Source organism: Ursus americanus, chromosome 9, assembly GCF_024610735.1.
Source record: "Ursus americanus isolate L20-20 chromosome 9, mUrsAme1.1.p, whole genome shotgun sequence".
In the NCBI taxonomy this organism is placed as follows: Eukaryota; Metazoa; Chordata; class Mammalia; order Carnivora; family Ursidae; genus Ursus; species Ursus americanus.
In genome coordinates, this window is record NC_142135.1 from 9,709,985 (window position 1) to 9,998,342 (window position 288,358).

A 288,358-nucleotide genomic window follows, 5' to 3' on the forward strand; every position below is an offset into this window, starting at 1 on the left:
CAAAAGCTTCAACGCACAAGGGCAACGAATTATTTGCAGAAGCCTGCTGGTGCATTCTGTAAAGGCTCGGCTCCCCCAGATTAATCGTCGATGAGCCCGTGTGCTCCCGCAGGTGGGTGGCGGGTGAAGCACGCGGAGCACTCACAGCTGGGCGAACCTGTCAGCTGGGAACGATCCCGCCACCGCGGGGACCGACGCCCACACCTCGGCACCGGCTGTCCTGACTGTCGCAAGTGTCGGATAGGCAGAGCAGCTGTGGTGGTGCAGCTGCGGGGACGAGAGGGACACAATCCCGTAAAAACACGCGTGGCACCTCATAGCGCTCAGCAGATGTTCGCTCTCCTTAAGATCTGGAAAGGAGGCCTGAAATTCTGGAGGCTCTGGGATCGCGAGCCCCACCACGCACCACACCCGCTCGCCGTGTTTGCACAGTCCCAGTGGGGTCATCCCACGAAATGCACGCGGGAGCCAAGCCTCAGCGGCGACAGGCCAGCGTCCCACTGCTAGTAAGCGGCCAGGGCTGGCACCTGATCCTCGCATGCCTGACAATAAAGCCCCACCTCACCCCATCCCACAGCTGGGACAGGAAACCCCTAAAGGAAAGAGGCATCGAATTCCCAGGCCCGAGGCCAGGAACATATAAGGAGAACACCGCAGAGATCTTCTTGCTGGAGAATGAACTAGACCAGACAAAGCCAGCCCTTCTCCTTGTGGGAGAGCCCGTGTGATTTTCATCGGTCTTTCATCCCGCAAAGTTCCCCTGATGACCCTGAGACACAATCCCTGGGCCTCCAGGCCTTTGAGGTGAGGTGGGGGGCGGGGAACAGGGGAGCCATTGTTCTCTGATTAGAGCCTGGGTCTCCTCTGAGGCGCAAGATGGGCCTCTTAATATGGAGCCCCACCTGCTCCAAGTCACGGCGTTATGATGTCCTCCTCCCCTCAGAGGCCTCCCACCTGCCAACCTGCACAAAAGGCCATCCTCTCCATGCAAGGAGGGAGAGGGGATCACGTGACTAAGGGTCGTCCCTTGGGGTATAAAGGGCTCAGCCACTATCTTGTTCAAAGCCGAGCATCGTTCATCTACCTGCTTCCAGGTGGGACCTTCACGGTAGGCACCCCCTTTCTTCTGACGGGTAGGGAGCCAAAGAGGGCAGGAGGGAGGGAAGGAGGGAGGGAGAGAGACAGGGAGGGAAGGATGGAGGGATGGAGGAAGGAAACTACGAATGGCAGAAGAGAGGGAGGGAGGGGGTGCTCTCAGGGGGTGCCTGAGAGCTGGATGTTAGCTAGTCCAGGATGGAACGAGACACCAAAGGCACTCTGCCCTTACACATATGAGGAGATGCGATGCCAGAGAGACAGCACCGGCTCATGTGCCGGGGAAAAACCCACCACATCACATCAGTGGTCCTGCAGACCTGCGTGAGCCGATGTCTCTCCCCAGGGCACCTAGTGTGAAAATACAGTAATCATCAGTTATGGGCCGGCCTTCCTGAGCGCTTAGTACACACCGGGCTTGGTGCCCCCTTTAATCCTCATGACACCGTGATGAAGAGCCACCCTCCGGGCATTTACTGCCCAGGAAAATGCGTTCCAGGCAGCTTTGGTACCTGGCTCAGGGCACTCAGTACATAAAAGGCCGAGCCCTCACCCCAGGCCGGTCCGCTAGAAAGCCCTTGCTCTTAGACACTTCCCACATTGCCTCGGACTCGCTCATCAGGAGACAGCTTGATCAGCCAGGACCCCAAATAGTGCCTGCAGACCGAGGCAAGGTGTGGGGAGTCCTCGTTTCCTCAAGGACAATCAGGTGTCACTGTCAGCCCTGGAGGCCTCCTTGGGTAAATTAGGAAGAGATGGTCCTTCCTTCAGGTGGACACAGCCCCACACCCAAGGGCATCTGGCTTGGCCAACAGACGGCTGCTGGATTTCAGCAGTGGCCCGGGGCCCTCCCAGCTGGAGACTGTAGTGTGGGTGCTCCGATTCGGGTCTCCCTTGCGGGTGCGCGGGACTGAGCCAGTGCTGCCACTTCTGGCTGGCACCTGGATCACCCTCTCTTGGCTCTCAGCTGGGGACCATCAACTGCGGCATCATACCACATCCTGGCCCGTGGCTGGCCACTCTGAGGGGCCTCCCAAGCAAACGTTCCCGAAAATCATGAGAGCTATGCAGTGACTCATTGCTAGGCTGCTTGGTGGGGGGGGTCAATGATCAGCGTGGCGGTTTCCGGTGGGTACCATATGTGGCCCAAAGACTTACATCGGTCCGGCCTGCACTGTGTCCAGGGCTGCCGTGGCCTTACTGGACCTCTCTGAGCCTCAGTTCCCCATGCGGAAGGTGAGACGTGTGCCAGCAAGGGTCCTGACGAGCCCATCTAAGGCCCATGCTTAGTGGTGCACCTAGCATAAAGAATGACGCCATAAATTCAAGGCAGTGTTTAAAGGAGTAAGGTCCTGGAGTGTGTGACTTACCTGGCTTTTAAGGTGGTAAAATACACACTATAAAATGTACCATTTGAACTATTTTTAAGTATGCAGTTCCGAGCGTTAAGTATATGCAAACCACCACCATCCATCTCTAGAACCTTCTCATCTTCCCACTGAAGCTCTGTCCCCATTCAACAATGACCCCCATCCTCCCCCCACTCTTGTAACCGACTTTAAAAAAAATACATCAGAGCTGAGTCACAAGTTTGTCTGTCACTTTGGCGCATTTGCCTTCTAATAAATACATGCTTGAAAATCCAAGCAACATCTTTGCCATTCCGACAAGCGTCACCCTCAGCCTGTCTTCTTGGTGCGTCAGGACAACTGGGGGACTGTCTCCCTGGTATGATTGTCGCAGGAGCAAGAGAACAGCATCTGCTGCACGAAACTGACCACCCCGTTCATTTCACCAGACACGGGCTTCCTCTCAAACGGGGAATGGGGGCCTTTATTGTAACGGCTCCCCTCTTCCCTTTGCCCATGGACCACTGTCCCGTGTTTTCTGGAGCCTTCACTGTGTGCCAGATGCAGTGGCTGTAATTACGACTATTTCTGAGCCACTTCTCTCCATCAGGCACTGTGGTCAGTGCCCTGGGGGGAGGAGCTCATTCAGTCCTTACAACGGCCTCGGAAGCAGTGCTGTTATCATGAGCTCTGGACATTTGGGAAGTGGGACATTTGCACGGTTAATTGCCAGTCTCTAAGGCTCCATGAACTCATCTGTAAGATGAGTTTGAACAAGAAGTTTCCAGGGCCTTCTTGGAGCCCCGGTATTCTAGCATTCTCTCACGGCGTGCTGGCGACAATAGCAAACCGGACTTAGTGAGTGCCAGGAAGTGACATGGGTGCGACCCGCTGGAATGCCTTCAGCCGCTCGCCCATGGGGTTTCCAGGGCAGCCGCTCTCCATCTGGAGACGTCCCACAGCTCACCCTACATTTTCAGTCTGGTTTCGTGGCCTTGAGCAAGAGTCATTCGGATCCAAACCTCTGCAGAGCAGAGAGCCTGTCTAACCTTTAACGTTAGCCTGCTCTAGGAATTTATGTGGCTACCAGAGGGTAAAGCAGAGGATCCTGCCCATCAGATAATAGCCAGAGTACGAGAAGATGATTGAGCCGAGAGAGAATCTCCGAGAACTCATGTTCTGCCCTCTGCACTCATTCAACGAACGTTTATTTTACAGCCTCCAGAGGTCGTGCTAGGCCCTGAGGAAGGTTCACAGAGTAGTGATCCTACAACCTACAAATGTCTTCTCCTCGGGTCACCTTCCCCAATATCAATCCCTGCTCAAAAGTTAGAGCGGCCCCCCTGATGCTGGGGACAATGGCAGGGCCACCAGAACATGGGGCAGCCTTTGCCTCTGGGAGAACAAACAGCAGAAAGTGCTCCTCCCTCCAGGTTGAAGCAGCCCTGCAGAGGGCAAGCTTGGGAGTTGAGCACTCGTTGCATTTCAGCCCGTATGGGCCCCTCGGTGCACAGCTTTGCACAGTGCACAACATGTACAACCCTATGCAGCCGTGTGAGTCAACTGGGGTAGCATGACCACACTGTATTATCATTCACACTTGGTTCCAAAAACCTGCTTTACAGCAGAATACGCACAAGTCAACCATCCATCGGACATTCTTTATGGAGTTATATTCCCAGGGAGCTCAAATTATTCTAAAATCCCTCTGGTCTTGAATGTTTTTCCTTCCCTATTAAATACATGGTTGACCTGCTTGAGTGCATTAAGTGCCTACCCAAGTTAAGTATTTGCTGAGCTGTTCAGATCGCAGGGCAGGGAGCGCTGAAAGGTGGTAGGTGCTTGGACCCTGCTCGCTTGCCCCGCCCCCCAGTCCCGGAAGCATTCTCTCTGAACGCTGGGACTGCAACCAAGTATTCAGACTGCTCTGAAGCCACAGGAACGGAAGGAAGGTGGCGCCCCTGCAGGAAAGCGTGGTTTGCTAGCAGGCAGCGCCACCGTGTGGTCGCCAAATTTATTCCTAGGTCAAGTGATGGTAGGATGGTTCCAAGTCAGACTGCTAAAGGTGTATTCAGAAGGCGGCTATAGCCCAAAGCATGGGTTTTTTTTACAGTTCAATCTACAAAAGTCAGACTACAGCACTCGTTCAACTGCCTCCCTTCCCCATTAGTCTGTGAACAACTCACAGATAAGGAGTGTTTTTCCCTCACTTTGCACTCCCGGATCCTTGCAATGTGCCTGACACACAATAAAGGACCGAGGGAAAATGAATAACAAAGTGAGACCAGATCTGTGTCCTCAAGGGGCCCCTGGTTAAGTTTCCCTTTTCCAGATGGGTGGACTGAATCTCGGAGAGAGAACACGATCTCCTAACAGTCATTAGTTAGTGCTGGTGAGAGGCAAAGCTGGGACAGAAAGCCTTTCAGCCCTTCTTGTTCCCGCACTGCCCCGTGGGACACAGAGCTCCTGGTGGTTCTCATTTCCCAGATCTCTGAAAGGATCCTCATCGTATTCCGCCGACTCCTCTCCCAGAACGCTGTTCAAGCTGATGCCTCAGCCCCCATCCTCTGCCTTCCCGCTATGATCGTGCTTCTCCTTTTGAGTGTGCTGACGGCCCCGCATGGCGGTGAGTAATGGTATTTAACACCGAATTTCTGGCTTGGTCTATAATGAACATGAACACTGGGGAGGTTTGTCAAGTGTCAGCTGATTTGCTTATCACTACTTTTATCCCCTTGCCTACTGGTAATGATAAGCTACAGGTTTAGTTCAGCTGATATTTTGAGCACCCTATCCAGGGCGTGAAGTGTAGGATGGGCGACAAGGTGGAGAGCCGGGGAGAGCTACAGGCAGTAAAGGCACCCCTGGGAGGCCAGTTGGCAGCCATCCCTCCCCTCTTCCCTTTGCCCATAGACTACTGCCCTGTGTTTCGCTGGTTTCCTCGGAGTGAGCGTGTCAGCCTTCTTGACATGCAGCGGCTCCCTTTCCCCTGTGTCGGTGTGTCTGGCGGAGAGGCAAACACCTGCACCCCACATTGTAGGGTCCCTGCCCAACAAAGCCTGAAGGCACCCCGAGAAAGCTCTTGGCAGCCAGGGTAGTCGTTTTGAGTGTGCATGGAGTCGTGGCTCCGAATCTGAGACTTCAGTCTCCTTCCTCTTTTCTTTCTTGTTTGCACATTGGTGCAACTCTCAAACACCCCAACTCACTTCTTTCCTTCCTCCAGCTGATATCACTCATTTATCCAAACATTTTCTCCTTCTCTGCTCCTGTTTGGGTCAACTCAGGATCAACACGCTGAGCCTCCCTCTCTACGGTTCCCTTCTAAGTACAATAGTGAGCGTGAGTCCCAGTGAATCCAATATCGTTGACAATTCATCATGACCATGAGCCGAGTTAGTGCATCTGCGAGGTTTACCTGTTCCCCAGAAGCTCGTGAGCAGAAATGACAGCACTTCACAGAAGACGCCAAGTCCTTCTTTCAGGTCCTGGTGCTCCCAAACACCATCCCAGATCTTCCCTGCAGGACAGGGGGACACCCACTTCCAGAAAGTGCTTGCTTTCTGTGGATTATCGAGGTCCTTCATGGATGATGTTTTTCATTATCAAAACCATTTTGTCATAATGTGGATTCCCAGGGAGAACGCCAATGGCGCTGGTGAGCGGTCGTTCCACCTTTACCAAGACCTCGACTGTCTCGATCAGATTCCAACTGTGGTCTTGACTTGCCTCGTTTTTGATGATAAGACTGTGAAATAGTCTACAGCTTTTCAATTTCTTTCCTATTCTTAAATGAGATCTCGGGTGCCTGCGTGACTTAGTTGGTAAAGCGTCTGCCTTCGTCTCAGGTCATGATCCTGGGGTCCGGGGATCGAGCCCTGCGTCCATCGCCCTGGTCTCAGGGAGCCTGTTTCTCCCTCTCCTCCCCACTCGTGCCCTTGCTTTCTCTCTAATAAACAAACAAACAAATAAATAAAATCTTTTTTAAAAAAGTGAGATCTCACCCACCAAAGCCCATTCTTCTAATTTTTCGAAACTACTCTCTTCTCTAACTGACCCTTTCCTTTTCCAACACAATAAATTTCCCTCTGATCAAAATTACCCCTTCAACACGCCCCAGACACCATTTACACATCTCTTTAAATGTTTTATTTCTCTATAAATTTGAGACAATGGTCTCCTGTTACTATAAACTGTCACAAGCATTTGTGTGTCTGTCCTAGGAGGTTTTACTCTTAGACACCAACAGTGAGAGTCCAAAAATTACAGCCGTGGAAAGTTTAGGTGCAAACATACGCGTGTCTATGAGGATTTAATTGTACCCTACCTGCAGCCCCAACTTTGCAGGGCTGAGTGTGTGATCCCTACAGAGATAACACTGCCCACCCAACAAATGTACCACATCTTGGTCCAGGCACTCCGGGGGGCAAGGGCTGTTTCTGAGGCCACGAGATAGCAACCAGGAAGGGGGAGAGATCAGAAGCCATGCCAGCGACGGCGGGGCATCCTTGATCACTGTTGGGTCTGAGGCACACAGGGCAAGGCCACCAGGGAGCAGTTCATCAGAAGAGTCCCTTGTACCCCAGGAAGTGGTCCACTGCGGATTACCCGCTGAGTCACTGGCTGGGAGCCAATGCAAACCCTGCCTGGGGCTTCAGAGCACCCCACTTGCAGAGCTGGAGTTCTGCCAGACACCTCGCAGCTGTGCCCCCCAGGGCTATCTGACTCAGACTTCAAGGCAAGTTTTTGGGCATGTTGACAAAGTAGGGGGTCTCTGTGCTCTACCAGGCCTCTCTCAGGGGGGAGGGGGGTTTCTTTGTCTCTGTGGCAGGAGTGGGAGCGGCCTCTCTGTTTGCTTCCTCAGCACACACCCAGGGTAGGGGCTGCCCTCCCTCCTCTCTTCACTGAGAGCTGGCTCATGGCTTCAAAGGGCAGGTGTTGGCCAGTGGGATGTTGGTCAGGTCTGTGCTGGAGAGGGAGATCCCCTCTGACCTTCCACTTACACCGCATGCTCCCTTCTGCGGAAAGGAGAGCTCTGCACGGGCCCACATCACACAGCGAAACTGGTTCTCACTCCCCACTGTTCTCTCATGTCCGTCTCCCAGAACCTCTGGGAACAGGGCCTGGCAAAGGTGGGTTTTGCGCACCCCTGCTTGAGCTTCTGGGTAGAACACTTCATACTATGAAATACCACTCATAACCACCAACAGACCTCATCTTCCCACTCTCTCGAGATGATATCTCCTAATTCCGCTTAAATGTTACAAGGCTGGGACTCTATGATTCTTGCGAGCCATCACTTGTTGGCTGATTGGCCATTTGATGGTGTAGCTCGACCCCCAGGTGCTCGTTCGGTCGTTGAGGAGCTATCTACTAAAGGTGTGCGTTAATGTGTCCGGGTGCTGACCTTCAATACATTCCTCATTTAGTGGGGGAAACGGTCACACCAACCGATCATTGCAACATGGGGTCATAAGTGCAGTGAGAGAAGGATGTCCCCGCATTACGGGAGCCAGGGAAGGTGTCCCTACCCCAGCCCACACTGGGGTTCCGGTAGGGCTTCTCGAACTTTGCATGGAATCCAAAAACATCAGTCAGTAATGCAAAAGGGAGCAGGTCCCCCAGGCTCAGGGCACAGCACAAGCCAAGCCAGGATGGCAAGAAGTAGTTTGGTGTCTGGAAAATGATAAGCATGAGGTTCAAAGAGGGAGATGGTTTGGCAGAGCTAGACTGGGGCAGGTGGAGGGAAGCCTCAGGGGCCGGGGCAGAAGAAGATAGAGCTTCCTCCATCAGTCTCGGCTTCACTCTCGATAAAATGGCAACAGCAGAATGTGCCCCACAGTACTGGGCACAGCACTGGGTTTGAGGGGATGCCTGCAGAACCCAGCCTGGTACAGGACGAATGCTAGCTCCCTTCCCCTAGAGCAGCACTCTGGCGGAGCCAGAACTCTCCCATCCCCGCAGACCACCCCCGCAAATGCCACCCTCTGGATTTTGTGAGCCGCCAACTCAGTCCTCTGGGATCAGCAATTTCCAATCCAGGGAGCTTCTTTAGTTGCTAATGAAATGTGTGGGTGTCGACACCCTGAGAGTATGCAGTGGTGGGGGTAGGGGGCACGCATCCTTGTTAACTGAGTCCCAGTGAGCAGACCACCTCCACCTGCCAGGACGCCCAGGAGATACCAGGGAAGTAATTATCGAGGACCAGGCGGTATTTCAAGGTTGCTGCCTAAGGGGGCAGCGGATGTTCTTAGCTGTTGGCTGGTATGCTAATTAAATCGTTTCCCGAGGCAATTACTCCAAATACGGAATGTGCTAGAGCAATTATGCGGGCTCTGTGATAGGGCTCACCTGGAGCTGAAGGCTGTCCTGGGTCTCCCCACCTTCTGAACACCTGCAGGGCACTTCCCCGCGCAGCCCATGGCTCTCGGGCTGGGAGGGAATGCGCCTCAGTGGGAACATCCCTCCGTGTTTACTAGTGAGAAATCCGGAGGACCAGAGAGGCCGCTCCTGCCCACAGGCACACAGCACATCCGGCTGGGAGGGAGGCCGGCTCTGGACCCGCCTCTTCATGTCGAAGGGCTGGGGTACGGTGCACAGGAGGGCGGCTGCCTCCCCCTCCAACCCTTCCCTGGAGGGCCCGACCGCAGAGGGCCTGGGGGCTGCCCGGACCCAGGGAGAGCCCACAGTGTGTGTAGATTGGGAGGCTGCTCTCCCGCAGAGGAACACCTGCTAAAGACGTCTGTGTCCCCGAGATAAGTCCGTGGTGATGAGGAGGAAGAAGAGGAGGTGAGGTCCAGGGACTGCAAACCACTTGTCCGTGTGGAGGGGAAAGGGGGCCGTGAGGGAAGAAGTTGGTAATAATAGTCATAATAATGATGAATGGCTGGGGTAACATTGGAGTGTCCGCGACACACCTGTCAGCGCTACTTAATCCACTCTTGACCTGCTTCTTTGATCCATGATGTCAGATCTTTTTTTTTTTTTCCGTAAGATTTTATTTATTTGAGAGAGTGCATGAGAGAGAGAGAGAGAGAGAGAGTGCATGATGAGCAGGGGGAGGGGCGGAGGGAGAGGGAGAAGCAGACTCCCCTGGAAAGGACCTCTACAAGGGGCTTGATCCCAGGACCCCGGGATTATGACCTGAGCAGAAGGCAGATGCTTAACCCACTGAGCCACCCAGGCGCCCCCCATGATGTCAGATCTTGCAGGCTCAAGTTCATCTAATATCACACCATCGCTCCAGCCCCTCCCGATTCCCTGCAGACCCCCTGCTTCATAAGGAGCATTGGAGGCCCCTGGAGACACAGCCCCGCCTAGTGACCAAGCATGGGAAAAGGCCAAGTCGCACTGGCTCCCCCCCTCCCCCCCCCCCCCCCCCCCCCCCGCTGAATATCTCAGGCAATTCAAAACTTGCATCCTCTCACCACATCTCCATCATGGATAAATGCAGGGTAGGGGGCTGCGTCTCAGCGTATGTGGACCCCTAACAGCCGTTGATCATCTTGCATGCCCATAGTGTGGGAAAGACCCGTCCCTGATGACAAGCTCCCTGGGGGCTGGGGGCCTTACCTTATTTCCACCAATCTTTCATCTCAAGGCACTCCCAACAAACATGCAATCTAAATCAGAATGGTATGTTTCGTAAGCAACAACAGCTTCAAGATGAGTCCCCAAACCTCCCTATCCTCCACCAGAAGGCTACTCTTAAGGCCAACCCATTTGAAACACTGGGGTCACCTTATTTTCATCAGAGACCCAGCACCCAGCAGGTCCTAGAAAAATATACATAGAATTGAATTTACCTGCATCGCCTGGCCTGGCTGCCCCTCCCAGCAAGTGTCAGTGCTCCTGCTAACCCTTCTGTCCCCCTCGATTATAGGGGGCCACCCTCTGGACACCCCACACCTTCTGCAGGAGCTGCCTCCAGGACTCTCAAAAAATATCAGTAAGGATTCTTTGAACTCTTCTTAGGTGACTTCGGTAGAAAGTTATCTAGGATATTGGCAGGGAGAATGACCCCTTCTAAATATACCACTCACTGCTGGGGTTCTGGTAGGCAAAGTGAGTCAGATAAGGTGCAAAAGCCTCCCACCGTCTCCCCTGTGTCTGACCCATCACTGCTCTCTCCTCGGAGACGAAGTATTACAGCTTCCGTCAAAGCACGAAGGTCAGCTGAAAGGTGAACAGGGGACAGAAGTGAATGGGCTCATCGTGAAGGTTTTAGGGTCACTATTTTAGCTTCAGATTGAGCTCCGAACCTCCTAGAAGGCCAAAGAGAGAAAGACAATGTACTCCAGCGCTCTGCTTAGAAAAGAGGACCCACAATTGTTCCTTTGGCAAGGGGAAGTTTTCCTGGTGATAGATAGTCAAGATTTCTCAGCTGGGTTCCTAGCTGGGTACTGCTCAAGACCACGATGCGTAATGAACCAGCTGGTAGCATTAGCCCCAGCTAATTGAGGCTACGAATTTCGGGTTCATTTCCCACTTCGCAGAGAGGCAAGCTGAGTCAACCAAGTTCTTTGCCCATGCGCCCATGCAAGCAAAGTGATCAGTTCCACCCAGACCCAAATGACCATCCGACCTCTCTCAAAATGCCTTAACCCCCATGGGAAGTGCAACTCCCAGGCCAAAGAGAACTTCTAATAGATGTTAGGACTCATGGGCCACACTTGGCATTTGGAAGGATCGAGGCCAGGAAGCCCTGTGTGCCATCAGGCCACACCAGTCATTCCTTTTCAACGAGAGTAGGCCTGGGGGTGATCCACACATCTCCCTGGAGCCCCCAGTAGCAGCTCAGGTACAAGGGAATGGGGCTCACAGGACCTGCCCTGGCCTAGAAGCTTCTGTCTCTATTAGAACTAGTATCTCCAGTAACAGTTTCAGAGGTATAATTTCTGGGATGCCCAGAGAAGATATGCTTCAGTCGCAAGCGTTATCACACTGAGGGAGCCCCAGACAATGACTTCCCACCAGGCGTTTATAGTTCACCCATGGTCCCTGACAAGTCCAGATACACCTTATCATCCGGGGTCTTTTGTACCACCAAGCAATGTTGCCTGGTAACACAGTTCCCATCTCATCTTCTCAGGTCTCCATGGTAACCCTTGTTACTAGAAAGTGAGTCCAAGGTCAAATCTATCCTAGAGAAAGAGAAAGGGTTTTGCTTACCCTTCACAGGGGTGGGGCAGGGCGAGGAGGCAGGGCAGGGGAAGGGGAGAACCCACAGCTCTCTGATTTGTTTTCTCTACCTCCCACTTAGATATCACTTCCTTCCCTGGGGTGTTTAAAAATCTGGAAAGTGTGGCCGACATTTTTGGTAAGTTAAATACCAAAGTGCTTTTATCCACCAGGTGTCAGAGCATGGGGTGAGTGTGGGAAATCTAAGCAAATTACCAGGGCCTCCGGCTCCCCTGCTCCCGCCGCCCCAGCCCGCTCTGAGCGGTGTGATCCGGGTCTGAGGAGAGTAGCGGTGTCTTTTACTGCAGGGTGAGTCACCGAGCTGCCGGGCGCCTTCACAGTCCTTATTTCCTTAGTCCTAACCACAACCTGGCGGGAAGAGAAAGGTACCCCTGTTGCACAGGGGAGGGACTGTGTGTGATGTGCCCAGGTCACAAAGGGGCAGCTCCCCTCTGCGTCCAGAGCTTAGTTCCCTCCACCAAAGTTGTTGGATTTTCTTTCCGGAACTACTAACTATACATGATAAAATATACATACATAAAGCCTAAGAATTCCAGTGAGTGTCAAGGATTCCATTTCTCAATTACGTATCTATCATGTGACCAGCGATTGCCAGGCACCAGGATGGTTCCCATCATTGCTTTCTAAAACCCAAAATAAGGCTATCACAGGATGGACATGAGCAAGGAGCGCCGAACTGCTATTGGGTGAGACCATGCTGGCCAGAGGGCGACACTGAAAATACGTAGGTGACTAAGTGTGGGTGCCCTGTAAGCTTTTGAGTGAAAATGCATATCTATATAACACACACACACACACACACACACACACACACACACACACCCCTTACAGTGGCTTTTTCCTTCAGTACAGAATTATTTCTTCATTTTTTTGATTAGGCTATGTGGAAACAAAACACAGGAAAGGAAGTTTGAATGGGGTAGGAAAAACTAGAACAGTCTGTGTGAAACTGGTCCTCGCAGATCACTCTGGACCTCCCCCAAGTTCCCCTACGTGTGACCCCATGCGTTAGAATCCGGCCCCGTTAGTGGTTGTCTTCCGGTCAGAAAGTCCGAGAAGTGGGAGGGTGAGCATGCAGCTTAAAGTAAAACAACAACAGCAACAACAAACTGGAAATCGTTCTCTTGCCAATGGTGTTTGCAAGAGCATTCTTGTTTAGGGCGAATCCTAAATCCCCTCCCCTGAGCCCCTTTCAGCTTTGTTGCTAAGGGAGGAGGATTACATGACTGTTTGCTAGGGGGACAACCAACAGGGACCCTGGCTTCTAAACCCACCTCCCTTCAATTGTCCAGAACAGTCGTGAGTACACAGTAGGGTCTTACTAGGTTGCGAGGTGTGGGAAGTCCCGAGGAAGTCCTTCCTCCACCCTGGTCTCCGGTCCCCACACTGCTGTGCCCTCCCCACTGCTCTCTCCCCGCAGACTGTCTGGGCTCCCGCTTCACCTGGCTGCAGGCTGTCTTCACCAACTTCCCGGCGCTGCTCCAGTTCGTAAGTGGTATGAAGTGTGTGGCAGGCCTCTGCCCCCGGGACTTCGAGGACTATGGCTGTGCCTGCAGGTTTGAGATGGAGGGGCCGCCCCTGGACGAGTCTGACAGGTGAGCCCCACACGCAGGTAAGCGTCGGAGGCCAGGCTGGTACCTGGCCTTTCGGTATGTGTCTTGGTTCTCCTCATCTGCGGGGTGACGGGTTGCCTCAGCTTGAAATTGCAATGTGTTCTGTGACCTTCTCGCATCCTCGGGAGTTGTCAAGATCCTGGGTGTGTCTGATATGCAAAATTTCTGTGCAGTGTTTCTCCAAGTTTGGTCCAGCAGTATCTGAACCACCTGGATGCTTGCTAAAATGCAGATTCCAGGGACCCATCCCAGACGTACATACTCAAACTACCTTTAGCTAGACGCTGGAAGTCTAGCCCCCCCGTGACTCTCACACATAAGAGAATTATTCTTTATTCAGACAGTCCGGGCCACCAGGGGTAAAGCAACTACGAAGGTTTCTGTTTAATTTCCCACAAACATGCTTAAATAACATTTGAACACTGTGCTTAATATAAGCAGAATACTTCGAAGAGGCAAACAGCTAGCGGGGAATACAGAGAAGGTGTGAGGTTTCCAGAAGGATGGGTGCCCTCCCTGAACACAGGGAGGGGAAATGAACACAAAATACCCACTTTTACCTGTCGTATTGGCAATAAAACTTAAAATCCGAGAAGCATCGCATGTTAGCAAGGATCTGGCAAAGAGACACTGGCAGTGGGAGGGTCAGTTTGGAAAACTGGGTAGAATCTGTGTGTTACGGTGTGTTACCTATGACCCTGTAATTCCAGCTCTCTGCTCCTTGAAGAAGGGATGGCCCCTGGGCGAGTTATGTCCTTTCTTTGTGTTCTAGTTTCTTCCTCTGTAAAACGGAGGAAGTAATAATACCTTCTTCAAAGAATTATTATTTAGGGTGAAATAACCAAGCACACAGTACTGTGACTGGGACTCTGCCTGGCTTATTGAGTTTACTTACTGGGAGTATTAGTGATCGGTAGCAATGGTAACAGGAATAGCAGGGCTACATAGTACGTAGTGGTGACAGCGGTAGTAACAGTCATAGCAGTAGTAGTAGTAACAATACCAGCAGTAGCAGTTGTCATAGTAGGTATAGTAGTATTAATACCAACAGCAGTGGTAATGGTAGTAATAGCAACATCAGCAGCAGCATTAGCAACAATGGTAGCAAGATTAGTAATGACGTGGAAGTAACAGTAGCAATAGCAGCAGTAACAGCTGTCATAGTAGCTGTAGCAGTATTAATACTAATGGTAGTGGTAATGGTAGCAACAGCAGCAGCAGGGCTGGTAGCAGCAGCAGCAGTACCAGAGCTATGATAGTGATAGGAGTGGCAGTCGTAACAGTAATTGCAGCCATAGTGACAGCAGCAGCAGCCGTAGTAGGAAAGCAGGAAGTTGAGCCCGCATGTTGCTGTACTCCAGGATCCATGGCCCTACCTCGCTGGCATGATACCTGTGCCCTAGGCAGCGTCATGGAGCGCGTGCTCTCATAGAGCTGGGAAGGACAGCCCATTGTCCTTTGCAATAGATAGGACAGCCCATTGTCTGCTCTGGCATTTCTCCATTAGGACCCCCTCTTTGAACGCCTTGCCCCCAAAGCACCAGGGCAACCTCCATGCTCCCCCACACCTGTGCTTCTCTGTCCTGCACCTGCCACATGAGACAGTGCCTGCACGGAGTCTGTCTCTCACTCACCCTAAAGGGCGTCTGCGCCATGTTATGTCTTTGCACCCCCGGCATGGACCACAGCATGGGGCACATAGTAGGAGCTCAGCAAATTAACTTATTGACTCGGCAGTCAACCTCCAATTGCTTTTCAAGTTAATTAGTTAATTAATTAAACAAAAAATGACATATCCCTGATCGATCAGGAATAATGGCTTTGGAATCAAGCAATGGGTCTCTCCCATTTCCACATCTCCAAGAGAGGGTGTAAGTTGCCTCTGGATCAAAAGGGCGATTTTCCATCTTTGGGACCATGAGCAAACTGCCTCCCAGAGCCAGCCCACTGACATTCAGAGAGAGAGAATGTGATCCTGAGTGCGCAGAGTGCCAGGACGGTTTCCGGGAATTTGTTTCCTTCCAGGGTCTCCTTTACCACTTCCTCTAATTATTAGAATCCTTGTCAACCTGGCAGTCAAAGAAATGAAGCAGTAATTCACACTGTCTGAGTGATGAAAGCACGGATGGCCCCAAACTGGCAGCGCGATGCGCCACACCCAAGTTTGATGATTGTGCACAGTCCAGCTGATGGGGTTGCCAATTTCCAAACACCTGGAGGACTGGCCATTTCCACCTTGAACCTGATTCAAAGAATAATTGCTATCATTTATTGAGTGCCTACCTCAGGGCAGGATCTATATAGATGTTTTCTTGAATCCCCCAAAATTCTTGGTTAGGTAGTTTGAGAAATTTAGTAACTTGCCCAACAAGGCCATCATCTGCCTGTATAATTTTTCTTCTTTACACTGGTCTCCACTGACCTCCTGTGTGCACTGCAAGAGCCCTCTGACTCCCATTTTAGTGTCAGCCTGGCTCTGTGATCGACTTTGACCTTGGCAAGTTACGGAGCCCTATGCATCTCAGTCCCCGTGGGTGGAAATGCTCATAATGATAATAGCACTGTCTGTGTAGGTAAAGTAACTCCAATAGTGTGTGTGCACCTGGGCGTGCATGTGTGTGTGCGTGAGAGCACTGTTTGAAACAGGTCCATTCAGACACAGAACAATCGTCGGCTCCCCTCTCTTAACCCTCCCCCATGCTCTCACCTTGACCTCCCCTACCTGCTCCAGCTGCTGCTTCCAGCACCGCAGGTGCTACGAGGAGGCCTCTGAGATGGACTGTCTCCAAGACCCTGCCAAGCTCAGCACGGATGTCAACTGTGTCAGCAAGAGGATCACGTGTGGTGAGCATCTCCGGGTGTCCCTGGGGCTGGGCTGAGAGATGACAGCTTGGGAATCCCAGGCCTCCCAGGGCCTCCCCCATCATCACCGCGACTGAGGACATCATCACCCATACTCCGAGCCCCACGAGGGCTCGATCTGTGGCATCTGTCCTTGCAGGGAGCAGATGCACAATAAATGCTTTTTGAAATGAAAGAATAGTTGACGGGCAGGTTATTTGATTTACAGTTTTATACTGTAGCGATCCTGGGAGCTTGGGGAGACAGCCGGTTTTCTACCGATACATTGTGTGATAGATATGGGGTATATGGGAGCAGTTACTAAACAAGTGGGAACCTCTGCATGGGGAGGAGAAAATCTGCTTCAGAGATTGGTCATAAAAATTACATTAAACAATGCTTCCTATAAAACAGTGTTACGCTTGTTAAATGAAAACAACGCTGAATATAAAACAGGTAACACAGGGACCGGCCCGTGTGAAGGAGTCAGTGTTGGAAGAGAGCCAGGGACGGATGAGTTAGGTTCGCGGATGCTGCTGTTTGCAAGAATCCGACATGCGTCGATGCAAATCTCAGCTCTCCGCCTTACCCACCCTGTGATTCCAGGGATTTTATTTCGTGTCTCTGGGCAATCCTGGCGGAAGAATTAGAATAGGCAAAGGCACGGAGGGAACAGGTGCGTGGCACCTTGGGGGTGCGCTTTTAGAGCTGTCCTTATGAGCACCTCTTATGGGCCATAGGCTTTATACCCAGCAGATGCGATCAACCCAACCATCTTATGAGATGGGGTCATTATTCCCAGTTTTCAGATAAGGACAGGAAAGCTCAGAGAAATTAAATAACTTGCCCAAAGTCACATAAGCTGCTAAGTGGTAGAGTCAGGATTTGAGCCCAGGTTCAACTGACCCCAAAGTCCAGGTAGCGAGGACTGACTGCAGGATGGCACATCGGGAACGAGGTGAGGAGAAGCATGGGCACGAATCACTATGCGATGAACAGGGAAAACACCATTCATTCATTCATTCATTCATTCATTCATTCATTCAGCAGGTGCACACTGAGCACCTGCACCAAGTGCAAGACAATCGTCTAGCGATTGGGGCAATACTGACCTTCTGTAATCCCCTCCTGGCGGCCAGACACTGAAAATACCGAAGGGCTAGAGTCCGTTAGACAGTGACAAGAGCTGTGGAGGGAAACAAAGCCGGGGGAAAGGCATAGGGAGGGCTGGGCAGGGAAGCCTCCCTGAGCAGATGCCCGCAGAGCAGAGATGAGGCGTGAGGGGGAAGCAAGCCTGTGGCTGTCCGCGAGGTGGCTGCACCCCCAGGCTCAAGGTGCCCGGCATGCTTGGGACACAAGCCAGTCAGTCAGAAAGGGGGTGATGAGGGAGGAAAGAGACAAGCTCAGAGAAGAAACAGGAGCCGCAGCTTTTCTGTTGATTGGGAAGTCGTTGGAAGGTTTTGATCCCCCCCCCCCAAAGGACATGGTTTGCCCTGAGTTTTTTTTTTTTTAAAGATTTTATTTATTTTATTTGACAGAGATAGAGACAGCCAGCAAGAGAGGGAACACAAGCAGGGGGAGTGGGAGAGGAAGAAGCAGGCTCATAGTGGAGGAGCCTGATGTGAGGTTCGATCCCGTAACGCCGGGATCACGCCCTGAGCCAAAGGCAGACGCTTAACCGCTGTGCCACCCAGGCGCCCCCTGCCCTGAGTTTTGAATGCCTTGTTCTGGCTCCTTGATGAGAGTGGACAGGGCGGCAGTGGGGGAGGCCACAGACCTAACCCAGGCAGGAGCTGATGGGGGCTCAGCCCAGGGTAGTGGCGTGGAGGTGGGGATATGTGGTCACACTCTAAACAGGTCGAAAGAAAGTAGAGCCAATAGGATGGCCTGATGGGCCGGTTGTGAGTGTGAGAAAGGGAGTGGCCACCACTCCCAGGGTGGGCCTATGCAGCTGAAGCTCACGGAGCTAAGGTGGGTAAGAGGAGGACGCCTGCCGGAGGACTGGGGCCTCGGCGGGCAGATCGGGGTTGGTCTGGGAGCTTGCATTACCTCTCGGGATTCCAAAGGAGATTTTCCCATCTGCTCTGCCCTTGCCCTGTGCAGAGTCCAGGGACGCTTGTGAGCACCTGCTGTGTACCTGCAACAAGGCTGCCATTGAATGCTTGGCTCAGTCCAGGATCAACTCTTCCCTGAACCACCTGGACGTTTCCTTCTGTCTGACTCAGCCTGCAGGTGGGAAGAACCGGGCGCCACATCAGCGGTGGGGCTGACGATCTGGGGCAGGAGGGGCTATGGGAGCAGCTGTTGTGTATCTTCAGATGCCAGACCGGCCCCCGCGGACGCTCCCCAGAGCCGCTGCTCTAAACAGGCTTCCCAATGTGTTTCTTTGCAGAGACAACCAGCACGGAAGAGCTGACGACGCTTCTGCCCAGAGGTTAGGCCTCCTAGGGAAGCTGCTTTTACTTGGACCACGGGGGCCAGAGTGCAGAGGGAGCCAAGGCATACCTCCCCTCCACAGGGCCGCTGGAGTGACCCACGGCACTAGAGCTGTCTCCGCCTTTCCCTGGCCAGGGGTCACATGTCCCCTTTCGAGACAGGGTGGGCTCTTAGTATCTGTCTACTGAGATAAGCAGGTGATCATTCCTACTTAAGACATGCATCTTATGGAAAATGCGAGAGTTAAGCTTCTACCTGTCATTCCTTGTTCACCAAAGTTTGCGTGATCTCTCAGTCCCAAAGGAAAGTTCCAGGTACATGCTGGCAGAGCACCCCTCCTTCCTTCCTTGGGCTGGGGTCTCCTTCCCAGCGCTGCAGCATGTGTTAAAGGAGCTGACACCAGTGTGTCCCCATGCGCACGTGTGCAAGGGTGTGCTGGGGCAGATATGTGCACATGTGTGAGTAGGAGTGAGTGTGCGAGTCCTACCTCTACTATCTTCGGAGTCTGGCGCTCTATTTTCTGTGCCATCTGCCTCCCTTTGGAACAGAAGTCTTCCCAAGTAGGGACGACCTATCCCACAGCCACAAACGCTCGGGGTCTGCAGGCCTTTCGTCACCACAGCCTGGGTCTGCTAGTGTCACCTCTCCGGCCAGAACCCAGCACTGTCTGGAGTCGCTCCTGAGCTGGGGCCCTGCTGGGCACCCCACGCCCCAGGAGATGTGCAGAGGCAGCGGAAGCCTAGGACAGAACCAACAGCCCTTGTCTGGCAACACCTCTCAGGGCCCCCTTCCTCCCTTGGTCCAGCAGTCCCAACCTGTCCTCTGAGACTCGTGGCACTTGGTTTAGACACTAAGTTCCACCAGTCACTGATGTGGAAGCTTTCTTTTTCAGTGGTTCCTGTGGAGCCCACAGACGCCAACGCAATGGCCCTTTCAGGAGAAGGTGAGCACGAGGGGGCTGCTGTGTAACCCAAATACTCACGTTTGGAATATACCCCCTGCCTACTGACTGGAATTAGCTCCCTTAAGATGCCCCCTGCTTGGGTTTGCATTGAAACTGCCCCCAGATCATTCCAGAGCCACTCCCAGTTCTCCTGCCCCCCAAATCTCTGCTCTCTATGCTCTGCTTTCTCCCACACCCCTATTCCCACCTCAGTAGAATTATAAGATGCAGGACAGCCACCCTCAACCATCTGAAGTTGAATTTCAGATGAACAACAAATATTTTTTTTAGTATAAGTATATCCCAGAATTCGCATGGGATATACTTATACTAAAAATTGATGGGTTGTTCATGTGAAATCTAAAATTTCACTGGGCATTCTGTATTTTTATTTGCCAAGCTTGGCAACCCTATGCCTCGGGGGGCTCGCTCCACACGACCACCTCCACACAATTTCCCTCCTCTGCTGCTGCTATGAGAACAGAAGCAGAGGCTCATGGTGCAGCTCCTCCCTGGCTGTCCTCCGTGTCCAAGGGCATCGCATCCCCGACAGCTCCCGGATCGGACTCCAGGTCTAGAAAAAAGAAGACATGGCACTTACTCGAGGCCAAAACTTCACCATGCGCCCTGCCCGCACAGCAACCACTCCCAGTAGGGATTGATGGCGGCTAGTGGCCATTTCCATCCTAAACTGAGGACAGATTTGTCCCCCAACACACACGCACTCACATGCATGACCTAGCAGTGCCCACAAATGTGCTCCAGAAAAGGAGGCAGTCTGAGTGCAGGCACAGACATCCGTTACGGAGGGAAAAGGTATAGGGCTCACGATTGTTCTCACCGCTGTGGAAGGAAACACTTACGTTTGGGACTCAGGCAGCTTTGGGATGGAATCCTGGCTTTCCCATTTTTCAGCTGTAGAACTCTGGAAGCATGGTTTGACCTCTCGAAGCTTCAATTTCTTCCTTTCGGATAGCAGGGATTGGCTTTTTTTTTTTTTTTTTTCCGTAATGGGCCAGAGGGTAAATGTTTTGGACTTTGTGGGCCATACAGTCTTGGTCACAATGACCCAAGTCTGCCATCGTAGCGGGACAACAGCCACAGACAATCCGAAACTGGGTGGGTGCGCCTGTATTCATCTGAAGCTTCATTTACAAAAACAGCCCGAGGGCTGGGCCGTGGTTACCAAGCCCTGGGAAGGGATGCTTACCCCTGTGCCTCAGGGCAGGGCAGCAGGGGATTAAACACAACAGAGCAGAGCGTGGGAAGACTTTGCACCAGCATCTTCTTCAGAAGTTCTGGCGTGGCAGTAAAACACAGCAATGCACTCTCAAGTCACATGCAGGACACTGGACAACTTGCTTAAAATATGCGATCTCATTTCTTGCTCACACAACCCTGTGAAATCGTTGCCATAACCTCCACGCTGACATGGTAAATGGAGTTAGAGAACGAGATTGTCCAAGACGGGGAGCTGGGTGGCAGGGCTGGGGTTCGAGGCGCGTCTGTCTTTACTGCTAGACTGAACTGTCTCTTAAGCTGTGCTCCCTGGTGGACCAGCTCCAGCAAGGGGGGGGACCTTTCTCCCGGAGAGAGGTCTCTTCACCCAAACACGGGCCTGATGCTAAATTGGCCCCTTGTCCACTGAATCGAGACCAGTGTGTCAATGTTCCTGATCAGACTGCCAGGATCCAAAGCTGTCTTATTTGCAAGGGACCCCTGCCTGGCTCACATGCTGGTCTGGGTGAACAACTGAAGTGGACTGGTCTCTTTCCACAGTGGCTACTGGGACCAACACTGGCCCCCTGACCAGTCCCTCCAAGAGAAGTAAGCAGGGCGGACTCCACAAGAGCACAACACGGAATCCAGTGTAGACATGCCTTCTCAATGCACCAGTTCAGTTCTGATGACCACGCTTCGATGGGGCTCAGAAGAGACACCAGTAGACCCATTTTTTTAGATGATGGAGGACACTGAGGCTCTGGGAGGTTAAAAGTTACAGGTGGCCCAGCATGAGACCTGCTGGACGGTCTCGAGCCCGACCTTGGGCTGCAAGACTGGTTTTGTCTCTCTGATATGGTAATGACTCACGGGGAACAGCCTCGCACCGGAAAACACCTAGGCCAGAATGTCATCAAAAGAAGTGATCTAACCGTTTACTTTGCTTGGTGATAAATAACCATGGGTTCTTTATTGATAAGCATAAATCACTCATAATAACCATTTACCAATTGCTAAGAATGAAGAGATAAACAAATGGATTCTTTGGTTAACAGGCAGGGACACCAGGGAGGACCTCGGTGGGCTGGCATATTCCTAAGCCCTTCCATACATCCTCTGAGCCTTCCCCCCTGGTCCTAGGGGGCCCATGTGATGATAGAGGAGGCCCTCCAAGAGGCAGTCATTTGCCTGGGGTCGTAGGACATACGATTCCGTTAGTTCTGAACCTGTGCATTTTCCTTTGAAGAGAACCATCTGCCCGGCTTAGCACCTCTGAGGTCCTGTCTCTTCGCTGGAGCACTTCTGTGTGTCCACATCTTAAGCCAACTTGTAAGCCCAGTCTCCGCATGGCACCATCATAACCTTCATCTTTGACACGTTGAATTTAAGGCAGCTCCTTCCTTCCTCAAGCGTGTTGGAATTACCATCGGTAGCTCTCTGTGGTACAGTCAGAAGAGAAACAGCAGCCCAGCTCAGTGATTAGGACGGTCAACTTTGTTTTTTTTTTTAATAATAATTTTTTTATTATGTTATGTTGGCCACCATACAGTACATCCTTAGTTTTTGATGTAATGTTGCATGATTGTTTGCCTATAACACCCAGTGCACCATGCAATACGTGCCCTCCTTACTACCCATCACCAGCCTATCCCATTCCCCCACCCCCCTCCCCTCTGAAACCCTCAGTTTGTTTCCCAGAGTCCATAGTCTCTCGTGGTTCATTCCCCCTTCTGTTTACCCGCCTTCATTCTTCCCTTCCTTCTCCTACTGATCTCCCTGCTATTCTTTATGTTCCGTAAATGAGTGAAACCACATGATAATTATCTTTCTCTGCTTTTCACTTAGCATAATCTCCTCCAGTCCCGTCCATGTTGCTGCAAATGTTGGGTGATCGTTCTGATGGCTGAGTCATATTCCATTGTATATATGGACCACATCTTCTTTATCCAGTCGCCTGTTGAAGGGCATCTCGGCTCTTTGGCCCTGGGTTTGCATTCTGCCACTTCCTAGCTCCATGACCTAGCCCAAGTGACCTGTGTTTTCCGTGTATCTTCTTCCTCATCTCTGAATGAGGGGAGCCTGGTGCTCCCTCGTGGGGTTGTTGTTAAGTTGGTACAAGCCGAACACTCAATGCCGTATCTGGCACATAGTATGTCTTCGTCCATTCCAGCTGCTACAACAAAATAGCCTGTGAACAACAAAATTTATCTCTTGTGGTTTCTAGAGGCTGGAAGTCCAAGCCCAAGACACCAGCATGGTCCCATGGGGTGAGGCTCACTTCCTGGTTCATAGACAGCCACCTTCTTGCCATGTCCCCACATGGTGGGAGGATCCAGGGAGCTCTGTGGGGGCTCTTTCATAAGGGCACGAATCCCATTCATGAAGTCTCCACCCTCATGACCCAATCAGCCCCCAAAAGCCCCAAGACTATCCCACTGGGGATTAGGTTTCAACACATGAATTTTGGGGAAACACAGACATTCAGTCTACAGCATAGGAGGAGCCTAATAATGGTTAAACAACAACGGACTCATTTTACCGAGAACCGGGCTCAGTGGTCTTTTGGGAGCCACAGAGCAAGGAACTAGAATCCACAATCCTGCTGCCTTGTTTCTCTTTGTTCAAAAATATGTGATTTAAAAAAATTTTTTTTTGGTTGGAACTCCAGAGAAGTCTGCTTTCCTAAAGTATTTCAAACATGCACCTGCTTCTAGCCGGGCAGGCTGCAGCCACCTTGGTCAGCACGTCCGTGTCTGGGGAAGGGCGGTCCTCTTGGCTTAGCAGTGGCCCTGCCTTTACCAGCTCCCCTGGGAGGTAACGAGGGACAGACCAATGTTGCCCCCTGTACCCATGGGATGTGAACCTCTCCAGGATACCAAGGTGGGACAGGCTGGGGTCAACACTCACCCTGTCTCTCTTCTTTTGTGGGCAGAAGTGGGCCAAGACCAGAAAGGCACGGAAGCTGCTAGGACCTCATCGCCCCCAGGTAAGCACACTCGCTTCTCCCGCCCGTGGTTGTCCCTATACATTTATGGGCTCAAGTGTGTTCTAAACCATGGACGACTCATTGAGACCAATTTACTTACATATCACCCCCACCCCCAACGTAGACAACTGAAGTTAAAAGGTAGATCCATTAGTAGGAAGAAATGGAAGCCTACCTGATGAAGAGACACATTTAGAAAAATACAGAAAACTGTTCTGTTTTCTATTCAAATCACCTGTACTTCCTTCTATGTTAGAAAGATAGCCACTTTTACTCTCTGAAGGTACTCCCTTCTCATGTCTCCCACCGGCCCGAGCATATCCATGAATGTAACTAAAATGACTTGGTACCACGGCTCTGCAATCTGAGCCGTATGACTTTTAATTTTTTTATAATTATATTTTTTTTATTATATTATGTTAGTCACCATACAGTACATCCCCGGTTTTCGATGTAAGGCTCGATGATTCATTAGTTGTGTATAACACCCAGTGCACCATGCAATACGTGCCCTCCTTACTACCCATCACCGGCCTATCCCATTCCCCCACCCCCCTCCCCTGTGAAGCCCTCTTGTTTCCCAGAGTCCACAGTCTCTCATGTAATCAGAAGGGGGAATGAAGCATGTATGACTTTTAAAAATGAGATGATATGCCCCCGACATTAAATATCTTTCTATAGCATGATTTGTAGTGGCCGCTGTACCATAGTTTCTGGTGGGGAATACCGTAATGCATTTAGCCAATTATTTCTAACACTTGTTCTTATAAATAATATACACTTTATACCCATCCACTTCTGATTAATTTGTCACAGTAAATGCTAGAAGCTGACTTACTGCACAGGAGGTGTGATCACTGTACGTACCCACACAATATGTGTGTAACCATATGTTGTCAAATTGCCCCAGAGAAAAATCGACAACTTACTCTCATACCCGTATCCCATGGCCGATACTGGGTACTATTATTTAAAAGCAAACAAACAAAAACCTGTACCATTTTAATAGAAAAAAAAAAAACCACAGTAGCTCATTTCTCTCCCTTCTCCTCTCTGACGAAAATTGGAAGGGGTGCTTTCTGTACCTGAGCCAGGCTGGCCTCTCATTCTAGGAGCTTTGGACCAGGCCTGGACAGAATTCCCATATTTTAATCAAATTTATGGTGTCAGAGCTAAGGGCATTGAGACTTGAGCCAACGGTGGCCTCAGGTGCACGGTGACCTTCTCAGCCTGGGGGTAGAAAAGCCACAGGAATTTGTTCCCCAAATGGGGCGACCATTTTGGCAGAATGATGAATGCCACACGCCCTCATCTAAGGGGATGAGGTAGGGGTCTCATGTTTGATTAGTACCAAGAACCCAGAGAGCTCTTCCTCAGAGGGTGAGGGCTTCTAGAAGGACACTCAGACTCCGCAGGGAGCACACACGGGCATCTGGGGGGCTCTCTTCGCTTGTCGAGTTTTCCGCCAGGAGAGTCTTCAGCCCCAGATCAGATGTGTCTTCACGCTCACCGAGCGATTCTAACGGCTGCTCTTGACTCTTTCCTCCTTGCTAGGCATTTAGCTAGAAGGATTTATTCAAACACCAAAACAGGTATTATTAATATAGTTTTACAAATGGGGAAATTAAGTTTGAGAGGCTAGTGATTTGCCCGAGGTCACAAAGCTAGTGTGTGGCTGGGCTAATATGCGAACTCAGATTTCCTTGCCTCTAAAACTGGGTTCTTACCGCTCCGCTCCACTGACTGGGTGAGTTTTCTCAAAAAGAAACAGGGCTGGACATTTGTTAAAGGTGGAAAGACAGATTTCACTCAGGCTTCCGTAGCGGGGAGGAGAAGACTGCAAGGTAACTATGCTCAACTCCGGTCTGTGGGGAGGTGACTGGGCCTTTTAGAGGGAGACTAGGAAGGTGGAGTCAGGGAAGGGGGAAATTCCCAAAAGGGGGTAAGGGGCTGTTTTCTGAAAACTGAGGCAAGGCAGGTGTTGGGTCAGTGTGGGTCTCAAGCTGTAAGTTCTTTGGGCTGTCTGGAGCTTTCTTGGGCAGGAAGTCAAGAGGAAGCAGGAAGCTGGGTCATCCTGGGGAAACCAGGCTGGGGTTGGTCTAAATTTCCTAGTGTGGGGGCAGGGCATTGATGAAATAGTTTGTGCCGTGAGTTTGCAGTTCTCATAGGCCAGGTTTGAGGCCTGCTTGAGAGGAGGGCCCAGAGGAGCCCGGCTAAAGCCTGGTCAAGGAAAGAGGCTGTCAGCTGCCAGCAGTCTGGAGCATGGTGGAAAGAAACCAGTTCATGGGTTTCTGTTGGGATTGGAGAGGGGGTGGGCATGTTAGACTCAGAGGACTGAGGGTACAACAGGGTCATTAAAGCCCTGCTCCCACCCCCCAGGGAACAGAGCATTGAGCAAGGACACAAAAGCCCAGAAGTATGAAGCAAACCAAAATGGCAGGTTTGGAGAGAGACTGCCAGTCAGGGCATCCCCGAGATGCCCAGGCCTCACCCAGAGCTCTGGGTCTGTAGATGGTGGAGCAGAGAATACAAAGCTCCCTTTGGCTGGACCAGACTGGGGTAGAGGTGTTGCTGCCTCTGGCCAAGAGAACAGATGGGGCTGACGCAGAGCAAAGGGGGACCTGGATGGCGCCAGGGAGCCTGTGTGCGGGAGGCAGGGCCGGATCACCAGCAGCCTTACTGGCTTCAGCAAGGACCTGGCACTTAATTCAGACTATGGTGAGAAGGTCTTCCAGGGTTCTGAGGAGTTTGAGGTGGGTTGTGCTTGCCTACATTACTGAGCACTGGGAGCTGGCTTCATTTCTCCATCGTTCTTGTCTCTTCACTGTGAATACCGTGCTTGGCCTCCGCCTGGCAGGTGCATGATAGTAAACATGACATAGGCTGGGACACTTCTGGTCGAGAGATGTCATGCAGCTGGTCTAGCACGGGCTCCTGTCTGATGTAAGGTTATCACAGAGTATTTGTTTTGGTTTGTTGTGGGTTTTTTTTGTTGTTGTTATATTTATGTTCCATTTATTTACTTAATATAAATGTTTTATTTACTTATTTTTGTTTCAAATTTTTATTTAAAGTCTAGTCAGTTAGCACATATTGTAATATTGGTTTCAGGAGTAGAATTCAGTGACTTGTCACATATAACACCTAGTGCTCATCACAAGTGCCCATCCCCCATCCAACCCATCCCCCTCCCTCCATCAACCCTCAGTTTGTTCTCTACAGTTATGAATCTCCTATGGTTTGCTTCCCTCTCTTTTCTTTTTCTTTCTTTTCCGTTCTCTTATGTTCATCTGTCTTGTTTCTTAAATTCCACATATGAGTGAAATCATATGGTATTTGTCCTTTCCAGACTGACTTATTTCACTTAGCATAATACCCTCTAGTTCCATCTGTGTCATTGCAGATGGCAAGATTTCAATCTTTTTCATGGCTGAGTAATATTCCATTGTGTATATGCCCCACATCTTCTTTATCCAGTCATCAGTCGATGGACATTTGGGCTCTTTCCATAATATTTCTATTGTTGATCATGCTTCTGTGAACATCGGGGTGCATGTGTCCCTTTGAATCTGTATTTTTGTATTTTTTGGGTAAATACCTAGTAGAGCAATTGCTGGGTCATGGGTTAGTTCAATTTTTAACGTCTTGAGGAACCTCCATGCTGTTTTCCAGAGTGGCTGTACCAGCTTGCATTCCCACAAACAGCATAAGAAGTTCCCCTTTCTCCACATCCTCTCCAACATCTGTTGTTTCCTGTGTTGTTGATCGTAGCCATTCTGACAGGTGTGCCGTGGTATCTCATTGTGGTTTTGATTTGTATTTCCATGAGTGATGTTGAGCATCTTCTCATGTGTCTGTTGGCCATCTGGACGTCTTCCTTGGGAAAATGCCTATTCATGTCTTCTGCCCATTTCTTAACTGGATGATTTATTTTTTGGTTGTTGAGTTTGGTAAGTTCTTCATAGATTTTGGATACCAGCCCTTTATCTGATATGTCTTTTGAGGATGCTCTCCTAATACCTTGTTCTGAAAGATCTGCATTTGGGCTTGATCGTGTGTCCATGTGCAAATCTCTCCCTGAACTCCTTGTTGAATATGAGCCATAATGTGCGTTTCCAGGATCTGCAGAGATTGTAGTCTCGACAAAAGGAGTAACCATGGTCCCCGCCGGCTTGAAGTCTTTGGGCTTAGCTGTGTCATCCATCAAAGGTGGCCTAGAGGAGACAACTGGGACAGGTGAGTGGGAGCAGGTAGAGACGTGTCTGTCCTGTCTTGGCCTTGAGATCCTCTGGATGGGTCGGTAACAAAGGCCTTCAGGCCATGGTGTCACACTGTGACTTCTTCGTGTCAGTGCGACTAGAAGGCACCACCCCTTGCCAGGTGAGCTCATGGGACACAGAGGGGACCCAACTTGCCTGTGGCTACTTGGCTGCGGAGCCAGGGAAAGGGGCCCACTGGCCTAGGGATCCCACCCTCTTATTGCCCCCCAAGGAAAGAGCTTGGCACCGTCCACACCAGGTTGTTGGAAAGAAGGAAACACCTGGGCTCTCACTGCCTCCCCCTTCTCTCTCCTCCTCCCAGGGGCCCCACCAGAGGCCCTGCACCTGCAAGGAGCTACAGCTTTGTAGCAATGCCACCTTCCAAGGAGGAAGGCTTTGTCAGTACCAGGCCAGCCCTCCACAGCGTGCACTGCAGAGCGATGGAGAAAGCTGCATTTGAGAGGGAGGCTGGGTCCCTCTCCCAGTAAGCCTGGGATCGGGGGGTCTGCACAGGGGACCGTAGCCTAGCTCAGCCAAAGCTGCAGGCAGAGGAGGAGGGGATGAAGGGGGAGAGGAGGGTGCAGGAGGGCAGAGGCAGAGACAGAAAATCAAGGGCTCTGAAGGAGCCCCAGCAGAGTGTGTTAACCTCATGGAGTCAGGATGCCAAGGAGGACAGCCAGGATGTCCCCAGGTCACTGGGCGCTGCCGGGGCCTCAGTGGGACAGGGTCACTCTACTTGGCAATGACACGTGGTCGAAGAGCACCCCCAGTCCTGACCAGCCGCCCCACCCCTCGGGGGGGGGTTAAGCAGGAGTCTGGGCGGAGCCACAGAAGCCTGACGATGAAGACTTGCTCTCTGAAAGCCAACTCATGCCAGACAGGAGGCCAGACAGGGGGACTAGCCCATAGCAGTTTTCCCAGAAGAATGGCGATGCGAGGCGAGGACACAGCGTTTTCTCGGATGATCGGTATCCATCCGGATCATTGCCTCCTCGTGTGAACTCTGTCCCGACGTCCCCTGCTCTCCTGACAGCCCTGTTTCTCATCAGCCTGTGACAGGTTCACCTTCCTGCACCTGGGAAGCAGGGACGACACACAGGTGATGCCTCAGCTCGGAGAGATGCTCTTTTGTCTGACATCCCGATGCCCGGAAGAATTTGAGTCTTACGGCTGTTACTGTGGGCAAGAAGGACGAGGCGATCCGAGGGATGCCCTGGACAGGTAGGGATGGGTGAGGGTGGAAGACCGCTGTGCTGACGCTGCCCCCCGCCCCCCGTTAGAGGTGATAACCCCGCTCTCCGCTGGGCACGGCTTCAGGCTTCACAGAGGGCATGGCCTCACTCGGGGCGGCTGCTCACTGGCACGGGCAGCCGAGGCTCAGGCTTGTCCGCGGTCACTCAGTGGCAGAGGGGCAGAGCCAGACAGATTCTGACCTGTCCATATGGGGGTCCAGAGCTCCTTTAGCTCTAACCGCAAGGACCACGCAGTGGCTCACCCAGCGGCCCCAAGACAGTCCACCTGCAAAGACCCTTCAGAAGACCCCAAATCTGCCTGTTTTGCAACAATCAACATGACAACTTGCCCTGCAGCTGGCCGCATGCAATTTAGCTTCTCAATAACTTTGTTTTAGAGATTTATTCATTTATTTGAGAGAGAGGTGGGGGGCAGCGCACTGGTGGAGGGCCAGAGAGAGAAGGAGAGAGAGTCCTAAGGTGACTCCGTGCTCAGCGTGGAGCCCGACGTAGGGCTCGATCCCACAACCCTGAGGTCATGACCTGAGCCCAAACCAAGAGTCGGATGCTTAACTGACTGAGCCACCCAGGTGCCCCATCTTCTCAATAACTTTTAAGTATAACTGCTCAATTTTATAACTGCCGCTCTTAGAAAAATTTTCAATGACCTCGTGCATTGGTGAATCCATTCCTTTATTATGTACACATTCAGCCCACCTGTCTTGAGCTTTTGCTCTGTGCCAGGCGCTGTGGTAGGCGGTGGGGACACACAAATGGTTAAACCTGAATGACGCAGACGGAGACAAACAACGGGCGCCCCAGAGGAGCCGCCTGGTACGGAAGATGGGCAATTCAACGAAAAGACCACCAACACCATAAATGTGGTCGTCAAAACAGAGGGAACAGTGGAAGAGCCAACCTAGACATGAGCTGCAGGAATATTCCAAGGGTAGAGTTGACAAGGCGTAAAGCCTGACCGCATATGGGGACTGTCACGGCCTCTGGCCAGCGGGCTCTGTGCTCAAAAGGCATAGGACCCTTGGGCTGGTGGGGTTGCTGAAGGAAAATGAACAGCTCAAGTAGATACTGGAGACAGGGAAAAGTCAAGGCCCAGGGTTATTAATACACAGGCTGCTTTGACGGCAGGCACATGGGGCATGTCACCTGCAGGTCAGATGCTGTCTGGCCGGCTGTGTCACTCCCCAGGCCACCTGCCTCCTTGGCCTTTCTCCCCTTGCCGCTCACGGCCATCCGGAACATACCATCCAAGCTCCGCAGGGCATCCAGTGGGGAGGGAGCTAGGGGCTCTGCTACACAGCCCATCTTCAAAACTTACCTCCCACGGGGTGACACTGAAGACGTGTCTGTTCTTGCAGAGTGTATACCACACTGCGGAATCATAAGCGTGTCTACATTAGGAAATTCGACAGCGTGGGCTCCACTCTCTGAGACAGAGAACCGTGTAGATATTGCTCCTGAGGCCACAGCACTCAGTGCGACAAAGCAAGGGGTAAAAGTCTAGGCAGACGTCACCGTGTCCTGTTCAACCCCATGGAAAGGCAGGGCGGTTGCTCCTGACCGCTGGCCATATTTCACAAAAACGTGAGATTTGACCAGCAGGCAATTAAGTTACCATATGGCTTCCCTGACTTCCACGGGGAAGAAATTAAAACAAAGCCATCGCCTTGACCAAGGAAGAGTTACTCAAATGGATCTCCTTTCCTGCAAGGGTGTCTTTTCAAAACCATGTATACTTTACATTCGGGGCGATCCGCGTGACTTCTAAGGGTATTTTGATCTCGGGTGATTTCTGATTCACTCGCTGACTTTAGATTTGAACTATGATCTTAGCTACCCACCACCACCCGCCCCAGGCAGGTGCACGCACCAGTGTGGCTCCACTGAGCGGGGCTGCCATTCGTAACCGACATGGACCTCCAGCCGCCGGCCGCTGTGGCGGGCACGGTGGGGGTGCTCCCCCGACTGCTGGCCACGGGGGAAGGGATACTTGGCTGAGCACAAGCTCTACTCAAAGGCAGCTGTGCTGGAGCCCTGCTGTGGCTGCGGCCTCTGACGCCACGTGAGAGCTCTTTGAGGATGGGGCGAGTGGCAGCTTCTCTGGGCTGGAGCCGTCACAAGATTCCTCTGGATGTCCATGTGGCTGGGGGACACTGGAGACCATGAGGCTTTATCAGGCCCGATTAGGGGGCAGGGGTGTCTAGACACCGATTCATTCCCATATGGTTACTGAGGCTTTGCTCCATGCAGGACGCTTTTCTTGATGCTGTTCTTTATTTATGCTCAAGATCATTGCTCTCTTTCAAGGCTGGGGTCCAAAGGGGTGCCCTATGGATGTGGGATTAACTGTTCTATTAGGTAAAAGGTTGGAGGAAGCGGGGTCACTGCTAGTCCCTATGGCATCTTTGTGTAAACTAAAAACGGCACCCCTTCCTCAAGACTATTTCCATCTGTTGGCAAATTGCTGTCATAAATATGCAAATCATTCATCTTTGCAGTCAACAAAGTGCTAATAAGAATACAAAAAAAGTTTTTTTTTTTTGTATTCTTACAGTGTGACTGACACGGTTTTAGATGTGGCATCCTTGTGCAGTGCACAACCTAAACAACCATACATGGAGACCCTATGTGTGTTCGAAAGGAGGCTTTGGCTTCTCTCACTGCTACAGGGATTATGGGAGAAGCTAGCCTTGAAGGAGTTCCTGGCACAGCTGGGTTTTCCTTGGTCTTAGGTGCTGTTTATCCCACCACTGCTGCCTGGAGCACGTGAGGCGGCTGGGCTGCCTGCTCGAGAGGCTTCCTCGCTCACCGGTGGAGTGCGTGGATGGTACGGCCAAGTGTAAGTGCTGTGGGCTATTCAGGGAGCTATGCCTTCACTCAGGTCAGCATCACATACGGCTCAGGCCTCCCGATGCTTTCCCAAACACGTTTTCGTCTATAATGTGATTTCATACTCTTCTTAACCGTGAGGCACACTTACTACCCGATCCTGCTGAGGGCACAGAAGTTCAAGAGGCTAAGTCAGCTGCCAAAAGTCAGAGCTGGGTAGGAGTAGACCTGGAACAACAGAAACCACGCTTACGGGGTGCCTGCCATGTGCCGGCCGAAGCTCTCTAGACGGATTAACAGCGTTAACCCCCAACAATCCTGTGCGAAGCACCAGGTTCTCCCTTTACGGAGGAGGTGGCCGAGGCCAAGGTCACACCGTAGAAAGAAGCTGGTGGTGGGAGTGGGAGTGGAGCCTGGAAAACCACGTTGCCTCAGACCCAGAACCCAGTCCTCGAGCTGGGGGCTCTCGTGGCATTTTGTTCTCCTCCTGAGAAGCAGAAGCCTTTCCCGAGTGAGACCTCCCAAGGAGCCCCACGGAACGGGAGCGCTCTGGCTGAAGGCAGTGGACTTGCAGCCCCCGTCCTCCCTCTCCTGGAGCCTCTGGGGCCTGCTTTCCGCGTCCACCTTTGCAGTTTAAAGGCCCTGCTCCCTGGAGCATGTCATGAGAGCCCCATGAGGGCTTGTTCCCATCCTTGTGTTTCCTCCAGGGAGGCCCCTGTCCTTCCTCTGCCCTCCGTCAGCAGTGGCAGGGACCTCCCTGCCTCCTTGCGTGTAGGACCACGCGCACCTGTCGCATCCCGGGAACCCCATGCTCACGTGCCACTCGCAGCTCCTGCACTCAGTTATCTATCCCATACACCTTTCCTGGGGACGAGGAAGGCACTGGACAGGCACGATCCCTGCCTCAAGTCCCCCGGAAGGTGCTCACTGGAGTGCAGGGGCTCCGGGAGCCGCGGAGGGAGTCTGAGCCCACACAGCAGGGCCCAGGGGCGGGAGAACTGAGCAGAGTCAGAAGAGAGGGTGTGGAGGGATCTTGTAAGAGGTTGTCAGGCTCCCAGTCAGCCACACTCGGTATGGATGTTCCAGGAGAAGGGGAAAGAGCAAAGTCGTGGCACTTGGGCAATTCCTGGCAGTGCAGGAACAGAAAGTGGGGGTGGGAACGGCTGCGGTGCCAGGGAAGGTGGGGAGCTAGACAGTTTGTCCCGTCGGGGCACAAGGAGCTGGGGTGGGTTTAGAACCATGAGTGACAGGGTAGGTTATTGTCATCGTTCGATGTCATTGTGCCGCGGGGTCCCACCTGCTCAGCTGAAGAAGGCTCCTTCCCTATCCCTGCAGCCTCACGGAAGCCAGGAGCACGGCACTGGGGGTCTGAACGCCTGTGGGGCTCCAGGGACCCAGGTCAGCCCTCTGTGAGCTCGGAGCAGTGTCCTGCACCAGACGCAGGGCTGGGTCATGAGAATTGAGGGCAGAGCCTGCTCCGCGCCGTCCAGACACGAGGCCCAGAATCGCTCGGGGGAGCAGGTCCCTGTGTGTGTCCACTCTGGCCCCTCCTCCTTCTGCTTCCTCGTGTTGGGGCTGGTGTGGAGGCCAGTCTAGGAAATTTAGAGGGTCTGCGTGTGGAGAAAAAGTCTGGCTGATGAACACTTCATGGTAGGTTCAGATGGAAAAAAGTGAGAACAAATACATCTTTAGCTCCACTGAAAACTACAGGTGAGAATAATACTTGCAGGAGGCGTATCTAAGTACCTTCAAACACATGACTTCATCTGAGTCTGATGATATCCATCCCCACCCCCACTGCATGCAACTCAAACATTCAAGAAATCGGGCAGGGTTGCCAGATCTAGCAAATAAAAATGCATTAACTTGAATTTCAGATAAACAACAAGTAACTGTGTAGTCTAAGTATGTCCCAAATGGACATCCTTATATGAACATATTTATCTGAAATTCACATTTAACCAGGCATCCTATAATTTACCCGGCAAGGTTAAAATAGACTGGATGAGAACCACTTCCATCTGACAAACGGGGAAGGTCTGGCCCAGAGAAGTAAGCTGTTTAACAGCTCTGCCCAACAAATATTTTCCAAGTGCCAACTCAGGAAATAGGGGTCAAGGATTAACACGTGGGCTCTGCCGGCAAGGTTCTCCGTCCAGCAAGAGGGAAAGATAGACAGACACAGATTCATGCACAATGTCATTAACACGCCACCTGCTGGGATAGGAGCCATGGGTGGGATCTGATGGGAGCCCACGGGGAGAGGTTCCCTTTACCCTGGGGGCTCAGAGAAGCTTTTCTGGAGGAGGGGGCATGCCAAGGGCAGTCTGGACGAACAGGCATGAGTTCACCAGGAGGAGAAGGGAGAATATTCCCAGCAGGGAGATCACGGATGCTGGACGTCACAAGGTTATAGGATGGTGGGTGGGGGGACAGGGCTGAAGGGGCAGCCAGGCTGGTCACGTGCCATCCTACGTCACATGTCCGCTACTCTGTTCTTGCCCTCTAAGGTGTGGGGCAGAGCCTGTGTGCGAAGCTGCTTTGCGCCTGTGACCAGACGGCGGCTGAGTGCATGGCCTCTGCCTTCTTTAACCAAAGCCTCAAGTCATCGGGCACACAAGAGTGCCAGGGCCACCAGCTGTCCTGCGAGGACAGCATGCCTGGGGGGCCTGCGGCTTCCTCCCTTAGCTCCAGCTCTGAGGAGAACAGCGAGGAGGCCATGCCCCGCACAGAGGGCCCGAGGAGAACCAGAAGATTTCTGGGGAAGTCACTTGGTCCTGTGGGGACCAGGCGACAACATGGCCCCAGAGAGACCCCTGGAGAAAGCAACAAGCATCCCCCGCACTAGGTTCTTCCCATTGCTGTCCTCTCTGCGCCTCCGTCTCTGTCCTCCCCTGTGCTCAGCAGGGGCTCAAAGGCACAAGAGCGGGCGAGCCCCGTGCATTGGGATGCATGTCAGCTCGCGTGGGAATGTCTCTGTACTTCTTCAGTGCGCCCTGGGAGAGCAATAAATACTCCAGCCGGTGTTCGTTTTGGTTCTGTTTTGAAGAAATGCTGTAGATACAAGTGCGAGGGGATGTCAGACATAAGGTGACAGAGCCAGGGAGCCAAAACTTCTCTCCACTCCCTCATCACTGAAAGCTATTTTTCTTCTATTAGAATAATAAAAAAGAAGAGTATATTTAATCAATCTTATGAGCTCACCTGTGGGACACCAGTAACCCGAGGATATGTGCCAAGGACTGAAACGACAGCTCTTCTGCCCCTCAAAACACCCCAGCCATTCGAGTTATTCTGAATGGCCACGTGCCACGGCTGCCACCACCACGAAGAATTTCGGCTCACTCTTACCTTAGGTCCTCATCTTTTTTTTTTTTTTTTTAATATGGTTTATTCCAGGGGCTAGAAGTTTTGGGGTGTAAATGCCCGTGCTGACAGAGGCAGGTTCATATCATGGTAATTGTAAAAACCTGAAATTATATCCATCCTTCCATCCAGCCACTCACTGACCCATTAGAGATGCCCCTGGGTACCAGGCAGAAGGTAGTGTGTTACCAGAATCCTCCTCCATATTCGATGGGAACACAAACTCCTTGGTTCACATCACATCCCTGGTTCTCCATCCCCGTAAGTCACGTGTCTGCTAGTAAGAAGGTGAGCGTCCCTGCCTGCTCCTCAGACACACGGGAAAACAGAGCTGCTAGGGTTCAGCGTCCCTGACCTTCTCATGGCAGGGAAATAATCCCAAGTTGGCAACAAGGTTAAGAAATTAAAGGTCATGGTGCCAAGCCCATAGCAGACATCCTTCCCTGCCCTCCAAGGGATTCGTGTGATGAGCACTTTTTTTTTTTTTTAAGATTTCTCATTTATTTATTTGAGAAAGAGAGAGAGTGAGACCGAGCAGGGGGAGGGAGTGGGAGAAGCAGGCTCCCTGCGGAGCAGGGAACCCGACACGGGGCTCGATCCCAGGACCCCAGGAACATGACCTGAGCCAAAGGCAGACGCTTCCCTGGCTGAGCCACCCAGGCACCCCGTGATGAGCACCTTTTGATGAGTCCAGCACATGGGTACCTTCTTTACCAGGTGACCTTAACTAACCGCCGAAATTGGGGTTCGCCCAGAGGTCTCGCTGGCACGCGAGGTAAAGCGTGCGTGGAGACCAAAGAACTAGGACAGGAGAGGTAGCCAGTGACGGGGGCCTTACCAAGCCGGTCACAACGAGAACCCACTACACACCGAGAGGAGAGCGCGCGGGGGACATCAGCTTCCGTCACATCAGCCTCTACGCCCGGGGAGGGGACATGGCCTTCTGGCCTGCGGCACGCGGGAGCCAAGCCCGCTCCCTGGCGGAGGAAGCCTTCAGGCAACGAAACGCAGGTGCTGGCGGCCCAGTCAGCCAGCGGGCATCGGGTGGCAGAGGGGCACTGGCTGCGACGGAGGCATGGCTGGCCAGCTCCTTCCTTCAGCCCCAAGCTGGGTCCCAACGGTCCACTCCCACGGGCGGTCCCAGTGCCAGGCTGGCCACCTGCGTGGTGACCGGGCCTTCTCCACACCATCACCTGGGGCAGCTGACCCACTTCGCTCTGGTTCCCACCCAGAAAACCCCTTCTTAAAGTGGATTTTTCTGCTCTCTGGTGCTTTATCTCCCCTCGTCAGACCGCCCACACCCCCTTGCACTCAGCCCGCAACTCTGTAGGACCGTGAAGGGTCTGAGATCTCACCTTTCTCTCAACTTGTAAATTTGTCTGCACTTACGGATGTTGGCAGAGCACACGAGACACCCCGGGTCAGAGACCAAGGGCTTTATTGTCTACGGCAATGGCAGTAGCCAGAGTATCAGCATTTGTGCTGGTCCCTCAAGCCCCGAGGCACGGCAGAGGCCGAGGGACACCTCCACAGAAGGCGGCCTTCCCTACACAGGAGAACCGTGTTCAGGGACCCGAAATTACACACTGACTGTTAGCCCAGAACACATTTTTTTTTTCAAAGCAGGCTCCACACTGGGTGTGGAGCCCAACGCAGGGCTTGCACTCATGACCCTGAGATCAAGAGTTGGACGCTTAAATGACTGAGCCACCCAGGCCCCCGGCCGGAAACACATCATCTTTATACAGGATGATAAAGACCTTATCTTTATAGAAGGTCTGCCCTTGGCTCCAAGCAGAGTCTGCTGGCCAGAAGACAGTGAGGAGATAGCCCAGAATGAAGGCTGTGGGCGCCTGCATGCTCACATGACATGCACAGACACGGGGAGAACTGTCGGGCAACAATGGTCTCAGCTGATATTCCACTGAGAAAATGGAAGGTTTCCAATGGCAATGCCCTCCTCTTCCTGCTGCCAAAGCTACAAAGTGACCTGCAGTCTCTCTATTCCCTCTTGTTACAATGAACTAAGTGTTCCTTGTTCAGATCCAAGGTCAATCCCTCCACCCAGGCTCTGTGTATAATGCGCTACTGCCTTCTCAGTGCTTGACTCCTGTCAATATTTCCTTTTCTTTTTGAGAGAGAGAGAGAGAGTGTGCACTTGTGTCGCGGGGGTGGGGGGGTGCAGAGGGAGAGAGAGAATCTTAAGCAGGCTCCACGCCCAGTGCAGAGCCTAATGTGGGGCTTGATCTCATGACCCTGAGTCATGACCTGAGCTGCAATCAAGAGTCAGACGCTTAACTAACGGAGCCACCCAGGCGCCCCAATATTTCCTTTTTTAACCAATTTATTCCTCTTCTGTATCAATCTAACCAGCATGCAAACATGCCCTAAAATCTCCCATCTTTAAAAACCCCTCGACTCATGAAGCAGCATGGGGGAAGCGTGAAATTGTCCACCTGATGCCCCCAGCTTTAGTCGGGTGCTTAAACGCCAAACTAGACGGTGCTCTGCTGGGCACTGTTTACCTGACTCGACATCATCCAACGCCTGCCTCTTACTCCACACGCTGCTGTGCCAACCAGCTGCACACGGGCTTCGACCTGCCTCATTCACAGAGGTGGGATCTGACAATGTCTGCCTTCCGAACTTCCGTTCTTCTTGCGTTCTCACAGGACTTCCCTGACAAGAAAGCATGGGGCACACACAATCCAGAAATGGCGGCGGAGGGGGGGGGGGTGCTGCCAACAGGCCACGAACCTCCTTGTGAGAACATCCAGCAGTCACCTACAGTGATGGGCAATTCCTCCATAAATCCTCTTAATGAGCCTTTTCTCCTTGCATTCCACAGTTCCAGGCCCCGGCCAGGTTTGCCGGGATCGCAGCCCAGAACAATCCCCGTGTGTAAGCCTTTGCCTTAGCCCAAGTTCTCCTAAAGCAGAGCCTGCGGCTCACAGCGCAAGGAAAAGGCAAAGTTTATCGCAGGAGGAGGAGGGGGCGCTGGATGCTCTATCTGGGCTCTGCTTTTTCATTCACATGAACTTGGTGCTTGAAATCAGTACTTACCAGAACAGCTGGCAGGATCCGACCAGTTACGGCTGGAAAGCGACGCAGCACGTGATACAGACCGGTCCCTCTACACCGCAGCTCCCCGGAGGTGGATAAGCAAACCAGGGTGGCCGAGGGAACTAGAGCCGCTATTTATTTTTTCTTAGAGGCTTTGTATAAGTTACAGAACAAGGAGAGCGCGCTGAGATGCAAACATAAACACTGACGCAGAGCCGGCAACTGCGCCTCGCCAGCGCCCAGGAAGAGCTCCGCCTTCGCTGCCCCTCGTCATGACCGGCGGCTGCGGTTCTGACTCCGCCGCGGCGGTGAGGGTGCATCCGCCTGGCAACCTGGTTTTTACTAAAGCTCTTCATTTTTAACTAAAGCAAAATATTAAACAAACTTAATTTAGTAAATGTAGTAGCTATTATCAATACCTACGTATCCAGAAGTAATTCGATTCGGTTTTATTGCTTACATATGAGTTGTAAAGTGAATTTTTACATTTCAAAAAAACTCAGTTACATTTATTACATATATTGGCATGACTAAGACAAACGGGTTCCCTTTTCAGATGGGAGGAAGAGACATGTTAATTGCTGGTACAGGGTGGTATTATTCTGAAAGAGAACACGTTCAGGAGCTGAATTAAGCGGTGTTTGTGTTGTGTGCGCGTCTGTATATTCAGGTGAACGCCAATGGCAAACTCCACAGAAGCAGAGTCAACACAAATATAAGAAATGTTTACGTGCTCACTATTCGGAGTGCATAGTGCAAAAACGAAGCAGGTGCATACAGCAAAAAGAGAATGATTAACAGTTTATTAAGAGTTTTAAATATCTACAAAAATATAGCCATACGGGGAACTTCAATAAATCCTAAACTTTCAGTCTCCAAACTGGCTATAATACAGGACACACGCCCATTACCCGGCAGGGTGTCTTGAGATCTCTTGGAAAGGGACAAACCAAAGAAAAGACCCACTTCTTCGGAATCACTATTAAAAGACCAGTTCAGTCATCTAGAATATATATAAGTCTACTGTGATTTAAAAACAACAAGAAAAAAAACCCCACAAACCCCACAGCAACAGTTTACAAACAGACTGAGAAAGGTGTGATAAACATTAATTCAAATGGTTTTCCTTTACGTGCAATACATGCATTTTTTTAAACCACAGAGACACATGAAATTTTGTAAAGTCTGTTTTGCATGAGTGCAAACGAATATAGATCTCCTTTACTTATACTATTAAATTATATATATTTTTCATACAAAAGCACACAGTGTTAATCTGTAAAATGACATCCAAGTGGATGATGATTGTTTTTGCATGTCCCCCTGCTTAGATTTTTTTAAATGCACAAAAATTAATACACTTCTTAAAAAATACAGAAGAAAAAAAGGGAAATAAAAAACAGAAAACCTGGCCTGTTATGTGACGACACATTTTACCCAATCAAGAGGCAAAGCTACAGTGACAGCTGCAAGGCCATTCAACGCCTGCACTATTATTCTGAAAACAGTGTCCTTTTTACCTACATTTAACACACCGCCCAGGAGGGCTGGGTATCATTTTACGGGTTTAAATGACTAGGATCTTTTCAAAGATGTTTCAAGACGCTGTGCTTCAGTTTATTAAAACAATCTGGGGTCTGTTTATTCTTTTGTCACTTCCTGACTTTTTTCTGTTTCTTGCCCAGGTGCCCAAAAATCATAAACACAAACTTACAACCTGCCATTGTCACTGTAAGTTTTCAAACAAAAACAAAAGATAAAAACTGAATTAGTTTTTGAGCTACAATTTCTGATATGTATATTGTTCTTTGTGAAAAGAAACAATCTGAAAAGGCAATACAATTATAAAGAGGTTATTCTATCAAAATGTCCGAGAATTTCATAAGACTTGCAAAGAAAGTCCTTCATTTTTGCTGTGTGATGGAATTCACTAAAAAGCACACAATTTTAAGAAAACACTACAGGCCTATGAGCACATGTGCAGAGCACACATGTAACCGTGGGAGCTTAAATCAACAGCAGCTCACACTGACGATCCTTGGCACGCGTGACTGCTAAAGCCACACGCACTCTTCAGATGTGATACAAATCGTAAACAGATGCGCACAACTTAACGGTTCAAATCTTACAAATGAAAAGTCCCTTTGGAGAATTTTCTGACCACGATGATTTTAAACAATGCACAATATAAAAATGTAAATAATGTGCTTTTGATAGAACTCAAAATGTACACACTCTTCACAGGTGAACTAGTAGCTGTTTCAAAGGTCTTTTTTTCCTACACTAAATATAGATCTGATTTAATTAATGGAGCCACAGCAAAATACTACTATAATTTCAAAGTATAGTCTGTAAACTAATACATCTTATGATGTAAAAAAATATTGCACAGTTTGGTACGCCAAGAGTAAGCTCTAAGCTTCTCTCAAGTAGAATGGTCAAACTCTCGGCAGGAAACACAGTATTACAAGAACTAGACACTTTTAAGTATGGCGATTTTAGGGTTGGTCATATTCTAGGAATATTACTCAACGGATGTCTTATTACCATAAACAAGTTGAAGAATGCCTATCACATGTTATTATAGATCACAACATCTAAAACATGGGGACAAGCCACAGAACAGTTTTGCAGCCCCAAGATTAGCAATATATTTGTATGTATTTGCTTTTGCAGATAACCAAACACAAAAGCAATTCTACTTCTAAGCAGTTGTGTAGATGTGTAAGAATACAGTAGACACTTCGTACATCTTCAACCCTCTGAGGCATATTTTTTAAAATTACACGTTTGTGAAAAGTTTAAAATACACTGTTTAACTATGGAATAATGGGAGATCAACACAGGCCCAACTTCGAAAGCCAACAGGAACTGCAAAAGAAATGATCACGGCAGAAATCCATCTTTAAAGTACTCTACATCACGGCCGGCTCCACCATTTCCAATGTGGTGTGCGCCAAGCATTTGGTTGAAGAGAAGTCTCACTGTTATTCTCAAGAATGATGTTAATACGCATTAAGCAAACCCTGAAAACTCAGTGTGGCCTTAATTTTTCGGCTTTAGGTCTTATGGTCTTCATATTTTTCGGCTTTAGGTCCATTTAGGTCTTCATGAGCCACTCAGTACACACACAGATCTGGAAACTTCATCTCATAGACTGGGACAGACTGGTACTGGGCATGCCCAGAAGTAATGGTCAGTGTTCCTGATGGACTGGGAGGAGGGCTGGAAGAGAAGAACAAGCCACAGTCAACACTGGAAGGCTGTTACTTTCACAGAGCACTCTCCTAACTCCCTGCGAACAGCAGAGTGCTGGCTAGCTACGAGGCTATGTGGGGGGAAAGATGACCGTGCTATCAAGCTGATCCTAAGTCTGAACTTAAGAACACGTGTGTGTGATTTTTCAGAACAGGATTACACTCTACCCATTCTTGCTCTGCTTCACTAGCAGAAAAGTCTTTCGTATGTTCACATACTTGTCCTTTTTGCTGACAGCAGGGCAGTCCATCACGTGGACACACTGGGACTGATCTAATCCAGTGGATAAATGCAGGTTCATTTCCATTTTCCAGTATTATAAATAATGTTCAGAGCTCTACTCTTATACACACATCATTTTATCCTGATTGTCTCTAAGTTTACAGTCGTACAATTTCCTAATCAAAGCACACTCACAATTTTGACTCTGATACACACTGCCAGAATACCAGCAATTTATACTTTTAACATTGGACTATACTTGTGCTCTTGTTCTTTTTTTTTTTAATCTTTGCCAATCTGGTAAGCAAAAGGGGATTCATTCCTATTTTTATTTTTAGTTTTTGGGTCACTACTAGTGCTACATATCACAAAGAGATCTACAAAAGATGTAGTACCCCTTGCCTATATTTGTACTCAGATGTTTTTCTCTTATCAATATGGGAAACTAATTTTTTTTTTGTATGATACTAATGCTTTTCCACAATTGTACTATTTGAGTCTCAATCCTGTGTTTTGGGTTTTGTTTTGCCAAATGTTTAAAAATCTTACCAAAAAAATCACTTATGATTTCTTGTGACTAAAACTACAGATTCATCTGCAGAGAACTGGTGTCTTTAAGATACTAACTTTCTTTTCAAAGCATGGTATGAGTTTTCATTTATGAAGTATTCCTATGCATATTTCAGAGATTTACAGTTATATAAGTCTACATAGTTCTTGGAGTTTGTTAGTGTTTTATAGTTATGAATATATGGGAATACATTTTTATTACCATTCATATAGTGATGAATTTAATTAATGTAGCACAAATATTAACTTCATATAACTATCTAACTGTAAGCTGTTCTTAAGCTATTCAGTTGTTTCTATTTTCCTGATATATTATTCTATTTCTGGCAACTAATAATTATTTTGCAATCACCATTCCTGTATTTGTAATATCCCCCCCTTTTTAACTGAGGGATAATTTTCAGAGTGAAATGCACAGATTTTAAGTACACTGTTTGACAAGAATCGATAAACATATACACCTGTGTGATCACACCCCAATAAAAATAATGTTCGTCATTCAAAAAAAGTTCCTTTATGTCCCTAGTCAATTTCTCCCTATTCCCAGATCCCCACATCCGACTATGTTCTGATCTCTATTGCTGACGATTAGTGTTGCTTGTTCCTAAATCTCATACAAACGGCCTATATATACAGCCTGTAAGAGTGGTCCATACCAGCTACACTCTTTTATGTCTGGCTTCTTTTGCTCAAGATGTTTTATTTTAGCCAAAAAAGATGTATTCCTTTTTACTGAACAGTATCTCACTACAGTAAGAATATCACTATTTGTCTGTAGTCTATCCACTCTCCTGCTGACGGACATTTGGTAAGCATAAAAAAGCTGCTACGACATTCATGTGCGCATCTTTCTGTGAATATAAGTTTTCATTTCCCTGGGTAAATAAATACTGAGAAATGGCATTACAGGATCAAGAGCATAGTTAAACTTTGTAAGAAACTGCTACAGTTTTACAAAGTGTACATTTTATATTCTCGTGAGCACTGTAGAGCATTCTTCTAGAACGTCCGATATACGGTTAGGCTCACCCTATGAAATTCTTTCACACATTTTGTCACTCTGTTTTTCCTTTATGAGCTGGTTCTTTTGTAGTTTCCTCTTTTCTCCTAAAACACGTGTATATTTCCCTTTAAATTCTTTAATGTACGTGTGTGTGTATTTTTAGGTCCTTGTCTACTAATTCCAATAACTGGATAATCTGTGGGGCTGCTTATTCTTATTGCATTTTCCTGCTTCTTTGCATTTATCATTTTCTTTATTGCACTAAGGTCAAAGGGAATGAAAGCACAATGGAGACTGAAGTGTAAGACTGTTCTGTTTCTGTTCTTGAGAAAACAAACCCTTTCCTCTGTCTGGTGGTTAGAGCGTAGGCAAATGAGCAAGAGGAAATACATCAAACAAGAACAAAAACCTCTGTATCATATAAGCTATTCAGAACTACTGCTTTGTAACTAGGTGACCTTGGATAAGTTACCTAACCTCTAAGTGCCTGTTTCTATACCTGCCAAGTAAAATTAATCATTATCCTTTGTAAAGGTCTGTTAAAAATATTAAATGAAATAATGTACTTAGTATAGTGCCTAGAAAAGCATCAGTGTTCAATAAATAATAGCTATTAGTAGTAAGTGCTCAATAAATGTTATTCGAAGGATTTACAGTACCAATAAAAGAAAATTAGTCATAATCCTTATTCTAAATATTCAATCCACATAGCTGTGACAGTCTGATTAAGTGTAACATGGTGGGTCCTAGCAACATTCCTTTTAAGAACGGAGTTATGGATTTGAATTGTGATTTTTCCACTCAGTAGCCAGATGACCTTCAATAAGTTATTTCTCTAAAGCCTCAAGTCTTTTTACCTAGAAAGCACACACACACACACACACAAATAGCACCTACCTACCTTTTTAGGGCTGCGGTGAGAATTAGCAAAAACAACAGAAAACATGTAGCATAAGACCCATTACAAAACAGGCCATTACTACTATAATTAACAGGCGCCAAATAAGTAAATAAATGCCCACAGCCATCAATTTTCTCTGAATCGAAGGTACATCACGTATTGCATATTATAGTCTGATTCTCTTCTGAAATTTTTTAAATGAGTAATTCTTAGCTAACTGGGGGTGGCAGGCATGGTGGGGAAATGCCTAGAATAAGAGGTGTACTGATGGAAACATGCCTTGCATAGGACGGCCGAAAAAAGGCTGAACTAAGAAAGCAAGCGGACGACAGCATGTACCTGTCTCTCCTATTTATAGAATCCTATGCTTGAAGCAAAACAGACTTAGCTAGCTCATCAAGTTGAAAATATAAGAGATACCACTGATGTATAAAAAACTCCAAAAGCACAGCTTCGAACTATGGCTCCTCCACTGTGCCCCTCAGACAAAGGCCAGTGTCCACACTGAGGTCAGCAGAAGGACGTGCGTAAGCGCTTTCCCCAGAGGGAACCTGCCGTTGTCGCTCCCTCTGTCTGTGGTTCCCTACTTCGGCACCAACAGACACAAGTATGTAACCACAAGACCAATTACGTTAGATGCCGTATGTTTGGGACATAAAGTTACAACAGGACTGAAATGGATATGACTGAGGAAAAGTTTAATGACTGAAGTGAGCCATCTGCTTAGGGAGAATTGGGCTTGCCCTGGAAAAAAACTGAGGTTGAACCATATGAAACAGCAGTGTTTTGCAGGTCAAAATGGTTAAATATGAGAAATTACCTGGTTAAATGTCTCATTAGAATGTGAGTCTTCCAAATTACCCAGATTTCCTTATGGGACTACATGGAAGGAAGGAACAATCTAAAAAGGAAAGCTAGGACAACTGGAAGACACGAGAAGCAATGCTATGAAGGTCTGTCCAAACAGAACGACCACCAAGACAGAGGCACCCCTGTGATCTTGTGTTTGCCCTAACTGAAAAGCACTATTATTACTTAAACACATTCCGCCAGAAATCTATATAGGGGTTTAACAATTTCTCTTTTGTTATTTTATCGCTGTTGGAGTAATAAAATCCTTACCGTATGGTGAGTTCCAATATTTGAGCAAGTCTATCATGAAGCAAATTTGCCTACAAGGAATTAAAAAATTGTTTAAGAATGGATTTTTTTTTTTTACTTCCCAAATACTTACCTATACTAATGCAAATGAAATTTAAAGGACAAAGCGTAAGGGCAACCATGAAGCTGATGGTACGGAGCGCTTTCATGTTTTGGCTCCCCCTGTCCCATCCACTGGAATTTAATGTAAAGTTTCTCTTTCATTCACTTCCTAGTCTCACTGGGAGAAACCACGAGACACATAAAACAAAATACCCACAGCGAAGTCCCGGAAGACCACTGCGCAAAAAGTACCACAGCAGCAACAATCCTCAACATTCAGTCTGGGAGCTGCCGTCCCCTTTGGCCTGTATTACACACACAGATCACCGAGGCCGCCCAGCCAGGCCACCAAGGGTTTTCAGTCCCCACCTGATACATTACCTTGTGTTCTGCGGATCTGCATAAAGTGTGGAACCTACCGACTAACGACCAAAAAAATGTCCACAAAATCAAACTCTTCCCACATCCCCTTTACCAACCGTTCACTTACTTTGGATTCACATTGTGCTGCTATTTCTTCAAAAGGTGCTTTCTGGAATTTCTCTATCACAAGACGCCTCTTTTCCTTTTCCTGTTCTTCCATTCCACTGGTATCTATATAAATGTTTAGAAAGACCCATTAAAGGGATTACAGATTTTCACAGAACCTTCTCAATGACCATAAAAGCAAACAGTCTATAAGTCAAAAATAAAGGTAATTTATAGAACTAGTTTTAAAAGGAAAAAAGCAAAAGACTGAACATCCTTGAAATGTCTGTAAGACTAGAGAGTAGATATGCAAAACAGTTTTTTAATCTAAGGGTTAAAGCTATCTAGTACAGTACAAGATCCTTTCTCAAAGACTACCTTTGACTCTCTTCCCAAAAAAGTAGCATGACAACTATCCTGCAAGCCAAACAACTTCAAGGCCCCACCTGAAAGATGATTCTTTTATGAACATTCATGCCCTGGTACATGAGATACTAAATTAAAAGGCTGCTGAACTTGATACTGAATGGCACAGCGGAAATACAGAGCCATTTAGAACCTACTGTTTTAGCCTTTTGCATTTATTTCCAGTTTGAAAAGACATCTTTTATCTTAAAATGATGTGTGGCCTGACCAAAGTCTGTGAGATAGTAAAATAAATAAATGCCTGTCTTGATACTACGGATATAAGTGAGTACATCTGCTTAAGAATATGGAAATAGGCCTAATTTATGGCTTATTTGTTAATGGTCTACTGCAACCCCCCAGCAATTCTTCAGGTTGTTTTGTTTGTTTGTTTGTTTTTTCCTGGTTGAGAATTTCATAGGATGAAATGCACGGTGTTCAATGTTCTTTAACCCAGACTGCTTTTCAGGTAGACAAACTGTAGGTTATAATTAGCTAGTTTTAAAAAGTGGAAACAGAAATAGCAGGTAGAAAGGAAACAGGCTATTATTAAGGATTTTTTCCTTTGAAACTGTGGCACGTTAACAAAATTGAAGAATTTATACCCTTCTGAATGACTAAGAGAGAATTATGATCACCTCTCTGTTGTTCACCAGACCAGGGTAAGCAGCTCAAAAGGCCAGAGGCCAGGCAGGACACATACATGTTTACATGTGATCAGGTAAAAGCAGTGGGAAGTAAGAGGACGCGGGCAAGATAAGGCAGATATACCCTGATCTTATCCAAATTTCTGAAGATACTTCCAACTAAAATTTGGCCTTCAGGCAGCAAGTCTGTTTGCCATGCTTTTTGGTATCAAGAGTCCTTTACATCCTTGAAAGGTATGAGAAAACCAAATTGTTATATCCATTGATATTTTCCATATTACAATAAAAACTGAGAAACTTTAAAAACGTTGAACTCCTTTAAAAATAATTCATTTTAAAATTATGAAGCCATTATATGTTAACATAAATAACATTTGTTTAATGAAAAAATGACCATACTTTCCGAAGTGAAAAAACTCAGTGAGGAGAACAACACTGTTTATGTTTCTACAAATCTCTTCCATGTCTTGGCTTAAGAGAAGGCAGCTGGATTCCATCGGCAAGTGCATCCAACCCACTGCAGTACGTTATTCTGGTTGAAGTCTAGAAAGAGAATCTAGCTTCCGAGAGATATGCACTGGGGGAAAGAGTATTTTAATAGCCTTTCCCAGAACCGTGGGTATTTTTTCTTGGACGTTACAACACAGTCTGAAAAGTAGTAGTGTTCTTGAAAGTTAGTTGCAATACAAAATTTGAAATCTCACTACCTTTTTGTAACTGGTTATGGTAAAATCTATTGGTCTATTTAACACTTTGAATAATCCTTATCTACGCATGTTTGTGTAACATCATGCAATGGTCATGGGGAATACTGATCCAGTGATTTATGCAGGGCCTCTACATGTAGACATGTGTCATGACACACAATTTTTTAAATCCTATTTGGTAGTTACTACCACTGATCTCATTAGAAGCATCTAAATATTTGCGTGCTGTCAAACTCATAGTGGCAGACAAAAGTCAAAATTTTAATTTTGTTCAAAGTGCAAATTTTATCATCAGAAGCAAATACAGCAAGGATGGTTTTGTTTTTTCTCTTGAAGTCACAGCTTCATTTCATTTATTTTCCAGAAAATGCCTACCAAATACCATTTTCTGTCAGTCTTTTTTTTTCTTTCTTTTTGAAGTAAAAGTGATGGTCCTTATAAAAATCGACTAGTTCAGGGGCGCCTGGGTGGCTCAGTTGGTTAAGTGTCTGACTCTTGTTTTTTGGCTCAGGTCATGATCTCAGGGTCCTGGGATTGAGCCCCGTGTTGGGCTCCGTCCTCAGTGGGGAGTCTGCTTGAGATTCTGCCTCTCTCTCCCTCCCTCTGCTCCACCTCCTGACTTGTGCACACTCTCTTCCTAAAATAAATAAATCTTAAAAAAAAAAAAAAATTGACTAGTTCAGCTTGCAAGTCAAGGCAATCAAAGAAGTGCTTTACGTGTACTTCCCAAAGACATGTACCCTGGGTTGAGATTTAATAAAATAATTTATATTAAGAGCATTCCTAAATAAAATCTCATTTTAAAATAACTGTGTGTGTGTGGTGCTGAGGAACTGATCGCTGCTAGACTAGCGTGATGCTGCCGCCTCCTTCATTCATGTTGACCGAGGCAGTATAAAGGCTAACAGTGTCTTTACACTCTCATGCAATGCTATGATGAAAGTACTTTCTGCTTGAAGGATCCCTTGCAAGAACCACCACAGGCTATCGAGCGGCCCACGGACACACTGAGAACCCCTGCCCTAGACCGTAAATTTGTCAACATGTCCTATCTTGTTGTTATTGTTATTTTGAAGTAGGTTCCATGCCCAACATGGGGCTGGAATTCACAACCTGAGCCTGAGTCACATGCTCTACCGACTGAGCCAGCCATATACCCCATGACATGTCCTATTAATCTTTAAATGTCTCAAAATATCTTGCATATAATGGATATTCAGAATTGCTTACTGAATTCAATTAATTTTATTTTGGTAAATTTGACATTGAGCACATAATTAAAAAATCCTCTAATGGAGTAAGCCGAAAAAGGTCAGATTTTATTTTATGCATGATGGGTGCTAGAGCATTCCACTTTCCTTGATACTAATTTTCTTATTCTAACAGCTCTGAAAAAATGAGAGCCAATTTCCACCCTTTATTGCTTTACGAGTTAGAAATGAATTGAGAACAAGGTATCATTAGCCTAGCAGTAATTTATATCAATACTTAATTGAAAGAACCATTTTAAAATTTTAAAAAAGAGGCAAATCATAAAATTTATTTCTGTAAGGGCCAAAGGAGAAAAAAGTCAGAGTACTACTTCATGCAATGTGAAAAGATTACAGTCAGTCAAATGTGGGTATGAAATCTGGCACCGCCATCTACTAGCTATGTGATCTCAGAAGAGTTTGTTAATTTCTCTGCCCCGATGTTCTAACCGATAAAACAGCAAGAGTTAACATGGTCCTCTATCATGCCTACTTGCTAACAACCTCAGCCAGCTCCTTTCTCCTAGCCCATTAGAAACACGCTTCTTATTACAGTACTCTGTGCCTGTTAAAAGTTACTCTATTTAATTCACTCAGAATTATTCAGAATTTTCATCCCCCCATCTCCTACAAAAGGAAATATGCTATTTCTCCTAAATTCGAGCAGCCTGCATGTTGGCCACCAAAGAAGCGTGGCATTAAAATACACTGACGTGCTTTCATAATTCTAGGAAAGTCACCAGACAGAGAAGAATTACCTATAGTAAGACAGGAAAAGTATAAAAGTCTAAAAACCGCAGCTGAATAAATCAATTACAGATCTACGCAGCAACGTCAAGCCGCTTCTGCTTATTCCGGCACCTCATCAAGTCCTAAGATACAGATAAGCTAGCAAATCATGAGAAGAGTTGACAAAAATCTCACCAATTGCTTTCTTCAATGCTTCAAAGGTGATTTCTTCAGTGTTACTAACCTAGAGAAAAGGGATTTGAAGTAAAATAAAGAGTTAAGAAAGGTCAATATAAATAACACCTTCACCTCGTTACAATCATCTAAGAACTTTCACAATTGTTTTTCTTCTTTGTGCTGGCTGGGCTTGTGACTATCCTCTGCAGCATCAAGTACCCTCCGCTTCCTCCTGGGTTGGGCCCGGGGCCTACGCAGGGGTTCCCGCCGGCTGGCAGAACCGGCAGCCTGTGCGCAGCCCAACCACCACTGAACTACAGAACTGGATGTCCAGTCGTGGGCTGGGCAGCCAGGGCCCGCTGACTGAACTAGGCTTCCCTAAGTGAACAGCGCACTGAGATAGTCAAGGCAGAGAAAATACGTAAACCCAGTTCAGCTATGTAATACATGACAACTAAGTCTTCTACACCCTCTATAATTCTGGTGCCACATACAGTTTACAAATCAAAAATAAACTGAAAACTTCCAATGGTTTAAAGGCAAGAATCAGCACATCTTTGGGAAGTGTTCAATGAGTACAGCTAATCAACATCTTAAAATAATCATATTCTGGGTCTTCTAAGGTCAACCACCTGGACTTATTTTCCAGAAATACCCTTTAATAAGAAGCTTCCCCCCTTTCTTGCTTTGAAATATATGAAAAGCATGAAATCAATTGCTTCATGACAAAATATCAGAAATACATTTTATGGCACCAGCACATTTTCAGGGGGAATAACATACCCAGTTACTATAGTATCTCTGAATAGAAGGTAAGAAATGATACCTGAGTACTTGCCTGGGCCTCTGGTCATCCCTAATTTTAGCTCATGAGCTTCTTTTGCTAAGTCTAAGGCGGCAAGACTAACGAAAGCAAGACTTCATGCTCTGCACCTTAGCTTCTCTGTAATACAAAGGCTTTAGCTGGAAATCAAGCAGCAAGAGTTCCACTAGCTCGGTTTTTCTACTGAGGGTTCATTTTTCTAGTTGAAGTCAGATTAAACTTGGGAATCTTCAGTTGCTTTGCTCTAGATATTTGGAGCAGATATACAGGATTAGGCTGGCTCATTAGTTATTTGTACCTACCAGCAGTCTAGTACCTCAATGAAAAAAACCCACGGTCGTTCTTACAACTGGTTAGGAGTTTTAGACTTTTGAGAAACTACTACAATACAGGGAAAAGAACACAGAACTATGAGGCCAGCCTTCTCGTTACACATAACTGTTAATTATTACCTGTAGGATCCCAGGTAAGTGAAAAGTTAAAGTACTTTATTCTAAGAACTCTTCTTTTCTATCGGTTCTTGTTTTCCCTAATTCGTATGATCACGATGCAGTCACTCTGTCCCTCTCCCTTCTAGTTTTTAACCTCCTTTCTCGGACTCCCTTTCAGTCATTTCTTGGCCCTGCCCATCCTGCTCTGGAACAGATTACTGCTCTCCCACCCCCTTCCTCACCTCCTGCCTGGCTACTGGGGGTCCTCCTTACCCAAACTGTAGCCTATTAAAAGGATCTACTCGCTGGCCTCTCTCCCGCCAGTCTCTTCTTTCCAGTTTAGCCTAGCCACGCTTCTGAGATTTCTTTCACAAAAGCATAGCCCCGATAATGACACTGCCCGAATGTGAGTGTTTCCCTACTTCATACCAAATTATGCACAAAGCCCTCAGGCAGGTGACAAAACCTTCTATAATTTGGCTTCAATCTTGTTTCCCACTTTTTCCTTTTGTGAATCCTATTTAAAAAGGAAAAAAGACCAACTGCTTTATATTAGTGTTCGATGATTCATATTTTTCATACAGTGTAGACACTGCTAAATACAAGCCACCTACTTCATTCGGTGCCCAACCAAACTACAGTCTGTTTGCTTCTCCAGAACACCAGTTGTGTGCTCTGGAGAAATGGTGCAAAGGCACCGGCCTCGAGGAGTTTCAACACTCCTACTCTTGATAACTTTGTCTTATTCATGCTCTACAGCTCTAATCTAGACTGTACAACACCCCTGAGCCCACGTAAAATCTGTTTGTCTTTTTCCAATCAGACTAGTTGTTATGTTACTTCCACTGATATCTTACTAATTTAATAACACCTAGAAGGGCAGCTCCTGACTAATATTACACTAGACTTGTTTTGTTAGCACACATGCAAGTTTCTTTACTCATATTTGGGAAAAGGCAGGAGTGTGTAAAACAACGATCTCTTATTTGTCCTGGAATAAATAACAATTATTTTTAGCCAACCAGTGACTTAATTTTGTACAAGGAAAAATTCAATATGCACTCAAAATGTAATAGGTACAGCCTCCAATCCAGTCCCCCAAATAATTGAGCATTGACTATTACCTTTTAGAAAGAAGAACTGAGTGGTGATTTCAATAGACTACAGTAACAATTTGAGTCATATGTAGGGAGAACAGAAATTTGATATGATCTCATCTAAACATTCTGACTTTAAAAAAAAATGATAAACTCTACAAGCAGATACTGGATAGATCTGAGGACTAACTGGGATTATGTATATAAAATTTCAAATAATTTTGATCAGATACAAGAGTACTGTTTTTTTAAATGGGCAATTCTCTTATTTGATTCATTGTTAGCAAATATACTTATTCATAGCTTGATATTTTGTTACACCATTAACTGATGAACACTTAACTGATGTGTATTTCTCCTCTCCACGCTATGAAATTAATTAGTTCTAGTCTAGAAGGTAATGTTATTTTGTCTTCTGGTTTTTGAACAGTCATTCCTAATATACAAAATCAGATTCCATAATGGTAAATGAGTCTGAAACGCCAACGTGCTCAAGTAACCCTTATAATAAGCTGTACTTAACTTTTCAAATGCTCGATGCGCAGCATATCTGACTGAGGACTTACAGCAAAGAGAAAACAGGGTCTCGAGCAAGTTAACAAATGTATTAATGGACTTTTAATTGCAAAATGTATGTTTAAGAATTTCCTTCCTATAGTAAGTCTTTATGTAATACAAATGTTTTCTTCAGTTCATTTTTATCAAAATAGACTGATTTCTTTGCAACAGCTGGAAGTGCACTATATATATATATTTTAAATAAAAATGGTTAACAAAAGGAGAATGGAAAACCACTCAATAAAACTTATTGCACTCTTGATAAAGTGTATAAACCAAGGCTTTAGATTAATTTTCCCCCCAAAGGTAACAGCAGCAAATTCATCATCATTAAAATACAGAGCCAGCACAATACCCTCCTGACTAGTAAAAATTTAGTATATAAATTAAAATGGCTTTCAAGAGGTGAATTTAGGGAAGATGATTTTTCTTGAGCTTTAAAGTGGCAAGAAACTACACCCACCGTTATTTCAAAATGAACACTAACTGCCTCCTAACTGCTCTTGACACTCTGCTGATAATTTCACAATGAAACTGACTGGTTCTCGTTACTGGGGAGTGGAACAGCATTAAAGATGTAAGCTAGTTGGCTGGAACCTGGCCACCACAAAGTTGTAATTCCTGCAGACTGACAGGGATTGGGGAGGCAGGGGGCTGTGACAGCATGAATTCAGACAAATTCCTTCCCCTTTTCTTAGATGGATAATCTCTTAATTATTTATACTGGGCCATGAGGAATAAGGAAAAACCTAGGAAGGCAAAAAACAGACAAACCCCAAGGAGGAGGCTCACTCAACGTCCTGGTTATTTCAGCATTTTTACTTGACTATCAAAGAATTCTCTGGTGATTTGTGCAGAGTTAAGTCCTAGACAATACTGGCTGTTTTCTTCTTCCTAAAACTCAGGATACACTTTTGTGCTCTACTGAAACAGGAGGAGTCACAGTCCTTAAAGAGGACGCAGGGCACTGATGCGGGGTAGCCTACATTAAATCTATTATAGTCACTATCAAACGATAAACAATGTTCCCTCTGGGCGAGGCTTTGAGACCTGCCACGTAGTATTTGCCTTCACATGAGACTGTACAGTTCCCTTTATTCTCATTTGTTTCATAAATCTTTAAAAATAAAACAGGATTTGGAGAGCCTCCCAATTTAATAACGGGCCTTATATAACATTTCTTACGGATAAAAAAAACTGAGTTCCGTTTCACAGTTCCGTTTATTACGCTAAATCACAATGTAAAACCTAATGACCTCATAATACATATTGTTAAAATTGTTTATCTTTACTGAGAGCTTAGTAAAATAAATAAAAAATCAGTTCAAGGCTAAATCAGACTAAAAGCATTAATAGTCTATTAATAGCATTGTTGATTGATTTGGGGGATAATTTAGAGTTGTATTTGCTCCTGTTTGAAAGTATGGAGGGGCAAAAAGCTCTTTTAAATTGATGTCTATCTCAAGAAAGTACTCTGCCATACACTTTCAGCAACTTACCACATCATCAGAAGGAATGCTGTTGGGTAAAATATCCACCTGAATGGATACGGTGTCCACAATACTCTTTCTTCTCGAAAGTCGATCTTCATCTAAAATCAAAATGGTTTTTCCCCATTACTTGCCAGTTAGAAATGGTATGTCATTTAAAAATTTTACCTATTTCAGGGGGCGCCTGGGTGGCACAGCGGTTAAGCGTCTGCCTTCGGCTCAGGGCGTGATCCCAGCGTTATGGGATCGAGCCCCACATCAGGCTCCTCTGCTATGAGCCTCCTTCTTCCTCTCCCACTCCCCCTGCTTGTGTTCCCTCTCTCGCTGGCTGTCTCTGTCAAATAAATAAATAAAATCTTTAAAAAAAAAATTTTACCTATTTCAGATTTCAAAAAATCTTAGAAAATAAAGTTTGTCTTTTTTGCTCTTTCTTAATATAAAAAGCACTGTGTTCTCAGACTTTTAAATTCCATCAAGCAGATTAAAAAAATAAAACTGATGGGGGTGAACTAAGGGTAATTGTTTTATTTTCCAAAAAGGGGCATTCAGAGCAGCAATGTTACCATTACCCTAATAGCTTAACAAAAAATAAAACAAAAAGTCAACACTAAAAGGAGGAATTACATAATCTAAACTGAATATATCCATTTTTCCTGGACACTCACAATATTGCCCTTACATCTCTCATCTCCCCCCGAACAGTGAAAGCTGTGCCCCCATGTCTGCAAGTGTTCACCAGGCACCACATTTGTGGACTGAAAGGATCCGCTGATTCAGTCAATAGCTCCTTCTCCACCCTTTCCAGCCATTCAACTCCACTGGCTCCTCACCTTTGGCTTAAGTCAACCACCTGTCTGGAAAAACTTGCTCTTCACTTCAATGCTCCAGCTAATCTACTTTGTCCCCACTTTGCGAACATGCCTGGGCTGAACCGACTGCTCTAATCTGTCACCACCTATTCTTCTTAACTCCTGCAGTTTTATAATTCTGCCCTCAACCGCTCTTCTCAAAAGAGGGTGTGTCTTTCCACCAAGTTCAACAGCTATTCTTAGGCCCACTTTATGCTTAACCATTTCGTGGAAATTTGAATTTTTTAATTATAATCTCTTCCCACACATTTTTTTCTACTTCGATTTTCTCCTTCAGCATTCAACAAATCTATGAAGGGATCAGACACCATGTTAGGTGTTAGGGAGAGACTGCTTGAATATAGTCCATACCAGCTTAGAGTCTAACAGATAAGACCTAAAATAAACAGTTACACAAATACTGAAGCACAACGGAGAAGCACAGGGTGCTAGGAGAAGAACACCTAATAGTTACGGTTTGATCCAAACAAAGGTAGGCACTTTATGTATTCCGATACACAGAATTAGAGGTTTATTCAACCACAGTTGAACTGGACAAGTACATTTTCTCTTTTGAGCTGCAGTTCAATATTTCCAATCTCCTATTAGTCAATTCTATTTGACATGTTCTAAACCCAATTTTAACATCTCTAATAAACCATCTTTGTGTCACAGTGCCCTATTTATTTTCAAGAGGGCCTTCATTAAAATACTGCATCTTTTTTGCCTGAATTCTTAAGAGAGCTTCCTACCTGATCTAATTGCTCTCTCCCTTTTATATTGCTAATAGTGTTACTTCGAAAGTAACTCATTTTTAGTCTTAATTATAATTTTAAAACAAATACAGCCCACACACTGATGCAGAGCTTCCCAAGCTTTTACAGTTGGGTTTAGAACATGTCAGAGAAAAATGGAAGAGGCTGCTCACACTGTAGGTCTGACAGCCCCAGCCCCTATGCAGCTACTAGAACGGCTAAGGAGATCAATATCCAGACACACCTGGAATGTTCCCAACAGCAGCTGGGAAGCTCGGGTCTAGAATCTATGTCTGAGAGCACAGTCACTTCATAATCTGGCAACACGTCATCTTTCTAATCCTATTTTATATATACTGAGATTTTCTTCTACGGAAAGAGTCAAGAATGAAGAACTATAAGAAGGCCAGCACAGATGAAGAAACTGGTTTTTTCTTTCTTTTTTTTTTTTAAAGATTTTATTTATTGGACAGAGAGAGACACACAGCGAGAGAAGCAACACAAGCAGGGGGAGTGGGAGAGGAAGAAGCAGGCTTCCCGCTGAGCAGGGAGCCCGATGCAGGGCTCGATCCCAGGACCCTGGGATCATGACCTGAGCCGAAGGCAGATGCTTAACAACTGAGCCATCCAGGCGCCCCAAGAAACTAGTTTGTTACTGACCACTCTTCTACTCCATGGTGGTAATTAATGCTGGTGATCAAATATGGTCGTTCACCCTCTTTCTAGGCAGAGAGTAGGACTGCAATTCTAGCTTCTTTGTGGTTTAGAGGGACTATGTAACTAGTTCTGGCCAATAAAGTACAAATGGTATTCCAGAGAGCAGCCGCTCCATCAGCCTGGATTCCAGGTATGGATGCTATGAAGTTATGCAAAGTTAATTAGAGCAACAAATCTTTACTGCTTTAAACCACTAAGAACCTATGATTGTTTGTTATCACAACTTAACTTAGCCAGGGTTAAACCTTGGCACTACTAATATTTGGGACCAGATAATTCTTGTGGTGGTGGTGGTGGGGGGCGGTTTCTGTGTATTACGGAATGTTTAGCTTCTACCCACTAGAAGCCAGTAGGGCTATCCCACCTTCCCTTGCCCCACAGTGGTGATAACTAAAAATGTCTCCAGGATTGACAAATGTTTCCTGGCAAGGGCAAAATCACCCTCAGATGAGAATCACTGACCCAGTCCACCCTGACCAATAACAGCCCTTTCTACAATATTCCCTATATGCCACCATCATAAGTTTCTTAAAACACTAACCATATCACTCTACCAAACCACCTACTTCTTGATGAATTAAACAGCCATTCTGGGGTTTCTGTTCAGATCTTACCAAGAGTAACTTCAACTGCTCCCTAATGTATCTAATGTTCAAGTATAGTGTGCTATTCTCCCATCTCTGAGCATGCTTTGGCCTCCTGCCTTCCATGCTTTTCTAGAAACAGAAACCCCTCTGGAAACACTTTATTACTTGCCCTCTTTTATATCCTCCCACTATACAAATTCTCATATCTTTTAAAGCCTAAATGAATATATCACTTTCTTAAAATTTTAAATATTACTCCAATTATTTCTACTTACCCCTCTTTCTTCCAGATACAAAAGCTTACTATCACTTATGACTGATCTTCCCCTATCACCCTTCCATCAATATCACCCTTCAAACATTTCCTGGGCCTTGTACTAAGACATGTAAATTAATGCCTTATCTCGGCAATCACAGCAGGAGTTCAGGGACAGACTCTCTGCTTCGCAGGGACCCTGCAGGATTCACTGAGGTTCTGCTGTCAGAAGGCTGGAGGTACGGATGCGCACATACTCAACTGTGACACATCAACACAGACTGCTCTGCTATGGTTTTCAGACGGAAAATACTTCACCTCCTGCTTGTGGCTGTGACCTAGACCTGTACTCTTTGTTTTTCCTTCATGAGCATATGTTCTGATATAAATTACCAAACAGAATGACATCAGTGGAACCGCTACAAAGTAGTACGTGGTCATCACTGCTGACTTGCTTTTACCGTCTAAGTTGGTCAACTGCCAAGGCCTCATCAGAACTCAGGAATAACAGCCTGCTTCTCACAAAAAAATCCTATAAAAGAACTTCTAGGCTAACATACAAAGGCTGATGGGTAGCACAGAAGAGTCAGCTTTAGGTCGAAGATAAAAATAAAAGGGGACGAGAGGCATGAGGGCAGGGAAGGAATCACCGGGTGGCAAAAATCAGTAAGAACATAGTCCAGAGGGAATAGGTTTAAGAAGATTAAAAATTTTTAAAGGGAAGAAAATAAAATGTAATGGGAAACTCGAATATTCTCAGAATTTCATTCTTTTGACCTATATAATCACCTGCTTACAGGTGACTGCAGAACAGCCCAGGTACAACTGTAATCAGATATCATGGACATCTACACGAAAGTAAGGTTTCTAAAACAGCTTATGAAGATAATGCCCCTCGTCCCTGTGGGCCATCTGTGTCTATTCCTGACCTGCTTTTCCAAGCCTGTTGAAATGCAGCCTCACTGCAGCCTCCATGGACTGCAACGCTCTGCTGTCTAGAGAACTGCCCTGTCACCATCTCAGTGTCTGATACACACACACTCGGGGGAGACTGCTGCTTCCCGTCCTCGACATGGGCTGGGGTAACCCAGACACTGCTTGCTGTGCCCTCGCCACCTTCCTGTCCCTCCTCCTGCTCCGCTTTCTGTATCTGCTATTCACAACGGTGACCATCGTCTCTTCTTCTTGTTTCTAAGTAGAACTTGGAGTTTAGAAGCAATTCTTAGAACTATGCTCATTACAACCTCTGGACTCCCACACAAACCCATCCCTGACTCTTAGCCGCCTACAGCGCATCCTACTTGGCTGCTCACTGTCAAAGATACTCAGCAAGAGGCTGATCCCCTCAACTACACACTTTTTCCTGTTCATTTCTGTGAATAAAAACTCCATCCTTCTATCATCCAAGATTCAAAACAACGTATAGACAGTTACATCTGAAATGCGTTATCTTTTCCTTTCCTCACTTAAACCCAGTTATATCACCCAGCTCCCCCCCGCCCCCAAGGAAAAGGAATTGAAGCAGCAAATACACTCTGCTCTTACCCTCAGCAGTTAGCCATCCACCCAAGCGTCCAAGGCAGAAACCAAGACAAATCTTTGGCTTTCTCCTTGTCCCCTCATACCAACCAACTGCTTTCAATTCTTTCTTGTAGGTGTTTCTGGAATACTTCTCTGTATTCTCACGTAGTGCAGGCCACGGTCATCACTCCTAATCACTGAAGAGCATTCTAAATGGGTGCTCCATCCCCACTCTGCTGGACAACCATCAGAGTAATACTTGTACAATGTCTACCCTGTTTAAAATCACTCCTTAATTCCCCACTGCTTACAGAACAGTGCAAACTATTCAACCTGCTTTTATAATAACCTACTCCTCGGATTCAGTGTAAATACACAAACTTCATACTAATTCCTTGAAGAATGATGTTCTTGCCTACATCATTCTGTCACACACGCCGTCACGCTTCTGAAGGAAACACTTGCCTAACATCTGCTTCAGGCTCAGCCTAGGAGTTGTTCCCTTTGGAAGACACCCCTGGCCCACCAAACCTAGACCAAATCCTCTCCTAGCTGCTGCCTGAGACACCCAAACTTCTCTAGAGGATCACAGCCCTGAAGGTCTGCTGTAACTGTCCAGTTATTTGTCCTGTTCGAGACAAATTGTATAATGAATTATCCTCTTTCTTATGCATCTCGAATAAAACTGGTAAAACGCCATCAGGGGGGAACTGAGAAAACAGTCACTAAAATAATCTGTGCTTCGTGGTCCAGATGAGGAACCCAGTTGATGAAACTGTCAGTTCTGTGAAAGTAGGGACTCTGACCTGTTTTGTTCATTCTTACTTCTCTTTGCATAGAAGCTGGAACTGTAAATACTCATAAACACCTAATTATACAAGTTTACTACAGCCACTGACACCTCTGATTGATCTAGCTGAGGGGTATTACTGTACCCCCTCACGGAGGAGTATTAAGCACATGCCTAGACTTACACTATTCACTCAAGTTCTAGGTTGATTTGGGATAAAAGAAAAATGCTATAACCACCTTACACATAGGGACCACTTACTATATGTCAGTCACCAACAGTTTTTGAACTGTTGGTGGAACTTTAGGCAGACCATTCTTCTTTCTTTAGAATCAATTACCATTATATTTCAATCATGTGCCTGCCTTCTCCACCAAATTTTAATCCCTAACATCTTTCTACCTTCAGAAACCACAACAATGTTCGATACAGAGTAGGCACTCAGTCATGGTTTATGGAACACATGAAAAAAACCAATCTGGATCAGTAGGGATGACTGAACAATCTTTATGTATATGGAAAATAGTAGTGCTACCTAATCAAATTATTTAGTTTCTACCTCATTATTCTCCTTTGTAAACAAGAGAATGCTACCTACTTCACCAAACCTTTAAGGATTAAATGAGAAAATGAACACAAGTGCGTCTCTCAGTGACTGGCACCGAGTTAATGCAGACTAAATGACTGCTAATATTTTCAGGATGAAGGTATAGGCATGATACACAGCAAACTAAGTATGTTTTGCTTTTTCTCTTGATATATTCTTCTTAAATCCCTTATTTTTAAAAATGAGTGTCTGATGGTTACCCAGCAAAAATATTTTAATAACCAATTGATTATACCATAAAGTTATCACTGCATCTTCAGACTCTTTCTGTATGAAGACAGGACGTACGTGCCACAGAGTGGTTCTAAACTATCAAAGTTTTTATAAATCAGAAAAACCTTATTCACACTGAGGGATTTCTATGCAGTTACATAATTAAATACATAACGAAATATTCAGAATTCTCTCAGTCAATGATAGAGAGGCAATAAGAATGAGAATATATCTATTGCGGGAGAAGAGCCAAACCACCTGTTAAAACAACGGAAAGTACCATAATTTTCATTAAAGATTGTTACTTGTTAAGAGTCCCATCTGTTAAAGGAACAGGGTAAAAGGAAACAGCAAGGGTGAAAATATACTACGGCTACTGGGAAGGTAAAGGGAAATAACCACGGAACTTATAACTACATAAAATTCACAGGCCACTGGCTCCATTTCTAAAAGGCAAATTTTATTAAGCTATTTTCCTAGAGGACAGGTGAGGGAAGGGCAGGCCAAACGGACACGTGGATTTACCTTTGTGCTTGTGCCTGGGTTTATGAGGTTTTTTGCCTGAAGGAAAGAGAGCTAAATCCAAATTATAAGAATGAAATATTTTTAAGGTCTTTTAAAAAAATTTTTTTAAATTACAAAACTGTACTACTGTTATATCCCCAAGGAATTCATGAGGTATAGAACTTTTCATAGTATAGAATGTAAAAGAAAATGCAAAAGCATTCATTGACGACTCAGAGGGTTGTGAACTAACATTAGAATAAATGTGCGTGTTCGGGATCCACATTATAAAAAAGACAGTTATTTATAAAGATTATGCTATTTGTAGTGATTAACCCAGAAAACCACCTAATTCAAACCGTTCTCATATAGAACAGAGGTGTCCCCAAAGCAAGAACTAGTTCTTTTACCAAATTTAATACTTATACGACCATCAAATGACAATGAAGGCATAGGACAGAGAGACTCTGACATCAGCTGTTAAACACTGAATGCAAGACACTATGTAGTTCTGCCTTAAAAACAACAGAATTATTTGAGGCAATGAAAAGAATGGAAGGAAATACATGGTGCACAGAGGAAAACACATTCTTAACTTAAAGGGTCTGCGGGCCTTTTACAGAGCAGATAGCACTCTTTCCAATGAAAGCAGTTACCTGATTCATTCAGCTCAACAGTCACGAATCACTTATTAAACAATTTACATATATTTCCGTAAGTCAAAGACAAAATGGGTTAATGAGAGATTTCCATGGGCTTCTCTGTTTAAAGTACTATAATATGTTAAGTATAATACTAACAATCACTTAAGGACTCCATTTGTTCATGATAAAATCATTACTAAAGGTTTTCAAAAGGAAACTTTTAAAGTGGAAGTAAAACCTTCTAAGCATTTGTAAAACTGTGATAAAATATGTATACAAACTCATTGCTAATTGGGTTAATGGAAAAATTACGGAAACGTAATCACCAGGGTTAGAGTCCAACTACCCTCCTCTTACCTGTTACTTGTGGTACATACGGTACCGACAACCTCTCAACACTGTAGCCACTTCCACCTAGTGACTCTGCAATCTTGTTGGTCAAAAAGTATAAATTTTTGTCATGCTTCTCTAAAGACTTTGGAAGCCTGTCGGGTTGATCAAAACAAAAGTCATTCAGCATTATTTAAATTACTAAGCAAAAATAAGTTAATATGCAAGCATGCTAGATCAAAGCCTAAATATAAATATAAACACAACTTAAACTGTAATTAGTGATAAAAAAATCAGTGTATTTTTGGTGACCAATCTGACTATAAAAACACATGGTATGTAGTCCCATATGTTAAGCATTCTGCTGTGATTCCTTCTCCAATAACGTTCCAATGGGGAAGTCAGCCTTTCATTATTCTGTGGGTATTCACGCATTAAATGATGAAGGACTAAAGATGGACTGAATTCAGCTTTAACCTGCATGCTAATTAAAACTGAGAGAAGAAAATCAAACTGCAGCTCAGTGATTGCTAATGAAACACTTACCAGCCCATGAAGTGATAAGAAACACCTGACCAATCACATAAAGGTCCACTTTCTTCTCCAACTGTCTGATATCTTATGGTGATGCTTTCAATATCACACTGCTTTTACAGCCCCAAAGTCTGAATAAAGTATAGTTCACATATATGTTGTTTCAAGAGCAAGGGACAGTGTAGGGTGTAACACCGATTTTCCTTAATAGTCTCTGTCCCATCGTTTTGTGAATGCTGTTATATATTACTGAAATTCTTGACCAGAATACTGTATTCTCTTAAAGAAATGCTTATTTATATTTGAGAACATGCTATATTTAAGAGATATATCTCTATATTAAAAAGAGGTAAGGTAATTTTTTTTCATCAAAGGTCGACTCTGCATGAGTCTACACTTATAATGTACAAGAACTTTTATAGTAAGGAAGTCAGATGTATTAAATGACAGAAATACAAAATATACGAAAATATTCTAACAACACTTTACTCCTTTATAATCATCACTGACTGGTTTCTCAAGCCAGTGCCTCTTCCTTAAAATGTAAAGAATTAACATACATGCACTTATCTCTGAAAATATGCTCTGGTAGAAAATACGGGGCTTCCATAGTTCGAATTTCAATAACCTGAAAAATACCCAAAAACAAAACAAAAAAATCAAAAACCTCACTCCTCAGGACCTGGCTCTGAAAATCTGGAAAACTAAAAACACAGAAATTAAACATTTATAAAAATACCAGCACTTTATTTTGGAATTTAAGCTATGTTTAGAGCCCACATGCAGAGATCATTTTATTTTCACATTTATTATTTTAAAAATTCAGAAGGTAACAAAACCATGACAATAAAATAATGCATGCAGTACCAAAAACAATGATGTATTATATTTGATTGAACCTACTATAAAAGGATAAGAACATGTATTTTCTCGAGTGCCACTGCGTTGGAAACCCCCTGACAAAGCCCAAGGCTGTGAGCACCCTCACTCTCCCGAGCCTCCTTCTGTAGCGTGTGTGTGAGGTCTCAATGCACTTCTGAGGCCGGGCTCCTCTGTGCCACTGTGAGCAACTCCGAGGGGAACCTCTGCTTTTGAAGTATTTTATCTCTAAGGGCAGGCATCAGATAGTCAACCATTTGTCTAATGAATGAATGAGTTTTATTTCTTAGAATGCACTAAAAGCCTGCATTTTAGCATGGACTGAGAGATGCACTTCCAATATCAGAAAAATGAGGCTCTCCTTGACCAGTATCTTTAAAGAATAAAAATTACAGTGGACTTTCTCTGCCAGGTAAGTTAGAGGCTCTGAAATGCATATTAAATTATGCAAGTAGCTATTTAATGAGTTATTGCTGACAAAAGCTGAATATAATTGAATAACACAAGACAAATCTCTAACGAATGTTTTCCTCAATAATTCAACCTTGGAGACATGGCTCAAATAGACTGGTTCAAAACAATAACTAAAATAGGGGCGCCTGAGTGACTTAGTTGTTAAGAGTCTGCCTTCGGCTCAGGGCCTGATCCCAGGGTCCTGGGATCGAGCCCCACATCAGGCTCCCTGCTCTGCTGGGAGCCTGCTTCTTCCTCTCCCACTCCCCCTGCTTTGTGTTCCCGCTCTCGCTGGCTCTCTCTCTCTGTCAAATAAATAAATAAATAAAATCTTAAAAAAAAACCCAATAACTAAAATAGTATAAAACAGTATAACTAAAAATAATTTAGATACTGAGATTCATAATGGCTTAAAAAGAAAACAATTATGTAAGAATTCACATGACATTCTAGAAGAAAACCATGCATTCTACTTGACCACTATACAAAAAAATTCTAATAAAGCAACAGGCATCAAAGAAAATATGAACACTAGTTGTAGTTTTACTTTAGTTTCAATTAAGTCACTACTGAAAAAGTGATGCATACTTTTACAGCATAATCTTTAGAATTTGATACACAATCATCAAAATTAAAAATAATCAGAACTGGGGGAAAATCAGCCATTTTTATACAAAAATTAAGTTGAAGGACTTTTCCAAACATCTTACCTTGCTAACATGTTGACAAAATGCAGGGACAGCTATCATCTGACTTACAAAGTTGAGGTACGCCGCCACCAGTGCCATGATCCCACAGCGATGGAACATGGGCAAATTATCCTCATTGATAATTGCACTGTCCTTTAATAAAAAAACAAACATGGCTGACAGATCAACGTCTTATGCTCCATTAGTGCTTTCTCTATGATTACACAGAAAAACTGCAGGTCGTTTGTGGACTGCTGATAAAGATGTTACCTTCTAAGAAGTTGTTTTTTTAAAGAATTCTGAAAGGAGAATAAATGTCCATTTACAGGAGAGTTCAATCTCTCAAATAGTTCTTTCTTAGGAAAGTCTTTCAGGGGGCGGGGGGATAGACAAATACACACACACGTGTGTGTGTGTGTGTGTGTATACATGCACATGTACACATTTATGTCTTGCACTAAAATACCTATCTGATACATATTCCCATCACACACTGTCCTTTGCACACTCCAATGAGACAGCTACATATGTAATGACTATGCAACGACCCTTTTCCCCACTAGACAGAGTATGGGTGGAAGGGCCACACTGCCCCCTCTTCACAGTACTCCCAAGGCTCTGAGCAAATCTGGCACACAGCTAATGCTCACTCAATATTTGTTAAAAGAATGAATATGATCATAACCTGGAGTACCTTCTGTTTAAAACTAGACACCTCCCTTTTAAAATTCATGTTCTTGGATACTTGGATAAAGGCAAAACCACTTTAAAGATGGTGCCTAGTTCATAAAAAACAATGTTTTCTTCACTGAAAGATTATGAAAGCATACCTGTAAAGCAATGGCTAAACGAATGAGATCAATAACCACTTCTTCATTGGCCAATTCAATAGTTATAAGAGCAAGAGAAGTATAAAGTAGCTCATAGTTCTTCTGAACATTGTCTTCCTCTTTACAGCCCAAATATATGTGCCGATACAGTTGTTGCCCATTCTGAAAAGGAAAGTGACGGAGGAAAAAGATGATTTTGCTTAAGAGTAGTAGAGGCAGATTTCATATACATATGCATATAACCTCCTACAAAGTAGCTTTTATTACATAACATGGAAGAGAAACTTAAGCTAATAATCAGATGGTCAAATTGTATTACAACTATCAACATCAACAGATATGCTAATATACAACTACCAGCTAAGACAGAGTTGAAGCAGTAACCAGAAATAAAAATAGCAGCTAAGAAAGAGTTCCAGTGTAAACAATGAAATGCTTTTAGTGATAATTTGAAAAGACAAAAGCAAATCATAGACTGGGGAAAAGGCTGAAACGGCTGGCAGAGTTATGGGAGATGCTTCTGCAATACAGCCTTGGCAAGGATAAAAAAACAGACATTTGGCTAAGGGGAAGAGGACTCAGGCTTTCTTGCCTTTGGAGGCGATCTCCTGTGAGGTGGGTTAGGAGCTGTCCGAGGAAGAGCATCTGCAGGTTCCACTATGACACTCTGACATGGAATGAGCAAAGGCAAGCCTAAAGCCTTATACAAGGGAGAGGTTACAGAAACACTCCAGGGACTGCAAAAGGTTTTCCCCTAAACCAAACTAATCTAAATATATTAATACAGAATGGAAAAGCCTTTCCTATCTAAAGCATTCCTGGGTACAGGCCCAACTTTGCTAAGTGAGAGCTAACAGAAATAAGAGCGTGTTCCCCATTGAAAGTCTAAGTGACTTTACAAGGTAAATTATGTGGTTAATTACTATGTGGTACTTTATGTGGTTAATTACTAGCAGTAATTAACTCAAGCTGTTGCACTGGTTCTCAACACTAATTGTAAGCTACGATCATTGAGAAACTGGAATGACCACCATGCTTCTACCCTCTCCACTGCCCACCCCCAATATGATTTAGCTGGTTAGTGGTGAAACCCAAGTATTTTTGTAGCATGAAGCCCCAGGTGATTCTAATAGTAGCCGGGTTAAGACTAGGGGCCTATTCACTCATACGTGGAGGGACTTTAGCTTAACACTCTGGGCCTGTTTCTCAGCAGGTTAACCTGACTGTTCACTTTAGGGGAAAGGACTGAACAAGATGAACACAGTCTTCTGAATCCAGAGTTTGCTTCTCTCAAATTGTTCCATACCTGGGTGTGGAACAACGGTCTATGTACTGGGCCCTCTCCAACCCCTTTCTTGAATCCTATGGTTCCTAAACATCATTAACATTAAAGCTTGTACACACGGGAGTTTAGACATCAGGTTCCTTAAGTAATTCAAGTTGATTTTGTACCTACTACATACATACCCATCAGATTAGATAACATTAAAATCTAACATTATGCGCTATAATAATATGGTGTAAGTTGGTGTGATGATTTCACAAAGTGGTTTGGAATTGTCTAATAAATCTGAAGAACCCATTACTTGGCAATGTCTCTCCTACAGTCCTTAAAGAAATGGGAGTTACATGCAGTACACCACATGTACAAGAACGTTCACAGCAACCCTGTCTGCAACAACCCCAAACCAGAAACAATTCAAATGTCCCCAGCAGGAGAACAGATAGCTTGTGGTATATTCCTGTTACACAATACTACGCAGCTACACATACGAATGAATTCTACCAAAATAGAGCTAAATGAAAGAAAACATAAAGGAACATGTAACATAGGGTTCCGTTCACACAAATATAAAAACTGACAAAACTACACTGTATTGTTCAAGAATCGAAAGATGTACATTTAGGTGGCAAACTGTAAAGAAAATGAAGGAGCCCGTTTTCATAAAAGCACAGGGATTGCTATCTGCTGTGGATGACATGGAGCCATGGACAGGCCGGGCATGTGGGGGGCCTACATTGTTGCTCACTTCAGAGTAATAATGCCCATGCATTTTGTATTTCGTAATAATTGGTACTTTTTTTGCTAAGTGATACCCTGAATTGCTGAAGCCATTAACAAGAGCTCTTTCATCTGGTGATATTTTGTCAGGATTCTAGCTTTAGGAGAGGAGCCCTGCCAGGTGAGCCACGAGATACTGAGTGGCGGTGGCTTTTCCTTGTACCTGCAAGGACAGCTTCATTAGGAAGGAGGAGGTGAAGCAGCACCTCCCAGGGTAACCTGTGCGGGCTTCCTGCCCCAGGACAGGTTTTCAAACACAGACCTGATGTTTAAGACATCCCTAAAACATTCGGATGGAGCAGTTTTGGGATGGGTAGTAATATCCAAAGGGCAGGCCATCATCCCCTGGCTACAGAACCTCAACTTTTTTTCCTTTAGGTCTTTGTCGAAATTTCCACAAGGTGCCAGTTAAAGTTGCCAAAGGAAACCAAAGAGCGTTTTGACTGAGAGGATAAATTGGAAGGTAAATGAAAAAAGGGTGTCCAGTTGTAAAAATAAAATTTGATTTAAAAAAAAAAGTGAACAGATTGCACCAAAAGAAAAATACACTAAAAAGAAGTTTATACTAACGGTAACAAATGCTTAGCCAGTTATTTTAAATTATAAAATCGAAGGATAAGCAATTCAGAGAACAACTTTAAAAAATTCAAAATTGGACATGGAATAATAGTCCAATCTTTTGGTTCAACTGGACCCTTTCAAAATTAGTTGGCTAGCAAAATTAATGGGAAAAAGGATTATTTCTACCACTGTCATACCAGATAAAATAAAATGAATCCAGTCCCCAAATTCAGGATTGCTTAATGTCATTATATAAAGTCAAAGCTTAAAAGCTAGTTATCAGTGAGTTTTCAAAATTCATTCTATTAATCATGATTAAAAGTTCTTCAGTTATGAGAAACAACTTCTTTCATTAACTGGATAATATAAGGAAATACTGAAAAAAGTAAAAGTTGAAAAGAGCTAATGCCTTTGTCCTATTTATTAACCACTTTTTTCATACACAACAGAGCCAAACTTAAAGAATTATTTTATTCACGTTAATTTAGTAACTGTTATTTTATAAATCATTTTTCAAATGAAGATTTTAAACTGTGGGGACATTAACTTGAAACACAGCAATCAAAAGTAACAGAGACAGCAAAATAAAAGATGGTGACAGGGACAAAGCATGGATGGTCTAGTGATGAGCCACAGAAGAACACGGATTATAGATATCTGCACCTGTCTTCCTATGGGGCTCTCTGTCTGTTGTTCCCTGCACCTCTAAAGACCAAGGCTCACTTATCCAGCAAGACTGGGATTATCTTGAGGCCACTTGGCATGTGTGTCGTGGATACTGCTGTATCTCTCAATGTTGAGCTCAGAATCTGACAAATACTAAGTGCTCAAGCTTTGGATGAAGAATACACAGAAAGATTATTCAATATGCTAAATAACTTTAGGAGTCACAATTTTCTAAATTCAGCCATTTGCCAACAGACGTACAAAATTCAACCAATCATAATGAACATCTGGTTACATATTACATTTAAGGGCAGAGATCCTGCCTACCTCATCTTTATATCCCAAATAATGCACAGAACAATGAATACCAAATACACAGCAAAAACATAAAACACTCATATTTATTTATTCAATGGTGATAAGTATTTTCAAAAACTTGAAGCCACTAAAAGTGGAATTAGTGTGTGTGCCTGGGGTGGAGAGGAGTGCAGGACAGAAATTACAGGGAGACGTTTTACTCAAAGGAAGAATTTAGAACTACTGCAGCATCCACCAAAGCTTAAACACAGGCTGGAAGAGACACCATCAAGAATGTTGCGGTAATGTGGGAAGGCTAAAGATGGCTGTTTGAGATTTCCAACTCCACAGAATTCAATGGCTTCCTTTTAAAGTCATAGATCAATATAAAACTACCTAACAATTCAAACAGCTATAACTTACATCATGCATTATTTTTAAGAAAATAATCTTACCTTTTTCATGAAACTTGTATCTTGTCTACAAATTTTTTCTCTTTTTATCTTTAGGTCAGCTACATCTGGTATTATTCTAGAGACAACATGTAATTTTTAATGAATAGCACATTGAGTTATAATATCATGTCTTCTAAGGCAAATCACAGTTAGGAGTTTGAACTATTTAACACATTTCAATGAGCATTTGAAATAAGCCTATATGTAATGATACTACTGAACTACCAAGCTCAATTAAGGGGAACTCTTACATTCATCTTGACTCCTGTCATTCCTTAGTTTAAAGCAAAACCAAAATAAAATTCATGTAACTAGTAAATACTAGTAGATGAGATCTCTGAAAGTACATTAAATGACCTTCAAACACTTGCTATCTTAAAATATAGTAAATTGTCTAATACCAATTAAATAAAACTTTGAATTAAAACTTAAAAATCTTAGATTAAAAAAATCACAATACTTGAATACATTAATGTGAGAATTTAAAAACATTATCACTAAGCCTATTTCAAAATGGCTCATACCTGATCCCTCGGAGTTTTGCCCTATTGTCATGGCGATCCATGAGATTATGCATTACTTCCAAGACTAACTGTCTCAGTTCATAGTCTTCCATGAGGGATGGTGATAACAAAGGATCCAGAAAAGATCCAGGCAATGCAGTAACAATTGTCTTTGCTTTGTATCCAGAGGTTACCTGGTTATAGGGAGGAAAAACAAAGAAACAAAAAACCTTTGTCATGAGTCCTTCTTTGGTAAAATTCTCAAACTGTTTTATAAAAACCATAAATTTAGGGAAACAGCAAGTATGAAGGTAAGCCTGAATGAAAAACAAAAAGGAAATTTATAAGCTAATGAGGATTTTGGGGCACCTGGGTGACGCAGTCAGTTAAGTGTCCGACTCTTGGTTTCCGCTCAGGTTGTGATCTCAGGGTCATGAGATCGAGCCCCACGTCAAGCTTGTGTTCACTGTGTAATCTGCTTAAAATTCTCCCTCCCTGTCCTTTTCCTTCTGCCCCTCCCCACCATGCTCTCCCTCTAAGATAAATAAATAAATAAATCCTAAAAAAAAAAAAAGTAATCAGGATTTTAATGAATTTGCAAAAACATCATAATAAAGAGAGTAAAATTAATAAAAGCACATATTTACTATGTGCCAGGCACAAGTCTCAGTACTGTATGAATATTAACTTCCTCTTCACCACATCCCTATGAGGCAGTCATCAGTGTATATCCCCATTTTGTAACAGAAAAGAGGCTCAGAGAGGTCAAGAATCTGTGGAATAGGTAGTAAGTACAAGGTTATTAGGTAGCAAATAGTACAGTACAGGTAAGACCTGAAAATTTTAAATTTAAATTGTCAAATTATTCTTTTAAAGTAAGCAGTTTAGGGTAACAGGAATATATTTTTATTTTGTAAAGCTGTACTTTATTCATTACTTGATTTGACATTTCTGAATGTATCTCTGTCTTCTAAATTTAAAGCTTTTCAAGAGCATATGCTTAAATGCTACTAAGCATTTTAACCATCCCACATAGACATTCATTCAGGTGACTCTGGTACAATTAGGATTAGAGACAAGATGATTTACTCGGGGTATTTGTTTCATTAAAAGGCTTAGAAACAGAAGAAGTTTCAGGTGGGGAGTCTCTGTAGTCAGGATTACAAGCGAATATGGGTATTTATATTTGGTCACTTATTATAGGAAGGCGGTGATTTTATAAGCAAGAAAGGAAACTGGTTAGGACAATTGCTACCCACCTAGAAGAGTTAAAAAATATATCCAAGTTTCACACCACATACAAAAATAAACTTCAAATATCTAGCTATGGAAAGCCAAATTTTAAAAATTTTTGTAAAAAAATTTAGATAAAATGTGCTTATATCATAAGAGTAGGCAAAAGTTCTTAAACAAGATACAAATAAAAAATCATAAAATACATATGAAAGGTTTGATAAATCTGGCCATATTAGATTTAAAACTTCTGTATAGCAAATACCATAACCAGAATTAAAAATGAAACACAAAAGATATTTCTGTACTAAACCCTAGGTATGAAATATTTATTTAAAAAAGAAAAAAACGGGGCACCTAAGTGGCTCAGTTGGCTAAGCATCTGCCTTTAGCTCAGGTCTCAGGATCCTGGGATTGGGCCCCGCATTGGGCTCCCACTCAGCAGGGAGCCTGCTTCTCCCTCTGCCCTCCATCCACCCCCTACCCGTACTCTGCTCGCTCTCTCTCATGCTCTCTCCCTCTCTCAAATAAATAGAATTTTTTTTTTCCAATGGATCATGTACAATAAAGATTTCCTAAAACAAATTTTAAAGATCTTTAAAGGCTGTGGAAGGACACACATTCCAAATAATCAGCTCCTACTTTGTTCCTGGCGTTATACTAGATATAGTTAAATCAAAGATGAAAATAATTACTATAAAATAACCAGAGGACTTCACATTTTAGGTATGCTTTTCCTTTTTATCTATTTATAGCTGAATTATTTTTCCAAACGAGAAGTCCTTATTTGGTCAGTGTATGAAGGAAACAGCATGATTTGTACAAAGAACATGGTTTCACATCCAACTTCTAGTCTTCAGCTTATTGACCTTGGTGAACCTCTTCCACTCCTCCCACTCCAAGTCTCTTGAGCCCGGGCATCTTCGTGTAGAAAACACAATACTTTCTATCCTCTGTATATTTCATCATTATGAAGATCAAATAAGATGACGGAAGTGAGGAATAAACAGTAAAAGAATAAAATAAAATATTTAAGTACATAAACCATAAAAAAACCTAATCATAAATAGTATCTTACAATATAAGAAAAAATGGATAACATGAAGCTATTCTTTCAACCTCTTCAGTAATGTAAGTGCATTCTTCACTTATCTTAAATGCCTTACCATAAGTAAAGATCTCAGCAACATTATCTGAATCCGCCTGGTTCCCAAATCCCTAAGACATACAAAATACTGGTATTATCTTATTAATAGTAATTGACATTGACATTATTTCATTTGCTTATATTATTACTTGATTTTAAAACTCTATTCATTTTGATTTAAATAGACTATTTATTAGCTAAAGTCATGACTCACTTTATACTTGTCAGTTTCATATGAATTAAAGAGTTATATGTAAGAAACAAACAAAAATTTAAAAAATTAAAAAGCTATTGGCTCTCAAAGAAAACAGACCTACAAATGTAATGATGTGAGAATTCAATAATTCAATCATATGAACACACAGTGAAAAACAACCCCAATTTAAAGACACTGTAAGAATATATTTACCATAAATAAAATTGACAAATACAGTTACCTATTTAACATTTATCAATAAGCAGATACGAACGGACAATTAAAAGAAAAGCTAACAAATGGAAAATGGTTATTTAATTGGTGGTCAAAGAAATATAAATCAAATAAGACTATCATTTCTTTATGAAATTAAAAACACAAAAAAAATTTCCTAACTAAAGCTTTATTTAGCATGTTGTAAAATCAAATCAAACTATAAAATGAGGGAGCCAAAACATATGATCTTTAAAATCACTTTCAGTTCTAGAATTCTAGGAATAAGTCAACATTCTGGCAAAGCTTTACCCTACATTATGTATGTATATAGACAATGTCCAGGCCAAATAAACCTTCAACCTAGTCAATGTAAGACATAGAAAATTTGAGAATTTACAATATACTGAAAACTGATCCTAAAATCAGGCAATGTTGATAAAATTGCTTAGCAATGTAGTGCCAGAAAAACAATGATTTCCACAGGATTTTTATTACTAATGATTAAAAAAAACATATTATAACATTAAATTAAATTTAACCCAAGATTAATTTAAAATTTATACTTTGAGAACACAGGAAAACTACAGATGCATACCCTAGTTGACTGATATCCAAAGTATGGGTGGATGTTCCAAAAACGGGTACTTTCCCCATAATGAACATCATGATTTCTGACCTCTGATAATCTGGTAGGTTACTTCCAAAAAATCCTATGAAAATATTAAGATAAAGTTAAGATAAATTTTACAAATGGAAAAAGTTATTTTTCCATAATACTCAATCATAATATATTTTTAACCAAAGCTTTCAATATGTGGTAAAATGATGTCTTTAAATTATATATGTAACTCTGAAGTCCTCTTCTATCCTCCTTTCTTGCCGCTTACTGTGCTGGCCGCCCTCCCCTGTGCCCCTCGGAGCCATGCCTCACGGAATTGAAGAAATCAAGGACTTCCTGCTCACGGCCAGGCAAAAGGATGCCATACCCAGCAAGATCAAAAAAAGGAAGGATAACGTGAAGTTTCAAGTTCAATGTAGCGGATACCTTTATACCTCAGTCATCACAGACAAAGAGAAACTAAAGCAGTCCCTGCCCCCAGATTTGGCAGTGAAGGAGCTGAAATGAACCTGGCACACTGATTTGAATTGTATTAAAATTTTAAAAGTTCAAAAAACAAAACTCTAAAGATATTCTAATTTCTTCTGTTCGAAATCCTTTACTCATGTAAAAGATGTACATAACAGACTAATCCTTAGATAAAATAATAAATGTCTAAAAACCTTTTGCATATGGTTTATAATGGCAAACCATCATCAATTTGAGCTGGACTTTTAGAAAAAGGGAAAAAAAAACCTCTCTGGCTGTATTTCTGATGAAACTCTTATTCACATATTGTGAGCCTAAATTCTTGTTCTGGTAAAGAAGTCAGTAATTAGGTCACATTTTGGTGAAGAGAGAGGTCAATAATCAGGTCACTACTTTGGCTTCAATTGCTGAAATACTGTAGAATGTTATTATAATGAACCAGGTTTACAGTCTAACTCAGTGGGTTAATTGAATATATATTATTCAACTAATGCAAAAAACCCCACAAAACCTTATTTACTTGTCATTTTTCTCATGTACTCTTACATCTCATGGATATTTTAAATTTATCTGCTGTAGCCTTTGATGGGTTTACTTCCTAGTCTAGAAGACTTAAAACATTTAATTATCACTTACTCAAACTTAAAACTTTGTTGTTTCTTTGAAAGATCAGAACAGGTATTGAATCATGCTGGTTTTGTTCATTTCTCAAAATGCAGTATAATCATTACAAAAACCTTCTCATTTTTAATATTTAAGAATAAATTAGTTTTTCAATTTAACTCTTAAACTTCTATGATTGGAATTAATCTATGCAAACTCAAATTGTTCTATTTATCATCTGATTGGATCTGGGGATAAAAGTCATTTCCCATTATCACACACTTCAGCAATCAAACAAAAATCTCATGAGGTTAACATTACACAATCCAAGTAAAGTATACTATTCTAACTAACACTTCAGAAGCACTATCTATGGGGTTAAGAAACTATTTTGTATTCGGATCCTCAAAATAACCATGAGTCTCGGTACCATTTCTTATTAACGTCAGCTGCCTCTTGTGGAAATGTGGATTAGAGAGGTTAATAGCGCAAACCAAAAAACTACACAGCTAACAGGTCTGAGGTGAGGGCCATTCATTGCCAAAGCCTATGTTATTATTACCCTCTCCTCCCTCCTTGTAAGGTACTTTCAACTTTGCAAGAACCCAATTAGACATGTTGCTAATCACCATGCAAAACTAGACACTGATTTTCTGTTCCAAGCAAGCCAGTCATTACCATGAGGGCATAAGTTTCTAACATAATCAACTGGGAGGAGAGTCCTGAAAGGAATTAATTTTCTATACCCACTGTTTGTACTTGAACTGCTGAGCGGAAGTGCTGAGGAGCCCCCCTCATGCTTGACTGGAAAGAACGAAAGAACACTTCAGGGAGCTAGATTCTGGACTACCGTAAAAAACGAATTTGGCCAACAACCTTGTACTGTCAAGTGCCAAAGGCACAGCAGCCCTGCTTCCTAGTCCAATAGTAATATCCACATGACCTAGTAACTACCAGAGTACTGAGAATTTCTAAAAGAAAATACTGAGGGAATCAGAAGTGTGATTAAATAAAAATCTTACTCACTGCGCCACACTGCATTTCTTTTCTCTCATGTTTTAATTTTCACATGTTATTTTGAACGTGTATGTCAGAGAAATATTGCTTGAGTCTATTATATCTATATTTTATAATAAAATACTGGAAAAAATAAATATTCTGGAAAGAGTAACACTGAATTAATTAGAAGTCACAAAAGCAATCCAAATTAATTCTGTGAAAGCAAGAATAGCTGATATCTTACCTTAAAATATCACAGAAAATCCATAAATAATCCAAATAAATTTAAGAGTCCCCATAAAAGTTGGGTTTACCATACACGGATCTAATTGTTTTAAGGAATATCTATCTAAAATGTCTCTGCTATAGAGGTTCCATGGTAATACTGGACTTCATTTTGTTGTGTCTTTTCACTCACTCCAAAAACTTAAGCACCTACTATGTGTTACTGTACTAAATAAGACGCACCTGGGGCTTTGCCCTCAGGAGGATTATTTCTGTGCGTGTAAGACTGTAGCGAGCTGAAACAGCGGTATGGCACCAAGGAGACCAACCGTACGTGTCCACAAGGGGAGAGCCATACGCATCACAAAACCCTAGTATGGGGCCTGCTGAGTATACACATTCAATATGTTAAGTGTGGAATGCTGATGCATCATGCACAGATGTACACCCATAAAACTTTAGAAAGAAGATACAAAAGAGAAACTTTGTATGACATATTCCAAAGGACTATTATAAATAAGTAGCCTACACATAGGAAAATTACCCAGATAAAAGACATAAACTGGGTTCCAAAAAAAATTTATGTATGACTCTATTTTTAGCAGAAACTATTAGCAACCACTAGAAATTAGGTACTAAGACCCAGGGATACAACTCAATTTTGAAATTACTGTAGCAATCATGCAGTTACATTAAAACATGATCTGGATATTCTAAAGATATCAGGAGGGGAAGGTTAAAGTAGAATAGGAGTTTGTTTAATTTGTATTTAATTTGTATCTTACCTTATTTAATACAGTCAGATCACTTTATTTCCCCCAAAAATTGTCATGGCTTTTTTTTTTTTTTTAAAGGAAGTTATCATTTTATTGAACTTTTACCATGTTTTTAAGGAAAAAAACATGAAATTAAAGCCCAAGGTAGTGGCCCCCACAACTTGGTTTCTAATACCATTCCCCAGTAAAAGAAACCACAGCACTTTGAGAAATGACGGATTCCATGGCTGGGACAGGAAATATAAAATGAGCCTGAAAAGGCTTAAACCAGTAAGGCTGTGATCAAAAGAAATGGGGGGATGTTACAAAGACATGGAAGATGGGAGTTCCCACTGGCCAAATCTGGGACGATTTCAGCACCAAAATATAATAATAAATACAGAATGAATTATGAAACATGAAAATATAAACCCATAAGCTCATACCAATAATAAAGATATAAATACCTGCATTCCTACATACATACATAGGGAAGAAAAAGGGACTCCTGCTCACCGCAGAACACAGAGTGCCACCTGACAGCTGTGGAGGGAGTGCCCAGTTCGAAAACCATCCATTTGCAACATTATGGTAAAGACAGGTTCATGTGAGAATTATGAATGGTTACTAAATTCAGGGGGAGATTTGGGTGAAGAGCAGAATATCCACATGGTCTAAAAGCATATCCTCAGAGACTGCTTACTGTTTGCAAGGATAAAAACTGAAACCGTACAACAGAGAAACAGGACACTTTGAGTGATCAAAACTCACATCACCAATGAGAAGCAAAAGTACACTGCATCCCTCTCTGTAGGCAATACTCCGAGCGGAACCTTATTACTTATGTAGTATCCAGCCAGGAATGAGCAACCAGACAAACCCAAATGAGAACATTTCTTTTTTTAAAAGGGGGTGGTATGCTCTTAAAAACTCCCATATCAAAACTGAAATGTTCCAGACTAAAGGAACGAAAGAAATATTACAACTAAATGCAATTTATGATCCTAGACTGAATCCTGGATGTAAGGAAAAACATGGTCTAAAGGACATTAGGTCAAATGACAAAACTGAAACGTGGAAGTCTGTTTAACGTATATGCCAATGTTAAATTCACTGATGTTGACAACTGCATTCCGGTTATGTAAGAATCTTATTCTTTGGAAATATTCTCTGTGGTAAAAGAGCATGATGCATATGCACTTAATCTCTAGTGGTTTGGGAAAAAATGAGGATATATGTACGTACCTACCTCTCTCTACACGTATATATTTATATATGCACATATATGTACACATACACATACATATATGCACACATGGAGAAATGGAGAGGAGGAGGGAGAGGAAGAGACAACATAAATGATAAAATAAATGGCATAAAATATTAATAGATGAATGTGGGTGAAGGGTATAGTGTTCTTTGCCCTATTCTTATGTTTGCTTCAGAATATCAAGTTTTTTAAAAGACTAAGCAATCATTCGCCTTTGACTAATGTAAGAGACAAATAACTTTCAGCAAGAGCTTTTTTAATCACTGTTTTACGTAATAGTTTGGAAAAGGGAACTATACTCACCTATTGTTTGGATGATAGCATTCTGCACAATCTTCTCATCATTGTCTTTGGAACTTGAGTTTAAGTTAGCACTGCCTACAGATCCCCCCTGTAAATCATTTGCTTCAAATTCAACACTGAGACGCAGATGCTTCAGGAGGGTGTTAAAGACTTCCAGCACTGTGGGTCCTGTAAACAAACACTAATGGGAGCTTTTCCAGTATTATATACTCAAAACCAATTCTCACATTTCTCAGAGATTTTTGGATATTTCCAAAATAATAAAAAAGTAAATGAGAAATACCTAAATAAAAAGTCTCCTAGTTGTTCCAGCATTTACTGGGCATCTCTGAGCAACTGACCATTTGAACCTCTGTACAAACCACACAAAATGCGTATATGCATATAAAAAAATCACGCCATCTATATAATCTTGTCTACTCAAAATAATGTGTATTAGGACAATATTTAACTTGATTGTTGGGTCAGAACCCACAGAATTAGGATACCATAGCTCACTGTAGTGTTGGAAATTTATTTTGCATCTTATGAAGATGAAGAAGGGATAATGTGCCTCCGTTATAAGAAAGAAACTAGCCGATTTATCAGATTCGGGTAAATGAGATTTGCTCTCTGCTTTTAGTTCTAGAAATACTCTGCACATGTTTGTCACTGAATCTATCTATCTATCTATCTATCTATCTATCTATCTATCTATCTATCTATCTATCACACTATAGTTTAATCAGTGTTTTTTATTTCTGCCTCCAACTCTTAACTGCAATCTTCAGCGATAGGCAGCCATGATCAAAAACTTCTTCAAATGTATGGAGCTTAGTACATAGTATCTCATACATAACAGACATTAGTGTGACAATTCAATGTAGTGTCTGTTCTGTTTAATATTTCAAATTAAGTAACTTTTTAGTTAAACAACTGCTTCCATTTCTTTGAGATAAATTACAAGTAATAAAAAGTCCATATCCAAAATGCCCACTCCTATTTGACACTCAATGAGCACTAGCGTATTTCAGTAGCTAATGTATTTCCACTTTGATTTTGAAGAAACCATAACCAGATACTTCTCCTAAATTTAGTAATTCTATCATGGCCTCTTCCATTCTTCTAATGACATGCAGGTGAAAAATTGACCTCTGATCTGTCCCTTCTCTTTGTTAGCCCTACAGTCAGTTATCCAACCCTGTTTACATTCCCACTCCTGTGCTGCCATCCAAGGTCAAGTGCTTTCCCTTGTGCCTACATGGCAACCACCTGTTATTTCTAAAGTATCTTACATTTTGCAGCCACATGAATTACTTATCCTACAGCACATCTTTGACAAAGAGTACATTAAATCTCTAAAGAGTATCAATCAACTGTAGAATTACATCCATGATTTGGCTGCAACTTGAAAGCAATTTCTCTGACTTCTACTTAATATTTTGCTCTTACCAAACCATTTTCCATCCCTAGTTTTATAAGAAATGTGAGCAAACCTGCCCTGAATTACAGCATTAGATAAAGTCGTCTCACTTCAAGTAAACCATAAGTTTCTTTTATCTATATTCTCCCAAATGTCTAGCACATAATTGGTATTCAAAAATCTTTTTCATATATTTTTAAAATTTAAATTCAATTAATTAACATATAACGTATTATTAGTTTCAGAGGTAGAGTTCAGTGATTCATCAGTTGTATATAACACCCACTGTTCATTACATCACGTGCCCTCCTTCATGCCCATCACTCAGTGACCCCATTCCCCCCACTCCCTGCCCCTCCAGCAACCTTCGGTTTATTTCTTATGATTGAGAGTCTCTTATGGTTTGCTTCCCTCTCAGATTTCGTCTTGTTTTATTTTTCCCTCCCTTCCCCTATGCTCCTGTTTTGTTTCTTAAATTCCACAAGCGAAATCATATAATTGTCTTTTTCTGATTGAGAAATACTCTCTAGTTCATTCACGTCCTTACAAATGGCAAGATTTCATTTTTTGATGGCTGAGTAATATTCCATTGTATATATACATACCACCTCTTCTATGTCCATTCATCTGTCGATGGACATCTGGGCTCTTTCCATAGTTTGGCTATTGTGGACACTGTGCTATAAACATTGGGGAGCAGGTGCCCCTTCAGATCACTACATTTGAGTCTTTGGGGTATATACCTAGTAGTACAATTATTGGGTCATAGGGTAGTTATATTTTTAACTTTTTGAGGAACCTCCATACTGTTTTCCAGAATGGCTGTACCAGCTTGCATTCCCACCAGCAGTGTAAGAGGATTCCCCTTTCTCTACATCCTTGCCAACATTCTCGTTGTTTCCTGAGTTGTTAATTTTAGCCATTCTGACTGGCTAGAGGTGGTATCTCATTGTGGTTTTAATCTGAATTTCCCTGATTCCAAGTGATATTGAGCATTATTTCATGTGTCTGTTGGCCATTTGTATGTATGTCTTCTTTGGAGAAATGGCTGTTCATGTCTTCTGCCCATTTCTTGACTAGATCATTTGTTCCTTGGGTGCTGAGTTTGGTTAAGTTCTTTATAGATTCTGGATAATAGGCCTTGATCTGGTAAGACTTTTGCTATTATCTTCTACCATTCTGAGGTTTTCTTTAGGGTTGTTGACCATTTCCTTTGCTGTGCAAAAGCTTTTTACCTTGATGGAGTCCCCACGGTTCATTTTTGCCTTTGTTTCCCTTGCCTTTGGAGATGTATCTAGCAAGAAGTTGCTGCAGCTGAGGTCCGAGAGGTTGCTGCCTGTGGTTCTCCTCTAGGATTTTGATGGATTCCTGTCTCACATTTAGGTCTTTCTCCATTTTGAGTCTATTTTTGTGTATGGTCCAGTTTCATTCTTCTACATGTGGCTGTCCAATTCTCCCAACACCATTTGTTAAAGAGACCATCTTTTTTCCACTGGATATTTTTTCCTGCTTTATCGAAGATTAGCTGACCACAAAGGTGAGGGTCCATTTCTGAGTTCTCTATTTGGTTCCATTGATCTATGTGTCTGTTTCCATGACAGTACCATACTGTCTTGATGATTACAGCTTTGTCACGGAGCTTGAAGTCTGGCATTGTGATGCTACCAGCTCTGGTTTTCTTTTTCAACATTCCTCTGGCTATTTGGAGTCTTTCCTGGTTCCATAAAAATTTTAGGATTACTTGTTCCACCTATGTGAAAAAAGTCGATGATATTTTGATAGGGATTGCACTGAATGTATAGATTCCTCTAGGAAGCATAGACATTTTAACAATATTTGTTCTTCCAATCCATGAGCATGGAACGTTTTTCCATTTGTGTCTTCCTCAATTTCTTTCATGAGTGTTCTATAGTTTTCTGAGTATAGATCCTTTGCCTGTTTGCTTAAGTTTAATCCTAGGTTATCTTATGGTTTTTGGTGCAATTATAAATGGGATTGATTCCTTAATTTCTCTTTCTTCTGTCTCATTGTTAGTGTATAGAAATGCAACAGATTTCTGTGCATTGATGTTATATCCTGTCACTTCGCTACATTCCTGTACGAGTTCTAGCAATTTTCAGGTGGAGTCTTTTCGGTTTTCTGAGTCTCGTGTCATCTGCGAAGAATGAGTTTGACCTCTTTGCTGACTTAAATACCTTTTCTTTTTGTTGTCTGATTGCTGAAGCTAGGACTTCTAGTACTATGCTGAACAACAGCGGTGAGAGTGGACATCCCTGTCATGTTCCTGATCATGGGGGAAAAGCTCCCAGTTTTTCCCTGTTGAGAATGTTATTTGCATGGGCTTTTCATGTACAGTTTTTATGATATTGAGATATGTCCTACCATCCCTCTGTGGAGAGTTTTAATCAGGAAATGATGCTGTACTTTGTCAAATGCTTTTTCTATATCTACTGAGAGTATCATATGGTTCTGGTCCTTCCCTTTATTAATGTGATGTATCACATTGATTGATTTGTGGATGCTGAACCACCCTTGCAGCCCAGGAATAAATCCCACTTGGTCATGGTGAATAATCCTTTTTGTGTACTGCTGGATCCTATCGGCTAGTATCTTGCTGAGAATTTTGGCATCCATGTTCATCAGGCATATTGGTTTGTAATTCTTTTTGGTGGGGTCTTTGTCTGGTTTTGGGATCAAGGTAATGCTAGCCTCATAGAAAGAATTTGGAAGTTTCCCTTCCATTTCTATTTTTTGAAACAGCTTCAGAATATAGTTATTAATTCTTCTTTGAATGTTTGGTAGAATTCCCTGGGAAGCCATCCGGCCCTAGACTCTTGTTGGGAGAATTTTGATTACTGCTTCTATCCTTGTCAGTTATGGGTCTGTTTAAATCTTCTATTTCTTCCTGTTTCAGTTTTGGTAGTTTATACATTTCTAGGAAAGCACCCATTTCTTCCAGATTGCCTAATTTGTTGGCATATAGGTGGCTCATAATACGTTCTTATAATTGTTTGTATTTCTTCGGTGTTGGTTGTGATCTCTACTTTTTCATTCATAATTTTATTTATTTGGGGCCTTTCTAAACTTTTCTTTTTGATAAGTCTGGCTAGGGGTTTATTGATCTTATTAAGTCTTTCAAAGAACCAGCTCCTAGTTTCATTGATCTGTTCTACTGTTCTTTTGGTTTCTATTTCTTTGATTTCTGCTCTAATCTTTATTATTTCTCTTCTCCTGTTGGGTTTAAGCTTTATTTGCTGTTCTTTCTCCAGCTCCTTTAGGTTTAAGGTTAGGTTGTGTATTTGAGACCTTTCTTGTTTCTTGAGAAAGGCTTGTATTGCTATACACTTCCCTCTTATGACTGCCTTTGCTGCATCCCAAAGGTTTTGAACAGTTGTGCTTTCATTTACATTTATTTCCTTAATTTTTAAAATTCTTCTTTAATTTCCTGGTTGACCCATTCACTCCTTAGTAGGATGCTTTTTAACCTTCAAGCATTTGAGTTCCTTCCAAATTTCCTCTTGTGATTGGGTTCAAGCTTCAAAGCACTATGGTCCGAAAATATACAGGGAATGACCCCAATGTTTTGGTACTGTCTGAGACCTGATTTGTGACTCAGCATGTGATCTCGTTGGAGAATGTTCTACGTGCACTGGAGAAGAATGTATATTCTGTTGTTTTAGGATGGAATGCTCTGAATGTATCTGTGAAGTCCATCTGGTCCAGTGTGTCATTCAAAGCCCTTGTTTCCTTGTTGATCTTGTGCTTAATGACTGTCCACTGCAGTAAGTGGGGTGTTAAAGTCCCCTACTATTACTGTATTATTATTGATGTGTTTCTTTAATTTTGTAATTAATTGGTTTATATAATTGGCTGCTCCCATGTTAGGGGCATAAATACTTACAACTGTTAGATCTTCTTGCTGGATAGGCCCTTTAATTATGATATAGTATGCTTCCTCATCTCTTATTAGTCTTTGGTTTAAAATCTAATTTGTCTGATATAAGGATTGCTATCCCAGCTTTCTTTTGACGTCCATTAGCATGATAAGTGGTTTTCCACCCCTTCACTTTCAGTCTGGAGGTGTCTTTGGGTCTAAAATGAGTCTCTTGTAGACAGCATATGGATGGGTCTTCTTTCTTTATCCAATCTGATACCCTGTGTCTTTTGATTGGGGCATTTAGCCCATTTATATTCAGAGTAACTACGGAAAGCTATGAATTTAGTGCCATTGTATTACCTGTAAAATCACTATTTCTGTATATTGTCTCTGTTCCTTTCTGGTCTATGTTACATTTGGGCTCTCTCTTCACTTAAAGGATCCCTTTAGTATTTCTTGCAGGTCTGGTTTAGTGATCACAAAAATTATTTGTTTCTGTTTGTTCTGGAACCTCCTTATCTCCCCTTCTACTCTGAATGACAACCTTGTGGGATAGAGTATTCTTGGCTGAGTATTTTTCTCATTTAACACCCTGAATGTATCTTGCCAGACCTTTCTGGCCTGTCAGGTCTCTATGGATAGGTTTGCTGCCAGCCTTATGTTTCCACCCTTGTAGGTTGAGGACCTCTTGTCCTGAACTGCTTTCAGGATTTTCTCTTTGTCTCTGAAATTTGCAAGCTTCACTATTATATGTCCAGGTGTTGACCTATTTTTGATTTTGAGGGGGGTGCTCTGTGACTCCTGGACTTGAATGCCTGTTTCCTTCCCCAGATTAGGGAATTTCTCAGCTATAACGTGCTCTAATATATCTCCTTCCCCCCTTTTCTCTCTTTCCCCTTCTTCTGGGTTCCCAATTATTCTAACACTGTTTCATTTTATGGTACCACTTATCTCTCAAATTCTCCCCTAGTGATCCAGTAGTTGTTTATCTCTTTTTCTCAGCTTCTTTATTCTCCATCATTTTGTCTTCTATATCACTAATTCTCCATTCTGCCTTATTTATCCTCTAGCAGTTAGAGTGTCCATTTTTTATTGCATCTCATTAATAGCCTTTTGATTTCAGCCTGTTTAGATTTTAGTTCTTTTATTTCTCCAGGAAAGGATTCTCCTATGTCTTCTATACTTTTTCCAAGCCCAGACAGTATCTTTACAATCGTTATTCTTAACTCTAGTTCCAATATCTTACTTATATCCATAATGTTTAGGTCCCTGGCAGTCAGTACTGCTTCTTGTTCTCTTTTTTGCGGTGAGTTCTTCTGTCCTGTCATTCTTGCAAAAAGTAGTCACTTTTCTATTTGTAGAGTTGCAGCAATTCTTTTTTTTTTTTTTTTAAAGATTTATTTATTTCTTTATTGACAGAGAGAGAGACAGCCAGTGAGAGAGGGAACACAAGCAGGGGGAGTAGGAGAAGAAGAAGCAGGCTCCTAGTGGAGGAGCCTGATGTGGGGCTCGATCCCGAAACTCCAGGATCATGCCCTGAGCTGAAGGCAGACGCTTAACAACTGCGCTACCCAGGCGCCCCAGCAATTCTTTTTCTTAGATCTCCGGTTGAGTTTGCAGGTGTTCAGAATGATTTGATAGCTATCTAGCTGAATTCCAGGGACCAGACGAAACTAGGGTCCCCTACTCCTCTGCCATCTTCCTCCTCCATCCAAAAATCTTCATTTGAAAAAAGGAGGAAGGGGAATTCTGATATAGTGGAAAATGCTTAAGTGTATACTAATGAAGCCTGAGAAATTCCAAGAGAAACTGTAGCACATTTAAAAACATTAAAGTATTTTTAAAGAATTTTCCATACACTGCTGTATCTACTGAGAAAAATTCTAGAACAGATTAATGCATTAATTTTTTTGAGTTTTGTTTTGTTTTTTGCTTACACTCACCTATGGAACCTTTAGCAGCAATGGCAACAGCCTCCAACAGAACCTGGATGATACCTGCTCGAACCCGTGGAGAATCTTTTTTACGAGCATCAAGGTGTCCAAGGATTTCCTGAATTACATGGTGAGAATACTGAGCCTAAAAGAAGCAAAACAGTACACAAAGATGTACGAACAGTTGTATGCATATGGGCTGGATTCTTAAGAATGGAAAACCATGTGTCACTTAAACATCCAACTATAGGAGACTGATACTCCTGTTACAGAACAATATGCAGCCCTTAAAAACCATGCTTTTAAAGACTAAATAGGGATACTTGAAAATATTTATAATATCCTGGGATGAAAAAAGCAAGTTGCAAAAACTATGATTAGTAAAATTTAATCTGTTTTTTAAAACAATATATAGGACTAGAATTATATACACCTAAATATTGACAGTGGCCAGGATTCATGAGAAGTTTTTATTCCCTTCACACTTCTCTATAATTTCAAAGAACATTTATATATTCTTATAATTTGATAACAGGACAAATGTTCAAAAATAAACAGATTATGATATTTACAGCACTCATGGATGAAAAGTGCACAGAGTGATAGGAACAAAACTGCAATGATGTTAATTATACTTTATACAGAGTTTCTGACACAGGTACGCTAAGCTATCACGTACCTATGGTAAAACTCACCCTCACACTGAATTTTAAAGCAATAGTAATGGATGTGTAGCTTTAAGAAGCAACATAATAGAGTGGTTAAATACATCTGTAAGCCCTGGAGTCAGATTTGCCCAAATTCAAATTCGGGCTCCATCATTTAATAGCTTAACAGTGCACAGCTTAAGAGAGGACTACTTAACCTTTCTGTACCTCAGTTTTCCTCATCTACAATATTTAGAAAATATAAACAGTTATTTTGTAGGATTGTTATGGCACTTGAATGAGTTCGTCTGTGTGAAGAACCTAAACTTGTGTCTAGCACAGGAAATGTGCTCAATCTAGCCATTATTACTCACTCTTTAATTGGTGATTCCTGGGATAATATATTACTACAGAATTGAACATAACAAAAATGACAACAAAAAACATTTGATTCGGAAGCAGATGCCAGGCACTGTTCTACGCTCTGTATATGTATTATCACATTTTATCCACACCAACAGTTCCAGGAAGTAGCCTAACTCAATCACACTGTGAGCTTCGCAGTGCAAATGAGGCAGGTTTTTAAAGAACTTGCCCAAAGTCACGCACAGACTCTAAGGGAGGACCTAGCTGTGAATCCTAGCCCAACCTCAGAGCACAGCTCTTAAATACAACACCTTATTACACTCAACAAATCATTTTAGCGCAAAAGATAAGCTTTAAATATTTTCTCTTTACCACAAATGCCCTTATTATATTTGAAACTATCTGAAACTATGTCTATGTAATCCCTTAGTGATATAAATACTGGTCAGGCTAGCTAATGTTTTGCGGAGAGAGGAAAATATGTTACTTTGGAATAAGTCCCATAAACAATTTTATGGTAAACAGCAATTAAAACAAATTTATCAGAAGTTTTACTTGTATCAGGATAGTCTTATTAAACAGAAATTCCCATTCTACTGGGTACTACCATTTAACTTCTGATCAATGGACTTCATAAAACATATGAAATGCTGTGGACCAGCAGATTCTTCATATTTAATCAAGTATTTATTGATTCCTTAAGTTTCTTTGACTTTATTTACTTTATTAACTTACTTTGTGCAAAAAACAATTTCATTTAGTACCAAAATCTGAATGAGGAAGGCAAATGAAGAAATACAAGGCTACAAAAGACCAGGAGAACAGCCTTAATTATGCCCACAGACTGCCAGATCAACTTCTTACCTACTTAATTAAAATTAAATGAAAAGATCTTAAAAGTTCTCCTAAGAAGGAAAAAAAAAACCTGTAACTATGTGAGGCGATGGATCTTGAGTAAAGTACTACAGAAATCATTTTACAATATATCCAATCGTTACATCGTACACCTTAAACCTACAGTGTCATATGTCAATTACAACTCAATAAAAGTAGAAAAATAATTTTTTTATATAATCCTACCACATCCAAACCGGCTTTATAATTACTACTACTTACTGAAAACCCACATTATGGTACGCTAACTTTAACTTACTGGTTTATTTCCCCCAAAACTTGTGGAACAGAATGGACAGAATTTGAATCCTGACTTCACTTTCTACCTTTTTGCCCTTCAGTGAGGTACCTGACCCCCCCCAAAGATCAGTTTTCTGATCTGCAAAAGAAGAATAACAATATCTACTCTATAAAATGAGGAGAATTAAAAGCAAGCAAGCAAATAGATTATGTGCACAGTACATAGTACGGCTGGCACGTGAAAAGCTGGTAGTCCTATTTTAAAATATAAATGAACCATTCAATGCACACATTAAAGTTTTGTTTTCAGAAATGAGAAAACCAGAACTCAGAGGGACTGAATAATTTTTCCAAGTTCACACAACCAGTAAACAGCACATCTAGGATGTGAATCTAGTATGACCTATGTAAAAGCCATGTTGCTTTCTTACTCTACCTTATCTCCTTTGAATTAACGATGACTTTTTGGGGAATAAAAGAATGTAGACTGTGTAAAAAAAAAAAAAAAAAAAAAAGACAGACTTAAAAATCCCACTTGAATTAAGAGCTACCTGGGTCTGTTCAGGTTCCGAGGAGAACCAAGGTGCAGGAGATAAGACTGTCTCATCACAAGGTTTTATGATAGGCTAGGGGAGTCAATGCATGTATGATTACATAATAAAAACTCAGTAAATGCTAGTTATTATCAGCTATATTCTGATTTCAATTCCAATACCAGTTCATCAGTGAAATTTAAATACACAATAAAAATATTCAAATAAATGAACAATAAGCAGCAGCATCATGAAATCTTTTACTTCTTTTTATTAACTATCTTTTCATCTTGGCAAATAAGAAAATAAGTGGTAAATAAAAATGAGACAAAAAACAAAATTAAGAACATGTTGTGTATCTTCAGTGCTCTATATCTCTGATGACATGTTTATCAATACAGAACCAAAATTACTTATATAAATAGGATAAATACTTAACCAATCCTTACCTGAATGGAATACATTATAATTTTAAAGCAGTGAACTGCAAATTCATTGGGATCCCATAGTTTGTGATGGTCTAAATGCCTGTAATTAACAAAAAAATTACTTTAAGAATTCCTTTTTTTATTCCACTTTCTTCCTTTAGAACCCTTAACAATATGTAAAATTGTATCCTAGAATGTAGCACAGAGAAACAAAGGAATGAACAATGTGTAGACAGCTTAAGAGCCACGAAGTAAAAAGGGAGAAGACCTAAAACACCTTTAGCCAGGATTTCAGAAGAACAAAGATCGAATGTGACTGACTGGAGGAGCCAATGACTGAAGATTTTTCTAGTTCAAAACAACCAACCCAAGACCAAAACCCTAATCCTCAGGTTTAGGAATCCCATCAAGATAAAGAGAAGGTTAACAGGAGTCCGAGAGGAACAAGAGCTCACCTCTAAAGGAAACAGAACTAGATTCACAGGTAAGTCACCAAGAGCAACACCAGAAGACAGAAAAGAACAGAGTTAACACCCTCAGAGTACTGATCTATTAATTCAGTTTAGTATTATGTACCAAGCAAAACTTTCAATGTGGATAAAATAAAGACATGAGATAAAGCAATTTCTGGAGCACTTCAGAAAGAAGGGAAAAAAAAATGATTCCAGAATAAAGAACAGAAAGGCAAAAAGGAAAGCTGAGTAACAGAACTGAATAATGTAAGAGTTAAAATACATACAAACACTGACTGAATAACATAATAATACCTAATTTGTGAAACTGAAAAACATACTAGCTGAAAGTAGACATTAAGACAAAAGAATTTAACCTTGTATTCCTAAAGAAGAAAAAGAAAATATTAAACTTTACACCAAAAAAATGTTAAACTTTAAATTTTACATAAAAATGAATGTTACATTTCCTGAGAACCACTCAAAGCAGAAAAATTATGCAAAAAAAAGCTTGTGATTTTAAAAACTGACAGCAAACCAGAAAAGAGAATTTTCTTAAATCAAGTTTTCTATTTAAAAAATAAACCTCATGGGGCGCCTGGGTGGCACAGCGGTTAAGCGTCTGCCTTCGGCTCAGGGCGTGATCCCGGTGTTATGGGATCGAGCCCCACATCAGGCTCTTCCGCTATGAGCCTGCTTCTTCCTCTCCCACTCCCCCTGCTTGTGTTCCCTCTCTCGCTGGCTGTCTCTATCTCTGTCGAATAAATAAAATCTTAAAAAAAAAATAAATAAATAAATAAAATAAACCTCAGCAAACATCATGCTCAGTGGTAAAATGGTATGGGAATCTTGAAAATTGGGGTCAAACCCCTGCACTTGAATGCCACTTAGTAACTGTCACTTCGGACAAATGATTTCACCTCCTGAATTTCAGTGTTCCTATCTATAAACTGGGGATAATGACACATTCCTTACAGGGCTACTGGAATGATTAAACAAGAACTCACGTGAAAACACCTAGCACAGTATATGGCACAGAACAGGTAATGAATGTCAGTATTTGTGGCCCTTTTCTAGATAATACGAATCATTTAAAATTATCATTTAAAACCAATGACTTAGCTCTGACAGAATTAATTTAAATTGTTTTGGTATAATAATTTCATCTTCTCACATTTATTCTGTCCTTATTTTAGTTTAGCTTTCAGGAAAGAATTGGTAAATTTGATTGAAAAATTCTTTTGGTTATAGCCTTTCAAGCCAGTCTACATCCTGCCAGGTGTTTATATGTATTTAAATTTGTAACCAAATGCACAGTGTTGCTTTAGGCTGTCTAGGACAAGAAGTAACACATCACTGCTGCCACTGGGGGGGAAAAAGCAAAGCAATGTTATAGGTCCAGTGTACTTACTGTTACCTTTGTAAGAAGAGCTCCAACCCAGTAGCATGAGTAGCAGTCAGACTGCAATGGAACCAGGCAACAGCTAGATATTATTTTTTCTAGATTTAGTAGTAAGGGGAAAGGGAGAGGAAAAGAATTTCCAAATATAGGACCACTGATTCTCAAATCATGTCTCTCAGACGACATGCATCAAAATCACCTTGGGATTTGGTTAAAAACAACAACAAGCAGATTTCAGGGCTCTCTACTGTGCCCCAGTTCAAGAACCATGGAGCCAAAGATCTTACACATCCCGAGATTTGTAAGTACCATTAACTTCTGAAAACCACTACCCTGGACTTATATATACAATTCGCTACTCCTACTATCTTTGCAAAACAGGTGGGGAGTTTCACTTTGAGAGGTCACTGATGCACAACAAGGAAGAAAAAGCAGAGCTACAAACTCAACTGGGTGAGATCTCTGAAAGTAGAAAAAAAATTAATCACTTCTAAAACAAGAACTGGCACAACACACGTTCAGTTCGAACAAAAATCATTCTAATTCTATGGTATGGATGCTAGTGGGAGAACTATAAGCACAGTCAGACTAACGGGTCCGATGAAGTATAAAATCTTCACCCCTTAAGCATCCGCCTTCAGTTCAGGTCATGATCCCAGGGTCCTGGGATCAAGTCCCACATTGGGCTCCTTGCTCAGCAGAAAGCCTGCTTCTCCCTCTGCCTGCCACTCCCCCTGCTTATGCTCTCTCTCTCTCTCTCTCTGACAAATAAATAAAATCTTAAAAAATTTTTTTCACGTTGCTATTCCTTTCAATAGAAAAACAATTTCACTCAGACTTTGAGAAAAAAGAAAATGCCTTATTTTTATATATGTAAAAATCATGGAGACACTATATAATGACATGCAAAATTTTCAATAATTTATAAAATAAGACATGTGATTTCAAAGAAACTTCCAGTTTCTTACTTTAAGCTACTTCTAGACAACCAAAGGTCAAACATTCCAGTTCTCTGTTGACTATGCTGGAAAATTTTAAGAAACATGATGAGCTTTTATCTTTTATCACAGCTGTTGACATTCTACATCCAAATGTCTAATTTTGTCTCCAACTGTCAAATTTCAACAGGATTTTATAAATGTTGACGAATAAATTAGGTATAAAACTTTTCTTATGAAATCTTTACAGGTCCAGAATCAATCAGCGCAAAGAACTTCAAAGTTTAGAGCTATGGGCCATAGTCTTTCATTTGTAAAACAGGAGTGACAATACCTTCCCCCTACAGGTAACTGTACTGTTCAGATTAAATGAGATAAAGCTAGCAAAATCACCAAGCACAGTGTCTGACCATGTACAAAGTCAACTTTAATCTCAATCTTTATCTCTGTTTCCCTGCTACACTAGCACCCCAAATTTTTGCCCAAGTATTCAATGAACACTGATATTATGTCTGCTCTAAAAAGTGAGACTTAATTTTCTAGGTTTAAGACATTCAAAAAGGAATTGTGATAATTGAGTTAACATACCTTACTAAGCTACATCTGTATGGTACTTTAACCCTAATCTATTAAATTTCTCAAAAATTAAAATCTTGAGCTGAACATATTATGGTTAAAAAAATCAGAACCATAATTTGTAAAACATGGAACAGGCGATCCTAATCCTAATAATCTAAAAAGAAATACCTTCAACTATTTAAGAGTTAAAAATCTCTGCATATAAAAATTGCTATAGGGGCACCTGGCTGGCATGGTCGGTTAAGCATCCAACTCTTGATCTCAACTCAGGTCTTAACCTCAGGGTTGTGAGTTCAGGCCTCACGTAGGCTCCATACCCAGCATGGAGGAAAAAAAAAAAGAGAGAGAAGAAAAGAAAGTAGAAAGAAAAGGCAAAACTATTTTACATAGGAAATATATTATTAATATCATATTTGCCTTCATGCTAGTAATTTTTTCTTTCAGTGCTAAATTAACTTTTTATGGTATATAAAATAGTAGGCAGTAAGAATAGTATTTTCAGTGACATATTCAGTAATTTTTTAAGGTAAAAGTAAAAATGAAAACACTGTAGCATACTTTGCAAAATGAGTACCTCACTGAAGTCTTTCGGTGGTTAAGAAGGATTCATCTCCTAACAAAAGCATTTTATTTCTGGTTAATGAATGACTACAAAAAGTAGCTCTTAAGTAGGAAAAATTGCCCTGGAAATTACTTGCTTTAGTTCGACACTAACGTAGGTTTTTTTATTTCAATCATTATTTGATCTAGTAAAGAAAATAAATGATTTAATAGAAATTCTGAGTATCACAATTTTAATAAACAGGGAATACAACAGGATATATTTTTCAGTATTTAAGAATAGCACACAAAGGAATAATAATGTTTTTCCTAAAAAAAAAAAAAAAAAAAGAACAACGAAAACCGCAGGTTTAAACTAAAGCAAAACTTCCTAAAATAAGTTGTTCAGCACTAAAAGAAGCTGTAAAATTCCCTGATCTTAAAATGTACCACTATTCTACAAAGTTCAAAATCCACTCTGCTGAAGAGGCAGAAAACTGAACTTTATTTACCTCCTCAAGCATGGTACCGATTACTTCTGGTTCCTGCACCTTCTTGTCAAGAATTTTATCATAGTAACCTCCTAACATAGTGGTCCTGGCTCAATCCCATCCTCAGAGCTCATCTGATTAACTTTCTGGCAAAGGGCAGTTCTGACAATTTCACACCTTTGAGATAAGATCACCAATTCCTTACAGACATAAATATAAAACTGGAAGATCTCTATGGTGTGGCTTGAACTACCTTTCTCTTATCTTACACCAACGCTTTAACTCTTGACACTCCAGCCAACGGTGTCAACTAATCTCTGCTTCTCAAAGTCCACACTTCTCTGCCTCTGCTCATGCACCTCAACCAGTTAAAATCTACTTACCCACTAAGTATCAAAAAAGATCACCCCAATATCCCAAATTTGACTTGAATGCTTTGTTCTGAACTGCTATAGAACTCTTGGCCTTTTTTCATAACCTATATACTGTATTATAATTATCATGAATGTCAATTATCCATCGAAAGTTTGACAAGGACTAGGAGAGTTTTATTCATATATATATTCTCCAAAATACCTGGTATCATACTTAGAGAGGGCATTTAATATTTAATTAGCTCACTAAATATAACTAAATATTTAATTAACAACTTAATTAACTAACACATGATCAAGATTTAAGTCCATTAAGTTCTACACAGTAAAAAACATAGTCCACTTCAGGCTACCCAACTCAAGTAGAGTTAATTTAGTAGCTTCTTTCTTTTAGGATCGCTCTCTAGATTTTTAAGGCCTTACAGATTACCTCCCAGTTAATCAGAGTATTAAGATAAAAACTGGAATTCTGAGATATTAAATCAACAGGTTTGGACACTGAACAATAAATCTGCCTTTAGTTATATGTGACATAATTTTATTTCCTTACTAGCATTTCTGTAAGCCCACAGAGTCATTAAACAGATTTCTTTTTTTTTTTTTTTGCCGGGGGGGGGACGTGGGGGGAAATCACGGATCCCTATGTAAACCTAATGATTCTCTGATTTTTAATATAATTTTGTGGCTTATAGACTCTTATTAACTAAAGCTCAACTTTGAACCCAAATGTTGCCTTAAATAAAGAATTCTGGGATGTTAGACTACTTTATATGTGCTATAAAGACATTATTACAGTAGCGAAGGGAAAAGGATGAGCAAATGATTAACAAAAACTAGCAAAAAGGGCCAGAAATTACACAGAATATTATACAGTAGATCTATTACCTGATAATCGATTGAGTTAGAACACAAAAGTTTGACAACAAGGCTTAAGAGATAATATCTCCGTGGAGAAACTCAAAGTTCACAAACGTATTTGCCCTGGGAGGAGACCAGATGTACCAACGAGACAGTCAATACCCCTGCTCTGACCAGTCACAGATGTAAGGTGGGATTCAGACAAGTGAACACGCACCGAGGCAGTCCGGCCACAGGAGAGAGCAAGCCAAGAAACAGAAGCCAGGGACTAGGAGGAAATGACCACAGAACTTACTAAAATGAGATATATCACACTCAGACACTGTTTAGTATTTTGCTGTGCATAAGCATTTCAAAGTCTGGGAGGAGAAATTCGCGGTACATGATGGGTATCAAGCACATGACTGTACTTCATTTTTCAGGGGAAAGAGCTGGTGCAGTGGCTGAACAGTGCTCAAACACAGGATGTCAGACTCACTCCTATACTCTTCCCACAGTGCTACACTCTCCACTAATAACACACTCATGCCAGCAAAAAGCGTCCTCTGTAAGTAAATGAACACAGAATCAATACAGCACAGTCACAAATAACCAGGAAAATACCAACTCCTTACGCAAAAACTGGTCTAACAGCATTATTCATGTTCCCAAAAGTCGCTCGACCCAGCAGTTCTCTGAAGCAGTTCTCGGCCAGCACAGCGGGATTCTCTTCTTTGTCGGAGGCAGAAGGGGAAGGAGGAGGACCTGCGCGACTGGGAGCAAAAAGGGAAATGAAGAAAGCCACACACAAGAACTCCAACACCAGTTCTAACAGCTAACAGAACAGACGTGACTCCACAGAAATGTTAAAATGTTTTCCTTTACTCCCAAAATATCTAAGAATAAGAAACGAATAGAGTTTAACCTTTCGTTTAAAAAACTGAATAGCAATTATTATCATTATTATTTTGGTTAGTTCTAACCGCCTAAGAAAAAGCATCCTGGATCTCTAAAGAATAACAGATGTTTAGCTGTAATTTGTTTCTCACACTTGCAACTTTTAGTATTAATTCAAACAGCAATTTGGATGCTCAGTAACAAGCAGCAAGAGTAAATTTATTCTCAAAGAAATAAAACCTTAAATGTATGAGTAAGGATCCGCTGTCTACTAAGCCTAAAGATGAATAATTTTTTCAGAAAGGGCACATATTTAAACTCACTCAAGTTTATGAGACCACCATTTATACAATACTAAGGATAAAACTTGCTTAAGCTGGCAAGCAAGCACACGTACACATATACAAAAGTAACACACCCTCAACCCTAGTATCTTTATTCCCTACCTGTCAACCTCTTCTGTCTTTTGCATGTTGAACAACAGGGACGGAACAATTTTATCCATATGCTGGGGTTCCCAAATGGTAGCCCGAAGTTCATCATTAACTGTTTTGCGAACCACTCCTTGAATACCCCTGATTCCAGCAATTCGGATTCTATAAAAAAGAAAAAACGGAGCCATGAAAAAGGTTATTTAATCAAGTCTGCCTGTTTAGCTAAGAGAATGGATGCCAAGTAAATATTGTTATCTCAAGTCAAGAAAATGAAAATAACACAACAACAAGTCTATGAAATTAAAATCTCAAAAATCTAAGATAGAGGTATGGCAGTTCCAAAAGAGATTTACTTTATGTTTTTGGGTTTTTTTTAGTTTTTTAATGTAATCGCTACCCCCCCAGAATGCAGGGCTCAACCTCACGACCCCAAGATCAAGAGTCACACGCTCCACCGACTGAGCCAGCCAGGTGCCCCAAGACTTACTCTGGATACCATCTTCCTAAAATCAGCATTTAAAGTTTAAAGAGACTGTAAAGTATAATAATATCAAGTCTATGTATTATTTTTCAATAAAAAAGAATTTAATCAAAAGCATTAGGTTTTCCTAACGGGATGATAATTCAAACTAATATGAACTAGATTCTCTCCATTTCTTGCCTAGAAGTCTCAGAAGCTGAGTGAAAACAGGATTTCACTCTTCTTGAACAGCCCTCAGTGCTTCCTCAGACTTTTTCGCTGTTTCTCCACAAGGGGCTCTCACTTCCCACAGTCCACATAGATGGAAGACTAAACTGGTTCCCATGAAGGTACTGTGACAAATGAGAACTATCAAAATGGGAGTACAGATAACCTCAGCCATTTTTAAACATACACACCCATGTATACTAACATATGTATACACCAGGTATATGCGTGACTGAAAACCTATCCACGTGGGGAGAGAACCTCTCTTGCCCTATTGTCCCATCACAACCCACAACTTCCTCAAGCTCTTCGCTCTTCCTCACTCTTCTCAAAAAAAAAAAAAAAAAGGCTATAGGTTCAAGAATGAGAAGAAAAATGACTAGAAGATAGCACATAAAAGCCGGGGAGGAAGAATCTCACAAGCAGAGCTAAACTGGTCACCCATTTGCCCCCAAAAAACTTCTTTCTGGCCCAATTTGATTGTTATTTACTTCCTTTTTTGCTACTACCGGAAATATTCACCAACAGAGGTTTATTTAGCTTACCCCGCACAGTCCTCTGAAAGTTACAAGTGTTGAAGAATGAAAGATACGGGGAAGGGGATGACTGTGCTTTACAAACCCATGAGGACATAACACAGGCGTTCAGGAATGGCAGACGGAGAAAAGGATAACAGGATACTGAACAGATAAAGTGAACAGGAAACATAAAGACAGATTTTGCCTATTTCACAGCTGTGTATACATGTCGCTTTCTAAAACGAAGTCTTAAGAGACTCTTGTACAGCTACCACGAGTGGGCAAGACTAACACTACTATCATGGTGTCTGCTTTGTATGCCTGCTGTCACTCCTTGGGTGGTAAGAGGACCAAGCACAAGGTGGCACAGAGCACATGAACGAGATGCCACAAGGAGGGGGGCTGATGCCTCATGACACAGCAGCCTAGATGGAGGGCAGCAGACAGAGAAGCCCTTGTTCAAAAGAGGGGGAACTATCTTACAGCTACTACAGATAAACAGCGGGCATCCAATTCAGATCTAGATCTGGCCTAATATATTCTAGCCATTACCTTAAAGGAATTTTAGTTTCTTCATCAGTAAAATAGAACTTGTCTTGCCTAAAGCATAGGAATGTTGTACGGATCTAAATGAGTTAATGAGCTAATTCAAGCACAGTGTTTAGCCAATAAGATGTTAAATAAATTGGCACACAATTATTAAGTGTTAGCTGCTCCTGCTATTGTTAATCATTATGATGATGATGATGATTGCTATCATAACTGAAGGTTGCTCAGGAAATTAGAGCTTAAGATTATGATGTATGACTTTACAGGTGGGAACCATTACTGCAGGGCAAATATGTTAAGAAAATCTTAAGTTTTTAGCCCCATTTCCTAGCCCCCTGAATTCTATTTGATATAGTTTTGCTAAAGATAAAGGGAATAAGTAACTAAGTTAGAATCTAAAAAGGAGTATTAATATGCCTGAAAAACCAAAAGGACTTTTACTAAAAACAAAGCAGGAAAAAGAAAAAAAAAAAAATCAAACCCCGTATCTTAAAAGCATTTTAGCTTACTCACTGGTTTCGCGGTGATTCAAACAAAAAGTAATTTTGGAATTTCAAATATACAATTCTGAAAGACCCAGAATTAGGAAAAAGTACCATAAGGCTTTCATTTGTATTTAGAAAATTTCAAGTTTCTTTTTATGAATATTAGTGAAAAATGTTAGATGAAAATATGTTCAGAAGACAAGCTCTTTCACACTGGGGGCAGTACATACCTAAAATAAGACACCTTATAGTAATAAATTTTGAACTTTTTTTTTTAAGGTTTTTTATTTATTTGAGAAGGAGGGGGAGGAGAGAGAGACTGCCCAAGCAGACTCCCCACTGAGCATAGAGCCCAATGCAGGGCTCAATCCCAGGACCCTGAGATGATGACCTGAGCCAAAATCCAGAGTTGGCCACTTAGCCGCCTGAGCCACCCAGGCGCCCCTAAATTTTGAGCTTCTTAATGTATCCTTTCCTGAATACTATGTAAATCACAAACACTTCTCTCCTACACTGGTTTATATGTGAAACTAACTTCAACCAAAATTTGAGAAATGTCTGTGTATAGCTTACTAATCCCTATAATACTAAACAAAAGAAATACTACATTCTGCGTATTTACCGTATTTTAAAGGAAAACAAAATTGTCAAAATCTTAAAAAAAAAAAAACAAAACTATCCCTTTCTTTAGGAATTCTTTATACCTTTTTGCCCCATTAATAAGTTAAGGTCAGCTGCGAGAACAGGGACAATTTTTTTTTTTTTTAAAGATTCACTTGAAATAGAGAGAGCACACACGACTGCATGCATGCACACGTGCAAGCCGGAAAAAGGGTGGAGGGAGAGGGAGAACCTCAAGCAGACTCCACGCCGAGTGCAGAGCCCTATGGAGCCGATCCCAGGACCCTGAGATCCCAACCCGAGCCAAAATCAAGAGTCGGACACTCAACCAAGGGAGCCACCCGGGCACCCCAGAAGAGGGACAAATTTTATAAAACATTTTTTAAATGTCCTTTAGGAAGGGAAAAAAAGATTTTAATGGTGACTGGAAAAAAGAGGAAATTAGCAAGACAGTTATAGTTACCTGTACCTTTCTAAGGCTCTATACTCATAATAAAGGAAACAGCATAACTCTAAACAGCCAATACTACACTGAGGAAAAATTATACCTATGGCGTGTCAGACAGTGTGTTTGTATCTGAAAACAACTAGTAAATCACTTCGCAGCTTTCTTTCACCATGTTAAAATAACTTTTTACATTTGTTTTGCTTTGTATTAAACCAACACTGTAGCGTGTACACTAAAAGCTAGTTCTATTTCTGCACATTCCCTTATTTTAAAAGAAAACTAAAAATTACAAACATGCTAAATCTTGACTTTAAAAGGCCTCCAATAACTCTGAATTCAGGTTAGTTTCTTTCTTTTTAGGTGTAGTATCATAAAGCTCAGACTACTTTTTATTTACCAGATTCATTTTGATTTCAATTCTTTTTTTTATAATAATTTTTTATTATGTTATGTTAGTCATCATACAGTATATCCTTAGTTTTTGATGTAGTGTTCCATGACTCATTATTTGCATATAACACCCAGTGCACCATGTAATATGTGTGCCCTCCTTAATACCCATCACCGGCCTATTCAATTCTTAACTTTAAAGCTTCTCATTTCCCCATAAATATCAACCTACAGACTGTGTTTGCAGATTGAGTATTTGATTCCAGATTACTAGGGAGTATCCAGAAGAAATGTTTAAAAACACCCAAATCAGTTATGATAAACTCAGACTGACAATGATTCAGTAATACTCTTTCATTCATTCAATTTATGTATATATTCATTTAAAAAGTACTTACTGAGAGCCTATTATATGCTCAGCACTATTCAAAGTACTAGTGATACACCAGTCCTCAAAACAAGGACTTTGTCCTCCTGGAGTTCATATTCCACAGAGGAACAAGAAACAGAGATGAGAAGAAGATAAAAGAGTAACTGGGGATGGGATGGGAGGCTGGTATTTAATAAATAAAAGGTGACCAGTGGAGGACTCCCCTGAGAAGGTGACACGGGAGCAGAAAGCTGAACAAAGTGAGGCAAACAGCCCTGTGTGTATCTAGAGAATCATTCTAGGCAGAGACCACTTAGTCCACAGGCCTTGAGAAACTGTGCCTGGTGTGCTCAGAACAGCAAAGAGACCATGTGGCCGGATAGAGCAAAAGGAACAAGAAATGAGAGGCCAACAGAATCTGACACGGGGGCAGGGGGAGCAGAAAGGGGAATTCCAGGTTACAATAAAGACCAGAATTTTAGTCTATACGTTGAGAAACCAGTCTCAGTTTGGCTATTTCAGCCAGCCCTTCTAACAGCAATAGAAAGCCATATTTCAGGAAAAAATGTGTATTTTCCCATTTCCTTTGGTAATCATTATGTAACATACCATATTATGTATTATGGTAATCAAAACACGGAACTCATCAATAAACCACTCTATGACTGCAAATCAGAGTAGGGGAGCCTGAGTGACTCACTCGGTTAAGCATCTGACTTTTTTTTTTTAATATTTTATTTATTTATTTAACAAAGAGAGAGACAGCCAGCAAGAGAGGGAACACAGGCAGGGGGAGTGGGAGAGGAAGAAGCAGGCTCCCAGCAGAGGAGCCTGATGTGGGGCTCGATCCCAGGACTCTAGGATCACTCCCTGAGCCGAAGGCAGAAGCTTAACAACTGAGCCACCCAGGCGCCCCTAAGCATCCGACTCTTGATCTCAGCACAGGTCTTGATCTCAGGGTCGTGAGTTCAAGCCCCAAGTTGGGCTCCATGCCGGACATGGTGCCTACTTACCACATCATAGAGTAAAATAATACATACTCTGTTCGTATTTCTGGATCACTATGACAGGAATGACACATGGCACTGAAGCGAGATACAAAAAAGTCATAACGTCTGTGATAGGATGGTGTGTCTTCTTCAATATTTGCAAATTTGACAAACTAAAAAAAAAAAACCAATATAAACATGTTATCGCCTTTTGGAAAGTATAGAACACATTTACTTTCATCCATTATTTGTTACATTAACAAGAATTTTCCAAATAAGCAGCAAATGAAACCTATAAAATATAATCAATGCTACATACATACAAAAGGAATTTTTTAATTGAACTTGAGAAAATCAAGAATATACTATTATAAATATTAACTTGAACACTTTTATCCAGGTTCTTTTGAGTGAGTGAGCCCACTCTCTAGAAGGAAAGATCTTACTCTAAAGCTCTTCTCCATTTCCTAGACACTGACTGTGCTTCACTGATAACCTTAGGCCCAAACCTGCAGAAAATTTTATTCCTTAATCACAGACAGCAAATCTTCTGCGACAGCTATGACTTAACACACAAATGAGTAATATGTGACATGGAAAGGAGACATAAACTGAAGGAAATATACACCCAAAAGAGAAGAAAAATACTGAGATGGTAAAATGTATTCTACCTCCTTTCTAGATACACAAAAGAGAGAAATATCTATGCATTTGGGAAGTTCTAAATACCCCGCCTGTGTCACAGACCTGGCCCTAAGGCTCCTTATTATGTATTTTCTTCTCTCATTAGCTTTCCATTCACTCAGTGATGTGTTACTTCTGTACAGCCTAAAGCAGCATACTGTTACTTTACATGCAAATTTAAATATATATAAACCCCTACCAGGATACAGACTGGTGGCCTGAAAGGCTATAACCAAAAGAATTATTCAACCAAATTTACCAATATGTTCCTGAAAACTAAACTGAAATAAGGATAAAATAAATGTGAGAAAATGAAATTATGATACCAAAACAATTTAAATTAATTCCACCAGAGCTAAGTCCTCAGTTCTAAATGACAATTTTATATGATTCATATTATCTAGAAAAGGGCCATGAATACTACACCTGGTTGAGATTAAACTGACATTCATTACCTATTGTGTGCCATACACTGTGCTACGTGTTTCCACATGATTTAATCATTCCAATGGCCCTGGAAGAATGTATCATTATCCCCAGTTTACAGATAGGAACCCTGAAATTCAAGAGGTGAAATCATTTGTCCCAAGTGACAGTTAATAAGTGGTGGAACTGGCATTAGAGTGCAGGGATTTGACTCCAATTGTCACAATTCCCATACTACACACTGACCATGTGAAGTTTCAGAAAATATTAAACCAAGAATCTCTATTTTTCATAAAAATAAGCCTTAACTGACTGAGCCACCCAGGTGCCCTGTCAAAAACATTATAATGACGTACTACACGTTGGCTAACTGAACATAAAACAAAAACAAAAACAATGTGAAAAGTAGAACAGCCCAGGTAACAGTATATCTTTTGAAAGCATCAGTTTGTGAAAAAACAAACAACAATATTAAGACAGAGATATTGTACAATCATGAAGAACTTAATCTTCCAGAATCCCAGAGAGAAAATTAAAACTCACATTCCACTGCAAAAAATAAATAAGTAAATAAAGCTTAACTTGTATCAGGAAATGCTCAAAAATGTAAATGGAAAAAAAAACACACAAAAGTCTACCTATAATATGTTCCCCACTTTCCAATATATATTAAAAAAAGAAAAAGATTAAAAGATTACTTCTGGATATTGGAATTACAGATGTCTTGTTTACTCTTCCATGTTTTCTTGATTTTCCAAATGCATATTACTTTGAAATAAATTAGAAATTTTTTAAATGACCATTAAAATATTAAATGTTCTGGAAAATTTTTAGAAGGAGAAACTTTATTCTCTTTTCACTTATTGAAAGTCACAAGTAAGAACACAGACCAAGTGATCATCTACAGAAGGAGCTCCTATTGTCTCTGAGTATGAAGAACTTACTTTATGGCCAACAGATTTTCCCATGCTCCTTAGGATTGGTTAGTATCATAAATTTCACAAGAAGCAACAGAAAAAGCTAGAAACAGTGTTCTTTCTTTTAAGATTTTATTTTTAAATAATATCTATACCCCAAGTGGGGCTCAAACGCACAACCTCAAGTAGTTGCACACTTTGCTGACTCAACGAGCCAGGCACCCCTAGAGACGGTGCTCTAATCACCCACATCTGCGCTGTTTGTCCACATGCTCTGACTGGAGCATTTGTTTGTAGCAGGTAAAAACATTCTCAGAAGAGATCAAGTCTAGAGACGCTAATTAACCTGAAAGTTAGAGAACAGATTTACTCACAGAATTTGTTCCAAGAACTTGAAGCTTTGGTTCCCCTGATTCTAGCAGCTTTGCTACCATATGAAGAAAGCTTTCTACAAACGGCTTGATGCTTTGAGAATGGCAAGCCATAAGAAGTTGGTCCAACGCCTCCATAGCAATTAAAACATACCTAAGTGTAAGAGAAAAATAACGTCAAAGCATTTCTAGCTTTCTAAATTCTCTTAGGTGCATCTTCATTGGAATAATTAAATGTAAATGCACAGAACAGAGAAAGGCAAATTTAGTAGTTCCTAAGTGAAATCTTACTTCTCACAAACACTAATGATCTTAGATCATATAATAACCCTCATACTGAAGTATACACAAAAAGTGTACTGTACTACACCCCATTGTCTCCTCCCTTCCAAACTCTTCCAAGGCTTAACATTAGCTTTGTGTATATTTTTCTTTGGAAACATGGACATTTTCTATTTTCCAGACTTCTAGCCATCTACCTTTGTATCTGACCCAAAAGAGTTACTACAAGCAATGTGGCTGAAGTTTCCAATATAATCTATTTGTATTTGTAAATACTGAGTGTAAAAAACATCACCAGCAACAACAGACTATCATAAGGAAACATCTCATAAATTTAACCTTACAATTCATTAGATTTTAAAGCTTACACTAAAAATTAAAATTGACTTTAGATTACTTTATATAACTGTTAAGACTTGCTAAAATGTTCTAAGACGTAACAATAAGGAAGCAGAGAAAACCAGTATCACTTGAAGAATGGAGTACTCTAAGAAACGAAGATCATAAAATGAATATAGAAAAGTACTTATAATCCAAACTATCCAAGTTACTACCGTTCAAGCATAAAGAATGGAGTAAGACTGCAGATCTTTATTTACAGGTAGGTAGACAGCTAGCGCAGTTCCAAATCAGCATGCTTACGTTCTCTGGACCTTAATATCTACGCCTAATGTTCTCTTTTACTCTTCTACGGATAGGTAAATACACTAAGGGAGTCAATTTCTACTATTTCCGTTAAAGAAATATTAAAATACCAAAAATTAACAGATGCTTAAGCCAAAGGCAACTCTGTTAACTCACATGTGTCTATTCTTAAAACATGACCATCAGAAAAGTAATAAAAGCTGCAAACATCTATACGGTATACACATTTCCTTGTAAAACAGTATTAGGTTTTATCCTCCACACATCATCTTTGCATGACTAGATGACAAAACAATGTACAGAATGATTTAGCTTAGGGAGAATTTTCAGAGATACAGTATTAGCAGCAATTAGTTTCCTTACCCGGAACGATGTCTGACAACATCTCTGCTCAACCTTTCTGCTAAGTAAGAACCAATTCGATCCAGTTTCTCTGGAGCAGATACTGCATAAAACGTCAATTTCTCCATGTCTGCTTTAACAAGGCCATCCTAAAAATAAGAAGAACAGCAAGATAAATAGGCTATCTATATTTTCATAGTTATTTTTTATTTCTAAGCGTTGTTTGCTTCACATGTCCCCTTTTGGGATTCGTGATTAATCCATTATTTACGCTGAACTTTCTGGCTATAACCTCCTTACTGTAAATATGCACCATTCTGGCTACAGAATTTTCAGAAAGCTAAAGAAATGCCCCCAGTTAGGCAGAATATTTAAATATACCTTCACAAGCAATGAATTATTCTAACACCTTCCAAAATAAACAGCTCAACTAACTGCAATATGTAGGGAATGGGATGTTAATTTAGTGAAAAGGTTTCAAACAAATTTATTTCAATTTTAACATTTCACAATATGTTGTTAAGCCTATTTTACTCCTTTACATATACAACAGTGAACATGTTAAAATGATTCAAAAGTTGCTGATATCATCATAAAGCCTTCTTTTAATTAATAAATGAGAAGATATTCAGAACTGCATGAATCGCTTACCAATGTATGAAAACAACAAGAGGCCCCCAGTGTGGGATCGGCAAACTTTCATTTGTCTCTGCCCTCTAAAAGGTGACTGGCCACAGGTCTGATGGTACTCCCCACCCTCAGGCAACAAATCAATTATCAGCCTAAACGTTATGGTCATACATAGTCCAAGTAACTAAATGCTGTTGGGATTGTTAGAGGAGGTGGGAAGGGAGACAGAAAAATTATGTTAAATGGTGAATCTACAACTAAAAATTTAGAAATCTGCATTTTCAACTGGCTCCTCCAAATTCTCTGGCTACTTTGCCAATGCTCCATCGCCAACCCCTATTATTTTTACCTACTTGGTTTTCCTCAAACTTGCTACCTTGCCACCTCTCTTCCCGTTCTGACATCAGATGAGTTCTCCTCCTCCTCAGAGAAGGTGGAAGTCATCAGATTAGAATTTACTGGCAAAAACACCCCTGCTTTCTCAGTGCCCTCTGCAACAATGGTTTTCAACCAGGGTGACTTCATTCCCCCAGGGTAATGTCTGGAGACATTTAGGATTGTCACTGCTGGGAGGTGGGTGGACTGGCACCTGCAGCAGAAGCCTGGGATGCTAATAAACATCCCACAATGCACAGGATAACCCAAAAGCAAAGAATTAACTGGATCAACAGAACCTGAATGAAGAAACCCTGCCCCATGGAAAGTGAAAGTGCCTTATTTTTGGAGGACTCGTCTTGGAGAAATCAGTTTGCCTATGTTCTTGCTGTCTGCTTCACATAGCCCAGGATCTGGCTCCATCAAGTTAGGATGGCCTCTCTCTTTCCTGGTTCTTTAACCTCTCCCTCTTGGTTCCTCCACCTCATTACTTAAATATGACTGTCTTGCATCCATTTTTTTTTTTTATCCCTTACTAATTTTATTGAGGAATAATTTACACACAATAAACTATACCTAAGTATGTCATTTGAACTATGACAGTTGTGTATCTGTGAAACCACCACTAAAAAACAAGATACAAACATTTCTATCATCTGCAAAAGATTCCTTATGTCCTCTGCAATCCATCTCTTCCTCCAGGCAATCACGGCTCTGCTTTCAGCATTATCAAAAGCAGCACGCATCAAGGGAATCATATAGTCTGTGCATGACTCCTCTCACTCAACTCACCTCTGCCTGGGGATGCTTCTCTAGCTCACCTGGGTAACTCCTACTCAACCACAGGTCTCAGTGGCCTCCAAAAAGCCTTCAATGCACCCTTCCCAACATCCCTTCAAAGCTTGGGTAAGAGGCTCCTCCTAGATGCTCCTCTAGCTCACTGTACTTATCTCTATTACATTTTATCATACTGTTTTTCGCTCCCTAAGCAAATACTCATCAAGTGCTAACTATGTGCCAGGCACTGTCATAGACACTAGGGAAGAAAGGGTGAGCAAAGAATTATATTAACTCATTTAATCCTCACGAGAACCTTATGAAATATGCACTATTTATAATTTCCATTTCATGATGAGAAACTGAGGTACCTGTCCAAGATCACAAGGCTAGTAATTATTAAGACATGGTTTGGTCCCCCTCACTAGATCACTCTTTGAAGGCAGGGACTATAACATACAGACCTCTGTACTCTGGGCAGTACGCCTGATCTATTTTTGATACATGATTTTTTATTAGCTTGTTTTTTTGTGTTTTTTTTTTTTTAAGATTTTATTTATCTGTCAGAGAGAGAGAGATCGAGAGAAAGCACAAGCAGGGGGAGCGGCAGGCAGAGGGAGAAGCAGGCTCCCTGCTGAGCGAGGAGCCTGATGCGGACTCGATCCCAGGACTCTGGGAACACGACCTGAGCCAAAGGTAGACGCTTAACCGACTGAGCAACCCAGGGATCCTACTGTTGGTCAATAAATTAAACATAACAAATAAGGTCAAATGGGTTATGACTGCCACATGTATGCAAGGTTTATGTATATTTTTTTAAATCTTGTTTTACAGATCTCCATTTGAACAAATCTTATCTAAATACTTGGCAATCAATCAACCAATACCTGGCAAAAATAAAGATTCTTTCTATAACCATTCTCTCTACCTGTCATTACTAATCTAATCTACCTGTCATCACTCCCATGGTCACAACTGTTCAAAACTCCCTCACTGCCTAGGAGTTAAAGTAGATAAAGGAGAAACTTTGTCTGTCATTCACATTCCTCCATAATCTGGCCTCCACCTTATCTTCAGTAACCATATGCCCCAGACTCCTCAGGGCAATGATGTGAATATTCAGTCTATTAAATGACATGACTGGAATTTCGAATCAGAAATCATGGTCAACATGATTACCACTCATTACCCTCTCCAATGAGGCTATATAAACCTTCATTTGAAGGTTCTTAATCTCAAATGTACCTCTTGCTTTCTCTTGCACCCCTCTGCCTTTTCTCTAGAGGCCCCTCACTTGCAATAAAGAGACTAATCTTACTTTTCCAGATGGCACACATCCTTCAAAGCTCAGCAAATCTCATTTCCTCCGAAAATGCTTCCTAGAGATTGCCAACCTACAGCAAAAACTCTCTGCTTTAAAGGTAAAAACTATACCACCTGTTTTACTTAAAATTTTGCTTATGTATTAGGATTTAATATTTAGTATGCTGTTGCTTTATGTCAGTCAATGGATGGAAAGCTACTAAAGGCAGGTACCATATCTTCAGGCTTAATCTGCCACAAATTATCCAGGTACCTGGCAGCCAATAGTATGTAACAGATTAACCTCTTCTAAATGGCTGAATGTTTAAATCAAATTTGACTAAAAATGAGATATTTCATATGTCATGAAATATATAAATGTTAAGATAACCAAAAGGTTTCCATAACTGGCTATATTTTATTTTTTTGGTAAACATTTTTTTTTAATTTTTAAGTAATCTCTATACCCAACATGGGACTCAAACCTATAACCCTGAGATCAAAAGTTGTATGCTCTATGGACTGAGCCAGTCAGGTGTCCTGGCTACATTTTAAAATAAAGCAATTAAACCCATCTAACATTTTTTTGTTCATATCCATTTAACACTAGACTAAAGGAGTCTTGGAAAACTTAGGACAGTGTCAAACAGAATCATTCAAATCCAGTTGCTTTGAAAACAGTAATCTTCCATAATAAAGTAAAGGTTATAAAAAATTCACAAGCATTTAAGTAAAAAGAGAACAAACTGCCTGGAATATTATTCCTTTACTTCTCAATTCTCTTCTGAAAACTGTGTGGCCAAACTATTTACTCTTCAGATCTTGGCTTAGATTTCATTTCCTTAAGGCCTCTGTTCTCCAGGCCCACACGAGGCATCCTTCCGACCTGCTCCAGAGCGCCCTGCACTTCATCCCTCCGTCCCAGCATTCTCTCACACAATACTGTAATCGCCAATTTCCTTGTCTGTGAGCTCAGCGAGAGCAGAAAACCATGTCTGTGCTCACAGTTGTATTCTTAGCATTTCACACAAATAATCTGGCCCTAGCTCATAAATTTCTGAAAAGTATTACTTAAATATAGGAACTATCTAGACAAGAGAATACCATCTGTCCATCATCCCAGATGTATGGTTAATCTATGAAAAGGTTCTGAAAATTAGACGAGCAAGCATGGGTCATTTAAAAGTAAAAAAATAAAAGATAAGTATAAAAATACTAGTGTACACGATGAGATTTAGGGGTAAAAGTAGAGAAATGAAATTAGGGAAACCTTGGGGAGGTCAGCAGGGGAAGGATGGGTCAGCAAAGAGAAGGGTCAGTAGATGTAGATCAAATTACTTTGGGGTCTTCAGGGAATATGTTGTCCACCAGGCGTTTGTAGCGAGGACGCAGAGCAGAACAGCAGCAACACACTCCTGTCCAAAGAAGAACAAAATCACAAAGTACGAAGATTATTCATACTGCAAAACACCTAGAAATTCAGGTTTCTGGATATTAATGAGTTATCGAAAATAAAAAGAAAAACTGTAAACTGGCGCTAATAGAAAACAGAAATGCAAATTCCATTACTGACTGAGAAATGAAAAAACATCCTCTCCCCTCCCCAGAGACACCAGGTCAAAGTGAATATATTAGTGAATCATTCCAAAGTTCCAAATCAAATTGTTTAGGGGCATGTGTGTGTGTGTGTACGTGTGCACACACACATACACACATTCACACACACACAAAACCTACCAAATTCACCCTATAAAGCAAATATATTATCTGTACCCCCTTTACTTCCTTTCTAATCTTGTCTCCTATCACCTTCTGCATCCCCCAGCCCCACCCTCCCATTGCCTGGCCCAATCCACTCACAGCGCCAGGCACAATGGTCTTGAAGGACAGTCTGCTCTTCCGTGGCTGGTACAATTCTACATAACATATCATATGAGGAACGACACTAGAGGAGGAAACAACCTCAAAGGAAAGTCCAGGAATTTCAAAAATGCACAAAGGTGCTCTATTATACAGTTTTAGTTGTTGGTATCTTGGAACGAGCAAGGGATTGGGATCCAGAATATCTGGGTTCATTCCAATTCTTTCCCTTAAGTGACTACATGGCCTTGGGTAAAGCACATCAGCTATCTGGGAAGAACCATGTAAGTGAGAACGATGAGTTTTCTTGTCCCGCAAACTAATAACAGGAATGCTGGTCTGGAGCCACTATAAAATTATCCCCATGATTTATGAAACTGGAATTATGTGTGTGTCTGTGTAAGTGTGCATTTGTATGTATTTAGAAACCAAAATATGGTATGAAAGACTGCTTGAGCTAGAAACTAAAAGAACTCAGATCTAAGCAGACTTCTACTACTATCTCACAGAGTAAGATTATGCAAGAGACAACTTCACCGGATCTCACTTTGCTCATGAAGTACGCATCATTTATGCATGCAGTCATATACCAAATGTCAACTGAGTGCCCGGCACTGGCCAAAACAAGGAAGACTGAGTCCAGATTTGCACTGGAGCAGAGTCGATAAAGTGATAAAAACAAGAGAGACTTAAGAATTGTACAGCATCTTCAGTGATCACAGAGCACTGTGCATATCTAAGAACATTCCTAGAAAACTAGTGAATTATTATTACCATTACTTTACAGGAGTGGGAAGTGCAGAACTGACCAAGTAACTTACTCAACCGCAATGGCTGGGTGAGAATCCAGTGTCTAATTCTGTAACCCCAAGCTCTTCCCACGGCACCACACATACTAGTGGTCAAATCAGTCAACACCCAAGTATTTCATTTGTACCTATTATGTGCCTACAACCATACTAGATGCCACAGATACAAGAAAGTGTAAGAGACAAGATCCCTGCCCTTGAGTTTATAAACTCATAAAAAAGATAGTGAATTAATTTCAGCACTATATACTTGGCACTAAGTGCTGATAATATAAAATGCTATCTATTGTTCAGGATGTTTTCTACTTTAACAGAAGAAAAAAAACTCCAAAGAGTTCATTGGGAAATTTTTCAAATTAATGAACACCAAAACACCTGAACTCTTTTTAGAATCCAAAAGCAAACACTGGTCCTATTATCAGAGGAAAAGAAGAGGGGAGGAGAGGGAGGAAAAAGCCAAGTAGCAAAAGTCATATGTCTCTGTCTACTACAACCAATATAAAAATACTTCAGATAAATATTAATACACTGAAATAAATTAAAATCAAATATGTATTGAGTGGTTATTATGCAGAGTACCAAGCTAGGTAATGCAATGATGAAAAAAGCTTGCAACCCAATAAGATTAAAAATACTCTGCTAATACTAATGCAAGGCCAAATATAGTACACTCAAATTGCTATCACAGCAAAGAGACCAGCAAGGGACAGAAAAACAAGTCTCACTGCTTCAAGTTCCTGATCAAAATGGTAAACTACGTTATTTTCAATAAGAAAAGATTCTTAATAGCTGTTAGGTTTCACTTACATTGACACTTTCAGATATCATACATTGCTTTTAGTTTAAAGAGGTTTTAGAAAAGATGTCAACTTGGAATACACACCAGATCCAGCTCCTACTTTCAGAAAGCTTAGGTCTACTGAGAGAAACAGGAGTAAAAATGAAAATGCCAAACAGTCAGTATGGGGTTAAAGGGCAGGTCTTTGGAGTAGGGCAGGCCAGGGGTGACCCCACGGTCTCTTCCTGTCCAATGGGTAGGCAGGTTACTTTATCTTACTACACCTATGTTTCCTCATCAGTTAAATGGTATAATAATGCCTTCTTTGTACATACTGGGAAAATTAAAAATGAAATGGGTATAACATATAGCAAGCATTCAATGAAATGGTAGCTATAGTAATGCAATGAGAGAAGTACTACAAGTGGTAAGCAGAAGGTTCTTGAGGGCCCTAGGGATAATCTTCCTGACAGTATGAAAACCTTGCTGTAAAGAAATCATTTAAAAAAAATCACACCTGAAACTAACATAACATTGTATGTCAACTATACTTGAATAAAAAAAAAAAAATCTCAACAAATTCTGTATGTGGTTCACGGTAAGTTTTCAGAAACAGATCAGTACCAGTTTGGAGGAGGGGGGGCAGTGAAATGTCATTTTCTGAGCATGATGTGTGCAGCATTATACTAAGTATTTTCCGACATTCCTCACTCCAACACCAACTCTCTGAAGCGGTTACCATCATCTCCCTCTGATAAATGGGCAACAGGCTCAGGGAGGCCATCTGTCCAAGAGCACCCAGCTGGTAAGGAGCAGAGCAGAGCAGAGTCCAGCCCAGAGCGGATGACTTCAAAGGGTAACTGCCCTTTTACATGCAAGTACTAGACAATTTCTAAACTAAACATTTTAGTTCTCCACAAACCATGACCCATGATCATGACTGCAGGAGTGAGTCTGACCCACAGACCAGGAATACACTACCATACAGGGAAGTAAATGATCAAAGTGAGTTTCTCCAGAAAACCCAAAATGAAACAGAAACACCTTCCTGACTACTTATTCTGAATGAAAGGCTACCAACTAGAGAGAAGATACATGAAACCAGAATTAAATTTTTTTAATTTACTGAGATTTCATATTGATGATAAGGTTAAAATGACTGTGGCATCAGTAATCACGAAAGAAACACTATTAACTACTTTCCAGAAGAGAACACTGTACTTGTAAACCTCACAAGAACAAGTAAAATGAAATTCATTGGACCTACTCAGCCAGAGAAATGGGGTTGACTCCCTTGTCGAAGGCAGTTCATAGGGCTTGTCAAGTTCAGCTGCAGGCACTTGAATGTAGTCTTTCATGTTGTAAGAGACTATTGTCTAGTTGATCTTCCTGCTTCTAGATCCTTTTCCTACTGCTCAGGAAATGCCTAGTTCACTTCACTTGTAATTAATTAGCAGAGGGTACTAACGGACTGTAACTTATCTAACTGGTTGCTGACATCAAGTGTAAAGCTATCAAGAACTTGATAATATCCATATCAAATTCTGCTGCCAAGACCAAAGAGCTTAAACAAGATACTACAAAAGTGCATGTTGCTAGTTTAATAAAAGCAGATTTTTAGTTTAATAAGATGGGAAAATAAGCTACTTACACCTTTTTTCCTGAGAGCATTCCTTCAATTCCTCCTCATCCTTGTTTCTAAATCCCTTCCTACAAACTCATCTGAGCCCCAGACCACCCTATTTTTGATCCTTTCCCAACTTTCTCCTTCCAAAGGACTAAGCATATCACAGAATGCCTCAAGCAACTGGCAAGTCTGAGCAATCGATAGGAATTCTTCCATTACATTTAATTCTAGTACGTAAGGAGAAGGAAGTCCACTATTCTTCCGGAATGGGTAGAATTCAGAACTTTGCTTATGATATGCCAGTACTAACAGCAAATCTCAAGTGGGGTAACTCTAGAAAAATGGAACACGGGCACAGCTGGCAACAGAAAAATTGACCCCAAAAAAGTACCAAGCTACATATTATAGTAGTGTACAGGAAGGCTCATGGAGCACTCTGATTAATGGGCTTTCTGAGTACTACCTCCCTCCCTACCTCTCAGAGTTAGGGGTACTAAATCATATATATATATATATGTAGTGTCTACAATGTAGAAGTCATGTAGCATATTTTTTTAAAGCAAATTTCGCATATTCTTAAATTAACCATTTCTTCTTTAAAGACACCCCAAGACAATTTCTTCTCCTTAGCTCCCCTACCATCATTCTCATGGGGATTCACCAATGTCTCCTGGTCCTCATTTCAGGCAGGAATGAGCTGTACTAACCTGTGGCAACCTCCGTCTTCTTTGATGGTGAGGTGTTAAATTTAATTTCCAACCCATCCTGGCCCACAGAGGCATTCATAGAAGGACCTGAGCAGCTGCACAGGAAACCTCACAGCTGAACCAAAAGTAGGATGAATCAGGCACGTGAGTGCACAAAGGTGCTGGGAGAATTCTGCTCAATGGGCCAGTATTCTAAGTGGTTGGCCCACCAGTGTGCACTTCTAGTTTGTGATGACATTTGCTTTCCTACACAGCTCTGTGAGTGTGGGGGGTTTGGATAATTAATAAAGATTCCTTTTAAAATAAGCTACTTATATTTTCAATAAACTATATAATCTAATGATAAGTTCAACTTAACTAGAAATATTAAAGTCTCCATAATTAAACTATTAATGTCTCTATGATTAAACACCAACATAGCACTGGGTACTTGGGATAAAACTATCTTCTAAAACAAAAATAAGGTACTACTAACACTGTCACTGGAGTTGAAGAATGCTTAGATCCTATTATGGGAACCAGCTGTATGACTTTAAATTAGGTTTATTTTATGATCTGTAGAAGCAGAATATAGTGGTATCTGTATCTTCTACACAGCAATTATATTATCTCAATTAATTCTTACAAGTAATATATTGGGAATTCACTGGGATATTTAGGGCTTACTAAATTTCATACTTTTAAATGGGAATGGCTAAGATTATAGGATTTTGGTTCTTTATGCCTTCAATGTATATTTCTACAACTGTAACAATTTATTATACTTATTTATATACATGTCTTCCTTTACCACTAGGATAGGAGTCCCTCCAACATAAAGTCCATATATCTTATTTGTTGTTGTGCATGTCTGGCATATGGCAGACATTTATTAAACTGTTTCTTCATTAAATGAATGAAGACCCAAAGTTTACTGATAGATTAAACAAATTTAATATCTGCTCTGATATGTGCTATAAGAATAAAAATATTCATCAAGAAAGTACACTGTCCACCACAAAACACTAAATCCAAGAAAACAGGAACTCTCTGACAAAGAGATGACAACGTTGACTGAATCACTTTAAACAACTTATATTTTATTTTTAGGCCTAATGGAGGCCATCCATAATCAAGGTGAAAAGGGACAGACTGTTTTTCTATTAGAAGATTTTAAAACATTCATCACTCCAACAACTGTAGTTCTACGGTACCATGAATCCTGGAAGAATGAGCATCACATATATTTTCTCCAAGGTTAAAATTAAAAGTCAAGTTACTTATTCAGTTAGTGTTAAAACAATACAATTAAAAGGGTTCAGTAATATTACAATCCCACTCATACATATCCCTTCCAAGTACCAAAAGCTTAATCTAGAAACATGCATATACACATACACATATATGTATATTCTACATATAAGTCTATAATAGAGAGGTTACTCCTGCACTTCAACATATATACAGCCACCGTGGGAAGAACTACAGGGGATTAAAAAGGTAACTGTCTACTTAAAAAGACAAAGGTTTAAAAATTGATTTTGAAATAAGATTTGGACAGCATCTAAGGACAAGGGATATCCAGTGTATAAGGGTCACCCATAGAAGTTCAAAAGGGAAGAGAAAGCACTTCTAGCTCAAGTGAAGAAAGGTTTTACGAAGGACACAGGATTTGAGCTGAGAGCTCCCATGAAGAATGAATACACTGAACTGTAAGGATAAACTGGGGACAGGAAGGACAATTAGTCAGATGGAACAGTGCAAACATCACTGTGGAGGATGACACGTGGAAAAACCAAAATGCATTTTCTAATGGCCCACAGCTTAAAAAGGAAGGAACGTGGGAGGTGGCACAAAGGAAGCATCAAAAGGGTTTGGTGACTAATTAGATATGGGGTCAAAGAAACGGGAACAAAATAGTCTTATCTCCAGGAAAGTGTTCCTTTTAAGAGGATTTTAATCCATTAGAGGAATATTTTATTACACGACTCTTTCCACTTGTAATTCTATACCTTCTCTCCTTTCGTTCTCAATTTCACTACTTGTTCTTTATTCCCAGGCACATAAACTTTATGGAAAAAGAGGACAACAAAGGCAATAAATAGAACTAAAGCTCCAATTCTATTTTTAAAAAAGATGCTCTTTCCATTACATTGCAATATTTGGCTGTACAACAGCAATACGCAGACAAATCTCTGATACACTTTCAAAATTACACAGAGATACATACTGTCTGCAGGAAAAAAAAGCTTTTTTCTGAGTCAACAAGTGATTGGTCTATACTCCACATCTGTTTACCCCCACTATCACAATTTTTAAAGAAAAAATAAGTATTAGACATTCTCCTAGTCAATTTATAGATTTATACTTAGATTTAACTTTACAGTATACTATCATACTTCACTGAAAAAATTAAATATTCCTCAGCAGAGTTTCCCAAAACAGAAACAATAAAAAACAGAATAATCCTGGCTTTTAGAAGATAAAATCCTGCAAGGTTCCATTTGGAAACCTTCTGGAATCATCATACAGAACTAAATTACCACAAATACTAAAATCAGATAATACAATTCTCTATTCATTTCCTCTGACATTGGCCTAAACAACAAATAAGAAAGGATCAAATGGATGACAGAAACCAGAGCTGCGACCAGGTAAGAAAAGTACTCATACCTGTCTCTACCACGGTCAGGACGTAACATGTGGTTCATCCCCACTTCTAAGACCGTATGAATCCCTGGACCCTGCATGCCACAGGCCTTCCTCAAACGTGCTCAGGTGGCAATCCTGGAAAGGGAGTACAGCACTCCTGTGTCCCAATTTCCAGAGGTAAGTAATTAGATGAGGCAAACTGAAAACTGAAATGGTATGGGATTCCCTTATTTAATATATAAAACACTGACTAAATGTCTTCTATGATAATGTCAGTAGTACTGTTAAGAACTATAAAAAGAGGGGCACCTGCATGGCTCAGAGGGTTAAGTGTCCAACTCTTGATCTCAGCTCAGGTATCGACGATCTCCTAGTCGTGAGTTCAAGCCCTATGTCGGGGCTCCATGCTGGGCATAGAGACTATTTTTTAAAAAATTATAAAAAGAATCACGTTTTCTGCATGTATAATGTTTTAAAGAGAACAGAAAGTATGTGAGCAACAACCTTCCTCATCCAAACCATGGTACTATTATACAGATATTTACTTTGCACAATTAGCAGGTTTCAGGGGAGGGGAGAATTATAGAGTGGTTGAAGATATATTTAAAAATCATGATTAAGAGGGAGAAAAATAGGGGCGCCTGGGTGGCACAGCGGTTAAGCGTCTGCCTTCGGCTCAGGGCGTGATCCCAGCATTATGGGATCGAGCCCCACATCAGGCTCCTCTGCTATGAGCCTGCTTCTTCCTCTCCCACTCCCCCTGCTTGTGTTCCCTCTCGCTGGCTGTCTCTATCTCTGTCAAATAAATAAATAAAATCTTTAAAAAAAAAAAAAAAGAGGGAGAAAAATAGAGAAAGGGCAAAAGGTAAATCAGACTACACAGAATTTATAATGGAACTGATAAACTAAAACACTAAGCACTGATGTGTTTTAAGAGTCTTACTTAAACCGCAGGCTAACAAAGACCCTAGCAGCAGCAACAACAAAACCCTAATCTTAAAAGGAGACCGAATGCACAACTGGGGGAATATGTGGCCAAGTATTATGGGTTCTGACAGTTTTCATCTCTGGAGTATATTTCAACAAATCGATTGCTGGAGCTCTCCTACGAAAAAAAAAAAATCTTATTTTCCACTTCTCAGAGCAAATCTTGGTAAATATACAACAAAGATAGCCGGGAAGTACAGAAGCATCTTACTGTAAGGGTAAAAAGTATTCTTCAAAGTAAACAGAAATGGAGATCTATGTGTATCTAAAGGACTAATGGCAAGTTCCTTTAATTTGAAAGATGACAAAAGAAACTGCACTTACAACTTTCCTTTAGTTAGAATTTCTTGTAAAGAACCTTAGCATGAATGAGGATTCACGAACGCCATGGAATATTGGTTTTTATGCCTTTTTGAAAACTGCTTTTGTTCCATTAATGCCTATACATAAGCAAATGGCCCAGGAATTCTCAAATTTTTTGGAAACAGCCAAAACCTTCCATAGTTCAACAATAAGATTAAAACAAATTAAAAATTCCACATAAAAACACAAAAATTCTCATTAAAAATAAAGATGCTACTAGTGTTTCCTGTAAGAGGATGCCAGAACGTTCTGTATCAAAATACAGAAAGAGGCATGACTTTAACACCACGAAGATAAGACTGCAGAGGCACTGAAGGACCTCTACAGAGAAGTGAAGGCAAGAACTCAATTCGCAAATCAGTGATTCAGATGCTTCTAAGGTCCTGGTTGCTCAGTACTTGAGTATCTTTAGATTGACTGAAGATGCTATTAATAATTATGCGGGACCAGTGGTAAAGGTCTTGGCCGTCCCAGGCAACCCAGGACCTGTGGTTTTCCTACTTACTCTCTTAGAGTGAGTACTGGGACATGTCTAAGGGCACCAACAAAATAGTCAGATTTTCTATTAAAACTACCAAATGAGGAAAAGCAGCAACAATCTGGTCAAGGAGGATAAAGAGAAAGGTAAAAGAAAAAAAAAGAAAAAGACTAGTAAAAAAATAATAGAGTAAAAAAAAATGAGTGTATCTAGCTTTAATTTTTCTTGTATATGATAATAACGACTTTAATATATCAATTATTAGTTGCAATAATTTTTTATAGAGCTCATTAACTGATAAATACCCTGGACATTTATAATTAAATGTTTTACAAGATGCCTACTACAGTCAACGTACTAAGCTAGGCATTATTGAGACGTGTTAATTCACAAAATTAGCTGCTAACATCAAGACTTACAAATAAATGCAAGATTATAAGGAATCAAAGTTACCGAAAACAAGGATTCTTTCACTAAAAATGACAGACAGACACAAACAAAATCATAATAATAGCAAGTGATTGAATTCACCCTCAGTCTCTGGGTAGAATTATATATACCCAATTAGGCTGATTTTTCCACCAAACTCTTAACACTATCACGCCAGAAAACAATTACCACCATCCTCAATTTCCCTAACGAAGTCACTACTCACAAGTCTTCTACTGTGTCAATGTGTTTATTCTCTTCATGAGGTTACCTCATAAGAAATCCTATGTAAACAATGCTTCTATAGTACAATTAATGCTTTTCTTAGGGTGCTTTATAAGCCATCTGAAGAACAGTCTCCTGGAGTATTTTTTTTTTTAATTGAATACTCTGGCCCCACCAGGACCTTCTGAGTCAATCTCTAGAGATGGATACCAGAAATTCTATTTCTAAAAATCACCCTGGTTTCCTACTATGACCCTCATGCACACCCAAATTTGAGAACCACTGCTCTAGGGAACCACTCCCCTTGTATAATGATTTAAAGAAGCACGTGACCTTTTCTTACTGTGTACTTGGGACACTGTCCTTATCTAAGTTATGCAACGGACAAACGTTGTAATACAGGCTATACCTTAAGATCATCTAATACATGACAATAAATCAATCACATAAAGCGCTAAATACAATGACAGAAATGACAAATGCGAGGGCATTTGGAAACCATTTCACAGAAGATGCTGCTGACATGATAAAGACCTAGCGCAGCCAACACCACGCCGGTGTCTGCGGCTGAGATCTCCAGAACTTCCTCATTACTCTGAAAGGCTGCCACCACAGCTCCCTGCGGACTAGATTTTCTAAGTAACTCATATAAATGCTACAAATAAATCAGGGTGACATACTAAATGGCCTTTAAGATCCTTAGTATTGCAAGCAAAGGAAAACAAACGATCATGATCAGGCTTTGCAAATTTTTTGTAAAACTAACAAGACCTTTGAAATGTTCCCATAAAAGACTGCTCTGGTATGCTTCTCTGTATTTCATGCCACTGTGTCCTTCAAATTATCATAGTCCTCAGAATTATTTTACATGAAACAGGTAGAGAAAAAGCCATAGTTTGTAAAAATGATTCTATTCTCCTGTCCCCACCTTTTCTAGAGAAGACTTCTGTTATAAGAAAGAATGACTTTTTACTGGTAGTGAGTCCAGATGAAGGAACTGAGCATGGCCTAAATAAAACATACGACCCCAATCTCTATCCTTTGCATTTCCTTACACAATGCCCAGAACACAGTGAGTGCTCAGTATTTGTTGAATGAACGAACAAATGAACTCTTAATGGTTTCTTTCTCAGATCTGCCTTCCGCAAGTCACTCTTTCTGCTTTTATAAGTATATTTGGGTCAGAAGCTGCTCTCTACGTGGCCACAGTGGGGTTACCAAGAAGTTAGGAGTCAGGATGTCCTCCTTGAAGAAGGCTGGGTAAGTATGTCTGCTCTGCCAACCTGGGATGTCCCTTAGACACACTGTTGAAAAGTCTAGATTTGGAGGACAAGAAACCCTTGACACTGGCATTAGACTGATTTTTATATTTCTCTCAGTTGGTTCCAAATGCAGAAGGAGACAAGGGTGTATTATAACCTTCTTAAATAAATCAACAAACACCTATGCCTCAGAAAAAGATCTGATTTGGAAAAACTCATATACCTAATCATATTTATTCTTTTAGCAAGCTTTTAATAATTTGCCTGCCATGCCCTAGGCTAAATGCAGAGCATACAAATCCAGGCCGCAGTCTCTGGCCTTCAGCAGCTCATGATATGGTGGTGGAAGAGAAGTCTGGGTGGTAACAGCTATGGCGCACCAGGATGCTCTGGGAGAACAGCAGCACAACACCTAACCTTCCTGCAAGAAGTGCTGACTAAGTCTTGAAGAAAAACTAGGAAGTAGGCCAAGAGAAGAGGATTATCATTCCAGGTGGAAGAAGCCACATATGTTAAAAGTTTTGAGGTTGCAACAAGAGTGTGGTTTTAATTTGCAAACCTGCATAAAGTTCTGCAACCTCAGAGAAGGCTAGACAAACCTGCAGGAAGTAGACCTGGAAACCAACTGAATGTAGATGATGAAGAGGGAAGAGTCAAAATAACAAGGAGATGGGACAGTTTGGAGAAATGGTTGGATGGTGCTGTCACTGACCAACAAGGAACAGAGGAAGACACATTTGGGGTGGGAGGAGGGTATCAAAAAGGAGAGAAAGAATTCTATTTTGCAAATGTTCAATGAGGTAACTACATGAAAGTAGGAGATCCCATAGTAGGCAAGTGATTTAGACCAGAAATATAAATTTAAGAACCAAAAACATAGGCGATAGCAAAGCAGCTAGCTGGGAATCACCAAAGACAAATGGGAAGGAGTTAGGGGGCACCCTGGGGAAAGTAAACATATAAGGGATGACCAGCAGAGGAGGAAGTGGAAGAGAAGACAACTACAGAAACAGGAAGAAAACTATAAAAGAATAGTGTCAGAGGGGCGCCTAGGTAGCTCAGTGGTTAAAGCATCCAACTCTCGATTTCAGCTCAAGGTCATGATCTCAGGGTCCTGAGATCAAGTCCCACGCTCAGCAGGGAGTATGCTTGAGATTCTCTCTCCCTCTCCTTCTGCCCCACCCCCTGTGTACACAAGGCTGTCTTTCTAAATAAATAAATAAATAAATAAATCTTAAAAAAAAAAAGAACAGTGTTAGAAAAACAAAGGAGTTTTCCACATCTTGTACCTTCTACAAAAGTACCAATTACTTACAAATAAGGACTTCAAACAATACTCAAAAAAATGGAAATTAAGATCATTTTTAAAAACAAAAAAATCTCAGATTTCACGGTAATGTGAATTAAAATTTCACGATGGATTAAACATTTTGACCAAAAATAAATCACAGCAGTGGCAGTTTCAGAATATACAGACTGAAAATCACTGTTCAAGAGACTCTATAATTGATGTGGGGGGGGGGGGAGAGACTGAGCACATACTTTATGATTATGGTTCTTATTAAAAATGTCAGATAATACAAAAGATTAGTAATAAAGATCTAGTAATATTTCACTACTGTTTTAATCAGTTTTTAGTAAGATACAAATCTTTTACCTAAAATATAGAACCAGATTATGTTCTATAATTTTGAGTAAATAATAAAGGATAAAATAGTTGACTAGAATGAGATAATCACAAAACAAGAGTTCTACTAAAACAAAGATCAGAAAAAGAAAATTTTACATCTGTGGAATACCTACCCTTCATTTGGCACTTGAGTGTTGAATGTATAACTAAGGCAGAGATTTCTTCTAATAAGATCAAGAATTGGTCACTAGTCTTATTCTAATAAGAGATAACAGTTTAACAAAAGCTCCACATTTGGGGAGTTTTTCCAAGACAGACATTCAAAGAACATTTTAACTATCTCATGGACTAGTCAACCAACCAAATTAGGCTTATAATGTGCCTTCTACATGGAAGGTGCCAGAAATGCAAGAGGTATATATTCAGGAAGTTCTCAATCTGGAAAGATAAAATTCAAAAATTCTAGTTGTCACACTGTATTTTTCATCATGAAAGATAATTTTAAGATTGGGGTTACAGAACTACTGTCAGTTATGTTGGGGAAGTTACGATGAACAGGAAGTTCTAAAAGGCTGGAAGTTGACAAGGTTCTCACAGCTCTGCAATCTCACATCCATGTCTGTTCTATCACTTGGTTTCATGTGTCACAGTAGTTTGAGTTTCCTAAGAAGGGGGCCTATATCTACCTAACAGAGCTCCTTTTTCCCTTTTATTGAAATAATGAACAAATGAAAATTCAATTTCCAATAAGTAGAGATCAAAAAGCACAAATCAATAAACACCAACCACTAACAAAATTATAAATTAAAGATTTGTGAGGTTTTTTTTAAGATTTTCTATTTTTAAGTAATCTCTACACCCAACATGGGGCTTGAACTCACAATCCCAAGATCAAGAGTCACACACTCTACTGACCGAGCCAGCCAGGCACCCTAATCTGTGAGTTCTTAATACACCTATATTGGCTCCTAAGACTGTCTTGCATTTTATTTTATACGAGTATATGCAGGACCACCTATAACCAAGTAATGTCATATTTATTTTGGTGACCATGTTTACTTCTGTGTCTAAAGCCACAATGGCACCAAGTAATCTTCTAAAGTAAGAATATTAAACTTTTCATAGAGTATTTTTCAACCTAGGATGTAAGAACATTGTCAGGGTCAGAAATTTTGAGTTGGGGAAACATCAACCTAGAAAGATTTCTAATCATTGCCACAAACCTCTGAATTTAGCTCATTTAACAATTCTATAGGTTAGATATAGAAAAGGCAATGTTCTGCATATCACATCTTCAAAAGCGTAAGTAAACTAACACATATGAAGAAGAGGGCAGGATTCTCTCTCGCTGTTCCTTTCCCCAGCCAACCTACTCACCCCCTGCGTCAGCCTGGCATTATTCATCAAGGAAGTTGCTGATGACCACCTGATGCTGGGCACAGTCCACTCTTCTCTGCCACAACCACCACCACTATGTGTTTAAGGGACCTATTGATCCATTTTTCTTAGGGGTCTATAAACTCCTCAAGGACAGGGCTGTGGTTGACTCATTTCTGAAAGACTCAGGGCAATTTTGAAAGGGTAAGGATTCAGAAATGTCTAGAATGCAAGCCTACAGTGATATACATTTTTCCTTTCTGTGAAAGCAAAACGAAATCTTGGAAATTTGTGGAGTCCTCTTTGATATATGAGAATCAAGACAATCTTTTTTTAGATTAAATTAGTGGTAGTCAAAATACTACAACAGAGGGGCACCTGGGGTGCTCAGGGGGTAATCCCAGGGTCCTGGGATCGAGCCCTGCATCGGGATCCCTGCTCTGCTGGGAGCCTGCTTCTTCCTCTCCCACTCCCCCTGCTTGTGTTTCCTCTCTCACTGGCTGTCTCTCTCTCTGTGAAATAAATAAATAAAATCATAAAAACAAAATACTACAACAGAAAAAGAGCATTTGACCCCCACTTAAAATACATAAAAATTTAAAGTGGTTATCACACAAACTTGTAGTTGTGTTTCTTGAGCTGTACAGAAAGTAAATTTTGGCAGCAGGCAGGTATATAGCTTCAATAGAATTTTTAGTATTTGGCACCATGTGTATGCCATGATATTTCATTTTCCAGTACTGTGTCACAATAAAGCTTTAAGGCTTTGATTTCATGATCATACAAAAAAAAAAAATAAGGTACTAACACATTTTTTCTCTCTTAAATTTCATCATTGTTGAAATGTGCTACCATAACATTAAAAAAAGCAGTATCATAGTCTGTTGATCTTAACTATAAGTAGTATATATCTACAAATAAGTTAAACTTGAAATTACAGAAGAGACAAACTGGCCTTTTAAAATCAACATAATACATTCTGAAACTCTGTGACTAATACACTGCAATCTGAGATCAATAAATTAAGCCTCTGAAACAGCCATCAGAATATTTGAACTAATGCTCCATTTTGCCTTTCATGATTTTTAAAGCATGCATAATTTTTAAGCCATGATGTATATCAACATTATGCTGGTATGTTCACTGTATACATTACTGTTCTCTGTTCTGTGCCTTATTAGCAGAATCTGGAGAAAGAGAGAGGATCTGGAGATTTTGTTTATTTTAAAGTTCCTGCAGCCAAAGGGGCGCCTGGCTGGCTCAGTTGGTGCAGCATGTGACTCTTGATCTCAAGGTTTTCAGCTCAAGCCCCACACTGGGGGCAGAGATTACATTAAAAAAAAAAAAATCTTTAAAAAAATTATATATAAAGTTCCTTCTGCCACAGAAAACAAATCATTTATTCTTTAGAACTTTTCCATTCAGATTTTTGTAAAAGAATATTTGTATCCTTTTTATGTTCTTGTGTTTTCTATTTAATGAACTTTGAAATCTAGTCAAAATTTCTTCATAATCATTTCTATGTAATCCTCTGCATGCTCTTCATTACATTTTAGTGGTCAGAAATGGGGTACAATGCATTAACTGTCTGCAAGAGCTAAGGAGGTATTTTACTGTTAACTGAAGAGTGTTTTGCCCTACTTAATGGATTCTACAAAAATGAACTGCTGTGGGTCTAACTGTAGATGGACTGTGGTATGGTATATTTGAAAGCTGCTAAATGTAATTCATAACAGTTAACAAAAACCTTCCTTCCTTTAGTTAAAAAAATGCTTAGCACAGAATGTCACACAGGAAATGTTAAATATCAGGTACTACTCAAATATTGAAAGGACACCATATAAAAAACGATGGCATCATGGGATGACCACAAAGAACAGAACTTATGATAGAAGTAGGCAAAAGTATTGATAATTCCGAGAGCTTCCCACAGGATCAGCTACCAGTTGCTGTCAAGACTCAAACTAGAGATAAAACTAAGTAACCTAAGATTTCTTCACTCAAAATGCACATGACATTCTGTCTTAAATGCAAACATTAATGAATACCAATTATTTGAAAAGTACTATAAAAGGTAATGCAGAAGTACAAGAAAAGACCAATATTTGCAGTGGAAAATATTACTTAACAAGGACTCGTATGTTTGAAAGGGTAGAAGAAAGACCCACATGGACACAGTATTAATAAAATGAAAGAGAAGTGAGAAATTAAATTCCAACAAGAAAAGTCTAAGATTGATTCTTAGAGGATGAGAACAGTGAGCTCAGCCAAGCATGAATGCAAAGTAAATAGACGATTCCTTAGAGATCAGAAGGAAACATTTTTGTGAGCTGAAATGATCAGGAAAGTTTCTCATTGCAAAAGAGCTGATCTATGAGCCAGCCTTTCAACAACAGGAAGAAAATGAACAGAGGTTAACAGGGAATTCCAGAAAGGCTGGGGAAAACAAAAGCTATCTTGGAGTAGCAAAATGACTAATGCAGCTGATTCAGCTGTGGGGCCTAGGAGAAAAAACCCACCAGAATGATAACTAGCAGGAGCTGTACGAATGCACATATTAATATACGGAGTTCTCTCGCCTCAAAATTTTAGAAGATCTTGGACACACGGATGAGAAGTTTCACTTCGTACACAATATGAACAACCCAAAATGTATGAGCAGGGAAATGGCATTATGAAACTATGTAATTATGAGTTTAGTCTGTTGACTGTGTCAAAGGATTAAAAAAAATCACTTGGTGAAAAACTTTAAGATAGCCACAGTCACAGCTATGAGGGAAAATGCAAAATCAAGGACAAAGTAGGGAGATCTTTCTATTAAAATCTGGTTTAATACAACGGTACCTAAAAAAGCATTTAATGTACTAAACACAGCACAAAGAGTAAAGTTTAAAAAATATAATCAGATTTTCAGATTTATATTAAAATAACTTTAGTTTTTTTTTAATTTTTATTTTGTTATATTAGTCACCATACAGTACATCCCCAGTTGTTGATGCAATGTTCCATATTTCATTATTTGCATATAACACCCAGTGCACCATGCAATATGTGCCCTCCTTAATACCCACCCCCTCCCCTCTGAAGCCATCAGTTTGTTTCCCAGAGTCCACAGTCTCTCATGGTTCACTCCCCCTTCTGTATACCCCCCCTACATTCTTCCCTTCCTTCTCCTACCGATCTTCCTATTTCTTGTGTTCTTTTCTTTTTTTTTTTTTTTTTAAAGATTTTATTTATTTGACAGAAAGAGACACAGCGAGAGAGGGAACACAAGCAAGGGGAGTGGGAGAGGGAGAAGCAGGCTTCCCGCTGAGCAAGGGAGCCCGATGCAGGGCTTGATCCCAGGACCCTAGCTAGGATCATGACCTGAGCCAAAGGCAGATGCTTAATGACTGAGCCACCCAGGCGCCCCTAGTTTCTTAATTAGATGTAAATTAGTATCATTTCTGAGTATATAAAATTATTGACGGCAGGATCTAGAAATGATTCTTATGGTATAAAAAGCTGATTATCAAAAAAAAATTTAAAAGCTAATATCATAGTTTGGTAATAAATAACCTCTACACTGGTCCTTAGTTTTCATGAGAAACAATCTACTAAACATTCTTTCCATGGCCTGTTTTTATGGTATATGAATAAGCAACTCTTAGCAGGATACACCAATGATAGTAAAGCAAGTCAACAGGGACTTAGAACAAAAGCTAAATGTCAAAAATGTTCACACTGCTTCAGGCTTCAGATTTTTAATTACTCAAAGAAAGAACAAACCTATTAAATCTACCAATGACAATTTCAAAGTCTATCTCATTCTCCTATGCTTGCTACCATTCCCACTTCCTTGTAAGTCTAAGGACACTGATTTTTTTTTTAAAGATTTTATTAATTTATTTGAGAGAGAGCAAGCACAAACACGTGTGAGCAGGGGTGGGGGGCAGAGGGACAGGGAGAGAGAACATCCCAAGCAGACTCTGTGCAGGGCTCCATTTCTTTTCTTTCTTTCTTTCTTTTTTTTTTTTTTTTTTGATTTTATTTATTTATTTGACAGAGAGAGAGAGAGAGAGACAGCAAGAGGGAACACAGGCAGGGGGAGTGGGAGAGGAAGAAGCAAGCTCCCAGGGGAGGAGCCTGATGTGGGGCTCGATCCCAGAACGCAGGGATCATGCCCTGAGCCGAAGGCAGATGCTCAACGACTGAGCCACCCAGGAGCCCCAGGGCTCCATATCTGACCCTGAAATCATGACCAGAACAGAAATCAAGAATTAGACACCCAACTGACTGAGCCACCCAGGCACCCCAAAGGACACTGATTTCTAAGGAAAGCTGAAGATACACTGGTTTGTAGGACATGGTTCTTTCCACACTGTACACTGGCAAAGGTTAGTTAACCTTAGCTAGCTGATATAGGCTGCCATTTTTTCCTCATTTTCATTCTTTAATACTTACTTTCTAAATTAACTTGCCATGCAGGTAACAAAAAAGTTCACTGAAATTTTTGGTTCAAACCTAGACTCAAAAAACAGCCTTTATTCCTCATCAGAAGTTGTCTGACTGTGGCATTTCCAGTTTGTGAAAGTGAAAAAAAAAAAAATCTGACATTTTCCATATGCCTTTAAAAAGGCTGTGAAATTTATAAGGCAAAATGAACACAGAAAGAATATGAGTATGAAATATTTCATTATATGTCAGAAATATACTGCGAATATAATGGGAAAGATGATTAATGTATCCACAATTAGACAATTTATAAGATAGTTCAGTCAGAACATACCTACAAAAACCAAAATCACTTATTTCATAAAATATACATGATTTAATAGCCTATTTCAGCTATATATACACATACTTATTTAAAGATTTAAAAAGTGGGACACTAGGGTGGCTCAGTCAGTTAATGGTCTGTTCTGCTCAGGTCATGATCCCCAGATCAGCGGGGAGCCTGCTTTTCCCTCTGCCTGCCACTCTCCCTGCTTGTGCTTTCCCCGCCCCCCCCCCGACAAATAAATAAATAAAATCTTTAAAAATAAGTTAAGATTTAAGAAGTGGAGTCAGTTGTACTTTGCCAAAATAGGGATCTCTCCATTTATTTATGCTTCATTGCTAGGCTGGTCTTAGAGGTAAACCTGGACACAGTTTCCACCTTTTCAGCCTCACTTCCCAAATAAATCACCTCTTTCACAATAAAAACTGTCAATACTCACAGCTCTCAAATCAAGTCCCAAACTCTTTCCTTCTCATGCATTTGTTCATGCCATTCTATCCATATAGAATAGCCTACCTTAAAAAAAAAAAAAGTGGTATCGATAATATGCATTCAATAGTGAAGTAATAGGCATTCCAATTACAAAAGATTACTGGAAGTGAAATCCCCTACAGGTTTTAAACTAGTAGGTTCAACCATTTCAAACATGGTATCATGTTCAAACATGGTATCAACTCATCAGAGTTGATAAAGAAAGCATGAGACAAAAGGAACTTTAAAAAGAATTTGCAACAAACTGTTAAACAGAAAGTCAAAAATGAAGGCTAACTCTGCCTAGAAAAGAAAGGCAAGAGCTTAACAAGCAGGACAGTGGGAGAGTTCGGAGTTGTCAGGCTCCAGTACATTAACCTGTGGTAACAAAGGTGTCCGTTTCCTGGTCAGGAATACTTGAGGATTAAAGAGAGACATGAAAAGTAAAGCTAACTTTTTAAAGCAATGAACAAATACTGTGGGATGCACTGTGTTGCCCAAAAAGATATGCTGAAGTCCTAACCTGAGTACCTACAAATGTGACCTTGTTTGGAAACAGTTTTTGCACAAAGTCATACTGGATAAGGGTAGGCCCTTCATCAATAACTGGTATCCTTATGAAAGAGAGACAGATGGAGACACACAGGGAAGGCCAGGAGAAGACAGGAAGAGATGAGTGATGCTGCCACAAGCTAAGAAACTCAGGACTGCCAGCAATCACTAGAGCTAGACCAGGAAAGAAGGACTCTTCAGAGCCTCAAGGGGAGCAGGGCCCTGCCCACACCTTGATTTCAAAATTTGTAACTTCCAGCACTGTGGGAATACTCTGCTGTCCTAAACCACCCAGTTTGTGCTACCTTGTTACAGCAGCCTTGGGAAAGGAATACAAGTAAAATTTCGTACAGCGTAGACCAGTGAGTTCTATAGTAACCAGATGTGTACCATTCCTTTCAAATCAATTCAAATGCCAAAATGACTTGAAGTCAGCCTCCAGAGAATGTAATTCATTCCTTGATATTCTAGTCATTCAGATTCAAACATTCTTTCCCCATCCCAAAAGCATACAAAATGATGGAGATATGGAAAGAAAGAATTTTTACTCAATTCTACCAATTTTCTTCAGGGGCTAGGTATACTTAAGTTTAGGTAAATGAATATTTGGTCTTGGTAAAAGAAAAAGCAACCAAGCCATCAGTTTACATCAAGGTTTAATAGACAAGCATTGTTTTTAAAATGGAAACATTTTAACTAAAAAACTTTCACTTTCATGTCTTAAACACATCTATCAAGAGGTTCAACATAACTCCCCCTAAATTTCTATGTTCAATCCCAGCACCTCATAATGTGACTTTATTTAGACACCGGGTCTTGCAGAGGTAATTAAATCAGGATCAAGTCATCAGAGTGGGCCCTAATCCCGTATGGCTGGTACCTTGCAAAAGAGGTGAAATTGAGACAGACACGCACAACACAGGGAGAACTCCATGTGAACATGAAGGTGACCATCTACAAGCCAGGGAGAGAGGCCTGGAACACACCCTTCCCTCACAGCCCTCAGAAAGACCTGGCCAACACCTTGATTTCAGACTTCTGATCTCCAGATCTGTAAGCCAATAAATTTGTTGTTTAGGCCACTCAGCTTGTGCTTTGTTACAGCAGCCCTAGGCAAATTAACACAACGTCAAATATTAAATGCACGTTCCATAAGACACGAATTCTGGTTTCATGGATATAGTGCAAGATACAGTAGAAAACCATAAGACCTAACCAAATGGCTAATTTACCCCAGGAATTCCCTGCTCTTATTCCTTATCAGTCAGTCTGGTTCTTTCAGAATGCTTTCAACAAATATGTGAGTACTATACTCCAGTTTTATCTTCCTTTATGCTCACCATCTTATGATGAATCAACGTTTACAGGTCACACACAGGGAATCAGAAAGGTAAGTGTCCAAGGTCACACAACTAGAAATGCTGGATCCAGTTAGGAGCCTGTGCTCGTTAACAGTTTATGCACTGCACTATCTTCCTGAGATGGCTTAAAAACAAAATAAACAAACGAATCTGAACTGTTCTGTTTATGGAGACTAAAGCAACATAGTCAAAATATTACGCGGTTGCCAAAAGACTATAGTCCTGTTACCATGGTACAAAAATCAAGTCAGATAGCAGAGAATGGAGAAGTGACGCCCAGTGTGAGAATGTGTCATATAACAAAACATCCCATTTCTAGAAATTATCTTCTTTTCCTACTTATAAGTTACTCTGAGCTCTAAAATACCCCTAAGAATACAAGAATGTGTATGAAAAAGTGAGCTGCTTTTGTTAGGCTCTTCGAGTGCCTCCCCAAAAAGTTACTGCAAATCATCAGCATACCATACTACAAGCAAGAGCTGCATGGAACCCTAGACCATTGGGAAAAGGGGGCGAGAATGCCAAGAGGTCACAAACTCACAGCTAAATGACAACTGCTGCCTAGGATTCCTCAAAGCTCTCCTACTCACTGTGCACTGTGAGTTTCTGCTTGTAACAACACAGCACTCTAGCACAAGTGTCCCAAAACCAATAAGGAGACTAACGGAAGCAATTCTATGTAACCTTTCACCAAATTCTAGCAGCAAACCCATACTCTAAGCAATTTCTGGTTTTGAAGCTACAGCCCACTATTCCTTTGTAACATGGGAATCCTCTGCTTTATCATAGTTTGAGCAGGCAGAGAAAAAAGTCCAGTGAATTCTCCCCTCCACTAATATGACTGTATTGTGATTACGGTAATCTGATACTGGATGATCTTAAACTTTAAGTTTAAAAATCCACAGATAAAAATTTCTTCTTCACAATGAGATTAAAAAGAACTGGAATTTCAGATCTTTAATTTTAGCCAAGTCTCCTAATATTTATCGAAATGTTGAGTCTTACTGAACCAAATCTGGAAGGGAAAAAAAGTGGGGCATCTGGAAATTCATATTTATAAGTACTGCTCAGGTAATTGTTCAGGTTTTTGTTTTATGTAAAAATCAAGTCTTTCTCCACATTTAAAACAGGTAAACTTTCTGGGATGCAAACTATATCTCAATAAAGGTGTTTTTAAAAATCAATTCTTTCCTTCTTTATACCTATTGTTATCTTAATGTGTATCTGTAATACTAAGGTCATGGTTTAAAACCCTACTGCTACCCTACTGTACACAGTGAAAACCCAGATAAGGAAAAAGATAGGGATGAGGGTTCCTCAAGTTTTTTAGCTAAGCTCTTTTTCAAAAAGCACCGACAAATACCATTTCTACTTAAACAAACTAAGGCACTATAGTCTAGAAAAATATACCCTTAAATCAAAAGAGAGTAATTTGTCACTCATATGAGCAAAAGAATGAACCACAGGCAATGACTGAAATGTTTCTCAGTTAATTAGGTTGATATGAGTTATTTTTAATTAAATATCTTCTGATTATTTCACAAGTAGGATATGAGTTATATCAAGCAAAATTCAAAACAGCTTTAAAATTCCCCAAATACTTAGATTTTAACAAATGCGTATTTCCTCATTAGTCATAGAATAACAAAGTGTTAGATCTGTTGGGAATGTTTGTAACTTCCAAAATTATTTTTAGAACAAATACATTTAATATAACAACAGCGCTGAGTCTTCTTATAAATTTCACAACACCCACAGTGTCTATGCCATATGTTGAAAATTTTCATTTGAATTGAGATGATTAAATTTTCTGATTAAACAGTAAAGGAAAAGACAGGTAACACTGTAATTATGTACCTAAATGGAATGAATATTTTAAGTTATTTTTTATCCCAAGTTTAAAGATAGCAAAATAATAGGGTTTGCTGATAAGCCTTGCTAAGTACAAAGTTGAATAAAAAAATATTAAGCTACTAATTTAAACCTTCAAGGTTCAGTGTTTGATACAGTCTCCCCAAACTTCTAACTAAAGCACAGAGACTCTAACCATTTTGTATTCACGACATATACAAGATTTTGGTAACACTAAATCAAAAGCCTAAGACTTCTTTTACTTTATTTTTTTAAAGATTTTATTTATTTATTTATTTGAGAAGGGGAGGGGCAGCAGGAAAGGGAGAGAGAGAAAAATCACGAGCAGACTCCCTGCTGCGCATGGAGTCCAGTGCTGGGCTTGATCTCAGGGTCCTGAGATTATGACCTACACCAAAATCAAGTCAGATGCTTAACTGATTGAGCCACCCAGGTGTCCCTTTTTTAATTTATTACACACATACATTATGGTCATTATGGTTACACACTGATTCTTAGGTTAATCAAAACTCTAACCTTGTCTAATATTTTTTTAATGAATCATAAGCTAAAATCTGATGCTGTAAGATTTCAATGTATTACTAAATTTTCCTCAAGTTCAAAGATAAGACATTATTACTAATGCATGGAAGGAAAAACCCAGCAACTTCCTGTATTGTTACACACAAAGAACCTGTAAATCTGTATAGATTTGTACTATTCATTTTATTACTGCAACTACTGAAACTTATTTACTCTTGAGAATTCAAAAGACTCGGTGGAAAATTATCTTTTATGGAAATACTCAAATTGTTTAACAAGGTTGAAATACAATTTTAGGTTAAAAAAATTAACACTGGTGGAATCAACTGCTGCCCAAACAAAAGCTCAGCAGCCAAACCACACTTAAACTCACCCCTTCCTAATGTCCTCAGAATCACTGGACACAGAGCTTTTAAAATTGTTCAGCCCTTACGCAACTCTACATTTATTGCAGTATTATTTACAACAGCCAAATTATGGAAGCAGCCCAAGTGTCCACTGACAGATGAATAAAGAAGATGGGATATATACACACATAAACACACACACATATACAATAGAATATTATTCAGCCATTAAAAAGAATGAAATCTTGCCATTTGCAACAACATGGATGGATCTGGAGGGCATTATGTACGATAAGTGAAATAAGTCAGAGAAAGACAAATACCATATGATTTCACTCATGTGGAATTTAAGAAACAAAACAAAGGAGCAAAGGGAGAAAAAAAGAGACACAAACCAAGAAACAGACTCTTAACCAAAGAGAACAGATGGGGTTACTAGAGGTGGTGGACACGGGGATGGCTTAAATAGGTGATGGGGTTTAAGGGGTGCACTTGCCTTGATGAGCACTGGGTGATGTACTGATTTGCTGAGTCACTGTACTGTACACCTGAAACTAATATAACACTGTATGTTAACTACACCGGAATTAAACATTTTTTAAATTGTTCAGCCCTTAACTAGCATGTTGCTGTACCCTATCAGGGCCGGCAACAAAAAGAGCAGCAATATTTCTGTGCTGCTGAAAAAGAGAACAGAGGCTGCTTACTGAGTTACACTGAGTAAATACACGGGAAAGAATGGACAGAGAGGGAAAAAAAAAGGGGAGGATTAGCTGTGTAAGGGGAGAAAATTGGGCCGAGCGCTCAAAAGAGCTAACAGAGGCGCTCATGTGACAGCTCAAGTGCCTGATGCCTCTCACTTCTGTGAGATAAAGCAGTTCATCAGCAAGTTCTATCTGCCGCCAGCAAATCATTCAATTCTTTCACAAATACACATAATAATGAAACTCCACAAAACACAGCAAGATAAGTTAATAGTTCAGTTCTACATGAAATATTTTAGATCACATATGTGGAGCTGCCTTAATTTCTATTTGCAAACTGCACAAGTATGCATGTCTACCCAGGAGTTATAGAACAGCATACATCCTCTTAACTAAATATAGTACGACAATCTCTTCCCCCAGCTAAAAAGCAGTACGAGACAGTTCAGGACATAAGTACAGGACAGTACATACCATGGTTAAGACATACAACCATCTTTAGATACCTAAGCTTTAAAGTAAGATTTTTTTCTAACACTTCATAAATTATTGTCATAGCATCAGATCAAACAATGAGAGACTGTCTAGCTTTGTTCTTTCTCTTCTTGCTATACTGGAATGTTTCAAATGCTACTATAAACAAATGGACTGCCATGTGAGTCTTACACAGTTCTTGTCACGCATTTATCATGGTGGTATTTGTTTTAGTAATGCCCCACCTGCTCCCTCTTTGGTTCCTCTGCCTATTTGATCCTTAAAAGGACATGTTCCTCAAGGATCTGCCCTCAGCCTCTTTTGTCTTTACAGCCTATCCTTTAGTAACTTTGCCCAGTGTCAATTCCTACAAATGCACTCTGAATGTCCTTTCAGGTATCACACACCACATCCTAAAATGGACTCACATTCCATCTTAATTTCCCCAATTGCTCTTCCTCCAGAAAGTCCCAAGAGCAATTTGCCCAAACAACCAAGCCTGAACCTTCAGAATGAATCCCAACTCCTCCTTCTCCCTCCATGTCTCAACCAATTATTTCTGTCAACTGTACTTCCCCAGCAGTATACAGACTGGTCCACTGCAATCTACCCCACCGCCATCACCCAAGTCCAAAGCCCATCACTCAGACTACTGTACTTAAATACCTCTACCTGTTCTCCTTCCAACCTCACTGATGTTTCCATAGCAACCAGTGTTTCTCTTTTAGTAATCTGAGTCATTCTACAAATATACAAGGAATTTGTACCATAGGCCAAGCACTGTATCAAAAACTACAAATGGTGGCAAAGGAAACAAGGATAGGTATTTATAAAGCTCCCTGTCTGGTCAGTGTAATTATGTGCTCTTGACTTGTCTTCTCCACCAGACTAATAAGCTTCAAGAGAGAGGGCATGACATCCACAATAATGTTCATCCTGTCCAGCATGAGGATACTGCTGCGTCCCCAGTGTCTATAAAAACTGACACATAGTAGGGATTGAATGTGTTAAGACAAAATTACCAAACACACACACACACACACACACACACACACAGCCTTAAAGACTTCACTTTCCCCAGTACCAATCACTTACTTCAACTGGCTGCTGGTTATTTCCACCTCTTTGACTTATCCCAAACCCTTTCCTCAAATCCATGCTTCTCCTATGACTCCCCAGGCTTCTGATGCCATCTTCCACTCAAAATTACCCTGCGGTCTCTCCCCTAAACTCCACAACACCATTTCCTTCTTTGTGTTACAGCCATCTACACAAGGTTCTATAGACTTCTTAACGCCAGAGACTGCTTTATTCATCTCTATATTCCCCACCGAGCAGTGCACATGTAGACACTAAAATAACTTGCTGAATATTGAATCCCCAAGAAAAATCCAAACAGAACACCAGAAAAGCTGAGAAGTGACTCCAAGAGCACAATGACAGTGCATATGACTGCAAGGACTACAAGGAGAGATTAGACAACCCCATTCCTGAACATCATCAGAGCAGAACAGGTGAGACACCAGCAGTTCAAATGGCTTTGGTTTTTGCCTCTAGGTTCCTAAGCTCTTTTTTTTTTTTTTTTTTTAAGATTTTATTTATTTATTTGACAGAGAGAGAGACAGCCAGTGAGAGAGGGAACACAAGCAGGGGGAGTGGGAGAGGAAGAAGCAGGCTCCCAAAGGAGCAGGGAGCCCGATGCGGGGCTCGATTCCAGAACTGCGGGATCACACCCTGAGCTGAAGGCAGATGCTTAACGACTGAGCCACCCAGGCACCCCTAGGTTCCTAAGCTTTTGATTCTAAAAGACTTTATGTTTTTGTCAGAGGGCATATTCTACTGTGTGAGACAATACATTTCAAATTTTTTAAAAGCAGCCAACATTATTTCCCTACTGAAATCAAATGCAGAATCCCACAATAAAAAGAGCCACTCCAGCTGAAGCCGGATCAGGTAGAGAAGCCCACCGCTCACAGAACAGTCCGTATTGTACGTCCACAGAAGACACTTTGGAAATTTTAGCTCTAAAGGTAGCTCAAGCTTCCCCTGTGCCACCCGCCAATGTGGATCAAGAACAACATGGAATTCTCAGAAACTAACAAAGAGAATCCTGTGCCAGGGAACGGAGCTTTTGTAAAGGAAGTATAAACAGACTGACCTGGAACAGGCGTCCATCACTCTCTTCCTGCACGCGAACTGCTACACTTCATGAACCTGGTGCAGTAAGACAAGCCTGGGACAGCTTTCCAAAGGTGCTCTCATCCTTAGAAGACCAAGCAAAGAACCAGGATGAAACTGAGAGCAAAGGTACCAAGGAGTACACAAATCCCTTACGTCTGTTTCTACTTGGGGCTGCAAAGCCAAGAAGAAACTGGTCTGCTGAAGTCCACACAGTAGAGCCCAGCTAAGAGAACAGGAGAAATGCAGAGGACTTAGGCCCCAAATCCCTGCTACTGTGCATCCCCTGCAGTGCTCTTCTCTCTGCAAAAGCCCTCCTGGAACCATATTTATAGCACATGGTAATAATCTAAGAGGCAACTATCTTGTCCTTACAACATGCTGATGTTCACAAACTATTTCTACCTCTAAAGCACAATTAACATAAATTCTACTGCATCTAAGTATCCCTGAGTTTCCACTTAATACAACAAACACTTAGTAAAAATACTTGTAACTAAGTTCAAAAATCCATTTAAGTCATATGTCATAAGTGAGCCACTCATTTCAATTTCTAGGCCAATCCTTTAGCCTGACACAGTACCTTCTGCAAAGTTTATGAAGCTCCAGGAATTGACGATGGCAAATTTGACCTTATATTTCATTTTCTCTGCCCAGCAGGAGAGAGATCCATTTAAAGTTTAAGTGCAACCACAGCACAGAGAACTTTGTAGCAAAGTGCCAAGACAGCTGTTCAAAAAGCCAATTAAATACCAGGGGTGTGAAGAACACTTAGCATTACCCAGAAAACTACCGCAGCAGGAATATCATGGAGTTCAGGTACTGAAAAGAAAAAGGTACAGCTGAATAACCTACCAAGAATAAAAAACAAAATAAATAAATAAAAAGCATTCAGACAGCCAAGCCTTCTTGAAGACTGTATAGCAAAAGATTTAATGCCTAATTTTAGAATAGAGCAAACTTTTAATTCAGAAGTGCAATGAAAAAAACCTGAGTGATTCCTCCTGAATAAAAATAGAATCATGCTATCTCATAATACCTGAAGCTAAAGAGCAGTAAATATATATGCAAAAGGAAGAAAATGACAGCCTCCATGGAAAGAGGAAAATTTATAGTAGCTCCTGTTTGCTTTAGAGCATATGCGAGAGGCACAGTCATCTCAAGAACTGAATGAACCTGACAAATACAAGTGATGAGACAATTTTGACAGGTTTGACATATTAATCATAGGAAGAACCTCCAACATTCATACTTGCCTAGAATTGTGTTCATTCTACAACACACAACTGTTCCACACACACACACACAAAAAAATAATAAAACACCCGCAAACTCCCAATAAACGGAACCCACACATAATGATTCATCTCAACCTTTCAGGTTTTCATGATTGAAACCATCACTTAATAAATCAGATTATTTCTTCCTCCTTTCAGAATAAAATACCAATGTTAAAAAAAATAGCTCCATTATTTTACTTCCTATTCAAAAGCAACATTATTCACCAACCACTGCTCAAAGTAACTCACAGAATTTTACATCACCTAGCATATAATAGCAACAGTGATCACACAACAAAGGCAATGGTTTCCTAAATACAGTCAATACTATTTGATCAAATAATCAAAATTCTTTTCTGTGGGCTAAAGGAAAAGCCAGCTCAGGGCAATACTTTATTGTTTCATTTCAGTTTTTTTTTTTAATTTAAATTTTTTTAAAAAATTCTGTTAAAGCTGTAAAAAACCTGAAGCACCTTTTTTCTGATTGTAGAATATATGCTAACTATAGAAAATCTGAAAAACAAAAATAAAATAAAAATCATTCATGACCTCTGAGATCATGACCCATGAGGAGGGCAGACGCCTAACCAACTGAGCCACCCAGGTGCCCCTAAACTTCTGCCTTTAGTACCATGCCTCACCACCTTTACCTGTTGTTATTATTAAAAAGTCTTTGGTAATCTAACAATCCAAAAATGATTTCAGCTTTTAATTAGCATTTCCTTATTAATGAAATTTAGTCATTTCCCCCCAAATCTTTATCAACTGTTTGTACCAAGACTTTTATAAGCATAGGTGTATGTTTTAACCACACAGGATTGGCGTTTTGTTTCTGGTTTGTGTAAATAAATACTACAAATATTGATTTTTAAAAAATATTTGGTATTAACTTTACATTCTTTAAATCTTTAACCACAGATTTTTGTAACACTTCTATCCCACAGACTTCTAACCCCTATGAAGGCAGTATGAAGATATGTAGTTGCGAACACCCATCCAGTATTCTAGTAGCACACCATTACCCAGCTGAATGGCGTACTTAACCCACTCAGTTTAACCTTTTTCTTAATGATTGCATTAAATGTTCTTTATAGCTATAAAATTCGAGTCAATTTCATTTTTCCTTTTCTTACGTTCCCTCTCTGGTGATCTACAATTCCTAAATTAACTCTCTTCATATACACTGAATTTAGAAAAGTCTTACTAAATATTCATCTACATTATAATTAAAAGGTTTCATTAGGCTAGCAGAGAGGTAAGAAAACATAATAAAAAATAATAAAAATGTAATGTAAAAGATTAGGGGGAAATAATGTAGAAGAAAAAAGTATGCAGAATGGGGCACCTGGGTGGCTCAGTCGGTTAAGCATCCAACTCTTGATTCCAGCTCAGGTCATGATCTCAGGGTCCTGGGACTGAGCCCTGCGTGGGGCTCCCCACTCCGCAGGCAGTCTACTTGTCTCCCTCTCTCTCTGCCCCTCCCTCTGCTCACGCTCACCCTCTCTTAAATAAATAAATCTTTTTTTAAAAAAGTACTTAGAATATATATAAACATATACAAATGTAACATATATACAAGTATAGAAAATACATATAAAATATACAAACATTTTTTAAATTTAAAAACAAAAATTAGAACTAGACAGAAACTCTTCTGAATCTTTAAAAAATAAATGATATTTTTGGCAAATAATGATATTCTTCTACAACCTGAATTACAAAGCTTTTGGCCAAAGAATGGTCACTCTAGCTGATTCCATTCTTCCAGGGGATACATCTCGGTATGCTTTTGAATCTCTTGAAACTATATGCAAAACTTTGTGTTAAAATCTGCATTTTCTGGGGAAGAATAATCATGGTGTTCATCAGATTCTCAACAGGGTTCATTTTGCAAAAATACTTAAGAATCCCTAACCTAGACAAACAGCTCATCTTAGCTACCGGTCTGCCCTTTCCTCCTTCAAGTGGTGGGGGCCACAGTGGGATTTTCTGTGCCCTCCTCTCCATTTCTGAAAATGTCAGGGACCAGTTTCCTTCAATGTTATCAATAAAAACCTTTCTATTATCACTATAGGATAAAGAGGTACTCATTTCCTACACAGGGAGGGGCTCCTCCAAAGGAGTTTAAAGTGGAATATGTAACAGAACCGGTTGTTCATACAGAAAGACTGTATGATTCAGAAATACAATAAAAATACCTATGTTAGCAGCTTTTACTGTTCGTGGGTCCTGTCTCGGTGCTTTAATTAAACCACCTTTTCGCACCAAAAAAATAAAATAAAAATACCTGCGTAGTGATTTCTTCTTTAATAAAAATTGGAATCATGTTATCTAATGATACCTAAAGGAAGGCAGCAGCAGACAAATATGCAAAGGGAGAGCATGATAGAGTACATGAAACCAGATTTGTCCTCTGAGATCCATCCCATTCCTACAGAAATCCCATTAACAACTGGGTCATTCCATACCACAGCAGAGCTATGTGATGGGTAAAATGTAGCTTTCCCCTAAGAACTAGGACCTTCATTTTTGACTCAGGAAAAAAAAGGGGGGGGGCCTCTGCCCCCCAAAACAAAGGACTTTTTTTTTTTCTTTTAGAGGGCTCTCTGGGCTGAGGAGGGGACAGAGAGGCAACACTGAAAACAACTACCTAGACAGCCAGCGAAGGATGGCCGAAGTTGTTTTTGTTTCAAGCTGTTCACTCCAAATCACCCTCAATGGCAGGTGAGTTCCCCAGAACGCTGGGCTTACTCCCCCACCTACCTCTTTATCCCAGTAGTACAGCTTTGCGACGCGCTTGGAACTGTGGAAATCCTGAGATAGAAAAGCGAGGTATGGACAAAGGGGAAGCTGCCCAGGCTCCCTGAAGGAGTGTGACAGGGTCAACCCCAATTCAGGGTCAGGAAAGACCCTGCCCTGACCCAACAGGTCACTGCTGACTCTTGATCAGCCCTGCATCCTTCTTTGGGCCTTCAGGTTGAGAAAGCAATCTCTGGGGAGCAGGCTGCAGGGACCCCAGATGGGAAAGCAGGCCACCTGGCGGCAGGCACAGCCTGATCTACAACATTTCTATCTTTAAACCAGTGGTTCTCAACCCAGGGACAGTTATGACCCCCAGGGGGCATTTGGCAATGTCTGGAGAGTTTTGACAGTTAAGACTTTGGGGAACAGGGGAATTTACTATGAGTCTCTAGTGGGTAAAAGCCAGAGTTTCTGCTAACCATATCACAAAGCACACAACAGCCCTGTACCTCCCAAACAAAAAATTATCCAATCCAAGACATCAATAGAGCAAAGTTTGAGAAAACCTGATTAAGACTATGATTTGCAAGCTTCCATTGTATTCCTGACTCAGGCCTCACAAATGTTATAGGCAGGCCTGCTAAGAACCTAATCATAAATTATAGAACTCTTATTAACAGTGTTTTAATGGAAAAAAGTTTATTTCAGGTGTTGATATCTAAAGAATAACTTCTGTGACTTCAGTCAGGAGTCAATCATTCATTTATTCAACATTTACCAAGCACCTATTATGTAATTAAGCACAGCGCTAAGCAAAAGTAATGGTGTTAAAAGAAACTGATGGTATCTGGTAGATTCAATCCTGCCTGGCTCAGAGCAGTGTAGTACAAAAAAAGAACTGGGACTCTGAAGTCAGACGCATCTAGTTCTGATCCCAATCCTACCATTTACTGTCATTAGGCAAGTTACTTAACTTCTTGAACTTTAATCTCTCTATTTCTATTTCTATGTCAAACAGGGACTCCCACAAAGGAAAACATAATAAGATAATTCATGTAAAGCACAAAGTATCCTGCCTGGCACACAACAGTATTCAATCATTAATTCTCTATTACTAATAGCAAGTTTTCAGTTTTCATAACATGATCAGTACGCTGGAAATGGCTAGTATGCCTATAAAAAGGACAGTCACTGTTACTGTGATTGTGACAGCCTGAACACAATTACAGTCACGTTCACTGCATGGCATATAAATCCTTCAAATTCTGGCTCCTATCTCCTCCAGCCTTCTCTCTCACATCATCTCTAATGTCATGTGTCCCATGAGTGGGAACAGACTGAAAGATGAGATCTGGTAGTAAACCAGTGTCAAGCCAAAGGTCACTGTAAGAAAATTCTTTAGCTGTAACTCTGGCAGTACACATAGGTACTGGGTGGAAGGGCGAGGAGGGGCACAGAGAACAAATGAACACAAAAGGATCCCAAGCCAGGAATAGGTCATTTGCTTGTAATGCATTTCTAAATGGAAACACTTCAACCAGCATCCACCTTTTACTTCACAATTCATCAGTATTCTGTACCTCTTTCATAAGAATGGACTGAAAAATAAATCAACTATAATCAGCCCCATCAGTGGGAAAAAACAAACTTGGAATGACCACATTGCCATAGCCTAACAAATTTGACCAGATATCAATGCCAACATCTAAGTGAGAAAAGAAAGCCTTAACCACAAATTACTGAAAGTAGTTATTTACAACAATGGTTAAGAGTTTCAGTTCCTCTTAGCCATACACAATACCTTTACGTAGATCAAAAAAGAGCACATTTTACTGGACCTATTTTTAGGCAAACTGTCAGCTATGGAATCCCTTTCACATAAGTAGTTTACTAAAAAGGAAGTCTGTGCCTATACAACCAAATATCTACTGAGCACGTCAGTGAAATCCTCAGCCTTTTTTTCCCAGAGTCCTGTGACAAGACAGAAGCAAAGGCAAAAACGTTAAATTTTCTTGTAAGTTCACATGTCTGACTTAAGTTTTGGCTAAGCTTACTTTTGTCTTCATGTCACCTCAGAGAAAAAAGTGGGGGAAGAGGGTAAACTATGATCAACTTAGTGCTGGAAAACCAAAAATGAACCTCATCTATGCTCCTTGTGGTTAAGGAGTAAAGGGAGGAGATCGGAATTCAAGTCCTGGTTCTATCCTGTGTGTGACCCTAGCCAAGTTACTGAAACTTACGGAGTCTCAGTCTCCTGATATGAAAAAGGAAAGAAAATCATTGGATTAAGAAGCTTTAACATTTCTTCCACTCAAATTCTTATTCAGGGTTTGAAAATCTTTAACATCAAAATGTTTCTTAATGGTCCTTTGAAACTACAGGAAGAAATAAAGGCCTTTAGAGAAATGATGTATCAAATTATAGGTTTATAGGTTTGAAAAGATCATTTAGTGAAACACTCTTAAAATCTGTGCTTAGTGATTATTGCAAACTACTGGCTGAATATAGTGACATAACCACAGAACTGCTCCTCTGTCGCAGTGGCTTCCGGTCAGGCGTCCTTCCAGGTAGTTGCTTTCTGAAAAAGAGTTTATGGCTCTTCAAAATAATTCCAATGAAGCTACCATTCATGACATAATGCAACTGCTTAGCCTACAGGGGTATATCACGCTCCATCAGATTCTGCTTATTAACACCTTTGACTGAGAGTATCGTTATTCCAAATAAGCAACAAAACCGCAATAGAATAATTCTAGACCTGGAGCAAGGGTCACTTTCAGAATTATAGACTCTGAGAGACCCTAGTGATCACCTCCAACAGAAAAGCATTACATTTATTCACTGAAGCCTTAAGGATTAAATGGCTGGGCTTACAAATGAGCCTCTGAACTCATTTGACATTTAAAAAAAAAAAAAGTTTATTTGGAGAGATTTCTTCCTAAAAACATCCCCAAAGAGGAAAAAGAAATTCCTAAAGAAAATAATAATTTTGCTGTCTCTGCTTATGTTGAAATTTATTCTACATGCAGAGTTTCTGAGAAGTAATACTGTCCGCTGAACTACCACAGCAATCACAGCAATTTTTGGTGGTTCTGGCCATAAAAGGAGACAAAAGGCAACATGAACACCACTTCACAGGGGTACTACCAGCTGGTACCACACTTTCATGCAATCACAGAAACTGTACCATAATAAATATTAACAACAGTCATGATAGATAATTCAAACATTTCACTTGCCTTCCAACCAGGTCATAAAATCTGCATTCTTAATTATGCAAATACAGTATGGTTCATTTTGCATTGTAAATCATGTATTCTAAAAGAAACAAGTTTCCTAAATCCACTCCGTGAAGCTAATCTTAGAACTAAGAATCTGTTTAATTTCATAACATACTTATCTTGCCACTTTACCAAAAAATTCCATTTGAAGTCTTTTTTTTTTTTTTTTAAAGATTTTATGTATTTATTCGACAGAGATAGAGACAGCCAGCGAGAGAGGGAACACAAGCAGGGGGAGTGGGAGAGGAAGAAGCAGGCTCATAGCAGAAGAGCCTGATGTGGGACTCGATCCCAGATCGCCGGGATCACGCCCTGAGCCGAAGGCAGATGCCCAACTGCTGTGCCACCCAGGCGCCCCTCCATTTGAAGTCTTAACTTACAAGAATTGGTGTTTATTCCCTCCTTTTCCTTTCTCAGACTGTAAGACTAGCACAATGCTAATCTCAAATATTCCTGAATGACATGAATTCAGAAATAGTAATTCTGATGATATTCCTCTAGCCTAGAGGCATACAATGAAAATATAAACTGCTGGCATAGTAAATGAATACAAAATTCAAGACCATGAGTTAAGGACACACATCACTGTGTTCAGAAAACAAAATCCACCTTACACATGTAGAAGCAGTTAAAAGTAATCTTTTCATCAAGATCATTCACAGCATTACATAAACCTTTCTAATACCCAGAAATAATTCCTCTTTACCCACCCGTAGACAAAACATGCATTTGAAGCTGACCTGGAAATTCAGTGTCCCGTATGTCTACCAAAATAAGGACAGTGAAGAGTTACGAATTCAAAGAAATGTGAGCTAATTGGGAGCGTATTTACAAGTGTTTACAGATTTTACAATATGGAACACTTACTCAAAAGAGCCCTAACTGAAAACAATCTCTAATCAATCATCCTGTTTCCTCCTGCCCAAGATTAGGGAGTCTCCTTAGTTTGCACGGATAACAGATATCTATGGGCCACTGGGTTTAAAGTCACATTGCAATTCTCTGGGTCGTTCTGAAATGTGTCGTTAGTTAATACTGTCCTGCCCAGTTTGTCCAAGTGTCCCCAACATTCAGTGTTTTTCAAACTTTAGAGTCCCTCAATAACACTAATGCCACTTACTATACACGCAGATTCCAGGGCCCAAGCTGCAGAGTCTTACACAGTGTGCGGAGGGAGGAACCCTAAACAGCATTTTTAACCAGCAGCCAGGTGAATCTGAAGCAGGTGCTCCAACAGCCACGCTTTGGGGCACATACGCCTAACAAGTTCCCGAAAGAGCACCTACTTCAGCCACCCCGGCGCGTTACGGACAAGGAGAAAGTCAAGGCTGCGGGAACTTCGAGCGCCTCGAGGAGGGACTCTAGGCCAGGCCCAGATCCCTGAGAACCGTGCGTCCCACCAGGCCATGCCTGGTTCCTGAGTAAGTGAGTAGGTGACGCGACCGCAGTTATTTTCAGCATTTCCACAAAGTTCCCCCTGGCTCTGTAGAGGGCTGGGGAAAGAGCTTGGACTTTGTGAAGTCCCACAGGTCTAGGCTGCTCCAGCTCAGCCACTTACTAGCCTAGCGTCCTTAACGCTCTGGCCTCAGTTTCCCCGTCTGTGCAACGGGCTCACGCCACCCCGCGGATGGCCAAGCCGAAACGAAAGTAACTCGGCGGGTCGAGGGCACTTCCTGGCTCTCCCCCGCCTGAGCCGGCTTCCCCGCCGCCGCAGCGGGCCACCCCGGAGTGCGCGCCGAGCTGGCCGCCGCCTCCCAACGTCCCCGCCCGGCCCGACCCTCGGCCGGACACTCACGGGTAGGCATGGTGACCCCGAGCCGCGCTCGCCGCCAGACGGAGGCTCAGCGGGGCCGCGCAGGGCGCGCCGACCGCACCATGGCGAGCTGGCGCCGGGCCGCGGAGACCCGGACCAGGCGAAAGGCGAAAGGCCGAGGGAGCGGACGCAGACCCCGCGGCTCACGCAACGAAGCCAGCGACAGCAGCCACCGCCGGCCCAGCTGCGCGCTGGACGCCGCGTTGGGCGTCCACACGCCCTGACGTCAGCACGTTGCCGGCGCCCCAGCCCCGCCCCGGCCCTGCGGCCGAGCTCCGCCCAGAAGCGCTCGGGCGCGGGCGGGGACTAGGGGAGAGCCGTCTGTCGCCTAGAATAACTTGGGGCTCCACATTGCCGTCGCACCCTGGTGATTTAGGTCATATTCATTTCCACGAATCCTTACTCGCGGTGCATTAGCGCTTACACTTGCACCGCTTTATGAAGCTTGTGAGGGTATGCATGATTGCTTTGAGTGCTTGGAATACCCGTGGGCTTTTTTTGTATAAGCTGTTGAACTTGCAGTGCGTTCTACTTCTCTGAAAGCATGGTTGGAGACGCCCTGAGGTCATTCGGGGTGATGGCAGAGCGTTTTCTGAGAGGACAGAAAAGGTAATTTCGTCTTGCTCCACTGGTGACTTTCAGGGACATTTTACGCCGCAGGAGTTACTTTCCGGAGAGGGCGGTTCTCTCCTCTTGGCTGAGCCACTTTTCCTGACTCAGTGTCCTCAATAATCGTTGTATCTAATAATCACCAAACTGAGCGGACACTTGGAGCCTAGAGCGCTCAGCAGAGCACACACACTCTGCTAGGCCCCGTGGGCTGTGGACGGCATGTATGGAGAAGTAGAAGGAAGCCGCAGAGGTCTAAAACTGTGTTTCTCAGGGTTCCGGATCTTTAGGAGCCTGATTCACTTGGAACCTGTCGAAAAGCAGGTAGGTCCTGAGCTAAACCCACTGAATCACACGTGGGGTTGATTCAAATAAATACTTAAATTCGAGAAACTTTGTCCTAGAGAGCAGGGCCAGCATTCTGGTTAAGAAATGATAGGCGTGGTACTGAAAGGCCAAGAGAAAGAAGATGAAGATAAGAGCCAGGAAGGGCTTGGGGGAAGTGAGTCTAGAGGTGGACTTGGAGAAAAATAGAATTTGAATTAGCAAAGACCTGGGGAGCCCTTTAAGAGGCTGGGGGAGGGTGGAGGGCAAGGAAGAGGGAGTCACAGAAGCTGGTGAGAGGAGAGGGTGTGCAGTGGCTGTATACCAGACCCTCTCTTGCTAAGGGTGAAAGCCAAGCTACCAAGTACTTGGCCAACACTTACTTATCCTTCAATGCCCTTCTGCATATTTTTATCATCTATAACATCTTTTCTTCTCCCAGTTTTTGCCCTGAGACGTTTTACAGTATAACTTGCTTTTGCTATAGCACGTTTCCCATTGAATCTTAATCAGGCTGTCATAAGTGCTTATATTCCACCACTGGACTATGCACTTCTCAGAAAATGGCAAATACCATAGTCCACATTGATGTATCCCTTTCCGGCACACAGTAGGGGGGTAGAGCATTTTCACTTAATAACTATTTAACAAAGTACTTATTTATTCATTGAATATGGAAAAAAACCAGGTAAAATAGAACTAGTTAATGAACAACCTTGCAAACTTGGAATGTGTCCTTCGAGAAACCATTCTAGGTTCTCTATGAGGACAGTGGCATTAAATAATCAGAAGCAGGGTTCTGCAGAGTGGACAGAATGGCACAGAAAACATGACAGGGAGTCCTTAGGACCGACACTGAAGGGAGTGTTAGGTGCCTGGTCTTAGTGGTGGCTATGGACAAGGAATGAGCTGAATCTTACTGCAGCTGAAGAATCCCTGGGATTTGTTGGCTGCTGGCTTGGGAGCAAAAGAGAGGCATCTGTTAGTTATGTAACTCCAAGGCTGGAAGAAGGAAACGAATGATACTGGGAGAGCAGTAGACAAGTTGGGAGGGAATGCTGTTTTAGGGAAGGGGTGTGAAGAGAGGATGTGCGTTTCTCTTTGACACATTAAGCTTGAGGCGACATCTGAGGGAGACATCCGAGTGAATAGTTCTGAAGGCAGGTGGGCATACCAGGCTGAAGGCAGATGGAGGGATCTCGAGGTTGGAGATTTGGGAAGCTTTGGCCCACAGACAGAAGCTAAAGCCAGGAGTCAGAGAAAGCCTGCTGAGGGAGGGTGTGGAGCCAAAGAGACAGAGATAGAGGAGATCCAAAGGGCACAGTGCCCCGTAAGCTGAAAGAGGATATGATTCCAAAGGACAGACATCTCTGCTTACATTACTCAAAAAAAAGATGCAAATCCCCAAGGCCCTGAGATAGTCTGGCCCATAATGAGTTTGGTTCTTTTTTTTTTTTTTAAATCCCCTTGGTTTTTGGTTTGTGTTATTGCCAGAAATTAAATCAGCAGCCAAAGATTCTGAGGAAGGACAGCTGAAAGTCAGGAATAATAACTTCATAATTGTAGGATCACACACAAATACCTAACTGTTTCCCTGCTTTACACATGAGATCTTGGTAACACAGCTACCATACAGACCCCCTTGCCCTATCAAATCCTCTGGATCACCTTCTGCCTGTGCACCTCCTTCCCCTTTTCTCCGAGAGGACTTATTCTGCCACCACCTTCTTAAGACTTGATCTAGGACTGGTAGCCTCTCCTGGACCACTTCCTCTGTCTCGCAAACACCCTTCCAAACTCTCTGCCAGTTCTCCCGTTTTGAAGCCCCATTTGGGCTGTAGGAAATGGGCTTTATCCATCTGTCAGTCCCCACACTGCCCAGTACTTGTACTTGCACACCCTGTCTTGCTGACCCAGAGATGAGCCAGTCCCTCTTCCAGACAGAATGCCTGCCTGATACTATCAATTAAAATGATATTAGAAAGATCATCATTGCCTCCTATTGGAACATTAGCTTTTGGTCAAATTGCCCAAAAGAGCTGCTTCCAGTTGAGTCCGCTATTTGTTCCAATTTCTCTATCAGGCATGGACACAACTCACTTTTAATTAGCACACGTGTTCGTGTTCCAAGGTAATTGCCAGCACATTGACAGTTTATAGGAATTAATTGCAAGGATGTTTATTTCTCCCAAAAGTTTACTCCCAAAAGATCATCATGATGCAATTTGATGCTCTCATTGCTTAGTTTTCCTTCTTGTTCAGTATTTGTATCAACGATGTGCCCTTTTTGTGTTATTTCATTCCATTTTATATCTGCCGTTGCTTAAGAATGACTTAGGGATTTCCGGTTCTCACGAGGCATAAAAAAGCACAGACATTGGATTCAGCAAACCTGAGCTGGAATCCTGCCTTCCCCCTTACCTGACCTTTTGAAAGTCCATAACCTCTCTGGGCTTTTCTTTTCCTCAAATTCAAAATCAAGAGACATTCCCTTGGGTTGTGATGTTCTACAAATCTCCTCAAGGCAGTCGTTCTCAAACATGAATGAACTTTGAACTCATCTGGGGAGTTTTAAAGAATATCCATCCCCAGATTCTTTTTTTTTTTTTTTTAAGATTTTATTCATTTATTTGACAGAGAGATAGAGACAGCCAGCGAGAGAGGGAACACAAGCAGGGGAAGTGGGAGAGGAAGAAGCAGGCTTCTAGCAGAGGAGCCTGATGTGGGGCTCGATCCCGTAACGCCAGGATCACGCCCTGAGCCGAAGGCAGATGCTTAACCGCTGTGCCACCCAGGTGCCCCTCCATCCCCAGATTCTAGTCCCAAGATTCTGATGTAGTTGGTTTACAGCACGACCTGGGCCAGGACCCAGCTTAAAACCTCCCCAGGTAGTTTGTGGGCAGTCAAGTTGAACTCCATTGCCTTAGGAAAGAATTAAGCAAGATGAGGCTCTAATTCAGAGTCACATACCTCATTGAGCCATTTCTGCTGCCAGGCAAGCTCATGCATTTTGAGTTCACTGCCCTCTGAATTCTAGAATAATTTTCTCACTCATGTGCTAGCCAGACTATTTGCAAACACACATGAGAACAAATGAAGAGGATAAACCTCTGATCCAGAAGATCATTACCAACCCTTGCTGGGCCAGCAGGAACACAGTGCAAGGCACAACTTCCTGATCATTCTGTGAGCCAAATATCATAGTCCTCTGTGCTTTGTAAAGACAGCTGCAAATGGATAGGGAGCAAAATCCTGAGATAATTAGGAGCTCTTGATTAAATCAGCCAAAACAGCTGGAAACCTTTCCTTAGAAACACTATCATTTTAAACAATTAGAGGAAAGCATTATCTCTTATTGTTACTTACTAAAATGCTAGCTAGCTTTAGCATTTAACGCAGAATGTAGTGGAGCTGCTAAAAGGAGAGGAAAAATAATACTCTTTTAAATATAGCGGCATTCTCGGTGGTGAGTCCTTTATAAGACTTTTATGACAACTGGAATCAAATCTTATTTATTGCTGTATCTCCTATATATGGAACATATTAGATACTTAGTAAATATTTGAGGGAGAAGACAGGGAGGGAATGGAGAGATAAACATAAAGGACATAGACACAAGAAGCAAACAGGTAAATCAAAGAATGGAAGAGGCTTTTTATGGTAGATTGGAAATAATAGCCTCAATTTCTTCGCCCGGCTATATCCACACTCTTGAAGTTGACCCCTCCCAAAAGAAGTACACTTTCTCCACTTCAGAATCTGGGCTGGCCATACAACTTTGGCCAATAAGACAATGGCAAACATTGTGCAAGCAGAGACTTAGAAAATGTGAAGACTGGGCTCCCTTTTGGAGGAAAGGCCCCAATCATCCCAACCCTTCCAAATGAGACCACCATAAATTAGGCAGAACCAAGTGATCCACCAGTTCAGCAAAGATCCAAGAGTGAGTCTAGCCGAGACCAATAGAAGACCACCCCACTGGGACCAGGCCCAATTGTCAACCCACAGGAACATGGGCTAAATCTTTATTTTAAGCCACTTATTTTAAGTGTAGGGGTGGCTAGTTAGGCACTCCATAATCACGATTACTAGTTACCCCTGCAACTGTAGCTAGCTAATCCCTATTGTATAAAAATCATTATGGGGGGGGGGTGCCTGGGTGGCTCACTTGGTTAAACATCCAACTCTTGATTTTGGCTCAGGTCATGATCCCAGGGTCATGGGATCGAGTCCTGCCTGGGCTCTGTGCTCAGTGGAGAGTCTGTTTGAGATTCTCTTTCTCCCTCTGCTCCCAACCCCACCCTGCTGTGCTCTCTCCCCCCCCCTCTCAAATAAATAAATCTTTAAAAAAAATCATTATAGGAGGTATAATTTATCAAGATCTTAATTTGTGCCAAGTAGCATGCTAAGTACCTTACGTGCCTTTTCTGACATTATCCTCACAAAAACTGAGTAGATGAATAGCCCCATCTTTTTACCATGAGGAGCTTAGATTAAAGTCAGGCTAAGTGGCCCTGGAATTGGAATGCAGGTTTGTCGGCCCCCACACCCAAACTCCCAACTATAGAGTACAGAGAGTCAACTAACGACCGAATCAGGGGGCTGGACAGGAGACGGTACATTTAGATTAAGTGGGGCTGGCAACAGTTGTCTCTTTTCCAGTTTGCCTTTCAGAAAGAATTGTAAAACCCTTCAGAAGAGGAATTACGTTTTCCAACCATTTCAAAGACTCATAAGAAAGTCAATAGGGTTTTGTGGGGTTTTTTTAAAGATTTTATTTATTTGAGAGAGAGCGCGCATGAGAGAGCAGCAGAGCTGCAGTGGGAGAGGGAGAAGCAGAGGGAGAGGGAGAGCTGGAGCCCAGGACCCCGGGATCATGACCTGAACCAAAGGCAGAGGCTTAACAGGCTGAGCCACCCAGGTGCCCCAAAAGTCAATAGGTTTTCTATCATTTCTCCTTTTATAGGCTGGAAACTGACTTGCAATTATAACCAGGTGCAAGAGTGCATGAACACGTGGCTCCAGGGGTCCTGAACAGACCAGTTCCAGCCACTAACAACATCCAAAGGCAGAGAGACAGCGGTGGTACAACAAGAGAGGGATTTCTTTCAGTGAGGCCAACACCAGGAAGACAGTGGACTAACATCTCAAAGACTGTCTCCAAAGTGCCGGAAATACTTTCAGGTTTATAGAAGGAAAATGTGGGACAAAGGTCTGTGGGTCCCAGCAGGTGGGCAGTGGAGGTCACGTTGATCATTGTCTAGGGGTCACAGGGAGTCTTGCTGGATCAGGGAAGTCCTTTCTGTTTGAGGGGGTAGTTTCTGTTCCCATCACAAGATGCTTTGTCCCTGGTGTCTTTTGCCTGAGTTAAGAGATAAGCCAGACAGAATAAGAAAGGTTGAGGTCAAAATGGAGGTAGGAGAAGTCCTCTTTCACAAATACCGTATAGTTTTCAGATTTCCTCTTGTTTGAGAAGATGGAAATAAATGGTGACAGTTGAATAGTGTTTTCAAATAAGTGAAACTAAGCTTTAAAATATGGCATAAAATGGGACCTGCAATGCTTGTGAGAAATCTTTGTGCATAAATTGTGTCATCCCAGACTTTTAGGTAGCTACTGAGAGTGAGAAAGGCAGAGACATCTGCCTATGAAATTTGTCTCAAATAAGGTAACAGAGTTGCAGTGAGATAATATCACCGCTGATTGAGCTTACCTTGAATCTTGAATGGGGCGAGGGGTAGTTAGTCATAAAGCCAGAATTTTGTGCCTTTGAAGCAGAAACCCAGTTGCAGCCAAACCCTGTTTATATCCAATGAAATGAGGGAGGGGAGTGGCAGACCTGCTTGGAAATAATGGAAAGGAAGGAAGGAAGGAAGGAAGGAAGGAAGGAAGGAAGGAAGGGAAGAAGGAAGGAAAGTAAACATCTCACAAGCAGGTGGCTAAAAGCAGTTGTGTAACACCGGAATGTTGTGTAACACTTTATAGGAGAATAAAGGGGCTATATTTTGGTTAACACTTTGAGTGGTCTGTAGGTCCTGGATTTTCAACTACAGTATGTATTTATTTTACAAGAGCAACAATTAGGGGCGCCTGGATGGCTCAGTTGGTTGAGCGTCTGACTCTTGACCTCAGCTCAGGTCTCGATCTTGGGATTGTAAGTTTGAGCCCCACGCTGGGCATGGAACCTAGTTAAAAAAAAAATACATAAGTAAATAAGTAAAATAAATAAAAGAGCAAGAATTAGGCCTAACCCAGCATTTTTGGTACTACTTTCGGGGGGAGGGGACATGGGAAATTTCCTCATATCAACAAGCAATTCTCTGGATACCAACTGGGTTTCCTACAATTCAGCTCAATTCCGACACTACCTGGAGATAGTGACAGTTTCCATGGGTTAAGAGCTCAGTCCTACCAGGCTGCTCCCCAGAGCGCACCGTCCCCGGCTACAGACGCCAGTCACCAGTGGCAAGCCTAGGCTATTACCTGTGCTTCTGCCTGACACAGGAAAATTTAAGAGACTCCATGAAATACTGCTTTTTCTGCTCCTTTTCCTGCTTCTGTTCTTGCTAGGACCCGCACCTCTGCCTTATACATGCATTACAGAGCAGATAATGTCCTCCTTGTCAAGGTCAAGGACTTAATGACGTCTTTGGAGTCTTCCAGCACAACGGATAACATCTAAGGAGTGACTGGGTGGGGTCCTCATGAACTTTCCAACACCACTGCCTCATGGAGACCCCTGGCTCCTGGGCACAAGTGACTTACGGAGAACACCTAAGCACTGGTCTCGTTCTTGGATGTGTGAGATGACACGTGCACCAGACCACAAGCAAAGAGGAGACTCGGCTCTCTACTCCTTTCCCTCCTGAGTCTCCCAGATGCTCTATCTACATTCTATGCCTTCAAAAAACTCTGCTCTCAATTCTTCTCAGCTCACATTTGATTTCTATCTTGTGCAAAGCCAAGGACCCTCTTGGCTGGTCCTGCGGGGTCCCTTCTGGGTCCTGCGCCTTGGCCTGCCTGTATCATGACCCCTTCTTGGCAACTCAATTCAGATGCCAGTTCCAGGTCCACATTATTCCCTGTACTTCTGACCAACTGGCTATAAATCAGAAGTTCCCATGATCCCCTCCTTTGACTTAATTTGCTAGAGTGGCTCACAGAACTCAGAGAAACATTTTATTGACAGCTCACTGGTTTACTATAAAAGAATATAACTCAGGAATGGCCAGTTGGAAGAAATGCATAAGGAAAAGTGTGGAGAAAGGGCTCAGAGCTGCCCTCTCTAGGCACACCACTTCCCCCAAATCTCCCCGTGTTCGCCAACCCAGAAGATCCCCAATCCCTGCCCTTTTGGGTTTCTATGGAAGCTTTGTTACACAAGTATGGTTGATTAACTCATTGGCCACCTGTCATTGAGCTTAACTCCAGCCTCTCTGCCCTCCCTGGAGGAGGGGGGGGTACTGAAAGTTTCAACCCTCTAATCACATGGTTGGTTCTCTTGGCAACCAGCCCCCACCCTTAGGTTATTTGGGGCTTTCCAAAAGTCACCTTATTGACATAATAAAATACATATTTATCTCATTCATCACAGGAAACTCCAAAGATTTTAGGAGCTGTGAGCCAGGGACCATAGACAACCACCAAATAGAATATACTAGTCATCTGAATGACCAAATACATATATTTTTTATAAATCAAAGTATCACACCAGAGAAATAAATTCCCTATATTTTTGGCTAATGCCAAAAACTCAAATTACCATGCTATATCCGAAACATGCACTAAGTTAATACAGAAGTGCTGGGAGCATCGGAGAGAGCAAATACATCCTACTGTGGAGGTATCTAATGCGAGATTGAGAAATGCTCAGGGCTCAAAGAGTCAAGCTAAGAAATTAGAGCACCAGATTTGCTCAATTCTAAGATTTATGTTTTTTGCTTTTGAATGTTTCTGGAATAAGGATCCACCTGATGTTTGATGTCAGCTGTGATTGGCCAGCCTTGGAAGGAGAGGTATAAGTTTCTGCCTTAACCAAGTAGATCCTAGACAATTGTTTTGGCATTAACTGCATTAATAGGACTGCACACGGTTGAATTTTAATGTGAATTTGTATTCCTAGCTGTTGCTTAATGAGCTCAAAAGGACTAGACTAGAATATAGCATTAAAACAAAAGCTATTATGTGTGCAGATAATAAAACTAAAAACAGTAGAAATGGCCCATCTCCTCAAGTAGATCATACATCTATTTAGAATATGGATAATAACAGCAATGAGAATTTTCAAAGTTAGAAGAATTAGTGTGATGAAATCATGCAACAAGCTATCATTCATCATCCAGAGTTCCATTTGTAAATGTTTCCAACTGGTTCTGAGACAAACTGTTTTACTTTCAGCAAGAGGAAATTCAACTAAGCAAAAAAATATATAACACACATGCACACACGATGCTATTGATGAAGGATCACTGAGCTCAGTTGTCAAGAAAAATTCTTGAGGGGTGTCTGGGTGGCACAGCGGTTAGCGTCTGCCTTCAGCTCAGGGCGTGATCCCGGCGTTATGGGATCGAGCCCCACATCAGGCTCCTCCGCTATGAGCCTGCTTCTTCCTCTCCCACTCCCCCTGCATGTGTTCCCTCTCTCGCTGGCTGTCTGTTTCTATCTCTGTCAAATAAATAAATAAAATCTTAAAAAAAAAAAAAGAAAAAAGAAAAATTCTTGAGACCTTTTATCGTGCAAAAAAGTTTTTTTTTATTACAGCTTGAGGACAGGACCCATGGACAGAAATGATTGCACTGGGACTGTGAGGAGTGACTGATTGTACAGGGTTTTTTATCTTACGAAGGGGAAGATTAGGTTAGGTCTCCGGAAAATTGATTATGTAGGTTCCTGGCGGTCTGGCTGTTATCAAGATTGTGTTTTTCTTGTAAATCATTAAGACAGTGCCAAACCGATAGAGTTTCGTGTCCTCCATGACTGTGATCTTTATCAGTTGACCATTTGTTTTTTCCTTCCTTTGTTCCTTGGCAGTCATGAGTGCCTGAGAAATATCACACATATCCCACTCCCACCTTGGGGAGGGATATGTGGAGTGTCAGTTTGCCTTTTGCCCTCAGCTTGCCTTTTGTTGTCTCATCACTATGAACGTAATCAGATAGTAAATATAGCTAAAACTCTTGCATACATTGATTAGCTTCAAAACACTACTATCGAAAGCGAAAGTTGCAATAGAGGCCAAGATCAAGTTCATGAAAATCAGCATGTCTTCATGATTATCCACATAGCTGTTGAGAGACAAATGTGATTCAAAAGAACTTTTGGGTGCTGAATGTGAAGGCTTAAAGTCAAACTTAGATTGTGAAATTAATGGGAAAGTACACTATAATTATATGGATAAATATATGCTCTATTGGTTGATTTTTAAAATAAAGTACCTTCATTGAGTTTCTTGTTTCTCCCCAAAACACTATGATTAAGTCAATCACTTATCTTGCAATTGATGACATTTTACAATTGAAGAAATGCAATACATGAAATTATATATATAAGGTATATTAAAGACAAAAGTTTTATTGGGCTGGGGCACCTGGCTGGCTCAATAGGTAGAGCATGTGACTCTTGATCGTGGGGTCACCAGTTCAAGCCCCATATTGGGCGCAGAGCCTACTTAAAAAAAAAAAAAGTTTTATTGGGCCAAATATAGGAAAAGCAAAAAAACAAATTTATCTATCACCTAATTGATGGAATTGTGGATCTTAGAACTACTGCTCAATTAAATACCTGCTCAATACAAGACAATTTGTTGGATTAAAAAAACCTGTATCTACAACTAAGCATATCTGATTTGGAAGTATCAGAAAGCATTTTAATCTAGTTTAAACACACACAAAGAAGGAATTTATTATGAGACTATAAGGGCAGGATGCAGCAAGCTCAAAATGACTTGCAATTAAAAGGAAAGTCAACAGGATCATGGAAAGTAATGTGTCTTCCTCGTGGCTCTCTCTTGCCCATCCCTCTGCAGACCGATTATTTTGCTATGCAGTTCACACAACCACAGATGGTCATTCCATAGCTCTTGAATTTTATTATTTTCTGTACTCAAAAATACCAGCAACTCATGTTGAAATCTTCTCTGTTCATTCTAGTTCCAAATTCCCAGGACAATATGATTGGTGCAGGTTGGAGTGGGGGATACTTCTCGTTTCAATCAACTGTAGCCGTTACACAAATGGTACATCAGTGTACATGTTTGCTATGGTAATGCTGCACAACACACCACCCCAATCTCAGAGGCGTAACACAACAGCCATGCATAGTTCTCATGAGTTTTTGGGTCAACTGGATGGGTCTACTGATCTGGGTCAAGCTTGACTGGATTTGGCTAGATGGATCTATGCGTATGTGGTCAGCTGGTGGGTTACCAGCAAACGGGGTGGTTTAGGATGCCCTCGTCTGAGACAGTTTGGATCTGATCTACCCAGTCTCTCATCCTCCAAAGAGGCTAGCTTAGGCTGATTCACATGACAGTGACAGAGTTCGGAGAGAGAAAGTGCTAAGGTGCAAACACTTTCTCAAGCCTTGGCATGAGTCCAGTTTACTACCACCCAATTGGCCAAAACAAGTCATGTGACAGAGCCCAGTTTTAGAGTGACACAAGCTACAATGTTACAGGGAAAGGTGGTGGATACAGGGAAGCCATTAATTGGGACTCTCAATGTAATTAATTTACCACAGATGGACAGTACATACCTCACTGCTGAGGACCACACCCGTGGGTAAAAGGCACAGCTAAGATGATGATTGTGAGTTAGGCCACTAATTCTCAACACAGTCTCATAGTCTTCCTATGAGATAGGAAACCGAGGCATGGAGGTGTCAGGGCCAGGATTCTACACCATTAACTTAAAGAGATTTTTAGCCAGTGTAGGAAATGATCGGCAATGGTACATAGAAAGAGGGGAATCAAAGAGGCATGTTTGGTAGATTCATATAAAATGGTCTTAGGGAAAGAGGACCCAGACTCAAAGATTCAAATACTCTTTGTGTACCCTTTTGCAAAGTTGGGGCATTGTGTCCACCTATGTATTCCCTCCCTTCCCCCAACCATTAGGGACTTTTTCCAAATAAGTCACTACTCTGTTCAGCAATTGAAGCACATACCTAATTCTCTTGGCCCCAGTCCTGAGGTTCACTGAGCATTCTTGGTTTGGTTTCTCATCTATATGTGCTACAAGAAAGAATGCACTGATAAGGCCAGTGCAAACTCCTGGCCTTCCTGACAGTTGTTTTTCCTACCACGTGGACATTTGATTTATATACTTCAATCACTCATGATTGTAGTTAGGGTGAGTAAATAGGCCAGGGAACACCAAGTCATGCCACATCACTGCTTTATTTTTGGATAAATTAGAAACTGGTATTACATGATCTCATCCCCCTGGCCACCACTAACTGAACAAGACTTGAACTTATTCATTGTTGCATGCATTCATTCATTTAAAAAAATGTATTCAGTACTTACTATATGCCAAGCCTCCAATAGGTGCTGGGATAGACACAACCAACCATCACTAATTCATGGTGATTACAGGGTAGTAGGGTAGACAGTAAATAAGTACATGAGCAAATATCTAATTATGAATTGTGTGAACTGCTGTAAAGCAAATATTGTCCTGTGATAAAAAGAAATAGGAGTAAGGAAAAGGAGGTCTGCGTATCAGATGGAGGAGCTGGAGAAGACCTCTCCATTGGCTTACCAAAGTCCAGTAAGTGGGTGGGTGTGGTTCATTGCAGGTGCAGGCTATAAAAGGAGGCATTCTTCATAGAGGACTTGACAACAATAACAACAACAACAAAATTAAAAGTCTGTTTGCTAAAAAAAAAACAAACAAACAAAAAAAAAACTTGATCAGTCAACTTCCAACTCTTGATTTTGGCTTGGGTCATGATTTTAGGGTCATGAGATCCAGACCCTCATTAGGCTCCGCACTGGGTGGAGCCTGCTTAAGAGTCTCTCCCTCCCTCTCCCTCTGTCCCTCCCCCAACTTGAGTTCATGCAAGTGAGCTCTCTCTCTCTCTCTCTCTCTCAGACAAAGTGTGTTTGCTTTTATTATGATCATGTACCGGCTATTATAAACAATGTCAGTAATGAAATACTCTCTGAAAAAGTTTTTTGTTGATTCTAATCAATTTCTATGGTTACTGGGAGTTCTAATAATTTATATGCAACCTGTGACTACTGTGAGTTCTAATAATTTATATGTAATTAGCACATTTTTATTGCTTATCCTTTAATAAGCATAATATTCGATATAGAATACTTTTAAGAACTACCAGTTATAGAAATGGACCTCCATACATATGGACACAGTTATACACATTCATTCTGAGGGTGGGTTCAGAGTGATTCTGAATTACGTGAGCTAGCTTCTGGTTCAATTACCACCCCCAAATCCTGTGGTAAAACATACCTCCGTAATCAAATAGTGAAATTGAATTGAATGATAGCACCATGATGGTGAAAACTAAGAAATCGTACTTGAGGGATTTCAATTCTAAATGACATCTTGGAGTTTTTATTTGTGTTTAAATTTTAAAACAGTGAATTGTGAGCTCTGCTACATAATAGTGTTTGGAAGTGCACATTTCAGTTGGTACGTGAACTATTTTAGTGATTTTGAATGATATTTTTAAAGATCCTTTTTATATTATTTGCTTTATTTTTCCAAAATATTTTATTTACTTTTTTTTCAAGATTTATTAATTTCTTATTGGAGAGAGAGAGAGAACATGCATGCATGGGGGGGGAAGGACAGAGGGAGAGAGAGCATCTCAAGCAGACTCCCCGATGAGCACGGAGCCTGATGACACAGGGCTCGATCTCACGACCCTGAGATCAATACCTGAGCCGAAACCAGGAGTCAGACGCTTAACCAACTGAGCCACTCAGGCATCCCTAACGATTTTATTTTTTAAATAATCTCTATACCCAACATGGGGCTCAAACTCACAACCCCAAGATCAAGAGTTGTACACGCTACCAACTGAGCCAGCCAGGTGTCCCTTAAATTAAAAGTTAAAAAAAATCAGTCAAAATTTTATTTTATTTCATTGATTATTAGATTATTAATAAAAGTATTTTTGTTATATAGATAAAGATTGTCTAAAAATGATCAGCTCCAGGGGGACACGCTGGAGCCACTGGGTTTCTCTGAAGTGATCATCTCTCCAAGAGGAAGGTAAAGTTCAGGAGGACAAAGGTGGGGGCTTCCAGGTCTGGCTTCCCTAACCATGTGAAGTTTTCCGCTCCAACTGTCAACCTCAAAAATTTGGGGTTTGCTTTTTTAAGGAAGATGGTGATCTCTATTTCACAGAAGTCTCTAATGAGGAAAGGAATACGTCCTTGCGTTTGGTGATCAATGATCACTATTAAGGGTGGAGAGAGCATTTTTACCTGAGCAGTTTAGAAAGTGAAGAAAATACAAAGTGGAGAAGCAAGAAGTCTACAGGAATAGGCATTTAACAACAAAATGAGGAGGAATCTACTCTCCCCAAGATGGGATTATCTGGCCCAAAACCCTAGTGATTCATGAAACATGGCAAATGAAATTCCCCATTTTGCTATTAAGCTTAGTTTCAAACTAATCGTCCAAAACCACAGTGAAGTTTGTACACTTTCAAACGGTACCAGAAAAGATAGGCTTGGTGGGATGCAGAAGAAGGAACAGAAGGGGCCGTGCAATGACTCAGGTGAACAAACACAGCATGAAGAATGAGCTGTGGAGGAAAAGGAGAGAGAAAAATGTCCTTGATTTTGTTAATATGGTTGTTCATTCACCATGGAGGTAAAGTAATACAATTTTATGTAACTAAACAGGTGCCCGAGTTTACACATTTAATAAGTCTGTTTTAAGATTGCCTAATTTAATCGCAAACCTTTTCAGAAGAGTTTCCCCCATAGTTATTTCTTCTAATAGCCAATAAAATTCTTCCTCGCATAATCTGACCTACTTTACTTGCTTTATAATTGTGCTAACAATAAAATAAAGCACGCTTTCCCCGGTCGTATTAAGACATATGATGTTAATAACTTTAGTATAATCTCACATAAACCAACTACAATTTCCAAATGCTGTTATAATGATGCAGAGTGGTAGAAAATAGTTTTTGATCACAGGAACCAAAAAATCTTTGCAGGTTCCAAAGATTCCAGCTGGAGAATAAAATACAATCTGTCTAATGGAAAAGATGTGTTTTTAAAAGACATGCATGCCAATTATAGAGAATCTGGAAAACGCAGAAAAATATAAAGAAGAAAATGCCAGTGATGTCTAACTTACCTCCCTCTTACTCAGAAATAACATTTGCTTCAGTATCAGGAGAAAGTCGTGCCGTGGACTTCAAGAGACTCTAAATGTGCAGAAGACAACAGAACATCAAATGTGTTTTCATTATTGTTTGATTGATTTCTCCCTCTCTCCACCGTGAGCTCCATGCCGGCAGTAACATACCTGCATTCACTGTTGTGAGCACGCTGGGCAAAGATCAGCACTAATATACAGTTGCGGAGTGAACAAAAGTCTGTTTCCTTAACCATGAAGCATTTCGGTTCTCATGACCTCTGTGCTTTATATCCTCCAGGTGTGATGTCTCGTTTCCTGCAGAATTCTCATCTGACATTATGTCAAGACCCTTGATCATTCTGGTCATCTTCTCCTTCCTTTGTCTTCTTTTCCTTGTCTTCTGTTGCTTTTCCTCCTCCTCTTGCTCCTCTAGCTTTCCTTCCTTCTCTTCTCACTGCTCTACATCTTGCAATATCTCTCTGAGAGCATCGTGTCCCCAACAGAAGGCATTGCTCCAAGTACTGCCCTGGATGTGACAATAATCAAAGGTAAGCCTGATGGATTTACTACCTTGCAAGGAGCCAGACACAATACTCAGGGTGTTGCTTACGTTCTTATCATTTTTAGGCTTCCCTGCAGCCCTGGGAGGTGCATACTAACATTTCATCTTTTGGGAGATGATGCTGCTGAGACGGCGGATGTGTGCTCCGGAACTCACTCTTTCATCAGACTTTTCCAAAGTGCTTAAGAACCTTTTTTATTTTTTTGTCTTTACGTGGTTATCCCAGGCTGTATGGAGAACAGAGGCAAATGAGAGATTTCAGCACATCCGATAGGAGGTGTTTGTCTGCAACAGACTTTGTGGTCTGACTGTCACTCATTACATCTTTCCACCATCCTTTCTCTGGAAATGGATGTTCTGCTGAATCCTGCCAGGAGGCTTTTAAAAATGAGGGGAGGCAGGCGCCTGGGGGGCTCAGTTGGTTAAGCGTCTCCCTTAGGCTCAGGTCACGATCCCAGGGTCCTGGGATGGAGCCCTGCTCTCTGCTCAGTGGGGAGTCTGCTTCTTCCTCTACCCCTTCCCCCTGCTCGTGATCTTTCTCTCTCTCTCTTTCTCTCAAATAAATAAATAAATAAATAAATAAATAAATAAATAAATAAAATCTTTACAAAACATGGATGGGGGAAAGAATGCAAAATTGATGGCTGTGAACCCCTGCTTTCGGAGTCTCTGTGTTGAAGACTAATCATTAAGAAGGTCCAGATCAACTAAGGAAACCAGCTCCAAGTTTCCGAAATTTGATTTAAATCGCAACTAAAAGGCATTTACCAATCCTGGAAAAAGCAGAAAGACAGTGTCTGGATTGCTTTTACTGTGAAAGCTGCAGGTCAGTAATAGGTCAGAGGTGTGGGGAAGTCAAGGCGGGAGAGACAGCTTGCACCTGCAGAAACAGAACCCAAAGGCGGTTGCGCACCCAGGCTGGCGCTCCACAGAAATGGAACAACGGGTCCCTGCAGATGGCATTCTTCGCGCCTAACCATTTGGTTTTAATCTTGACAATGTTCTGTGAAAGAGGTCCCTGTGGTCAACAAATACAGAGCTTTCAATTATACCATTGAAATGGGAAAAAAGTAGGCACAGAACCCAACATGGCATCCCCCGAACTGAACACTGGAATGAAATGCCCAGTGAACCACGGTCAAAGCTTAGAAATGATTTGGAACAAATGAAAAAGTCCTGGTACTGCCCTCATATAATTTCGTGTGTATTGGCTTTAAACTGCAGGGAAATTATCTGTGGAGTGTGTAAACAGAAGAAAATGATTTTAGAAGCAGTTAGAGAAAAATATTCAATTCATTTTGACTGGGATGTATTGCCTCCGGTTTGTTGTTTTTACTTTATTTAAACCCCCATCTGTCTAAAAAGTGATTTAAGCAGGAACGTGCATGCCTCGCCCCTCGTGCGAAAAGTAACACCAGGTTCAGGAGGGGATTTCAGAGACGGAACGGGCCCCAATCTCCCAAGATGCTCAGCACATGGAAGAAGAGGTTCAATGTCTCAGGTCTCAGCTTACAAGAACAGGAGACATTTGTTTTGGTTGTATCTTGTTGTAGAGAACCTTCTCTCAACACTTAGTGGCTTAAAACAATAATTCATTATTACTGCTCATGGTTCTGCGATAACTGGCTCAGCTGGGGGCCTGGCCTGGTCCCTCACGGGATCATATTCTGATATTGGCCGGGGCTGTGTTCACCTGAGGGGTTTCTGGGCTGGACATGGAGGATGGCTCCTTCCCATGGCTGGCAGCTGGCACTGCTGTCATCTGGGACCTCAGCTGGGCTGACGACCAGAGTGCCTACTCGTGTGAAACACAATTAAAAACAAAATCTTCTATCCCAGAAACCCTCTCCACAGGGTAGTAGAGTAAGAAAACAGTTTTATTGTTGAATCCACACTAAACCGGAATGTGGTCTCATCCGAGGCACTCTGCGGAGAGATGGCAAAGAGAAGTCTCATTAATATGGCCGAGCAGACAACCTGTGGAGTATCCGTTCTCAAGGTGAAGAGTAGCTAGTCCTCAGGTCAGAGGACTCGATGGCGCTACTTGTCACATACATTTCATCCTAACTTTACGTGGTAACTGGGTGCACGTCTGTGATGGCTAATTGATTTCGTCCAGAGGAGTAATGAACTTCTGATATCTCTATGACGGGAGATTATCTTGCAACTTGGAGAAAGGTACCCACTCAAGTTAGGTTCCTACCCTCTAAAAGAAACAGAGACAGAGAGAAGGAAGGGCGGGGGGAGGGAGGGAGCACGGATGGGGATAGAGGCAGGGGAGACGCTGTCTCACTTGCTGTTCACATTTCAAAGAAATGGCTCCCAGGTCCTTGAGAACATCTGTCCTGGGTCATAAAGCTGACTAAAGACCTATCTAGTTTTCAAAGGAGTTTATATACACTTCAAAGAGAGGAGCACATACTTATAATTACATGTTTTCTAAAGTAAATTCTCCAAGATTGAGAAGGGTAGAGGCCTTCTTTACTTTCAGCCAGGAGAATCTGGCCGCCTCTTTTCCATTTGATTCGTTCTGACGCCACACAGCCACTCCACATGGCTTAAACTTCTTACAGTGTGACAGCCAGTTTCCAAACCTGGCTTCCCCAAGAGCCAGCAATCCTAGGGCACAGGCAGAAGCTGCGAGGATTCTAGTGACTTACCCTTAGAAGTCACGGAGTATCGCTCAGTCACATTTTGTGGGGAGGGAGGCACAGGGCTAGCCCTTCCTTCAAGAGAAGGACAACACCAGGAGGTGAGGCTCACGTCTGGAAAAATCAATACCATGTGCTGGTAGCCTCCTTCCATTGCTCACTTTTGAATAGACCTCTTGTCCTGGTGCACCTGGTCGGTGGAGCTTAGGTCCCATGGCTGAGTCTTGCTGGAAAGGAGGCTATGGTAATGGGATAATGCCTTCTTTCTTGGGCTGATGGAACTCATAAGGTGTTACCCCATGTGGGATTACCCAAATCCGATTGCTGGAAGTCTGTGACTTCTATCTTCCTCTGCCTCTACATCCACTCTCATGATCGAGTTGCAACGATTTTATGGAAAATAGCCATCTTTCTCATGCCAGTTGCAAAAGTTGTTGTGCACACATGGATGAAAACGTGCCTCCTGAGTAGGATGGTAGAAATGGATATTTAAAAATCTGCTACTTTATTCTGTTGTTTTAAAAACGAATAGTAGAATGGTTTCTTGCCATCTGGTGGGTTCATCCTGTTTACTGAACTTGAGACAACTTTTCTTTGCCTCAGTATCCCCACTGGTTTAAAACAGGGTGTGGACTACATGGCCTCTGAGATTCTGCCCCACCGTATCACTGAACAACTTTTTTTTTTTTGAAGAGAAGATGGGGGAAAAAACAGGAAATCTGTGTCTGAGTCCTTATAGATTAGACAATCACGAGCTCTCAAATGCAGAGATTTGGTGTATTAGTCAAGCACTAATCCCCTTTTCACAGAGACTGGAACTGGATGCACTTCCAGCCCTGCCAGCTGAGGCCATGCCTTTTTTTGTGCCTTGCAGTAAATCGGTGTTGTCAGAATTTCTGATTATCATAACTTCCCAAAATAGAAGCTCATTATTCTCTTCCCATTCCAGGCTCACCAAAATTGTGTCTGATTAAAACTTTATAGGCAATAAAGAGAGCCTTGAGCAATTTTTATCTCCCCCTGCCATTTACTCTGTTTTTCTTCTTAAAAATTTTTGTACGCATCAGAGCTGTTTTTTTTTCTGTATACCATACAGCTTGCATAGGTTATGAGAGATGGTTGGATTATTAAAAAGATGTTGAAAACCCTTTATTGCCCTCGTGTGCTGCAGGAAGTTAAACAACACAATGTCTTATAATGATTCTCTGAGAGCTGTTGAACTCCACGGAAGCATCTTTGTAGAGGAACAAAAGCCTACGGGCATCTTTGTCATCAATATGTCCTCACCTTCATGTGAACGAGAAGAAAGAATAAAGCCACAATAATGAGAGTACAGCCTCACAGCAGTTTTATTCTGAGTGGTATCTCAAAGGATCCTCTGGAAGATCTCTCTCCAAACCATGTACAAAGATATTTTTAGACTGTCTATATATTCGTAATCTTGCTACAATGTTATTGCACCATGAACAACAACAATGAAATCTTACCATGTTTTAACAATGGAAATCTCCAAGAACTGAGTAAAAGAATAAAGAGCATTTGCTGAGGTCGTTGAGTTTCAGGAATACTTTAAAAATATTTTCTTCTGTTCTCTAGAGGGAGACTTGGTGGTGGGTGATGGGAAATTTGGGGTCCAGGAGTGAGTGGTCAAGAAAGAATTTTTGAGATGTCTTTGGTGCAAAAAGTGGTTTTATTAAAGTGTGGGGACAGGACCCTTGAGCAGAAAGAGCTGCATTGGGGTTGTGAGGGGTGACTGATTATATACTTTCAAGTTGGGGGGGTTAGGGATAGTGTAAGTCTCTAAGGAATTTGGAAGCAAGGTTTCCAGGATCTTGAGGGACTAGCTGTTGTTAGGATAAGGTCATTTACTACTGTCTAGTAAAACCTTAGTCATGAGACCCTTCAGATGTGCAGCAGTTGGCCATATGTTTGGAGGATGATTGCTAACATATTTCTTGGGGGCGGAGGGTAAAGATAAAGGAAGTCTCCAAAGGGATTTTTAGTATGTTAAAGTAGACTTACAGGATCCTGGGGGTCAGGCTAATGTCAAGCTACGGTTGCCTTTTCCCTCTAACAAAGTATTCACATTGAGGCAGTTGGGCTCCCGGAGGAAGGTCACTCTGCCTGTCTCAAGGACTTGTCAATGGGCTATAAGTTATAAGGAAGTTGAATTTTTTCCTAATTTCTTTTGCCTTTGTTCTCCATGTCAGTGAGGATGAAACTGGGGGGAAGAGGAGTCCACATCACCCGGAAGCAGTGTCAGTTGCTTAGAGTAAAAGTTGGGAGTGTAATATATTCCCAGCAGTCAAGTAATTTTCCAGAAAAGCATATGTTCAGGGTTTTAATAGAAGTCCAGGAACCTAGTAATTTTTTTAAGAAGCATATTAGCTGGGCCTCACAGGTGGTTTCCTCTGGTTCAGGCTGGTCAGATCGTTTCAGAAAAGTATATTCTCCTTTTGCGTTTCTCTTTGGACAAACATTTATTGAACACCAATTATGTTCCAGATACTGTTCTAGGTACTATAGGGAAAGGAGTAAAAAACAAACAAAAAACCTCAAAATGATGTGCTCTCTGTGCTCAGGGAGCTCATAGTCTAGTTGGTGAGAAAGATAATGAATAATTAAGCATTTAATAAATAAGACAATTTCAGATATTGATGAGTGCTGTAGAAGAAGGAGAAGGAGGAGGAGAAGAAAAGGAAAGGGAAGAAAAGAAAAGAAAAGAGAAAAGAAAAGAAAAAAAAAGAAAGAAAAGGAGAACCTCCCTAACATCGTAACATTGAATCTTTATTTGTAAAAAAAAGATTTTACTATCTACTTAAGTAAGTAATAGATGAAAAGAGCCTGAGTGTAGCAAAAGAATAATGCCCCCCCACTTGGTAATAATAATATTACCTCAGCACGAGATGGAAGCAAAGGATGGACAAAGATATCCAATTTGTGCAATCCAGTTTTGTGCAAATAGCTATAATTTATCAAGATTCTGCTACAAAGGCATAAAAAAAAAAAGCACCAGAAATGGTTATTGACCCAACCCCAGCACATTCTTCACTTGTGAGGGGATACTGGGTATACTAGCCAGCCCCTTGACCATAGGCCCAAGAAATCCAACGCTACTCTGGTCTGTCCCCACCTGCATACATATGGGGATCATTTATTACACATTTGCTCCTAAGCACCGGGCACTAGGCACTTAATGTGCACTTTTTCAGTTAATCCTTACAAGAACCCCCTGGGGTAGGGAACAGACACCTCCTTTTACAATTGAGGACCTTGAAGCCCAGAGGGCCGACAAATTGCTTCGCATATGGATAATAAGTGACAACTGTGGGACCAGCACTCGGGTAGGTCTAACTCCAAAGCCAAGTGCTGTATACAGGCTGAGGGCATGACATGGCGAAAAACATCGAGAGCGGGAATCTCAGGACGCTGGCAAGGTGAATTAGTGGTCTACCAACGAAGTAAGTCTTTAGTCTATTATCTTACTTATTTTGGTTTCCATGGTTACCCACCAATGGGTCTAGCAGCATTTTAAAAGGTGCAATAGTTGGGGCACCTGGGTGGCTCAGGTGGTTAAGCGAATGACTCTTGATTTCAGCTCAGGACATGATCTCAGTGTCGTGAGAATGAGCCCCGTGCTGGGCTCTGTGCTGGCCTCTGTGCTGGCCTCTGTGCTGGCCTCTGTGCTGGGCTCTGTGTTCTCTCTCCCTCTGCCCCTCCCCCTCCCCCCTCTGCTTGCATGTGCATCCTCCTCTCTCTCAACATAAAATAAATAAACAAACAAACAAACAAACAAATAAATAAAAGGTGCAATACGCACTAGAATGATCTGAATCCCTCCAGCCTTTTTAGAGGTACGGTAGTAGTAAGGTAACTATAGTGACAAAAGATTGGCTTTGAGGTCTAGTAATCGTGGGTTCGTAACCTGATTTTATTGCTTGTTTGCCAAAAGACATTTTCACACCTAAGGTTTAGTTTGGTCCCCTGTAAAATGGGGTACTGATTGTCTGCCTCCCAGAGTGTTTGTGAAGATTAATAACACTGTCTCTGAATCATCAAGCACGTTCCTTCATTTCCCCTGTATTTATCTAGAGCCTAGTGTGTACCAGGCATTATTCAAAGGGCTGGGGCTACAGCATGGGAAACACAGCTCTATCCTTGGGATCCGATGTCTTGGGACAAGACATAATAAACCAATGAATTAAATGTTTAGCAAGTTACATGGTGGGAAGAGCCATGGAAGGAAAGCAGGAAAGGGATATGGGGCCCTGGGTTGAGGGGTGGTTTCAGTGTTAACTTGTGGGATGAAGGAAAGCCTTATTGAGAAGAGGGCACTTAAGCAAAGACCTGAAGGTGTGAGGGTGAGAACCAAGTGAATATTGAAGAGAAAGAGTTTCCGGTTTGAGGAAATATCAGTGGAACATTCTCAAGGCAGGAGCGTCCTCGTATGTTCTAGAGTGGCGGAGAGGTGGGTAAGGCTGGAGCACCGATGAGGTGCAGGAGGAGATGAGGTCAGAGGAGGGCTGAGGGGAAAAGGAAAATCAGCCATAACTGTTTGTTAAGAAATAACTGCTGTTAAACTTCATGCACATTCTTCCAGAATTTTAGGCATGTGTACATGTGGGAATGCATACACATACATATATTTTTCTCTAACATAATAAGGTTCTTTTCATACTTTTAAAAACCTCACGCATTATGAACAGCTTTCTAAGACAATAGAATACTTATATATCAGAATATCCATAAACAGAGTTGTGAGCCAATAGTAGTCACATGTTTAAGTTATTTGCTTACTAATTACCAAATTGCTTTTCAGAAAGCTTATAGTAATTTATCCTTGCATCAACTGTGTACCACAAGCCAGTTTCCCTACATCTTCACCAACACTGCATTATCTTTTATTTTGCTGGTTTATTGACGAAAAATATTTTATTATGGTCCTGATTTGCACTTAGGGATTGAGAGGATTAACACTGATTTTTTTTCCCTGCACTTACACTTCCCATGCATAACCTGTGCGGATCCTTTACTCGGGATCTCTTTTGAAGAGTTTGTTTTATCTGTTTGTAAAACACTCCATTTCTTAAATACATGATATTTCTAGTATGTTTGAGCCCAAATGAGCATTTGTCTGACACCTGGAGAAAGAGGTAGAATCTGTTTCTGGATAAGATAAAACCCATGGTAGGACACAGACTGGCTGATGCTATGCTGATATGTGGCATAAGACAGTGTGAGCTCAGCAGCCACGGAGCTGGTTTCCGAATGGCACATATCCGGGGGCCATTCTGTGTGAAATTCCACTGTTTTCTTCACAGCACTTCGTTGGATCCGGAGTGTCTCTGATCTATTCTGCCTGTGCCCCACTGAAGACAGATCACCTCGAGCAAAGGTGGGAACTTCTCATCCTATTCTCATGTTTTACTGATCTACAAGGACAGAAAAATTTGGTTGTGTAATTTTGCTATTAACAGAGATAAGTCATCTGAGCTGTTTTCAAAGACTGCTGTTCCAGTGGCCTCATTCCTATACTATCATCTAAATGCAATTGCCGGGCAGGGGATTTAAATTGGGGAGAACAAAACAGTTTTTATAGGGCTTTTCAACTACTACAAGGTGTCCAGCAGCCAGGGCACAATTTTGCTCTTCCGATCAATCTTGAGAGTCTCCAGCAGGTGTCTCTTGTGCTCTGACAAATGCAATCATCTCAAAGATCCCATGGTGTCAGCCATCTTTCTTTTGCTCTGGGCTTTGGACAACGTCCTCATCTGAGGCTCTCAGTTTAACCCCTGAGCCTTTACGAATAATGGGATCCACCGTGAAACATTTAAAGTGAACCACTCATTGGGCTGGGATGAAGTCACACTTTTGTGTTATAGCCATCAGCTCCTAGGGGTCATGCAGTTGGGTTGGGATGATTGGATTTAGGCAATAAAAAGATTGGCTTGGAGAAAAGTGTGGATGCTGGGAAACATGTGAGGTTGTTAATTTGGTTTATCTTGGATCTGAGGAAAAAGAAGAGAGACAAGTCCCAGAAAAAAATGAAAGTAAAAGAAAACAGTACCAAAAAAGCAAACCGAGCAGAAAAACAAACAAAAAGCTCCTCTCCAAACCCCAATATGTCTATGATTGCATTTATATAAAATTATATTGATGTACGTATACGTGCATTTAAAAATTAGGAAACAAGTATAGATGGATTGGTCTCAGCTGATTTTTAGCAATACCCATGCTTTTTGTGACAAAAGCAGGCTGCAGAATAATGAGTATAGGATGAATCCTGATGAAAACAAAGGCAGAATGCGTGATTATTTGTAGATACATTGTAGGTCTAGATGAAAGCAAGTGGAAAGCTGTGGAAAGATACAAATGTGTATTAGTCTGCTACTATTGCTGTAACAAAGTGCCATATATTAAATGGCTTAAACAACAGAAATTCATTTTCTCACAATTCTGGAAGCTAGAAGTCCAGACCAAGTGTTTGCAGGATTTGTTTCTTCTGAGGCCACTTTCTTTGCCTTGCAGATGGTTGTCTTCTCCCTATATTTTCACATGGTTTGTCCTAATCTCCTTTTCTCATAAAGATACCAAACTCATTGGTTTAGGACCCTTCCATGACCTCATTTTAACTTAACTACTTAATAACATTTTTAAATGTTATATATATATATATATATATGTTATATGTGCTATATATATGTTATATGTGTTAATATATGTTATAGATAACATAACAAAATAACGATTACTTAATTAACTTAATAACATTTTTACTTCATTTATTTATTTGAGAAAGAAAAAGGGGAGGGAGGGAAGAGGGAGAGAGAGAATCTCAAGCAGACTCTAGGTTGAGTGTGTAGCCCGATGCAGGGTTTCATCTCACGTCCCTGAGATCATGACCTGAGCTGAAATCAAGAATTGGATTCTTGGGGCGCCTGGGTGGCACAGCGGTTAAGCGTCTGCCTTCGGCTCAGGGCGTGATCCCAGCGTGATGGGATCGAGCCCCACATCAGGCTCCTCCACTATGAGCCTGCTTCTTCCTCTCCCACTCCCCCTGCTTGTGTTCCCTCTCTCGCTGGCTGTCTCTATCTCTGTCAAATAAATAAATAAAATCTTAAAAAAAAAAATTGGATTCTTAACTGACTGAGCCACCAGGCACCCCTTGACTCAATTACCTTTTAAAAGATCCTATCTCCAAATATAGTGACACTCTGAGATGCTGGGGATTAGCATTTCAACATAGAATTTTGGGGAGACACGATTCAACCCACAGCAGCATCCATCTGTTAATATTGGATATTTCAGAGGATGGGACGGGAAGGAAAATAGAAGAAGCTGATTAGCTCTGTCTTACATATCTTCTTACTATTTCTCATGTTTCTGCAAGCATGTATTCCTTTTCTAGTTTGGTAGGTAGAAAACTGGTTTAATCCATAGAAGGAGTTTATTGGCTTGTAAGACAGAAAAGGTCAGAATTTGTGCTTCAGACAGTCTGAGCCAGGGGTTTATGATATCATCAGGGCAAGTCTCTGAACTCTGCTATTTTCTATATGTTACTTTGTCCTCCACATGTCACCTTGTATTGTTCATTCTTTAGCTTATGGAAGCAAGAGTTTTGGAACTTACAGCTTCAACCTGGATATCCACAGGAAGAGAGGTTACCTTCCCATGGAAAAGAGATACTTCTTGTCCAGAAACCTCAACAAATATTTCTTCCTGCCTTACCAGTTTGAACTGAGCCACATATTCTGCTGAAAGCCAGTGTTGGTGGCCAAGGGGTCATAGGCCGATTGCTTATGTCTATTGAGGTACGGCCCCTAGAGCTGTCCAAACAGGGTTGCTGAAACAGGAGGGAGGGGAGTTCTCCAGTGCAAAATCTGTGTTCTTTCAGCAGGTGTGGGAGGTGGATGCTGGGGAAGCAACCCACCAAAGCCTTCTACAACCCACGAGGCCCTCCAAGGTGGTCCCTAAAGTTCTCTTGTCTCCACTTTGAGGTCCAGCAACACTTTCACACAGGTTCCATATGCTTCTCACCTCTCAGTGCATTCATTTCATAGTTAACAAAAATCTCCCATTAGGATGGCCGTTCTCTGCAGGGCGTGTGTTTCCACAGCACCTGGAACAGTGATTGGCATTTTAAAGGTCCTTGCAGACTAGATGAATATGCAGTTACTGAGTGTGAGCTATCTGTCCTCTAGCCTATTCTAAACACTGAGGATCCAGTGATAAAAACCTTATGTCCCTGTTTTCCTGGAATTTACATTCCAGTGGAGGGTCCACAAATAAATCTATTATCAGACTAGCCATATGTGGTATGAAGACAAGTAAAGTATGGGTTGGAATAGACTGAGATGGGGAGACGGAAGAGTGCCATTTTATTTTATTTACCAGTTTTATGTTTATTTTATTTATAATTGACAAATAAAAACTATATATAGTTAGGTCAGACAATACAATGTTTTGATATACATATACCTTGATTATCACAATCAAGCTAATTAACATATCCATCGGCTCACATAGTTAGCTTTTTTTATGGTGAGAACACTTGAGATCTATTCTAGAAGATTGCTATTTTATTATTCGTTTTGTTTTATTTAAATTCAAGTTAGTTAACATATAATGTATTACTAATTTCAGGGGTAGAATTTGGTGATTCATCAGTTGCATGTAACACCCAGTGCTCTTTCCATCAAGTGCCCTCCTTCATGCCCATCACCCAGTTACCCCATCCCCCCCCCTTCTAGAAGATTGCTATTTTAGGCAAGGTGGTCAGAGAAGACCTCTGTGATACAGAGACATTTGACCAGAAACCTAACTGGAGCAAGGGAGCAAGGCTTCAGGATATTTAGAGGAAAAGTTGTTTCAGATAGAGCAACTTCAAAGACTATTCTCTAATGTATCTCATTGTAGGACTTTTTAGTTTGCACACGTAACAAAAATTAACCGAAATTATTTTAGCAACAAAAGAAGAATTTCTCATAAAGTTGCAGACAGAGGTGTTTCCTGGGACCCAATGGCAGGGATGTGGCAGAGTCAGGAGCAGATGAACTAGGAGCTAGAAAAGTAATTAGGACCCAGGCAGAGCTTTTTCTCCATGTACCCTCTACTCCACTAATGAATTAATTAGCTAACTAGTTAGTTACAATCTTTTTCCCATGTTCTCATAAGAGTTGGAGGTGGTGTTAGGGTAAAAGCCAGATAGTATACAATCGAAATAAGGAAAGTCTATAGTCTGTCAGATGGTGATAAGTTCCATGAACGATAAAGCAGGGCACAGGGAGTAGGGGATATTAGAGAGTGTTTTATTTTTCATTGGGGGAATCAAGAGACGTCTCACTAAAAAGTTGGTATTTGAGAAGATCTTCAAGGAGGTGAATGAGTGAGTTACATGGATCTCTGGAGGAAGAGATTCCAGGCCAAGAGAAGAGCAAATGCAAAGGCCCCGAGGTAGCATTTAGAGCAAAGCAAGCAGGCCAGGGCGGAGGAGCAGAGTGAAAATGGAGAAGGGGAGATAGCAGGAGATTAGAGCAGAGATGTAATGGTGATTCTGGGGGGAGGTCATGCGGGTTTTTAAAATTCTTTTAGGTACTTTGGCTTCTACTTTGAAGTCTGAAGCTATGACACAGTTAAGGGGAGAGAATCTGGTTAAAGTCAGGACGAAATTACCTGCCTTGGTCAAGAGGCCAAGGGGGCAAGGGCAGAGGCAGGCACACCTGTTAGGAGGCTCTTACAATAACCCAGGAGATAACTAGAAGTTCAATAAAAATTTGGAAGAAAAAAAGTAACCCAGGAGAGAGACAACAGTAGCAGAGAAGTGCTGACATGTGATGGAAACTTTTTATTTTTCATTTTTATTTTTTTTTAAATTTCTCTTCTGTTTTACCTACACAGCAAATCATGGCTTCTCCACCTAACTCCCCAGTCGGAGACCTTGAAGTCTCAGTTCTAACTTCCCAGCTCAGGCTAGTCCCCTCAGCTCTGGCTGGAGCATTGAGGGAGGGGGGTAGAGTACAAGCTGTACAACTGCCCCCCCAATCAGTGAATTAGGGCAGCTCCTGAATGACCCTTGGTTAGGTTGACACCCCTAAATCTATCTATTAATCCCCACAAACTGAACACTTCTTCCCTTCCCTTTTTTTGTCTTTACTCATCTAGCTTTTTAAGATCTCTACTCAGGGACTCCCCGACCTTATTCTCAGACTCTGAGAGATCTGTCTTCTTCAGGCTCCCTTCCCATAAGCTTTATAATTTGATCACATAATCACTGTATATTTTAATCGTCTGTTTTGAAGTTGGCTTTGTGAAGGCAAAATTTGTATCCCCTTCAGCTCTGCGGTCTGATCAGAACCCTAACAATTCGAGGCACACCTTGTTGCTGGGCTCGATTGTTTTCATATTGAGTTAAAATCAACTTCGATATATTCACAAATTTATTTCTTTGCTCTGATGTCTCTTCCTGCCCAACTAACAAGAAATAAAAATGCCTTTTAGATTGAATGTGTCATTTTCACTTCTTTTGGCATATTCTAATGACCGGTACGGTGCTGATTTCGATTTCTCTCGGTTGTGAAAGAGCGTCAGTTTTGTTCTGGAAAAGAGCTCCTAGGTAGGAAAGCACCTTTATGGAACGATAGGTGGCGCTGTAAGCAAGACAGAGACGTGCAGGACCGGTTTCCTGCTCTTAAAGCTGTGTGTAGGGAAAGAACAGAACCATTTTCACAACAGATACCTCTTTCTTCTTGCCTGAAGTGTTCCTGTGATTGTTGATTAGAACGTGGAAGAATCTGCAATTTCCAGTGTTAGAGCTGAGAAATATTTAAATGTGTGATGCCCACCAGCCAGGAAAGCACAGGTGCTATTGAGAAGTATCTTTGGAAGAGAATCAGCCTGATCTTACGCCGTAACAATGCCTTCTGAATCCAGGAAAGGCAGAAAAACAGCAGATCGCCTTCAGAAAGTGCAAAAATAACCTTTCTTGCTGCTGCGATAAATACCTCCCTGACCTGCAGTTTTCAGCCACAGCCTGTGAACACCTTCAGGGACGCAGGCTCAGATTGGAGACTCCAGTCCCAAACTATGGCTCTGCAGAGAAGGGTGACTGGCAACAGAAAGCTTGCTGTCCCCACCTGGGGGTAACCTGCCTGTTCTTCGGTGGGAGGTCTGGGTGATCTGCCTGTGACAGCTGTCACGCCTGACATTTTGCAATAAGTCATTTATCTGGTTGACCGGAGGGGTACATGCATCGATCGATCAGTCCTCAGAGCTCCAAGTACATCCGTCTTGAGTTACTTCCTCAATTAAGGGGGATAAGGGTTCTTCAGCCAAGAAAAATGAAACTCTTACGTCTTTGAGAGCTAGCTCAAAAGTCATTTTTCCAATGAAACCTTCACTAAAGTCTCCTCCATAATAGGAATTCACATTTAGTGAATATCTGTAGGTGTTAGGCATCGTGTCAGGTTCTTTCAAATACATTATTTAATCCTTGCAATGTGGTGTGGTCATTATCACCATCTTCATTTTCACGGGGGAAGCTGAGGCTCGAGAGATTGAAGGTAACTCGTCTTAGGACCCACATCGAAGGAATGGGAGAGCTGGTTGCCCGGCCCCTTCTTCTAGAATACATGTCAAGTTAATTGCTCCCTTCTCTGGTCCCACAGACCTTGATGTGTACTCTTATCGTGAGTTTTTTTTGTTTTGTTTTGTTTTTTGTGTTTTTTTTTTGCATTGCTGTCCCTTGTGCCCCCTATGCCTTAGCACAAGGGGGAGTAGATCACTACATTCTCTCCCTTTAACCTTGCCCGATTGAATGACAGCCCTCTGCAAAATTAGAAGCCTCTGAAATCTCCTTTCTGTATCGACTGCCTCTCCTTACAGTCTCTGCAGGGCTGTATCCTGACCCATAATGGGAACTCTCAACACCCTCTTACCCTCTTTTTCTTTTCCAATCCATCCTTGTTCTCTCAAGGCATAAAATGAATGACTGCACCATTTATACTTGGCAATGAATCAACTGTTTATACTTCAGCCTAAAATATGCTTTAGCTTAAAGACATTCTCAAATTCTTTCAGTCATGAAATATGTTAAGAGCTGGACAGGTGCAAGCGACAGAGCACTGGGGGGCACTGTTCCTCTTCACCCGGGATATCGGTGACCGTGGATCCCTCCACTTCCATGCTGTGCTGAGTCCTAAGACCTGCCTCTGGCATCCTGCATAGTTTGTTCACGAAGTAAGTAAATGCTAACATTTCTGCGGGGCCACAGGAAAGTCATTGATGCAGAAACATCCCCTCCTGTGCCCTTGCTGTAATGAATGACCCTATGGCCTTCCCATCCTTCGCATGGGGATCTAATGTCCATGGGGCTTTCTGTTTCCCTCAGTTTGTGCCTTCTCGCTCTAAAAAACCCTACCACGTCAGGGGCTCCTGGGTGGCTCAGTCAGTTAAGCCTCTGACTCTTGATTTCAGCTCAGGTCATGATCTCGGGGTTGTGAGATCGAACCTCACGTGGAGTCCTGCGTCAAGCTCCAGGCTCAGCGGGGAGTCTGCTTGAGATTTTTCTCTCTCCCTCTCTCTGTGCTCCTCCCCCTACTCTCACTCTCTCTCATGCATGCACTCTCTTCCTCTCAAATAAAAGAAACAAATTTTTAAAAAGCTATCACTTTCATGCAGGTAATTTTCTGATTTCAAGAAGGTTGAAGCTGCATTTACTGCTTTGTCTCCTTATTGCCTTCTCTATTTTCCTTTCTTCCTGTGAATTTTCTTCCTTTTGTCAGAAGGGCCTTCTAATGCTGCCTGGTGCTTTTCTAGCTTTCTCCTTGGCCCCCATTAGCTCTCTTCTCAGTCAGTCTTTAAATTCTGTTCTCCTCCACAGCGCATTCTTGGACCTCCGTGATCATTCGTGATAGGGACACAGAAGGTATAGAAGGAAGCTAGAGGAGTGTCAGATGCTGTCAGAGGAACGGTGAGTCTCCACAGTGATGATGGTGTTAGCGCTGGGCATGGAGCTATGAGTAGAGTTCGTTCTTCTGGAATATTTTTTCCTTTTAAAATGCTGCTGTGCCCTTTTCACAGATGAGAATACTAAGGCCCACAGAGGTTCAAGTTCTGACTTTAGACCATGAAGATAGGAAGTAGCAGAACTTCTACTGATTATGACTTAAGTGGTTCTTCCATCATCCATCCATCCACCCACCCATCATTTATCCTTGGAAGATTTAAGTCCTACTGAAGATTGTATAATTAATAAGTAGCAACACTTCTACTATTATAACTTTAGTGAGTTGTTTCCACCATTCAGTCATCCATCCATCATTCATTCATTCATTCATTCATTCATTCATTCAATATTTGTTGAGAACCTATTATGTGTTGCATACGATGCACTGGATATGTAACAGCGAGCAAAACACTAAGTCCTAGGGGGCTTGGCATTTGGTGACAGGAGGGGAGGAAGCAGACAGTAAACAGCAACAATCAATACATGGTATGTCAGGAACGATAACGTCACACTCTAACGTGCGTGTGTATACGTGCTTGCGCGTGTCTGTGCTCCTTGCGTGTGTGTGTCCTCTGGGCAGGTGTCAAGGAGGTCAGGCTAGAAAGGACAAACACGTGCCCCAACAATTGTAATATCAACCTTTTGCCTGTCCCCATGACTCATTTCGAGGAACTGCTTTGCGGGCTCTTTGCTGCCCCTCCCCTCCTGAGGATTTCGGTGCTGAAGCTGTGGAGGCCTCCATCGCTGTACGCTGGAAGGAAGGGGTGGGAGAGAGGGGTTGGCCAGCGAGCCCTGCAGGAGGCAGGAAATTGCTCACCATAAATTGCTCTTAGAGAAGAACCAGGGAAGCACTTATTAGGAACAATCTCCCTGACGTGGGTTTGCTTTCATCTTTCCCCCTGCTTTTACTTCGGAATAAAGCAGAAACAAAGTCTGAGATTTGAAGTTTCAGTCAGTGGGTTAACACGAAGAGTTCAGTGAGCCTGGCCTAGAACATTCCTTCATAGATGACGACGTTACGGAGTGAAGGAGTGGGGCACAAGGCATTGCTGGCAGAGGACACAAGTATGTGGGGGGAAGTCGGTGCGGGTAGAAGGAGAAAGGCAACAGGCATCCAAGTGGTACGAGAGAAAACTGGTCATGTTGGGGCCATGAAATTGGGCAGGCCTTGGTGGCGTTCTAAGGCCATGAGGCATCACCGGTTGTTTGGAAATTGGGTGGTGACCTGCTCTCTAGATGGGTCATCAGATCCAGAGAGCTGGCTTCAAAGCTACTCATTTGACTGCTTCTGCTCTTTTGCCCTCAGGATTACATGTAGGGACAAAGGAGAGAGAAGAGTGGGGGAAGGAACCCCCAATTTCCAGTGAGAGACATAAGGTCGCCTGGTAGACACAGTGGGTTACTGGGGTGATCTCTGACACCCCACACTTGGATCCTAGTTGACAACTAACATAGAATCAGCACAAATGTTCAAAACCTCGACTTTCCTCCTGGGACACAGGCTGTGGTCACCTGCCGTCAGTGGCCTCAAGCCCCTACCTCACCATCTGTGGGCTAGTCTTTGCTTTCCTCACCTTTTCTGCTAGCTTCTAGACCTGTACTGTGTCTGGTCATGGCTGCCCCTGAGGTTTTGCTCCTGGCAGACTCTTGTCTCTAAATTAGTTTCACCTTCTGGGGTGGTTCTTTACTCCCCACCCTTGCTGATTCTTCTCCACAAACACGTGTCCCAGTCACACTGGTCAGGTGTGTGACTCTGGAGGATGGGGGCTGTCCCAGTTACTACTGCCATATAACGAACCACTTGGAACTTAATGATATGAGACAGCAATAATTTTATTATGCTCATTAAAAAAAAATCAAGAATGCAGACAGTGCACTGTGGAGAGGGCTTCTCTGTTCCCCGATATGTGAGGCCTCAACCGGGGGGTGACTCTTTCAACAGAGTGGGGCAGGGAGGCCTTGAATCATCTGTGTGTGAGTCAAAGGCTGTGCCCAGCTGGGACTGTCCCCTGGGGCACTTACCCATAGCCTCTCCATGGGGCTAGAGCTTCTCATCCAAGGTGGCTGGATTCTAGGAGGGAGTGTCTCCAGAGCAAGCATCTGAGGGAACCGGTCAGCAAGTGCACAGTCTTGTGTGATCCAGCCCCAGAGGTCCTGTGGCCTCACTGATGCCAAGCCCTGCTGGGCAGAGCACCCACAAGCCTGCACTTTCAAGGACAGGGAACACAGGCCCCTACCTCTCAATGGGAGAAGTGGCAAAGAACTCATGGCCATTTTTTTTAACCACCCAAAAACACTATGGTGCAGTAATGCAATGCCCCCTTGTTCTTAAAAGTCTTTTGGCTTCTGTACTCCCAGGCGTTTCTCCCTGGACACTTTTCTCCACAGGCTCCTTCCCGCCTCGTTGCTATTCCCATTACCCACAAATTTCTATTTATTTTTATTCACGCATCTGTGAGTGCATTCTTGCATTCAACAAATGTTGACTGAGTACCTAATATGTGCCAGACTCAGTTTTAAATGCTTAGCATACATCAGTGAACACAAGCTACTACCGCTCTTTTTCTTTGAGGGCTTATATTCCAGGGTGAGGGAAACAAAATAAATTATAAACATAATAAGTAAATTGTACAGGATGTTAAGTGGTAGTGCTACAGAAAAAAGAAAGTGCAGAGCGTGGTGAGGGATTAGGGAATTTGAGAGGGGTGAGTGCCATCTTGGATAGGTGGTCATGGTGGGCCTCACAAAGAAGATGGCATTGGAGGAAAGACATGTGGGGGTAAGGGAGGGAGCCATGGGCTTATCTGGGGAGAAATAATCCAGAGAGAGGGAACAGCTAGTACAGAGGTCCTCAGGTGGGAGGTGGTCTGGAATATCTAAAGAAGAGAAGATGCTGTGGTGGCTGGAATAGAGTAAGCAAACAATTTCAAAGGAGTGACAGAGGCCCAGATCATGGAGGGTCTTGCAGAAGGCTATAGTAAGAAATTCCTAGGAATTCTAACACTGAGACCCATAGGAGGATTTTGAGCAGGGTAGAGATTTAGTCTGACTTAATGTTGGAAAAGTATCCTTCTGCGTTCTGGGTTGAGAATTGACCATAGGGAAACAAATGTAACAAACGGATGATGAGTTAGGAGACTCTTACAGCCACCCAGGTGTAAGGAGATGGTGGTGCAGACCAGGATGGTTGTGGTGGAGTGGTGAGAAGTGATCTGATACTGGATATAGTTTGAAAGGAGAGCCAGTAGAATTTCCCGACAATGCCTGTCATGTGAGAGCAGAAGAAAGGAATCATGGGGGGAACTTCAATGTGTTTGGTCTGAGAAACTAGAGTGATGGGGTTGCCATTGATTGAATTAAAGAAGGCTATGTATGGAAGCAAGTTTTTTGGGGGGGATGGGATAGGAAAGATTAGGAATTGAGTTTTAGACCTTGTTGGGTTGAGAAGTCTTTTATACAAATCAGTGGAGAGGTGAAGTCGGATATACAAGTCTAGTGTTCAGAAGACGGGCTTGGGCTGGAAAATATGAACTTGTGAGCTGTTGGTGTATAGTTGGCATTTAAAGCCACAGGACAAGATGGGGATCAGGTGGGAGTGAGTGTAGACAGAGGAGAGGAGGAGACCAAGGTCTCAGCAAAAGGACACTCAGGAATAAGAGATAGGAAACAATGAGCAAAGAAGACTGAGAAGAAATGATCACCACACGAGACAGAAACACAAGAGGGTGTGGCATTCTAAAAGCCAAATGAAGAAGGAGGTATCAAAGTCAAGCAGGAAGAGGTAACCAACCACGTCAACGGATGCTGATGGGTCCGGTAAAAAGACTAAGAACTGACCAGTGAATTAGCAATGGGAGTATCTTTGTGCAGCTGTGGAAAGAACATTTTTGATGGGGTGGGGGGAGGAGTTGAAATCTTGCCTGGAATGGATTGAAGGAGAGAAAATGGAGGCACCAAATATAATGACCATTTAAAAAAAGATTTGCTATAAAAGAAAGCAAGGGCTTTGAGCACTTGAGAAGAGAGAAGTTTGATTAAATAAAGATGGGAGAGACGTTGTCAGGTGTGTCTGCTGATGGCAGTGGTCTAGGTTGGAGGGAGAACTGGTGGGAGAGAGAAGTAGGGCAATGCTGTAGGGCAGGTAAGAGGGATGAGCTCTAGAGCAGAAGAGGAAGAGTCTGCCTTAGAAAGGATCCCGAGAAGTCCATCCATGTCACCCACTAGAGGGAGATGCAGATGGGTGTGAGGGTGTGGGGATTCTCATCTGATTACTTCCATTTACTCAACACAGAAAGCAAGCTTAGCCATTGGAAATGAACTTAGGAGAGGCGATGACAAAGATTTGCTGAGAGAGGAGTTTCACTATAGCGCTCTAGGAGTGCAGAGGAGTGAAGTATAAGATAATTGCTGAGCCACATGAAGGGCCCTCTTGAGTTCCTGGTCATAGATTTAAATTGACATGAGTCACCGTGGTTGGGTGTTTTCTTCCAGGCATGGCCAGCTGCAGGAGGGCAAGTTTGAGTGGGTGAGGGGTTGATTTTAACCAGGTTGTGGTTTTTCTAGTGAGGAAGGTGAAGTGAGGGAGTATCAAGGGAAGGGAGGGGACCACAGGTCTAGGCTAACCGACTGTAGAGTTGAAGCTGGTTAGAAGGGCAGAATGTTAAGGGCTGAAAGTCAATGGGAGGGTCAGTGGAGTGGACACTGTGGAGTGGGGGCAGGGGGATTAAACCAGTGAGTGGAAGTTAGCAGGTGTTGGTTAGAGGGTGGGAGGTAAGAAATAACCAGAGTTGCCATGATGGCCGATGATGAGGTTGAGGAAAAGCTCCCCAGATTGAGTGATGGAGTTGGAATGGGATCATTGGAGGAGAGAATTTCAAGGAACTGAGAAGCCAGTATGTTGGGAGGCTCATCTAGATACCCCCCTGGAAGTGCCAAGGGTTGAGTTCTCTTGTCCTGTAGCCACATCGCTCAGCACCATTCACCTCCCAACAAATGTTCTAGACATAATCTTCTTATCTATTTGCCTTCTTATCTAGGTATGTGAAACTGTTCACGGGGTTGAAAGGACTGCGTGGTGGTTGGTTTTACCAGTGCCTGCCTTTTCCAGCTCTGCTCACGTGTGATCACTGAGGTTCTCCAGCATGGGGTCCCACTCTGCTTTTTGCAGCCGATTCCTCACTACCTCTCCTCTCTGGGTTCCAACCAGTAGCAAAGAGATGAGAAGCCAAACAATGATCTCACCATTAGCCTTAATCATACAGGACAAAGAACTCCCTAGCCAAGGATTAGAGATTGTGACTTTGTGTGCCAGTTCGACTGGGCCCGTAAGGGTCCACATAGTTGGTTAAACACTATTCTGGGTTGTATTTGAGGGTATTTCTAGATGAGAATAACGTTTAAATCTGTGGACTGAGTAAACCAAGAGCCAGAATAGAACAAAAAGGGAAAAAAATAGAAAGAATTCTTTCTGCCTGACTGTCTTTGAGCTGAGAAATTGTTTTTTTCTTGCTTTTGGTTTTGGGCTCAGATTGGAACTCGCAGCATTGGCTTTCCTGGTCCTCATGCCTTCAGACTCAGGCTGACACTGTACAATGGTAATCCTGCATTTCCACTTGCTGACTGCAGAACACGGGGCTTCTCAGTCTCTGTAATCGTGTGAATCAATTCCTTCAAATAAATCTCCTTCTCTGTCCCCCACTTCCTTCCAGATCTAAATGTAAGGACCTGCCTCTGCATTGTGTTTGTGCTCTTACCCATCCAGCTGTATGGAAAATTGTTAATTTTGTCTCACAACCCACTTTCAGCAGAACAGACAACAAAGAAGGTGAAAGAAAAAGTTAGAATATAGGTAGCTCTGGTCTAAAACGTATCACTCTGATCTTACAGTCTCCTGTAGGTAAAAGGAGAGAGAGATTGACCACATTGGATGTATTCTCTCCAACACTTCTGGAGCTGGCGTAGAAGTGAAAGTCTCCTTGTCAGCCTATGGGCCTAAGTAGGAAAGTAGGCTGAGAAGTAGTCAATGTCTTCCTGTCTAAGGATGGAGGACATTGACTACCTCCCTCTCTATGTTCACACGGGGTATGGATTGGTTTTGATGCCCGACCTGGTGACCATCCCATCTACCACGCATGCTCACTGTGTTATTACAGCATTCCTTTCCCCAACCAACCACGAACACGTTTCTATCCCAGAGCTCTGACTCCCTCTGGTAGAGACTCACAGTCCAAGGGGACAAGGCTGTCATGGACAAATGCACACAGGACAGTGGGGAGAACCCCACTCTGCTGGCACAGGGCCAAACGACAGAACAGCTGCAACATTTTACTATTTCAATGATGATTACACGCATGTCATCTCACTTGATCCCTATGCCAACACTGTACGCAAATGATGTGTATTATCCTCTTTGTAAAGATTCATGAGTATAATTATCAAAAGGTAGAAGAAGGAAGGCAGAAAAGGAAAGAAGGTTGGCATCCAAAATTCCTACACGAAATTCTCTCTGGAAGGCGAGTTTTAATACCGTCCCCAAGACAGCATTATAAATGTATTTCTTGAGATAGAATGCCTCTCCACAAACTATTCCATTGCTTTATATTTTGTGTAATATCTAATGCTTAGAAGAAGATGTTTTGTGGTGTTTTTATGGGTATTAAAGAAAAGCTATTTTCACAAAATATAGTGAGTCAGTGAAATGGTAAACATAAAAAATGTGGAATTAGCTCAAATGTCTGTGAAGCTTTGCAAGAATCTGAAGTAATGAACTAAAATGACCTTCTTAGTTTCCTGCCATTTCCCCCAAGATGCTAAAGTTTTCGATCTATGTGTAAATGTTACATGGGCTCTGTCATTAGGTAGGTATTTGATCCTGGATGATGAAAAGGTACATTTTTCTCCTCAATTTAATTTGATTCTATTGCGACCATGGCCAATGAGGAACAGCCCTTGGAGACGGGTGTTGCCAAGTGTCCTTATGGATATGACATCTTGTTATATGGAAAATAGTTGCCAACAGTCTTAAAAGTACAGACTCAGAAAGGAAAATATTAAAGGAACATATTTCTCAGGCTACAGTATTGGTTAGTAAAACTCACGAACTTTTTGAACTTAGAAAGTTTCATATTCCATTCTCTACTTTCCTTGTAAGGAAGACCTCTTTCAAATGCTGAGCTCACAAACACTAAATATCCTGGCACAGAAGTATAAAAGTTTGTCATCTGCCATTCTCTATGCCTAGGATGGTGTGTCCATCCTGCCTTTAGCACATGCAAGTGGCCTAGAGTTCACTACAAAGACATAAGGGGATAATAACTCCATGTTTTCCCTTTGCTTCCTGGCGTCAGTGATCAATTTCACAGTGGTCCACCCTGATTCTCTCTTCTTCCTTAATGCGTTTGAAACGATGCTATGTGTTTAGCCTGAACAGTTTCATTTTTTTTCTCGGGCAAACAGGAAGACCATATTTCCAAGTTTCCCTTGCAATTAAACTGAGATTACGTGACCAAGTTCTGTGCGTCAGAATGTATGCGGAAGGGATGTACGCCATGCCTAGCTATATACCCACCCTCTCCTATGTTCTCTTTCTCTTTTGTGGAAATTCTAAAGACCAGTTGTTGGAGATGGTGATGCCACAAGATGAATGAAGCCTGCATACCTAAATGACTGTGTGGAACCATATTGGACAACAAGGTGAGCAAATAAAATTAATCATTGTGTTAATCCACTGACTTGTTTTTTGTTGCAGTGTTGAGTCAATCCTAATACATTGCCACCCCTCTTGTTTGTATTGTACTATGGATTTGGACTAACAAATTAGTCATCTGTCTAAGTGATAGCCTTCCAATTTTAAACATGTGCAAACTTTGACCAAACATGACAACTATTCGAGTCACCTGGGTCAAAGATGGGAGATTGACATGTCACCTCACCAAGAGAGTACCAGCCTCTGAACTCCCTTTCTTGGCGATATTCTGAGGCACAGGTGCTCAACCATCGACCTTCAGAAATGTAAATAGAAAGCCTTGAAGGGTGGGTCACCAATGACGGAAGAATCTACAGCAGAAATTGTCTTCGCTAAATGCTTAGTGTTCCCTTGTTAGGAGTATTCTGCTTAATTGAAAGAATGCCTCTTCTTTTATCTAAGTGACAGGTGGTTAGGATTGTTACATTTTCTTTTGGCAAACCCATAGAGAAGATGCAAATCCTCATCATTTGGAGCTGGGGGTTGCACAAAATATAAAGATATGGTCACAAGTCCTAGCAGCCACAAATAGATACAACCTCCTACCACTCCCCTCCCCTATCCCTTCACCTGTGAGTCAGTACTACCCAACTACTTGGAGTTTCCGCAAGAACCCCGTAGGCTGCATGCCTCAGCATCTTGGTTCACGACGTTCTCCCCACCGTCAGGAGTTTCCATCCTGATTCAGGTGGTGCCCTATTTGTCCTTCAGCACTTAAATTGGGCATTATCCCCTTCGAGAGCCTTTTTTGACCCCCAAGCTGACAAAAGCTCTTCCCCTTTGAACTCTGTACTTAACCACTTTCATAAAAACTATCAGTCTGCATGATGACTCTTGTCTTCTAGTAAGCTAGAAGACCCTGGAGAACAGGGCTCCTGTTCTATGTATCGCTGCATTCCTACGGCTAGCAAATGCCTGGCACACTGACAGTGCTGTCAGTTCTTACTGAATCTAATTGAGCTGACCAGGTCACAGAAGTCCCAGAAACAGAACAATTTTAAACATTATCTAGAATCTATGGACAAGGAAGCCTACAGCATGGGAGAATAGCAAGACGTAACATAGAGCCGCTAGTTCTCTTTTACGTAAAGAGAGCCTCCTCTTGCTCCCAGACTGTAGTCACCCATGATGCAGGTATAGCTGGGCATGTCTAGAGCTCCCTTGAATGGGCCCATGAGCGTTCTGTTGTCACTATGGACTAGGAGTCTCTTGGGTGAGACATCATTCGAGCAAAGGCGGAGTTTGGACGAAGGATTTTTATCTGGAATACAATGGTTTATACAGGAGTCAAGGTCCTTCTGAATAGCGCCCATGCCTACCACTCAGGTTGTTTATGACCTAACTACCGCACTCTTGCTTGATCCTAGGAAGAGGGGACTCGGAATAAAACTTGAAAGCAAAGCACCATAAGATTCAGGGTCCGTAAGGCAGTGCTGCTTGTGGCTGCCGTGGCAGAGAGTTGTACCAGGATTGGGAATGTTCCCATCTTGAGTGATGCCCAAGTACAGCACAGACCCAGCCACGCGGGAGCTAGCCAAACTAGCTTTTATCTCAAATGGAGGAGTGGTAGCCAATGTCATTCCTTAGTGGCTACTAAGAGAACCACAGAGGACGTAAGGCAGCTTCATGATGGTTCCACGGCCATCAACACCTGGACATCAGAGCAGAGGAGCAAGACAGGAAGAACATGGTGGATCCACATGGCAGGCCAGATTTGTTTGCAAACATCTGAGACATCCCCAGTGACCCCCAGCAATCTGGTGTGGGGAGCAATTTGAATCAGATGGAGTCTTATAATTTGGGAGACAGTAATATTCTATTTTATTAGTGTTAGGACAATCATGTTTGTTTGTTTGTTTGTTTTAAGATTTATTTATTTATTTGGTGGGGGAGCAGAGGGGAGAATCCTCAAGCAGACTCCCCACCAATTACAGAGCCCTCAGGGGGCTGGATCCCATGACTCATGAGATCATGACCAAAGCTGAAAACAAGAGTCAGACGCTCAACCGATAGGGCCACCTAGACACCCCAGGACAACTGTGTTTTTAACCACAGTGCTGGTATGGCTTAGGGAAATCAAGGTTACATTTTAAGCAAGTGGGATGCATTTTAATCAGCAAAGTTGCATTAACCCAAGGTCCAGTTGGGACATTACAACCACTAGCAATGATTGTAAATGATTCATGAAGATTTGGGGAGGTGGGCAAAGTGAGTGAAAGAGGCAATTTAAAGTCCATTTCCCTGAAAGGAGAGAAAAGACAGTGTGGGGTGATACGGATCCATCAACATGTCATGCCATGAAACAAACAAACAAACCGAATATGTCACCAGAAATCAATTCCTAAGCCGCCATGGGAGCACAGGGTTTGGGGTGAAAAACAGCAGAGCTTTGCAAGAATCGATATATCAAACTAGTCTGTTTTCTTTCTGTGACAGAATGATAGAAAAATTGAAACAGAGTATATTTTGACTTTGCTAAGGCTTTTGATTTCTCTTGATGAGAATGTCTCTTCAATAAGGAGGATAATTCAACAGACATTTTTGGAATGCTTAATGCATATGCAAGTAACACGTATACTGTGATAATCAGCCTTTATCTGTGAGACACAGAAGCTCTTGTAGGGGCAGAAAGACATGGGTAGGTAGTTAAAAATCAGGGTTCACTGGCTTTAATCTAATTACGTGTAAAGTACTATGGTAGCACAAATCTAGAGTCCCTAGACCTTTCTGAGGTGGTCTAGGAAACCTCTTTTACTAAGGAAAAGCTTGAGTAATAGTTAGGAATTTGAACAGAAAGCAAGGGAAAAGGACTTGAGAGCGTACTCACATGAACATGCAAGAGCTGCCAAAACCCCCAGCAGAACGGTGCCGTTCTCCTCCAGGTCCTCATACTTTGGTCTTTGCAACTAGAGTAATGGCCACAGTTTCCAGTCCAAGAAAATAAGGTGGGGACGCTCAGTGAACGACAAGACAAAGGAACCACCCTCCCGCGAAGTATCACCCTAGACATCTTTGATCATTTGATCGCCACTGTAATCTTACAAGTGCACGTAAACAATCAGTCAGCTTTGCAGACGGTAGCTGCCAATGCAAGTCCTTCTCAGCGGTCTAACTGATGACCTCTTCCTTCCCTGCTAGCAAAAAAAGAATGTGATGCCACACGTTTCACCTGATCAAGGAATCACTGGCCAGGGGTCACTTTGTGTGATGGCCATCCAAATCTGCAGAAAGGACATAGATGTCATTTGGGTGGAAATGTTGGTGTCAGGGGACATAAATGCATATATCACCCTGCCATCGGAGCCCTGGCCTCTGCATTTCCTTCCATTCTGCGTCTTGGGGAAAGAGATGGCAGACATGTTGAGTCCTGTATTGTAACAGATGGAACTGGGTCACTTGGGCAAGACCCCAGCAATCCATGACAAGTGGGGACGTCTCTTTGCTGTGTGTTTAATAATAAAAAATTATTATTTTTTATTAAAGTGGGGCACCTGGGTGGCTCATCAGTTAAGCGTCTGACTCTTGATTTCGGCTCAGGTCATAATCTCAGGGTTGTGAGATGGAGCCTGGCATTGGGCTCTAAGCTGGGCATAGAGCCTGCTTAAGATTCTCTCTCTTCCTTTCCCTCTGTCCCTCACCCCCTGCTTTCTGTCTCTCTTTCCCTCTCTCTCTCTCTCAAAAAAAAAAGTATATATACATAGATAGATAGATAGATATAATTCCTTTAGCTTAAGTGATTTAAGTGGTTAGGGTTCTTTTGTTTCTTGAGTTATTCATAGAAGGAAAAGTAAATCCACATAGTTTGAAAGGAAGTAAATGGGTTAAAACTGACATTTGGACCTAATTCTTCAGCAGGCATATCCTGGATGAATTTAATCGTATTCTAAGGGGTCAGGAAATGCAAGGTGACTGAAGGCTCTTCAGTGAATTGGCCGCGAATGCAATCAGATCGCCTCTGCGGGTCCCCCGGAACCCTTGCACGTGGCTGGATGCGGCGTATGGGAGAGATCGCAGACACGAGGTGAGAAAAGTAGGGAGGGGCTGGATGATGGAGGTCTCATGTATACCGTTCTGGGTCTCTGCAAGCTCCTCGCCTTTATGAAATCCTATTAGTACTGTGTTCCATTTTTTTTTGACGCCTTTGTGCACTCACTATTCTATTTACTCATTTCTTAAACCTTTTTTGTTGATACAAAACATGCATACAGAAAAGTGCAAACTTTGACACATTTTTATCAGTTGAGTAGAGCCCGTGTAAACAGCACCAAGATGAAGAAACAGAACCTGAAAAGCACCCCAAAACTCCCTGGAGCCCCTTTCGTTATGACTCCTCAGAAAGGGCAAGCACAATCCTGGCTTCTAATACCGTCGATGAGTATTATCTTTATGTAAATGGAATTGTACAGCGTGTGCTCTTTTGTGTCTGTTTCGATCGTTCCATATGATGTCTGTGAGACTCATCCATGTCGTTACATGTAATTACAGTTCACTTTTCTCCCTGCTGCACAATATTTCATCATAGAAACAAGGCAGGCTCTCCACTCAACTCTGGATGGGCATTCGATTCATGTTGAGCCTTTGGCCATCATGAACAATGCTGCCAGAGTGTATTCCCCACCCCCACCCCCGGGTATATGTAGGCCTTTCTGCAGCATATATGCCTAGAAATGGAATTGCTAGATTTCTGGTGACCTGTATGTTCAATGTCAATGGATACCGCTAAACTATTTTCCGAAATGGGCACGCAGATTATAGCCTGAAGAGCAGATTATGAGAACCATTCATTCTTTAGTTCATTTGTCACACCGTTATGCAAGTCTACGCTGTACATGATATTGACCTGGGCGCTGTGGGGCAGGAGAAAAGGAAAATGAGGTGCCTGTCCTCAAGGAGCTTAAAATTTAGTCAGAGACCCAGACATCCAAGCAGTTAATAACCAGGTCAGGTGGAGGGAAGTAACTGCTTTAAAGGAAGTCAGCAACACGGAGGGGAGGGGCCTCTCAGAGAAGATGAAGACTGTAGATAACATTCATTGAGGGCTTGGCTGTTGACTTAGCACTTCGTGTATGTGGTATTTTGTTTACTACGTACAGCTCAATACAGACATGATTCTTGTCAAATGAAGAAACAGATTCAGAGAGGTCAAATGGTTTCTCACGGCTGGGCTGGTGGGTGGTGGAGTCTGTGTTCTCTACAAGGTCCTATGAAGGCAGCGCTTGTACTCTTGCTGTATGCATACTCTGTTGTTTCCAGAACACATCTTCAGGGGCCCCTGGCTGGCTCAGTTGGTAGAGCATGGGACTCTTGATCTTGGGGTCATGAGTTCAAGCCCCACGTTGGGCATCAAGCCTACTTAAAATAGAAGGCACCTTCTGAGAATAATCTGGAACATAAGGCAGGCATGTCATGAGGTGGAAGATTGAATCATAAAAGATCGAATCATAAAAGCTGGCTTTCATGCGCTAGGTTTGAGATCTCTTAGCTCTCTAAGAGATGTTTTCTTATTCATAAGAAAAGGACAACAGTGATGACTACTTCACAGAATAGTTGTGAAAAGTAAATGAGTTAATACTTGGTAAAGGATGTGGTCCATTGATTGGTAATAGGAATTTCCAACAAACGGCGTTTCAACCTAAATTTGTTGAACCTGACCAAAGAGAGATTCTTCCCGATTAATATCGAACTGGGTGTGAAATAAATGCTCGGTGGTTATTAACTCAGTGACTCACTGACTGGCTGTACTGTCAAGGGAGAGAGAATTTTTTTTCTTTTCTTTTCTGGAGGCTTATGGAAAAGAACAGACAAGGATTTTTCTGGTTTACTGTTTGAGTTGGAAGATGACAAAATGATCTCTTGTGTCCCTTCTCCAGCCCCCAGACTTGATGATTCAGAACCATTTCAGGGAAATATGATTCCATTTTAGCCGATTTCTTTAATTAGTGATTCTGCAAACCTTCTGTGTTCCTCCCCCCTCCCTCCCATTACAGTTCTATACTGGGGATCTTCAGATTTCATAGTTCTTTCAGAAACTTTATTGATTTTTTTAATTGAATCTTTACAGAATTTTTTGGTTCACACACATAAAAACGAGCAGTGAAGTGCAATCTGTCTTCTGTTTTTAATCTTTACCAAGCATTGGAAAGGAAGGAAAAAATATTTTATGAAAGTAATAAGCTTTCCTGGGGCTTTTGCTAAGGGATTTATTTTTCTATTGTTCTGGAGAAAAAGCACATTCCTCCTAATATAACTGTCCATTTGACTGCTCGTTGCAGAGCCAGATCTGTGGACCTTTATTGTACCTCCTCTAAGAACTTTCGAAACACTGACATTATATTAATCTCTGCGTCTCCCGCCTGATAAGGATCCCTGATGCCCGGGCACAGAGGGAGCAGACATTTTCCTCTGCCCTGTTTGCAGACTTCATGCCGATGGAAACCACAATTTGGTGCTTTGAATCAGTGGACCGTTCAGGGGCCAAGGGACAGGGGCTCTGTGCTGAATCCCAGATGCCACATTCAGAGGCAAGAAACACACTTGTGTTTGAAACACGCATCAGGATTTTGTCGCAAGGGGCAGCCAAAGTCTGCTTATCCCACTCAGGTGTAAGATTTTACCATCCAACCTGTTTTCTGCCACATCTGGAGTCTCGCCCTATATTTGTTTCCTGGGGATGCCAAGACGAGTACCACAGACTAGGTGGCTTAAAACAACCAAAATGTATTTCGTCGTGGTTGGGGAGACCAGAAGTCCAAGGTGTCAGCAGGCTACCCTCCCTCCAAAGGGCCTGGGGAAGAACCCCTCCTTACTGCTTCTGGCTCTTTGGTGGCTCCAGGTGCTGCTTGGTTTTTGAAAACAGCTCTCATCTCTGCTTCTGTCTTCACAAGGCCTTGTCCTCTTCTCTGTGTTTCCTCTTCTGTCTCTTGTAAGGACTCTTGTTATTGGATTTAGGGCCTGCATAATCCGGGATGATCTCATCTTGAGATCCTTAACTTAATGACATCTGCAAAGACCCTTTTTCCCCCCAAAATGTCACATTCATAGATGCTGGTCATGGATGTATCTTTTGGGGGGCCATCATTCAACTCATTGCACGCTTTTAGATAAGAAAAAAGGTAAATATGGTAAGGTCCAGATTGTGTACTGTCTCCACGGAAATGGGTTCAGAATTGCGCACTGGCCAGGGAAGAACCTCTGATTCTGCTCATGCCTCCCATGTATTATGTAGTGCACTAGGCACTGTTTTCAATATTTTCCCAAGTACATTGTTTACCAAAGGGTGACACCTGTGATGGGAGGACAGATGATTTTAAGCTGTAGATAGCCAAATTTTGTTGTTAGTTTCATAGTTGCATACTAACGTTCTCTTGAGGATTGTGATATAAAGTTTCCTTTTAAAATGATACAATTTAGCTAAAAATCACAAGTTGAGCTATAGAAAACTCAAAAGAAAATATTAGAAAAAAAAACACAAAATAGGGAAAACTCATGAGGTGGTACCTGAATGACCAAAGTTTGACAAACACCGAATTATCTCATTCACCTTAATCTTCAGTAGTTTCTTTTGAAAAGTTTTTAAAATTTAAATAAGTCATCACTACACCCCACATCAGGCTCGAACTCATGATCCTGAAATTAAGAGTCACACATTCTTCTGACTGAGCCAGCCAGGTGCCCCCAATCTTTGTTAGTTTTATTTTAAAAGTGAATGATATCAATACTATTACGTTCCTTATATGAATAAATCGAGGACATAAACTTAGGTGGATGAAACCCTGTTTTCATTCTGGTCATTAAATGACAGTAAAAAAAGATCTCACCCACAAAGGGCCAGGAGAACGTCAACAGAGATGACATAAGGATGCCAACAAAAATTCAGAAGATGTTTATTTATTTACTTATTTTTAAAGATTTTATTTATTTATTTGTCAGAGAGAGAGAGAGAGAGAACACAAGCAGGGGAAGCGGCAGGCAGAGGGAGAAGCAGGGTCCCCGCTGAGCAAAGAACCTGACACAGGACTCAATCCCACAACCCCGGGATCATGACCTGAGGCAAAGGCAGACGCTTAATCGACTGAGCCACCCAGCCATCCCTCTTTCTTTCTTTCTTTCTTTCTTTCTTTCTTTCTTTCTTTCTTTCTTTCCTTCTTTCTTTCTTCCTTTCTTTCTTCTTTCTTTCTTTCTTTCTTTCTTTCCTTCTTTCTTTTTTGTTTTATAGAATTATTTGGATGGTTACTTTTCCCCCCTTTCCGGCAAAAGATGGTCAGCCATAAACTCTGGAGATATTTAACCAGAAGGATTTCACTCTGGAATACCAGGCCTGCTGAATTCGGGGATGCTGATCTGAGACGAGGGAAATTACATGAAAGTTCTCATCCGAAACAGTGAGACCTCAATCCATCCCCCACTTAGCTGTGAGAATGCTGACAGCCAGGCTTATTTCTCTTAGGCAGGAGATTGGGGAATTTATCTCTGGGAAAACTGTGTTTCTGTCACCATAACCTGGAGACAGTGACAGTTGAGGATTCCAGATGAAAAACCCAGGCTTTGCTCCATCACGCTGTGGAAAGCCACCACCCAGCAGGCTCTGCCCAGTTACCTTTAGTGCCTCGTTCTTCCTGTGAATGAATAGCCAAGGATCACCAGGTTTGGAGAAAAGCTCAGACTGAAGGATACGTAAGCAGAAAAGTGAAAATTGGAGGAAACAGTCAATTCAGGGAGCAGAGGAAATTTAAAGGAAGCAAAAGTTATACATAATATTCTCAGAGAAATGGTACATCAACACAGCCATGAAATAAGAACAGTGTGCTTTGAAAACAAACAAAAATGAGAAGTTACATATTGCACGGAACGCTGGGTGTTATACGCAAACAATGAATCATGGAACATTGCATCAAACACTAAGGATGTACTGTATGGTGACTAACATAACATAATAAAAAATTATTAAAAAAAAAGAAGTTACCCTAGAAGTTAAAATTGGAAATCTGAAGCAAAATCTCCAAGAATAAGATTGCAAAATAAATTTGGGGTGCCTGGTGGCCCAGTTGGTTAAGCGTCTGCCTACGGCTCAGTTCATGATTCTGGGACCCTGTGATCAAGACCTGCATCAGGTTCCTTGCTTGGCGGGGAGACTGCTCCTCCCTCTCCCTCTGCCTGCTGCTTCCCCTGCTCGTGCTCTCTCTCTCTTTCTCTCTCTGTCAAACAAATAAATACAATCTTTCCAAAAAAAGGATTGCAAAATAAGGTTGAAGGAATTTTCCAGAGACTAGAGTAAAAAGAAAATGAGAGGAAATTAGGAAAGATAAGAAAATAAGTGCATTTAGACCAGCTAGTCCCAAATATGAATGACAAAAAGTTTACAATAGGACATGAGAGAAATCGAGATGAGGAATTTACCCAAGAAAAGTTTAATAAGATTCCCAGAGAGGATGAGTAAACATTCTCAGATTGAAAGGGATCTGGATTAATAAAAGAAACTGAAAGCTTCTCATAATTATATAGAAAGCAAATAGACAAAAGCCCCCAAAACAGTTTGCATAAAGAGAGAGTGCGAATCAGAAGGGTGTCAGAGTTTTCAACCTCAGAACCTATAGTGCGTAGCTAATTGAATAATGTATTTTTTTCTTATTTTCACCATATAATGTGACTACAATACCATTGACTAAACTCCCTATGCTGTAATATTTTCAGAAGTTCTAGGGGTGCCTTGGTGGCTTAGTTGGTTAAGCATCCCACTCTTGATTTTGGCTCAGGTCATGATCTCAGAGTTATGGGATTGAGCCCTGCATCGGGCTCCATGCTCAGCAGGGAGACTGCTTGAGATTCTCTCTCTCTCCCTCTCCCCCTTCACCCCCACTTTCTCTCTCTAAAATAAGTAAATCTTTTTTTTTTAAGTTCTAAGAAAGAACCCTTTTCTGTTGAGTTTTTTTGTTTTTTGTTTTTTTACCCAACAGTACCACCAATTAGGAAGAATAGAAACAAGACATTTTTGGACATTCAGGTCTGATAAAGTTGTCTTGTAGGCCTCTTTCTCAGGATACAATTTGAGGATGTGCTTCTCCCAAACGAGGGTGTCACCCAAGCTTTACAAAGACGCAGTTGAACAAAGAGGGTTCGACGATGAACAGAAGCAAAAGAAACTCCAGGGTGATGATGAGGGCCTGCCCCAGGGTGAGAGCTCAGCAACAGGCCTGGAAAAGGATTTCTCTAGGTTGGCCCAGGGAGAAGAGAGGGCTTTCACAGAGATCACACCAACGGGAAAAAGCTTCTAGATCAGCCTGGTGTGTTGGACCCACTGAAAGATGAATATACTTTTGTCAATATTTATACCTGATTAATTAGACCTTAGTACACAAAACCAAGCCTATAAAAAATAAGGAAAAAGCAGTCAAACAACCATGAAAACGTAACTGTACAGTATATAGTGAAATCCATACATATGTACTGACTGAGCCAGCCAGGTGCCTCATTATTCATAATTGTATTATGATATCAACAGAGTGCTAGTTTAACCAAAAGTAGAGACATGGATGGTACAGAGGGAGTGAGTGTCTCTGTATTTGGGGGTGGCAGGAGTGTGGGGCAGGCAAGCAGAGACTGGCCATATGGGAGGAGGGAAATTGTCATCTTCCTTAATAGGAAGTCAGTAGATCATGTGTCAAACAGGAGCCATTAAGAAATTTCAGGGGCACCTGACTGTCTCAGTCGGTGGAGCATGTGACCCCTAATCTCAGGGTTGTGGGTTTGAACCCCACGTGGGGTGTGGCAATTCTTTAAAAATAAAATATTTAAAAAATTTTTTTAAAAAAAGAAGAACTTTCAAGGTGGCCCGTCCTTTGGAAATAGAGAAGTAAATGCCCAGAAAGTTGAAAGTAGTTTCCTTCAGGAGTGGGATTAGGGATAGAGCCGCTGGACAGTTGCTAGCGGTGCAAAACCATCAGCCTTTTTACGCTCATGCATTATGTGGATTCAAACCAAGTAAATAAATAAATTAAAAATGGGAAGTAGAGAGACTGAGTGTTGAAAGGGTCACAGGTAGTAAACAGCAGGACAAGATCTGGAGTGGGGTACCGTGGACTTCAAAAACCCGAATTAGGGGCGCCTGGGTGGCTCAGTTGGTTAAGCATTGGACTTTTGATTTCAGCTCAGGTCATGATCTCAGGATTGTGAGACTGAGCTCTGTGTTGGGCTCCACACTGGGAGTGGAGACTGCTTGGGAGTCTCTTTCTCCCTCTCCCTCTGCCCCTCTACCCTCTCTGTGTGCATGCACGCTCTTTCTCTCTCTCCAATAAAAAGCAAAAAAAACAAAAAAACCCCACAAAACCCCAAACTATTAAGCTCTGCATCGACCCCTTCATTCCCTTCTCTCCTCTCTCCACTCTCCTTTGACTCCTTCCCCACATTCTATCACTCATTCACTCTTCCCATTCTTCCCCAGGCCCCCTCCTTCTTCTCTTTTCCTACTTCTCTTCCACCTCTCCTGTATTCTCGTCTCAAGGGCCCCTGAGCTCCTGACCTTTTGCAAGGCTGTCCACGTGTGCTGCTGGATGGGTCTGATGACCTCTCCAGCCATTGCAGGGTCTCTGTGGGTCCCGGCCGCCCTCGCCCAGCACCCAGCACAGCCCGTGCTTGTACACTTTCAAAACACGGTGATTTTTCTTCTTAAATTTAGGGTTGGCATTTCTTGCCTGTGAAATCTGAACTCTGCAGGGCATTATTTTTAGATGTTTCATTTTAGGAGAAGCCAAAAGCCCTGCTCCTTTTGGGCGGATTTCATGAATCCCCAGGAGTATCCAGACAAAAAGCACTGAAAGATAATTCCACTCTTGAGTGATTTAATAGTTTCTTGGCTCGGCAGGTACATTACTTTGGTAAATTAGAAGGAAAAACTCCTTTTTTTTCCCTGATAACAAAAGTAATAATTCTTTCTTGTAAGAAAAATAGGAAATACAAAAGAGCACAAGGAAGAAAATGAAAACATATGTAATATCACCTTCTGGCGATAACCAGACTTAACTCATTGGTGTCTATCCTTCTAGTCTTTTTATGCACATGTGCACATGTATTACTCTTTAACAAAATTGAAGACATACTGTATATATTATTTTACAACACTTTTGTATTAATATTTTATAAACTTTTTCTCTAATATAACTTTTTTTTTTTTTTTAAGTAGGCTCCTTGCCCGGCGTGGAGCCCAATGCAGGGCTTGAACTCATGACCCTGAGATCAAGACCTGAGCTGAGATCAAGAGTCAGACACTCAACCAACTGAGCCACTCAGGTGCCAAATCTAATCTAAGTTTTAATTCCTACCTAAGATTTAGTTAGGCACATGCATATTCTGCAACTTGCATTAATTCCGTACATTTTTGAAATGGCTCGAAGACATCATTTTTGAAGAGTGGTCAACATTAATAGCGCTCTAAAAAATATGTTGTACTTCCTCCCAATAACCATGTGGCAGAGATGACACTTACGAATTCAGCAAATCCTGCTTCTTAGTCTTCCCTTCTAGGCCTATGGAAAACTATATCTCCCAGTTCCCCTTGAGGTTAGGTTAGCTCATGGAACCGGTTCTGGCCAGGAGTGTGAGCGGAAGTGAAGTGTGTTACTTTTTGAACAGTGCAGGAAAAACACCTTTGACATTTTCCAATCTTTCATGGAGGCCTTGACTTGGGATGGCGAAGTCACAACATGAAACATCCTTGTTCACTGGGTCACAGTGTGGAACACAGCTGCCCTGGAGAGCTACCCGGCTTCCGACCTATGGATAACTCTGGATGAGTGAGAAATTAATAGGGGTTAACACCTGAGATTTTGGATTGTATGTTTCTCAGCATAGAGCTGGTCTATCCTGACTGACATGGACCATACTTAGAAGTGATCTAAAATGATCTAAAACACTTCTGGTGTGGCTGGGTGACAGAGTTGGGTAAGTGTGTGACTCTTGGTTTCAGATCAGGTTGTGATCTTGGGGTCATGGGATAGAGTCCTGTGTCAGGTTCCACACTCAGCGTGGAGTTGGCTTAAGATTCTTGCTTCCTTACCCCCTACCCCTCCTCCCCAAATAAATAAAGAAATCTTTAAAACATTCCTTCTCCGATACTCTCCAGATACAGTGATTTACTCGTTAGCATTCCGCATTTATTGATGGAGGATCTTATGTGCAAACAGAGTGTCAGCCCCTAAAAGGACATGAAATAGTGAGAGACATAATCCTGGCCCCCAAAGCAGCATGAGGATGGCATAGATTATAAAAGTTAAAACAATGGAAATGCTTCTGTAGAGATTCCACAATTTCTTACAGCATCATAGCAAATAGGATAACTTTGGGGAAGGATCCTGAGAACTTTAAGCATTGACTAGGAGATGTATACACAGTGGGGGAAGATCTTTCCAGGGAAAGGGGACAGCACGTGCAAGTCACAGAGATACAAGTGACATGGCGTGGCATATTTGGAAACCCAACCTGTCCATCAGCAGGGAAGGAAGGACAAGCAAACCATGTTATTTCTGATAATTGGAAGCTCACTGCTTTTCAAGATTAACCATATCAGTATGAAATGGGTCTGATCAGTGGAAAATCTTTTTTAGGTGAAACAAAAATATTTCATCTCCTAATTTTTTCGTGACTTAGCCTTCATTTTCTTCTCTGGAGATGTTGAGATGAAAACGAAACTCTTTTTTATGTGATAGTTCTTCAAATATTTATGATGCTTTTTATGTCCCCCTGAATCCTGTGTTGTTTTCTTTTCTTTTTCAGGCATTAGTTCCAATCTTTTAAAGGTGGTGTGTAAAGTCCTGCATGAAACCTGGCATATGGTAGTTACTCAGTGTATGCTGGATGAATGAATGCACAGGTCAATTTGGAAGTAGTCTGCAGCAATTTCTGCTCAGTAAAAAATTACGAAGGACAATAATGTAGTACACCTAGTCGTTAGCACGTATTGAACACTTAGATTTTTATTTTTAAAGATTTTATTTATTTATTCGACAGAGATAGAGACAGCCAGCGAGAGAGGGAACACAAGCAGGGGGAGTGGGAGAGGAAGAAGCAGGCTCCTAGCGGAAGAGCCTGATGTGGGGCTCGATCCCATCACGCTGGGATCACGCCCTGAGCCGAAGGCAGACGCTTAACCGCTGTGCCACCCAGGCGCCCCAAACACTTAGATTTTTGCTAGGCGATTTACCACTTTCTCTACATGCATAGCAGCCCCTAATCTTCACAACAGCACTGCGATGCGGATACTAATAGTATTGCCATCTGAGAGAGGACGAGGAGACTTGGACAGATGCAATACCTTGCTGGGTCACAAAGCTCATAAATGGTAAGTTGGGATTCGAACTCATGCCTATGGCACTTCAGAACCTGTCCTTGACTGTTTTCAAGGTGTCCTATGATCTCATCGGACTCTCCTGCCCATGATCTTGTGGGCCTTTCACCTCATTCATTTTTCTAAATAAATACATTTTAAAAATTTTCATTCCAGGGGCGCCTGGGTGGCACAGCGGTTAAGCGTCTGCCTTCGGCTCAGGGCGTGATCCCAGCGTTCTGGGATCGAGCCCCACATCAGGCTCCTCCGCTATGAGCCTGCTTCTTCCTCTCCCACTCCCCTTGCTTGTGTTCCCTCTCTCGCTGGCTGTCTCTCTGTCGAATAAATAAATAAAATCTTTAAAAAAAAAATTTCATTCCAGTGTCGTGATCATACTGCATTTCACCTCATTTTACACTTGCGTGGCATGAGAGTCTGGGAAGCAGAAATGCAAGGTCACACATCTTGCTTAGTTTCGAGCTAGGGTTTGTTGAACTTCAAAACCCATGACTGCTTGATCCTTTCATGCTGTTTCCTGGAGAGAATGATTTAGGTCAAGACTTCCTCAGGATTCTTCTGAAGAGACACAACCCCAACTTCTCTTCCCTTTTATTATTTCACTCAGATCAACGTCCAGTGAACAAATTAAAGAGCCAGGAGTGCAGCTGCTTAACGTCATGCTAAAAGGTTCACAAATATTTGTAGTGAAATTTGGACTGTGAATCCCCTTTTCCTACTGTCCTTGGATTTGCTCACTTCTGCACGGCCCCGGTCAGGTTGGGACAGGGTCTTCTTCGATGCTGCATGAGACGCGGTGACAGCAGAAGTCACCCCTTATTCACAGTAGGAGACTTGATGTCTAATCCCTGAATGGTGATCACCTGGCCTTGTCATCTTGAGAAAGTCACATGTCTCTTAGGGCTTTCGTTTTCTTATCTGTAAGGGGAGCAAACTAATGAAGAAGTAACAATGTTCATTTATAGTCTTCCCAGCCTCCGATTCCCTGTCTCAGACTATGAGATGCTCTCTCCCCTCTTGGTATGGCGAGGACACCTTCACAGGAGAGATTTATTTCCAGCTTTTAAGGGACAAAGGAGGTCAGAGTGCCCTTCTTCTGTTTGCTGTTTCTTAAGTAAGTAACTTTAATTCAAAATAATTTATATGCCAAGGTGCTTCCTTTTTTCCTTCTGTAGTGAGAAATTAAATAGTGGGACTATATAATTGTAGTTACCAGCTATTACCTGTTTTACTAATTTATTTTTTTAAAGATTTTATTTATTTATTTGAGAGAGAGTGACAGAGATAGCAACAGAGATAGGGAGAGAGAGCACAAGCAGGGAGGAGTGGGAGAAGCAGACTCCCTGCTGAGTGGGGAGCCTGACACAGGCTCGATCCCAGGACCCCAGGATCATGACCTGAGCGGAAGGCAGACGCTTAACCCACTGAACCAGTGAGGCGCCCCTATTACCTGTTTTATATGCAACATGCATTCTGCCGAGCTCTTTATATGTAGTCTTCATGGTAACCCAATAGAATGACTATTATTACTAACTCCACTTAATTAATTAGTTAGTTAATTATTTTTAAAAATATTATTAATTTATTAGAAAGAGAGGGCACGAGCACGGGAGGGGCAGAGGGAGAAGGACAGAGAGAGAATCCTTCAGCAGACTCCCTGCTGAGTGTAGAGCCTGACACAGGATTGGATCTCACGACCCTGAGATCATGACCTGGGCCGAAACCAAAAGCCCAAAGTTCAACCAACTGAACCACCCAGGTGCCCCTACTAATTCCATTGCAGAGATGGAGAACCCGAGGATGAGAGGAGTGAAATACTATTCGCCCAAAGCCATGTAGACCGTCATCAGGTAAGATTCAGGGGTGGCAGCCGTGGCGCCAGTGCAGGTGGCAGGACAGCTGTGGGGCTTCGGGTTTGGAGCACTGAAGTCGGAGTCTGGCCTCCTCAGACTGGTCCAGGCAGCTCCTCAAGCCTCGGCCCCTCCCCCAGAACACAGGGACAGTGAAAGAGCCTGCTTCACAGTTATTTTTCCAAGTGAAAGGAAAACAAATATGTGCATTATTCTGAACTACGGGACTTAGCTCAGGTTAAGCAGTCGAAAGCACTAATTGCTATACTTAGACGTTCAGAGCAGTGCTCGAGGGGTTACTAACTTCTCTTTTGGTCCCTGATGATAAATGTTTTTCATGACATGAAAAACGGAGGTCTGAAAAATAACCTTACATCAACTTTCAAGGATTTATGGTAATGGAGAGACTAGGCCACCCCCAAACAGTCCGCCTCGGCATGTTGATTATTTTGAATTAAAGTTACTTAAGGAACAGCAAACACAAGAAGGGCACTCTGACCTCCTCTGTCCCTTAAAAGCTGGAAATAAATCTCTCCTGTGAAGGTGTCCTCGCCGTACCAAGAGGGGAAGAGCATCTCATAGTCTGAGACAGGGAATCGGAGGCTGGGAAGACTGTATAAATGAACATTGTTACTTTTTCATTAACGTGCTACCGCAAGCCCAAACCCCTCTGTTTTGTCAAATCTTCACGAATAATTGTTTCTTTCTCTAAAAGGCATAAAAGCAGTCTGTTTTGGTCCCTTCTTTGACTCTCTTGTTTCCAGGAGCTCCTGTGTGCACAAAATTGAATTTGTGTTCCCTCCTGTTAATCTGTCTTACGTCAATTTAACTATTAGGCCAGTCGAAGAACCTGGAAGGGCAAAAGGGAAGAGTTTTCCTCCCTTACAGTGGATTCCAGTACATCCGCAGGCATCCGAGGGTTAATAAATCCAAGGTTAGTATTTCCTGCGAAGACAGACTCTCCCAGACGGGAGATTTTTAAAATGGATGTTTCTCTAAATGTTTCTTTCTTCCTTGAAGGCAATGGCTTAAAACAAAAACACAAACACAAAACAGAAAGCAAAAATCTCCTGTAGTCACTGCCTCTTCTATCAACCGACAACACTCATTTCATCCCCTGGGGGCCTGAAGTCTCCTTTGCCGCCTGGAGCTCAGCGAAATTCCCCAGGTGTTGAGTGCTCACCGGTTCAGCTGCCGTTCCTGGATTTTCTGCCTCAGCTCCTCCAGCATACTTATCTGCACATATTATTCTGACCGGTAAAAATGCATACACCCCGTCAGCGTGGAGGAGGCAGGCTGCCTGTGCTGCTGGGCTTTGCGGCGCACATTTTTCCCTGTTTGTGGAAAAACGGCGAGCGATGTGAAATTTTTGGTTACCCTGTAACCCTACTCTTTGGGGGGTGGAATGGGGAGGAGACAAGAGGATGAGAAGGAAACCCCAACCATTAGGGCCCCAAGGACAGAGGCGGGACAAAGCAGAGCTCGGGAGGTAATGGTTGAATGAATGAATTGAGTGCCTTAGGCACAAGAGACTTCCCTCAATTATTCTTGCACTACCATTTATCCGTCGAGTATCAGTTGGGATAGATTTTTTAAAAGATTTATCTATTTATTTTAGAGAGAAACAGGGCGGGGGGAAGTGGCGGGTTAGAAGAAGAGAGAGAATTTCAAGCAGACTCCCCGCTGAGTGTGGAGCCCGATGTGGGGCTCGATCTCACGACCCTGGGATCATGACCCAAGCCGAAACCAAGAGTTGGACCCTCAACCTACTGAGCCACCCAGGGGCCCCTCAATTGAGACACTGTGTGTCCTTACTGTGCTATGCACTGGAGGTTTAACTTTGAACAATACATACGGGGTCACAGCCGGCATTTAATCTAGTGTAGGTATCAATGAAATGTTATGGCATCAGTAGACCCAGTATTAGGGAGAAGCAAAATATCATCATGATGGTGACAGTCTTTATCCATCAACTCATTCATTTATTTATCCCTTCAAACATTGACAAGCTGTTCAGCAGCATCCCTGGTCTCTACTCACTGATTCCAGAAGCAGCCCTGGTTGTGATAACCGAAAATATCTCCAGGTGAGAGACCAATAACCCTTGGGAGGCAAAATTGCCTCCGGGTAAGGGCCACTACTCTCATGAACAAGGCATTGCCTCTGACATCACTATCAAGTGAAAATAACTGATAATATTAGTAACCACACCAATAATGGCAATGTATGAAACACCTCCTTCCTGTCCGGTTTTGTGCCAGGCACATTATCTTCTTTAATACTGACAACAACCCTCTGATATAAGTAAATATTTATTTAAGGATTTGTAAAGATTTATAATGAACATCCCGAGTCTGGGGACCCAGAGGGAGTCCCACAGGACCAACCAACGGGGTCGTTGGCTTCACGAAGGATGGAAGTCGAATGTGAGCCAGCAGGAGGTGAAAGCACAATTTAGGGAAGATATAGAGTGAGCAGATACAGATGGACCATCTGGGAGACTTGGAAAGGAACAGAGCATGAATTTAGTCTTTGTTCTGGGTCTGGGGTTTTTATCGAGATCGATGGTCTGGTGTGCGTGTCCTCTCAGCCATCCAGAAACCAGTTAGAACAAAGACGAGGGCCCAGGTGTTTTCCCCTGGAGCCAGGGTGTCTAGGTGTTGAGATGAGCAGCTCTGGTGTCTGGAATACGTGCATGAGGGCTTTGGCAGGTCCTCACCTGGTCCTTCCTTAGATGTCATCTGCTCTAGAGAAATCACTAACTCCCTGTCCCTTACAAGGAGGACCTACGCTATTTGCTTTACAAGAGGTGCTGGTCCGAGTCAGAATAGAAGCAGGAAAAGAAACTAAGGAGAAAAACAGCTTTTTCTCTCCTGAGGTCCCTTCTGTTTCCCTGTCTCAACTCTATTCACAGTTATTTCTGGATGAAGGAATTACGAACTTCTAAAAGCAAGAATCAATGTTTAAAATGAGAGGAATTATGGCACTTACGTTCTTAGGGATGGTAGAGGCTAAAATTGGAAAGATTGCATTTTCAAAGAAGTGTTAGATTATTTGATTGAGTAGAAATGTTAAAGCAAGCAATTCTCGCAGGAGATCATACAGGCAGCTAAACGCTTCCTTCTTTTGTGCTTTTGCTTTATATCGGCTAAACTCTCCATCTGACTCTTTGTGTCTTTCTTTTTAATTTTGGGGGGAGCCTACATGTTAATGTTTTGTTTATATTTGAATCGAGCAAACCCTTACATTCATCCTTCCTATCACTAATAAAATGAGTATAACAGGAGGTTTTCTGGGGTTCAGAACAATAATTAATCATTGAGTTTCAGAGTAGAAAGTCAGCTTAGTTGTATAAAATCCAAACATCCAGTTTATTGGTGAAGAATCGAAAGTAGGAGGAGCTCAATTGCTCCAGGTCAGGAGTCTCCAAACTACAGCCTGTGAGGCAAATTTGGCTAGTACTTGTTCCTGTAAATATATTTTCACTGGGTCACAACCACGCTCATTTGTCTTTATGCATTCTCTACAGCTGCTTTCAAGCTACAGCAACAGAATTGATCAGCTGTGGCAGAGACTCTGTCCCCCAAAGCCCAAGATATTTACTGTCTGGTCCTTTATGGGAAATATTTGTAGGGGTGCCTGGGTGGCTCACTTGGTTAAGTGTCTGACTCTTGATTCATGATCTCAGGGTTGTGAGACTGAGCCCCTTGTCGGGCTCTACACTGGGCATGGAGTCTGCTTAGGATTCTTTCTCTGCCCCTCCCCTTGTCTTCCCCTCTCTCAAAAAAATATGTATTTATTAACCCCTACTACCACAAACTAGAACTGGAAGAGACTCAAGAGACTCGAAGCTAATGCATTTCTCAATGGGCAACAATGTGGAGGAGTGGAAAATCCTTGGGCTCTAGAATCTGGACAGGCTTGGAACCCTGTCTCTGTCCTTCACACACTGTGTGACCTTGAACATGTACCTCGATCCCTTCGACTCTTGTTTTTCAATTGAGTAAAATTGGGATGAATACGTTCTGCCATTTTCTTATGTGATGTATGAATGTCTGATGAAGTCTCTGGCACATACTCAAAATAGACGATATTAAAATACGGTGCCCCTGGGGGTGCCTAGCTGGCTCAGTAGAACACACAACTCTTGATCTCGGGGTCATGAGTTTGAGCCCCACGTTGGGTGTAGAGATGACTTAAAAATAAAATCTTAAAAAAAAGATAGTGCCCTTTCCACTTAACAATGGTGACTTTAACTCATTTATTCAATAAACATTTATTAAAAACCAGGTACCTTGGTAGGCTTGCCCTTTGAACTCAGTCAATTCCAGCCAAGCAGAGAGAACAGAGGGGAGAGGCACCTGACCCAGACTTTGCTCAAGCATGGCTTCCTGAAGAAGAGGATGTTTCATCCGGGACCTTAAGGAAAGGTAGGGGTTAGTACCTAAGACTAGGTAGGGGTTAGGTCCTAAGATCAGCTAGACATGGCACACTTCAAGTGCTAAAAAAAAAAAAAAAGTACAGTACAGTTTGAGTGGGAATTCAGCCTTGGGAGGAAGAGGGGGAAGTTGTGGCTGGAAAAGTGAACAAGATCCAGATCCTGAAGAGCGAAGGTAACAGATGCTGTTACTGCCTCCCCACCAGCCATGGCCCTTTCTCTACTGACAGAATCATGATTTTGTAGGAGCAGCAAACCCCCCCCCCCCCCCGCTGCTGCCCCCTGCGCGAGAGAACGCAACAGTTACCTGCAGACGGTGGTCCAAGGTGAGCTCCTGCCTGGGGTCCGGCCAGGGAGATGTAAACAGAAGAATGTTGAGGTCTTTCAGAAAAGTTTTCCAACTGCAGACTATTGAAGAAAGTCTCCCCTTCCTCTCTTCCTTTTCTGCTTTAGATGCACGTCGAGTGGGATTATGACGCCCGGGCCTCTATAGCACTTCCGACCTTGACAATAAAAGTCAACAGGCTCAGAACAGAGGAAAGACGTGCTCGTATGATGATTCAGAGATGCTTTGTTGGCCCGGTGTTGGCATTTGGGCCAGTCCCGGGTCTGCATGCTTCCTGTACAGAAAGCAGGGCGAAGTCACAGCAGCCTGGGTGCCCAGCACCCCCCCCCCTGCAAACAACTGAACTCCAAATGGATTAGACGACCCTTTGTGACAAGTAGTTAGGCTTTGGTGGAGGCCTCCATTTCCTCATCTGCAAAATGGAGGTGATGTTAGAACAGCATAAAGGGTCGTTGTGAGGACAGGATAGCATATAGACAGCGAGAACGGGTACGGTGCATAGTACATAGTTAGTGGCTACTCTTATTGTTGTTGTATCGGGTACGGTACATAGTACATAGTAGGTGGCTACTCTTATTGTTGTTGTATCATTTCTGTAAACTTGTTTCATGAATGACTTTGACATTCTTAAAGATTACCTCACGCTGGCATGAATCAGGAGTTTTCACGGACATTACATTAGGGGATTGAATGAGTTAGTCTCCAAAGCCGAGCTCCCCGCCTCCAACCTCCCCATCCACTCACAAACCATGTGTTGTGATCCACTAGCATCTTGAGAAAGTAATTCATTGGGAGGTGAAAAAGCATAGGATAGGTTAAAATAGCCAATATTAGAATGCATCATATGTAAGGATAGACATTTTTTTTTAAAGATTTTATTTATTCGTTTGACAGAGAGAGAGCACACGCAGGGGGAGTGGCAGGCAGAGGGAGAAGCAGGCTCCCCAATGAGCAGGAAGCCCGATGTGGGGCTCGATCCCAGGACCCTGGGATCATGCCCTGAGCCAAAGGCAGAGGCCTAACCAACTGAGCCACCCGGACGCCCCAGGATAGAAATTTTTTTGTAGAAGTTTTATTTGTTATATTTATTTGTATATGCGTATATTGAGTTGCGATTGTAAAATGCATTTCCGATTGTGGACCGGATTAAAAAACTTAAAAAAAGGACTGTTCTAGAGTGCCCTACAGCGCCAGAGTCCGTGGTTGTTCTCAGATGCTGTGGCTCCTGCCAGCACTGTGCCTTCGTGTTACACAACACTGTTCCCCTGCCGACTCACGGTCAGGAAACAGTTCCCTGTTCACACTGAGGTGTCTCTCCATCACTGCTCATTCTTTTCTCCATCAGTTCTGTTTTGTCTCAAACAGGTGCTAAGGAAGATGGACACCTTCTGTAGAAGGAACTCGTTGCCCACCAAACTGAAACGGACGCTGAATTGGTGTCTTAAGAGGTCCCAAGTGGGCTCTTCAGTCCGGTCCTTCGGAATCGTAGCCAAGAAGGCAATCAGGCCGTGTCCTAGGAGCAGCTGTGCAGGTTTCGCAGTTGTAGGATGGATTTCTCCACAGTTTCAATTCCCTCTTCTAATTGTAGTCTCTGGTGTTGCCATCATGGGCTGAGGATTTGGGGAGCAGATTTTTACCAGGAAAAATATCAGACAACTTTGATTTAACCTTTTTTCCCCCTGGACACTTAAGAAAAAAAAAAAGGGAACATATGTTCAATGCATCTATATAAATATATAGATACAGGTACACACACAGTCCCTGTTCTATTTCTGGCACTGCCATTGCCAGCAATAGATGATTGCCTGAGCTCTATAATTGGCACAGTCCAGGGGCAGACAGGATCAGCATCAGAGGTTTCAGGGTGCCTGCTCTGTTCACTGCTTGTGTGACCTTCGGCACGTCATTGACTTATTCTGAGCTTTGGTCAATCATAAAAGCTGCATTTGAGGGACTACTTAACCATGCATTGGGCACGTTTTCAATATTACTAAGAAATACAAGAGCAACCCTGAAAGGTAGTTGAATACATTCAACTAACAGAGTCAGGTCAGAGCCAGGATCGAGAGTTGGCGGTAAGTCTGGTTGGCTACAAAGCCCGTGGTCTTTCATTACATTCTTCTGTTTCCTCTTAAAAGTGAAGCAGCAATGTCCACACTAATCAAACTGTGGAAGGAGCCGAGATGCCCTTCAGCAGACAAGGGATTAAGAAGCTGTGGTCCGTATATATAACGGAATATTACTCAACCATCAGAAAGGATGAATACCCAACATTTGCAGCAACATGGACGGGACTGGAGGAGATCATGCTAAGTGAAATAAGTCAAGCAGAGAAAGACAATTATCATATGGTTTTACTCATTTATGGAACATAAGGAATAGCAGGGAGAACGTAGGAGAAGGAAGGGAAGAACGAAGGGGGAGTAAACAGAAGGGGGACTGAACCATGAGAGACTGTGGACTCTGGGAAACAAACTGAGGGCGTCAGAGGGGAGGGGGGTGGGGGAATGGGATAGGCTGGTGATGGGTATTAAGGAGGGCACATGTTGCCTGGTGCACGGGGTGTTATATGCAAATAATGAGTCATGGAACATTGCATCAAACACTAAGGATGTACTGTATGGTGACTAACATAACATAATAATAATAAAAAAAAACTTCATACAGGATGGTGAATTTACAAACTGATGGTTCCCAGAGGGGTGTGGGGATAGGGGAAATAGGCGGTGGGGATTAAGGAGGGCACTTGTGACGAGCACTGGGTGATCTATGGAAGTGTTGAATCACTATATTGAACACCTGAAACGAATATAAACTGTATATTAACTAACTGGAATTAAAATAAAAACTTAAGGGGCTCCTGGGTGGCACAGTAGTTAAGCGTCTGCCTTCGGCGCAGGGCGTGATCCTGGCGTTCTGGGATCGAGCCCCACATCAGGCTCCTCCGCTATGAGCCTGCTTCTTCCTCTCCCACTCCCCCTGCTTGTGTTCCCTCTCTCGCTGGCTGTCTCTATCTCTGTCGAATAAATAAATAAAATCTTTAAAAAATAAAATAAAATAAAATAAAAACTTAAAAACAAAACAAAAAACAAAAAAATAAAAGTGGAGATGAAATCAGCTAAAATGAATGTAAAAAATAAATGTAAAAATTTTGATTGCTTTTAGTTACTGTGATTATGACCATTATTTGTGTGACCATTTTTCTTTTTAGGAGCCCTAATAAGCCCGTATGTGCCTATCGTTACCACATCCCTCCTTACCTGCATTTTTTAATTTTTTTTTATTATATTATGTTAGTCATCATACAGTACATCCCTGGTTTCTGATGTAAAGTTCGACGATTCATTATTTGCATATAAGACCCAGTGCACCATGCAATACGTGCCCTCCTTACTACCCATCACCGGTCTATCCCATTCCCCCACCCCCTCCCCTCTGAGGCCCTCAGTTTGTTTCTCAGATTCCATAGTCTCTCATGCTTCATTACCCCTTCTGATTACCCCCCTTTCTTTATCCCTTTCTTCCCCTACCGATCTTCCTAGTTCTTATGTTCCATAGATGAGAGAAACCATACGATAATTGTCTTTTTCTGCTTGACTTATTTCACTTAGCATTATCTCCTCCAGTGCCGTCCATGTTGCAGCAAATGTTGAGAACTCGTTCTTTCTGATAGCTGAGTAATATTCCATTGTATATATGGACCACAGCTTCTTAATCCAGTCATCTGTGGAAGGTACTTGCATTTTTTATTAGGTTCTGTTTACTTGTTGGTCTCCTGTACTAGACTATGGTAAGGGGGAGTCGAAGTCAACTTGGCCATGACATTACCTTACAGAAACCCTTCCCAGAGTCTCTGATAATGTTCATATATCTTCTGCTTTAAGACTTGCAAGGAAAGGGTGCCCAGGTGGCTAGTTGGTTAAGTGTCTGCCTTCAGCTCAGGACATTACCTCGGGGCTCTGGGATTGAGACCAGTGTCAGGCTCCCCGCTCAGCTGCTCCCTCTGCCCTTCTTCCATGTGCAGTCGTGTGCATGTGAGCTGTCTCTCTTTCTCTCTCAAATAAATAAAAACAAATAAAATATTTAAAAGAAAAGATTCTCAAGGACAGGGGCAGCTGGCTAGCCCAGTTGGTAGAGTTTGCAACTCTTGATCCTGGGGTTCGAGCCCCATGTTGGATACGGAGATGGCTTAAAAAAGAAAATCTTTAAAAAAAAAAAAAAAAAAAGAATTCCCAAGGGTGAAAATACAGGAAATCCCATTCTAGGATTGGTCAGCATGGATCGTGACAATGCATTCTAAGTGGAGTTAAAAGTTTGTCTTTCCCGAGTTTCAACCAGTGCCTCCAGTGCAAAAGAGAATATACAGAGTATGATTTTGACTTTCCCGAGTCTCATGTAGACCCCGCTGAACCACTCCGGAGGTCTGGTGGTCTGCAACCCCTCTTCAGATGTACTGGCTCTCAGGTCTGTCACAGTGTGGGTTGCTGATTTCTGGACACGGATTTCATGGTCTGGTGAAGAGCATAAATTTTAGAACCACATAGGTCTGAGTTCTATTCTGAACCATATCCTCTGTGAGCTATGGACCCATTAAAGCGATAGTAAAAAATGCAATAATGATAAAAAATGATGGTGGTGAGAATAACACTTGCTAACATTTTCGGGTACTCCTTATGCACAGGCACCGAGCAATCGGTTTTCCATGCAAAATGTCATTTCAGCCTTGAACTTCCAAGTTTTGCTGTCTCAACTGTAACACAAGGATAGTAACAGGAATCCATGTGGGGTAGTGGCTTGGTTTCAATAGCATCGTTCATGTGAATTGCTTAGAATAGAGCCTGGCACACGATGAACACAACATAACGATATAATCATCATCATCACGGCACCCCCAAAGGGCCATGGTACCCTAAATGAGGCCAGTGCTCTGCAGAACACTGTGGGATAACAGCTCTTCTACCCGTGCAGCTGGGAGTTCCTTGGTGTGAACGGAGTGGAAGTTCATTGATAGGAAATGGGGCCAAGGGGAAGACAATTTTCACATCAAGTTGATCTGTGCAGACATTTCGTCTGGAGCCAGCATCTGAAATGGAGTGTTTTAATTTATGATTGTATTTTCAGTGAGCTTGTTCACAATCATCTCTTGGGTTCTGCTGTGTGTGTGCAGACAGTACCCCAACATGTCTTCTGCCAGTCTCGTGAATGGATTAATGGTATCAGCTCCAGAGTCAAATTACCCGAGTTCAAATCCTGTCTTCAGAATGGGCCAGCTGTTTCATCTGAGCAATTTCCTTGACCTCTCTGTTTTCCTTAGTCTCTTAGTTTTCTTATCTATAAAACAGTCAAACTGATCATATGTACTTCGAGGTGTTTTGAGGATTTAGTGTGTATAAAATGCCTACGACAAAGCATGAAAAATGTGGGCTATTTTATGTTGGTAGAATAACGGAAACACGGGGTCAGAATTACTCTTGCTGGACCAGCTAACTCTTCGAATAAAGAGCTTTAAAATAAGCCTCTGCATAACATACACGTTTGTGCGCGCGCGCGCACACACACACACACCCCTCTTGCCTCTGAGCTATACAACAACCACCTCTTTTGAAGATGTCATGTCCACGTTACCACGGGTCTTGCTGCACTGCAGGGCCATTCGTTATGAAATTACCTCGCTGCAGGACATCAGGATGTGGCAATATCGAAATGCCTGCAAGAGACAGAATATGAGGTTCAGGTGAGAGGCAGAGTCCTAGCAAAAATCCACAGGCTGGTGCATAATCAGAGCGCAGCCCTATCATTCTATTAGGAGATGTTTCTATTTCCATTTTACAAACAGGCAAAGAGCCTGAATTAGAGGATTGGGAATGTTAATTTATCTCTTAATACCATCATCTGATCGTGGACTCTGTGTGTGTGTGTGTGTGTGTGTGTGTGTGTGTGTGTGTGTGTGTGTGAGAGAGAGAGAGAGAGAGATGCATTCTTTGTACATTTCTTTTCAGTATCTTCATGATATTGTTCAAGATAATTGATGGTGGAGGTATAGGACATTTCTCAGTAATACACAAACAAAGCCAAACTCAAATCATGTAAATTGCTTCATTCGTGGGGATAAAACAAAATTGCCTGGCAAGGCAGGGAGTCAGAGAGAACAGAAAAGATCCAGAGGGAGCAGTGCAGGAATGTTCAGTACATTTTCCTTGTTATTTCCGCATTTGTCAAAATGGAATGTACCCCCTCCTATTTTATATTCTTAGTTCTATACACAAGGCAATCAATGGCATTATAAATAAGTCTATTTTTGTTATGGGTATGAGACTGCTAAGGAAATGGAACAGAAAATCACTTTCCAGTCTAGCCTCAAAATTGATTTTTTCCAAATTATTTTTCTTACAAAACTCAGGTTTGTTTCCTAGAATTTTCTTTCATTTATCCATTTTTTTTAAAGGTGTTCCACTATCTCTTTGGACACTTGCGATCTGTATCATAAAATCAAACCCTTAATTATGTATTGATGTTTTTCTCCTGAAGACTGTAAGATCCCTGGAGGTAGGGTCATTTCTTACACTTCTCTTTACCCTACGGGATGTCAGCACGAGGTCAGCAAAGCAAGATCAGACAGGGAAACAAGCTTCTCACACTTTGCAAAGCACTATGGCGCAAAAAAATAGATACTATGTTGAATGTCAGTTGTCTGTGTCAAGGAGTGAGCTTAATGCTTGGTGTCATTTGATCTGCACCCAGCGCGATTGCCCCAGGGCTCAAGCTGCCCCCATCCTGCCCCTCCCCAGCCCACTGTCCCTGACTAGTTTAGGGAACATACAAACCAAACAGATGCTTGCTCATGGGACTATAAAGCTAGAGCCTTATCCATTATCCACGTCTGCTGGGATTGTTCTGGAAGGAAAGCCTCACAGGCACCTCCAGCCCATCCAAGAGCTTGCCTTGGATTTGGTGGTTTCGGTTTCCAATACCCCCATCTCCAATTTTTGGGAGGTTTTTGATGTAAGCTGATGAATCATTTGCCTCCAGCGCTTTGGAGTGGAGGGGCAGGTCTGAGGGACCCCCAAATCCAGCGTCTTCACCACCACGCACACAGCATTTCTTATCTTGCCCTCACAAGAGCCCCATCAAGCAGAAATCCTACTCTTCCTCTCTGCAGTTGTGAGATCCAGAAGCCTGCAGCCTCCACGAAGGGCCATGTCATGGGTGTTAGACGGCGCCATCCGTCTAATTTCTAGCTTCTCCCAGAATCCGATTCAGAAAGGATTCATCGGCTCTTCACTATGTCCTGGACCGTACATGAACTCCCACAAGTTAATTCAGGATAATTCCTTCAAAAACTCTCCTTTCTGTGCAGATCGGTACCATCCCCAGATCTTCCTCGGAGCCCGGACCTTTAGCCCCCGTCTCCCCTGCCACCTCGGTGGCTCGGTCAAGCTGGCTAAGTCAGCGAAGTGATTTTGACTGGAAAAGTGAATGTCGTGCCTACCAGCAGGAATTTGAACCAGCAGTTAGAAATAGGAGGTGAAATTTCTGGGTCAGGATGTGGAGAGGGCATGGGGAGGTCATGGTGGTCCTGAGCAACCTAGAGTAAGCACCTGAACCGTGTGTTGGAGGAGAAGGGAACCGTGGTCCACAAAGAAGCAGAGGGAATGAGGGAGAGTCACACAGACACCATTACACACACACACACACACACACACACACACACACACACACTGCCTGAAAGAACCAACAGCCTATTTTTCATATCATTTATAGTCTTGTCACAGTCTAGGAAACGAAGTTTGGTTAGATTTCAGTGAAAACTGAAATCTAGTTTTGTTGGGGGCTCCACACCCAATGTGGGGCTTGAACTCACGACCCTAGGATGAAGAGTCGCCTTCTCTATGGACTGAGCCAGCCAGGCGCCTCCAGAGTGGTGTTTCCCCCGGGAACAGGGAGGGCTAACTTTACTACAATTAATATGTATGGCGTAGAACTTCATGCAAATGAAGTGTTCAGCAGGGTCATAATTTAATTGAATTTATACAAAAACAAACTAAACAAAAGACAAATGCAGCTTCTAGGACCCGCTTTCTTTTACTGATTTAAAAACAAAACAAGGTGTAAAAATGTTGTGCCTCAAATGAACCTTGTTTTATTTTATTTACTTATTTATTTTTAATAAGTAGCCACCTGGTTCCTGCACCCTATAAAATCCAGGCACTGGACCCTTGGCGTAGCTTCTGTTCGACTTTACATCACGGGGACGGATTGGTCCGCTTTCTTGGCCCTCATCTTGCATTGGCCACATACAGGGTCCCTGGCCAGGGGACTGAGCTTTGTCTAAAGTGACAAGGGCAGCTCTGGGGGGGGGGGTGGTTTTGATCGTCCCTGTGGTCCTTCGTGGCTTTCATCTTCTCTGGGTAAAGAGGCTATATATCCTTGTAAACACAAAACATGTTTGCTTTTCCCGGTTTCTGTTAATGGCGAAGAAATGGAAGCAAATAAAGTTTTATTGATTTTTGACAAAAAATAAGAATAAAACAGCCAGCAGCCAGCTCAGCCAGGGTATGAGCGAGACCAGAAGCGGGAAGACTGGTATCTGAGCAGGTCCAGGAGCATTGGACCCATGCTGCCAGGATCACTCTTCAGCCATTGAGTAAGGGACGGTCCAAAGGCTTAGGGAGAGTCTAGGGGGAAGAGGGGGCTGTGGGCTAGCGGAGTGGGGTGCAAGGGAGGCTCTTTACCAACAATCTGGATGCTTGTCCATATTTGCCTCCTGTGTGGTTGCGGTAACGTGTACTGGCAGAATATCAGACCCACGCACCCGCACTCACTCACGGACGCAGACTTATCCGTAGCGTGGTCCTTGAGTGTGGAAAAGAGGAGCTAATAGCTTAATCTAGGAATCCCTGATAACTTTTTACTTTGAAGTTGCAGCTCTGTTATATGCAAATTCCTATAAAAATACTTACTCCCCCTCCCACCTTTCTGGAAAGATCCGGCCACCTACAAAAGTTGAGGAATCAGGTGAGAACATTTATAGTAAGAATAACCATTGCTGCCCTGCACCCAAGCCCTGTCTCTACTGCTCACGTCTGCTCCCAGACGGCAGATTGGTGGTTAACCCTGAGTTTGTACTGAGTTCAGGTAAGGCATTCACAAATGATTTGAATTGGGCTGTGAACCTTTCACCTGTGTACAGGTGTACTTCTGTTTCATTGCGCCTTCTTCCTTTATTGGGCTTTGCAGATATTGTGTGATTGATTGATTTTTGTTGTTGTTTTTAACAAATGGAAGGTTTGTGGCACTCTGCGTCAAGCAAGTCTATTGGCACCATTTTTCCAACAGCATTTGCTGGCTTCCTGTCTCCGTGTCACATTTTGGTAATTCTCACAATATTTCAAACTTTTCATTATTATTATATTTGTTATGGTAATCTGTCACCAATGATTATGACTCATCTGAAAGCTCAGATGATGGTTAGTATTTTTAACATTTTATTTTACAGAAAGAGAGAGTGTGTGAGCCGCGGAGAGACAAAGGGAAGAGAGAGAATCTCCAGTAGAATCCCCGCTGAGCACGGACCGATCTAAGCATCATGACCTGAACTGGAATCAGGAGTCGGACGCTTAGCCGACTGAGCCACTCAGGGACCCCCTCATGATCAGTATTTTAAAATTAAGGTATGTACGTTGTTTTTTTAGGCATAATGCTGTTACACACTTAATTGTCTACAATAAGCTAAATCATGTAAACATAACTTTTATATGCCCTGGGAAATTAGAACGTGCATTTGACTTACTTTATTGCAGGGGTCTAGAATCAGACCCGCAATATCTCCGAGGTATACCTGTAATCTTTAAGACTCTGGAATATTGTAGACTTTGAATCCATATGCATTTTTTTAGAAGATTTTTTGTGGAAGATTGTTCTAAACCAGAGAGAGACAAAGATGAATAATGCATGAGCCCATCATTGGGATGCTCACAGGCTAGTGGTGGCAGTCAAGGGCAAAGCAGAAGAACTAAAAATGACCAATCGCATTACCACGTGATCCATTAATGAAACATATATGCAAAAGAGTGTGTTTAAAACTTTTAGAATGGTTGCCCATTGAGAGGGTGATCAGGTGAATATGAATAGTTATGAGGATAAAAAGGAATAAATTAAAGACATCCATAAATTTTTAAAAAGAAAAAAGGAAAAAGCATTTTTTTCTACTTACATATTACAGTGTAAGCAAGAGCAATGGAATATCATTTAATTCTACAATCGCAGAAAGCTTGTAAAGTTCAGCATGGACTCGGACACAGTGGAAGTTGGTACTGACACCTGGACATGGACGGACAGAGGGACAACCAGAGCAGCAGCAGCAGAAGTGGATGTGGACCTGGGGCAGAAGGCTCCCTGCCATAATGGCTAAGGGTCTAGGTCTCTGCACTTATGAGGAAGAACGAGCAGGTGATTCATACCATGCTCACCTGGCTGTGACCCCCGTATGGTATTTGCAACTTTTTCCAGCATATTCAATATGTTCATGCTCAAGGTTACAATTTGGTCTGTGTTTACAGATTGATTCGTAGTGGTTTCTTTTTACAACCTGAGCTTGAGGAACTCCCCTAGTGCCAATTGACATTGGTATCCGCTCCACATACGTGGTATTCGGGGACCCTGTTCAGATATTTTACTGGGTAGGTAGATGGGCACAGACTCAAGAAGAGTACCGGAAAGAAATGAACATATGTTGAGCTTTTACTCTGTATCATCTTGTTTATTTATCAGAAAATTTGCAAGTTATCGCTTTTCTCATTTGCACACGGGGAATTTGAGACTTGCTGAGGTTAGTTCATTTGCCAACACCATAAAGCTCATTAGTAGTGGTCCCAGGATGTGAGCATGAGCTTATCTGACTCCAAAATGCATGTTCTTTGTACTAAACCCCGAAGGAAGATAATGATGCCCATTGCGTACAACTTCCATTCCCAGAGTTGATGTCCACACAATATTGTAATTTCTTCACCAACTTCAGAGCACCCTGCACTACAGCTATGGACAATTTTTAATACATTTCTTTGAGTCACCGCTTCTCAAACACAGCCTCCTCATTCCCACAGCTGTGGCTTTGATTAGATAGTGAGCCTGGTCATAATTTCCTCATCTGTTGTTTGTCTCCACCCACCAAAACTTTCGAGACTCTGTCACAGTCTCATCTTTTCCCCTTGCTGTCCTGCCCCTATGACCTCAAGCCTTTTTGTACCTTCAATCCCAAATACAATCTTTTTGCAACGAAACATGTCCTGCTTCAAAATGACCTCTAATTATTTACACTTGTAAGTTTTCTCTTTTCTACTCTATACAAAATGCATCACTTCCTATCTTTGACAATTGATCTGTAACAAATCCCAAGGCAGGCTGGGATATGGTAAAAGGGGTACAGGACTCATCATCTGTCATCTTTCTCCACTCTGCTTCCACTCTTCTCTTCCATCTCAGTGAGCGACATCGCCAAGCCCTGAGCTGTCAGCCCAGAGTTTGCTGGTTGCCAGAACCTTACCCAGGAGTCATCCTTGAATTTCTTCCACATGGGTCTGCATTTACACCGTGATCAAGTTCTACCAGTTCTACTTTGCTAGTGTCTCTCTATCCCCACTGCTGTTACTTGAATTTAGGTCACCCTCATTGGTTGCTGGACTGCAGTAACACCCTCCTAGCTGGGTTCCCTATGCTCAGCTTCCTCCCTCCGATACATTTCTCATGCTGTTGCCAAAGTGATTTTTCAAAATAAAATGGAAACTGGATGGCCAACAGACACGTGGAAAAATGCTCAATATCACCCAGCATCAGGGAAATACAGATCAAAACCACAATGAGATACCACCTCACACCAGTCAGGATGTCTAAAGTGAACAACTCCGGGAACAACAGATGTTGGCGAGGATGCAGAGAAAGGGGAGCCCTCTTACCCTGCTGGTGGGAATGCAAGCTGGTGCAGCCACTCTGGAAAACAGTATGGACGTTCCTCAAGAAGTTGAAAATAGAGCTATCCTATGACCCAGCAATTGCACTACTAGATATTTACCCAAAGGATACAAACATAGTGATTTGAAGGAGCACCTGCACCCCAATGTTTATAGCAGCCATGTCCACAATAGCCGAATGATGGAAAGAGCCCAGATATCCATTGACAGATGAATGGATAAAGAAGATGTGGTGTATGTATACAAGGGAATATTACTCAGCCATCGAAAAATGAACCCTTACCATTTGCAAGGACATGGATGGAGCTAGAGGGTATTATGCTCAGCATAATAAGTCAATCAGAGAAAGACAATTATCATATGATTTCACTTATATGTGGAATTTAAGAAACAAAACAGATGAACATGGGGGAAGGGAGGAAAAAATAAAATAAGACAAAATCAGAGAGGGATACAAACCATAAAAAACTCTTAATCATGGGAAACAAACTGAGGGTTGCTGGAGGGGAGGTGGGTGGGGAGATGTAGTAACTGGGGGATGGGCATGAAGGAGGGCGCTGGATGGAATGAGCACTGGGTGTTGTATGCCACTGATGAATCACTGGACTCTACCTCTGAAACTAATAATACACTATAGGTTAATTAATTGAATTTAAATAAAATAAAATTTAAAAATATGGAAATTTGATAATCTCCCTCTATGACCAATGGATATCATTGCCCTGGGATCATTATCTGCTGGGAGATCATTGTCGTAAGGGGCCACCAGTGATGAAGACCATGGAGGGCTGATGGGAAGAAGCAGGTACTTGCTGCCCAGGCAAAGCGAGGCCCGGCAGAGGGGACCTGCCGTCTCTTCCTGATTTTTAGCCCAGCCAGCCATGTAGGAAAGCATTGAGCCTGAGGACAGAAGTTGCTCTCAGATGCAGTTTATGCGTTTGGCAGGAGCTTGTTGTGGAAAGTGAGTGCAAGAGAGAGCGTGTAGAAGACAAGACTCCGTTGGACACAATCACCTGGGCTGGTTTAACACTGTGCACTTGCCTGGGATGTCTTTTCCCCAATTAGCTGCACCATTGCATTTTCGTTTCCTGATGAGTGAGACCACTTGTGACACGACATGACAACCCTGCTCAGTGTGGCACTCACCATACTTCTTGGCCTGCTCTATTTTCTTGCTCTGCATTCATTCACTGTTTGTCATTCTATATATTAACTTGTCATGTCCTTTGGGAAGACACCCCTAATCCCAGAATGGTCTCGAAGCCCCTCCTGTGGGCTTGCAAAATTATCTTGTATTGTAATTTGTTGCTAATTTTCTGTCCCTTCCGAACATTCTGGAATGTATGTTCCTGAGGGCAGGAATTTTGCTTTGCTCACTGTTGGGTCTCCGGTAGTAGGTATCACTAGCTGAATTGAGAGAACGAAGGCAAGAGGTGGGTGAGTTTGGCCAAAAGCCATGCCAGTAAGTGCCAGAGACGTCATTAGAACAGATGTTCTACTCATTGATTTGTTGATTAATTAATTGATTAATTTGTCTGCTTTTCCACAACTACTAACGAAGGGCTTCTGTGGTCTGTATGGCACAGAAGAGTGAAGGATACAGAGAATCTTGTCCGCACAGCTCATGCTCACAGTCTGATGGAAGAGAACAAGCACGAACAATTCCAAACATCCAGTTCTCATTGAAGTAGGGAATAGTTGAGCTAAACCCACCGGGGAGCAATCCAGAAAAGGCTTTTCAGGCGTGGCCACCACAAATGCAAAGCTCTCCCAGGGCCTCCCGGGCCGTATTAAGACATCGAAGCATTGTCTTAAAAGCAAAGGGAGGCCAAGGAGGGCTAGGGAGATGAGTCCAATTTCAATAATTAAAGACAGGGGAAGGGAGTAAGAGGGTGCTTTCCCAGAAAAGGGTTTCCAGCAACCCCTAAAAGCTAGAGCGTGTTTATGGCTAGCAAGCCTGTGAGTTAGTAAACTGGGAGCCAGCACCAGAGGCCTCGCTCTCGGGCCTCTCATTGGATACAGCTCTGTCCTTCCCTAACTCTCCCATCGTGGATGTTTATCTGGGATTCTGTTGAGATCACTGAATTTGCCAAGCATCTGTCGGCTTCATTTACATTTTAGGGAGAGTAGAAAGATGGTGAGACAGGGAAACAGCAGAGTATGGTGGAGGTGACATTTTGCTCAGGAGGCAGGACTCCTTGGAAAGGGCCCTTGGAGGAGTAGAGGCAGTGCTTCTGCCATGCAGTAGGTGGGGCCATTGTCTCTGTGTCCGGGCTTTCCGAAGTGGAGAAACCACTTGACAGACTTGTTTCTTCTTTGCTCTGGGGAGCTCAGTCTCAAAAGCCAGGTCGGGTAAACTATGCAAGAAAGGGAAGAGAAAGATGGCTAACAGGTCCTGAGATGCATTGATGTGCCAGGCGTGTGCCAAGCCCATGGAGATCTGGAATCTCCTGCTGTCTGCACGGTGACTCTATGGCCCCCTCCTCCTTCTCCATGCCGGCTCCCCTCTTCTCTTTCTGCACCCCTCCCTTCCATCTTACTTTTCATGGTCACCATGGCAGCCACCACCCACTGAGGACTTCCTCTGACCCAGACACCCCGCTAGCCCTGTCATGCACATTTTATTCAGTCTTTGCTTCGAACTTTGCTAGGTCCCATCACTGTCCTCCTTTTGCAGGTAAGGGAATTGAACCTCAGAAAGATAAAGTTTCTCAGGATCACACAGGTACGAAAAAGAAGAGCAAAACTTCGAGGCCAGTTCAGCCTTTCTCAAGAGTAAGGCTCCACCTTTTGTTATCTCATATTTGCTTTTTTTTTTTTTTAAGGATTTCATTTATTTATTTGAAAGTGAGACAGAGAGCAGGGGGAGAGGGAGGGGCAGAGGGAGAGCATACTCCCCGCTGAGCAGGAAGCCTGATGTGGGGCTCGATCCGGATCCCACGACCCTGAGATCATGGCCTGAGCCGAAGTCAGACACTTTGCCAAGTGAGCCACCGAGGCACGCGTCATATTTGCCCGAAATGCTGCCTTGTGCTCCACACCACCCACCTCTCTATGGTTACACAGTGAGACAGGACCAGAGCCGAGCTGAGAAGCCAGGGTCCCCACGGGTTCCATCTCTCAGCACCTTTTTGTTGCCTCCAGAGACGGGTAGTTGTCCTTGTTACCACCCACTCCTTCTCTTAGGAATGTGTCCTAGCCTGTTTCCTTCCATCCTTTCCCCAGTGTGTCCCTCTTTTCAGCTTCTTCTGGGAACACTGGACTTTCTATCCTTTTGGGGAAATGAACAGCTTGGGCTCATCTGCTCTTAGGCATGACTCTGAGCTTCCTCCGTGTCCATGTGGGTATGTGTGCCTGCAGGCACCGTTCCCTTTGCCGGAAGGTTCTTGGATTGTAGCTAATGTTCCAACACGAGACAACACAGACACACATAGACACACGGACACACACTCTAACGGCTGAAGACACACCACCATCCTTTTCTCTTTTCTGGTATTGATATCTCTCTGAGCTGAGAGTGAGTTAAGGAATCGCTAGATCTCTTCTACTTGCTGCAAACAGGATTGCTAGGGACCGAAAGAAGTCAATGGCCTGTGTGGGCTCAGTGACAGTGGACATGGGACTCAAGTCAAGCTGACCTGAATCCTGTGAAAGCTGTAGGCCCTTGGATAAGTCAGTGAATTCTCCAAGCCTTTGTTTCCTCATCTGTACATTGGACCTAAAGAGAATGACAGCTCTATCTAGTGAGCTGCTGTGGTTGAACTCGCTGACCCTCACCCCCCTCACCTCCAATCCATCTTTCAAATCAGCATAGTGGTCTCCCCTCTGCTCCCCACATCATCTTCCATGGCTCCTCATTGATGTCACAGCAAAGTCCAACCTCCCCCCGCCCCCACATGGCATGTCTGACCTTCAGCCTCATTCATTCTGTAAGTATTTATTGAGACCATGGTCAGGGACTGTGGTAAGTGCTGGGAACACTAAGAGAAACACAATCCCTCTTCTGAAGGGACTCACCATTTCTGACCTTTTCCTACAATCCAGCCATGCTGAACTATTGAGGGTCTCAGAACTTACCATTATGTTGCAACCCCTGGACCTTTGAACATGCTATTCTCTTTGCCTGGGATTTCCTCACCCCTTCTCCTGTCCTGGAAAACTATACTTAACTTTCCCATCCCTATGCAGGTGGAAAACTTGTCTGTAAAGGCCGCTCTGAACTCTTAGGCAGGGTTACCCTTCTCCATTTACTGCTCCCTCAGCCCAACCCCCAGTAATAACAGTTATTGGCTTACATTGTCTTCCTTTAGAGGATAGGGGTACAATTTATTCAATCATCAAACTAGCAACAGGGGGAATGCTTCACTCTTCTGCTTTACCATCAACCATGGAGTATTTACCACACGCCAAGTCAAATTTATGTGCTTTATCTCATCCAATCTTCACAGCAACTACGTGAGATAAGTCCGGTAAGTATGCCCATTTTACAGATATAGACATTGAGCCCAAGAATAGCTAAGGAACTTGTCCAAGCTTACCTACCTAGTAAGTGTCAGAGCCAGGATTTGAAGCCATGCAGCCTGACTCAAGCCTGTGCTCCTGTCACCAGGCACACCCCCCATTGTCATGGCTTGACAGTGTCTTCTTATAGTTGGAGAGGCAAATTAGGCCCAGAACCTTAAAAGAGTCGAAACCACTATTTCAAAAGAATATATTGCTCTTTCATGCTCACATTGGGTTTTGGAAGGGGATGATGAACTGTTCTATGGATTCAGTAAGGCAGTGGCATTATTGACGAGTTCTCTGGTAGAACATTATATTTTGAAAAATCTCATTCTGAAGTTTTTCATTGCATTTTAACATACTGGTTATTTTTGATGATAAATAGCGGGAGATTCTGAAGAAGTGGGATTGGAGAAATATACCAGATGCACAAGAACGAATAGCACCAAACATTGCACCTTGAGAGAACCCATAGAGTCCTGGTTCAAGGTTCTCATTTTACAGATGAGGAAAAGGAACTCCTGGAGGGGGGGGAGTCAGGGGGGGGTGCCTGGAACACAGAAGTACATGGTTCGTTAGCAAATGAACTGGGATGAGAAGCCTAATTCCTGGTCATGTCAGCCAAACATCTGGAACCTCCAAAAGCTCCAAGGGTGAGAAGGGAGAAACAGAAGCTTCTATTTTCCTGAACATCGCCGAGCGGGTGAAGCATGCACCCCACTGCCATTCCCTGACGGATCAACACCATTTACTTCCACACTCTTCATAGGAAGGCCCCAAGGAACTAGTGAGATAACATCCAGTAATGGGTTCTTCTGCCTCTGAGTTATTGGCCAATTCCTATACTCACAAAGTCTCAACTATGGCCTTAATAAGTAATGTTTCTAAATAAAATATATGATTGGCTACTTTTCAAATACAAGTAGATGCCGTTGTGATTATTCACATAGTTTAAGTTGTGTACTTTTAGGATAACTCTTTTTAATGTATTTTTTTGGTCACTGATATTAAAAAGACAAGTATGTTCATTGAAGGATCAGCAAAATACTTTGATGTTAAAATGGAGTTGTCCTACTTGAAAGATTAGAAACCATAGGCATAGAGGACAATGTGTGGAAAACTATGAACTTAGGGAAACACAAAGTCCACATTGCTGATATGCCCAGGCTGGGTGAGAAGCACATTGCAGTGGACTGAGGAGGGCACCAAAGGTTTCCAAGAGCTCTGCTGAAGTTGAGTTTAAGTGTAATGGTTAAAAGCACTGGTTTTGGGGTCAGATGCTCTTGGTTTTAAGTTCTTTCTTTTTTTACTTATTATCTATGTGCTCTTGGACATGCTAAATAGTCTCTCTGAGTCCGTTACATCAGTCAAATGAGCTTATAATGCATATTTCCTTGGGTTGTTGTAAGAATTAAATGAAATAATGGGTCTAATACAATGCCTGGATCATATATGGTGAGTATCACTCCACCTCTGCCCTCACCACCACCACTGCTATTACTATGACAACCACCATCACCTCCACCACCACCATCATCATCATCATCACCACCACTGCCATCACCACCAACACCACTATGATAACCACTACCACCTCCACCACCACCATCATCACCACCACTGCCATCACCACCAACACCACTATGATAACCACTACCATCACCATCACCGTCACCATCACCACTACCATCACCATCACCGTCACCGTCACCATCACCACCACCATCCCCAGCACCAGCACTATGATAACTACCATCCCCATCACCACCGTCATCACTACCTTAGAGGCTACAGAATGCAGCCTTGTTAATTTCCCTGAAAGACTCTCAGCCCTTCCTTATAATATACTCTTCACTTCCTTTCTAAAATCACTATTTCCTCTGTGAACTGGCAGAGCTGTTTGGAGATATGCTGACCCCAAAGACTCTTTTCTTCCCTTTCCATACTTGTTACTGTTTGGCTACATCATTGCTCAACTTCTACCTTTCCTGCCTCTGTCTTCCCACCATGGGGCTTGGGGTTGGGCCCCATCCTCAATCCTAGGTTGCTGGAGTTCATGAGTTGAACCCAACAGGGTCAGAAAGTACATCAGCAGCCTCAGTCCAACAATCTGTTGAAGTAAGTCTTTCTGCTCATGAATGTGGTGTGCATATGGTAGGGGTGAACTTTGTCTTGTTGTCTTCCCTGTCTCCAGGCTACGGTGCCATCTGCAGGCCCTGGCATCTGCTCCCTTTTCAAGGCCTGGCATTCCAGTTCCTGGTGAAGACTGAAAAGCTTCTAGAAACTCAGTCTGTTTGTCTAGGTCCTGATGTTCTACACAGGACAGACTCCTATTCCAGAGGTCTGGACTTTTCCTTCCTTGAGGTATAAGTTACCACCTGCAAGTCTCTGTAAATGTACAAAATAACCCCAATCCTTTTGCTAGTGCCTCTCTGTATTAGGACTTTTTGTTGTGTATGGTAAAAACTAGATTGAAATACACAGAAACAAAATGAAATAGAGTGTAGTCTCATGCAACTGAAAAAAGTCTAGGGAAGCTGGTTTCGAGCTTGGCTGGATCTGTCGTTGGGAGATGTCTCTATTTCATGGCTCTTCTTTCTCCTATGTTGACTTTTTTCTCTGGCAGCCTCACTCTGGTGCTGGTCCCAGTTGGACCAAGCTTCTTCCTTGTCTTCTCAGTGACTCGAGGTGAGATAAGATGAGATGAGAGAGAGAGAGAGGGATCCTCCAACAATTCCCACAAATGTTCTGTGATTGACACGTATTGTACATGTCCCTCTTGCATCGATTCCGTGACCAAGGAGATGGAGTATGGGATGATCGATCAGCCGAGGCATAGGGCTATCTACAGCAGGGAACAGGGGTCAGCCCTGGGCAAGCCACATGGCCAGAGATGGGGAGGCGTGGTTCCCTACAAGAAATTCTAGGAGCTCGTATCTGAAGAATGGGAGGCTGATGTTGAGGGGACACAAGGAGTGGGTATCTATTGTACGCTCTGCTTGACTGGGCCCGATCAGCTCAACTTCTCCATAACCTGAACTTGTTGGGAAAGAGTATGGCTTTGGAGCTAGAAAACCTTTGGATCTTTGCTCCCTCAGTTCCTAGCTGAGTGACCTTAAGCAAGTCACTCAACATCCATGAGCTTGTACTCCTTGCCTTAAAATGGGATCATAACACCTTCCACTCAGCATTTGTCTTGTGTTTTTTTTTTTTTCCTGTATAACACACAATATCTGGTACATGGTAGGTATTCAGGTGATAGTTCCTCCTTCCTTTTTATATTGATACAGCCAGACCCACACTTGAGTTTGTTACACCTCATAAATACTTTTCATCAGACCCTTGTGCTACCCCGGAGAATCTACCTTCCATGTATTTGTCTTTGCTTCCTCTTTGTTATGATCAATGGGTATCAGAGGATCCATCCATCCATCCATCCATCATCATAACTACTAGTAGTAATGCTAAGAGGAGTAATAATTCTGCCCTTTTCTTCTGCCTGGTCTGTTTCTTCCCAAGCCTCTTACACTTTCTCTTCAGCAGAGGAAACACAGTTGATTTGATTGGGCAGAGGTGATGTCATAATGACCTGTGGTTATTTTGGGTGAAGTCACTCTTTGGAAAGGCCTCTCAGCTCCACTTCTTACCCGGGATCTAGGCCTAGCTGTGGGTCCCTACTGCTCCATTCCATTCACGGGGGTTCTGTGTATAGGTTAACCCAGAACCCAGTTATACAGACCAGGTCATATTTCCACTCACTTTACCACCTCAGGGTGTAGGATTCTTTTTTTTTTTTTAAGATTTTATTTATTCATTTGAGAGAGAGAGCCCATCAGCCAGTGGGGAGGGAGAAGCGGACTCCCCGCTTAGCAGGAAGCCAGACATAGGGAATGATTCCAGGACCCTGAGATCATGACCTGAGCCAAAGTTGGACACCTAACCGACTGAGCCACCCAGGTGCCCCTCAGAGTGTGTGTTCTGAGGTTTACTTTCAGTACGAAAAGTGGTGGGAGTGGCGAGGTGGTCACAAAGTGAGGGGAGGTAGGGAATCTGTCTTCCCTGAGCCTAAGTCATGTGTATTTACCAGAGCCCTGAACTGGGATTCCAGGTACCAGTACGGTTCTTGGTGAAGCAGCACTGCACTTACTTTCCCATTTGCTGTGTGTGTCTGTGTGTCCCTGGGAACTCTGTGGAGAGGGAGAAATGATAGAAACGGTAGTATTTGATCACCCCCTAATACCCTGACCTTAATGCCATCAACCATCACCTAGAACGCCTAAGAGTGGCTATTGATTGAGCACCTTCTGTATGCTAGGTACGTACGCAGTGCTTTACACCTCTTCCACTTGCCCATCTACCAATGCGTCCATCCAACGTTTATCCCACCGTTCAACATTAATTGGATGTCTCTGCTGTGTCAGGCTGGGGTCTAGGTAGACGTGGCCCTAAAGAAGCCCACAGTCCAGCGTTCTCAGGCTTTCTCATCTCTTGCCCCACTTAACCCTCATTTTCCTCCGTGTTAAGTAACTAATATTGTTGCTACTGGTATAAAGATTCAGCAGAACTTCCCTCTAACGCTGAGCCTGTCAGGGGAGCAAAGAGATCAAGTGTGCTGAGCCTTCATCAGGACAGGATTTAAACAAAACTGGAAGGTGATTCTTCCTTGCTCAACTTTTAGACACGAGAGGAGACAGCTGGACGGGGACTTTGTATCTTATTGCTTCTGAGACAAATTACTGCAAATGCAGTGGCTTAAAGATAACATAACTTTGCTATGTTTCGGTTTGGGAGGTCAGAAGGAGGGATAAACCTCATGGAGCTGGCCTCAAAGCACTGTTGGCAGGGCTGTGTTTCCTGGGGAGGCTTCAGGGGACAATTGGTTTCCTTTCCCAGCTGCTTCTGCCCCAATTCCTTGGCTCCTGACCCCTGATCCAGCTCTGCAGTCAGTGATCGCACTCCTCTACCCTCTGCTTGGATTGCCCCATCTCCTCTGACTCTGCTGCCTCCTTTCCCCCTATTTCAAGGGCCCTTGTGATTACTGAACCCCTCGCCCCCAGATAATCGGGATAATCTTCCTATCTTGAGATTCTTAATTTACTCACACTGCAAAGTTTCTTTGGCCCTGTCAATGAACACAGTTCTAGGTTCCGAGGATGGAGGATTAAGACATGGACATCTCTGAGAGCTATTTCTCTGCTAACACAGACATGGCTACAATCTCTGCTTCTTTGGGAAAGTTGCTCAGTCTGTTTTCCCACGTGAAAAATGAGCCTCATAGTACCACCACCAGCACAGAATTGTGAAGATTAAATGCAAAACTACTCATGAAGAATAGAGTGCAGTGGGGTGGCACGGAGTAAGTGCTCATTAAACTATAGATATTATTCCTCGTGAAGTGATTCTCTTTTCAGTTCTCATGGGGAGTGGCCAGCAGGGAGGGGGGCGGGGCAAAGAGAGACGAAAAAGAGTTCTGCAGTCTATTCCTTCCTCTTCTTCTGGTAAAAGTCGGCTATGGCCTTTCTCTCAACCGAAGGACTTGGACCAATTTTCCAAGAAAGAAAAATAATTGTCAGGGCACCTGGGTGGCTCAGTCGTTAAGTGTCTGCCTTCGGCTCAGGGCGTGATCCCGGAGTCCTGGTGCATGTCAGGCTCCTCCGCTATGAGCCTGCTTCTTCCTCTCCCACTCCCCCTGCTTCTGTTCCCTCTCTCACTGGCTGTCTCTCTCTCTCTGTCAAATAAATAAAATAAACCTTTTTAAAAAAATAATCGTTTGCCACAAACAAATAGAAATTTAGGTTGATGAAAAGTGTGCATGTGTCTGTGTGTTTTGGGGGCAAGAAGAGTGTCAGGAAGGTGTGGGGAGGGCTATAAAATGTCTCTGCCTAAAGACATAATGGTTATGACATCCAGAATTTGAGTGCTGCCCCCCCTTTTTTTCCCACATAAGAAATAGCTAAATCTGTCACAGCAATTTGCTTTTTCATTTACAGGGACCACAGGCATCACTTCCAAATATTGTTCAGAATAAAACTTAATTGAAAACATACTCACACTGGAAAATTGCTTGACAGGCTGGGGTCACATTCATGAGGGGATGTTTGCTTATGCCTCGGCCGGGATGGGGTATGTACTGGCACGTCGGTCACATCACTCACGGTCCCTGCCGGGAAGGAGCCCCCCTCAATCTGGCTGCGCTGTGCTTGCTTAAAGGTCACCTGTCAGGGAAGCAGAGAGCATCCCTAACCGAGGAGGTACCAGAATAGATCCCTTTTGATTTCCCTGCCTAATGCCTGCTTTCTGGGAGCTCAAATTGCTTGTCAGACAGTGCGGCTTCATTGCCTCTGAAGAGGGCTCTTCTCGTGTCGGTTATATAAGAACTTCTTGAGTGCAGTCAGTAGTCTCGGGCTCTGAGAGCCTGGATTCTCCACCCCCCCCCCCATCTCCTTGAAGCTGCACTGTGTGCCGCGGACTCCCAGAACTCGAGGGTGTTAACCCTGGCAAGGCTCTTGCTCTTTGGGGTCATGTGGAGATGTACTGGTGCCATTCTTTGAGGTGCTTGATAGAGACAGAAAGCAGGGGCGCCTGGGTGGCGCAGTCGTTAAGCGTCTGCCTTCGGCTCAGGGCGTGATCCCGGCATTCCGGGATCGAGTCCCGCATCGGGCTCCTCCGCTGGGAGCCTACTTCTTCCTCTCCCACTCCCCCGGCTGTGTTCCCTCTCTCGCTGGCTGTGTCTCTGTCACATAAATAAATAAAATCTTTAAAAAAAAGAAAGAAAGCAACATAGGTCCTACCAATCTTCCTAGTTCTTATGATGGGTAGTAAGGAGGGCACGTACTGCATGGTGCGCTGGGTGCTATACGCAACTAATGAATCATCGAACTTTGCATCAAAAACCAGGGATGTACTGTATGGTGACTAACATAATATAATAAAAATATTATGAAAAGAAAAAAAAAAAAGAAAGCAACATAGGTCCAAAACCTCAAAGTCTGTTGTGGGCTTAAATACATCCTCCTAAAATTCATATGTTGAAGTTCTAATCCCTAGTATCTCAGGATGTAACTGTACTTGAGAGAGGGTCTCTAAAGAGACGATTAAATTAAAATGAGGTCATTCAGCTTGGAGTGTCCAGAGTGAGGGGTGTCTGCTCGAATGCTAATGAAGTGATTCTTGGTGGGCCCCTAGATAGCCTCAGATGGCGGCTGGTTACCCCAATAACCAGACCAACGCGGGGTTCAAGGGTTGAAATTTTCAATGTCATCTCTCAGACCTTCAGAGAGGGGAGAGGGGCTGAAGATTGTGATAATACCCAAAGGCCAACAACTTAATCAATCATGTCTATGTAACGGAGCCTCCATAAAAGCTCTAAACAAAGGGGTATAGAGGACTTCTGGGTTGGTGAAGCATTCCTGTGCTGGGAGGGTGGCATCGTCCAAACTCCACGGGGACAGAAGCTTCTGTGCTCTGGTTCATTCCAGACCATGCTCTGTATAATAAACCATTTATAATAAACCCTTTATAATAAACCATAATAAAAAGCTTTAAAAAATGAGGTCATTAGGGTGACCTAATCCAATCTAACTGGTATCCTAGTAAGAGGAAATTCAGATGTAGATGTATAGAGGGAAAACTACATAAAGACACAGAGAGGAGACGGTCGTCTGTAAGGCAAGGGGCGATCACAGAAGAAACCAAACCAACCCTGCCCACACCTTGATTGTAAACTTGCAGCCTTTAGAAGTGTGAGAAAATAACTTTCTGTTGTTTAAGCCACCCAGTCTGGGCTACTCTGTTATGGCAGCCTGAGCAGGCTAATACATAGACCCAGGGTTTAATTTTGGCCCCTTTGTATAACATGAAGCAGAGAACTAGATTTCTCTGGGTTCCAGTTTCCCAATCAAAAAAATGTGGTTAAGAGTAATCCCCGTTCTAGCAGGTTCACAAGGTTATTTTTTTTTTTTTTAAAGATTTTATTTATTTATGTGACAGACAGCCAGCGAGAGAGGGAACACAGCAGGGGGAGTGGAAGAGGAAGAAGCAGGCTCACAGCGGAGGAGCCCGATGTGGGACTCGATCCCGGTACGCCGGGATCACGCCCTGAGCCGAAGGCAGACGCTTTAACGACTGCGCTACCCAGGCGCCCCGGTTCACAAGGTTATTGACGAGGCTTAAATAGGATCAAGATTGTGATAGGGATTTTTTTTTAAAGATTGTATGTATTTATTTGAGAGAAAGAGCGCGTGCATGAGCCAGGGGGAGGGGCAGAGGCAGAGGGAAGAGCAGACTCCCTGCTCAGTGGGGAGCCCGATGAGGGGCTCAATCCCAGGACCCCAGGATCATGACCTGATCCGAAGGCAGACGCTTAACCGACTGAGCCACCCAGGCACCCCAAGATTGGAAAAGGTTTTCTTATACACTTCTCATCCAGGCTGAGTGGACCAGCAGTGAGTGGCTTTCTGATTTCTTGGCTGGTCACCTAAACCAGAATGGTGAGTAGATTTCATTTTTTGTGCCATACTTGAATAAGCGGCCATGACATCTTGGAGTGGTGAGATTGGTTATAAGAATATGTGAAAATTCAGTGGGAAAAGTGTCTTGATGGACTTGAAAAGGACATATCATGAATTTAGGAGGAGAGGAAAGTCATTTTTCAGCTGAAGCTGGAGGTCATATTCTCTATGACATCTTCCATTATGAAATCATTTGACACCTTTCATCTTAAAAAATTTCTTTAGAAATGCTTAGCACTCATCTTTCATTTTTTTCATCTTATTATTTATGTTAGTTTCCTATGGCTGTCGTGGTTTAAAGCAACATAAATACATTATTTATAGTTCTGGAAGCCAGAAATGCAAAATCAGCTTCCCTGGGCTAAAGTCAAGATACTGGCATGATGGTTCCTTCTGGAGGCTCCAGGAAAGAATCCAGTTCCTGGCCTTTCCTAGCTTCCAGAGGCACTCCTTGGCTCATGATCCCTTCCTTGAATCACTCCAGCCTCTTGCTTTTATTGTCACATTTCTTACTTCCTCCTTTGGCCTTCTGGTTTCCTGGGCCCTTCCGATTATGGAATTACATCAAGGGCTTACCCAGATATTCAGAATAATTTTCTCATCTCAAGATCTTTAGTTTAATCAAATCTGCAAGTCCCCTTTGCCAGATTAAGTAACATTTACAGGTTGTGGGGATTAGAATATGGATATCTTTTGGAAGCCAGTATTATTCAACCCCTGCACAATACTGAAGAGACAACATAGAATCATGTAGAAAATGGGCTTTTCCCCCAATTTCTCTAGTTGTTAGCTTTGTGATCTTGGGAAAAATCACTTAATCTCTCTAAGCCTATTTCCTCAAATGTAAAATGAATATGACATTGCCCACCTCACGGGGTGGCTTTGAACATTTTGTCTTCTCCAGCCTACCACATAGATCAGGGGCTGGTAGAGTTGGCTCATGACTCTTTCTAGTAACTGAGAGCTTGAGGCTTCTGGCTCCAATTCCAGTTACGAGGACCAATCTTGCCTTAAGTCATGGGGCATTTAACCAGCCTGATGTCTCTTACATCTACTATGCATGCTCGAAATTCTCTAGTGCTTGGCTGATTGTGGCACGGGCTTCACCACACTCGAACCTTCTGCCTTGTTCCTTAGGTTGCCCTTTGGTTTTGCTACTTTCCTATTCTGGTGCACGGCCTTACACCTCAGTCTTTTTCTGGCACTACTGCTGGCCAAACCCTTGCCAGCCTTACTCCCAGACAGGAGGACTTTCCCCTAAAATCTAAGTCTGGAGGTAAGAGAGATTCTTCACTGATAGAGCTCGCTGATACCAGCTACCTGCTTGGGAAACTTAAGTCTCAGCATCTCCTTTGGCTTTTCTGTAGGGACAACATTTATCCATCCATCCATCCATCCATCCATCCATCCATCCATCCATCCATCCACATACCCACGCATCTGCCCGTCCATTGATCTACCACTCTCTACTGAACCCCTGTCATAACCCTGGCTGACAAAGGTGAATAAAATAAAGTCCTGCCCCTCGAAGAATTCATACTGTAGTGGGGAGACAAATAAGTAAATAAAGAGTTACACAATACAGGGTGAGACATTATTCAGTTAATACATGAAAGAAGTCCAGTGGGTCCTCAGGGGAGGTGCTTAGTTTTGAGGCGAGAGGTTAGAGAACTCTTCACAGATGTGGTGAAAGTAGAGCTGGATGTCGAGGCTGAGTAGTGTTTTGTAAGTGGACACCGGGCATTGCTCTACCAACAGCCTGTCCAGCCTGCAGTCTGGTTCCTTCCAATTCCAGACTGGTTTCCTTGACTCTGAGAAACTCTTGACTTTCTCAAAGAGTAGCTTCTATGGACTGAATTGTATTCCCCCCACCCCCACCCAATTCACAGGTTGAAGCTGTCACACCCAATGTGACTATATTTGGAGACAGGGTCTTTGGGGGGCCATTAAGGTTCAATGAGGTCATAAGGGTGAGACTCTAATCTGATAGGCCTGGTGTCTTTATAGGAAGAGGAAGGGGCTCGAGAGCTCTCCCCACCTTGTGAGGACACGTGGAGAAGGTGGGCACCTTCAGGAGCCAAATCAGCCAGCATCCCGAGCTTGAACTTCCAGCCTCCAGAACTGTGAGAAATAGATTACTCTTGTGTAGACCACCCAACTGGCAGTGTTTGGTGATGACAGCCTGAGCTGACGAATATAGCGGCTAAAGGAAATTTGCCTGTTTGGCTACCTGCCTACATTGTAGGTGATGAACACATACTTACCGAAGGAACACAGGCTAAGTGCTTTGAATATGTCATCGCATTTAATCTTCCTTATGATGCCAGAAACGAGGGATTATCATTCCCATTTTACAGATGGCCAAACTGAGCCCCAAACTGAGTCAGTGACTTGCCTGAGTCATCTAGTGAAGCTGGAGTTTGAATTCAGCTCTGCCTGGTGCAAAGTTCTGTACCTTCTAAAATACGAAAACCCCATTCCTGGTCCCTTGGTTCCATTCCGCAAGGGCGGACCCATCCTCGGGGCTATAAGGGTACGGAGGCAGGGACAAGCTCCGTCAACCTCAGGCTCTCTTCCTCTGCCCCCCACAATCAACGCCGGAACAGTTTAACAGGGCTCCCTCCTTCCGTCGTGTGCATTTCGGAGCACGCCCCATGAATCTCAAGAATTGAAATACACACTGAAGCAAATAACTCATGGTACCTGCGTGTTCTGTTTAATAACTGAACTGGCCCACGTGATGGATGGCTGCGATGTTATGCCACAGGAAGAATAAATAACAGACACAGTCATCTTTACAGACATTGTAAATGAAACCCATTGCTTCCTGTCTCTGCCTTCAGGCCGTTGTTAGAGGAGTCTTTAGAGGAGAGCTGTGCCCAATTTCATCATGCCACACACAGCTTGAGCACCTGCTGTATCCTGGGATAGGCTTTGGGGATTCAGGGAAGAAGAAGGTACAGTCTGCACCCAGAAGCGAGCTTCTGCTTGAAAAAATGCATACACCTCTGTATGGAGCTCAGCAAGAGTTGTGTGCCGTCGTGTCGAAGCCTCAGGGTGCCGATCAGAAAAGAGAACCAAAAGATCCATTTCTTAAAGCACCATGTGGACACACGCCCAGTGCGTGCATGGCACACAGCCAGGGCATCTACGTGTCCTCTAAAGGTGTAAGAGTCGAGGCAGGGCTGGTGAGCGAGATGGGGGGGAGTTTGCCTTGCAGCACCCCGGACGAGAGCTCAGCTCTGAAGGCACACTAAATAGACATTCACCGCCCCTTGCAACTTGACCCCCATCTGCCAAGCTAGATGGTCTTGTGCTGAGACCAATCTGAGTGTAGAACGATAATCCAACACTTCCAATCAGGAAGGTTGATGATCCCCTAGGTTAAATTCTGCCTTGATTGATTTTTACAGCTAAAGGTCGCTTCTGGATGGGCATGAAGGAGGGCACGTGATGTGATGAGCACTGGGTGTTATACGCAACTAAGGAATCATAGAACATTATATCAAATCCAATGATGTACTATATGTTGGCTAATTGAAATTAAAAAATAAAGTGAAATAAAAGTCACTTCTGACTATGTGGGCTACAGGAAGTGACCTAAACCATTCGGTTTAAGAATATTGTCTTGTGGTTTTGAAATATTAGGATAGGAAACAGCATAGAGGCGTGATTAACAACATGACTTAGGAGTCAGTGTTTAAACTCCAGGTCTGCTCTTCATTAGCTGTGTGACCTTGAGGTTCCTTCCCCACCACTCTGAGCCTTCTTTTCATGGTCTGTAAACAACCAACAAACCCAAAAGCACTATAATATGCACTAAACTGGTTGGATAAGGAAAACATTGACATTATCTATGTATTCTCCATCTATGCCATTATCTATGCCATTATCTATGTAACTCAGCACATGTATCCAGCCCTTAATCAAAGATAGCGAGTATTAGTAAGAAGAAAAGACGTGAACACGAACCAGAGATGATAAGAGAGGGGAGAGAGAAGAAAGGGTAGGGGAGGAAGATGGAAAGCTCTGGATGGAGGTGGCGGAGCTCACTACAAGCACTGTCTTCCCATATTTGAAGAGTTGGTCTATGAAGAAGGTGAGACACCTTGCTTAGGACCAGCCTGTACCCGCGGCGGGAAGCAAACGTTGTCTAATATGACCATTTTTATATGCCATCGATGGCTCGACAAAGATGGACTGCAGACATCCAGAAAAGGGTCTCTAGAGAATGCAGAGAATCCTATCAAGTGTGCAGTTTCTTGTACATAATGCATCTTTATAAATATATATACAAACTTCGGTTCTGTGAATAATATCAGCAACCACTTCCAAAAACCTGAACCGTGTGCCAAGCTGGGGGCTGAGCTCTTTACTTCGAATACATATATTATCCCCACAGCAACTCTAGGAGGGAGGAAGGTGCTGTCAGTTTCTCTGCAGAGGGAGAGAGGAAGGTGCTGTCAGTTTCTCTGCAGAGGGAGATGAAACTCAGGTCCAGAGACGCTTTTTTTCCCCCCCTGGAACAACACTTAACATAGCAGCTATTCTCTTAGCAACTTTTAAGTATACAATACAGCATTGCTAGCTATAGGCACTGTGCAGTACCTTAGATCTCCAGAACCTATTTATCTCGCAGAACGGAAGCTCTGTAGCCTTCAACCATCACTTCCCCATCCCCCCTCCCCTCCAGCCCCCCCTCCCCCGCGGGCACCAACCTGCTCTCTGCCTTTGTGAGTTTGATTAATTTAGATCCACAACCACACCACAGATTGGGCATTAAATTATGAAGGAATGTTTCCGAAACCCCACGACCTCCATTATAATATTACCTGCATGCTCCGTGATTTATGTGTTGACATTACCTATCAGTTTCTCCCTTTAGACTGTGGCCTCCTCCGACGCATGCACGTAATCTATTTATCTTGTTATCTTTTGTGCACAACAGCTCCCGGCAGAAAAGGGGCTCGATCAGTATATTTTGGAAGAACGGATATGTGAATTAGGATTCAAGAGAAGCAAGAACACAAAAAGATGATGGGAAAGAGAAGGGAAACATTTTGTCGAATGCCTAGTGTGTACTGGGCTCTGAGGCGTTTTACTTACACAGCCTCCTGCAGAGAAAAGCATGAATTTCAGACATACCTGCAGCTAACAAATGTCCATCCAACCTCATGCACTTGAATGAGACTTGGGAGGCGGAGCAGAGCTTACTGGAACCTTTATGACGGTGTCCTTTCTTTGCCCTCTGATCTCATCTTTCATTGCTCTTCCCTGTGAGTCTTCTTTACTGCAATCAACCGGATTTTTTCCCCCCTATTCTCCTATGTGCCTAGATCTCCCTTGATTCTTTGCTGGGAATTTTGCTGTACTTATTATTTTCTTTGTAGCGAATTCCTACCATTTCTTTACAACTCAGCTCACATGCCGCTTCCTCCCAGCAGCCTTCTGTGACTCTCACAGCCTGGATTAGATGCCTTGCTGTGGTAAGAATTCTAAAGGTATTCTGAAGATTTCCATTCTCTGGTTAGTCAATCAAACACTAATCTAGGTGCTGCTGTGAAAAGATATTACAGATATAATTAAAATCTTATATTGATTTTAAAAAGGGGAGACTTTCTGGGTCAGCCTAATCTGATCATGTATGTCCTTAAAAGCAGAGAAATTTCTTTGACTGGTGGCAGAAGAGGAAAGCAAAAGGAGATGTTAGAGAGATTCAAAGACTCCAAGTGTCATTTCTGGTTGAAGATGTAAAGAGCCACATGAGAAAGGATGAGGGTGACTTCCATGGGCGGAGAGCATCCCACATCCACCACCACCAGAAAAGCCAGCAAGGAAAAGAGCAGCCTCAGTCCTACAACCACACAGAATAGAATTTTGCTGCCAGCCTCAATGAGCTTGGAAGCAGAGTCTTCCTCTGGGCCTCTGGATAAGAGCCTCGCCTGGTTGACTCCTTGATTTTGTCATTGTAGACCCTGAACAAAGAACCTAGCCAATCCACTGGGCTTCTGACCTACAGAACCCTGAGATTATTCCTGGGTGTTGCTTTTAAACACGAAATGTATGGTAATTCAATACACAGGGATAGAAATCAGATACCTTTGTTATGTGTTCCCTTGACATGCTGATATTTCCTATACCACAGTGGCATTGTAATGGCTTATAAAATTATGTCCCCAACTAGACGGTGAGTTTCCTTAGGGAAGTGGTTTTGCTGAGCTTGCTTATAGGTCTAGCTCCCAATGCCAAGCACAGTGCTTGAAACACGAAAGGCACTAAAGTCATCTCTGTTACATGAGTAAATGGATTTCCCCAGAGAGGGACTAAAATGAAGTCCTAGCAGGTCTCCCCCTGGGCCTCCAGTAGAATGCTGTTAGGCTGCCATTTTGAGGGAGACTGGTTCCGCCTATCGACCCAAGAGATGTGGCTGTTATGCCAACATGGTATCTGAATAATTGAGGGAAGGCAGTGCTCACCACTCACTGAAGGATATGTTCAAGGATCAACCCCGACCTTGGTAGTGTCCATCAAGCTGTACACCAAATTCACGCTAGTTCTTTGAGGACCTCTTCCTAAACATGTCAGTAATATCTAATTTTTATCTTAACCCGTGTCTTTGTTAGGACTCTTGGTTGCAGGTGGGCTTGGGTAAAATGAAAGTTTATAGCTGCCTATACCTGGAATGTCTAGGGTTCAGAAATGTGAGTTCAGTAATGGTTAGATCCAGGGGCTCAAATCATGGATTTGTCTATCCCATCATATCCTTGTTCAGCTTGCCTCCCTGTGTTGCCTTCATCCTCCAGATGGTTCTCTTGACATGGCAGGAAAGATTAGCCACTGACAATTGGTTCTAGGACTACAGGATTATTACAGCTCATCATTTCCAAAAGAAAAGTGGAATAAGTTATTTTATTATTTTATTATTATTATTATTATTATTATTATTATTATTATTATTATTATTTGCAATGGTCCTAAATCAAGTCATAGGAAAGTCTCTATCCTCGTTTGGCTTATGGAACCTGTTTCTGTGCCAGGGTCTGGCCAGCCTGGGTCACCTAGCCATGTGGGTACGGTGATCACAGAAGAAATTAGCAGATGAAGATAGAAGTGATGCCATATGGGCCATAAACAGTGGCGACCACCTCATTCCACAGCCTACTTTCTTGACCACCCTGGTCACCATTCCTTCTCTTGTGTCCATCAAGTCATCCTTTGAGTCAATGCTTACTCCTGCACTCCTTGCGTGTGACTCTAGTCACTCTGACCCTACCCTTCTCTCTGTTCAGCACAGCGCCCTCATGGAAATCCTTGTCTTGTCTTCTAATAGCTTGACTCTCTTGACAGTCCCTCCAAGGCCATCTGTCCTTGTTCACTGTGCAGCCCCAGGTAAACACAGATTTCCTTAACAACCAGGATTGCAGATGTCACCAATTAATTAAGAAGATTCAGGTAAAGGATGTAATGTCTACAAGAGTAAATGGTACTAATTTACTTGGAGAAACCAACAATGATAAACTGTGCTCTTTTCATACTCCCAGGGATGCTCATTGGCAATCCAAAGCTAATTTTCTGATGTCAGTTTTGTTTTGTTTTTTCCCGGAGAAAAACAAATGAGTTGAAAAGGAGGTTGAAGAGAGTATGTTCTCACCGAGGAGCTGACCAAGGAGTGGGATGTGCAGGGAGGAGATGTAGGGGAAAGGAGTAGAATTTATGGAGGGTCTTCAGAGAGCTGAAGGAATATTTCCTAGCTGGAGGAAGAAGCAGGAATGCTCTGTCATATTCAGGAAGGCAAATTTCACTTAGGCCGGGAAGCTATCTGAGCTCTCTAATGGGTATATATGGTGACTCGTGAAGTAGCAAACTGTTTTCTGAGGTTCTCAGAGGGGCTGGATGTCCACCTGCCAAAGATGCCATAGAGGGAAACCTTACAATATGTGAACAATGATGAATTTCAAAATTCCTTGAAACTAGGGAAGTCTGAGATTTGACGTACAACTGGTTCCCTTCCAAGGGGGTGCAGTCAGAACTCATGACATCCTTAGAGGGAGCTTAGGAGATCACAGAACAAGTAACCCATTGTCATGTCCTCATGGGACATGGCTAAGAGTTACAATTTCCATGGCTACCAGGAACAATGTAATTTCTTCACTTTATGGCATGAGTTCAAAAGCTTTCAAAGCTTCCTACTAATCCAGAATTTCTACCGTTAAAAATCTATTCCATTTAAGACTTGGGCCCATTATGCTGCTGGGCACCCACAAACAGTGGGCCTTGGGAAGGTAACTCTACCTGACTTGACTTCAACTTCCTATCTGCACCTTAGGAAGATGGATGAATGTCCTCTAATGTCTGCTTCAGCTCTGAGAGTTCATATAGTTTCCACGATTCCATGCATACACGGAGGGCACCTCTATAAATTGAACTTGGCATGGGCACGGCCTGGGGTCACAGGCCTGGGTGGGTAATGAGGTGGAGGGATCTTACACAGGTGGGGACAGGGAGTGCTGAAGCAGTGGGTTCAAGGCTGTCACTGCTGGTGCAAGAGGTGCAAATGGGAGAACAGACAAGTAAATAATAAATTCTATTCGAGGACATCCATGCTCTTTTACAGACTTGTCTGTTTAGTAGTGAAGTATCAGTCCATTGTGGGCATGCAAGGAATGTGCATTGAACTGAACATAGTTGAATCTAAAATTGCTTCAGCCAAACCAAATGACCCATGATTTCCAGAGCAGGGTACACGTTCTGTGCTTCCTATGATTTCTTTCCTTCCCTGGGATTCTGATTTGGGTTCTCGGCATGTTCTTGGCAACCAAAAGTCTTTTCATTTTATTTTTTTAATTTAAAATCAATTAGTTAATATATAGTGTATTATTAGTTTCAGAGGTAGAGTTTAGCGATTCATCAGTTGCATATAACACCCAGTGCTCATTCCATCAAGTGTCCTCCTTCATGCCCATCCCCCAGTTACCCCATCCCCCACCCACCTCCCCTCCAGCAACCCTCAGTTTGTTTCCTAGAGTTAAGGGTCTCTTACAGTTTGTCTCCTTCTCTGATTTTGTCTCATTTTATTTTTCCCTCCCTTTCCCCATGTTCCTCTGTTTTGTTTTTTAAATTCCATATATGACTGAAATCATATGATAATTGTCTTTCTTCGACTGACTTATTTTGCTTAGCATAATACCCTCTAGTTCCATCCATGTCATTGCAAATGGTAAGATCTCATTCTTTTTGATGGCCGAGTAATATTCCATTATATATACACACCACATCTTCTTTATCCATTCATCTGTTGACGGACATCTGGGCTCTTTCCATAGTTTGGCTCTTGTGGACATTGCTGCTATAGACATTGGGGTGAAGGTGCCCCTTCAAACAACCCTGTTTGCATCCTTTGGATAGATACCTTGTAGTGCAATTTCTGGGTCATAGCATAGCTCTATTTTTAACTTTTTGAGGAACCGCCATACTGTTTTCTAGAGTGGCTGCACCAGCTTGCAATCCCACCAGCAGGGTAAGAGGGCTCCCCTTTCTCCGCATCCTCACCAACATCTGTTATTTCCTGAGTTGTTAATTTTAGCCATTCTGACCAGAGTGAGGTGATATCTCATTGTGGTTTTGATCTGTATTTCCCTGATGCCGAGTGATATTGAGCATTTTTCATGTATCTGTTGGCCATCTGTATGTCTTCTTTGGAGAAATGTCTGTTCATGTCTTCTGCCCATTGCTTGACTGGCTTATTTGTTTGTTGGGTGACAACCCAAAGTCTTTAAAGCCAATCCAAGTCAAGGAGGGTATTAGGAGGATGTGATAGGCAAGTTCATGGATGTTAAAGGCAGGAAACAATGTGCCAACAGGCCACATGAACTTGGGAACTAGAAAGTCAGACACAGATTTCTGCCCGTCTCCAGGGTCCCATGGCTCCACATTTCTGTTAATCTCCATGGGATGGCTGCATTCTCCTGCTCCTGTCATTGCTCCCTTTTCTCTCCTGAGTCAAATACTGTAGGCAGGAATTTAGCATAATGGGTACAAGAAGGTGGGATGCTCCGTCCCCCCTTCCCACCTGTGGGCCCTGCCATGCCGCCCCCTTCTCCAGGCGCTTGTATCATAAGCTGTAAATGGAAGACCACACCAATGATCGAGTGTCATAAAGAAAATCAATGCCGTGAGTTCAGCATTTGGTCAGTAGCTGGACGCTGGTTTCTTAAGCAGGAAGGTCTCTCTTCTAGGGAAGGCACAAAGAAAGCAGAAGTCAGGAAGGGCAAAAAGTGGGTTCCTCAAACTACCTGGCGCGGTGCTATTGGATTCAAACAATTTCCAAGTGGAGGAGACCTTTGAGATCCCATGAGTAAATCTTGAACATTCCTTTCTTCCTCTACGTGAGCGCTTTACTCTTTGTCACATAAATGAGAAAAGAGCAGTGCTTGCACCTTGGGGAAAACACGTAGGAGTTTTGTTTCTAAACACCCCTCCCTGCAGGTGTGAGAGCTAGTCACATTTTTATTACTTCTGGGTTTAATCCCGTCGCTGGTGCTGACACATGAGTCACTCTCTGGTCCTGGGAATGCCACAGTGCAGTGGATGGATGAAGGGAAAGAGGCCAATCCTTCCTTGTTTTCACTTTCCTGAGGAAGCGAGAACATTGTCGGCAAACAGGGGCAGCTGGGATGATGGTGGATGTTTCCATTCAGGCGGGAAGCCAGGTTGAGCCACCTGGACCTTCTGAATCTTCTCACAGGAGCTCCCACAATCCCTTCCAAGATGGCTGCCCACAAGCCTGCTCGCCTGGCCTCTATTGGCATGAGCCAAAGTGTGCTGCACACATCTATGGACCAGGCACTTCTATGCAGAACAATGACCAGGGCTTGCTTGCTGTCTGCCCCATGAGGACAGCACTAGAAAGCATCTCTGTCTTCAAGCCAGGAAGTGGGTTTTCACCAGGGACCCAATCTGCTGGCCCCTTGATTTTGGCCTTCTGGCCTCTAGAAACGCGAGAAATAAATGTCTACTGCCTGAGCCACCTACTGTATGGTATTTGTTATAGTAGCTTGAGCGGACTAATGCCAGCAGGACTCAAACCTAATTCAGGGAAGCCACAGGGTCTGTTTCCTCTGCCTACTGCCTTCCGCCAACAAGTAAAATAAGAAATATTAGCAATGCACAGTTTTCAAAGTCACTCGGATGTTCGGCCTGGGCCTGCACAGAGCTTTCTGGAGTCGGTTAAGAATAAGTCCAGGGAAAGTTATTTGCATTCAGTGGGGAGAAAGCAATAGACATGTAACCACTCACCGAAATGTTTTTGGGCATTAAGTCAATTTCTACGGGAAATGAAATCTGGATGAACTGGCATCTCTGACTGTATCTGACATTCACTTTCTTTTCCGTGGTTCTCAATACAATTGCACCAGTAAAACTTGTTTCTCAGTGTGGAACCTGCTACTGCCAGGTCAATGAAACCCTCTTGGCCTTGAGGGTGGGGGGCGAGAGAAAGAGAGAGGCCAGAAGGTACCTTTCTAGCACGAGTGGTTTCTTACCGGCTCCCAGCATGCCACAGCTGGAAGGGAGCTGAGATCCAGCTAAGTCCAATCCCCACATCTGACAAGGGAGGAAACTGAGGCCCAGGGAAGGGGGGGTCTCCAATTCAAGGGAAACTCTCTGTGGTGGCAGGATTGGGAAGAGAACCTTTGTCTGCCCATCTTGGAAACAGAGACAGCTCTAGGTATTTCGAGCACGATGTGGCTCAACAGAGATATTGAAAGGACCAGAGGAGCAAAGGCTGGGCAATGCCACTGACACCCCCTTTTACTGCTAGCTGTCAAATCATCAGCGCTGCAGGACACAGCCACGATGATGACCGTTGTTCCGGCACGGAATCAAGTGGTTTGTAGGAGACCGTATGGAGATTTTTGTCAAGTCTCTCATCTGTGGAAGTCCGTGCATGCACTTGGACAACGTAGAGAAGTGACAGTCTGGCTTCTGCCTCTCCTGTACCCGCCCAGCCTCTACTGGCATAATCCAAAGAATAACCCAGTGGCAGAGAATTCTGGGAAAGGCAGAGCCCAGGCTGCCAGCCCTTGTGAACGAGAGAGAGCTTAGGAGGGGGAGAAATGGCATTGAATCGATAACAGACTTTCTGGTCTGACAGGTCTACTGAATTCTCTCCATACTTCCTCCTGTCTTCTTTCCTCTTCCCTTCCTTTTCAGGAGATTTGGTGCGGTGCTCAGGGGAACGTCGTCTGCTCACGCTGAGACCTGGCTTAGAATGAGGGAGGTTTGGCTTACACAAGAGCATGCATTTCAGGTGGAAGGGCCTTTCCAAATATTTGCAAACACATGATATTTATTTTAAAGGACATATGGGCATGTTTGGAAATGATTAGAAAAAGTCAAATGCTGTGATAGAGAAATGGGCAAGGTTCAGTAATGGGTCAAGGCCCAGACTGATCTGGATCCTGCTTCCGGCTCTGTTGTTACCCACATTTTACATCTGACCTCGCTGAAGCCAGACTGCAGCAGAAGCTTTCCAGAAAGACTTCCCCAAGTGAGAAAGTTAGATGGGGTGTGGCTTTGTTTGTGAGTTTCCAATGAGGTCCCCAAGTTCTGGGATACATAAGTGAGCATTTGGAATTGCAAACACCTGCACTTCACTGGGAAATTATTGACGTACATACAAGGGAGTGTTCACAGGTATTTACGCCACGTGTTTCATTCCTATGGGGTCTCAGGGAGCTCTGATTTTGCATTAGGCTGGCTTGACTAGCAAATCGATCTGAGCAACGAGTACCGGGAGGGACCAAGGCTTTTTAAATCTAGCTCCTGCAACATTTTCTCCCCTTTGTCCGCTTTGCAGCATAATGTTTTGCAAAAAAGACAAAGATAAAGATTCACACTTAAAAGTAGAAGAATCAACAGATGTCATGGATATTTTTAAACCAATTACCGAGGCAGTCCTGCAGAGGCAAGCACATGAAATATAGATGTGGCTTCCTGCACCAAATCTGATTTATTTCTGAGATCATTCCTGCATCACAGCTGGAGATGCATTCCAATGTATCCTGAACAAGCTGATGAGCAATTGGCATTCCTGGCTGTTAGCAACCCTGCAGACAATTTACAAGGCGTATTATAGCCATCAGCTTTCATAACAATTAATGCAGAGCGCTGATTTCTCACCAAGGGCTGGAAGCAGGAAGCACTGACGCTCGGACCCTTTCACGTGACTGGTGAAGCAAGTAAATATCTCCTTCTGTTATTCTTGCCCTCTTCCAGTTTGAACCCAGGGCGGGTCTTCATGCAAATGAACACACTGGGGCTCTGATGCCCATGAGCCCAGGTCACAGCTTTGGGAGAGGGAGCTCTCTGGTTTTATAGTGTCTAGCCTCCTTCCCTCCTCGTAGAGCACAATGTATCAATACCTCACTGCCTTGTGGCAGGACCAAATGTTCTGTGTGATAGAGATGTCCCCATTAATAAGGACAGGTGTTCAGTTTAACTCATGAACAAATAATCACTAAGCTCCTAATTCACGTGAGGCACTAGAGACATAATTGCAAACAAGATAGACAAAGTCACTGCCCTCCTGGAATTTGGGGGGAGAAATACCTTTGAATGAGGAATTACAAGCATGGTGAGTATTAATGAAGCAATATCGGCTGCCTTTCCTCCCTTCCTGCGTCTAATCCAGTGGTTCTCAGTGTGTGTTCCCAGATCAGTACCAGCAGGCTCATTTGGAACTTGTTAGACATGCACATTCTCAGGCCCCACCCATGGCCTGCTGACTCAGAAAGTCTGGGGATGGGGTCCAGGCATCGGTGTTTTAGCAAGCCCTCCTCGTCGTTCCGATGCATGTTCAAGTTTGAGGACTGCTGTTGCAGTACAACGAAGTCTAAACCCACGATAGTTGAATAAGGATCAAAGAAATACATTATTAGAGAGCCAAGAAAATGCCAAGGAAGCCTCACAGTAAACCGTGTTGGAGAATATGGTCTTGGGACCAGAGTAGGCTCTCTGTCTTCCCCCTATCCAGACTTTGGAGCCTGCCTGGAGGGAAAGACGGATCTTCTAATGCAGGAGACTCCCAGCTGACTGCCTGCAGCGTTGCAGAGCCACCTTGTAAACTAAGAGAATTTCAGGCCTTCACTGTCCACCCAAAGGAAGACCTGAGCCGGCGGCTTCCCCCAGGAGAGTGGAGGTAGGAGAGCACCCTTCCTACAACCCGGAGTCAGGCAGTGAAAGAATGCCAGAGGCAGGCTGAACCCCGTATTTATTAAATGACAACTTTAGCACACCGGTCCTACCCTCCGGTGAAACATGAATGGGGCTCTGATTGGCATCAATTAAATTAGCTGCTCCTGGGGGTGCAGGGGAAGGCGTGATGCGAGTGGGACAATGAGGCTTGGTCTTTCCTCTCCTTTCCTGGAGGAGCGGGCTGGAAGTCTCACCTGCCATGGGAACGAGGGATGGGGCTGAGGATTGTGGCTCGTCCTAAAATGGGGGAAAGAGAAGATGCTACAAATAGAAGGGGGTGGTGGCAAGGTGTGTGAGGTTGGAGTGAGGTCAGGAACATTCTGGAGCCTCAGGGAAGATGCTCCATTTTGGTTAAATTGACTATATTATTTCCCATCAATTGCATGCTTTCAGTTTCTCCTTTCGTCCTTCTGACTTTTCTCTGTTTTTTAATGTTAGTCTCTGATGCCCTGTCTCTTTCTCTTGTAACTTCTTTCTCCTAAATCATTGTCCTTATGCCAGGCGACTGTTACTGAGTGAGGTTTACATAACTTTGAAACCTCGGAGAATTCCATCAGAAAGGTTACAGGAACATGGGGCTATGGGTATGTCTCTGTTTTGGAGGAGGGCATGATTATGGGGAAGATTGCTGGTCACATGCTGGTCCGCATTGCCCTGAAATTAATCAGCGACTTGCTGAGGAGATTGGCTAAAACGTCCAGGACGTGGCCTTGAATCTCATCAGGGGACTGTCACCGAAAGGGATGAGAAAGCAGCATGGGGAAAGTACATCTATCTCATGAGGCCAGAGAAGCAGACTCACCACCTCCAGGATTTTGAAAGCAATGTCTGCATGTATGAAAAGTCACAGAAAAGCAGCAGCCACCCCAGGAAGCTTCCAGATTGAAGAGTGATGTTCTCAGAACTGGAGGAAAGGTCTTTGTACCTCGTGTATGGAGAATGCTATTTCCCACTGCTGCTTCAACGGCCACCCATGCACCAGAGACTCCTGTATCTACAGCATGAACCTGTCTCAGGAGCACATGAGCTGCTTACTCAGATGTGTCTTATTCTGAACTGGGCGTATCGCCTTCATACGTAATCACCTTTCCTGTGTTTCTTATCACAGGCAGATACAGCACCATGTGATCAGTGCTAGACAGGCAAATAAAACAGACATGTGCCGTAAGTTCATTCATGCATCCCAACTTCTCTGTGCAGTTATTAACCTTCTTTCAGGTGGTGCGAAATATAGCACTCCTCTTTCCCCACGTGACTTCCTGGCCAGTTGAAAAATGAGACAATGTGAAGAAACCCAATATCTCTTCATTGATGCTAAAGTTTAGTTGGGGAGTTGGTGCTAAGTTGAAGAGGCAAAATGAGCTCGCTGGTTCCTCCTGCCTAGGCCTTGGAAGAGCCTATCTGAGGGCAAAGTGGAGTATTCAAAGGAGACATTTACCCAAAAATCTCTGCTTCTCACTGGTCCAAAGGAGATGGAAGGAGAGACCATGGTGTTCTCTGGTGTTCATGGTGTTTGCTCATGGTTGTAAGGCTACCTCCAGCTTTGTTAGACATTGGACCAACCGAGTTGTCCTTCAACCCTGTCCTCACTCCACCACTGTGGGGAGGAACAGAGGCAGAAGACCAAGCCTGTTTAGGCAGAATCTTCCACACAGAAGGATGGGGACGAGAAGAGAAGTTCCCCCATAGCAGCAACCTTACGGCCCTCCTCCTCCTGCATCTGCTCTCCTCTCAAACAGAATGGTGTGTCACAAAGATGAGATTTCAAATTAAAAGAAAAAAAGTAGTATGACAGCGTGGAGTAGGGAATTAGTTCATTTGATCTGAGGGCTTGGTGAAAGGTTGCACAGAAGAGGGGATGGGTGAGGTGGGCCTTGGAAGAGGAGCTGGTGTTTGCCAGGAAGGGGATGAAAGCATTCCTGGGCGCCTGGGTGTCTCAGTCAGTTAAGCGTCTGCCCTCAGCTCAGGTCATGATCTCAGGGTCCTGGGATCAAGCCCCATGTAGGGCTCCCTGCTCAGCAGGGAGCCTGCTTCTCCCTCTCCCTCTGCCCCTCCCCACTGCTCGTGCTCTCTCTCTCTCTTAAATAAATAAAATCTTAAAAGAAGAAAGAAAGAAAGAAAGAAAGAAAGAAAGAAAGAAAGAAAGAAAGAAAGAAAGAAAGAAAGAAAGAAAGAAAAAGCCTTCTAGGCAGAGGGCGGTAGACATACAAGTGTTGGGGAAAGAGAAAAATGTCCAGTGTGTCTTGAATGTGGAATGTATAGGGAACTTGCAGGAGGAGCCTTGTCTTATTAGATTAAATGCAAGAGAGAGGTGTGTCTGGGAGTAAGGGTGACCAAGGACAAGGGCATCTCCCAGGCATCGTCTAGGCAGGGCCAAGAACTGGGGTTTGGAGAGAGTCTGCCTGGTGCTGTGGGGAGTTGCGTCTCTGGCTATCATGCTGCATTCAGGCTAGCTCCCATATCTGGGCTCTGGGCTCTTCCACCCCTGGTTCTTTCATGAAGCATCACAGCAATACACAGAGAAGTTGGGAGAGAGACGTTCCTTGAAACCCCCCACCAGCATTTAAATTTCCTAAAGAGATGGGCGAAATGCCAGAGCAGAAACGGAAATCTTTTAAACCTGTGAAACACTATGAAGTTTCATCTTTTAAGGTCAAAGGAGTGAATGGCTTTATTTTTTTCCAGAAATTCTTCACAAAAGCCACTTCGCCAAGTCTGGAGTGCTGGATCACACTGAAGGCACTTATATTTTTGCTTTGGAAGAGAAAGTGCTGCTGTCACTTCTCTTTGTTTGAAGGAATGGGATTTTTCTGGTGTTGTGAGCACAGTGCTGGGTCATTTTACCCCAGGAAAAAGCTTTTTTTTTTTAACCCCAGAAGCTGTAGGAGATAGAGATGTCCACAAAAGAATCAGCAAGATACGAGAAGCAGGATGTGAATGTCATTGTACTTTATTGCGGGTGTGTCAAGGCTGGGCTGGAATAAAGTAATAAATAATAATAGAAGGAGTAGCCAAGATGTGCCAGGTGTAGTACAAGGCAATTTTTTAATCCTAAGAAATCGGGTATTATTATTCCCATCAGACAGATAAGAAAACTGAGTCCTGGGACTGTGTCACTGATAAGGCCAAGATCTGTGCTCTTTCCAAGGTGCCATACTTGTTCTCTAGAACAATTGGACCAGAAATTAGGTCCAGTCTTCATTTTTGTTTTTTCTCTTCCTAAACCCCATTTCTGCATTTCCTCTGTCACTCTGAGTCAGTGGCTAGATCTTTTCTCATCCTTGGCATACCTGGGGCAAAATATTCAAGCTATGACTTAAAAAAAAAAAAAATGAGACGTTTGTCCAACATCCGGAGGATTGGTGTCCCACGGTGGGTTCTAACTCACACAGTTTAGGGAGTAACACACACATTTCCAGAACTTTCCTTAGAGTTTGCTATTTACTCTATGAACCCTATGAGAAGCCTCACTTCATCATAGATAAAACGTTTCTTTAATGTTTGTATTTATATTTTCAAATTAATATATGGTCCTGAAGGGTAATTTTTAAAGTGAAAAACAGAGAAGATAAACATGAAAATACCTCAAATTTCAACCACCATAGTAACATCTAGCATTTTTCTTTCCAAGTTTTTGAGTTAAACCTTTTTTGAACCATCTTTGAGGCATTCAAATTCTGTCTCCTTCCTCTAGACACTGGGTCCTGAAGCAAGTTGCCCAACGTCTCTAAGCCTTGATTTCCTGCTCCTGCCATGGTTGGCACAGATCAAATGAGATACTGTATGGGAAGTGCCTGGCCCAGTGCCCGACACAGAAGTGGTCTCTACCAAATAGTAGCCATCAGCACTGCCAGCCACATTCAGCCATCTGCGCCCAGCTGACGGCAAACATGATCAGTCGAATGGAATTGAAAGTGAGCGGCTCATACATGAAACTGACAGAGGTTATGAAACCAGTTTGGACAAGTTTTGCCATTCGTAAGACTCATTGCGTTTTCCAGAATCGCACACTAGTGCCACGGGGTTCACTCTTCCCAGAGACCCGCTGACCTTCCTTCTGGGGGTTTTGATGTTTAACAACAATCAGTTGAGTGCAACGTGAGCTCAAGGCGCTGGGCTCTCACCTCTTTGGTTTATTGCCTGTTTCCCCACTACCTAGAAAAGTAGCTGGTGCGTAGGCATTTCTCAGTATTTATTGTGGAATAAATGAATGAGTAAATAAGCACTCAACAATTTTCTAAAGAGATACGCACTATGCCAACACGGTACTTTCCGTGCACTCACTCACTCATAAACATTTATTCAATGTGTACCATGTTCCTGGCACTAAGACATCACTGCCAAGGGGACAGATATGAATTGGGCATGGATCTGGCTGTGGAGAAGCTTCTAGACTGAGAAGGGAGATAAATCCCAAGGGAGAAATGATATGTGACAAGAGAGGGAGTTAGACAATATTATAGGAATTTTCAGGAGGGAGTTTCACGAATTTTCACCTTTAACTGTGGGAACCTGAGTGGCAATGACTTTTGAACAGACCCTTGAAAGATACCTATATACTTTTTTACTTAGTCAGTTTAGGAAAATAACCAGCCATTCAGTGGATAAATGAGTTAGATTAAAAAAAAATACAAGTAAATAGTCAATTGAATTGACCAGCTGTCTTACTTTCGCCGATGAGTTGATTTAGTCAAAACGATCGGTCCTGTATGGGCACCAGTGCTCCCAGACGTACTTCCCTGGAAAATGAGGAATTTGCCAGGCCCTGTATCTTGTCTCGACTCTCCACACTGAGAGTTCTTATTTCCACAATTCATTAGAACTGTACGCCTGTGCCAAGATCTCCTTGCTGCTTTCTCCCCTCTCCTTCATCAACACAGAGTGATTATGCAATCCTATCCCTCCCTGCCCAGGGCTCATTCTAAAAATGTCCTTCTGCAAATGCCGCGGCTGATTGGCCCCGGGAGCGGGTGGGAGCCGGCGGGAGGCTGCAGCACCCAGCAGGAGCAGAGCTCCTGAGTCTCGTCTGGCAAACTGCTTTGTCAGGGAAGGGCCATGGGTCACTCCCTGTGCCAACAGCACGGAGGAACAGAAGTCAAAGGCAGAGGAGACAGGGGGCAGCAAAGGAAAGGTGAAGTGGCAGTTGAGTAGGACGGCAATAAATCAGGGACTCTTAGAGCGCCCAAGAAGCTCTACCACCGAGAGATCTGATATGTTCATGCCACAGATGAAGAAACTGAGGTCCCCGAATGGCCAGTTCAAGAGCACGCCCCTGGTGGTGGGAACCCTGAATTTGGGAGCAAGCTTTCTTTTCCTCATGCCCCTGTGTCCGGTCTCCTGTGCAGAGGGGTGGGAGGGGAGCAGGTGCCTGAGGGAGGCCAGGACCACTCTGTTTGGGGGTGGCGCCTCTCAGCCGGGTTGCCTCCAGACCTTAATGGGCTCATTGTGTTCTGAGCCCAGAAGCAAATGCTGCAGGGGAGGTGGGAGGGCTCTGGATTTTGCCTTTCAGAAATGAGCTCATGGAAAAGAAGGGGTGTGCGTAAAGGGGTAGGGAGCTCGAATGAAGCAGCTGTTCAATGGTGCAAAGAAAAATGTGAGGGGGCCTCCTCCCACGAGTGACAGTCACCATGGCGAAGTCCCCCATGCTCACACTCCACGTTTTCCAAATTGAGGGTTGATATGCACCAAACTGAACCAAACAGAACAGTCCCCCAAATTCCAGTTTTCCCCCAAATTTCTAAACCCATTAATTCTCCCAACTGCCCCAAATCACATTCAAATTCCAACTTCCAACCTCCCAGAGACCCACAAGTCACACACAAAACAACATTGATGAATTTTCTTCTGTTTGGCGATGGCCAACCTTCATCTCTTTGTTCTGAGTGTGAGGACCCTGCAGGCCGGGGGGCTCGCTCTCCCCTCCCCACTTTGCCCTTTGCGGGCTTCTGGGAAAGATTAGGATGGGTTGCTCCTTCCACCTCCCGCAGGCTGTGGGAGTGCAGAGGGGCCTCTCAGATCCTCTCTCAGCTTACTCCTGCCCCTCAGTGGCCCAGCGGGGAGGTTAACTCTGGGGACACACTTCCTTGCTTGGGTGCCCACTTGGGGAGTGGACACAAGTGTCTGGAAGGGAACAGAAGTCTTTCTGAGATCTTTCCGCATTTTTTTCCCCTGCTGTGTTCTAGTGTAAACCTCTTTCTCACCCTTGGTGCTAACTCCAGATGGGGGAGGGGGTGGTGCTAACTCTAGATGGGAAAGGAAGTGGTGTTGACTCAGTTGGGGGAGGGGGCGGTACTGACTCAGATGGGGGAGGGGAGTGGTGCTGACTCAGTTGGGGGAGGGGGTGGTTCTAATTCCAGATGGAGGAGGGTGATAGGATCCTCTTTCCAAGATTCCATCGGCATTTAGTTCTAGTACAGCTTCTCTCATACTTTTCTTCTTTTCCAGTCCTATTTTTTTTAATCAAGTTGTGGCCGGCAAGGAAAAATCCTTTCAGCTTGTATTCCTCAGAATAATAGCAGCTGTCACTGATGGGGGCTTTCTGTGCACTAGGCACCGTTCCAAGAGTTTTTTATATTTCAGCTCACAACTCTCCGAGGGAAGGACTCTTGTTCCTAAGCACCGGATGTCTGAGAAAGCTGAGGTGCAGAGAGGTTAAGTGACTGGCCCACGTGCGGGGACAGCGGCAGGGCCCGCAGTATTTGAAGCCAGCCAGTGTCACTCCAAAACGCATGCTCCTAATGAGCTCTCTGTCTCTCTGGTTTAGTCCCGCCTTGTGGCTACTTAAAACGTAAAAGCCAAGGGGCGCCTGGGTGACTGGGCATGGAGTCTACTCTCACACACACACACACACACACACACACACACACACACACACATAAAAGCCAAGAATGTGACCTTCCGGGTTCTTCCTATGACAATTTCCCCCGTACTTGGTTTGAAGGGTGGAGGTCATGGACCATGAGGTACGTGTCGGAGACCCATGCTATGAGAGACTATCAATTACTCTTCACAGATTATCTAGTGACTGGATCCATCACACATATTCTGAGAAAAATTAATTTGAAAAGCATAAGATAAGACCATTACTTTAATGGAGAGACAGGCCCCTATCAGGTCACGTTGAGTCATGAATTTTTTTTTTTTTTTAATGTCTGGTGACTTCTTTGCTTCTGATGCCACAACTGGGTTGAGGCAGGGTGCTGACGTGGGACTGGGAAGAGCCAGGAAGACCAGGCCCGGGGCCCTTGTGCTCCCCCCTCTAGCCTTTTACACCTGTCAGATGAGGCCAAGCAATCATGGCCACTTTTTCTGGTGAATCCAGCCTCAGACTTTTTTTTTTCAATCTTCAGCTACTAAAGCAACTGTTGCCTGCAGAAAAGAGCTGGCACTTAAGACAAAATCCATTCACTCTGGCTAACTTAAAAATAATAAGAGGGATAGAGGCATAGAACAACCCAAAGCTAGGTCATCTGAATGATAAAATTTGGCATGCTGTCCGAGTCTCTGAGCACCCTCCCGCCCCCGCTCATGCTTGCCCTACACCTAGTTTTTATAGCGAGTACTAAAAGTAAATAATTTAGGAGCACAGCTCAGACTTCTAGGCTCCCTGAAATCCAGTTCCAAGAAAGCCCAAGACCTACTGAGAAAAGAGCATTCCTGCTCCTATCCACTTAGGCTTGACCTTGGCCACCTCCCCGCATCATTGTGCCCTGCCCCCACCCCAACCTAGGGGACACTTTACCTCCTCCCAAGCGTGTGCTGATACCGCTGGGGTACAGAAGGAAGATCGTGATCCCGGTGACAGACAGAAAGCAGGAACAGGTGGGCATTAAAACAAAGCAGTCCCGTAGCGAAGCTATCGTGTAACCCTAACTCACACTTCTGTAGGCTTTACTACGTTCTGGGCGCTGTTTGAAGCATGTCACGTCCAACGCATTTGGATACTCACAGTAATCCCATGGAGATGGTTGTACTATTACAGAAGGGAGATGGAGGCAAAGAGAAATTATATGACTTATCACAGGTTATACAGAAAGTTAGTGCGCATCTTAGCCTATAGCCTGGGCAGACTGGCTCCTGAGTCGTACTGCTCTCGAATTACTGCTTATTGCTCTTCGATTAGTTATGTTGGAAAGCCCCAACCGTGATGATAGCTCATTTTATCATAACGTTGTCTTAGGAATGGAAGAGCTGTTCTTTTATACCTGACCACACATCCGGGCTTATGCGTGTTTTTTTTTTTTTTTTTTTTTTTTTTAAGATTTTGTTTATTTATTTGACAGAGAGAGACAGCCAGCGAGAGAGGGAACACAAGCAGGGGGAGTGGGAGAGGAAGAAGCAGGCTCCCAGCGGAGGAGCCTGATGTGGGGCTCGATCCCAGAATGCCAGGATCACGCCCTGAGCTGAAGGCAGACACTTAACCGCTGTGCCACCCAGGCGCCCCTATGCGTGGGTTTTGGAGGTATTAGGGTAGAGGGAAGGAAGGACAGATTCATAAAGTACCTGCTGCATGTCAGAGACCATGTTATGTGTCTTTACCTATGGTCTCTCCTATTTCTTCCTCCTAGCCCTGTTATTTTCTCCTCTCACCTGTGATTCCTCGGAGGTAATCACGGCTCTACCAAGGTCACACAGCTGGGCAGTGGTGGAGTTAGGATCCAAAGCCTGCTCAGTCTGCCTTTGGACTCCAAAGTTTCCTCACTGTACTCTAGGAAGTTAAAGAAGAATATTCTTCTCCAAAGGAGAGAAAGGAAGTTGATTTGGCAATATGGAACTCTGGTATTTTGCCATTTGAAGGACCCTTCTGATAGTCAATCCTGAAGATCTAATATCACGTTCTAGATTCAATGAAACTTGGAGAGAGATAGTGGGAGAGTGGGGGTGAGAACATGTGAGATTTGGGCTAGCTTTTGTAGAAGCCAATCATTGCTATGATCCAGGACTATTCTCTCTGGTCCATGGCCTAACTCAAGGTCAGGGGGTTGCTAGAAGGCAATTAAATGTTCCAGTTGGAAATAAGTTACACTTCAGGAAAAAGGAAGAAATAATAAAGTGTAGAAGCCCCAATTCAAGATGATCCTTCATTTCGATCTGCTTTCTGCGACTGAGAATGAGATCAGTGTTTTCTACTTATTTTATTGGAAAGTGAATAATGGCTTCTTAGAGGCTCTGAAGTTCCATCATCGTCAGGGCTACAATCTAATGGTTTATTAAGAGGGAACAGAAGTGCTGTTTGGGGAGAAAGTCCATGCCCCCGAGCCTGTCTCAACGTACCTTGGCTTTAACAATTTCCTTCCTTCAGGGCAGGCTCTGGTTTCTGGTTGGAGAGATCTCAGTATCTTCCCCCTAGCTGCCAGGTCAAATGAGAAACTGCCTGACATCTAGCCTCTCATTATCAACATTGTTAAAAATTGGATTCCCCAGTCCTCTGACTTCCCTTGGCTTTACTGATCCAAGTTCCTCAAAGCTTCTAGTCCACAAATAGTGGTATCCATGAGAACAAAGCCATAGAGGTCACAGGAGGTCCCTTTATTTTTCTTCCATCCATCCATCCATCCATCCATCCATCCATCCATCCATCACAAAGCCCTAGTGAGTACCTACCCTGTGCAAGCTGGAGGACCACAAAGCTCACCATGCAAAGGCCTGAGGTTGTAACGAGCTCTGCCTGTTTGAAGAACAGAAGGAGACACTGTGGTTGGAAGGAGGGGGAGAGAGAGGGATATGGGAGAGTGAGGAAGGGGCCACCATAGTAAGGATCATGGACTTTAATTGAAATACAATAGAATGCCATGGCAGAATTCTAAGCAGAAGGACCCTCTGTGCTGATTTTGTTTGAAGAAGGCCACTTGAGCTTCTTCTAAGAAGGGAGGACAGTGGCAAGCATATGAAGAGAGACCAGGTAGGTGGGCATTGCCATAGTGTGGGCAAGATGATGGCTTGACTTGAAGGAGGGGGCAGCAATGGAATTTGAAATAAATACTTATATTAGGGATATACTTTGTAGGTAGAGCTAATAGAGCTTGCTGATGGGCAAGGGGAAGATTTGCAAAGAAAGAGGTCAGACCTTTGGCTTGAGTCACTGAGTAGCTGCCAGTGCCATTGGCTGAGAATGGGCAAGCTGGAGTTTGGGCAAGATTAAAGAATCTAAGGTCCTTCCAGCTTTAACTGTCCTTGACTCTTAAGAGAAGCCACAAGCAGGTGCAGTGTTGGTCCCAGCTTAGCCTCGACAGTATTTTAAGTTGTTCTTAGGTGAGCAGCTGCAGCAGTGACAGGAACAAAGCCTGAGTGTGCACGAGGACCTGCTGAGGGCTGAGAGGTGAGGACGCTGGCATCTGGGCCAAGCTTCACAAGCAGACTCGCTGAGCCAGCACAGGCAGAAGCAGGGATGCTCCCTAGGGCCACATCCCTCATCGTGTCCTTTGCCACCCGAGGGGCACGCAGGGATTAACTGGGAAATGTAAAGAAGCACCTTGAACGCCCTGGAAAATTCTGGGGTAGAGAGACCATCGCCGCCATTTCAATCACTGTCATTTGTGCCGTGGTGTTAAGGGTCACTGTGTACATTCACATCTTTCATACCATTTGTTTCTCACTGTCTCCCGGAAGTAGGTTCACTTATTCCCATTTTGTAGATGGAGAAACTCTTTTTTTAAAAAAACTTTTCTTAATTTATTTTTTATTTTTTATTTTTATAGGTAAACTCTACCCACAGTGTGGGGCTCAAACTCCTGACCCTGAGATCAAGAGTTGCACACTCCATTTACTGAACCAGCCAGGCACCCCTAATGGAGAAGCTCTTAATGAAATGATACAACATTCCTAAGAGCTGTCCGAGGCTTATGAAGAAGTAGAAAGATGAAGGGAATCAGGGTAGAGCTAAGAGTTATTATTATTATTATTATTATTATTATTATTTTAAGTTCAGTGTAGGCAGTGGAAAGAGGGCTAATATTTGCTTTTAAAGTTTTGGGAAAGGCAAATATTAACAAAGATATTTGGAACTCAATAAAAAAAAAAAGACCCAGTTATCATAAAATGTTTAATGAGCTAGTTGAAGGCTCTATGCCTTCGTGTCTGTCTGCTTTGCCTCTAAAGATCTTCTCCTTTGTCGATCTTGAGAATGCCTGTTCCTCCTTTAAAACCTAGCTCACAGCCACCAGGATACTTTTATTACTTCCAAATGCCCTTCTTTCAGAAGTTCCCCCTTTCCAGGAGAAAAGGCAGGTTTAGGATATCAATTTTTTTTTTATATATTATTTATTTATTTAGAGTGAGCAAGAGAGAGAAAGAGAGCACAAGCTGGTGGGAGAGGGAGAGGGAGAAGCAGACTCCCCACTGAGCAGGGAGCCTGATGTGGGAATTGATTCCAGGCCCCTGGGATCATGACCTGAGCCGAGGCAGATGCTTCACTGTTGGAGCCACCCAGGTGCCTAGGATATCAGATTTTTACCACTTGAACCCCTGTACTGATAGCACATTGAAGCCGAGATGGACACCTGACCCAAGAAGAATCAACTTCCAGGCCAGCCAGTGGAAACTCTTCCTCTCTCCCAAGAGTTTGAACAAAAGGGACCCAGAGACTGTAATCTGTGGGTGGCGGACTTTAGAGATGAATAGTCAAGTGGAGGCAGCGAGAGTCAGCACATGGTGAGTCCAAGGCCTGTCTCAGGGGACGTTATTATGGAGATCAGGAACCACCTGTGAACAACTGAAGTTGGAATCACTTATTCAGGAACATTTGTTGAGTTTCCAGATTGTGCAGAAGGACCCACTCAATATCCCCTCGAATCCCTTTCTAGCCTGATTTCCTGTTCCAAAGGGGCCAGGAAGCGGAACGCTCCAGTTTTGGACTCCTGGGAAGCCAGCTTCTGCATCGCACCAGGTGACAGGGCAGCCGGAGTTAGGGACGTTGCAGCTTCTGACACACGTGGTGGTCGGGGTGTTTGGTTCTTCAGGATCTGAGGACGGACTTACCTTCGGGTCTCTAACATCATCAATGCTGAGTGGTAGACAGCTGAGAAAAAAATCCTTCATTTCTCCCAGCTCAGTTGTTCCTGATAGAATACATCTATGCTTCGATCCTAGGACTTCTAGAAGATACTTTGCGTCCTATAATAAATTCTTCTCCACTTTAACTGAATAAAGTGAATTCTATGGTTTTCAGCCAAGCACCCTGACCCAGGGATGCTTTAGGGTCAAGTCTGACAATAGTCAAGAGCTTGTCAGAAGAGAGAATCTGGGGATTGGACCGGCTTGGGTTCGAAGCCAGGGAAGACACAGTTAGCATGAGAAGGTGGAGCACGACACTGCTAGTTAACCGTTAGAACTTGTTAGAAACGGAAATCCCAGGCCCTACGCCCTCACCTACTGAGTCGGGGCCCGTGTTCTGGCAAGATCCAGTGTTTCATCGGAAAGAACGGTGGATTAGGTGCTTTTCACTCTCCTGTGGACCCTACAGACAAAAAGGGAAACTGACAAGATCAAACAGGGATGGAGTCTGAAGTTTATACAATCTAGGCTCGTCTTTTTTTAAAAAAAGCATATAAAATTTGGAACACAAAATTAGCTATGCAAAGAGACGTATATTTAGAAAGAGCACGTGTGAGTGAGGAACCCTCAAGATTACATTCATCAGCATCATAAAAAACTGCCTCTGGCTCAAAGTTTTAAGTTTTCTGAGACTTTAAGTTTGCAGAGACTTTCTATGGCTGCTCTAAAAAATACTTTTTTGCTTTTAGTCACAGGGCTGATGTAAGCAAAAAGCAAATGTGGAGACTGCTCCCGTGGGCTGTTCTCATACAACTGAGATCGAATCTAGACAGTGATGGAGAATGAATGCAAATTGAATAATACAATCGGACATGGTAAGAGTTTCATGCCACAGATACTGGCAAATGCTATAAAACGGGGCTTTCTGCCCCCCATCCACCTGCCACTTTCGAAAGCTTCTTCCCATTAGGCTATCGATTTTTGGGAGCAGGCTCTGAGTTTGATTCATCTCCATACCCTGGTACTAGTCAGCGTGGCTTGCTATGACAAATAGTATATGACTGGTCCCTTCTTCCTTCCGTTCTTTGCTATAAGCCAGAAAAAAGTTTCCTGGTTGGCCCAAGGGTTGGGCGCTGCCTATGAAATGGATGGTGTCCTGAGATTCTAGAATAGCCAAGAAATAACAGCCCATGTCCCCGGGAGGTCACAGTCTGCTCACATTCCTCTGTGAGTGAGCCCTTCCCTACGGTTACAGCATACGCTGGGGGAGGCAAAGGCGGGGAGGCGTTGGCTGAGGTCCAATTTGGCCTCTCGGCTGTGTGTTGTTCTGAGCAGACTGCACGGGGTGGGGGCAATGGAGAAAGGGAGACAGGGAAGGCTCTGCTGGCTGGTGCTCCCCACTGCTCTGACTCAACTGCCACTCTCTCAGGTTACAGAAGATGTCCTTCACCTCGTGATAGTGCGTGACAGCTTTCAAGGGCGTCCACTTCCATGGGGATGAGCACATGAGTAAAATACAGAGGTATTTATTTGGCTGCTCTTTCACAGAGCTTCTGGTCAAATAAAGAACAACCCGCAGAACACCAAAAACTATGGTAACAGCAGGTGCAGGGGACCGAGGAGGGATATATGGCAACATCACATTACTCAGCCTCGAGGTATAGGGCAGGTGAGGCTTGAGGGGAGCCAGGGAAAGGAATTTGGAGCCAACCCTGCTGACTGGTGATTATTCTAGGCAGGGCGGAGGAGGAGAGGCAACAGCCCCTCTGGAAACAATTTAATAACATAAAAGAAAAAAAGCAGAAAACAACTCTTTGACCAAACGTTTGTATCAAAAAGTTACGCACAACAGTAAAAATTTGAAAACAACCAATAGCCAACAACAGAGAAATGGTGCCATATATCAAAGGACATTTAATGTTTATGAAAAGTATAGAAACTTGGGAAACTGATTATAACACTAAGGTGGTAAAGGCAGGTGACAGAAGTACATTTTCAGGGTGACCTCCGTGATACGAAAGCATTTAAAAATCTAAGACTTGAAATAGATATATCAACAGCAGGTTGCATCAGGGTAAGAACAGAGGAAGAGAATACGATATGGTTGACTTGACTTTTTTTTTTTCCTGTGTTAATTTCCTTTTGGGGCGGTATTGTTGTTGTTGACAATAATTTCTGGTGGTTGAACATGTTTTAATTTTATAACAAATAAGAAAATAAGCGTTGATAACCCTGGTATGGATTAAACATCCCTGTTCTGGCCCATCTTTTATTTTATTTTTTTTTAATTTAATGTATTTATTTATTTTTGAGGGACAAATCCGTGGACACCTGAGAAAGTGCTTTGTGCCCTATAAAGCACCATGAAAAAAGGACAGCCTTACATCTGCAGCTTGGCTTAGTTTTCCTACACTTCCGGTAGGAGTATGTAAAAATACACGCTTGTCATGACTGTACTTCTATTTTGCTGGTTTTCTTGGTTAGGGCTTTTGTTATGGTTGCTCATTATTTGTTTTTGTTGTGAGGAAAGGAAGTAGTTTTGGTTTTTTTTTTTTTTTTAAACCACTGAACCATGGGAGCGCCTGGATGGCTCAGTCGGTTGAGCGTCAGATTCTTGGTTTCAGCTCAGGTCATGATCTCAGGGTCATGAGATCAAGTCCCGCATTGGGCTCTGCTCAGTGAAGAGTCTGCTTGAGATTCTCCCACTGCCCCTCACTGCTCATGTTCTCTCTCTCTCTCTCTAATAAATAAACAAATAAATAAAATGTTAAAAAAAACACTACTGAAGGATTATGGACATGCAAAGACCTGTACATATTTCATGTGTACAACCGGATGAGTTTGGGCTAAGAATAGACCTGTGAAACTATTTGACAGTCTTTTTTCTCTCCTCAAACTTGGTGATGATCTAATGGCCTAAATCCTTTGCTTTAAAAAAAAATGCCTTTTTATGGTTCCTCGTACCATTCTGCCCTTTATTCTTCTGCCTTTGCCTCTCGCTCCCAGCATCCATTACTAACAACTTAAACAACATTATTTGGCACTTATTCTGAGCAGGAAATATGAGTGGCAAGTGACTAAGTCATCGTCCTCACCTTCTGGAACATTCAGCAGAGTAGGAAAGACACAGCCCCCGAAGATGGGAACCACTGGTCACGGCCAGCTCTGTGCGAGGCCGGGGTACGTACAATATTCACTCTTCCCCAGAAGGCTCTCTGGTATTACTCTTGCCCTGAGACAGATGAGTAGTGGGATATATTTGTGCAAGGTCACAAATGTAGAAAATAGGGAGCTGGGATTTGAAATCTGTGACGTACATACCACAGGGGCTCAGTTCACATGGGCTGAGATAGTTGAGGAGTCTAGTGCGTTCCCGCCAGACTTGGACTCTTGCTGGTAGGTTCAAGTCAGGCAGGCGGATCCTGCAGGACCTCAAATCATGAGTAGCAGGTCAAATTTTATTAGAAGGTTATTTTTTCCAGGCACCCAAACGTGGTCTCCTGGTGTCCCTGATAATTAGCAGAGGTCAGTGGATTGGGAGAGGCCTTTACTTTATTCCCACTCCCGTGACCTCACAATCTGCAATTTCACTGGACAAAACCTATGGCTAATGGCTTCCTTCCATTCTCCTTCCCTTCTCCTGCCTCCTTTCCTGTTACTTCCCATGACCATCAAGTCCTATTCACAGGCTATCCTACTTCTTCTCACCATTAATTTCATTGTACCATTTCATGATAATTAGACTCATTAGTCAAGGCTTTATCTCTCTAGAGAAAGATTCAGTCTGCACGATCAGCTTTCCTCTGGATACGTTCAACAAATGCATTATCTTGTAACACTTTTTGGAATCAGCTTTCTACCCAGGCTTCGTGTTTGACCACCAGTGTCGATGATCAGTCTTTCTTATTCTTGGTACAGATTCTATTTCCTGAAACTATCTGGTCAACACCTAGTTTTCTATATTTACCCTTGCACAGAGGAGAACACATATCTATAATATCTATGTATTTATATCTACAGCTCTGAGTATCGATCTATCCACCTATCCTTTATCTACCTGAAGCGGAAGGCCTGTAGACATGTAGACGTAAAGTTCCACACTTTATAGAGAAGTATGGAGTGAATAGAGGGAAGAGAAGTCGACACATGACAACGTCAAAGAGTGAATCTGATTATGGCCTGTACTTTAGGGACTCCAGCAAGATAATTTGCTCTCTCCCTCATTGCTCTTCTCTGCTTCTCTAACTCTCCCCACTTGGAGGGAAAACAGCCACTGGAAAGCCTCATTTCATATACCACTGGCTCTGTGACCTGAAAAGTTAGGCCTCTTTCCTTCCAGTTCCAATCTAAACAATTCTAAGGAAAGATTCTGATTAGCTTGGCTTAGGTTACATGTTTGTCCCTAGATCGAAAACAGTGGTCAGGTCATCCGGGGCCTGTGCTTGGCTGGCCAAGGTCCCATGTCCTCCCTCTTACCTTCTTGGTTGCCAGGGAGTTAAGAGTATTTTAATTGGGATTACAAGACTGGAGAACAATATGCCACAGGAAGCAAGGCTTCTGAAAGTGGGACAAAAACGCTTGCTGTCCGGGGTCGCAAAATTGACTTTCTCTGACTTTTTAGACATAAACTATTGCACTTCCTCTCCCCACACCCCCGCCCCCAAAAGAAGAGGAACGTGATGGGAGGGCCTATGGGGGAGCTATTAACGAAAACCAAGGCAAACATTCCTTTCCTTCTTAAGAGATTTGAAATTCAGTATTTCACTGACATGTTTTTTTACTTCTAAAAAACCCTCAGGCACTTCACTGTAAAATGGAGGGTTGAACAAATTAATGGTCTAATGATTTCTTTTACATTTGTTGAGCTAAGATCTTCTAGGTTTGGGGAAGCTGTCAAGTTTCCTAGGTTGCCCAAAGGTATAATTTTGGGGACTGTTTTAGAGGTCATACCATTGATGTCCCTGGCTACTTACCTGCTTACACTTTTAAGGAATTTGATGCCAAAGCCTGGGGCTTGGATGTCCTCACCCATATGTGTTGGTGAGACTCTGGGTTGCCAGCAACACTCTTCCTCAGGCTGCCGTAAGAAGAAGAGACCATTGTGTGGACTCCTAAATGTTGGGAATTTTCTGGGAATTTTCCAGGAATCACGTGGATGCAGGGATTCCTGTTTTCCGCCTTTCTCATGAATTAGATGGTCTCTCTCTAGACCTTCATTTCTCTTCTGGTCTCTGCTCTAGTTTCCTCTCATTTGTGGCTGGTCACTCCTCTCAGTTAGCTCTACCTAGAATTTCACAGGGGACTTCTATTATGGTTTTGCTAATTATCCTCTCTCTCTCTCTCTCTCTCTCTCTCTCTCTCTCTGTCTCCTATTTGGTTCCAGGCTACCTCAGGGATCGCTGGTCAACCTGCTGATGGAATCTCTTGGGCCAGATTTCCCTCTTGGTTCAATCAGAAGCCTCCCCCTGTCGGAGACTCTGGCCGCGCTGCTTCCCTGAACAGTGACCTGCGGGCAGGCCAGTAGCTTGAGCCGGAAGGGCTGACACCATGAAGGGCGCATTGAGTGCACTGAAATAAAAAGAGAGGAAGCAGAAATCTGGGGACATATTCTGCAGATCAAGTATCTGGTAGCACAAAGCAGAAATCTGGAGCCTCTGCTCCTTCCTTATATAACTACTCAAGTTTCTTGGTCAGAAGAAAGAAATCCATGTCTTTGCATAACTTTCTCTCTCTCGCATTTATTATTTCCTGCTTGGCTCCTTTATCCTATGGAAAGGCACTCTAAATGCTTACAGAGAGCCATCTGATACCAACTTCCAGGGAAACAAAATTGGCCAAATCCCTATGTAACAACCTGACAGTTAAAGCAACTCTAGAATTAGTTGATGGGTTTTGTGCTCCTCCCTTTATAGAGGAGAACGTGGTGACCTAGAAAGGTGGCCATGGTTGATAGTGGTGAAGCTGTGAATCAAATCCAGGTTTGCTGACTCTTTGGGGTCCCTCGAACTTAGACCGTGGGCATATTTGGAGGGTTGGATGGCACTGGGGAGGAAACAATCAATTTGCAAAAAATGCAAATAGCTGGCTTGAGCTATTTGCATTTGGCAGACTCCCCTGGTCTTCTCTGTTGACTGAGTTCTCGGACAAATTTCCCCCCGCTTCCCCTCAGCATTGGCTTGGGCCAGTTGCAGGTCCCCACTGTGAGGTGGCCACGCGGAGCAGGTGGGCCAAGCATCTTCATTTCATAGTCCATTAGCTCTTGGCACAGTAACTTTTTTTTGTATCCTTAGCCTCCCAGGACTTATATCTCCTGCTAGGGTGGCGGAGGAGGCTACGGTCTGGGAATCTGATGCCTAGATCCAGTTAATGGGGCTGGATTTAGCTGCCTAAAACTTTCCGTCGGCTGCTGAGAACCTCACTTGGAGATACTTTGTTCTGGATTTGATTTTGTTTCCCTCCCACAAGTCCTTGCTCACACACTGTTCTTCAAGGTGAGAAAGATACAGGGAGACATAGGTAGATGGAGAGACAAGAAGGGAGGCAGAGTTAGAGAAATAGAAGGACACAAAGAGAAACAGAATCTGTGAAACACAGAGGCCATGCAAGATGAGAGACAGCCAGCCAGACGGACCAGAAAGGCAGGGAAGAAAATAGAACAAATCAGAGGCCAAGGGAAAAGGAAAAAGAGATATCGATGGGAGAAATGCAGAAGAGACAATGCTGTTATAGAACGGAATTGGGAAATTCTTTTTTTTAAAGATTTATTTATTTATTTACTGGGGGAGGGCAGAGAGAGAGGGAGAGGGAATCTCAAGCAGACTCCCCACCGAGCAGGGAGCCAGATGGGGGGTTCAATCTCATAACCGTGAGATCATGACCTGAGCCAAAACCAAGAGTGAGACACTTAACCGACTGAGCTACCCAGGCACCCCTGGAATTGAGAGATTCTAACCAAATTCTCTCATGGTGTCAATATGAGATAAATTTCCCCAAAGGTCATCCTGAGCTAAGCCTCAGAGCCAGTACCAGAACCCCAAATGTCTAATTCTTTCTCTGGAATGCATTTAGTTTCTTGCAACCAAAGATGCCTAATACATATTTATTGAGTAAATACATGAGAGCTGAGATGGTCAAGGGACGCCAGCTATGTCAAATGAACCATGTTTAAAAATTGATAATAGTCCGGAGAAGAGAAGGTTCCAGAGAACATGACCAGTGAAACGTTGGAAGGGCTGCCATTTGGAATAATGATTAGATTGGATAAGTGGGTGCTTTAAGGATCAAACCAGGACCAGTGGGTGAAAGCCACAGGTAGATGGATTTGGGATGAATATAAATAGTCTACACATTCAGAGAAGCACATTCCTCCTATCCGGAGGCTTGTAAGAAACATCGAAACTACCAGTTTACAGGAATGTTACAGCTGGAATTGAAGCAGTAATGTGCCGTGAAGGCAGATGGTTTTGTTGGCAACTTCTACCTAATTCTGAAGACTCCTAACCAGTGATCATCAATGGATGGGTCATCCTTGTGTCTCCTAAAATCGGATATGGAGGTGTGTGTGTGTGTGCATGTGTGTATGCGTTGAACTGTCTGTGGCCAGCGACAGCACCATGACTTCCTTCCCTGAACAGTTCTGGGTAGATTTTTACCAATGAAAGGAACACGGGCAGAACTTAGAAGGCAGAAATAAAAATGAGGGCATCATTTTCTGGAGGTTGCGATGGTTCTATTTGCTGATTTTGCAGACCTTGACATGAGCTCCCAATTCATAGTTGTGGGGTAAAAATGCAGATTCCTGAGCCCCACTCAATACTTATTAAATCAGAATCTGAAAGTTTGAAAATTACTTGGAAGGAAACAGTCAAGCTCCAGAGTAGAAGTTCTGTTCTCTAGAACTTCTGTGTTTGACGTGTGGGAGAAAAGGCAGCTCAGGAATGACGTGGAGAATACCGATGAGCACCAGGTGCCTGAATTCCAGGGCAAACCAATCGTCAGTACTGGCAGGAATCCCTCAGACACACATGTCAGGCTACGAGGCCTAGGTTTGAATCTGGGATCCTCCATTTACTGTGTCAGCTTGCACAAGTTCCTTAACCTCTCTGATCCTGTTTTCCCTGTAAAGGGCAGATAATAATGCCCATCTCATGCAACTGTTTCCTCTATCCCATTTCTTCATCCATCAAACATTTACGGAACATCTGTGATGTGCCAAGCCCTTTGGTCTAAATCCCAGGGACCGTTGCCTTTTCATTCGACCTACCGTAGGGTGGTTTTAAAGTTCTAATATAACAAGATCTGTCTATTTCCAAGTTCAATGCTATTCAGAATGAGGAAATGTACAGATTGTTCGGCACATTTTCACACCCCCTTTTTTTAGAAATAGGCCCTGTACCCTGAACCTCGGGGATGGGCACGTGATTTAGCCTTGGCTACTACTCAGGTACCATTCTCTTGGTATAGTGATTGGATGAAGAAAGGGCAGGTGACCCGAGCAAGGCCAGCCAGTTGGATATATTCTCTGGGGTTGTTATTTGGACATTGGGAGAATAAGGTTTCCCTTCTCCTGGAGCTGCCAAGCCAGGAAGAAGGAAGTCTGGGATGCTGGTGCCATATTTTCACCACTTAAAAAAAGCTGGACTGTAGGATGTGTTGGAGGAAAGGTCCTTCTCGCCACTCCTCTGTTGCCAGGAGGAAGGAATTTCCTCCATATGTATACTTGGCCTTTCTCCACCCTTTACACATTCTGCCCCAGGGAAGCTGGACTGAGTCATGTGACTGGTAGGTGTGGGAAGACGGAGCAAAAGAAATCCTACATTGAGGATAGTTCCTAACTCAGAGGCAGTTTCTTAAAAAGTCCTTGCTAGTAAAAATCAATACGAAACTTTTGGAGGGCAATTTAAATCTAAAGAATGAGCGTATTTTCAAAACTAAAAAATTTTAATTCTAGAAATTTGTGTTTTAAAAATGAATGCATGAAATTACATATGCATAAAGTTACCCTAAAATATTCAAAGAATTCCAAAATTAAATCTTGTACACCATTGGAATTTTAATTTTATAGTTTGCTCAGTTCCCTCCTTGCTTTTTTTTCTTTTAATGACTTTATTTATTTATTTATTTATTTACTTACTTACTTACTTAGAGAAAGAGCGTGAGCGGGTGGGGGGAGCAAAGGGAGAGGGAGAGAGAGAATCCCATGAAGACTCCACACCCCGTGCAGAGCCCAACATGGGGCTTGATCTCATGACCCTAAGATCATGACCTGAGCCGAAATCAAGAGTTGGAGGCTTAACTGACTGAGCCACCCAGGTGCCCCAAAATGCAACCAAAATTTAAAGGTCTTTCAAATAGTATAAACCCATGTTGATTGCACAAATAAATAGTTCTGCTGAATTATTTTCATTGTAAATTCAATATTAGCTCATGAAAAAAAACCAAACCTATATTTGATCACTCTTACTATTTGTATATAAGTTATTTTATTTATTTATTTATGATTTTATTTATTTATGATTTTATTTATTTATTTGAGAGACAGAAAGAGAGAGAAAGGATGGGGGGGAGCAGAGTGAGAAGCCGACTCCCCTCTGAGCAGGGAAGCTGACACAGGGCTCCATCCCAAGACCCTGGGATCAGGTCCTGAGCTGAAGGCAGACGCTTAACCAAATGAGCCACCCAGGTGCCCCAACTGTCTTAATAAAAAAACAAACAAACAAACAAACAAAAACCTGTCCAATAAACCCTATAAACCTGAAACCAATGTAACATTGTCAACTGTACTTCCATTAAAAAAAAGCTTCGAAAAAAACCTGCAAGTTTGTTGTTAAAATATCTAAAAAGTAACACAGACTTGAAAAAAATGATTATTTGGAAAAACTGGTTCAAGTACAGGGGTATATTTGAAATTATTCCTTTTTCATGTTAATTTTCAATATTTAGATAATAGAGGAGTTATTTTAACAGACATGGTATAAATTATCTTACAAATTTATAAAATTACTTCCTGAAAATGAATAGAATCATTTTATGAATAGAATCATTTTATGTCTAACCTTTTTCTATCAAAAATAAATATTTCAAACAATACAAAAAAAAGCAACAGCACCCGACATTGCAGGAACACACCCCCCGGGGGCAGAGTGGGGAGGACAGTCACTTCCTCCTTCCCTGCCTCTCTTCCCCTGGGCTGCACCCACGAGGCCAAAGCGCTGGGGTCTTCACCTGCATGCTCTCCCCCTGGTGAGTAGATTTGCCGAATCCTAGCGTTTGCAGTTCTATTTGCCTTTCATAGAAGCAACACCCTCCCACCCAGACTTTGTTGGTAATAAAGGCAATATTGGGGTGTCCCATGGGGAATTTTTTGGTTTTGTTTTAATTCTCCAGTTTGTTCAGAATCTTAGGGAAGAAAGCAAGTTGCTTCCTCTCAGAGACCCCTGTGGAATGAAGACACCCCGTGGCGAATAAAAATGAGACCAAGAATAAAGAGAAAGGGAGAAGGTCAGGCAATTCCCAAAGCTCACGTTCCTGAGACTCATTTTTGTATTTTCCAAGCTACCTGGTGTCCTGCCCGGCCACATCAGCCCCCGTATCTCATTTCACTTTCCCCCGTCTGAGCTGAGTTTTGGTCAGTAGAAACCAAATGCTAGTCCTGAAACAGTTAGCTGCTTTTCCCTGTAAGATAATGTCTGCTCTAGCTCCAGATGGGGCAATGACTGAGATGAGTTAGGCTTCTGGGGGAGAGCTCAGAGAGCCTGGCTTTGGGGAGCAGGGAGGATGGGGAGGGTCTGTTCCTAGACTTGAGCTGCAGCAAGCTGGGCTTCTATCTCCGCTGTCTCTCCAATATTGGAGGCTGACGCTTGTCCCACGAACACGCAGCAGGTGCAAGTGTCACCTGGCCCTCTTTCTGCCATGCACTGGCAATCACAGCCCGAGGAACTGGCCCAAGAAAATCTGATCCTCTGGCTCCTGCCACTGTGAGTGATAAAGTCCTTGGTCTGTGACCCAGGAGCATCCTGCATTCCGCCAGCATCAGTGAGACTGGGTCGGGCTCACTTCTTCACTTGTAAACAGGGGAAAATCTCAGAGTCTTCCCAGTTGTTGATAATCGGTCTTATCTACTTACTGGAGAATAATGGAAAAGTAGAGAAATACAATTAAATTCCCCAGAACTCTATTTATTAATATTCACTCTTTTAGACACCTCTACCTCTGGTCCTAAATTGCTCTTTCCACGGTAATTGTAGGAAGAGTTGATTGCGTGTCATTGCTGGTCTATGATGGATTGTGAAAGGTGCCGTCCTTACTCCCTCTGAAACCATGCATGGTATCAGTTTCCCGTACTGAGTGGCTAGGACACTAGGCCTTGTGTTAAAGGCTTGCTGTACACGTGATACAATTGATCTCCACAACAATCCTGACGTAGATATCTATCCCTGACTTACAGATGGGGTATCGTAGAAGACACGGAGGCTGGGCGGCCAGATGACTCTTCCCAGCTAGTGAGTGGCAAGGCCAGGACAGAAACTGGGGCCTCTCTACCCCCAGAGCACGTACTGTGTCTACTGCATCCATGGCTTTTATAGGGAGCATCGTGATCCACTGCAGGCAACACATGGGGTCCATCATGGGACAAGGGGGAGCCCACTTCCAGTCACAGAAGCTTGTTTTCTCTTTTATATATTGAGATGCTACTTCTGAAGGACCGCTTTGTAAACCATGTACTCTAGGCCTCTCGTCGAATGAAAGTACAGCCTCTCACATGAAGTCCCTGGCTCAGAGGGCTGAGGAACTGATTTGGGAGCAGGGATGAGAAAGACCTTCATCCTTCCATTCATCCACCAGTAAACAGTATGGCGTCCCCGCAGTGTGCTGTTGGAAGGACTAAAGAAAGTAACAGCGGTTACAACTGGCAAAAGACATGTTTTTGTACCGTAGGCTTGTTTTCCCCAGGCTACAAGGTGTTTAAAAAAAAAAAAATGATCTCAGTCTTTAAAACCAGACCAATTTTACATGAAAATACAGACGTCCAACTTCGTTTGAGTTGCTGGGAGCCCTGGTGGAGCTGGTTGCCTATTTCCAGGCGAGAACAGGTAGCTGATGTGGAGTTGGGCCACCCGGGAACTCTGAATTTCACAGTGTTTCCCCCACATTCCATTGCTCCCATGCTTAGGTCAAACGTCAGCCACGATTTGTCATTACACGTGTATGGTTCATTTTATCAAACAGAACTGTTTCTATATACCCAGGTCTCTAGGAAACGTGGGACACGAAAGATAGTACGAGGGCCACATGATAAAAACAAAACAAAACAAAAACAAAACAAAACAAAAAAAAACACCCAAAAAACCAAATACACTTGACTTAGGTAGCGTACGTGCCTGGCCCTGACATTTGAATTCCTGAGAGTTGAAATAGAAGCTGTGATTCCTGTCCTCTGAAACTTAGAATGGAGCAAAAGATGGAAATTGCCCCCAATTTTCTTTTCATTACCTGTCTCTATGTTGCGAATGAAAACAACAGGATGAAAACCAAGTTCTTGGCAGGAGGCCCATCGTCTCTCCCACCATGTCCTGCTCCAGCCCCTCGCCCGCTGAGCTCCATCTCGGTTTCATGTTCTGGCAAAACTGAGCTGCTTCTGGGGGTCCCTCCCTTGGCAATCGCTTGGTTCTTATTGAATGTTAGTGTTCATCCTTTAAGACTAAACAGAGGTGTTCCTACCTGGAGGGAAACCCTGACTCTTTCCGTCTTAACTCTCTACAGTCTCATAGGAGAGGACTTGTCCTTTCTACTAACCCTGGAGGGGGAGGGGTTATTTCTCCGTAAAGAAATCTATCCTGCAGAAAGGGAAAGGCATTAAGACTAGTTGGTAGGGGAAAAAAGTAGTTCAATTAATCACTCAAAAAAAGACTTTGGGAAAGAGCCAAGCCTATTCTGTGTGTGTGTCACTATTTCACTCCCTATTGCCCTGACCATAAGAAGTCCACCTCATGTAATGATACTATGGGAGCAAAACGACAAATAAGCACTTGCAAATGGGAATTGGAGATGAAGACACCTGTGGTCTAATTAGCACTCCTTTGGGGAAGGTCTGCAGGAGGACTTTGGAAAGGCTATAGACTAAGACTGAGGTCATAAAGAAGAAACTATGATTTATGTACCAAAGGGTTAACTCCATTCCTAAATTTTGAGATGGAAGATGGCGGACAGATGGAAATTGACATATTGATATATTGCAGATCTGTTGCTTTCAATCCAGATTCTTTTATTAAAATTGTTTTATTTAAATTCAATTTAATTAACAAATACTATATTATTAGTTTCAGGGGTAGAGTTTAGTGATTCATCAGTGGCATATAACACCCAGCGCTCATTCCATCAAGTGCCCTCCTTAATGCCCATCATCCAGTCACCCCATCCCACCCCCACCTCTCCTCCAGCAACCCTCAGTTTGTTTCCTAGAGTTAAGAGTCTCTACAGTTTGTCTCCCTCTCTGATTTTGTCTTATTTTGTATTTCCTTCCCTTCCCTATGATTCTGGTCAGATTCAGTGCTAATCCAGATTGTGTAGATAGCCCGCCCACTAGCTTCCCCGCTTGGAAGGAAACGCCGGTCACCAATGATCCCCAGTGCACGCTCCTTCTCCTGGGGCTTTGTAGCAGAGGCGGCAGCCTCCTCACGTGGACTGCACTGCCCACCTTGGTCATCGCTGCCGAGAGTCAGGCCTAGCACGAAGGGGGAGGAATGGGGGTCTCCCTCCTATGGGGCTCTGATACTTCACTGCTCAGGCAGAAACCTCTAAGGAAGCCGTTACATGGGACTGGAGAGAGAAAAAAATAAGACCTCTATGGGATCAAGTTGGAAAATGTGTTTTGTTTTATTTTATTTTATTTTATTTTATTTTATTTTATTTTATTTTATTTTTTCAAAGATTTCATTTATTTATTTGACACAGAGAGAGGGAACATAAGCAGGGGGAGTGGGAGAGGAAGAAGCAGGCTCCCAGCGGAGGAGCCTGATTGGGGCTCCATTCCATAACTGAGCTGAAGGCAGACTCTTAACGACTGAGCCACCCAGGCACCCCAGAAAATGTGTTTTAAAGTTAATTTTGGAAAAACAACTAATTTATTCCTTGGCTTATTAAAAAAAATGAGGAAACTCACTTTTCTATTTAGAAGTTAAAATAGGGGCCCCTGGATGGCTCAGTCGCTGAAGCGTCTGCCTTTGGCTCAGGTCATGATCCCAGGGTCCTGGGGTCGAGCCCGTTTCAGGCTCCCCACTCAGTGGGAAGTCTGCTTCTCCCTCTGCTACTCCCCCTGCTCGTGCTCTCTCTCTCTTACCCTCTCTCAAATAAATATATAAATTAATAAATAATCTTAAAAAAAGAAGTTAAAATACATGTGTATACAGTGCTTTGGAGTTGGTGAAGCACTGTCATGCATTTTATTTTTATAAAAACTCTGTGAGAAGCACATTTCATAAGTTGAAAGTGAAACAGAAGGTAAATCTTTCTTGACCCACTCCTACTGTGCTTCCTCCGTCAGTTCTTTCTCCTTTTTTTTTTTTTTCACAAAAGCAATTCCAAATCTTCTCCATCTATCTCAAATCTTTGACTCCCCCGTCTTCCCCGTCACACTCCCCAGTGGCCTTGTCTTTGCCTCTGGGAGACCTTAGTGGATATCAGAGAAAGTCTTTAACTTCTTGCGCCTGAACCCACACATTTCCCATCGTCCGTGATTCATCCCCTGCCTGAAGTGGTTGGGGAGGACGTGGGCTTCTCTGTGCTCACCTGTAAAATGAGGGCCAAAATAGTAGCTACTTTGTGGGGTTCTTGTGAGGAGCTTAATTAATCCCGATGAATTCCTTTGTAGTTAATTGCCCCGTTCTATTGCATGCTAATTATTCTCTACGGAGATAGGACTTGCGAATGGTACGGTGAGCAGCATAGAAGAGTGCAATCGCCATCACCCATATCAAGGTAAAGAAGACTTTTTATCACTACAGAAGTCCTTTGTGCCCCTTTAAAGTCCGTTTCCACGGGCCACTACCCCGCCCCTTCCCTAACCTGACTCGCAGTCTGCTTCGGACACCTGCCATTCTGCTTTCTATCACATCGATGCGTTGTGTCTGTCTGTGAACTTCACGTTCGTGGAATCATACAGCGTACAATCTTCTGTGTCTGCTTTCTTTTGCTCAGTGTAATCTGTGTAAGATTCACCCACATTCTTTTACATGGATATGCTAAAGCTTATTGACCGATTCTGCTGGCAGATATTTAGATTATTTTCAGGTTTGGGCTGTTACGAAGGATAGGGTTGTGGACATTCTCAAATAGGTCTTTTTGGATCACATTCATTCATTTCTCTTGCGTGTATACCCAGGGGAGCTACTGCTGGACAGAAGGTAAGGGTCTGAGTCCACTGAGGTGGCTATAACCGAGCACCATGGACTGAGTGGCTTACAAGCAAGCTTTATTTCTCCCAGTTCTGGAAGCTGGAAGTCTGAGGTCAGGGCGCCAGCACAGTTGGGGTCTGGTGAGAGCCTTCTTACGTACTGCAGACTCCCAGCATCTCGCTGTGTCCTCACGTGGCAGAAGGGGAAGGAGCTCTCTGGGGTCTCGATCGTAAGGGCACTCCTTATGCCTGGAGCCTATGCCTGGAGCCTCCAACCTCACCACCTCCTCACCTCCCAGAGGCCCCACCTCCAAATGCTGCCATCCTGGGGATTAGGTTTCAACATAAGAAATTTGGGGGATACGGACATTCAGTCTATAGCAGTTCATGTATGTTTCACTTCATTAGAAATTTCCAAATGACTTTCTAAAGTGATTGCTCCTCAGTAAGCTTCAGCCTTACCAGCCCCCTTCCTTTCTCTGCTCCCTCCTCTAACAGTGGACAAAACGGCTCTCCCTTTGGTGGTCATTCCGGTCCCCCCAGTACGCTGCCTCCCAAATTCCTTAGGACTTCACCTTCAGAAAATCATACATTCTCTTGCTTTCGTTATCAATTTCCCTTTTCCTGACTCCTATCATTAGCGTTTAAACAGGTTAAAGTCTCTTCCTTTTATAAAAGTTAATAAGCAAACCTCCCTCCTCCAGCTTCTCCTCTGTCCTGTTTCTCTGCTCCCCTCCAGTGTCTCTGGGATTTGGTACCACGCTGGGTGTGAGGAAGTAGGGCAGCCAGACCTCTTGAAAGAACTGTCTGTGTTTGCTGTGTCACTGCCTCCTCCCTTGATCACTACTCAGGCCACCGTGATCTGGGTTTGTCTTTTGCTACTTCTCCAAAAGTTCCCTTTCTGAGTCAGCCGTGACTCCTGTAGGTACTGAGTCTCCATCTTTTATCAACGTTTGATGCTGGTGGTCATCTTCTCCTGGTTTTTTGATGTCTCAGTTTTCTTCCTACTACACTCCTCTTCCCCCTCCTTTTTCTCCTCCTTCTCCTCTTCCTCCTCCTCCTCTCCCTCCTCTTTCTGCATCATTGTCTTCATCTTTGTCTTTGTCTTTTTCCCTCTTCTGTTCCATCTACCCATCAGTAAAATATTGCTGTGCCCATCTCCCGTTTGGGGCTCTTTTCTCCTTTCTCCGGTGAGCTCCTTCTTGCTGCTGACTCTGAAGTCCGTGTCCCCAGCTCTCGCTTTCCCCGAGCACCAGATGCATAGCTGCCGGTGCTGACTGCACAGCTCCAGATGCTGGTTCACAGGCATTAAAACAAAGCAATATTGAGCAATATTGTGCAATATTGAGCACAGTGATTTATGCATGAAGATTCTGGAGGAGTCGAGCTGCCCAGAGATGGAGCCTGGCTCTCCCTCTTGTTTAACTGCAGCAAGTGACCAATAGCATAACAAGGAAACCATGTGCTCCGAAGCCAAACTGCCAAGGTTCAAATCTCAGATCTATCCATTTGTCATGATTTAGCAGATTAAAGCCTCTGTCATGCTTCCTTATAATTCTTTATTTAATTAGTCTCCTAGCTACTTTGTTAGGAATGAAGATCTGTGAGAGCAGGGATCATGATGTCTTGTTTACCATTATATTCCCAAGGTCAAGCATAGTGTCTCTCACATAATAAGCTTTGAAATGTACTTGGGTGATGGAGAGGCTGAATGAGTAAATAAATGGGCTGGGCTGGCGGCAGTGGACACACCGTGGAGAATTGAGACAGTGACCCCGCTGTGGTTGACAGGACTGGTGATGAATATGCATTTGCATTGATGTATTATTGCTGGACACTTGAATTATTTCCAGGTTTCCAGCAATATAGACAAAGCTGGTCGGGGCATCTTTCTACTGCAATTCAAACATTTTCCTTTTTTACTTTTTCTTTGGTATAACGTCACCAGGGTAGAATACTCAGCCAAGAATTCTAGGGTTATTTTAACCTCTGATTACATAATCAAAAACTTCTATCACAAGAAATGAGACCATTTTTCCCTGGGCGTTTGGATCTTTGTCTCCTAGGAGGCGCTGGCCTATAAGGGCCGTAGTCACTTCCTTCAAGAGCATGAAGATTTAATCAGGACCCTGAGACTCTTTTTGCCCTTGTTGGATCGAAGAATAAAAAGAAAAGGCCTTAAATTAAAGTGGTAGACATCTCTTTTGAAACAGAGGAATACTGGCTTGATTGTACAGGAAATGAAATATTAGATTTGTAATTTGAGATCCCTCGAGAACTTAAATAATAGGAAAGGGGGATTATCAGTAAGTCGTCTGTATGAAAAAGCCGAACTGGATGCATTTTGAAGGTTTCTGAGAGACAGCGCCTTAAAATAATGATAATGACGCTAATTTATTGTCACTTATTATGCTCCAGGCACTGTGTTAAGTGCTTTTCATACACTATTTCCTTAATCTTCACAAAGTGCGTCTGAAGGCGGGAGGATGAGTCAGCCGGGTCCCCTCATCTGGTTCTGCAGACCCCGTCCTCCCCATCTTCCTCTCCTGAAGGCACATACCAGCTCGTGGAAACCAAATTTGGATTATGAATGGGGGTAGGAAGTCCCTCTTCAGCCGCAGGCCTGCGTCTCTTTCTCTAGACCAGCTTTTACCAAAAGCTTATGTTAGATTTCCAAGCCTTCCCGTGGCCAGTAGTAACATTTTCAGAACATATGGTTTTCCATGTGACTGTAGAGGGTTGCACGTGGGCAACCATGTCAGTATGGAATCCTAGGGCAAGGGGGTGAATGGCATGTTTTAAGCATCAAAACCATACCCTGTCCCCCTCATATCCCTGGAAGATTAATTGTCCTGGGTGCTTATAGTTTAGTTATTGGTTCGCAATTTAAAAATCACTTAAAAAAATGGAAGCAACATTAAAGACAGTCCAGCCCCATTTCCTATTTTATTCGATGGGGAGATGTGCTCGAAACCACTCTTTTGTGCCCCCAGCAAGGCGAGGCCCAGATCATAGGCCTTCCAACTCAAAGGCAATACTCTTCCACTCAAGTTCAGCCTTCTCAAGACCTCAGCCTTCCCTGGAGTCTCAGTGCCCAGGCCCCTCCCTCTCCTCCGCCTGTGTTTCTGATTGGAAGCCAGTTCTGAGTGTGGAAGCAGAAAGAATTATTAAAAAGCATCTTTTTTTTTTTTAAAGATTTTATTTATTTATTTGACAGAGAGAGACAGCCAGCGAGAGAGGGAACACAAGCAGGGGGAGTGGGAGAGGAAGAAGCAGGCTCCTAGCGGAAGAGCCTGATGTGGGGCTCGATCCCATAACGCCGGGATCATGTCCTGAGCCGAAGGCAGACGCTTAACTGCTGTGCCACCCAGGCGCCCCTAAAAAGCATCTTGATCAACACCTTTGTTTCATCAAATAAACACATAGTACTCACACTATGCCAGGAACTGTTTGTTCTGAGCACATCAGAAATGTTAATTTTTTTAATTCCCAAGTAAGTCTCATGGAATAGATTTTATTATTACTCCCATTTTACAGATGAGAAAACTGAGGTACAGAGAGGTTGAGTGTTGGCTCAAGGTTACAGAGCTGGTCAGCCCTGGAGTCAGGATATGAACTCAGAGACATTGTGACACTGGAATCCTTGAGATAGATCAGACTCTGCTGTTCTCATGTTACAGGTTAGGAAATACTTCTAGGTTGTTGAAGAGGCTTCTAGAATACTCCGGTGAGTTGGGGGAGAGCAGAACTCTTATGTCCTGATCCAGAGCTCTATCCTCAACACCATGCAGACCTTCTCAGGTCATTTACTCCAATTGTTCTGTTTTTATTCTTTAAATTACGAATAGGATTCAACCACCAGGAAACTCAGGATCATTTTTCAGTATCTCACCTTTATTTATGTTTCTAGGGAAGGAGAGTTAAAAAGAAAGTCAGCTCTCTGAAAAATGAAACATTCTGCCCTTGCCTCCTGAACACGACCAGGCCAAGCTGTAACTCAAATCACTCTTTGTACTGCTTGGTCATAAATCCCTCCAAACTGAGTTGGTGTTAAAATTAATGGGAGAGCAGTATCTGGTCTTAAACCACAGTGAATCAAGCAATCTGACCACCAAAAAACCTCCCACCCTTTATTTCTGAGGCTGACACGGGAGGAGATGATGTATTGCTACCAGAAGGCCCCGCACATCATGCCCCTGGCTCCTTTGCTCCAGTACATAACAGGTTGTTTGGCCTTCCTTATTCTTTGCTTCTTCCTGATGTTGTGGGTCAAACAGAGAAGCGCATCCTGCCTGTGAAGGAGAGAGCCCAGACCTGAGAGGCCAAAGGCCTAGGGGCTCCTCTAGCTTGGCCACTAACTTACTATATAACCAGAGCTGAGGCTTTTCATCACCTCCAACCTTGGTCTTCTCACTCCTAAATCCAGGAGTCTAACACCGGGGCCACATTTCTGGGCACTGGAGAGCACCTTCTTAAGATTGCTCATTTGGCTTTTCTGGAGGTATGGCTCAGTCCTGCTCTTTCCAGAATCCATGGACTCAAGGCTCGTCTGTGCTCCATCTCACCCCTGGAGCATAGCGTACATAGACCTGTTGATGCATCTTGGCCCAAACCACTGAGTGATATGGTGGTGGGGCTGCATGAAGTGTGAGTTTCCTGGGCTGCCGTACCAGGTCTGGGGGCTTAACACAACAGACATTTATTCTTTCGCACTTTGGAGGTTGGACATCTAAAATCACGATGTTGGGAAGGCTATGTTCTCTCCAAAGGCTCTGGGGAAGGGTTCCTCCTTCCTCTTCCTCACTTCTGGTGGTTACTGAGGATCCTTGGTGTTCTTCAGCTTATAGATTCACCGCTTGAATCTCTGCCTCCATTGTCACATGATTTTGTCCCTGTGTGTCTTCTCTGTGACCAAGCTTCCTCTCTTAGAGGGATGCCAGTCCTTGGAATAGGGCACATCCAAATCCAGTATGATCTCACCTTCTCTTTTTTACATCTGCAAAGACCCTATTTATTTCCAAATAAGGTCACATTCACAAACACCAGGGGCAAGGACTTGAGTGTGTCTTTTCTGACTGATACAGTGATACAGTTTAACCCACAACAGCCGAGAACCCAGCACTCCTGATCCAATCTTTGTGTCCGATGGCCACATCTCTTCCAGGGATGGCAGACATGACACACAAACCTAAAATGAAAATGCTAGAAGTTACCTTTGGCTGAAAAGGAATCACAATTAATAACATAGCCAATATTTGTATGGTGCCTTGATGAGTATTTTTATTTATTTTTTATTTTTTTTATTTTTTAAAGATTTTATTTATTTATTTGACAGAGATAGAGACAGCCAGCGAGAGAGGGAACACAAGCAGGGGGAGGGGGAGAGGAAGAAGCAGGCTCCTAGCGGAGGAGCCTGATATGGGGCTCGATCCCAGAACGCCAGGATCACGCCCTGAGCCGAAGGCAGACGCTTAACCGCTGTGCCACCCAGGCGCCCCTGATGAGTATTTTTAGGTGTCTTGTTTTGTTTTGTTTCTCCTTTGCAAAAACAAAATGAGGTCGGTAAGGCAGGTATTTTTTTTTAAAAGATTTTATTTATTTATTTGACAGAGATAGAGACAGCCAGCGAGAAAGGGAACACAAGCAGGGGGAGTGGGAGAGGAAGAAGCAGGCTCCCAGCGGAGGAGCCTGATGTGGGGCTTGATCCCAGAACACCAGGATCACGCCCTGAGCCGAAGGCAGATGCTTAACGACTGCGCCACCCAGGCGCCCCGGTAAGGCAGGTACTAATAGACCCATTTCACAGATGAAGAGGTTTAAGTGCATGGATTTACTACAGATGTCTTCCAGGCTCATCTCTGTGCGGAGCTGCTGCTGGGGAGAGCTGGAACGAGAGGAGCAGCCAGGGCCGAATGAATGAAAAGATATGGCAAGACCGGAAGATTCTGATTGCCCCAATTCTCTGATGTTGAATGCCAACCCTCCCAAATCAACCAAGCAACATTCGGAGACCTGCCCAGTATGATTTATCTAAACTCACCTAACTAATAAAGAGTAAAACCAGATTTTGATCTAAAATTCCTCTTTTACCACACTAAATTCTGCAATTCAGATGTGACTCAATGACAAAAACCAGACTGGACTTGCAAATATTTCTTTTATGAGACGCGATTTTTAGGTAATTGGATTGTGTCTTGTTAGAGGACTCACCACTTTATAGCCACCCCCATAAGCAGTACATGTACTTGCAATGCAGCTGGACTCTTCTTAATCAGTGGAAGCAGATCCCCAGGGCTATGTAATTATCCAGCAACCCAACAAGGTGAAGGGCAGGGCTGCTGCAACTGCACTTTTGCTTAGAAACGGCTTATGAGGGTTTTGAGACCCGTCTTCTGGGTCTAGGGGATGCTGGTTCTCAGCCATTGCCATCAGCACCTCTCTTGTATAGACTTCAGGGCGTTAAAGATGAGATGCTGTCTGTAGAGAGATCTGCTTGCAAAGTTGACCCCCAGTTGGTGTCTTGGAATGTGGCTGGTAAGCAGTTTCCTACGCTGATACAAAGCTTTCCATTGAGAATGATTTGTACAACAATTTGGCTTATGCTGAACACCTGCTTTCTTTCTGCGAGTCTGGAATTTTTTTTTTAATTAATTTATTTATTTGAGAGAGAGAGAGAGTGAGAGAGAATGAGCAAGTTGGGGGGGGCAGTGGGAGACGGAGAGAGAGCGAATCTCAAGCAGAACCCCCCTCCCCCCGAGCATGGAGTCTGATGTGGGGCTTGATCTCACGGCCCTGAGATCATGACCTGAGCCACAACCAAGAGTTGGAAGCTTCACTGACTGAGCCACCTGTGTGCCTCTGGGAGTCTGGAATGTTTGGTCTGTGCTTGGTAGAGGATGCCTGTATGACCATCTCCCAGGGAAAGCGTTGGTGACTGAATTTCTGATGAGCGTCTTTGGAAGAGGACACTTCCCAGGTGTTGTCACATGGCTCCTACTTGGCTTTGGAGAAATTAAGCCGTTGTGTGTGACCCCACCAGGAAAGGACTCTTGGAACCTTGCATCTGATTTCCTCTAGACTTTGCGGTTTTCCTTTCTTGCCAATTTTGCTTTGTATTTTTTTACTGTAATAAATCTTAGTCAGGAATATGATTATTTGCTGAGTCTGTGAGTCCTTTCAGGCAATCATTGAATCTAGGACCGGTCTTGGGATTTCCAACACAAGGTGCCTCCATCCTGGGGCCCTCTCATCCCTCAGGGAGTTTCTTTTCCTTTCTTACTGCTCTCTCTTTCTGGAAGATCTTTGAGGAAGAGACAGCGCAGGCTGGAAATCCATCACCACAGATGGTACCTGACAACCATCAGCTTGTTAGCTCTTCTAGCCCATGAGGCATCGAGGGTTTGGTTGTTCCATCGTGTGTGTTTGTTTGTTTATGATTTAATGCAGGGAAATGTCTTTCTGAGGAAAGAGAACCTACTCTTTGCCTCTGGTTTTAGTTTGGCTGAGAAGACAAATCTTAGAACAGTTTGGGAAACATTATTTAAGGAACAACATTATAACTTTTTAAACTTTTTTTTTTTAGTTTTTAATTTTTAATTTAGAGTGACCCTATGACCCAGCAATCGCATTACTAGGTATATAGCCCAAAGATACAAATGTTGTGATCTGCAGGGGCACCTGCACCCCAATGTTTATAGCACAGTGTCCACAATAGCCAAACTATGGAGAGACCCCAGAAGTCCATTGACAGATGAATGGGTAAAGAAGATGTGAGGTATATATATATATATATATATAACAGAATATTACTCAGCCATCAAAAAATGCAATCTTGCCATTTGCAAGGACATGAATGAAACTAGAGGGTATTATGCTGAGCGAAATAAGTCAATCAGAGAAAGACAGTTATCATATGATCTCACTCATATGTGGAATTTAAGAAACAAAACAAAGGAGCATAAGGGAAGGGAAGGAAAAATAGGACAAAAGCAGAGAGGGAGACAAGCCATAAGAAATTCTTAACCATAGGAAACAAACTGAGGGTTGCTGGAGGGGAGGGGGTGGTGGGAGGGGGGTCACTGGGTAATGGGCATGAAGGAGGGCACATGATAGAATGGGCACTGGGTGTTATATGCGGCTGATGAATCCCTGACCTCTACCTCTGAAACTAATAATGCACTATATGCTAATTAATTCAATTTAGATTTTTAAAAAAGAAACATTATATGTATGTGTGCGTGTGTATATGTGTATAGGTTTTTTGTATACGTATGGATATTATGCATATATCTACCTACATATCTGTATCTATGTATCTCCCCTCGGCTATGCTCGCCACCATCTCCACATTCATGACCATCATCCGCACCGACAAACCAGCTCCACTGTCAGCGTCTGACGCTCCCTGTCACTGTCACACACCTCTCCCTGCAGGCAGTCTCCAGCACAGCTGCCAGCCCTCCGTCAGCACAGCTGATACCATTCCCATTGCCACGGTCACTGCAACGCCTCTTTACCATGAGCCCCACTGTCACCGCCCAACCCAACACCTCTATTCAGTCGCACCTCTTCCTCTGCCACCTTGTTGTCACCGCGACCTCCCCGCTGCGCCACCAGGGAGCACAGTTCCTGCCACCTCGCTCCTGCTCAATCACTATTTACCAATTGAAATGCCGCCACCACCTTTGCTAACAGTCACCACCGTGACAGCCGTCAAAAACATTCAGATAAATAATAACAGGGTTTCATACTCAGAAAAATTGCCAAAGCTTTACAGTGATCAGACCCGGGCAAGTTCTCCTGTGTCATAGTCGTGGCAGCCTGGCCTCCCATAATTGGGGCAGGAACGGAAAAGTACTGGAGGAAAAAGAAGAAATTAACAGCTTCTCCCAGACTGGAGATCTGGCTCTGTAATCAGCGCAGTGTCCCTGTGCTTGGACATCAAGGGCACTGGTCGGGAGTGTGTACAACATCTCAGAGCAGGCAGCAGAGAATTTAACTCAAACCCTCCTTTATTCCCCAGATCTTATTTGCTTTTCATGAAAACCTGCACATGTGAAGGCACATCTTTAGCACTCTTGCTATTAAAAGGTGGCTTTGCCAGTGGACAGGGAAGTAGAAGGGGTCCTAGCAGGATCGGCAGCAGCAAGGCAGCATCTGGCTAACACGTTGTCAGGCAAAGAACATGTCCTGGCTCTAGCTTTCTCCCTAACCGCACTTGGCCACCTTAAGAAAGGGTGGCCCTCTGTTTTCCCAAGACAGAGCAGAGCAGATCTGGCATATGGATCGGGGAGATTTAAATGATCTCCATGCCCACTAGCATATGGGATTCAGCCTTGCCTGGCTCAAAGAAGTGTTTACGAGGGTCTCATGCAAGGCAAGCCCTTCTCCTCCACAAAATTCCCACTCAGTTCCACTCTCCCCGTTCTTCTGCACCCCTCGAAGAAGCAGCTGGAGGCTCTTGGAAGACAGGAGATGAGAGGAGGCAGCTGCAGGGGTGGCCAGTGCTCCAAATCCAGAGATGTTTCTTCCAGGGCCCTTGTCTGGATTTTTACCTGCTTCTCCAGACTATGAGAACCTCAGTCCCAGGGCTGCTGGAGCCTTGTTCCAAAGACCTGGATCAAAAGATCCACCCTGAATGCTTATCCTTCCCCATCCCCCTTCTACCTTCCCTTCCTCTCTTCACCAGGCTGCACTCTCTTGGGTGTTGGCTTGTCAAGAGGAGAGGTTTTAGGAGAAACTCTTTGGCTTCTAGGTCCCTAAGGGATTGAGTTTAAGATTCCAGGTTCGACGGACAATTGTCCTGAATGGTAGGGTTCAAACTACCTCTTGTGCGTCATTTCACACCCTCCTGGGGACCTGTACTTTTGAGCCCCAACGTGGCTACCAAACTAAATTTCCAATCATTCTCAAACCAGTGATGGCCCATCTCTTTAAGAGTCCAGGTCTTTCCACTTACTGTGCCCTCTACCAGGATACATTAGTTGGGTAACATGGTAAGCTGCTAAAAAAAAAAAAAAAAAAAAAAAAGACTAAAAATCAAAGGATTTTAAACAAGACAGACATTTAGTTTTTCCTTATGAAACAGACAGAGGTCCAGAGCTGGGGGAAAAACTTGGCTTCCCAGGACCATCAGCTCCCATGTCTCTTCCATCCTACTGCCTTGCCATTTTCCAGCTGCTGTCCTGGCTGGTGGTGGAAGCTGGTTCCTCTTCCTTACCTACATTCCAATTCAAGGGTTGCTGTTTTTAAGAAGAAGATCTGGAAGTTGTGCTTAGGACTTGAACTCACTTCTTACTGTCACATGGCCACCCCTAGTTGCAGGGGAGGTGGGGAATGTAGACAGCTAGGTAGCCCTGTTCCCAGCTGAGACCCAGGATGGCCTATCACGAAGAGGAAGGAAAGGAGAATGGGCATGGAGCAGAGGGTGGGGGGTGGTCCTTGGGAGAATCTGCCCTATTACAATGGTCTTCCTTCCATCCTTCTCACTTGCTTTCCATCCTGCTGAGATGTCACTTTGATTAAAGGAAGCTTCCTCTGATTACTCCCAAGTAGACCTATCCGCTCCCTCTGTGCTCCGATGTTGCTTTGTTTTTTCCCCTGATACAGCAACTTCCAAACTGTCTCAGAACTCATCTGTGTATTGCCTCTCTCACCCTCTCCTCTGTGAACATTTATAGAATAGAGACCTCGCCTTATTCAGCTGTATATTCCTCTTCTTCTCTCAGTGCCTAACTTCTGGAGGTGGGCAATAGGTTTATACAAGAGACAATGAATAATTTAAAGTTAGCCAAGGAACATCATTAAACAATACTGCTGTAGGATTTCAGACATAAAATGTTAGTTCAGATTGACTTTTGGTAATTACAACTCCTATCCCTACAATGCTTTGCTGGTTACCAGGCAATTTCCTCCAAGTAGTGTTTCATCTCGATTCTCAACCTCATACCAGGGAGGCCGACAGAGCATGTAATACTGCTACCAACAAACAGCTCCAGAAGCTAAGGGTTAGAAAGTCTGATGTCACTACCAAACACACATCCAGAAAGTGGTGGGCCTTTACTAGGAGCCAGATTTTCTCACCCTAACCCTAGTGTCTTTCATCACCAAGGGTCACTTTCTCATCAGATACATGGGACCCCAAGGCCCGGAGAGTTTTAGTCACCGAGGCAAGGCCCAAAGGCTCCCGGAGCAATGCTTCCCGTTCCTCTGAGGCAGAATTGATAGACATGGACTTTCTAATGGAAGAGCTCTGGATTCACCATCATTAGCTTTGTATTCTCAAGTCGGTTATGTCATCTGATCCTGAATTCACTTTTCTATAAAGTAAGGTTGGGATTCTCAATTATTGTGAGCATTCAATGAGATGGAGTGAAGTGTCATAGCATACAGAGTGTATTCAATTAAGGGCTGGCTGTCCATCATATAATTATTGTTTTCTGAGAGCTGGAATCCAATTTTGAGTCTCTTCAAAATAGTAATAATCCTTTTTATAGGCTATCTATTATAAGCCAGGCATTTTACATGCCTCTTTATAACAGCCTTTCCAGTGCTGTCCTCCGAGGAGGGACTGTGATTCCTGCCACACCCACACTTCCTGAGGAAGGAACTGATCCTTCGTTGTTCCTTGAGCAAGAGGGACTGAGTTCTGAACCGTGTTACCCTTTTCCTGACTACAGTGGAGAGGATAGGAGCGGGGCATGCCAATCAGACTTTGTTTCTCAGGAGAGTTCAGAGAAACCCTGCAGTTGTTCATGGAGGAGAAGGCAGATTCGACACAGGCAGGAGTACAGGCCGCTGTGGCTGAGCCGTGCTGTCGTGTCCCTGGAGTGGAGAGCCACACGTTCTGGCCCTGGGAGGGACCGCAGCAGGTCAGAAGGATGCAGCTTCCATGGGTTCTGAGTGGTCCTCCCATTCTGGTTTACAGAGATTCTGATGTCTTCTGGGGAGCTGCCTTCCTCTGCCGCATTTTGTCAAGCTTCCCTTTATATGAGGCAAACCGAGGACATCTCAGTTATTTTTAATTAAAAGACAAACACAGATAACCATTATTATTTTTTTAAAGATAAGGGAAAAGGAGATCCATAGAGACTGACCGTTGTCCTAGGGCCATAAAGTGAGCTAGAGGCTGCACTGGGATTCAATCCGAGGTTCTTCCGGTATCGCGATTCTCTTCGAACTGTGCTATAAAGCCAATGCTTGCTGAGTATCCCTGGATTACACATAGACTGTTTTCCTTTTTTGGTGAATTTTTAAAATGATAGCACTCATTTTCCCACTAACCAGAAGAGATAGGAGGTCAGATATGTGTGGGATAAGCTTTTATGTAAGAAAAGTGCAGGAATGCTTCCCGTGTATTTTGAAGGTAGACTTGCCCCTCCCAATATAGGACCTGAGAAAGCATTATCAACTTTAGAACACTTTTTTTGAAGAAACTTCCAGGACTCGTGGAGCATAAAGGTGTTTGACTGGGGTGTTGGGTGATTCCACAGAAATTGTTGGTAAGTAGATGGTGGCACGTAAAATCCCTTTGGTCAGGACAGCATGTGGTCCATTTTAGAAATTTCATCTCTTAAAGAAATTGCTTAATAATTTGTAGGGGGAGAATTTTCATGTACAACTAAGATAACAGTGACAGAAAATCAGAGTTTATTCTAAACAGTAAATTTTATTTAGTAACAGTAAAGTTTATTCTAAAAAGTAATTTTATCAGTAAAAGCATGGCATCGTTGGGGGCAAATAGACAGGTCTTCTCACATTGGCTGGGAATGATGGCGGTGGGTGGGCCATTCTCACCGCGGTGAAGAGAGAGAGTTAGGCCTGAGTCTCAACTTTGCCTCCTAATTGTCTGACCTATGGAAAATTATTTAACTTCTCTAAGCCTTAGTTTTCTTATAAATAAAATGGTAATAGTAATAATAGTAAGTACCATACAGGTGATGAAAATAAAGTGCTTAGCTCAGTGCCGCACACAAAGTGCTGTATAGGTCATTACTGAAGTTGCCCTATCTTTGGTATTTATTTATTTATTGTTGAGAGAGAAAGAGAGAGGGCACAGGTGCACAGGAGAGGGGGGCAGGGGGGAGGAGCTGAGGAAGAGGGAGAGAATCTCAAGCAGACTCCATGCTGGTCACAGAGCTTGATGTGGGCTTGATCTCAGGACCCTGAGATCATGACCTGAGCTGAAATCAAGAGTCAGGTGCTTAACACACTGAGCCCCACAGGCGTCCCTCTTTGGTACTTTAATTATTTCTTCATGAATGCAAATTTCTGAAAATTATACCAAAACAAGCCTTCCTGGAAATCGCAGTGGCTGTGACTCTTTTATGGTTCTTTCCCATCTCTCTTTCTCTCTCTCTCTCTCAATCTGTCAATCTCTTGATCTCGCTCTCTCCATTGTCTTCAGTCTTTTTCTTCCCCTTGCCTCCACACTCTATTCAACTTGTTCAAACTTCCTGGGAGTCATTCATGTCTTAGTGTGAAAAATGGTCCTTGGCCAGCAATGCTCTGCTCTGGCCTCTCATTTCAGTCTTTCATTCTACTGCCACTTCCTAAAGTAGCTTAAGGCTTCCATGACCTGGAAATAGGAATTAAAGATTGCCTCCAAGAGTTAAACTGGGAAATCAATACGTAATTAACAAATGAAAATACATGCAAAGCCATTTTACAGGGACAGGCTGTCTATCAGGCCAAAAAATCTTGACTCTAACTTAATTGAGAGCAAGAATGGAACGTCAGAGAGACAATATTTTGCATAACTGAAATTGTGTACCTTTTAACCATCGCCTCCTCATTCCCCCTCCAGCCCCCAGCAACCACCCTTCTGCTTGGTTTCTGTGAGTCTGATTATTTTAAAAAAAGTGAGAAAGAACAACAATATGTCTCAGAAACAGTCGCTCAGCTACAGAAGGCAAAGAAAAGAAAGAATTAAGGAAGAAGCTTCAGGGATTGCCCATCTAAACCCTGATCAGAGGAGAAGGAAGTTTGGTCTTAGAATTCTTTCTGCTTATGTAAGATTATAAGGGTATCCTTATTAGGATGAGGAATGCGTGGGGTCTTATGTAATGGCATTAACCATTCGATCACATTAAGAAAATTCCTTGATATGATTCTTTGTTCCTCAGGCAATGTTAATTGACTTTGCACATGGCCTGTTTATGGAAAGAAAATGCCACACTTCCTAAGTATGTGTAATTTCCATAGTAGGTAAGTTAACACATGAGTGTGCTGACTTTAGTGTTTGAGGAGAGTGAAGAGCACACATTCTCCATTGCGAGGGATAGTGGGACGGGCAGTGTTCTTCCCGCACTTGCACTTGGTTAATTGGCTTGCATGTCCCAGCTGTAGGAGACCCAGAATTACGTGGGAGTCAATGGTCCAATGCGTGTACCATATTCAGAGAACAGTATCTAGCCCACACACGGTGCTGTTCCTTATATGGGGCCTCAGTTAGGCATCCTATATATAAATATTTTTTCTTTTTTCCTCAGAGGCCAGACAAATAAATTGGATAGGCTATAATAGTCACTGCCTTTTCTGGATCTTCAAATCTTTGGGGGGTGGTACAATTTACTGTAATTTCCTAGGAATGTGGTGTCACTTTTGCTGCATCATCTTGGGAGGGAAAAGGGGCAGTTTCAGATTTTCCATTTGGATATTTATACCGTAATTGGTCATAGTAGATTGGGGGACCATTATGAGGGTTCTACCAGCTGCTAAGTATATGTAACCCAAATACATATTTGGGACTCCGAGGAATAACAACCTGAATCCATTTGGCCAAAGCTTCGTGAAACACCTGGCCTTCTTAAATCTGTCCTCTCCCTTATGAAGCATGTTGGTGTGCGGGCCTGGTATCAGTCTACTGGTTATTGGCTAAACTGAAGAAAATGGCCACAGTTTCCCTTCGGGACAGGGTTGGGGAATATTTGCTTAATATATGTGGTAAAGTTGTAGAATCCTTATTCAAGGAGATTCAGCTCCCTGCTTCTAGCAATAGGCTCTGAGCCTGTGAATTAATTTAGATTGAGAAACTGGCCGAGGTGCATAGGTTTTCATATCAGGAGCTCTTGTTAACGCCTTTCAGTCTCCGTATCTTGATTTTTCTGCGTATATTTATACATGTATATATATAAATTGATAACATGCTCGTCAGCACTCCACCAGTCTACCTTGTAGGGACACCACGAGTCTTCTCAATCGAGGCACCCTGAAAGCCGCTGTAGCCTCGCCACTAGTTATGGGCTTTCTATCCACTTCGCCTGCAAACATTAAGTACTTCCTCTTGGTTTCTTCCTTTCTGGGCTTCCATCCTCCCCACTGATGTTAGGGAACTCCGTTCCAGGGCCACAGCCCCTATAGTCAACGTGACCTCGAGCAGACAGCCGCTGCCACGTTTCCCATCAGTGCATTTCTTACCTCCCTAATGGAGGAAATGCACTCTGGGTTCTCCTGGGGAACAGTCAGATGTGAGCTTGCAGGCTTTATATAATAATCCCATTCCAGCGATCCTACCTTCCTGAGCCAGTTCATCTTGCCTTCAACACGGTGGCAAGGATGTTCTGGTTTCTCCACATCGTTTACTAATGTTTATCGTTAAGTCCAGACCGTAAGACACTGCCCTGTCAAATTGTCAGGACTCATTTCTAGCACCTTTCTGAAACCTTAAAAATTTTGTGAAGGGGGTGAGGGCCCCCAAGCCAATGATTTTCCTGTCTTGTCTTATATTTCTCCCACCAGGTGGGGATAACTGCCATGATACTCATTGTTTTCCTCAGGACCTTGTGGATACACTGTTGGGAGTTACTGTAATTCTTTTGGTGCATCGGGAATATATTCCCAGAGTAGGGCTCATGGTTGTTATTGGCTATGAGGCTCTCACCAAGGCTGATGGTATTGCCTGGGACATGGGAGATTTCCTTGGGGGAAAAGAGAGATAAGTGAGGGAATCGAATAAGTACATAAAATTTCTGTCTGATATAGTTGACGTATTTTATGTTTTTTTTCCCCAGTACAAGCAAGCACCATTTGGTTACCCAAACCAGAGAATATACCCGTTTAAGTATGACAAAGATAGAAGATAGAAGTCAAACATAACAAAAATCTATCTTTATTGAGATTTCATGCTTTTGCATGATGAAAGTATATCATCTGTAAGGACTTGGAGGCAAGTTGACCCAAACCTCCTTTAAATTGCACAAATTATCGTTGTTCTAGAATATTCTGTGTCACTGGTACAGACTTGTAGGTATCTTCTGAGCTGTCATTTTCCCAAGGAGATCTTTTTTCCATGACCAGGAATGGATCCAGGTTTTGTGGGTGTGGAAACCTATACAATATTAGAGCCAATCTTTGTATTAGCCGGGGTTCTCCAGAGAAATGGAATCCTATCAATTCCTACTGGTACACACACACACACACACACATTTATTTATTTATTTTAGGAATTGCTTTTGCAATATGAAGACTGGGAAGTGCCACAATCTGCTATCTGCAAGCTAGAGAGCCAGAAAAGCTGGTGGTATAATTCAGTCTGGGCCTGAGAACCCAGGAGTGCCAAAGTCTGTCTCAGGGCAGGAGAAGATGGATGTCCCAGCTCAAGCAAAGAGAGGAAATTCACGTTCCTCCACCTTTTTGTTCTATTCGGGCCCTCAACAGGTTGGGTGATGCCCACCCACTTTGGTAAAGGTGGGCTTCATTACTCAGTCTGCAGATTGAAATGCTAATGTCTTCTGGAAACACCTTCACAAACACACCCAGAAATAATGTTTTACGCGCTCCTGGGCATCCCTTAGCCCAGTCAAGTAGACACATAAAATTAACCAT

At 43.0% G+C, this 288,358-nt stretch overlaps 2 protein-coding genes, 1 long non-coding RNA gene and 1 pseudogene across 7 annotated transcripts; 3 read left to right on the forward strand and 1 right to left on the reverse strand.

The window, feature by feature from the left end:
- Positions 1-5,024: 5,024 nt before the first annotated feature.
- Positions 5,025-34,868, forward strand: OC90 (otoconin 90). The gene is made up of 13 exons (XM_087864892.1): positions 5,025-5,070; positions 10,324-10,389; positions 11,704-11,760; positions 13,063-13,237; positions 15,987-16,099; positions 18,200-18,328; positions 18,489-18,530; positions 19,425-19,475; positions 23,629-23,682; positions 27,802-27,918; positions 28,991-29,162; positions 31,924-32,030; positions 34,531-34,868. The coding sequence occupies exons 1-13, from the start codon at positions 5,025-5,027 to the stop codon at positions 34,866-34,868; spliced, it is 1,467 nt and encodes a 488-aa protein (XP_087721018.1).
- A 4,356-nt stretch (positions 34,869-39,224) lies between these two features.
- Positions 39,225-144,924, reverse strand: EFR3A (EFR3 homolog A). Of its 5 annotated transcripts, none has more exons than XM_045812213.2 (23): positions 144,699-144,924; positions 108,536-108,612; positions 104,135-104,262; positions 102,848-102,998; positions 100,498-100,619; positions 95,401-95,550; positions 94,693-94,830; positions 88,466-88,544; positions 85,346-85,481; positions 78,124-78,291; positions 73,477-73,591; positions 72,489-72,540; positions 70,111-70,283; positions 69,587-69,662; positions 65,546-65,707; positions 64,737-64,868; positions 63,255-63,322; positions 62,188-62,315; positions 54,398-54,489; positions 50,008-50,056; positions 46,097-46,200; positions 45,526-45,575; positions 39,225-41,674 (listed from the first exon to the last, which is right to left on the reverse strand). In XM_045812213.2, the coding sequence occupies exons 1-23, from the start codon at positions 144,706-144,708 to the stop codon at positions 41,569-41,571; spliced, it is 2,466 nt and encodes an 821-aa protein (XP_045668169.1). In that variant the 5' UTR covers positions 144,709-144,924; the 3' UTR covers positions 39,225-41,568. The 5 variants fall into 5 exon arrangements, with proteins under 5 accessions (XP_045668169.1, XP_087720739.1, XP_045668171.1 ...); XM_087864613.1 differs by having other exon boundaries at positions 108,468-108,612; XM_045812215.2 differs by lacking the exon at positions 144,699-144,924 and adding an exon at positions 135,581-135,685.
- On the forward strand, positions 73,804-74,007 carry LOC123801904 (large ribosomal subunit protein eL38 pseudogene; annotated as a pseudogene).
- A 75-nt stretch (positions 144,925-144,999) lies between the features above and the next one.
- LOC123801905 (uncharacterized) lies at positions 145,000-164,757 on the forward strand. Its single transcript, XR_006782362.2, has 4 exons — positions 145,000-145,649; positions 158,804-158,890; positions 160,293-160,542; positions 160,622-164,757. It is a non-coding gene; the product is annotated as an uncharacterized LOC123801905 (long non-coding RNA).
- Positions 164,758-288,358: the final 123,601 nt, after the last annotated feature.

Bases quoted from the DNA above. Each gene is read 5' to 3' on its own strand.
- OC90 (XM_087864892.1), top strand. From the start codon at position 5,025: ATGATCGTGCTTCTCCTTTTGAGTGTGCTGACGGCCCCGCATGGCG. The intron at 11,761-13,062 runs GTAAGTTAAATA...CTCTCCCCGCAG, and splicing joins AAGTGTGGCCGACATTTTTG to ACTGTCTGGGCTCCCGCTTC. The intron at 16,100-18,199 runs GTGAGCATCTCC...TGCCCTGTGCAG, and splicing joins CAGCAAGAGGATCACGTGTG to AGTCCAGGGACGCTTGTGAG.
- EFR3A (XM_045812213.2), bottom strand. The intron at 88,545-94,692 runs GTAAGGAGTTGG...TGTTAATTACAG, and splicing joins GCTGTTAGACCAGTTTTTGC to GCATTTAGACCATCACAAAC. The intron at 63,323-64,736 runs GTAAGATGTTTG...GGTATTTTTCAG, and splicing joins TTTGTCAACATGTTAGCAAG to GTTATTGAAATTCGAACTAT.